This window comes from Squalius cephalus, assembly GCF_949319135.1.
Source record: "Squalius cephalus genome assembly, chromosome: 8".
Lineage (NCBI taxonomy): Eukaryota > Metazoa > Chordata > Actinopteri > Cypriniformes > Leuciscidae > Squalius > Squalius cephalus.
In genome coordinates this window covers 11,058,988-11,347,345 of record NC_137129.1, presented here as the reverse complement: position 1 = coordinate 11,347,345, position 288,358 = coordinate 11,058,988, and the positions used below count along the sequence as shown (strand labels likewise).

The window sequence follows — 288,358 nt, the reverse complement described above, 5'->3', positions numbered from 1 at the left end:
AGTGACTGTGACATTGATTGAAGTCATGCGATTGTTCATAGCCTACGTTTAGCTTTTTAATTCTGCCGGTTGTATTTAGGCTTCATAAAAGTTGTGTTCATTTGTGAAGATTATCTTAATGAAAAAAATGTGTAAGAATCAAACTTTTGTTGGTCAGAGCTTATTTTCTGCAATAATCCAAAACCCATTGGAAAAATATTGGGTTTTTAATCGAGACAACCTCGATGAAACCAACTTTTGGGTTGGCCTACAAAAATGCATAATCACTGTAGTGCTCTACTAACAAATTGGCCAAAATTAGGTACTTTAGAAGAGCCTTAGTGTTAGTAGCATACTTATAATGCCTTAAAATGCTGCCTAGGTAGGAAGCTCACTAGGGCTGTCTTTAGAGGATGCATAACTAGGTAGGAAGGCATCAAGGCAAGTCCAAATCCAATGTTAGCTTCACTTCCTGATCCTGAGATGCCTTCATCTAATCGATCTTTAAAGGCAGCATAGATGTATCCTTCCCTACCATTGATATCCCACAATCCTGTGCTTTCCATTCTGTGCCAGCTAAAAAATAAAGATGGCATCTGAAAGTAGCGGTTGGTAATCAGTTTGTGTGTAAATGTACGTTTTTGACCAATATTTTCCACTTTTGATGTGATTTCTAGTGAGAAATGACGATAGTAGTAATTAAATATTTGCTTAGTTATCAACAAAACTTGCTCTAATTTGCTGTAGATTATTAAACCGTTATGCTGCCTCAGAAGCCTGTCCGAAATCAGTTTGTGAGGAACCTTGGTGCGCAAACGCTGCCTACGAAGCCATTGCCTGGTAAGGCAGCAATGCAAGTTTTCAGGCACAGCCAGTCTTTTGGAAACAGATCACACCAGAAAGCAGTACGTGTTCACAAACCCTTTGTTCTGGGTTGAAATAAGGATATTCAAACTATTCAGATGTAACTGCACATACATAAAGTACACACCTGCCATTAACAACTACAGAGTTATAGTAGATAATAACAAACAAACATTCTTGACGGCGCCCACGTCTCTCAACGCACACAGATCCGGTTCACTGTCAGGTCACAGTACAACAAGGTTAAAAGGTATGTTATCAGTGTTCCGGTTTATGCAATACATTATATACCTTAACTGACACTAATTCTGAGGAAAGACGGTGAGCTTGAAGCGCAGTCTGTCGCATGACTATTCCTAACTCCAACACAAAACTGACCTCTTGTAAGGACTGGGTGTACAGACTGTTCCACTGCACTCTGGAACAACATGATTCATTCTCTAGTCTACGCTATCATTACTGCAAGAAAAAGAAAATGAGAGACAGATAGTGGAGGGAAAACAAGAAAAGCTGAGAGAGAAGAGAATATGAAGACATGACCTCCCCATTTAAGCTGATATTCAGGTAATGAAGGGGAAAGGTAAGAGGAGAGGGGGGGTATCAGAGAAAGTGAAGGAGAGAGCGAGATAAGACGATGAAAGGAAACCGAATCATGCATGTCGGTTGGGTTTCGAAGGCTACCGAACCTTGATAGGGGGCCAGCGGAGGGAATGGACTGTGTCTAACCATGACCCTTATTCACTTCACACAGACACACGGCCCTCACCAACACAGGGCACTACACGCATAGGCTGAATCCCAATTCTTATACTTGCAAAATACAAACTAATATACACTAACTTTTTTTTTTTTTTAAGAAAAACACTAGTATTAAACAAATATGCATTATATTGATCAAAAGTGATAGTGAAGACATTAATTATGTTACAAAAAATTCTATTTAATCCTAAAAAAAATGTTTCATGGTTTCCAGACAAATATTAAGCCGCACAATTGTTTTCAAAATTGATAAGAATTTTAATTTCTTAAAGGTTGTATCAGTGATTTCAGGCCCCCCCCAAAAAATGATCACATTCATCTAATCTTTCCTAACGATCCGCTAGCTGCCCGCCCCATAAGCATGCCGTCAAAAAAACGCGTCTCTGTAGGCAGCCTAGGCTCTGAGATCTGCACACAAAAACAATTGGTTTCACCAAATACTCAAAACCAAAACAAATAGTGTTCCAACCAATCACTGACAGGGGGAGGGTGTTGTGAGGTTTTGAGCCAGCTTCTTCTTCAGCTCCGAATTCGCATGCAGCCGTGCACGAGCACAAAACCTCACAACACCTCCCCCTGTCGGTGATTGGTTGGAACACTATTTGTTTTGGTTTTGAGTGGTTGGTGAAACCAACTGTTTTTGTGTGCAGATCTCAGAGCCTAGACTGCCTACAGAGACGCGTTTTTTTGACGGCATGCTTATGGGGCGGGCAGCTAGCGGATCGTTAGGAAAGATTAGATGAATGTGATGATTTTTTTTTGGGCCTGAAATCACTGATACAACCTTTAAGGATCATGTGACACATTGGCAACATATAAACAACAAATACTTAACACAATATTTACAAGCAAACCACAAAGGGCAAGATATTAAGTAATATGGATATTATGTGAATTGGGGTTCAGCCTTAGGATTCAGTACACACTTTCACAGTTCTAAGTAATAGTGACTTTCTATGTGCATTTGAAATGGGCTAGTGGAGATCTAAACACGACTGAAAATAACAGGATAATTAAGCAAACAAACTTGACCCAATTCTCCAGTTCTCAGCGTGGCTTAACTAGGACTATTTAAACATTACATCAGCTGGTTTGCTTTTTTTCAAGATTCAGTAGTTGGGAGGGAGAGAGTGGGGGAAAAAGGAGAATCAAGCCAACAGCAGTATAAACTGGCTAATCATCCCAGTGAGAAGTAAACAAATATTCTTGCATAACGAACAAACTGCATTAAAGATCAAAAGCAAGCTAAGAGTTGAACAAACATTAAAAGCATTGTAGGAAAGTGTTGCTCACAAATGTATCATTAAAAAAAAAAAAAGTTCACTCAAAATATACTGATTCTTTTAGTTGTAAACCCACATGACTCAAGAAAAATTTGAAGACTGTGCTGTTTTAGTTGTAAACCCACATGACTCAAGAAAAATGTTGAAGACTGTGCTCTTTTCCATGCGATTGCATTTGAATGGGGAATGAACCATAAACATGGTCCAATGATACTAGGCACAAAGCACAAAGATATCACGGTGAATTCTTGAAATGTAGAACAAAAGTCACATTAACCACTTTTTAGAAAGCTTTTCAAACACTGAAAACCTTGATTCCTCATTGATTGCAACTGAATGACCAGAACATTCTTAAAAAATTCTCCTTTTGCATTTCACAAGGCAAGTTCACAAGGCAAGCATCTCAACAACAGAAAGTCAAACAGTTTGGCACAACATAAGGATGAGTAAATCATGCAAAATGTCCTTAAAGGCAGTGGTCAGACTAGTAAAAGAAGTTAAGTTGTAAGATTTTATGAAGTAAACAGTCAGATGACATGCAAGGTCAACAAACACCAGCTGTCTGCCGTTTGCCTTAGTTCTTTTTCCATTCACTTTCATCCTTGAGAACTCCCTGATCTAAATGCGCTGTTATCCGTCAAGAGGAAGCTCAGCTGACCCACTAAGACTTTCCCGCCAAGCCTTGGACTCTCGCAAAGCTAAAATAAAACTCGCATTCACACACACAAGGATGAGAGGCTGCCTGTCACACCCCTTATACCGGAATCACCGGCACTCGCTCAGTCCAAATCAGTGACCCAAATCAGTGCAAATGTGGGACAGCCACTTACAGGCACTGTGTAAACACTCTCCCTTCCCGCTATTGTGTGATGTATATTTAGCCTGAACAGGGAGGCTAATGAGTGTTATGTTGTGAACTTGAACTGAAAATGAAATGCCACACTGAAGCACATTGACATGGAGCAATGATCAAATGAGAGGGAGAAAGAAAAAATAGGTAACTTGTGGCTCCAAGCCAAGGATTATGAAACTGTGCACCGGTATGAGCAGGTACTGTTGGCTCATCGCCCAAGAAACCCTGATGATCTCATGCTAAAACTTTTCCGACTCATTTGATTAGATAAACACAAATCTGTTCAGATGAGTCATATAATTTATAATAATAAAGCACTTTAATTACATTTACATAATTTATGCACTGCAGTTATAGATCATTCTGTAAAAGTCTTGAAATAAAAACACTCAAACCAAAAGGCAAATGCAGCGGAGTCTTAAAATGTGAACTAAGGATTAATCGCAATTTATAAACCTCATGATGTTCCAAACTCATTCTTTCCTTCATGGTACTCAAAAGTAGATATTTTGAAGAATGTTCATGCTGCTCTTTTCCATACAAGCTCCAGAAGAAAACATAAAAGGCAACCCATACGACTATATTCCAAGTTTTCTGGTGCCGTATTATATCATTTATTCATTGTATGGATATGAGCTGTGTTTACATTCCTCAAAATGTCTCGTTTTGTGTTCCATGAAAGAATGAATGGGTTTGGAAAGGCATATGAGTGAGCAAAAAAAGTTTTTGATTGGACATTGTCAAAGAAAAAGAAAAGGCACTGGGATACCTGAGGAAAGAAGGTCCACGTAAGCTTAAAGTCATAGTTATGTGCTGACCCGAACCGATCAGATGATTATATAAATATAAGACTTCCAAATAAAGTCCAGCATCAGATTTAATAATGAAAAAATAACCTCTGTTCTTGATCAGCAGGGAAAAATGTGATCCAGTAATCCAATATCAGCAGTGATGTATTTTGAGTTCAGTCCGAACAGCCAAAGAGGTTAGAACAGCTCACCGCAGTGTGGTTTAAAAGAGCACCAGTCGTGGTTAGATGTGGTTAAAAAGTGCACCACACAGACAAAACAGCAGCGGGGAAGACATCTGTCCAGTGCAAGTATCCAAATCCAGACATTAGCCGTAACCCCTGGTCTGTGGCAGATGGGAAAAACCATCAATCCATGTGTCTAAACATCACAGACCCTGAAGTGTGTCCTGCTACTCCACAGGGAAAGTTGAGGTATCACTGCAGCTCACAGCAAACCAATGAATCTGAAAGCACATTCTTATATTGATCTGAAAAATACATTACAAGCCCTTCATTTCTTTGGTCCATCTGTGAGCTTGACCCCAATAAGCCCCATCAGAGCCGTGAGGTGAGTGCTATAGTACAGGTACCTGCCTGTCAATGACATTTTTATGTTCGGTAGGGTTTGTGTCCTGATCTGAGGCTTGCTCAGCTTTTCTCCTCTTGCGGACTTGATAAAGATGGTTTTTGGACTTCTGGTGTGCTGGAGGTCAGGACAGTTTAAATATTAACATCAATAGTCTTGTTGTAAGATGTTTGAGAATGCACTGGTTTTCAAGTTTGCAGAAACTTACCCGTCCATTCCAAGTCACCGATGATCACCTTTTCGCACAGATCGCACATGTGATGACTCCGTTTGTTGCGAGACTCCACACCCTCAGCTCTGATTGGCTGTGTGGATGGCTGCTCTCCCTGGAATGGTTTCAAAAGTAGATATGTGTGGGGATTAGTAATTGGCCTAAACAAATATTTAGAAATGATGATACCTACTGTAGTAACCTAATGATAACTAAAAAAATAAAGATGAAAAAATAAACACCTCCAAAAATCACTGACAGGAAACTAGCAACACAAACGATTATGCAGAACCTCCACGGCTAGGTTCACAAGACAAATCATGATCAGAGGGGTGTAAAAGGAGACATTATTTGTAAACTAAACAAGAAAGGAAACAAGTCCAACCTTTTGGAGGCAGTCCAGGATCTCTAGAGCAGGAGTAAGTACAGTAGTCTCCCAATTGGTAACATCTGTCACATCCAGACCGTAAACAGGAGGCACATTGCTAGAAGGTCCTGAAGATTTTGAAGATAAATTGACAAAAGATGACACTGATGAAATGTATTTTGATTAAACTTGCAGAATAATTATGGTGCAATGTAATGGTGTGAACACAGTGAACTCAGTTAATGTTACACCTTAGGCTAATGATTAAATTACTTTCCTCAACTTTCAGCTCGAGTCCATTGGGAAAAACAATGACCACGATTTGCTACTTGCTAATTAGGTATCGGCTCATTATAGAGAGCATATGATTGCGCAAAACATCTGTTCAGTGCAACATACTGATCTATATTTTTGGTCCATTTTCCAGGAAGAGAAAGACTAAATTTTATCTAAGTTTATCTAAGTGAATTTAGTCAATGTATCCTTTAAGATGAAACAGATGTAGTGAAAGATCTTTTCTTCTGTATTGTGACGCATCCGAATATAACGAATGATCAAACAAAGGGGGTCTTGGTTCTATCCAGTTGTTTGAATTTTGAGAGGTGGGCATTGCACTCAAAAGTAAATGAGAACTTGCAGTCGATGGACTAAAAGTTCAATTTCATTTAACAATTTTCAATTAAACAATTAACGATTAAAAATGTCAAGGACAAGAGTGTAGAACGGATGGAGTACTCAGTATGGAGTGAAGCGGGGAGTGCCTGCAGCAGCCTGAATCTGCTGAATCACTGCTGCTCGATAATCTCCAACTGCATTCTGACACTGTCAGCAGAGACGACCTCATTCTGCCTCCCTCAATGCTATTGATCCATGCACAATACAGCAGACATGCACAGATAATGAGAAGCCCATACGTTAAACACATGCAGAGTAAAGAAATAAAGAAATAAATAAAAACACACACACACACTCACACACACTCACACACTCACACACTCACACACTCACACACTCACACACACACACACACACACACACACACACACACACACACAGACTGCAGTAAAGATTAGGGTGTTCTGGTCACAAAAAAAGGATTTAAATGGTATATTATTCTGGTCCCCAGGTATTATTATAGTACATTTCTTCTCATGATCTGAGGCATCATTCATGTCTACAGAGGAAACGGTGTGGGACAAGTTAGGTCAATATAGGGTTGTGGCCTGTTCAAATAACCCAACCTAATGCTTGGCTTAGTGAGAAACACTGTGTTTAGAACTTGTTAAAAAACACTGAACAGGCTTTCTGAAACTTACTTTACTTCACACATGCCTTTGAGATGAAAAAACACATGCCTTTGAGATAAGTCATACATTGCAAGTGGTAAAAATCACACTTGGCTGCCTGGAACACAGAGACACTCTAATTTTAAAAATCTGTCTTCCAGCAATGAACAACTCATCTATGTCTTACAATGAGAGGCCATGACCTGCTGTCATGCTTTACTCAAATCCTCCCACCTCCCTTATTAAACACAATAGACACATTATCTACATCAATTATAGGTTAAACAGCTTAAAACAGGAATAGAAATGATATAGGAAAGTATAAAAAAAGTTTCATTAGCGACATCTCTTTTCTCTGATCTTGGCTGTCTGGTGCTGCTCTAAACTGAAGGATATCACACACAACTGTGACCATATCATTTTAAGCCAGTATTTAAAAAAAATTCAATCTGTTTGGATTAATACTGAAAATCAATAATATGACATTTCAATGTGCAGTACAGTTGTGGCGCCATTTTAAAAAAAAAAAAAGAAAGCAGCTTACTACCACGGTATAAGTAAAAAAAAAAAATGGTATTATCATGGTAAAGTGGGTATTACCATGGTGCATTGCAGTTTAAAAAATTTAAAATACAAAAAAATAAATATACATTATTTTAATTTTTTTTAAACTGCAATGCACCATGGTAATACCCATTTTACCATGATAATACCATGTTTTTTTACCCTACAAATCATTGAATTCAGGTGTTCCAATCACTTCCATGGCCACAGTTGGATATAATCAAGCACTTAGGCATACATACTGCTTCTAAAAAAACATTTATGAAAGAATGGGTCACTCTAAGGAGCTCAGTGAATTCAAGCGTGGTACCGTGATACGTTGCCACCAGTGCAATAAGTCCATTCGTGAAATTTCCTCACTACTAAATATTCCACGGTCAACTATTAGTGTTATTATAACAAAGTGGAAGCAATTGGGAACAACAGCAACTCAGCTGTCAGAGCATGCTGAGGCGCACAGTGAGCAGAAGTCACCAACTTTCTGCAGAGTCAATAGCTATAGACCTCCAAACTTCGTGTGGCCTTCAGAATCAGATTAGCTCAATAACAGTGCATAGAGAGCTTCATGGAATGGGTTTCCATGGCCGAGCAGCTGCATTCAAGCCTTACATCACCAAGTGCAATGTAAAGCGTCAGATGCACTGGAGTAAAGCACGCCACCACTGGACTCTAGAGAAGTGGAGACGTGTTCTCTGGAGTGACAAATCACACTTCTCTGTCTGGCAAACCGATGGACGAGTCTGGGTTTGGTGGTTGACAGGAGAACGGTACTTGCCTGACTGCATTGTGCCAAGTGTAAAGTTTGGTAGAGGGGGGATTATGGTGTGGAGTTGGGCGTGGTCCTTTAGTTCCAGTGAAATTAACTCTTAATGCTTCAGCATACCAAGACATTTTGGACAATTTCATGCCCCCAACTTTGTGGGAACAGTTTGGGGATGGCCCCTTCCTTTTCCAACATGACTGCGCACCAGTGCACAAAGCAAGGTCCATAAAGATATGGATGAGCGAGTTTGGTGTGGAGGAACTTGACTGGCCTGCACAGAACACCTTTGGGATGAGTTAGAGCGGAGACTGCACGTCCAACATCAGTGCCTGACCTCACAAATGCGCTTCTGAGAATGGTCAAAAATTCCCATAAACACACTCCTAAACCTTGTGTAAAGCCTTCCCAGAAGAGTTGAAGCTGTTATAGCTGCAAAGGGTGGGCCAACTCCATATTAAACCCTATGGATTAAGAATGGGATGTCATTAAAGTTCATGTGCATGTAAAGGCAGACGTATATTAGTTAATAGTATTCTTTATACTCAAAGATATTTCTACAGCATTGGTTAATTCTAATGTTTATTTCAACAACTACAAATACATAATTAAAACCAAAAAGTAATTACTGCTGCATTACTCCAGCAAACAAGTAAACAGTGGTGCATCTCTAGTCTTTTAATTTGAGAAAATGACTTGACTCGATGCAATTTGATTTGATCCAAGGCCCTGTAATTGGTTTTAAGGTATTAATATGCATTTTTGTCAATCCATTCACAAGTGGACAGCGCTAAATACACGTGTAAACGAGGGCTTTAACGTTTTGAGCTTGTCCACTTTCGACCACTTCCAGAGGTAATCAAAAACGCATTTGACCGGATTGCTTTTGTAGCGCAAACATTCATGTGATCTAACGCATTCGAACAACCACAAAAAAACACCTACAGACCTAATAATAATAATAATACATTATATTTATAGACGCTTTTCTGAGCACTCAAGGTCACCTCACAAAACATAATAAAACAGTACAGCAATAAATTAATACAATTTAACAACTATAATTACAGTGCATAAAATCAAGGTATATAACTAGAACAAAGATTAAGAAAGCAATATGTAAACTATGTGAAGCGTGCTAGCCAGATGAGATTTAAACTTTGTAGGCTAAAGACCCAAGTTTAATTTGAAGAAGAAAAATGTACCAAGCACAATGTTCTCTCACCATTTCTAATTTCTAACACACACTCACAGCTTTCGGCGTGTTTTTGCTGCTATTAGAGTAGAAACGAAAGCTGCTGCTCTCTGTGTGTTTTCCCGTCATTTCTGGTCGTGTTCATATGTAAATTGTGCAAGCTTATTTCGTCCATTAGATCGAAAGATCTGAAAAAGCCCCATAGATTTACCCACCCATAGACCCTCCCCCTCAAAGAAAACAGGACAGAAGTAGCTGAAAATGAATAAAAGACACCAGGTGTAAACGGGAATGTTTCTCCATCTACTTGTGATTTGAACGACCAAAATGCATCTTAATACCAGGTGTAAACAGGCCACAAGAAAGCTAACTGGGGTCAGTGAAGTGTCACTATGATCAGTTGCAGTGTTTGGGCTCATGGAGGCATAATTAAATCATAATGTAGACATAAGCAGTCAAGATTTTCCTGCTGTGATAACCAGATTCGAAGAGGCGTCTTTCTGGCAAGATATTTTTCAAACAGCCTCTATTTTCAAACACTGTCTAGTTGAACTATCAAACTACTTTGAAATGGCTTGGCATCCTATACTTACAAATGTTTGTTTTTCTTTATGTTAGTAAAACTGACAAACACGAACTGAATATGCAAGAGCCTGTTTATTATTTATAATTGCTGAATTGCACAATGGTAGCCTGGGAAAACCCAGACAACTTCCGGCAAATTTAGATTTGCTCTGCAAGTAGTCTGGCAAAGAGCTCATTCAAGCCCATTTCCAAGCCGTCGAAATCGCGGCACCAATCAGAAACGTTGAGGCGGGCTTTACACGATGACGATCGCTCTGACTGGTTTTAGGTCTATCCAATTGCGCCCAGAGGCATTTGAGCGACGTCCGTTGGTGAAGCGCAACAACTTTTCAATGCATTATTATATTCAAATTGCAAACACATGAGGACAGTCTCCATGAAAGACCCACTGGCAGATGAACGTGCTACTACATTTCTCTCAGAAACGGTAGGAAATTAAATTAGATTTAATAGAGGATTTTAACTGTGACAAGATGATTGACAGGGCAGTTTACGTGACAGGATGCACGCGACAGATCCGTCTGATAAAGATGACGAAGTAGTATGTCCCAAAGCTTGCCTACTTTTTTGCTACACATTCAAAAGTAAATACCTTTTCTTCACAAAAAGAGTACATACTTTTATGGCGTAGTTTAACTTAGGCGAATTGGGATAGGACGCAGCATATGGCTTTACACGATGACGATCGCTCTGATTGGTTTTTAGGAGTTTTAGGTCTATCCAATTGCGCCTGGAGGCATTTGAGCAACGTCCGTTGGTGATGCCCCTTTGGAAATGAGTAATTAAAGAAGCTTTGCCAGACCATAACTCAGTTACTACTGAGAATGGTCTGGTTTTAACCAGGCTAGCACAATGGTGCACTGCTGACAAAAACTATTTGAGCTTTTTGTGATAAAGAAGAAACCTGACAAATTCAATAAACAATTTTTTTTTTTTAAACTGCCACCTATAATTGCTAGTACAATTTTTGATGTGTGAAGCCCTCTTTTTTAAAAGTAACAGAATTTAGAGGAGCCAACACTTCACAAGGACACTGCTGACAATATCACCAACCCTCACACCTGTTTGCCTGAGGCAAATGTTACGCAAGTCCAGAACTGTCACAAAGAGAATGTCCTTAAACACTTCTTTAAAACAAGAAAAAATCTATTAGTAAAAAAGACTATGCAAAAAACTTAATTTGCATAAAATGCAAAGTACATTACCACTGAACATTGTTTATAACCGTAGTTAAATGTTTATCACTGAAAATCAAATTCTTTGTCAAACAGTTACTCCACGACTGGCAAAAAGGAACAGACCGTTCTTAATTTAACCCTTGGCTAACCACTGGAATGCCTCCAAATGCAGTCTAGTTCCTTATCTAGATGACACCAATAAGTATTACATAATCCAGAAAAACAACAACAGCATCTTAAAGATATAGATACAGAATATTAAACACACTAATAGGCAAGCATTTAAAAACCTGAATGGTTATCAAATAGTAAAATGTTTCATTACAAAAACAAAAACAAAATAATAATAATAATAATAATAATAAGAAGAAGAAGAAGAAGAAGAAGAAGAAGAAGAAGAAGAAGAAGAAGAAGAAGAAGAAGAAGAAGAAGAAGAAGAAGAAGAAGAAGAAGAAGAAGAAGAAGAAGAAGAAGAAGAAGAAGAAGAAGAAGAAGAAGAAGAAGAAGAAGAAGAAGAAGAAGAAGAAGAATATTGAATTATTGAAATTAATACATAAATAGTACATTCATTCAATTTCATTTTTTTGTTTGTTTCTAACAAAACCTTTTCATCAAAAAGTAAAATTGAGTTTCAATGCTACCAAGACAAATCCAGGTTATAAATAAATATAAAGTTATAAACTAACCGTCACTTAATTTAATCATTAAAAGCATTTTATGATCATCTAGTGAGCATTATATTTAATGAAATGTATTACAATGATGATTTAAATAAATATAATTCAATATCAAATACCTGCTGTCAAATTTGATAAATTTATTGTTTAAAATTAGTATATGCACTATTAAATAGACACTGCCACTTTGCAACTAAATATTCATTTTGAAATTTAAAATCAAAATATAAAATCCATTAATTTATCACACTCAGCAAAGATATCTCATTATGTTAATAATGTCTTAGAAAGCTATGCATTAAATGAGATGCATACAGCTTTTGCATTGTTTTGCATTGGCACCAATTGCACAGGTGTTCCTGCACACAAGAGACCCAGCGTCCCACTTAGCTGATGTAAAGCATCTCTTTACCTCAAACTAAACCTTGTTGCATCTTGCTTGCCGTCGCTCCTAATCAAAGACCGTTCTGCAGTCTTTATGTCCGCTTTTGTGCTTATCAGAAAAGAACGGCAGCAGGTGGGCCTGCACAGAGACACCTGGCCTACCTGAGCCATGTGGGGAGTGGAGGGCTTTTTTTGTACCTCTCTCTGGGGTATAGAAATTAGAGGGAACGGGTCAATGATGGCCATCTGGGGGTAAACAGATGCTGAACGGAGGGCTTTCCCCCACCCAAAATTCAAATCTCAGTGAAATCTAAGTCAAGTAATCTTGACAGACCTGAATGCTGGAAAAGATGAGAGAACAAGGGTTTCTAACCACTGAGATCTCAAATGTCTGCCTAAATGAGGCGGTACCTCTGCAGCATGCCCACGGCAGACAGCTGTGCGGCTGCTGCCTTTTGAGATGTGAAAAGACCTCTCGCTGACCAACTGGCAGATCTTTTCTAGAGTCTCCAAAGACATGGGCATCAGGAAGCACACTGAGCAGTCACACCTGCTGCTCTTTGTGTGATAAGAGAGCCTAGGTCAAGAAAAGATGAAGGAGTGGATATGGATGTCGGCACAGGACACCAGCTGTAATGTTGGACAGCTGTAGGACTAATCATCAGACATCCAGCTGTAGGTTGTGAACACCAGGTCAACACCTCAACAGCTGTTTTTAAGTCCTTTTATACCTTAATTTAGTTTACATTTGCTTACGTGGCCATCTTCAGCTAAATCTTCCACCGTATGCCATTCACAAGCTCATCAACACATGTTCATGTATAATCAACCATGGACAAAGGTCCATATGCAAACGGATGGTATCCGTATTCTTGCGGGAATGCATTTAGGGAGTGTGGGGCGTGTCCCGAGGTGTGTGTGTAAGTGGACACTTTTCTATGTCGCACCTGTCGCGCATCCCACTCAGGTTTCCCCTATCGTTGACAAAAGGCAAGAGACTGTTACTTAGTGCTCACATTGCCTCCCTGAGCTGTCGACTGAACTGTTGTCACGGTTACCCCCCAAGCTACTCTCCCTAGGGAAGCGGAAACGGAGCTCGTGTTCACCCTAATCCCGAATTCAGCTGTCAACGGTAGGGTTCAAACCAGCACAGCTCAATAAGGTAGCAGACTGACTATTAGAGCTGGCTATTGGCTGCAAATTAATTGATTTTAATAAGGGAGACACATCACAAGAACTTTTCTTCCAAACAATTTTTGACTGCTCTGAAGGTGATGCTCCCTTCACAGCTGTCAGCTTGGGGCAACAATATCAATATACCGAACTGGCTTATTTATATCAGCTCAGAGTTTTACAAACAAACCCACTGATTGAAAAAGGAAAGAGGAGATGTTGATCGCCCCATAGAGGCCAGGAGGACAATGAACGCAAGTTTGCCCTCAATGAACCCACAGTCCTTATCCTCAAGAGGCCTCACCATAAACTCCAACCTCCTGCCACCTTCTGAATTCCTATCAGTACTCTAATGCCTGCAGGATTAGACCGGTCAGCTGAGGGCCCCATGAGGCACTAGGATGCGTGGGGTGTGGAGGGAGGGATCAGTTAGGCTACTGACAGGCAGCCACGGGACCTTAACCAGACCAAAATCAGGTCAGAGTCCAGCAAAGGGTGGGAGAGAGGTGAGGATGGATGCAAGGGGTTTAGTTGTGATGACTTGAGACCCACTGGCCTGATGAACCTGAAGTAAGGCAACAAGAGGTGACCCAAGAGTTTAAATGCTTCTTAGAAACCATTAGTGTAGTACTCAAGTTTGTCTCAAGTCCTAGTCTAAGACCATAATTTCAGGAGCATTCGAACTAATGAACATTAGGACTCCAATGAGCTGGTCTCTACTAGTCAAAGATAATATATGGTCTTGGGCTTGGACTTGAGTACTGGCTAACAGAGCTGTTGAAAATGTAGAGAGAGAAATCTAGCCTGCTACTTATCTAATTATTTTCTTAAATAATTAGGATGGCAAAAGGCTTGGTATACCACATGGACAGAGCTGAAACTTGCCACGCTGCAGGACTGATCACTGATCAAAGCACCAGGAACCATCTGGTGAAGAAAAATACTTTATAAGAACATGACCAAAAGGCTCCTTCTTGCAGAACTCAGGAGAAGATTCTTCAGTAACTAAAATCAGGACAAAAAGACCATAGAGGAAGGCCACATTCACAGACATCTCACCTAATGCCAGCTGCCCTCATGTGTAGGGTTCAGCCGCAAATGGTGGGACACAAAACTACTCTTAATAAGGGCTAGCCACTGTCTCTGCCTAATCTCATTATGGCTAACAGGATTGCTGGTAGTCTCCACAAGGATGGGGAGCAAGGGATAATCCAGGCCAGGATCTTCAGAAACAGGGGTCAGAATCCAAACGGAATGCCCAAATAATGTTGGGAAGAATGGTAGAGGCGGTGAAGGCCAAGGACTTCCAAGGTAAAGTGGAAATCAAAGGTAAATCCAAGACATTAGTTTGGTCAGTGTTGAGGTGCTTACAGGAAGTAGAACAGGAAAGAGGAGTGGAAGACATGAAGATGATGCATGTGACAAGTGGAAAAAAAAAAAACATGCATGTAAAGTTGAAAAAAGCATGTTCCAATGAACATCATTCCAAACCCATATGACTTCCATGGAAATAATTTTTCTTTCCAAAAAATGTTTTAAAGAATATCCTGGCCACTCTTTTCAACAAAATGAAAAAATATTTAAATTATTTTGAAGACATTTGATAGAGCTTTGCATGAAGACCAGACCAAAATGTAAATTGTATTTCCAAGCTAGCTCTACTTGCGGTGTTCACGAAAGTACGTTAGAGAAGTAGCAACGTCTGATTTGTGAACCAATTATTCCAAATGGTATGAACGATTTGTTCACAAATTGGACTGTGAAAGTTTAAATCATGCATGCGAACATGTTGGGTGACAAAATTATTTCATTAAGGATTATTTATGGATGAATTATTCTTTTAAAGCTTGTACACACAGGATATGATTGCACTTTATCAGTGCTGTTTTTTTGGGGGGGCTTTTTTTACATTTTGGGTCTGGGCCTATGCATTAGACAGACCGCTGCATCACATATCACTTCATAAGCATAAAGTTCAAATTAGTTAAACTTTAAACACTTCTTGAGACCCTCTGCGTTCTGTTTTTGTCCCACTCCTTGTAGCTGTTCTGTACTCAAGATACACATCCTGTGTGAACGCTCCCTGTGCCACGCACATGCACACATTCCTTTGAACTTTATAACTTTTATTATGCAACAAACTAACAATATTTCACTTCTACACTCTCCATTGTTATGAAGTGTCCTTTACCTCCTTTCTCTTAATAAACTTCACACCCTGATGTCACCAGCACAAACATACACACACAGCTGTTTAACCAGTGAAGTGCTTGCTGATTCGGCTGTTGTCTGTTAGGAAGTAAAAGTACAAACTGTTCAGACTGACCGTGTCTTGAAACACCCAAACTTTACGAGCATTTGATCTTTTATCAACCCAAGGCCAGTAAATACTGAACCCTGAGCCTTGGAATTTTGAGGCTGTCTGTGAGGGAGGGGTAGCCTTCAAACACACATAGTATTTCTCCATGATTGTTTGTGTGTTTAATGGTCTGTGTGAAGTCCATTTCGTTAAAACCAGCTGTGATTACCTGACCATTAGACCATACTGTAAGAAAACGAAAAAGAGACACACAGCTACAGTAACCTCTGGGGGCGACCAAAATTCAACAGCCAATATACAACAGACAAGCCACGAGTGAAGCCAATATTTAATGTCCAGCAATGAATTCAGAATTGAGATGAGTGAACTGAACTCTAATGGTGGATACACTTCCCTTGTGATCCAAATTGAAGTCAGTGGCTGCAATGCACTCTGAACTTACACAGCTGCAGTGTTGCGGAGCATCTAGCAGCAGAGACTGTACCTCACAGACAATTAAACCCTCAAACAAGAGACAGGATGGAAAGGGGAGGACGACAAACTTACGTTAAAGGGAAACTTTTCATGCAATGTCGCTTTGAATTTATTACAGGGAAAATATGGCTAGAACAATCTGTGGTTTGGTGTCTTATGGGCATCAAATAAGCTGCCTTCTGAATTTGAACCATGCACAACACCAAGGAAAGAGTGTGTATTCAGCGAGACTTACTCTTGAGGAATCGGTTGCGGACCCATTTGTTCTGTTTTCGAGCATAGCGGCGAGTCGCTTGCTTGAGAGACTCGACCCCTGTGTGAGAAAGAAATTACAAGATCAATATATGACGGCCACACCAAGTACTGTGTTAGATGTTTGTGGGAGACAACACGTAAAAAATAAAAATAAAAAGTAATGCGCAATAGGTTCCAACTCAATTTAAAGTGCTTAATAGCATAGAGGACAAGGAGAAGAGGAAGAGGCAGTTCCATTAAAAATCTCAGCCACCCCACCCCCTCTCAATTCACTTCCCCTTCAGTATATCCTCTTACCACTGGTGCCACAGCATATTGGGCTGTCTGTGTACTAAAGCAACACAATTTAGTCAAATGTATTTATTCTTTCGACAAATATTAGAATTTGAAATGTTATATTTAAAGGGATGGGTCACCCAATTTTTTTTATTCTGTGATCAACCTCATGTCATTCCAAACAATCAAGACTTTCCTACATCTTTGGAACAAAAATGAAAACATTTTTAATATTCGCTTATCCTTTTTGTTGAAGGTCCATGCAAACAAAAGTCTCATACATCAAAAAGCACAAAAAGTTGTCTTTCTGAAGACACACAATCACTTTGATGAACAGATTAACTTAGGATTTTATTTACATATAAACATTGATCAATGCACATCCATGGAGCACATCAAAAATGATAAAGGAAGCTCAAATGTGCTTGCTTGACACACCAGAAGCATATAGGTTTGTTTTCGGACATCAAGCAAACACAGTTAAGCTTCATATTTTACAATGCCTTTTTGTACTTTTTGATTCGTAAAAGATTTTTCTGGAACGGCATGAGTGTGACTAGATGACAATTTTTCTTTTTCAGTGAACTATCCCTTTAAAAATCTTGCACTGCTACTGCTTAGATAAATATATAAAAAAGTCATAAAACAAACAAACAAAAAAAAAGTAGAGAAATTGTTCTTATATATAAGATATATATAAGAACAATTTATCAACTTTTTTTGTCTAGTCAATGGAAAACGGAACATACACATACATATATACACATACATATACATACATATATATACACGTATATATATACGTACATATACATACACATATATATATATACACGTATATATACGTATATATACATATATACACACACATATACATTTTATATATATATATATATATATATATATATATATATATGTGTGTGTGTGTGTGTGTATGTGTGTGTGTATGTATATGTGTGTGTGTATGTATGTAAATTTTACAGTAACCCGTGGCACCAAAACCTCAGAACATATTGCATCATGAGCCCCTTGTGTGCTTGAAGTATGTGCAGTTGCTCTTTGCTTTCAGTTTGAAGCACACAGAACATGACCATACATACACTAACGTTCAACAGTTTAGGCTACTTAAGGGTGGGAGAGAGGTGAGGATGGATGCAAGGGGTTTAGTTGTGATGACTTGAGACCCACTGGCCTGATTAACCTGAAGTAAGGCAACAAGAGGTAAAAAAATTTATTTTGTGAAATATTACTAAAATTCTAAATAAGTTAACCATTTTGATTTTTTTTTTTCTCCTGTAATGGCAAGGCTGCATTTTGAGCAGCCATTACTCCAGGCTTTACTGCAACATGATCCTTCAGAAATCATTCTAATATTCTAAACATTTCTTATTATCATCAATGTTGAAAACATTTGTAATATTTTTGTGGAAAACGCAATTTTTTTTTCAGGATTCTCTGATGAATAGAAAGTTCAAAACAGCAACATTTATTTGAATTACAAATCTTTTGTAAAATTATAAATGCCTGTGACTTCTGATCGATTTAATGCCTCTTGATGAATAAAAATATTGAACAATAGTGTATATTTAAATTAAACTGCAGCTTTTTGCTCTTTATTAATCCAGTTGTTAAGCCTGACATCATGTGTCACCATTTACGAGTCCAAACAATCTATCAGAGCTGTGGTACTAAAAAAAAAGAAAAAAAAAAATCATGATTTTAAACTTTATCACCATATGGAAATCTCAGTTAGCCAGACAGTGATTCAACTTGAACCTGAATCGTTAAAATATTGGTATCCGGGACAGTGAACCCGGAGAATAGTGTACAACGTGACTTTAAAAAAAAAAACACTTTGTTTTTAAATTTGTGCTATAAATGCATAGTGTTGATAAATCTCAGTTGAAACAGTAGAAGCTTGGACCCTTGTCTGTTTGCTGTTGATTCATTTTCTATGTTGATTCAGTGTACATACTAACATTTGTGTATTCACCTCACTGGCAGTGGTATCCCCACAAAACTAGAATGCAATTCACAATCCATCATATAAACATGAGAGCTACACAAATCAATCAGAGAGCAGTATTATCATCTTCATGGCCAACTGAAAAGTCACTAATGCGGAGCACTATATAAGCGAAAAACACTCATGAACTCTCAGCAGACATGAGCAGTGTTATGAGTGCTGCAACTTTCATGCTTAGCACGCCAGTAATTGATTTTGACACCAATCCAACTGACTGTCGGAGAGGGAGAGGGAGAGAGAGAGAGAGAGAGAGAGAGAGAGGAGAAATTATGACCAAAAGCCTGACATCTTCCTCTCTACAGCTCCTCAGCAGCTGATGACAGACTGAGCGTTCACTCTTAAACGCTAAATGTTTCAGAGATCTGATCAGACACAAACACCAGAGCAATTCTCAAAACTCTGCTGAAAATTTAGAAGACAAATACCGGTTTGCTTTATAACAGGGCAGTCAATCGATTACCAGTTTTAACTGAATTAGATATGCTGGTTAATCAAATGAATCACATCTCCGTATGAGATGAGAAATGTTCACAAATGAATATATAACAAAGACTTTGTGACAAATGAATAAATCATTTAATAGACATTACATAAAGTGTCTTTCAAAGTCAATATGCTGTTGTCCCGTCCACAGCGACATAATTTGTAATGCATGAAGTAGACTTCCTGTCTGCACTTTTTAATTGTTGGTTTGTGTACACATGTCAGACACCTAATTAATCATTACCGCGACAAAAAGTAATTAATCACAAGCAATTAATCATAAACATGTACAATATACTTGTCTGAAGGTGGTAGTGATAATTTTGTATTACAATGAAAATGTATTTTAATCAGTGATGGACAAAGTGTTTTTGCTTCAAATGTGCCGAGTTTGTTCAAGGACTGGTTTGTTTGACTGTTTAAAAAAAAAACTGCCTGGAAAAGCATGAGAATGCTTTAAGAATGAATGTCTGAGATTGTTTGCGCTCTCTTTTGTGTGAAGTCAGAAACGGTTTCATAACTGTTCTCCCGCAGAAATATTTCAAGAACATCAACAATCTCACTCTATGTTCATTCCCAAGGCCTGAACTGACAGATGTTTAGTTTACAACAAAAGAATGAAGACATTAGAGCTCAAACAAAATTACAGGCTGAATGAATGCTTACCTTTCATTTTCAGTTTATCACGTTCTTCTTGACTGAGGTTCTCACTTGCTGTCAGGTACTCGTGAAACTCTTTAAAGCCAATAGACTGGAAAATGCCATGCTGATAGTCCTGACTGTAAACACAGAAGAGAAAAATGAATTACTTATGTATACCAAATTATTATACACGCACAAAAACTGAAGAACAGTACTAGATTTTTACGAAAGTAAATATCACTCATCTTTACCCATGAAAAATAGCACCACACTGCTGGAATGTTCTGGGTTGTTGCCAGGGTGTTGCTATGAGGTTGCCATAGATATTTACTGGTTGAAGCCAAAATTGCCAGTTTGACAACTATTATTGTGTGAAGTCAAATTTTATTTTCTGTTTTATTAGGGCAGCCCCTTAATAGTCGAATAAACGTTAGTCAACGAGAAGAGGCTTAGTCCACCAAAACTGTATTAGTCGGTTAGTCGCACAAAAAGAAAATTCACAAGAAGTGGCGTATCAGTGTTGCCAAGTCTGTGGTTTTCTTCACGCGGAATTGAGCTACTTTTACATTGTTGCCATGGGATGTTTTTTAGTTTGCGGGTTAAATAAGAGTAATACATCATTGGAAACTGTAAAGGCTCTACTTTGATTTGTGTGAACTCACAATAACAACAAAACGTTGCGCTTTTGTGAAATATAGAAAACAACAGGATGCACTTTATGCTGTCTTGGTTTCCCTGAACTGGAGTGCGTCACAAAAATTAACTGAACCTCAGTGTATAGGCTACTTGACTCACGGACATGAGAAATATATCTATAGTAATCTTGAAATGTCTACTTTAAAAACAAATACTCTCAGCTTATGTAATCCGTATGAAAGGTGCATTTCTCTCTAAAGGTGCTCCACTATACCACAGAGACGGCGAGCCAATAACGTCAACTTCGTCTTTGCTGTTGACACTGACTCAGAAAACCTTAGTTTAGTAAATAGTTGTAGTTGAGTAAAGTCTCCTTGCTATTATTTTCCAGACACATTCATAATCATTACTTTTGCTGGTGCTTTGCGGCAAGCTTGAGCGTTTTATTCAAAAAGCTATATAAATATACACTACTGTTCAAAAGTTTTGGACATTTTTTTACACAATTTTAAGAAGTCTCTTATGTTCACCAAGGCCACAAAAAAGAAAAGAAAAAGAAAAAAAACCCCAGTAAATTCTTACTATTATTCTTACTTCTTACTATTATTTTTCCTATAAAATGTAAGGGTTTCCTATAAAATGTTAGGCTTATAATGCCATTACAGCTCTGATACTTCAGGATTTCAATTCAGTCTGATTGCATTTAAGCATTCTACAGCATCAGATTTATCAAAATGATTGCCCTCTCTCATCTGTTGCGCTCTGTCTGGGTGACATTCAGTGAAGTCGGAAGTTCAACAGCAACCGGCTGTTACGGCAAGCTCTTTTGTGAAATATAAATGCTCTCGTAACATTTCACATATAAAATCATATCATATGAAGTGTTGCACTAGGAAAAGTAATCTGAGAGCACAAAAAATCTGTCAAAGCATCAACCTACTCACATTAAACTACATTATTATGACAATATTTAAAGAGTTGTGCTCCCATGTTTTTGCACAATTATTCAACAGCTCACTCTGTATCATTTTTAAAATGCATTTCATCATACAAATACACTTAAAGCAACTGTAAAGTGATGTCACTGATTAAACAACAATGACATCTGTTAATCTTTTTGTTATCAATGTTATTGATTAGCTGTGGCTGAATTTACAGAACAATATTCTAAATATAAGGTATTTTGGGTGAACTCAAGGGTGAAATCACATCCAATGTTTAATGGGACCCAATTTTAGATGGAAAAGCGGTCACTGGGTGCATCAGAACCCCAGCCCCTGGGGTAAAAATGAGTTGTCATACAGCTCAGAAAACAGAAAGAGAGATCAGCCGGTCACAGGGACACAGACAGTGCAGACGGGGCGAGGGGGAGGGGGTCTATTGACAGGACAGAGCGAGATAGACTGAGAGGGAATGGAAAGGAGAGACAGGCAGAGTCTGACCTTGCTGCCTAGTGACTGCTCCCCGTGTAAGGCGAGAGGGCTGGCGGAAGGGTGGCAGATGCAGACATAAAGAAGAGGAAAAGGGGGAGGAAGAGAGTAGGATGACGTGAGGAAACAGGAGAAAAGCGCTTGGGTGGCAAGTTTGCCAGCGAAGACGTCTAAGAGGGGAGGTGGGGTTCGATCGGCTGGACGGAGCGCTGGGCGGTCGGCCATCAATCGGCAGAAGCCACACCCAGAGCGGCCCAACCCTAGACACTGCTGTGTCATCAACATCCACACAGACACACCGCAGTGCAGTCCGTCCGCCAATATCCCTGCACAACAAAGCATGTGACAGCACTAACAATCAATAATTAATCACCTTATCAAACAAATATTGTTAGTGCATCCATAAACACAGGCTAAAGCACAGGACACTTGCATCATGGGCTTCGCTCTTGATCTGATTGCCGCAAGATTGGAAGATTGCCGTTTGATCTGATGTGCCGTAAATTCTCTAACAGGCACTGCACCATGCTTGTATTTGCAAAACTCACAGCTACAAAGCCAGGGTGTTAATGGTGGTTTCCGGGGCAATACAATGTGGTTGCTAGGGTGTTGAGTTGTTTTCAGGGCATTTCTATATGGTTGCTAGGGTCTTATGAGTAGTTGCCTGGCCATATCTATGTGAGGGTGTTATGAGTGGTTGCCAGGTTGTTTCTATGCAATTGTTAGGGTGTTATGAGTGGTTGACAGGGCGTTTCTATGTGATTTCTATGGTGTTGAGTGGTTGCCAGGGTGTTTCCTCATGGTTGCTAGAGTCTTATGAGTGGTTGCCTGGCCACTAGGGGTGTAACGGTACGTGTATTCGTACCGAACCGTTTCGGTACAGGGCTTTCGGTTCGGTGCACGTGTGTACCGAATGACTGCATGCAATATTTTGTGTGCGGAACATAGGTACATTTTCGTGTTTCTACACGAACATATTAAGTGGCGGAAGTCTCCGCGTTCAGCGCAAATCCCGCCCTGCAGCTGATTCTAATGTTTTACCAGTGTTTTATCCGTCGTCACTGTAACCTAAACCAATGAAATAGACTGCAGGGCGAAAAAAAGCTTTTCCGCTCCGTGTGCGCCGCCGCACTCTCCGTTTCGTGTGTGTGTGTGTGTGTGTGTGTGTGTGTCGGCCCGCTGCGCTCTCTGCTCAATGTTCGAGTCCGTGTTTGCGCTGCGCGTTCTGCTCTGTCGTTAACGGCCCAAACACTCAAAACAGGTGAAATTTCTCAGTAGTACACTTCTGTTTGCTGAGCTGGTTTAGTTATGCTGGCAAAAATGGTAAAATGACCTGCTCTGATCACAAGCTCTGGTAATAATAGCTTTGGACTATATTTTATTTTGATAATTATTAAAAAAGTGAAAAAAAAAAAAAATCTTAAATTGATTATGTTGATTGATTATTGAAAAATAATAATACATTGATATATTTATGTTTAATATTATTTTAATATAGGGCTATTTTCTGTTCCTTTTTTCCCCGTGTTTCATTTAATTAGGTGATTATAAGTTTAATTATTGATGATTACAAGCTTGGAGGAATTGCAATTAATTACAGCAAATTGTGCAATTAATTAGTTCTTTTTTTTTTTATCGATTCCCAGCCTTAATTTTTAAATATGAGCAGGCCTACAAGCTGGGATTGGTAATGCTGCACTGTAATCATAGTTATTTATTTATATTTTTCATTATATCTTATTATGTGATATTGGTTTGAGACTGAGAGTATTTTATTTAGTGGAGAACTTTGCAGCAGTATTTTATTTCTTATTCTTTTTTTTTTATTTTATATCTATTTTATTATATTTTATTAAAAAGTGTTTAAAAAAGTGTAAACAAATTGTTAAAAAAAAGTTTATAGTAATAAACAACCTGCAGTTTAATGTTTGCATTTCTTTCCCTTACTGTACCGAAAATAAACCGAACCGTGACTTTAAAACTGAGGTACGTACCGAACCGTGATTTTTGTGTACCGTTACACCCCTACTGGCCACATCTGTGAGGGGGTTATGAGTGATTACCAGGTCATTTCTATGCAATTGTTAGGATGTTATGAGTGGTTGCCAGGGCGTTTCTATGTGGTTGATATGGTTTATGATTTCTAGGCTGTTGTGAGTGGTTGCCAAAGGGTTTCTATTAGGGACGGGCGATATGACCAAAAACTTTATTTCAAGGTATGAGAAATTATATTTCACGTTAACAATATATATCACGATTATAGTTTTTTTCTCTTCTCGTAATTAAAAATAAGAACAAAAAAGCTAATTATTAAATAATAATAGGTATACTATAGTTTTATTTAAAATGTAGTTAAAAATAGTATAGAAATTGAATAATCAATTGTAAAAATAAAATAGTGCATAGACTTCACTGTATTAATTCAATATAACTTTTTTCTTATTAAAGCTACAAAAGTAATTCAGTCAAGAGCAGTAAGTTATTTTCTCTTTTGTTTGATAAACAATAATGACAGAGCAGCAGGTTTATTAGGCTGCTTTCCCTTTAAGAGCGAATGCAAGGATCCATTATACTGATTACTTTCACTTGAGACATAACTGACTGTGTTTACATGAATACACCACACAATTTTTTGTGTATTTTACCATTCAAGTGCAATAAAACGTGAAAGAGAACAGAATTCGCAATCGCATGCAGAGAGATACATCTTTCTGTGCACACACTTCAGCCCTGTGTCAGTCAGCACGAGAATAGCATTGAGTTCTTTTTCACGACTTATTGCGATCGTTTCTATGTAATTGTTAGGGCGTTATGAGTGATTACCTGAGCAATTCTAGGTGTTTGCTAGGGTTTTTTAGAGGTTGCCAAGGCGTTTCTATTAGATTGATCTGTTATTGTTATGAATGATTGCCTACTGGTCTAAACCAAGAGAGCCACCACCCCCCCACCCTCCCTCCAAATTTCTTTGATATTCTGGCCCTTAGATATGGCTTGTGTATGTCCTTTAACGAAAATCCATGGTATGCCCCATCTGTTCTATTGCCCACCCAGCTAAAAAAAGCAAGTATAATATTTTAGAAATGTTATAACGCAGTTTTCCTCAACAAGCCACACATTGATATCTTTACCTCAAACAGTGTCAGATAAGTTATGTCCTGAAGTTTAAAACTAAGGATTGTTCAAATCCCTAACCTAAGTACGAGCAAAAGATGCATATTGTAAGTATATGTTCGAAAGTAATGACATGTTTTACATTTTAATGTCATATTTAAATATATATGCATGTTGAGATATTAATAGTCTTCATAAATATGGGATGCACAATGGAAAAACAAAAATGTATTTAACAGATAATAAGCCATCAATAACACACTTATGCCAAGGTCACAGTCACATTAAATGTTACGCAGCAGTATGGACCATTTCATTTCCTGTGAATTCAAAAGGCACACAAGTGTAAATGCAACCTCTTGTAACTCTACATCGAATGATTCAGGTGTGTTTAAGGAACGTCAGTCACTTTACTAAAATTAACTGACATCTACGTCAGTTATTGGAAACACTTCACTTGTCAAAACTCTGGATTCCCACCATTACTTAAGTAAAAAAAACTCTGTAGACAGGAACAGCGGGTGATAAACCTGCTTCAACTTGTTAACTTCAAAGGTCCGATGTGCAGAACAGGTTCAGCCTGTGAAACTTAGCTTTCTTGTATTTTTCTGACAGTTGAAGAAAAAAGACAGCAGTGTAGCTATTGTGTCAAGCACCTTGAGAGATAAATTACACATGGTTCATTCAGAGGTAATACAAGGATTTCAAATACAAAACAAATCTGACCTAGTTCCATATACCAAAAAATCAGAAGCGCACAATAGATAGGGGGCTGATATTATTCAACATCACTAGGAAAATAAAATAATTATATATACTGATAAATCCATGCAGCTGACAACAAACCATTTTAATTTGTAAAGGTACATTTGCTTGCGTCATTGTTTTGTTCTGTGAAGTGCATGTTAGCCTCAACCAGACAACGTAATATTCAAGTTAGCTTATGCTTCTATGTGTTGTCAGCTAATTAGAAGTGTTCAGTTACATAAATGATTAATTATGAATGATCTTTTGAATTTATTTAAAAATGTTCTTTTACAACATTGAGATTTACCTGCTCTCTTTGATCATCTTCTCATTGAAGCGCAGGTGAAAATCTCTGAGCTCATCAATCAGCCCAAGCGATAACATCTGATCCACACGCTTGTCCAGCCTCTCATCCAGAGCTACAGGAGAGGATGAATGAGAAAATTAAATAAAGATACTGAAGACATGTTACAGTCACAATCTACAATGACTGGTGGCTACCATTCATTTTGTAGTTCAGCCAGAAGATGCAAGGGTTCTGGAACCGCAAGGGACCCCCAAGACAATCTCCTCCATCCTGCCCTCGCTGCTCCTCCAAAAGCAGACTGTGTGGAACTCCAGTGTCCATATACACCTGCAGACTCCTGTCAATCAACCAATAAATTGACCATATTATACTTAGTCAAAATACTATGACTTCAGATAAAATAATGCATTTCTTTAATACATTTAAAAGATTTCCAAATGCCAAATAAGCTCTCAACTGAACATATAATTTGGAAAGAGCATGCCACACACCAAACAAGAACATGATGAACAACAAAAAACACACAAAAAAGACGAATCATGAAGTTTAAGTTTGGTCACGCTGAAGAGAAGGTTCATGGGACTTCAAGCAAGTCATTTCCTCAGAAGCAGCTGATATCAGTAAAGAGACATTAGCACTCTTAACTGTGGGAGAGAAGCTCTTCTACCGCAGAAATACTGTAGACGCAGTGGCACACAGGCTGGCATCAATTAAACAAGCACATAGTTCTCAGAAGAGGTGCTAATCGGCCCCTTGATACCAATCAAACACCAATTGAAGCATGTGAAAACGTGTGTAACACGCTTGGAAGCCACAGCCATCAGTTCTCCCACACAGGTGGAAAAATAGATGCAGCCCAACAAATGTCAAAATTTACCACAAGATCGTATGATAAGGTTTCTACCCAAGTTCACTTTAACTCTGCACCTTTTAAGAGAAATGTATGAGGGGAAAAAACAACAACAAGGCTAAGAAAAGACTGACATAATTGAAAGAGGAGTAAATGAGAAAGGTGCAGTAAATAAAGTGACGTGGACAAAGATCTGGGCTGGTATCTGAGAAGGATGTAGGTTCAAACACCAGGAACTTAAACTTGATAGTTTCAATTTCAACACCTCAGAATGGGTACCAATTAAGAAAATAGGCGTATTTGCACACAAAGTACTGGAGTCAAGACTAGATGTTTCATGACCCAGACCCCCTAATACAAAGACCCTTTAGATCCAAACCCAGACTTATTCCAAAGAGCCAGACCTGCTGGTCGGTCCAAGGACCAAGTTGTCCATTTGAATGAACTTAAACCCTGAATTGAATGCAGCATTACTTTCAAACAGTGGGCTAACTTTGTACAGTGTGTAAGTAGACATTCAGTTATAGAATTCTTGCAAGTACTTTCTGATAATACCATGTTGGTCTGTGGATGAGGTAAAAAATAAAATAAAAATAATAGTACTCATTGGAAATACACTAAGCTTTTCTGCGACTGGGTGCAGGGAAATGAAGCCGTCTCTGTTTTGTGCGATCACTGAAATAATTACCTTGCAATCTTGCGTGCATCATGAGGGTGCAATATGGCGGCCATGTCAGGATCCACCTCCTTCAAACGTCTGTGAAGTTCAGGACCACCCAGTTTCTCAAGCTCCACCTTTGATTCAGGAGTCCCACCATTTTCGGATTCTGTGTCACTCCCCTGCTGTAGGTCAGACAGAGGAGGACTCGTTTAGATTATTTCTGCCAATAGATACACAGAAAGCCTTTTAATATTACTATGACTTACTAGCTCTGTTTCAAATGTAGTGAGCTGCCTCGTTACATACTGCCTTTTAACACAGTGTCTAAAACACTAGCGGAGTGACACGATGAGACAAAAGACAATCAAACTCATTATAATCAGTCATTCTGTCTACAATAGATGCGCACAACGTGATGTGGCAACAATTCCCTGACTTGATTTTTGATTGATTTAAATGGACCCTTTTCACATTTCCAGTGTTCTCAGAAGCAGAAGCCATCATAGTTGGGTAAACTTACACAGTCAACTTCTTAAGTAAACTTCTACTGCTCCAATAGCAAAAGGAAATATCCACAATTGTATGGCTTTCCCAAAGATTAAAGAAATATCGCAAGATTGATTATGATGGTCAGAGGAGAGAAAGATTTGCCATCACTCCCTCAGCCGTTGTATTAGAAACACTCAGAGAGTTTTCTGAAATTTAAAGCCAAGGTAATATTACAAAGTATAGTGTTATAAATGCACATTAAAAACTTCATTATGATGTTAATAATTGTGGAAATTAAGTGAATTCAGACTGTGAAAAGGGTCCATAGTTTGATGTTAGCATGTTGCTTACAGTATGATCCTCCAATAAACAGCACTCTAAAATAATCCATGTTTATTATGCTTAACTTTTTACTCAATACTATAATGCATTCTGATTTTCTTCTCTCTTAGCAAAACACGAGGTATCTTTGACAGCAGCATAATTTAGATATCATCCAATCAACAACTGGTGCATAGAACCAAGTCCCCATCCCACATTTTTTCTTTTTCGATAATCTGTTTCATTATAATGTACGTCACAATACTGAAGAAAAGAGCTGTATCTACTTTTGTTACATTGCAACTTTACAATGCTGCCCACATAGGCAGATGACTAGGTTTTAGAACAGAGCAATTCTTTATAATCAGAAAGTATTAAAACTCACATTTACCCCAGTGTCGATGAGCACATTCCATAAAATGGATTCAATGTAGTAATTTGTGCCTCCAACAATGATGGGCAGCTTTTTCCGATGATGCATGTCCTCTATGTATCACATTAAGGAAGTCGAACTTCATTTTTCAAATAAACATCCTTTGATGCCACAGTTACAAGCAATACATAAATTATGCACAATGATCATACATGTGCAACCACATTGGGTTAGATTGCAGAGTACACCACTGCTATAGTGCTCGGATGAAAAGCAGTATCATATTCTCAGATCTACAGATGCTCTAACAATAATTCATGTAATGTCCAGGCCTGGTGCTGTGAGAGGGCAGTCAGTTCACCATGACTGCTGGGATTCTGCTGAAGATTTTAATAAATGGCGTCAGAAGCTCCATGGAGCAATTCATTAACTGCTTCAAAACGAGAAGGCGCATCAGCACTCTCCCTCACACGAAATGGACAAACACGCACACAGACACACTTCCAGGTCACATGCATTAAAATCAAAGCAGTCTGGCCGAACGCTGTCCACCCCATCTGCATCACTCTGTGATCCCTGGGGAGGGAGGGAGGGAGAGAAAACAAAAGAGGAGGAGAGAAGAGGAAGTGAGAGAAAGACACGAGGAAAGGGGTGGGGACGAGATTGCGAGACAGAGAGAGAATTTTCAAGCATCTCTGGATGGTTATAACAGAAGATTATGACAAAAACAACAACTAATTGAGACTGCAAGACATTGGAAAAAACTGATATTGGGGTATTCTGTTTTTCTGTAATAGTGATATTAAAAAAGAAAAAGAAAAAAAACAGAATTTTCACCAGATAACTTGAATAGCTTTGGAAAGAATAAGCCATTCAAGAGTGAGTGGGGTGATTTTGTTGGAGAGTATCTCTGCATAGAAAATGGGAAAAAATTAGTTTGGGGTCAGTAAGAATTTTAATTTTATTTTTGGGGGGAAAGAAATAAAATAAATCAATACTTTTATTTATCAAGGATGAGATCAAAAGTTACAGTAAAGACATTTATAATGTTAGAAAATATTCTATTTTAAATAAATGCTGTTCTTTTGAACTTTCTATTCATCAAAGAATTTTGAAAAAAATTTGTACACAACTGTTTTCAACATTGATAATAATGAATGTTTCTTGAGCATCAAATCATCATATTAGAAAGATTTCTGAAGGATCATGTGACACTGAAGACTGGACTAATGATGCTGAAAATTCAGCTTTGATCACAGGAATAAATTACAGTTTAAAATATATTAAAATAGAAAACAGTCATTTTAAATTGTCATAATATTTCACAATATTACTGTTTTTTTTTTATTGTTTTTGATCAAATAAATGCAGCCTTGGTGAGCAGAAGATACTTCTTTTAAAAACATTAAAAATCTTACTGACCCCAAACTTTTGAACGGTAGTGTATATTTTTTTTTTTTTATGAAACATTTTTCCTATGAAAACTTTTTTAATGGCAAAATCTTTTTAGGGCTGAATTATTCAATGAATCTATAATAATTAATTATTATTTTTTCAAGATTCTTCGATGAATAGAAAGATCAAAAGAGCAGCATTTATCTGAAATAGAAAGCTTATGTAACATTATACACTACCGTTCAAAAGTTTGGGGTCAGTAAGAATTTTTTTTGGGGGGTTGGGGGGGGGGGGGGGGTCAATACTTTTATTCAGCAAGGATGGATTAAAAATGTATCCAAATTTAATGTAAAGACATATATAATGTTACAAAAGAAACTTTCAAATAAACGAAATCAAAGAATAAAAAAAATTATGCACAACTGTTTTCAACATTGGTAATAATGATGAATGTTTTTTGAGCATCAAATCAGCATTATTAGAATGATTTCTGAAGGATCATGAGACTGGAGTATTGATGCTGAAGATTCAGCTTTGCATCACAGGAATAAATTACATTTTAAAATATATTCAGATAGAAAACAGTTATTTTAAATTGTCATAATATTTAACAATATTACTGGGTTGTTTTTTGTTGTTGTATTTTTAATCAAATAAATGCAGCCTTGGTAAGCATAAGAGAATTCTTTTAAAAACATAAAAAAATCTTACCGATTCCAAACTTTTGAACAGCAGTATTTATTTATTTTATTTATTTATTTATTTATTTATTTATTTATTTATTTATGTATGCATGTATGCATATTAGGGCTGTCAAACGATTAATCGCGATTAATCGCATCCAAAATAAAAGTTTGTTTTTACATAATATATGTGTGTGTACGGTGTATAATTATTTTCTATATATAAATACACACATGCATGTATATATTTAAGAAATATTTGCATGTATATACTGTGTATATATATTTATATTATATCTAATTTACATTATATATAAATATTTTATATATAAATAACACATTTTTCTTAAATATATATGCATGTGTGTGTATTTATATATAGAAAATAATTATACTCCATACACACACATATATTGTGTATACACAAACTTTTATTTTGGATGCGATTAATCGCGATTAATCGTTTGACAGCCTACACATACATATACATACACACACACACACACACACACACATATATATATATATATATATATATATATAAAAAATGACAAAAATAAGAAACAATGTAATAACATTATTGTAGTGTAAAATAAAAAAATAAAAAAAATTTTTATTTTACACTAAAGTTACAATATACATATTTACATCTTAAATAGTTTATTTTCAAACAGTAACCCATCAAGCTCTTTTGACAGGATGCCGCCAAATAAAAATACGCTGTGCTTATTTCAGTGTGAAGCTCATCCCTGTGTGTCCATTTACATGCATACAGCTCATGATATCAGGTGTGTAAATTCTTCGCTGAGACCGGTAGTGCATATATTTAATTAAATCGCAGCCTCAGCAATTTGACAAACCAGACTATGTCATATTGTATTTCGTAATATCGTGCAGCAATAATCCTATTCGTGATGATTACTTTTTTTATTTGATGCGCAGCCCTATTTTAGCGTGTTGTATAGTGGTCAGGTCATCACTGCTCTTCAGCAAGGCGAGACTGAGAAGCTCTTCACCTGCCACTCCTCATTTCTTGTGCATGAGCGTCTGAGGTGTCTGCGACAGCGTTCCTCCAGACACTGCGAGAGCCGCCCCACCTCCTCACAGCATCTCCCTCAGCTATTAATATCCTCCTCATCTCTCAGCAAACATCTGCAGCAGGAGGGCGGGGAAAACGAGGACATCGATGCGTCTCTCTCCGTTTCTGGTACATGCATTTCCAGTTATGCCCTTGCATTTACTAAAAGACCATGCCGAGGGAGTACAACCCAGCACCCACTCATAAAATGCCAGAGCCATTTGTGTGGCACGCTGGGAACTGCCACATTCCACAAGACGTGAAATTAAAATATGGGGATTTGCATTCAAACAAGGAGCAGTCTTACAAAAGCTGTGTCACTGATGTCAGGGAGGCGATGACATTTTAAAAGAACAATTACTCAGAATGATCATTAAGAAGTTTGCAGATGATATCTTAAAAGGCCGAGTAATGGCCCATTAATTTCATCTGCAGAGACAAAATAAGCATTTATATTTAGAAGGGCCTGCCAACTAAACTTGTCAACCAAATGAATCTCTGCAATCATTAATTATAGGGTGTATGGATAGGGCAAAACGGCCAACTAGTCAGCCAATCAGGGTTACAGACTATGTAGAAATTGGCTCCACAATAGTGCTACACAATTAATCATATCGCAATCGTGATGTCAAGCCTATGCAATTATATGACACAAAATGCTGCGACTTTATGAAATAAAATGCATGTGTGGACATGACAACCCATTCTCTGAGAGCTGTTTGCCCATTTTCTACACTGCTGATAAAAAGAAGACCAGCCAGTTTCAGTTTAGGCAGTGGTGCGTGGTCACGTCGTAACTTTTTCCGGTGTGCAGCACGGAGAATAGGGTAGGGTTGCCCCAGACGTTCGTAAATTCTTTCTTAAATTGGAACGTAAAGTCCACATTAGAGGCTTAGTAACTACTAGCTAGTTTGTAACTAACTGTATTTTATTCTGTTGCACCATTTGTTTCGTAAGGCAGAACGTTGCTAGTAGGTCGTAAGCTCACTCATGAAACCATTTGTTTATTATATCACAATCGCAATATTGACCTCAATAATCCCAATATGACATTTTCCCCAAATCGTGCAGCCCTACTCCACAAATTACAGGATCGTTAAAAAACGACTCGCCATTCAGTAAGGAAGTTAACTGTAAACATTAACCGCTCTGAATGCTTCACTGTGTAAGATTTAAATCACAGAGGACCCATTCACACTAAAACAAATTTCTATAATGATATATAGAGTTCAAACCAACATGCACAAGCTGTTTAATATCAGGTGAACTCTGATTGGCTGTCAATGTTTTTGTCGTTCCTCAGCTGGAGGGAAAAAAAACATTCTGAAAGTGATTCCAAGAATATTATTCCACTGTCTCATAATCATTATAGCTGTGTACTGAACTTCACTTTTCTCATAGAACTTGTCCAATTGTTAAAACTTTATAGTTATAGTTATCCTTGGTGTGAACAGGCCTTACTTCACAAGCGAGTTAGAGAGTGCTTTATTTTTAAAAAAATAAATCAGTCACGAGATTCACAGTTCATAAGAGTCGCATGGGCATTTACAAAGGCCTTAAATAATTTAATTCAATCTGGAGGAGTCTGGAATTTTATTTTGAAGGGTTGGGCATATCAGAAAGGATATGAGAGACAAGGCCTTGTTCCTGAAGTCCACCACTGTGTATCCACTAACCAATGGATCCACAAAGCTGATCATGTGATGGCAACACTGGGCTTGCTCCTCCTCTGTAACCTTATTGGTGATGATGTCCAGTCCTTTGTAAACCTGCAAGGAGAAACCAACCAGATCAATGAAGCATCAAGAAGGTTAATCCAGGTCATATAAGATAGAAATATTGAAGAAGAGTAGCAAAATGTCACATGCTTCATAGACCACATAACTGTTTTCGCTTGGTTTATCATGACATGATCACTACATGAATCCTTAAACAGGCCCATTTCAAAAACTGGGTCCAGTGTGACAGAGGTAAAACAGGTCACAGGCACTTCCTTACTCTGTCCTACATATTTAGTCATGATTCTTCATGACAAAAGGGACTGCAGATGTTGTTGTTTTTTAACATGTGAAGTGATGGGACTGATTTAACAATTTTGGTTCTCGACCCAGTGCCTTAATGATTTAGTACTTTAGATTTGTTTCTGTTTATTTGACTATCATGCAGAAAGTAGCAAGACATGTGCGAAAATAGTCCACTTCCACTACCTCACACTGGGCCAATCCCATTCTTGGAACACTGAGTTCCAGACAGCATCCGAATAAATAAGAACCAGTTCTCGATTCCCTACCATAGTTATGTGGCAGCAGTCCACAAGTGGTCACCATAAAGTGTTGCTGTGTGGTCAGTGGTCACTCAAGAAACATGTCAGGAGCCACAGCAGGATTTCAACAGGAGCAAGGGCATGCGTGCACAGCCATGGCTAAATTCAGTCCAGCTTACCGTAACTCCTCTGCCCTTGCGTGCCCATTTCGGCAAGTTAGAAAGAAATGCTACTGAATTATTAAGATCGTTTCCCCTGTGCTCTCCACAGGACATCCCTGCCAGCGAAATCTTGGTGAGGTGAAGGGGGACAACAACAAATATGGAGAGACATGAATTCAGCCCATTCTCTCCAGAGGAGGAATGGTAAACACTAATAAAGGAGTGTGATTAAAACCTGCAGAAGGCCTTAATCGCCGCAGAACTTGGCATGGTACTTCCATTCTGTTTTTTTACTGTGCAAGTAAAAAACCCTGCTTTTCAGAGCCAGCCCTCTTGAACGCAATATTTCGACTTTACAGGCCACTAAATCTAAAAAAAACTTGGAAACAATAACAGCTGCTTTTTTTTTTATGTTTTTTTTAACCAAATCACTAAGTTGGGTCAATAAGCTTGTTAAGATAGACTAATAAAGCAGGGAGTTTACCAACAGCCACATAAACTTTCATAAATGTAGATTTTGAGTAGCCTACAGAACACAACACTGGTCACTTTAACACTATTGCCAAAAACAATGTGTTAAAACGGAAGTTCATCAAGTCAAGACAAGTTACTAAATACATGCTGATATGTAAACATTCATAAGTTAACGTCATTTGTTTACGTGCCTTGTTAGTTTCCATAAATGGACTGAATGGACAGTCACGTACTCCGTTCCGAAACCTTGGGAGCTACTACGATAGCATTTTAGGACCACTAGCAGGGATGCAAACACAAGTATGGTCAAAAAAGAGAGAGGTTATCGAAGCCCTCGCCCCGCGGCAAATATCCAGATACTTACATAATTGTGATGAATTTAATCCTTTGTAAGTGATCGTTTTGCAGTGTAAGATTACAGTTAACACCTTTAAATATTACATAAATGTATTAATGTATTTTTATTAAACTTAGTGAGTGTATAAATCAGCAGCAAAAAGTAATTCTTGAAAAAATCTGCACAGTAATTTTATCAAATCTAAACATGTTAATAAAAACAAATTACTATTAGTAATTTAGTTTAAATGTATTGTGCAGGCTAGGTATACAAAATATAGGCTTTTAATAATCTTTCAGTGCGCAAAACTATGAAAATATGAAACGCTTCAAAACAGAGCGCACAAAGCGTGTATGCGCATCGCGGGCGCAGAATGATGTGCTCAAAGCAACGTGGAGTCACAGTGTGCAGCGCTGCGCTGCACAAGTGCGCATTTAAAAGTTCACGGCACAAAGCGAAGAAATGTCGAGCGCACAAATCCTAGTGTCTATCTGTCCAACAGTTTATTGATAATTTGTTTCTTCACAGTTTTAAATTCCAGTTATTGTGCGTTTGATGCCGATTTAGTCCTTGTGATGTGTGATCTAACAGGCACACGGTAGCGAGTCGTTTAAAAACAGCAACAAACTCCAACAAAATAAAGTCATTTTATGCAAATCCACAGCGCCTTTTCTCTACAGATCAAGCATTATAATGTGAATATCATATTGGAGAGAGTTTTACCGTGCTTTTATGCTGCTGTAACCGGACGAGGCGCCCGCGCTGTTTGAATACTGAATGGAGAATGATTGACAGCCGCAGAGGAGGGAAAACGAGTTTTCGTAAACTTTAATGATGTAAATAGACTTCTGTCCCTCACATTAAGCTATGAAATAGGCTTCAGATGAATTTGTCACCCAAACTGACGTGAAAAAAGCGGGAGGCGCCGAAAAGCGCGCTGTTTGCATCCCTGCACTAGAAACACTACAGCACTGACAAAGAACATTGATCAATATATGAGAGTGCATGAACTAGCATGCTGGGAGCTCCACAGCTCATTAGCGAGGGCATATCAGGTCAGGTGATACCAGTACCTGATGTGCTGAAAATGTGCTACTATTATTACATTGTACAAATAACAACAATTCTTAACATTCCTGGCAAATGTTTAATAAAAATTGGCAAAACCTTGATTTGTAGCAAAATATTAATAAAATGATTTTTATATCCAACATGTGGCATCAGGGTTAGATCTCAAGACAAAACATTGAGTTTGACCACTAAAATGTCATAACCAACAACCAAAAATGAAATCTTGTAAATACCATATATATATGGTGTGGTGTGGTGTATGTGTGTGGCAAAGAAGGACAGAAGCCCCTGCGAATGTCGAGCCTAGTCATGTGGCTCTCATTTGGGGCCGCGTTTCTTAAGTGTTGCCGGCATTAGCAGGTTTTGTTCCCTGCACCCGTTTGTCATCCCCTTTCGTTAGGCTCAGTACCAGCCTCTAACCGATAAAGCCCACCCTGTGCTCCAGCCTGACCAGTCGCCCCCTTCTCCAGTAATTCATTTTTTCGCCCTAGTAGGCTAGTTAAAACAGTCAGCATATTTAATCTGATGCAAATGCAAACATTCCTGTGAGGAACGGAAGTAATCTTCAGTGTGTTGTGCTTGTGTATCATTATACAGATGAAAACTGGAATGTTCTGTCACTGAAAATTTGCGAATACTTTTTAAAATGTCTTATTAAAGATTGTTATAAAGGGAAAAATTTGTTCCTGGCAAACGTTTAATAAACATTAGCACAACCGTGCTTCACTGCAAACTGTTTGTTGCGAACTGACCACAAGTTTCTCGCAAAAAAAGCTAACTTTTGAAAGGATTAGGACTAAGAGTGAGATTTTTGCCCATTATAAATGTTTTGGAAAGATGTTTCAATCAAATGGAAGCACAGTTTGTTCAATGTGTTGTGCTATTGTGTACCTTTTTGTCAATCATTGTAAAGATAAAACTGGAATATTTTGTCCACAGAAAACTTGCAGACAGACATTTGAAATGTTCTTTACAACACATTGAAGACTGTTATGTAAGGAACGTACAGTATTTGACAGAATTGACAATTTTTTGCAAACAAACAAATGTGAGAGATTTTTGACCACTGGAAATCTGTTGAAAGATTTTGCTGTACAACAGTACAGCATGGCGAACAAAATATAGCTTCCTCTCAGCCTAATTTTTGTTTGAATCACATTTTAACTAGTTTTCTAACCTTTATCTCACTTTTTTCTGTGGACACATGTTTGATTTGATTGATTAAGATGATTGATGATTCTTATTTACAATGCTGTTGCTATTGCCTCGGTTTGCCTAGTTGATGTTGTGGTGGTGAAGTCCTGCTGTTGGGTCACATGCCCTTCCATGACTTGAATGGCAGGCATCTAATCCCATGCAGCTGCCTGTGTGTGTGTCTGTGTGTGTGTCTGTGTGTGTGTGTGTGTGTGTGTGTGTGTGTGTGGACATGTTCTATAGAGCCAGAGTGTCTAATTGAAACTCATTATTAATGAGGACAACTGGTCCATAGAGGGGGGGAGTGAAAGAGGAGTGAAAACAGGAACGGAGCAAATATGGACTCCATATTTCACATCCACATTTTCACATTGTAAAAAAGATAATACCAGCATTTATGTGGTAGTAACAGTTGCAACATGGTGAGAGAATCCAAGCGCTCATCACACAAAAAGTGAGGAAGAGACAAGGTTGTGTGTTTGCTGACCACAGCCCTAATGGGGTGGGGACAATTTCTCTTTGTGTGAGAATGAGAGAATTCAAAAATTAGAGGGAGACAGAAAGCAAAAGAAAAGGGGGTGAATGAGCAAAAAGGGTGTAGTGAATCCAGTGACCCACACCGCAAACACTCAGACGAGTCCTCAGACAATGGCTTTAGTGTTGAGCTATTACAGCCGGCCGTGGCTGAACCACACAGCACCTCAGGCCACGCACGAGACAGCTGCTCCCCACTATTCATACAGGGGGAAGGGCCATTGAGTACGAGGACAGGAGAGGAGGAGTGACAGTATAACAGAAAGCAAGAAAATGGATTTATGAGTCAAGACAACAAACTAAATAATAAAAATTGTTTTCACAAAAGCTGCATTCGAAATGTTGTACTCTCTGTAGTTCCTTCTTTTGAATAAATAATTACCATGCGACAGTTAAAATAGTGTGTTCTATGTAATGTGAATGTGTGCCATATTGCAGCAATGTGTCCGGAGTTTCACATCATCATCCGTGACGCGTTCAGTTACTGTGAGCCGCATTTACATGTGGGATAGAAACAAAAACTAGCAAACAAAAACAATCTCAAGCGTCAATTTTGATCATGGCTTTTCTTGAAAAGAAAAATGAGATGAACTGACCTGCCAGGGACCGGAATTGGCCGATTTTCCGTATGGTTGGCCCAGACCGGTGACCGGCTGGTCAGTCTCACGTCTTTCCAATTTCGAGACGGTCCGTTTTGCTGTCAGCAGCACAGGTAATAACGTCAGATGCACGTTCTGGCTCTCTTCTGTCCACCCGCCTCCTTTCACTCGTTCCGGTTAAATAGTGCTTGCATTGCGCATAATTTTACAAATTCCTGCAGGTTTCGCGCTCACACCAAAAGAGTGCACCACTGATCAGTCGGCAAAAATCTGTATCAGCAAGTCATACTTACAAAAATAAATAAATAGGAATCATCCAAGAAAATTGCAATTGGTGCATCTCTAAAGAAAATGAAGAAAAAAATATTTAGACGTATGTTTGTGGCGCAAGTGGTGGTTTATTGTTGTTTCATTAATTGTGTCATCAGATTCTGCACTAGGACAAGTCACACTGCAGGACTGTGCCTCCAAACACAGCCAGAATTTGATCTGAGGTCATATTTGTTCGCAATGGTCATTAAACGGCAATCAAATACTTCAGATTTTGGCCCAGGATTAGAGCAGTCTTTTAGGATTCTCAGAATGCGTCTCAGACAGCCATATCGTGGCCAAAATCATACAGTGTGAACCCAGCTTTGCCATAATAACCCCAATAATAATTATAATTGTTTTATAGTCATATTGAATTGACCAAAAGTAGTGTGAATGTGGCCAAAGAAAACTCTTTTAAAATGTTATTTTAAATCAGGTCACTTTATGGTTCGAGTTGGTTCTTGTAGAGGGTTTTTTCCCTATGCAGATGCACTCCGCAGCAAAAATCACCCTAATCATTCATTGCAGAAAAACAAAATATCTTGCTATATTTTTTCCTAATGCCGTGCAGCCCTACTACTAGATGAAAACTGTAAGTTCAAGTGCTTAGGAAAGTAATAGCACACCACTCCTCAACAAGATGCTGTACAAAATAAATACATGACATATTATGGCAATGAGGATAAAAAGAAGACTGGTGCTTCTGTATCAGGGTGGAAACTACAAACTGAGATTCTCCAGCACCGTACCTCCCACTACACAGCTTCAACGCCCTAACCGTGCAGTCATTCACGCTGCCCCACCCTCCTGCATCTTTCCATCCGTTCCTTCTCTCCTCCAGGAATGGCTCAGTGAAGCCAGGCTAATAAATCATTCACAATCTCGCTCTTTCTCCTCGCTTTAGCGCTATCATGCAGTCATCATTTGTGGAGGCTTTCTGAATCGCACCAAACACACACACACACAACACCCCACCCACAACTAACCCATTTCCGCACCCCATTTCAGGCTTTTCCAGGAGGACAGAACATGGTGCCAGAGGAGATGAGCAATGGAGAATAAATGAGAGACATCACTTCTATTTCTCGCTTCAGTCTGCTCAGAGAGACTAGAGTGATGGTTTAACTGGTTATCAGGCAGATCTCGAGCACTGGCGAGGTTTCTCAGACACCAGGATGAATGCAGACGTCACAGCGGGCATGTGCTGTGCCGCCAGTCCTACGAGGCCAGACAGACTGACACAATTGGATTTCATTCATTCAGCTCAAATTGAATTTAGCTGCTGGTGTGTTTGGCAAAAGGGGGGAAATGGTTCCTTCCAAAAGCATTTAGCGCCTGAGTAAACGCAGACAAACTGACTCGACCCTTCAAATGCATAAAAGGTCACATTAACCCTTCTCTTTTCATCTGCATCCTTAAGTTAGAAATCATCTGACAGATGTTTACAGGAATAGTTCAGGCAAAAATTACAATTTTCATAATTTTCTCATGTCTTTTCAAACCTGAATGCTGATTTTTGCCTGTGGAACCTATGAAAAGAATCACAAATCTTTACATAAAGCAAAACTTTTTTGTCAACGTCATCTTAGATTTCCTGTCATTCTTTTATGGTGCACCTGGTCATTAATAATTTCTGTTGTATGGAAAAGAGCTGCATGACCTTTCAGTAACTATTTCGATGGTCCACTTTACACATTTTCAATTGTCTTACTTCAATGGAAGGTTAGATTTTTGTGAATTTTTTAATAAAATATCAAAAGGATTAACAATACAGATTTATTTTCACAGGCTTCTTCGCTCATATTTGCCAGGGGGTACCAATAATTCTGACCATGACTGTAGCTGAAAAGTTACTTATAGCTAGTAGAATGTCTAAAGTGGACCATCGAAATATAGTGCAACAGAACATTCTTCAAAAGTTGTTTGTGTGTGCGTGACGAAGAAAACAGCCCAAAATGATATGCCAGTTGATTAATAAAGCAGTTTCTTTCAAATTTTGTCTAAATAAATTAAAAACAAAACCTATTGATTTTGGTTGTTACACGTAATTTTAGACAGCACAATATTATAAAGTACAGTATGAAAGATCAGATTTGCTTAAGATTACAGTTTTATTAAATTAGTGGTTTTTTTTAGAGAGTATTAAAGAGTAACAGAGGATGACAAACGTAATCTTAAAATGTAAAAAGAGGAAATGACTTGTACAATTAAATATTCAATATTGACCAATATCGATCAATTAAAATATTTACATTAATTGAAATAAAGCTGAAATAAAATGAAATAAATATTAGATGAAAGCCTGAAACTTAAAAGCCTTGTTTTTATAATGAAATATTGCATTGGCAATTAACTGAAAAGAAGTTGTTAAATGCTAAAAACTGAAATAAAAATTAAAGCTAAAAAGAAATATTATGAGGTAAAGGGAAAGACATTTAAATGATGATTATAATGCCTTGGTGAACTATTGCATTAAAAACTAATCTAATATTTATGCAAAAATGAAATGCAATCAATTCACAGATCAGGAACATGGTGTCAACTGTACATGACTAAACCTCTGGGAATGCATTCATTTGCAAAGCAGATTGATCGCAATAATTGTTGGGTACATTACATGGCAATGCCCCTGTGGGTTTCCAATGCGGTCCATGCAGTTTTCAGACAGCAGGTTCTGATCCAATAATCCACCGCACAGGGTGATGTTAGTGCGAACAAGTGCTCAAACAGGTGCAATGCCTTATCAAAGAGCTCTGAGAAAATGAGCAGGAATCAGACAAATGCTTTAAAGGCCTGCGTCCAGTATTCAAATCAGGTTGATAAATGATTCTCTTTGAATTACGGTTATCCCGTGAAACAGGAGAGCACAGATGTGTCGAGGCCTGTCATTTGTCACGTAGGGAAAGTCAAAGGAAGAGAATGGAAAAGAGGCAGCAAATCCTTCGGTCCAAATCGGTCTTTGAAAGAGTCTTCACATTATGTCATAAGGTTAAATAAAGTTCAGGTAAATGGTTATTGAGTATGTGAATGGGCCTTCAAGACTCTTAAGCGCAGCTGAGAGTCTGTTGAAATTGGTAATCATAGGAGAATGGCGATCAAGTAAAAGCAAACGCTTCAGAGTCAAGCTGCATTTACTACAAAATTCACAGCTCAGGCTAAAGAGCAAGTGTTTGCTGGGCTCTAGACTGACACTGAAAAAGTGACAAAAGAGAATGATTTAAAAAACAAAAACAAATTAAATTTCAATTAAAAGTAAACATGAGGCTCAAAAACACTTCCATTGGAACCCAACGTCAATCAATTACGAATAACACCAAGTGTTAAAAGGTGGTTTACTCGCACATAAAGAACACCAAACCTGGGGTCAAAGGCCAAGGTAGTTTTTATGGCATTATGCTGAGAGCAGAGATCCAATTATTAGCAGAAGTTCTTATGAACAGTCACTAAGTGAAACGTGATAATGTGTCACTCAGTCAGAATGATTACGTCTCTCTGCATTTATCAGTGGCTCCCTCACATTTAAGCAGATGTTTAAAGACTGAATGCATTTATTTAAAACAGAGATGCCCAAAACTAGGCCTGTGATGATCTTTTAAGCCATTTCAAAAGACACCATTAAATATTTATTAATCATTTTTATATATATATATTTTTTTTAAAACACAAATGAACATGCTATAGTAGAGCTGCACGGTTCTAGATAAAATGAGAATAACAATTTTTTTGTATAAAATAGAGATCACAATTCTCTCCCGATTCTGAATAGACAACTAAACAAAATAACATGCAATTTACTAGAGGTTTTGACAAAATTATAATTGCTGCAGTCTATTAAAAAAAGAATATTTAATTAATTTGAATCAAATTTTTATCCAAGTACTTCTGTGATCATTTGAATTATTGTAACAGAAATACTGATACTGTGTAGTTGAAAAGTCTGTTTGTGAAGCCGTTTCATACAGTAGTCTACATGACAACTGCTCTCTCTGGGTCAGCAGCAGCTCCAACACAGATTTGAATTTTAGATTGCGTGGGTATTTGAATCAAGATATTTTAATGATTAATCGCACAGCTCTATAAAATAGTTAGATATAATGCAACTAGGGGTGTAACAATATATCGTGTCACAATATATCGCATTACAAAAATGCAACAATATGTATCGTGGATAGTGACAATATGTTTTCAGAGTCAGTAGTACTACATTAAACTACAATATATTATGTTGAATATAATGTATAATAATGGGGGAATATTAGTGGGTCCTGATAATGCTGTTATAAGTCTTATGTTACCAGTAAAAAGGTCTACATTATTTTAAATATATCTAGCCAGTGACAGAGTGTAAGCATATTCGTCTAAAATAATTCTGTGTTTTCAGGTTTAGAATAATGAATATATTTATTCTGGTGTCACCATTGTCCAAGCCTATTCATTTACACCCACAATATTATATCAAATTTAGCATTTAATCAACAGTAAAAATTTTCTTAACCTTTTATTATATGTCTTGGAGTATCGCAATAATATCGTATCGTGAGTTCAGTATCGTGATATGTATCGAATCGTGAAATTAGGGTATCGTTACAGCCCTAAATGCAACATATACTTTCGTCCCACTGCCCTCAATCAAGTTTGATTTTTGACCCTTCTTAGTAAAAACAGCCAAAATCTGATTAAAAGTCTCTGCTTAATTCAGTTTAATAATTGATTTGACCATATTTTTAAATGTATTTGGTTATCTGTCAATTGGCTGAATAATTCAAGCTTTGCATTGTAATAATACTATAAATGGTTACACTTTATTTTGATAGTCCACTTTAGACATTCTACTAACTCTCAGAGTATTAGTAAACTATTAGAATTAATTTAGGATTAGTAGAATTAATCGACATGTAGTTGCAAAGCTACTTGTAGTCAGTAAAATGTTTGGGGGACCATCAAAATAAAGTGTTAGCAGACAGTCTACTAATACTCTAATGACTGGTAGTTGACAAAGTTGCAAAGTTGCTTATACTGTAGTAGAATGACTAAAGTGGACTATGGAAATAAAGTGTTGGCCTATAATCAACGAATTATGGACAATAACATCACTGCTTTATGGATTCCTAATGGCTACTCCGTGTTATTAGTTACCATTCAGTATAACTGGGCTCCAGTCATTTAGCAGCTCATTGTAGCCCAAACAACAGCATGGGTGTTTGTACGGGTTTTTCCGGGGTGTCTCGTTTCTGTGTAATCCATGTTACCATGATACCCTTAAACCCTTTGGATTTCTTTTACACTGATCAAAAGCTGACACCAGCAAAGAGTAGTACAATTGGTTCCGCATCAGTGAGCCCAAACACCCACTAAAGTCCATTAATAACCGTTTGCGCTAAAGTCTCCTGGTCCTTCACTCTTGTGAATGGCCTATTAAAAAGGCTGTTGGGATCTTGAAGACCTTGTGTGAAAAGCAGGATGCCCTAAGCATCTAAAATCCCTTCTTACTTTTCTCCAGTTACAGCCTTGAGTGACCTCAGCCGGGGTTCCCATGAGCAGTTTGTCGACCCAAGGTCCATTGAACCCTGCCCTCCCTTGACCTTTCATGCCACTACTCGCTCCAAAAGAAAGAATTTGGGTACCAGACTTCAACAAACCATTATTCAAATATTTAATCCAAAACCTGACCACATGAACAATCGGTCGTTCTCTCAGCTAAGTCCCATTCTACCCCTCCGTACAGTACTCCCATTCAAAATGTAAATAGTGCCCTGTGTAAGCTGCATGGCCACTGAATGTGCAATGAAAGCTACTGTGCATAATAGGCGTATAGGCACCAATTCAGCACGTCAATAGTGGCTTCCCAGCAGCCAGCCTGTAACAGTGCTCAGAACTCAATGAAAAATCCCCTCACCCTAGCACAAACATGCATTATTTATCAATGGACAAATGCAATACTTATAAATATACTCTACAAATACATAAAGCACACATTTACTACTGCTAGCTCAATCCAAAGCTATCATTGACTCTTTGTCTCTTGTGGAGCGTTCCACCAGCGAGGGGTCTTGAAGGAGCCAGCTTGCTGCTCAGTGTGTGAGCAGTGGATGCGACTGCACTGCAGCACAAGGGGAGAAATTTTATTAGCGTAACCCAATTAACTGCACCAGGTGACAGCCATGCCACTCTCAATAGAGCAATACATCCTCAAGGATGAGAGAAGGACAACTAGAGTTTCACATTTTCTTTGGAATATAACTTTTGCCTTTTGCCTTGCTATGTGGTTGCTAAGGTATTGTGAGTGGTATTGTCGTGTGGTTGCTAGAGTATTATGGGTGGATGCTAAGTCAAAAGAGTCCACGGCCAAACCCAGAGCTGCACAATAGCTGCACAATTTATCAAAATGAAACAAAGCGCGACATGGCTTAGTGTGATTAACAAATCACAAAGGCTGCAATTTAATTAAATATATGCGATTTGTTTCAGAGTGAAGTGTGAAACTGTGTTCTTTTGCCTGTTCATGATCCAGTGTTTTCAGTCTCTCAAAATGGCTCAATCACTCTGCCCAAGTAGCAGTGCTTCGCCTTCTGAGAATATAGTTCCCAGTATGTATACGGTTAGAAGATGTCTGTCTCTCATGTGACATTGTTATTTGTACACGCTGTGACTATACAAAATCACAGCATGTAAATAGGAAAATGTTGGCATTATTTTGTCACTTATTGGGAGCAGTATGCTAGCTGGAGCCATTTACCTCCAGTCTTTGTGCTAAGCTAGGCTAGCGGTGGGTGCGTCAGACAGAGTTACGGCACGCACAGAGATGAAAAGGGTATGGATAGACTTATCTAACTCTGGGGGATACGGTGAATAAGCTAAAGTCCCAAAAAGTCAGTGTGTTCCTTTAAACTAAAGCTGTTATTGACAACAGCCAGTATATAAGTTTCAAGGGCTCCCCGCGAGAAATATCTCTCTTCAACAAGCCACAAAATTTGAGGTATCATTCATGTCTGTAGTCCAAGCATGCAGGACGAGTTATGCACAGAAGTTGCAAAATGCAGCTAATTAAGGAGCTATAGAATAGCAGCAACAACAAAAAACATTTGGGGGAAAATGATTGTCACATAAGGATACTTTGCCAATTATGTAATCTACAGGTACATCACGTACTGCATTTATAAATATTACGTAATTATCATCATTTCAACTATACACGTCAAAGTACTTAAAGGGGTCATGAACTGGATTATTTTATTATTTTATGTTTCCTGGGGTGCCCTTATGATGTTAGTATGATGTCATAATTTAGAAATAAAAGGCTGATTTGAACACTGATGTGATTGGCTGACATGTTTGCATATGAAATAGCTAGTATTACATGTGGAAATCTCTCTCTCTCGAAATCTTTTACTACTTTTTTACTATTACAGCTATCGAGATGAACAAATCATGAGAAGTTTTTTAAATATTTAGATCTATTCCATCAGATGAAAGTTTGTAGTGATGAGCATTGAGCAGATGACAGACAGTCCGTTGATCGCGTGAATGAAAAGATCATATTGCAACGCAATTTCTGCACTCTCACTAATGCTTTCACCAAATAATGCAAACACGATGTAAATACAGTAAGAGCTTCGTTGTGCAGTGTTACAGCGTCATTGATTTCATAACGAGTTTTGGCGAGTGTCCAGATAAACTCACAATGTGTGATTGACAGCTTGGGCGATTGGAAAGGGATCATTCTTTGGTCGATTTCTGTATATAATTTAATCACAGTTTAAATAAGATTATTTTCATCCTACTAAGAGAAATGATGTGAAGATGATTGTTTAGTCACTAGCTTGATTTACTGATGCATAAACAGTATTAACCGATTTTGAGAGAAAGATTATCTGTCTGAAGATTTCTGACTTACACATCAGAAGTCACTGATCACAGATCAGGCATTGGAATAAACACAGTTACTTAGCCTAGATGTTTGTGGCGTTGCAGGCAGATCCATATCGTAAAAGTCTGTTTGCAAAGCCTGCGTCACTGAATTAGGCTAATAATCCACAGTGAAATGCACTGAATACAAACAAATAATGCACCGCTAAGACCTTCACATTGTTGGGAAAAAAAAAACACTTTCCAAGAATCAGGATCCTGGAAGGTAATGGTATTGATCCTGTGTCGATCTTTACTCTTTCTCATGTCATTCACTAACGCTCCAGTGGGCGAGGCCAAAGACGCGGTGATGTAGACATAGGCGTTGATATTCTTCTGCAAAGGCGGCCTTTCGCTGCCCTGTGACATCACAAGTCTCCACTTTTGAGATCCTGTCGTTTTATGTCCATGGTTTCAAAAAAAGCAGTTTTTGGAATAACAAGGAAATTTTGAGTTTTGAAACTTTCTGGGAATTTTTATAGTATAACGACCTCTTAACTGTCAAAAGATCAAGGAACATTTTTAATTCTCAGTTCATGACTCCTTTAATCAAATGTCCTAACACACTTTCAACCAATAAAATACATGAACTACACCCAGTTTAACTTTGGGAATGGGCCAAATTTCCACATCCTGAATGAGGCTTTAATGTGTGATTAAACTGACCCAAATTCAAAAGCAGAAAAGTCCCTTTCTATTGAGAATAATAGACAGGCCTATATGCAAATGCAGTACCAAACCTTCACTAAGCCCACCCCCTGAGTTCCCAGGCCTTGTTTCCAGGGAGTCCATACAGACAAAGCCTTTTCATCTGTTACTGACACAGACTTGGTGGAGGATGCAGCACCTCAGCTATTTCACCTGATCATAGCTGCAAAGAGCTAGATAATCTGGTAAAAAAACGTTCTTGAATTGCATAAAAGTTGACAATGACACAGTAAAGCTATATTCTAATTCCTCAATATTTGCAAGAACACCATAGGCACTAAGGCAACTAGGTGAGTCAGATTAAACCAAAATGCATTTATAAGGATAAAGTGAGCAAGTAGGTTAATGCATGCCTGGGAGGTCACATTATTTAAAGAGGAGTTTCAAACGTCAAAAAGTAACGAATAAGCATCCGGATTCAGCCTTGTACTGATGAGTTAATGGTCTGGCAGTGACCAATGAGCTTCTACTTAGACTGCGAACTAAGCCACTGTAATATTCAGATCTGACAGTTCCTCCAATTTTTTTGCAATTCCACGATTGTGGAACAACTCAAAATCAAAATGCCGCTTTTGCGATCCTGCATTATTCATAATTTCACCGCAAAATAATAAAAAAAGCAGTACTACATAAAGTTAGACATGTAAAGGCCTGCTCACACCAAGAATGATAAATATAGCTGTAACTAGGGCTGGCCCATATTTCCCGCATTTTTCGATTAATTCGAATTTGATGTTTTTCCACTATTTTATTCTTTTTATATCGAGAAATCAATGGTTTGAATAAAAATGTTAGCAAATGTTACACTTAGACATGTTGACAATATGGCAAAGATAACAGTTAGAGATGAAAACGATCCGACCACATGATGGCACACCTGATTAAACGCTCTTAGAATGTGTAATTGCGTTGAAAAAAACAAGACACGGGCAGTGGAATGGGAAAAAGGGAAAATTATTAGATAAGAGTTGAACTTTTTTTTCAACTTGAGTGCCATGTTTTTAGAATGCCGTTTCATGGGTGAGATATATATATATATGCCTATATATGTTAGTGCTGGGCAACGATTAATCGTAGTTTGTGTTTCATAATAGATGTGTGTGTACCACTGTGTATAATTATTTTGTATACACACATGCATGTACATTTTTAAGAATTTTTTTTACATTTATATATAAACTATTTATATTTATATATAATTTAATTTATGTTTATAGTATATATACATGCAAGTATTTCTTAAATATATACATGCATATGTGTGTATTTATATATACAAAATAATTATACAGTACACACACATATATATTATGTAAACAAACTTTTATTTTGGATGTGATCAATCCCGATATCTAGTACCAGATTTATCATGTTTTAGCTATTCATTTTTGCAGGGATCTTAAAATAAAATATGTTTTTCCCCATGTGCTCCTTTTTATGTCACAGCTCAGGTGACAGAAATCAGTCTGCAGTTGAGCAGACGTGTACTTCTCTGGGTATCTGCGCCAGTGGTGTAAATGCCATTGGGATTCATGGTAATGCTAATGGACAGCTTTCTCCTTGATGTACTTTGGTTTGGATATAAAGTTTGGTATCAGATGGTGGACAGGAGGGAGGACTGTTATGCAACATGCCCTATTGAGCTCATGCTAAAGATATCTACTGCTTTGGTCAAAATTATTCAAACATAACCAAACAAATGATTCAGACTTACAAGTGGAACAGTGCAGATGGTCACTAACTTTCTATATATTTAGTGAAACCCATCAAAACAGATCAGAAAACTGAGCAATGACCACCTTTAGATTACCCATGCATACGACCAATTAACATCACCCGAAATAAGAAACCAGTTATTATATGTTGTTTGTCATAAGAGTGTGGTGGTAGTGGATCAGCATACACGACTTTATGACAATTTAATAAATTATGAGCGCGTGGAGCATTGTCAAAAATGGCGACCAGTGATGGGCACGAGGAAATAAAATAACTCTAAATCCTCAAACGTTTACGATGCGCTAGGCAAAACATTCACACAACGTTTGCTGCAACCTATTTTCGGGAGGAAAGGTAATTATAAGCCTGTATAAATATTTTTGGAGTCCAAATGCTTTTGGCCTGCTGATGTTCTGGTTTAACGCATTATAAAACTAGTATCTGCGTTTAAAAGCTTTGACAAATGACGCAGTTCCATTATAAAACATTAACGGTTTAATTTTGCAGCTCTGCTGTTTTAAAACGAGCTGTCATTTATTAATAGCAATGCCCTTTCACTTGCTTCCCTGTTTGACAGATGATGCAGCAGATCGCTCGACTTACCTGCATGGAATCAGCGCTTATAATTTCCCCATTCAGCCTTTTCCCGATCTCGATAGCCAGTTTGGATTTGCCGGTTCCAGTGGCTCCTAAAATCACCACTAAAGACGGAGCGATGCCTTTCTTGAGTACACGCGTGGCGGCCGCCATGACAGAAGCCTCTCAGGAGGGCTGAGGAATGATCTGAGCATGTGCGTTGACTTCGCCTCGGAGGAGGGAACTGTATCCAAGCAACTAAAACGGTCACCATAGCAACGAGATTGAAGGATTCAATTATAGCAGGTACGGAAAGGCAATGGTGTTTCATTCAGAGATAGGACAAAAGTTCTTATAATCAAACAAAAAGTACTTGAAAAACAGGAATCTAGATATATGGACAATAAAATGACACTTGTGTGTTCCAAACACGGATGAATCAAGTTGAGAAAAGGTGCAGATTTTCATCATTCAGGACCCACTCACACTCAGTATCCTGTTAACTTTAGCTAATAACATAGTGCTAGTTACTAGTATGGTGAACAACCTAGCATCAGTATCCTTTGCCTTCATTGCAGTAATGACAGCTTTGAGTTTTCACTCACATTATCTGATGGGTTGGCGTAGTTTTTAATCGTTTAATTTGCAGCTTTGACACCATTGTTGACTTTAACAGGTCGACTCGTGCGCCTTCCGGAAGAACACGGGTATGAATAGCTCTCTTCCGTCTCCATGGCAACTGAGCGTTCTGGGCCAAGGAAAAGAGATGATGATCGTTGCCATTACGACGTGTCAACTAAAAGCGGCTCTCGCTAATGAAACGATCGAATCGACTTCACACACACTCGTACAGGTGTTGATGGAGTAGCACAGCTCTTATGCCACATATAGTAAAATCTTGCCCTGTTTTCTGGCATTGCTGACCCAATATATGATATAATATAATACTTTATTATCAGTCTGAAATTTTCCTTGCAAGACAGTATCTATGTACAATACATAATATTGTATAAACAGAAGTTATGGTTCATTTTCATAACCAATCACTGCTCTTCTAGTGTCTAGATATTAAAGGGATAGTTCACCCAAAATTGAAAATTCTGCCATCATTTACTCACCCACAGGTTGTTCCAAACCTGTATACATTTGTTTGTTCTGTTGAACACTAAAGAAGATATTTTGAAGAATGTTGGAAACTGAACAATTCTGGGGCACCATTGACTTCCATGGTATATTTTTTCTCCTACTATGGAAGTCAATGGTGCCCCAAAACGGTATGGTTACAGACATTCTTCAAAATATCTTCCTCTGTGTTCACCAGAACAAATACATTTATACAGATTTGTAACAACTTGAGGGTGAGTAATTGATGACAGAATTTTCATTTTTGGGTTAACTATCCCTTTAAGAGCTGTCAGAAGATCAAGATGTCTTGAGATCAACTTAATGTGATAATTCAAACAAACGTTATCTTTTACTCATGCTGATACTGTTCCAAGCCTGTATGACTTTAGTCTCAGTCACTATTCAATTTTATTGCATCTTTTTCATACAATTTAAGGAATAATTATCCCATAATTAACTCACCCTCAAGCCATTCTAGGTGGATATGACTCTCTTCTTTCAGTCGAACACAGTCGGAGTTATTTTAAATAATATCCTGGCTCTTCCAAGCTTTATAATGGGAGTGAATAGAGCCTGAGCCATCCATCATAAAAGTAATCCATACGGTTCCAGTTGGTTAAAGAATGCCTTCTGAAGCGAAGCAATGGGTTTTTGTAAGAAAAATATCCGTATTTAAAACTTTATAAACTATAATCACTAGCTTCCGGAAACAGTCGTACGCCCGTTCATGAGTGAGTCGAGTTCTGGCAGAAGGGTGACCTCTGACCCGACATTGTTTTCCTCTTTCCTCTGTGCTTCCGCATTCGTCAATTCTCACCTCAGCTTACGCTACACCTATGTCATATGTCCTACGCCATACGTCGGGTCAGAGGTCACCCTTATGGTGGATCTCCTGTGGGAGAAATACAGATTTTTTTACCACAAACCCATTGCTTCGCTTCAGAAGGCATTTATTAACCTACTGGAGTCATATGGATTACTTTTATGATGGATGGATGCGTTTTTTGGAGCTTCAAAAATTCACTATTCAATTCCATTATAAACACACCTGGGATGGCTTGAGGGTGAGTAAATTATAGGATCATTTTTGGGTGAACTAACCCTTTTAGATGAATGGTCACTGAATGGTTCTGAATGGCAAGTCATACACATTTGGAACAACATCTGGGGCCGGTTGCATAAACTTCTTAGACTAATCTTACGAGTTAGTCATCTCTTTTTTTTTCTTCAAGACTTTTCATAACTTTTCTGTTACATAAAAGGGTAGAATGGTCTAATTTGAATCAGAAAAGTAAGACTAATTAGCCCTAATTAATTGCTAGTTGGTCAGACTAGTTCTTAAGACAGCCTTAACTTAGCAGCTGTTTATGCAACTGGCCCTAAAATGAGTAAATGATGATGGAATCTTCATTTATGGAATAACTTTCACTTTAAATAAGTCTTATTTGTAAAAATTAATGTTAAAACATTTGGCTTCTGGATCATTGGTGTATGCAACCAAATCTGAAAGCAGTTAATTAGAGTTAAATTCTACTTGACAAAGAAAGACAAACACGCTGACGTGATTTGAACTGAATTTATTTATTGTTTACCCAATTTTGAGTTTATGTATATCGGCTTGTGAGGTACAGAACACAAAGTGCTTAAACAATGCTGCTGCCATTCTTCTCCCAGTATGACACCTGATGACAAGGGACAAAAGTGAAAACAAAAAAACAATGGTTACTGGTGGCATATGCACCCTGGTGTCATGTACTGTCAATTTATGATGGTAACCCTTTTCAAAGCTGAACGAACAAACAGAAGTCACAATGATTGCTGTGAACACATGACCTTTTTTTTTTTTTTTTTTTTGAAATAAATGCATTCTTCGGCATTACGAACAGCAGTGTGCATTAAGTTCTGATGGTCATAGTGGGAGATAAGCAAGCATATGCCACCAGTACAACTTTATATTTAAATAGAAATCAAACAATGATACAATCAATTCTGTAAGAAAATATAATTAGTACAAAATTCTTTCAGCATTCTCTTTCTGCCACAAGAGCGATATTAAGCCAAAGAAATTTCAGAACACAAGGGAATAGGCAGTGAAAACAGCATAAAGTGGCTAGTGATGAAAATGAAATGTTGATAGTGTTGTTTTATTTAACTTTTTTCATTTTTTTAAAACTTTTCTTAACAAAAATAGAAACTTTGAGATACTCTAGGGAAGGCAGGTGGGCCAACCAAGGTTTAGGACAAATGACAGAAAAATAGAAAATAAAGTCTATTAACAGTGCTGATTTTCATATTCAAAACACAAAGTATGTATTTTTACACAATGTCCTGTACATCACTACAATTATATACATATGTCCAAAGAATTTGCCAGTTTATATACACTGCAAGGCTGTACTGGACACTGTCCTGAATGTTCAAGATAAGAATAATATACAATAAGAGAGGAACAAACAAAAAAACATGGAACACAATATAACAAAAGTAACAGTGATGCAACTTCCTGTCTGTTAAACTTACACTGTCATCATGTGGCAATGGTGGCACACAGCTCTCCTAAAATTTAGGTTAATTTAGGTAACAAATCCCTATTAACGGAGAAGTTACATGGATCAAAGACACTTAAATATCTTTAACCAGATGAATTCTAGATTCTGCCACAAAAAAAAAAAAAACCTTGACGGTTTAGGAGATCAATTATACGTGCATATAAATTGCTACATTTCAAATAACGCCTAATTTGGCATGCTAATTCAATTAAATAATACTTCCCCGCCAAAATACTTTAGCTTTTGCGAGAGAATTTAAGAGAACACACATTCAGGGTCTAAATCGTGAAACTTCGAATGAAAATGTCAGAAATAATGACCCTCTTTGGAAAATTGTTTGAAACTTATTAGGGTCAAGTAGGGTCCACTTGAGAACACCAGTACCGCAGCTTCCACAAGTACGTCCCCCTACCCCAGTTGTGAAGGCAAATGTGCAAAGAACGAAAACAGAAGAACTAATCTCAAAATATAGTGTCCATTCCATTAAATATCCCCACATGGAACTTTGGGGAAAAAAACACACAGCTCTACACAGTTCCTATTGAAATCATGGCTGGACTATGAAGGTTTATGCACGTTTCAGTTCAGCGAGTCTCCGTAATAACTGCTGTTGCCTGCTTTTCAGCTGCTTCTTCTCCTGGGCCTTCTGTTTGTCGCTGACATGCAGCGTTCGCAGGTATTCCGTGGCCTTGGTCAAGATCACAACTTTGGGTGTCTTTGGACAGTCAGCCAGGCCTGGGATTTCATCCCGTAGGGCCAGAAAGCGCGAGCGTAGGTCATTGCGTCTCTTCCGCTCCAAGTAGTTGTGTGTCTTACGCTTGTCCGTGTCCTCACAGTCTGAACTCTGAGGGCTGGATGGTTGGGATTTGAAGTGGAAGGATGAGTGTGTTGGAGAAGCGGAGACAGTCTGAGTTTGGGCAGGGACTGAGGGGGAAGGTAGGGGTGGGGTTCTTTCAGGGGTTTGGGGTGTTGAACCCATTCGTGGCTGCAAGGTCTCTTGCCTGATCTTCTTGCGAGGCGGCTCCTCTTCCGGATAACTGTCGGGCGAGCGGGCAGCATAGTTGTGCTGTTGCTGGTGAATGGAGATGTGGAAACGCTTCATGCAAGGGTCATAAGGGTCTGCATGAACCGTAATGGTCACCGGTTTGCGGGCGTTCACCAAGCGTGACTTGTTCTGCTTATGTTCCACCGTTACTACATCAATCTCTTCATCATCTGAAAGAACAACAGAAAAAATACTTCAGTTTACATATGTCTGGTTTGCATCCATTGTAGACAGATCATGTGCAATGCTGCATCCTCTTTTGCAGCCTTTTTCCAAATGTACCTTTCCATCCACCAATTAGCGCACTCTAAAACCCATTCAGAATGTAAGATCTATGGGCCACAAAACTACTAAATGAATATTGCTTCTATTAGTTCCGTATTTTTAGCAAGAGTAAAGTAAATGAGGCTTTGATATGCAATAATGAACTTGGAGTCACCTCTGATGTGTATTTTGATAAGAGAAGCATCTGTTCTGAGTTCCATCTACTCAGATTTCACTATGCAATTACTTCCGTCATTGAGCACAAAGCCAAATATTTTTGTTGCTAAATCAGAAATTCACTATTAAAAAGAACAGTTCATCCAAAAATTTAAAGCCACCATGAGTAAAAACATCTGTTTTTTGGTCCATACAATGAAAGTCAATGGGGTCTAATGTTGCTTTGGACACCATTGACTTTCACTGAAAAACAGCTGAAACATTCTTCAAAATATCTCCTGTGTTCTGCAGAAGAAAGCTTCAGAACAATGAGTAAATGATACAGATTTTTTATTTTGGGTGAAATTTAAGCCTTTAAATTGCACGTGCCCTTAAAATTAAATTATAGAAGAATCAACTAGGCTACATCTCTACTGTCAGCTTCATACTGACTGTTCATTCATGGACAATTGAGTGACCCTGACCACTTTAGGATTCAAGTACCCTTATTATTGCTGTCTGCTGCTGATCATGAACTAGTAGGCACCAGCCACAAGTAAAACAATGTCTCCTTTTGTTTCACTTGGGGAATGTGGAAGCACAGCACACTTTTACATTCCACATATATTAGGTAGAATTCAAGGTGAAATGCCAACCTAAATCCCATGGCACCAATGTAACTTTTCTATTCAGGTAGGCTATGTCAGGTTTTGGCGTAATAAATGTATGGAAACTACTGCACAGAATGATCACATATATCGAGATCTGTCAGGTGTCAACACAGCTGCAAATTCACAAGTACACTTCAAGGTCTACACGGTTAAGTAAATAAGTGAGTCTCGTGCTTACCCGAGGAGTCGGTGCGAGATTCTGACCCGGACGACACCTGTTTCTTGCAGCTGCTGGTCAGGGGGAAAGTAAGGACAGCTGCTGGATCCACGCAATCTGTCGCGAAGCTGTTGAGAACAGGAGCGTCCACTGGGACGCACTGCGCTTTGCTGGAGAGTTTCGACTGAGCCGAGCAGGACAAACGCTCGCTGAACACAACTTTCTCCAGCTGCTGGGTGGCGAAACTGCTCCACATACAGTCCTGAATAATGATGGAGCTCAAGTTCTCCAGAGTCTCCTCCGCGTTGAGTTTGCAATGTCCCTCCTGCTCGTCGTCCTGCCCCAAAAACTGGGACACCCACTCTAATCTGTCCCCTGGAGATGGACCGGTGCCTTCCAGTATCCTGACAGGCGACATGGGCGGGGTTGGCACGAGCTCGAATTTCTTCCAAATGTCCTCGCTTGGTGCGGTTGATTTGAAAAAGTCTTCGTCCAAGTTGTGGTCGTCGTAGAAGTAGTGTTGATATTGGTCGTATTCCTCCATTTCCCACTTTTTATTTCGCGATGCGTTTGCACTGATTCCTGGCATTGGTGTCCTCCTTAGAGATCAAGATCTGAAAACCACAATTGATCCGATTTTAAAAACAATCCGATCTTATGAGAGATAACTAACTTAAAGCTCTTTGTTTTATTTTCAATGAGCTTCTAGTACATTATATAATTACAGTTTATTGTTGTTGTTTTATCTTGCAAGTATTTAATATATAATATTATTAAATGATTCCAAATAATATAGCCTGCGTTAATTTAATATATGCATGCAAATTTATTATTAAAAATATTTTTTTTTATAAGTAAAGCAGCCCAAAAAAGACATATTATAAAGTATTATGGTCTCCATGCAGTTCGACTTTACGTTACAAAACTTGAAGTTTCGCAACACATAACGTTACTTCTATTACATAACACAACGATGTAATGCTTCATGTAAGTGCATATAGCCTACTACTACGATACTGTCATCAACAGTTGCTCTGTTCGTCAGCAAAATGCCTTACTTTTTCTCAAAAACGATTAAAATAACCCACACAAATTAGGCGTTCCTTAACAACCACTTACCGTAATACAGGAGCCGAGAGTCAGTATTGCATGTCATTTGAGACACGAAAATGAGGTGTTGCAGTTCACCGGTGAGCTCCAGACAAATGTTTTGCAGAAAAGGCTTTCATGTCAACAAGTTAAGAAAGCGTCGTAAGCGGTGTGCTGAATAATCCTGTCTTGTGTTCGTTATCCAGGCGTGGTTTTGTATTATCCGGCTGTTGTTTATAAGTTAAGTTGCGAGGATGTTTGCACATTTGCAGTCCGCCTATTCATGTAAACTTCGCTTCTCTCTGCTCCCTTTATAGCGACTATGTGATCCCTTCCCTAGCCGCGGCTTGCGCTCACTAGTATGGACACCTGAAACGAGTACCGCACTATATTACCCAGCCAAAGTAGTGGGTGGATTTGCATATAGGGCGGGTACTATGGTGTAACCACGCCCATCATTTAAAGCGGCAGATTTACATTTCAGAGGTTCATTTGAGATTTGGGCAAATTCAGATGTTGATTGAGAAAAGTGTCATATAGACATTGTTGTTTCAGATTTGAGGGACTGTATTTCAGCTCAACAACGAATTGATATATGAAAGAATAAAATATAAAAATGCATTTTACACTATAAGAAATTAAGCAGGGCTCATAAACATGCCAATTTGACTATAAGTTAAGTTATTCAAAATTATTCTGTTGTAATATCTCGAACATTATTCTGTAGCTTGTATTTGAGGTGGATTGGATTGTAACGGCCATAATTGTTCAGATTGAGAGATTTGATTCAGATTTCAGTTGACTCATTTAACTGCATTAGTGTTTGTAAGTGTTTAGTGTGTGTCAGTGATTATTATAATAGTTAATGGATAATATGTTTATTTTTTTATTTGACTTGTTTTAAAGTATAAATATCTAAACATCCCTAAAACAAGATAAATGTACATGCTGGCATAAGATAAAGCTTATTTCTACAGAATATATCTGTGTTTTTTTTATTCCATATGCAAAAAAAAAAAAAAAATTGTTTTAAGATGTCTACACAAAATTATGTTTACCAAAAATAAGAGTTTCACATGGTTGGAACAAATTGCCATGAAAACCAATTCCTGGGCGCCACATAATTAAAATTAAAATAATAATAATTTCTGACACTGCAAAATAGAGACTCAGACAAGTGAAACATTAGCCAAGATCTTGCTTTGTTTATGTCTTGCACACAACCTATAATTTTCAATTTGCATATGCTGCCTGTATTCACGTTGAACTACACATTGTTGAACTATTATTTGTGAGTGAAAGAGTCATATCCAGCCCATTTTGCCTGTGCTAATTTAGCTCAAGATGATAATTATTGTCAGACAGCTTAAAGAATTGCTGGCGGTGCACAAGCTGCACTTGTGACAATACTGTTTCTTATGGCTGTACCACGTGTCCTCTTTTCCAACAAAGTCCCATATGGCAAATCTGTGCATTAGGAAGTGAGCAATCACTAGTGTCTCAATTCAGTGTCTATCATCTCCTTTCTTTACATCTTAATTTAAGACATTGACCTTACACAGAACAAAAGCTCTTCCCAGTGATTGACGAATCTCCCTGGAGAGATGTAGCCTATCTTTCTTTCTCTGACTTTATGGTCTTTTTATAAATTTGCTTAGCCTTTTCGACCCACCCTTTTGATCCAATTGTCCCATACAAATGCTCAAGAGTTTATAGGAGGCTGGTCAATGACATCAGGCTGGGTGAGTTCAGTTGGTTTGCTTTGACAAAAGAATTGCATTGACGATCCCCTCTCTACTCAGGTGCAGTGTGCATCTTTATATATTTGTATATATATAATATAGATGCACACTATAGTTTAATTTGCTAAGGTGCATGCTATGTATCATCTGCGAATGATGAGAAAACTGTGCATGTGACCTTAAAATGAAAATTTAAAAGGCAGAATTATGGCTCTCTAGGGAAATGAACATTTTTAGGGCTCTGAGATGGACCCTCACAGGTACATGCATGAACACACTACATCTTTTGCTTTAAAAAAGGATGACCTGCAGGCAATGAAGCTGGTGCTTTTGTGTCACTGGGGAGTGGGGACAAAGCCTTGAAGTGTGTGTGTGTGTGTGTGTGTGTGTGTGTGTGTGTGTGTGTGTGTGTGTGTGTGTGTGTGTGTGTGTGTGTGTGTGTGTGTGTGTGTGTGTGTGTGTGTGTGTGTGTGTGTGTGTGTGTGTGTGTGTGTGTGTGTGTGTGTGTGTGTGTGTGTGTGTGTGTGTGTGTGTGTGTGTGTGTGTGTGTGTGTGTGTGTGTGTGTTTGGTTTATATTACATTGTGGGAACCAAATGTCCCCACAAGGATAGTAAAGCCTGAGATCACCTCCATTGTGGGGACCAGCCAGCGGTCCCCATGAGGGGAATGGGTTAATAAACATCCTAAATTATATATTTTTGAAAATGTAAAAATGCAGAAAGTGTTCTGTGATGGGTAGGTTTAGGGGTAGGGTTAGTGTAAGGGGATAGAATATACAGTTTGTACAGTATAAAAACCATTAAGTCTATGGAAAGTCCCCACAAAGATAGTGAACCAGACGTGTGTGTGTGTGTGTGTGTGTGTGTGTGTGTGTGTGTGTGTGTGTGTGTGTGTGTGTGTGTGTGTGTGTGTGTGTGTGTGTGTGTGTGTGTGTGTGTGTGTGTGTGTGTGTGTGTGTGTGTGTGTGTGTGTGTGTGTGTGTGTGTGTGTGTGTGTGTGTGTGTGTGTGTGTGTAGACTGGCAGAGGTTCTTAAAACATTAGCATGCTGTTATCTAGAGGTGCTAATTAAGAAGTTTGCCCTCAAAGCTGTACACTGGTTACCAGTGGAGAAATTAGAAATATACAGTAGAAAAGCCATAGCTTCACTATTTAGGTTATGGCCTGTTTTATGCTTAGGCCATTGATTATTATTTTTGTAACACTTTTTCTTCTGGCAGGCATAAATTGTGCAATAAATAAATAAATAAACACACTGATGAAGAGTCCAGTGCCATTTCTAGCTCTTTTGACCTGGGCCTATAAGCAGCTGCCCAGAATCTCTAGCAACCACATAGCAACATGCTAAAAGGCACATAAAATGCCTTAGCAACGCCCTGGCGACCGCTCACAACAACCCGCCAAAATGTTTTTCTGAAACTAATTATCAGATGCAGAAATTGGTGACATCTAAATTAGCTGATTTTATTCAAGTAAAAAAAATATTGTTTAGCATTGTTGAATCAACCTAATACATTAATTTATACCAGCAACACAAATTGTTATGGGTTAAATCAGGTAGAAATGGCTCTTAATGCTCTCTCTTATTTTCTTTACTGCTGCTGTGTAAATGGGCCGATATGTGATGGTTAGATATGGGTTTAATATGTTATACATTTGTGGTGACATAAACACACAAAAATGTGGTGATATAAACACACAAAAATGTCTTCCAACATTCTCTGTATATCTAAACTCTCTTTGTTGCTCTAATGCTTACTGAAGTGCACCTATCAAAGGCTGGCATCATGAATTCCCCGTAGCCTGACCCTTGAGCGAATAGGTTGACTGAGCAGGTTGAATACCACCTGATGCCTTTTTAATCACATGAGGAAGAGTGCAGGGAATCCTCCCTATAGGTCTAATGAAAGGTCAAGGTCCCGTGATCTTCTTGACCAACAGGGTGGATACCTGTCCCTTTGATCTATTAGCATCTTGCACACTTTGCCCCACGCAGAACCCTTTAATCAAATCTGGACAACTGGCAGCAACAGACAAGTCAGCGAAAAAAAGAACATCTATTGCACTTGACAATAAAAATGCATAACAGTCATATGTGTATATTTAGCATGTGTTAAAAAATTAAAGATATAAAAGACTCAATATACAGAACTGTGATGGGTCATGCAGGGACTTCTGGATGCATTTAGCAAGGGGGTGTTTACATAACACCATTTTCAACTAAATATTTAACACTTTTTATGCATTTTGGCTATTCATTTACACAACAACAGCATTTTGGGGGCCTGAAAATGAAAACTTTTAAAACAGGTTTGTGTTAAAAAATTATACTTTTAACGTCTCCGTGATAAACAATAAAACAACAACGTGAATTTGTAAAAAGGTGAAACTTTTCAAAATTGAATAAAAAAATCCCGTTTTAGGACATTGTCGTCGTGTAAACGTACCCTAAACGATAGGGTTATTCATATTTTTACTTATTAAAAATTTTATTCCAACAATATTTTAATGTAGGCCTATTTAAAATCATTTAAATATATATGGATCATTGACGAATAAGGTTTTTAAAAGTGTAAAAAAATAGAATGGAGATATAACTATATTTGAAACCATTTTTTAGTTTACCTATTTTTTTTAGTTTAAGATTTTGTGGTTTGTACAATCAATTAACACTGTTTTTTGTCATTTTTTACAAGATGGAAAAAATATCACCAAAAAAGTCATTCGGTTTAACCACTGATTTGAAAGTTAAAAACTGATTTGACATTGATGTTGAGATAGTATATAGTGTGTACCACAGAAGAAATATTAAAACAAATTATCACTGATCTCATAAATGTAATCATTTATTGGACTACTCTAAACACTCCAACATATTCAAGTAAAACATTGCACAGGGAAAGGAGAAAAGGAGAAATGTAAAAAAAAAAAAAAGAGCCTTATCTGCTTTATATTTGTATTATTGTAGTTCCTTTAGTTATTAAAAACAATATTATTCCATTTAAATATTTACTATATCGGTTTTACCGAATGACCTTTTGACACTTCAAAATCTTTAAAATACCTTTATATGTAGTAAAATATAATTAAAACCTTTTGGATTCAGTAAAAGAGATCAAGTTGTACTACCTTACATACTTTGGATGTTATATATTTGTTTTTTTTATTATTATTAAGGCCTTTGGACAAAAAAAAAAAAAAAAAAGACCCGTCACGTCATTGACTCATATGCATATTTAAAATAAATATCATAAATATTGTAACATTACTATTAATTAAAAACAACCTTTTAGAATTGTATATAATATTTCATTGTATATGATAATAAAAGGTGTACCAAATAATTTGACACAAAATACTTAATATACACAAATGTAAGAGGAATATTTAAGATACATTTTAAATATTTTAAATTTATTGTAAAAAAAAAAGTAGTCTATTTAAATTAAATACAAATTTTCCTTATTTCTTATAAGTTATAGCTTGTTTAAAAAAAATAAACATACAAAAAGCTTAATACAGGGGCTTTTGGGAATGCCTCTTAACATAATTGTTGCTTAAAAATATGATTTTAACACTGTTTCAAAATATAAATGTATATTTAAAATAACTATTTAAACCATTAAAAATACTGTAAAAGTATTGTAAAATGTAAGAAAGAAGTCTTTTTAAATGTAATATAAATTGTAATTCAGCACTTTTTTACAGAGCTGATTGAAGGAACCGCATATGCAAATACATGAGATGTCCTTAAATACACCTAAATCCCTCCTCCAGGAGGGGCCCACAAGGAAGTATGTGAATTCGAATTTGAGGTTAAATAGCTCTCCTGGTGACTCTTTATTGCTTCCCATTGGTTGGGTTTTAAAAGATGCGCAAGCCAATCCCAGCCAACCCATCACCTGCTGTGTGCATATGCAAATGAGTGTTGTTTGTGGGTGGGTTGACATCACTTTGAGATGTATGTGAGATTGATGTCAGAGGAAAAGTGAGAGCCAAGATTTCTCAGCTTGAAAGCAGATTCTGGTAAAGGTATATTTATTTAAATATTCTTTATTAACATGTAAATTAACTAGTTTTTAATTAAAATATTCATATCATACATTTTTGCATTCCACTGGAATTTTAAGTAGCCTATTATAATGTTACATTTGAATGAAGTTATATTTTGCCTGCCTACCCCTGCGTTTGTGATGAATAGCGCTAATAATTTAATAGGTGCTATAACATTTGCATGATTCAGATGGTGATGCAGTGTGAGATGCATTTGGAAAAGATTCTTAGAGTTGCATAGGTTTTTGAATCGTTTAGTGCTTCACAGCAAATACACAGATGTTTATGGCCATGTGCTTGCATAAATGAAGGTATCCATATAGTCACTGCTGATGCCTGACCAGCATCTGAGAACAAAACAAACACTGATAGTGCAGGAACATTGCTATTTCATCCATGTAGCATCTGTTTGCAAATCACAAATGTACCACCATTCCTTTTAAAATCTTTCTTGTGTGTTTGTGGATTTGAATATGTGATTTTTTTGCACTAAATTCAAAGAATGATATTCAGAAACAATTCCATGCTTCTCATGAATATATAAGCAGCCCAACGAGAGGTCCAGCCATGGAGGTTTTGTCCAGCAGCAACTATTGACCAGCAGGGATGAATGTGAGTGGGAGGGTCACATGGCCCCTTTGATTGATAGATGCTCATTAATTGGAAAGGGTGTAGGATTTTTTACCGCATTCTTCCAAGACTCAGCCCTGGGAGAAAGCCGGCTGTCAGCTCAGTTCTGGGTACGGCGTGTACTTGTTGCAAACTGCACCTTGGCAGCAGAAATCGGATGAGAGAGACTGAAAAAGAGCGTGCGAGAGAGAGATAGAGAGAGAGAGAGAGAGAGAGAGAGATGATAGATGGAGATGGAGAGAGAGAGGTGGTGCATTTCACAACAGCCACTGAGTGAAAAGATTTCATAACCACTATCTGGCAGTGACAGAAATGCTTCTAAATAAACAAAGTGAGCAGCAAGTATTTGACCGTTTATTGCCGTTTCAGATATTGTTCCCCTGAAGTAGGTATTTGCATATGAGCAGGAAAATACTGAAAAGTTGCACTGCAGTATACTTGCAATTTTAGTTAATTTTGCATAATTAATATTTGCATAAGAATGTCATGTGACCACTGTACTAAGGTACTCTTCAGGTTCTGCCTGGGTTATTCAGGTACAAAGCATTCAGGATATTACTATAGGATATTGTCTTTTTTAAACTTCAGTTGAGACAGGATTTGCATGCCATGTCTGTTGCAGCCAATGTACACTTCTCCTTTCCACCATTTAAAAAAGCAAAAGAGGAAGCACAGCATCAAATTCATTACTTAAATTTTAACGTGTGTGTTTGTGGCTCAGGTTTTGTGTACATTGTGGAGACCAGCCAAATGGTCCCAATGAGGAAAACATCTTAAAGTTCCCCTATTATGCTATTTAAAAGGTTCCTAATTTTGTTTTGGAGGTCATTTTTACATGCATCCAAGGTCAAAAACAGTTTTTGTTTTCTCGTAATATAAATTGTACATCTCCTCATGTCTCAAAGAGTCTGAAAACGGTTAGTTCGAAGATTCAGTTTCTCTAAACCCCTCCTTTTCGCGGACTAACTCTGCTTTGATTGGTCAGACAACCCAGTCTGTCGTTGGTTTCACTGTATCAATTCCAACCTGAGTCCTCTTCCTTTTGAAGTGTATGCAAAGTGGATTCGCAGCACTGAAAACAACATCTTCTTGACACATAGACAACCTGAACCAAACTCTTTGGGCAATACTATACACCCGCGACACAAGTGTCTTTTGCTAGTTTCAGCCAGATGCAGTTATCATTTTCACGTCCTGCGCCACGTTTTTTAAATAACAAATGCATTTGCGCCCATTTGTGCGCCCATGATTCTGGTATAGGTGTTATAGGTCTGAAACCAATAGGTATAGGTACCTATAGGTGTGTTCAATCGCATTGTTGGCGCGTTGCTATTTTGAGGCAACTGAAATAGACTGCACCATTGAACAACTGAAACCTGATCTAAAGTCAATGGCGAAATATTCTTCTGTTATTTAAAGAGCACATTAGTAATGTGCGCCTATAGGCTAGTCCAAAACGTGCGTACACTTTGTCACGGAGATGGTCTGCTCGCACACTTTAACCTTGCGCACGAGCAGATCCGTTTCCTCGCTAATGCAAATTCCGCCATGTACTGTAAATAGCGAATCCGCCATGGCGCGAGTGCAACTGGCTTTTAAAGGGAGTGGGAGATGAGACTCTGATTGGTTTATTGTACGTTACGCCCAAAACACACCAATTACCATTGATCTTTCAAATTTTGCAGATCTTTTACATTCACATTCATAAACTGCATGAAAGGTAAAGGTAAAGGTAGCCTTATTATAATGGAAGTCTGTGCTGCAAATGTGACCCTGGACCACAAAACCAGTCTTATGTGTAATTTTGAGAAATATTGAGAAAATCGCCTTTAAAGTTGTCCATTTCTATTGGTGATAGTGCTGCATCCATTCACAAAAATAAATGTTTTATATATTTAAGGTAGGAAATTTACAAAATATCTTCATGGAACATGATCTTCACTTAATATCCTAATGATTTTTGGCATAAAAGAAAAATCTATAATTTTGACCCATACAATGTTTTGTTGGCTATTGCCACAAATATACCCATGCAACATAAGACTGGTTTTGTGATCCAGGGTCACAAATGTTCAATGAGTGGCCCAATGACTTCCTTTGTAACTGCATTTCTGCCAACACATACTTTGTTGTCAATCAAAAGAAGTGAATTGTTTATATTTTCAGAGCATTTTTGCTTTATTTGTATAATACATAATTTAGAGCATACAGCCTTTACTCATCTAGTCTTTTCTTGAATTTTCTCTATTCATACATATTTTTCCCCTTTGTGTTTCAAATCAGTAGCCAACAACATCCGCCATATGCATTTTAACACAGCCTTCTTCTTGCACTGCTGAACACTTGCAACTAGGAGACTTTGCTCAAACTACGAGTTTCTAGGGTTGTTGTACACGTTCATGCATGTTAGAAAAGGTTTGTACTTTTGTTTCTATGTAGAATTGACTGTGTATATGTGTATTCAATGGAACAGAAGGGAGTGATTACAAAGCCATCTCCTTCATATCCTGGTTCAGGCTGGCCCTTGCTTATCCCCACCCACTCCTCTCCGAGATCTTCTGCTGGCTCTGCAGTCTTGGTCTTTGCAGTCTGCCAAACAGTTACCCACCCACCTGCTTACACATACGGATTTACATCTACAAATTAAGCACTTGAACATACTCACAGCTTATTAGAGGCATACCATATAATCTGACTGTGAAATCACTGTTTTGATTTAAAAGGGATAGTTCAGCCAAAAATGAATGTTTTGTCATTATTTACTCGCCCTTATGTCATTCCAAATGTGTGTGCAGTTATTTATTTTTAATGTGGAAAACAGAAATAAAAATGTGAATTCAAAACAGAATAAAAAAGTAGTCCTGTACAGCTTGTGCTCAACAAATACCTCATCGGTTGAATAATCATGTGGCAAATGTCCATGTTTGTTTAATGTAATCAAACTGTTTCTATTGAAATGATCACAATCACATTGAACCTATGTGATTTTCCTCAGACTCAAACTTAGCTAATCACTGACATAATATTATTTTTCAGAATAAAATGTAACCATTGATAGAATGATTTCTTAAAATCTTAACAAATTGACATTTTTCTTTTCTCTTTATTACACTACACTTGTTTGCATGTATATACACTCACTGCCCACTTTATATGGTACCTGTTCAACTGCTCATTAACGCAAATATCTAATCAGCCAATCACATGGCAGCAGCTCAATCTCTGAGGTATGTTTCCAGCACCTTGTTGAATCTATGCCACAAAGAATTAAGGGATTTCTGAAGGCAAAAGGGGGTCCAAAACCGGTACTAGCAAGGTGTACCTAAAGTGACTGTTGAGTGTGTGTATATAGATATATAGCCGTATATGATTAATTAGTTGTGGCATAACATTCACTACATAACATTTTATTACATTACTTTAACTCATCAAAGTTTAAATGTCTTCTAAAGACTGGTTTATGGTTGTTACTGTTCTTGTTTATGATGTTTACTGTTATTTTATGAGTTTTTGTCCTTTTACAGCCACTGTCAATGTTTTACAGACAAGAGCTGCATGAAGATTCTTCAAATAAAATCTTCAACAGAAAAAATATGAGCTCTCAGATAAATTTGGAATGACTAAATGAATAATCATTTGTTTTTGTCGAAAACCACCCAAATGTAGATAGCCACCCTGTAATCACTGTTGACTTTGCTTACATGATGGAATACCATCTCGCACATTATTTTGGCAAAAATGACGTGTAACCAAATTCAAGGTTATTTTGGCTAGATGTGGGTTACTTATAGCCAGACTGTTTTGGTCTATATATAGTTAAGCTAGACGGTGAAATTACGGCTATTGCTTGCTGGGATATGTGTTTGTGAATGATAAAGGTCTATGTGAAAAGAAAAAAAAAAGGGACAGGAAGGAATTTGAGACCGAGATTGGGTTAAATGACGTCCCCTGGTGTGTCTGTACATGATAGGAACCTCTTTCCTCCTGGTCACCTCCTCAGCATTCCTGGAAATCCATGCAGCAGCCAAAAAAGAGTGATCACATCATTGATTTGATGCCATCTTCGTTTGATCAAACAGACCGCTGTTCATTTACAAATGGATTGCAGACATCCTCATATGACCTGACAAAATTAATCAAACTGCCAGCAAAAAAGCCACAAAACCACAAAGGTCAGAATAACTTTCATTAACAACCCAGATTCTGCATACAGAAATCTTACACTGGTAATATGAGTGAAGGTCATGGATATGATTAACATGGCAAAACGGTGCAAAGAGCCTCACAATTTAATCTTTAAATAAAAGCCTAGAAAAAACAAGATATGCATATAATGTATAGTTGCACTGGAAAAAAGAGATGTTATATATTTAAAAAAAATACATTCTGTTATCATTTACTCGCCCTCTTTAATCATTAACTTTTATCTGAGGAACATCACAAGACATTTATAGAAGCCAACTATATGTAAGCCTTATTTCCCACATTGATTTCCTGGTTAATCTCATGTGCCCCTTTTTACAGCTAACTGGATAAATAGCCTCCATTCCAACAAAGGAACGGCCTTTCAGCAATGGCCTACTGGAATGTAGCGGGTGTTAACAGAGAAGCTGCGCATCCTGGCCTGCAGTCTGCTCAAAATCAAGATTAGCAGGCTCTCACAAAGAGCAGCGTTGAGCCAGGAAGGTCCAGATGACCTGACGTGACCTATAGACAAAGATGCCCTCTTCAAAGAGCTGGACCCTTGTATATCAACACTGCATTTATAATGGCAGAGCAATCTGGCCTCTGAATGAAATAAAGAGTTTCAGCAGTGCCCACAAACATCAGCTCAATGTCAGGTTGTAACACGTTTACATTGTAAGAGAATACATGCAGTTGTTCAACATAAAGATGTCCTGTTGGCCCAGAGCCAGTGGGAAAGCTTGTGCGTTGATTGTCTGGCTACTTGTGGATCCAAAATTTTGTCAAAGATTTAACCACACAGAATGTAAGTGCAGATTAAAGTATCAATTCAAGATTGATCCTCAAAATCAAATATTAGATTAAATGCTAAAGAGGGTTCAAGTATAGTTGAAAGGCTATAATTAGCTACTCATTTTATCCTCAAAGACTGACCAAAAAAAACATTTACAGTTTTTTTTTTTTTTTTTTTAATTGCTCAAACAATTTCTCAAACAATGGCTCCTTTTCTCTAAACTCTACACACAACACCACAAAACAAGCACACAATATTCAAAACATCACACACAAAACTATTTTAACTCTTCTAAAAAAGGATGTTTTTGTATAGTAACTCTACACACAAACCATCAAAGGACATGCAAATACACACGGATGTGAAAAATGTACAACGCTATATTGTGTCTTTTGCTTGTTCCGTGTGAGGAGTGCACAGGAATACATGCATGTGCACAAATACACCGTATAATAGACTACAGTATGTATGCACAATTGTTGTACAATTGATGAACTTTACAGTTATTGAACTAAACTGAATCAACACTGAACTGACTTGAGCTGAATAATGACACTATATTGGCTTGTTAGAGCTGCTCTACAGCAGAATTTGAAGTTGTTACTATTGTGAAGCTGCTTTGAAACAATCTGTATTGTATAAAGCGTTATAGAAAGGTGACGACTTATATGCATATTCAGTATATATTTACAAAGTAAAAAGAAATACAAGGGTGAAAATTTTGATACAACATTGTTTATTAGGTATCCCTCATACCTAATAAAAAGATGATCAAGCATATTCCTTTGTGTGTTGTCAATTTCAGAACTTTCAGTCTTAAAATGGAGCAGAAAACTGATACTAGTGGAGATGACCAGCGGTGCAATGTTGTGGCAATGACAGAAGAACCCGATGAACATCCTACTGGTATACCAGTAGCCTATTATTATTATTATAACTAAATTCAGTGCTCTTTTCTAAAGACTCTAGACTTCTAAAGATTGTTAAAAATAATAAATAAACTGGATGACTTTATTGTTTGAGATGCCTTATTGGTTTCACTGAGTTGGCCTCAAGTACCACTTTTAGTGTGTAAGCAATTTTAAAAAAAAAAGTTTTTTTTATATATATAATTGAAATATCTGCAGCTTTTGGTTTGGGAATTTTTACAACTGTTGCTGATATTAAAACTTACAGGGTCTTGTTTTGTGAGATTCCCCACAGTCTCCCATATTGCAAATAAAAATTCTAGGCTATAAAAGAAAGTGGTACAAGAGAAATCTAGTCTTTCACTTTAGTAGTAATCACAAGCTCACCCTCTTATTGAACAAGGGCACAAACATTTTTACAACTGAAAGGCACATCATGACATAATCTCCTCTCAACTGTGTTTCTGATGCATTGCTTGTGTGTTTCTTCAATTTAGAATGAGAATAGTTTCCAACTGACCCCTTCCATTTGATTAAGTTTGAGGGTTGCATTCATTGTAATACAGTCTAAGCAGAACTAGGCCAAAGAAAACAGCTGTTGCCTTAACAGATGACTATTGCTTCCTCTGTCTGTGCTCACAGTGGGACCAAACAACTGTTTGGTAGTTACATAGGGGAAATGATTGTGTGTGTGTGTGTGTGTGTGTGTGTGTGTGTGTGTGTGTGTGTGTGTGTGTGTGTGTGTGTGTGTGTGTGTGTGTGTGTGTGTGTGTGTGTGTGTGTGTGTGTGTGTGTGTGTGTGTGTGTGTGTGTGTGTGTGTGTGTGTGTGTGTGTGTGTGTGTGTGTGTGTGCGTGCGCGCGCGTGCGTGCGTGTGTGTGTGTGCTTGTGTTTGCATTTTAACAAGGAGGATCAAAGACAGGACAATAATTTACATTACACCAAAATAGTTGCAAATTACTGTGCTAAAAACATTTATCCATGTAGGGAGCCTTGACTGGAAGTGGCTAATTTTCTAAATTGTTAAGAACATCTCTGGACCTTGGTATTTTTAGTGTGGACACACAGAATTAAGAATTAAGACCTTTCTGGATGGATGGATGGATGGATGGATGGATGGATGGATGGATGGATGGATGGATGGATGGATGGATGGATGGATGGATGGATGGATAGATAGATAGATAGTCACTAGTCCTCCCGTAACACGTCATTGTCTGATTAATCCTCTTAATATTCATGACTGATATGAGTCTCTGACGAATAAAACTCATGAATAGCAAAGTCAGTGAAGCTTTCTGCATTGTGTTTGTGCTCTTCTGTGATAATCTCACTGTTTTGGAGACACCCCGCAATCTGTTGCACTTATGCAATATTCATTACAGCCCGAGAGAATGACGGGCCCTTTGGCCTTTTAGACAACCAGGGGAGCTTCAAAATCCCCTCCCATTGCCTGCCTCTGTTTCATAGTCCAAAACATTCACATTTTACTTAGAACAATGGTTAACACTAACAACACCATCTTTCCCACCAAGAGCCCTCCAAGTTAACTCAAGCTGAAGATACCTCAACTCATCCACGTCCCACCCACCCTTTCCATTGTCTCTCCGGCATATGTTTGTCAAACAGTGAGGAGTAGAGGGCATTGTTGGCTTTAGGGAGAAGTCAAGCAGGGCACATTAGCACATTAGCAGCCAGTCACCCCAGAGAGATGGGCCATCTCACCACTATAGGGTGGGGCCATGGGGAGGACCACTCTACAGGAATTCAAGACACTCAGACAATTCTCTTCATTGATCTATCGATCCCATTCCCAGAATGCTCTCTCAATACAAAGCCTTCCAATAGTCAATAGCCTCTCCTACCCATAGTGAAGCACTCAACCCTACTCCTCCTCCAAAAACTCGGACCAGCTTTTCCAGGAACGGCGTTACAGGGTGTAGGGAGGCCCTGTACATCAATGATGCATGGGGAGTAATGTCATGCATCTTGTGGGACACCAATCAATCACTCGGTAATAGCCCAATAATTCAGTAAATACTCACAAGGTTGTGGAAAGGGGGATGGATGAAACCTTCTAATCCTTCTTACTCAAGAAGACAAGGGCTTTTAAATGAAATGCAGATTTTATCCCAAGAAACTGTGACCCTGGAAACACAAAGTTGATTTCGACTTTTGCTCACCACTGTGTCTTTAAGTAAGGTCCTTAACCTCAGTTACTCCAGCGGGATTGTTTGCAATTAGCGTACTATAAAATGGACTTAAGCTTGGATGAAAAGGTCTGGTAGATGGCAATGGACCTTTTTTCTCTCAGTGAAGTATTTTCTCATTATCTTTTGCAATTAGTAACATTTTTGAAGCATGACCAAATAATTACTGCCACATTCAGTATGTCAGATATGCAAAAGCATCACTTTTATTAGTATTGCTCATACTTGTATTTGGGATTATGTAGAATTTACAGACCCCAAACATTTGTAGAAGCTATTGTTTTCAAAGCGATCATGCTTATGATTTTTTTCCGGTGAAAAATGGGCAAGAAAATCCCATAGACCCTCATTGAAAAAAAGGGACCACTCACATAGGGACCAGGATAACATAAGCTATTCATCCAATGTTGCATATGCACAAAACTGGAATATTATATAAAACATTTGTGAATAAAGCAGCGTTTCCATCCCATGTGTTCAAGCGAACAAAATCATCACTTCGTAGAAATTGGTGCAAAATATCTGTAATAAAAATGGATATTGCTGCAATCGGGGAAGCCAGACTTTAATGACAGACTTTGTCTCAGGCATTTCAGACGCTGTACAATGAAATTGCTCCACTGGTTATCCAATCACATCCACTGTTGAGGCAAAGTCACATGAGTTTTTTGTTGCGCATTGAGATATTTATTCGGTAAATGTGTTTCCATCATAGTTTATGCGTATGTCTTCTTGTCAGATTAAAAAAATGTATCCGCCTCAAATGAGCACAAAAGGTTTTTATGCACATTTTCAGAATGTATGCATAACTGGACATTTCCATGCAGCATTTTTTTAGGTGGATGGAAAGACTTGAGGCAGTAAGCAACAACCTAGAAACCACCCAGGGGTGCGTTTCCCGAAAGCATCGCTAGCCAACTATGGTCGCAAGTTCATCGCAATGTCCATTGAACTCTATTGGTAACGACGGAACTTGCGACCATAGTTGGCCAACGATGCTTTCGGGAAACGCACCCCAGAAAGTAGTATCCTCATAGCAATGGTCTAACAAACCACCTACCTATCAACTCCTCAGGAATGTGTTAACAACCTTTTAGAACATTTAAACAACTGCATATAATGCCCTGGAAACGCCCTTCATCACTTCATAATTCAGAAAATGGTTGCGCACATTCGTGTTCATCAATCACTGATAAGCAACACTCACTCAACAAATCCTTTATTGGCTGAAGAAAAAGTCTTGATTCAGACAGACACTCATTGAAAGCAAATTATTATTGCACTGTTAATGACTCCCAGGCCGCTATAGAGAGCAGCTCATGATCAATCAGCTACATGGCTCCACCAACTCTCAACTCAATACTGATCAATGCTCTCTAATAAGCACCAATAAATCACAGTCCTGATGGCTTACTGGCTGAATCCAGTATCAATATCGTTCAATTGCTTCTAATGAATATCCATACACAGCAGCAGAGTGTTAAATGAAAAAACAATGAGCGAATGCTGATTAAGCACTATACAGAAACAGTCCTCACAAAGACAGTACATCTTTCTTTGTTCAATTCATGTAGAATTTATGACATATAGCTAAAGCTAAAATAAGCACACAAACAAATCACCATTTTGGATTGGTTGGTTCTGCACAATGTACTACTAATGTGTTATTGGATGCTTTTGGGTGTTTCAAAAGAATGAGACATGAAGAACACCATCTTTTGTCTGCAACGCTGCACACACACACGGACAAAGGAATAAAAGTGCTGATGTTTAGCAATCTGCTCAGACTGTAATTCGCTTTGTCCTCCATCCAACTACTGATGTAATAATATTAGACATAGATTTTTCCTGTCTTTCTTCCTACTGTTCTGAATATGAATATATCGCTCTGACCTTTCATGGCCTTAGAAGGATGCACCCTCTGAATTTGGACGCAGCTTATTTGCTTGGTCTAGGCACTGTAGAAAAATGCATATGTGCGCAGGCTCGTAGTTTCTTTACAAAGTGACATCGCCAACTACTGGCCTGGCATACAACATTTTTACTTCTTTTTGTGAATTAGTGTGAACGAGGATCATTTTGAAAATAATGTCATCTGAAACTTTTCAAAAACGCAAACAAAAAACTTGAGCATGAAAGTCGAGCCCTAACCCCATCCCTATACTTAACCCTCAGTTCATATGAATTCGCAAACTACCATGATGATAGAGTGTTGAAACTGAAAGTTTAGCAATATTGCAATTTTCAAACGAAATGCTAATAGATTAATAAATGGCATTTTTCAGAAACAAATGGCGTTTCCTTAGAAGGCTATTTCATGTATTCCAAGGTGGGAGTGACCAGGACAGTGGAGAGATGCTGAGAAGATGTGCAGCCATATGTGTCATGTCCATGTCCCAACAGATGGGTCGGTCACTGCATCCCATCAGCCCCTTCTGCCAGCAGCATGATGGACCACTGTATGAGTCTCTGGGGAATCCCTGGGTGAGCCTTCATCCTGGATAAGAACTGTCAATGAACATGATTGATCCTCCCTTTCCACCCTCACACACACACATCTGCAGACTTTAAATACAAATACTCCTTTTCCTGCACTCTTTCTCTCTCTATCACTCACACATGCACTGATCCATCCCTCTCTAGCTGATCAAAGCATTATTCATCCCGCACAGGAAGAGGGCTGGGGGTGAGGTGGGGAAGAGGACCTTCTGTCCACTTGTAAAACCATTAAAGTAGAACTAATTACACAACCTCACCTCCCACAACTGTAATGGGTCTTATACTCATACTTGTGTGTCAAATGACAGGTCATCTGCTCATAGTTTATGCTCTTATACTGTAGCTCTTCAGAAGACACAACAAGGGATGCACAACAATTTTACTACACTTTTTCAAAACGTAAGGAGGCCTAGTATAGAGCACTCAATTGTGGTGACTTGAAGTATCATCTTTGTCTCAGATGATTCTTCTAAAATTTTATTTCTATCTATCTATCTATCTATCTATCTATCTATCTATCTATCTATCTATCTATCTATCTATCTATCTATCTATCTATCTATCTATCTATCTATCTATCTATCTATCTATCTATCTATCTATCTATCTATCTAGCATTAATATTGAGATTTTGAGTATGACTTCTAATTGCAGACTTTAGTATATTGGCAAATCTGAGTTTTAAGGTAACACTTTATTTTAAGGTGATGTAGTTACAAGTTACATGTACGTACTATAGTAACAGTAAATTAAGCATAACCAAAACTAACCACACTGTAAAAAGTGAACAGTTGGATCAACTTAAAACAATTACTTCAATTGGTAACACCTAAAGAAATTAAGTTTTCTCAACTTAAATTATCAGATTTTTCACGATAAAACGTGATAATTTAAGTTGAGAAAACTTAATTTATTTAGGTGTTACCAATTGAAGTAATTTTTTTAAGTTGATCCTACTATTCACTTTTTACAGTGCATAAACCAAAATCTAACCTTAACCTTATAGTAAGTACATATGCTAGTTAAATAATATGATTCAGTACCAATATGTGTAATTAAACTGTAACAGCATCACCTTAAAATAAAGTGTAAACCATTAAAAATACTGATGAGATCTTGTCTGAAACAAAGAAACGTGGAAAAAACACGTTTTACTGAAAGAAGGAGAAAAATCCGAGAAGCTGAAGTCCAATTGCTTTCAGTTAATGCCACTGCAGTCTAGGAGGAACAATAGTGATTATATGTAGAATAGTATGGTTTGTATTAAGCATACTGTTAGGATGAATGAATGAATGAATGAATGAATGAATGAAAGAAAGAAAGAAAGAAAGAAAGAAAGAAAGAAAGAAAGAAAGAAAGAAAGAAAGAAAGAAAGAAAGAAAGAAATGAAATGAAATGAAATGAAATGAAATCTTTCTGTGGAAAGAGAGTTCAGTTTAGTCCGTATAAGTCACAAAGAAGAAACGCTACCAAAACACCCCTGAAGTTTGTCTACGGCCTGGGATGTTTGGCAGTCTAGTTGAATTTTTTTTGACAGCTGAGGCATTTAAGCACTACAGAATAACAGTACAACATTCAGCCGTTGGGTCTGGCACCAGGCAGAGGCCCCCTGAGGAGGAGAGAGAATCAGCTGTTTCAGCATGCATGCGTTACTTCGAGTGTCTGAGGGGAGGGCATGTGTTTTTACTGCCCTGCAATTCTGACATAAAAGCAGTAAAATAAAATGATACTCCATGGAGCAAGAACTGTCTGTTCTAAGATGTATGTGTGCATGTGTGACTATGCGTAAGTGTGTGGCTGCATGAAAAGAGGGCTGATATATGCCATATCATATGGTAAAGGGTAGCGGGGCAGGGGGTCCATTTGCTCTGGGATTTCTTTGGGAGGCACTTAGGCTGCGGTAAGCTGATGCCGAGAGGGTCTGGACAGCTGGACTTGCTCATCTGTCTATCGGCTTTCATCAAAGACCTGCTTCTTCTGCCTCAACCCCAAAGGTGTTCCTTACAAGAAGCCTAAACTCTTACTCTGTGTGGGGTCCGGCATGATCATGTGGCCAAAACTGATTAAACATTGATGTAACATTCCAGTTCTCAATCCTCAATCATTTTGATTGAGAAATAGCTGCTATTTCGCTTAACTAGCACAATAGGTTTAATTCAAAATCGGTTGCCAGTGGTCAAGTCACCCTTATTTAACTTTATACAAATTGATTATTCAACGCAGCTTCACAGTAATAGTAAAATCATTTAATGGTGTAAAGTTCCTCAGTTATGAAATGAGTTCAGTTCAGCTAAACGGAGCTCTGGACAATAGTAGCCTAATCAGTTCAATGTTGAATCAATTCAGTTTAGTTCAATGGTCATTAAACAAAATGACTTGATGGTAGATTGCTGCAATTGACCAATCAGAGTCAAGAGCAGTTTTTGACTGAAATCTTTTGAAAGTTGATTTCCTGGATGTGTTGTGTAAGATCCATCTGTGCTGCTAAACACTGATTTCTCAAGCACTGAAATGTGTGAAGGGTCTGGAGTGGGTGGCTTGTGACTGTGTGTTTTTCTGTCTCTTGAATAATTCAAGATGATGCATGTCAAGTGTTTGCATTGTTGCCATTGTTATGACAACTAGATACTGTTAATGTCTCAGGTGATGTATTGGAGGTGTTTAAAGTCACAGGTAACAGGCATGATGTTTGCAAACAGCTCCAACATGAGCATAGACTAGAAGTAACCAGATAGCCTCAGTTGGTTACCATTGTATTAGAGATTTTCTAGTTTGTCAAGCTGAACACACGAGTATCACGTTATCACAATACACTGTATATAGGCCTGATACTAAGTGCATGGCACACTTACTGCGGTGTATTCAAATGATAAAAGAAAACTATGTGGTCCAATTACGCCACCTGCTGGTGATAGAGGTAAATAATAACTATGGATTTACGCAGCTAACAACGTTCTCAGAACTGGGACGGTTATATCAAAGTTATAAGCCAACATTCTTCCAGTAACATTAATAGAACGTTCGTTAAGAGTTACCTTGGTCTTTAAAAATGTTCTAAAAATGTTAGCCCCCAAAAAAAGATTATTTAGTAGCCTAGCTATAGCCTATTTGATTCATGGAACTTTTTTTTCTGAAACATTTTAGTTGTTTAGCATTCAAAAATAACTTGATAATAAAGCACAGCGATAAAATCGAATGTTTCCTTAATGTTCGCATAACTAAATAAAAGTTTTTTTTTTTAAACTGCGTTTTAAATGTTCAGAGAACATTCAGAAATAGTAACGTTTATAGCCAAAAGTTCATAGAACATATTCTTGTTAGCTGGGCATGTTTCAATCCTTGTTGTTACACAAAAGCCAAACATAGTAGCCTAGGGGAGAGCGGGGCACAACGTAACACGGGGCTAGTTGTTACACACTTGTTTTAAATACTTCCACACACGCTAGCATGACGAAACTTGTATTTACTAGTTTACTTGTGTATTTACTAGTTGCCATATCAACACTATATAGAGAAAAAATTGCGCCAAAATTAAAAGATTTTTGGAAGATATCCATAGACATTTATTAAACCATAGCAAAAGTAATTTTCTTAAGTTAATTTTTCATCTCTATTTTTTGTTTATTTAAAATGAGACAAATCTGATATTGCTTTAATCTCCAATATGTTATTTAACGGTTGAAGACACTAGCAGGGTTTAAATCCCAGTTGTGCAGGTGGGGCATGTTGTCACTGCGTTACAATGTGCCCTATTCTATTCTATAGTTTTTTTTATTCTATTGAGAAAACATAAAGACTGAGAGTCAATGCTCAGAAATGACTAATTATTAATATGTTTTGAACTATATTGTATAGCTGTGTTTTCCTGTGTTCGCAGTCAAAATTCAAAAATGAGTTTATATTTCATTATTAAAAAATGGCATTATTTTATATAAAAAAGTTAATAATTGAATTTTATTGAGAAAATATTTTAGTTTGTTTGTTTGATTAGATCAGATAGCATTTTAAGCTGTCATGGTCATGTTACAATGTACCCCAAGGGGCATGTTGTCACATTTCACTTCCATTTTTTCGGGGTATATCAAGAAAAAAGTATATAGGCTACTGTATTAATAAAACAAAACCACATAATTGTACTTGACATGTGTGAAATTAATGTGGGGAAAAATAAATACTCTGAACCCTAAGTAGATTTACACAAACCGAGAAAGTAAAAAAGCGTTACTTTGTGCCCCGCTCTCCCCTAGGCTATGCATTGTTTAAGAGAACCGAACAGGCTAACATATATGACGAAACAACACAAAATCAACAGACATTTGTTTGTGACTTAGCCTACTGGATAAAGATTAGGAGAAGGATCTTTAAAATATGATCTTGATTCGCTATTTAATATAGATATTGAGGTTGGTTGAAAACCACTACTATTAATACAAATTGTGAACTAATATCCAGGAACAACATAGTTAAACAAATGATCTAGACAAGGTGAATTCCTTTTAAGTTTGCAATCTTCTTGACCTCTGCTGTCTTGAAGTTCATGATTGTTTGAATGAAGGCTAAATCTAACATTCCAAAAAGGACTTGAGTAATCAAACTATGAGTTGCAAACTATAAATTATGTTTGTAGCCTACTGTACATTTCAGCACAGAGTGGATCGTGGAGTGATTAAGTGTCATGGTGCAATAAATGTTCTATTTTATGTTCAGATTTTCCGCACAGATACACAAAAACAAGTGTCGATAATTATTAATAATAATAGTTTTATAAGTATCCTATGTTAGAATGTATTATTGTTATTAGTTAGCATTAGTACTTTATCATTCTTTCCATTTGAATTAATTGATAATATAGAAATAATTATATGGAATTCTGTTAAAAATCTAGTTTATTTTAAAGATGAATCAACAACATTGTCTTACAATCTTTTGACAAGTTTAGTCAATTGCAGTAATTTCAGTAGCCTAATAATTGATATCTGGAAAACTGCATTGCTAAACCCCATTTATAGCAGTATTATAAAATATGTCCTTGTTAACTTACCACAAACCTAGATGGAACAGAAAGTTATCTTTTCCATTACAGTGAGCGCCGTACGACCACAAGATGGCAGACATATCTCATTCAATGCGAATCAGTCCCATTCTGCTCTGATTTGTCAGTGGGCTCATCACCCATATCAGTACAACTAGTTTCTAGTTCATGTTCTTATATATATATATATATATATACATATAGTGCTGAGTCTGGGTAGGTTACTTGCAAATTGTAATCCATTACATTTCACATTTTAGGTAATAATATCAGACTACTGGCCTACTTTTTGATGACCTTTAGATTACTTTTGACCTTACTTTTAGCCTTAACTAGTTTATCACATAGATTTGAATAGGAATAGGATAATATTGTACAATAATGATAAAACAATACAAAGAGAGAAAGAACTTTTTTTTTTTAAATGAAGTGCATTGAACGTCAATTTAAAAGACAGAAAATAAGAATTTGTGAGAATCGATAAATTATAAATAATTTACTTCCATTTTGTGAATATTAAGTGATCATGTGATCAATAAAAATGTAACTGTAGTCAGATTATGTGGATTTTAAAATGTAATATAATCTAATTACAAGTATCATTTTTGGAATCTGATTACGCAATCCAGACTCTCGACTCTTGACTTCATCGTGAATTGACCAGACATTATTTTGAAACAGATATCTGACTTATATTGATCATTCAATACATTACAAAAATAACTTTGAGTAACATGCACTGATGAATCATTTACAATAAGTCAGAAACAGACACAGTTTATAGGTCATACTTCCACACAGTCTTTAACACATTGTGTATAGGCTACTATAATGTTGATTATCGTTGACAGCGTGGCACAAAAAGGCTGAAATAAAATGTACAGTAAACATTAAAATGGGCATTAGTGCTAAAAGGTGGAGGTGGCTTGAATAAAAGTGTGTTACATAGAAAGTTTGGGTAAGGCTGCCGAGAAATGAGAGGAATCCAGTTTGGGAGGATATTAGTTCACAATAGTGACTCAGTATAAATATCACATTGTTATGATGAAGCTGTATTGTACTTGTGTGCTCTCTTGTTCCTCTCTCCCCAACAGTTTGTTAATGGTATACCCAAGGGCCCGGTGTGACAACAAATTTGCATGCAAGTCAGTATCTGGTCCTGTCCCTGACCCCTTTAAACACTCACAGGGTGAGGATGGAAAATTCATGATGGACGCAAAGAGGTGTTATGAATGTCAATGGCATGTCTGAACACTGCAGAGTTAAAATAGACAGGAAGCTGTCAGTGGGACACTGAGTAATGCACACACTGAGCGTCATGAATCCCAATAGGGATGCAATGTAGCTGTTCCTAAAACAGCGAGAGAAACGTCCCTTATGACCCCACATGACATGTAACTGTGACATTCTGTTGTTTGTCAAGGAATAGGTCATCCTCATATTGAGCCGTGTTGGCGTAGAATCAGCGGCAATAAGAGTAAGGTGGGTCACGCTAGCTTTTGAACTGGTTGACCCAAGTTCGAATCCACCTTTTTCCGAACTCATTCTTCTCCCTTTCCCATCGCATATCAGCTTGAAGAGGCATTTGTTTTAAATAAAATTAAGAAAATATTATAAATGCGGAAATAAAGTGCCTAACAGGTATTTAATAGGAAATAAAATGTTTAGCAGGTAGGGTAGGTGTAAGGCTTTTTATTTACACTAAATTCCATCCATCACTATTTATTTTATTTATTTTGTTCTTGTGTTTGTTGAAAAAAAAAAAAAAAAAAAAATATACACACACACACACACATATATACACACACATATATACACTTCCATATATATATATATATATATATATATATGTGTCTATCTGTCTGTCTATCTGTCTATGTGTGTGCGCGTGTGTGTTTAGATATCACATTTCAGACCCAATGGTTTTCATAATGTTTGAGCGGTGTAAGAGCACACCAGTGGGTTAAAATTGTCAACGGCTTAAAAAGAAAGTTTTAAATAGTTGTATCCTAATAATGAGAAGAAGTAAATTGCTGAATACATTTTTTAATGTTAGTTGCACTGCATGCATCATAGGCTTTTTAATTTAGTGTTAATATATATATAAATTGACTCTAAAACATGATGCGTCCCTCACCAACGTGGCCAGAGTGCACATGTCCATCTCAGAGGTCATGTTATTATGCAGAGTCAACAGAATCATCATGACCAAATATTTTGTATTTCTGTCCCACAGCCACATAGACAGTTTTATTGGACTTTGAGACTATCAGCAGAGATTATTTAATCGTATGTGTACGTGGACTGTCAAATGTGCAGTGGGTGTGTTAATTCTTTTGCAATTCACATCCGAGTGAGAGTATCAAGTGGGCAAAATGTTGAATCTGAAAGGTAATATTAGCCTATATGTGAGGAGACCAGGCAGGTGCATGGACTGACATGGACTGACTGAAACCATAGTTAAACCTTGGAAAATACAAATAGCCTATATATATATATATATATATATATATATATATATATATATATATATATATATATATATATATATATATATATATAATTTTTTTTTTTAATTATTTTTAAATAAAGAATTTGCATTATGGTACTATATGTCTGCAGATATAATGTTATGGATAGTGACACATTGCATTTGTCATTCAATTGTGTCTGTCAGTGAGTAATGCATAATTTTTATTTTAAATGTTTTTTTATTTACAAAGTAATACATAAAAATTGCAAAAAAAGGAAACTATTTCTCCTTTTTTTTTTGTCTTCCTGTGTTGACCTGCAGAGGGTGTTTCTGACAGAACTTGCTTGAGTCTTGCTCTGAAATGTCTTTTATTTGTGTTTCAACTTCTCTGTCTGAATCACTGTAAACCCCTCATTGTCTGTGAAAGTCCATAATAAGCATACATTCTTTCCAGTCAAAATAAAGGCATGGTGGAAAACTACTTACACAGATTCCCTTAATGCACCCACATCTAAGGACAGATTTACTAAAAGCTTGTGCCATGCAGCGCAAACCCTCTTTTGGCATTAAAAAACTACTGTCATGATTTACTAAATACACACAGTGATAAATTAGTGCTGAAAAGGCGTGGACACAGTTATTTTTGCAGCTGACCTTATGCAATTGAAGGAGTTTCCATTTCAGATGCAACATTTATGGGAGGAGACTATTTAAATGAATCACAACGCGATTTTACTAAGGTTTGCGCTAGTCAGTTTACTGTTATTTGACCCTTTATTTAATGTCACAAATTCACATTTTTGTAGTTTACACGGAGACCATAACGGTATTGCTTTCAAAAACTTGAAGTTTTAAACAGGCATCCAAAACACCCCGTTGTCGTGTAAATTAACGGCCCAAACACATAAAAAATTCAATTTTTAGTTGAAATGGTGTTGTCGAAAAGCCCCCTAAGAATCTTACAGTTAAACTTAGGGGGCATTTACAAGTTTCTGAAAATGATACTGTTATTGTCTCCATGTAAACTACAAAAACAATAATTTGTGAAAATGGAGACATCATGCGCATGCATATCAGAGATGGTCTTATTATTGGGAGATATGACGGTATCTCCCACTACTCCCACTGTTGCCAGTAAGTTACTGAAATTAAGATTTACAGTACCTAACCGTATTTCAGTATACAATGCATTACTGTAAAAAACAAGCTAATCAGTACACTACTGTAATTATTTTTATTTGTACTAAATATAAATTAGATTTCATAATTTTGATATAGAATTATTTTCATTTTTATCCTACGTAAGTACTACTGACATTCAAATCAATTAGACAAAATTATTACAAAATACTTTTTTTTTTTTTTTTTTTTTAACATTTCATATACATCACAAAATAAACAGTCTGCCAATGCTGGAAATTATGTGTTACATTTTTACACATTAATGGGTGAGTTTAGGGTTTTGTGTTAATTTTAATTTAGCACAAAGTGTAAACATGTTAAATTAACACATTATGTGCTGTACTTCACTGCACACATTGTTAAAATCATACATAAAATCCTAAACAAAACGTTAGCATTTGACAAAATGATTGTAGAGGCATTGGTTGTTTAGCTTACAATTATTATAATGAAATATCAACCATTACATTAATAAAACTGCAGAATATAAATACTTTAAGCAGTCAAAAAGGAAATGTAAAACACAGGGCAAAACACAGTTCTTTTCACAATACATGACACATAACTCCACCCTTTTTGAAAAAAAAAAATTTGTTGGATTCATGTACACTGGTGGCCAAAAGAAATTTTTACGTGTCTTTTAAATGTTTTTGAAAGAAGTCTCTTTCAGTGTATAGTGCAATGCAGTGTATAGTGATGCGCCGTTATATTTCTGACGAACGGTACTCCGAGTCCAAGCGCTCGCGCTATTTCTGACAAGGGACAAACAGGTTTGCATTTTGCATTAATGGTCCAGTCGCTTCAATGTGTCCAATATAGACAGCCTTTGACTGTTATAGCGTAGACACGCGGTGTAAGGCAAAAATTTGTAAATAAAAAGCACGATGGAATGGTGCCAGTCAGAGAGGCCGTTATGTCAAATACAGTATAGGCTACTGCAAATTTAAAAAATACAGTAAGTCTCTGTATGTGGTGTTTGACGTCACAGAAAATTCCCATGATGCAATGGGAATCACAGTTATTTACTGTAAAGAGAAATAGCAGTATAATACTGGGTGATTTAAAGTAGCCTAAATAACTGTAGAAATTACAGAAAAGTCTAACAGTGCAGGAGACATTCCTATATTTGAAAAAACGGCCTCTATCTCCTTCTCTGCTTCCCGCATGATTAGCTAGCATTATGCTTTATTCAGATAAGGTTGCATGCTTGCCTTCAAGTGGCTTTTACGTGTTCAGTCGCGTAGTTACATCGCCAACTACTGGCCTGGCATGCAATACTGACAACATTTGACAACATTGCTGTCTGTATGCAAAAAAACGCTGAGGAAAAACTGTTCTGTTTTTAGTACATTGTTACCGTGTAAACATATTTGATTTAGTGTAAATAATATGCTGAAAGGATGTTTTATTCAGTTGTTTCATATTAAAATGACTCTTTAATGTCAAAATATGTGCTAATCAATTTAGAAAAAATATGATGTATATTCATTACACTTGTTTTGTCCCAGCATTGTATATCTTTATTATTATTATTATTCATTTAGCAGATGCTTTTATCCAGAAGGAATTTATAAATGAGGATTATCTCAATTTTTTACCAGTCAATACAAGTAGTCAAAAGTTTGGACACACCTAATATCAGAGTAATGTTTGTTTTAGGGCTTTTATCCTCCAAGGCCTGTGTAACAGAGACAGGAGTGCCACAAAGAGGCCCCAACAGCAGCAGCACCACTGCTCTGAATGTACTGGCAGATGGAGGCGAAAAAATGAAGTGACGTGATAATGAGGTCAAAAGTTCAGTGTTTAATCCAATAGGTGCAACTGGTATTTACAGTGAAAATCCAAAGAAGAAAAAAAAATATACTAATCAAACAAAAATAAATAAAACAAACTGTTTAAAGTTATCTGCACACAAAATTTGGCTATACCAGTAAATCGGCCCAAAAACAGAGCAATAACTCCCAAACACTCACTCTACGAGCCTCTTAACCACACTGAGGCGCCTTCTTAAAAAGGCTAAGCCCCTCCTACTTGGACCAAACCATTTGGTAATTAAAGATAATAAAAGACATTTAAAGAAGACAAATCAAAATTTAACAGTAACAAAGAGATAAACAGTTTGAATAATATAAAAATATATAAACATTGAAAACAAAACAACTCAATTAATTATTAATGTTGAACAACGTTTATCAAAGAATCAAACAGAACTCCAATCTCCCCCTCACACATGACAACAATTAACTGTGCCTATTGGCGGGAAAGAGACATTCAAAATGGTGGCAGTTCCTGTGACTGGGTTTCGTCTGTTTGGTAAAGTAAAATGTTCCTGTACATAAGTATGACAATTTATTATTATGTAAGAGGTTAATTGAAACCAATAAACATATAACATGGTTACCGGTCTTGTTTGAGTTCTTTACAATATATAAATCAACAACGAGAAATGAATAACAAATGAAAAAAGGGCATGGTCAAGACAGGTAACGTTACAACACGAAACAATACATAATCAGTGACACACACATATCTGCGTTAACTGGTGTAAAACTATGCGCAAAACAGAAAGTGTGTTAAGATGTTAGTGTGAAAATGTCTGTCTGTATGTATGCATTTTCTCAGTCCAGTGTCATACTAAGAGTCTTCTCCAAAATAAGAGTCTCTAGTCACAGATCCTCACTGTGACAGCCTGCAATGACTTTGCCACATTTTTCAGTGAAAAAATTCTGCAATAGACAATCAGTCAGTGCCTCCTTATCAAATGCAGAGTATACACTATCAAAGTACTCAGGCGAAATCAATTCCCATATGACAGAATTTCAAATAGTTAACCAAAATAACCTAGCCTGACTACATCAGACTTCTTACTTCCGCTCAATTTCATTTCGCTTCTGTACTCAGTCTGAGACAGCGTAATAGCTTTCCGTTTTCCTCCGGCCTGAAAACAGCCGGCCAATAAACGAACAGAGGGGTGGGCTGAGAGCCGTGACGTAGACACTGATTGTACCGTGGATGCGTAGATTTACTTCACATAATCTGCAAAAGTCGCGCACAGCCATGTTCACTCCGGTATTTCGCTCGATGTTTTTGTTTTCGCATCATACATGTGTTTACAGTGGAAGTTAGATGCGGCTGAGCATGCGCATAACACACGCCATAACCAAACGTTATGTGATTGGCTTACGGGTAACCAATGATTTTAAACTTCAGACAAGCGCCCCCACCCCCGCGAGAAAGAAAACGCTTTTCAATTATGCCATGCCAGACTCTGTCTACGAAGCAAAGCGAAGTAGCAGAGTTTGTTATTACCAGGCTAAAAATAACCTGGAGGACATTATACAACATCTGAAAACTTCCTCCTGCTGACCTTTTTAAAAATGTTTCAAACTGTTTGGCCTCAGATCTTTTACAGATTGTAAACATGTCTCTTCAAGCAGGTATCTTCCCACAGGCCCTAAAAACTGCAGTAATCAAGCCACTCTTAAAAAAGAACAATCTACATACGTCACTAATGGACAACTATAGACCGATATCAAACCTTCCATTTTTAGGTAAAATAATTGAAAAAGCGTTTTTTCAACAACTAAACCTTTTTTGTCCCTAAACAATATTTTTGATCCCTTCCAGTCAGGTTTTCGACCACATTACAGCACTGAGACGGCTCTTGTTAAGGTCTTTAACGACATCCACCTAAACACAGATAGTGGCAAAACTACAGTCCTAGTATTGCTAGATCTCAGCGCTGCTTTTGATACGGTCGACCAAGACATACTACTAAACCGATTGGAAAACTGGATAGGCCTTTCCGGCTCAGTACTAAAGTGATTTGAATCCTACTTAAAGAATAGAAACTACTATGTGTCCATAGGTAGTTTTGCATCTGAGCACATAAGTATGACGTGTGGAGTTCCCCAAGGTTCCATCCTGGGACCTCTACTGTTCAATATCTACATGCTTCCGCTTGCTAAAGTTATGGAAAACAACAACATCAGCTATCACAGCTATGCGGACGACATGCAACTCTACATAACTTTGTCACCTGGAGACTACAGGCCAATACAAGAACTGGCTAGGTGCATTGAACAAATTAATTATTGGATGTGCCAAAATTTTCTTAAATTAAATGAGGAAAAAACTGAGGTGGTTGTTTTTGGAGCAAAAGACGAACGGTTAAGGTCAGCACTTATCTCCAAACAACAATAATGCTAAAAACAACTGACAAAGCCAGAAATCTTGGTGTAATTATGGACCCAGACCTGAATTTTAACAATCACGTTAAGGCTGTAACAAAGTCTGCTTACTACCACCTTAAAAATATATCAAGGGTTAAAGGACTTATGTGCCAACAGGATTTGGAAAAACTTGTCCATGCCTTTATTTTCAGTAGACTTGACTAACAGTGTCTTTACAGGCCTCCCGAAAAAATCTATCAGACAGTTGCAGCTGATTCAAAATGCTGCTGCCCGGGTCCTCACAGGGACCAGGAGGATGGATCACATCACTCCAGTTTTGAGGTCTTTACACTGGCTTCCTGTGCCACAAAGAATTGATTTTAAAGTACTTCTGCTGGTTTACAAATCACTAAACGGCTTAGGACCTAGATACATTTCGGATCTGCTTGTAAGCTATGCACCACCCAGACCTCTCAGATCATCTGGGATAGGTCTGCTTGCTGTCCCCAGAATCAGAACCAAAAAGGGGGAAGCAGCATTCAGTTTTTATGCTCCACATATCTGGAACAAACTCCCAGATAGCTGTAAGTCAGCAACAATTCTCAGTTCTTTTAAATCAAGACTGAAGACCTATCTTTTTAATGTTGCTTATTCTTAATTAATTCACCGTACTGTACTGTAACTTTTATTCCTGTATTTAATCTGTTTTTAAACGTTGTTCTTATTTTTGTAAACTGCATTTCAATTTTTTTTTTTTTTGCACCTTGAATTGCACTCTGCTGAAACAGCAACACAGTCTCACCCCCAAACGTCATATACTGACGCGTCTTGACCAAACGGCAATATACGACGAAAAGGGTACCCCTAAAACGTCCGTATGTGACTATTCGGGTTATGGGTAGGTTTAGGTATGCGTTAGGGTACCGCTAAGAGGCGCTGCTGGTGCGCTTATGTCTTCGTCTCATATGGACGTTTTAGGGGTACCCTTTTCGTCGTATATTGCCGTTTGGTCAAGACGCGTCAGTATGTGGCTGAAATGTGCTATATAAATAAAGTTACCTTACCTACTGCAAACTTGTTATTGTCTCAATAGTATAAAATAAATAGAACAATAAATAAGAGCAAGTATGCTCATGAAAATAAGATATTTTGAACATTCTGTCCAGACAAACAGGGACATTTAAGCAGGATGTGTATTGTAATTGTCAAAACATTTGGTAACTAAACAGAAATTTGTTAAGTTTAGTGACAACATGTTACAATGTTTACATGGTACAGTGATTGGTAGGCTACTGGTTTTATTGCTTGACACAAATTTCACGATTTCAATTCAAATCTTGATTCAATATCGATTCATTTGGATATTGTGTAACTCACCTAATGCTGTAAACATACAGAGAGCCCTGTCAGCTGGTATTATTATTAAAGGTTAAAAATAAGTTATGTTATAAATATAATGTGGTTTTTACTAACACCTTTACAATATTTTAATGATATAAGTAAAAATATAATAAATATTTAATATAGTGCACATATTTAGCACAATACTCCTCTCTTTATATATAATTTGTCTAGCCAACCAACGTGCTATCAAATGGCTTTCCTGAGGTAGGCTAAATGTACGTTATGTGACATATCATTCTCCAGCTGTTTTATTGACCTCTTTGAAAAACACTGATTGATCGATATTATGTATGAGGCATAAACATTTCGGCGGGCTATCCGTCCACAGAGGCTGTCCCCGAGACGCTCAGCCCTGAGCTGTTGGCTCCGCCCTGGTGGCTGCCTATTCACCCGAAACCGCCCATTGTCAGCCTCCAGGGTCGCCCACCCTCCCGCCCCTTGGGTTTTCTTTTGCTTTTGCACTGTCTGTGTACGGCGTGAGGACGTGCCTTTTGAGGAGGGGGCATACTGTCAGGGTTATGTTTTTGATCTGTTTCCCTGTTTTGTTCTTGTTGGAGTTTCACATGTTCCTTTGTTCAGTTTCCCGCCTTTGTTCTGTTTCCATGGTTACGTCATTAGTTCATTGGTTTCAGCTGTGTGTCATTTATTAGCTCATTTCAGTTTAAAACTCACCCTTGTCTTCACTCTTGGTTCAGTCTGTTATGTTGATGTTTTTGCACTGTTTGCTTGCTTTGGGTAAGAATTAAACTTATTAGTGTTTTGTGAGAACCTGAGTCTTCAGCTTCCCTGCATACGTTACACCCGAGTCACTACTATTACAGTAGTATTTCCACCAAGCGGCAACATTCTAATCTGAAAATGAAGCCTACCCAGAAGTGCGAAAAACTGCAATACATCGAAAATCCGCTAGGGGCAGGTCCCAAAAGGGAGCAAATGTCCATAGACCCCCATGTTAAAATGTCCGTTTTCACAGCATAAATTCATGTTTTTACAGGTTGGTCCCATGGACTTTTATTGTATTTTTCGATAGGTTCCGAGTGCCTGACAACTGTGAGGGGGGTGAATTTTTTTTCTAACTCGTTAGTTTAGATCGTATTTAAATATAAAATGTATGACAAATAAGGGCGTGGTTAACTTTGATTGACAGCTTGATAACGAGCATAGGCTGCGCCGAGTGGAATTCCTGAAATTTGACGTCTCGGCCATGATCTGACACAACACATCATACCACCTCTGTATCCTTTCTGAACATTAGGATTTCCCAAGATTTTCCAAGATGGCGCCGCCCATACCCCCCATAAACGGCCTCAAAACCGTTCTTCAGAAAGTCTATGGGTGACGTCACAGACGTTTTGTCCATATTTTTTACAGTCTATGATTTCCACATTAGAATGAGTAAAATCATCGAAATGACATAAGTGACACTTTAACTGTGCAGTATCAAAAAAGTTGAATCAAAACTACTTCATACTTTATATTCCTCTGCATAGTAGCTACCCTTTGCTTACATCTCTGTACATCTTGGCATTGTCAAACAACTTCATGAGCCAATTTAGTCTTGGAGTTAACATACTGTATATGCCAAAAATAAAATTTGTTATTGGAAAAAAACATAGAAACAATTGAATTGTCTACAGCATAAAAAAATGTATCAGTAAGCACCCCAAAATCAAACAAAAATAAAGATTTTTATGGCATAGCTTCTTTGGGTCAATGGTTCTTACAAGCTATTTTACTTTTAAGATAGGCATGCACAATTAATATTTGCACCAAACTTATTTTCAAGCAAGCCTTTAGATCAAGACAAACAGGTGTATCCAGACTGTTATTGTATGTTGCATCCTGTTTTATTTCAAAATGTAACAATGTGAACCTAATAACTCATGTGATGGATTAAAAAAAAGAAAAAAAAGAAATAGTATACCATTTTAAACAAACCATAATTCTAACATCTAACCTTACATCTCTATACGTCTGGACGTAAGGTATACTGAACTTAAACTTTAAATGTTTGTTTTATTCATTTATCCATTTGTCTGATATTGTATTTTATTTTTAATGATGTTGTTGCTTTGTTGTCATGTACTGTATGTTAACTTCTTTGCTACTGCAGCAAAACTAATCGCCCCTCCGGGACAAATAAAGGTCTTGAACTTGAACTTGAACTATACAGGCCTAACATTCTAACACTCGAACAAAATATACTCTGAAGATCATTGATTTGTTGAAACCAGTGGAAACTTTGAGATGCTGCAGAAAATATAAAAAATATAAGTCTATAATAGTCTCATGACATATAGAGTGATCAAATGAACTTCTAACCTCGCATTTTTTTAATGATTTGAGATCTAAATTGCTCTGTCAGTAACAGGGTGAATTGGGGGCTTGTTTTACACAGATTAAACCAATCGTATTGAAGGAAGGTGACCACGAGTAATCAGTCACGTTTATCGTATATGTTTCCATCCTTTAAAAACCTAATGTGTTCTTTTTGGGAGAGATTCTAGACAGATTATTATTGTATGCGGTCAGAATAGCTACTCTTAGGCGTCAACCAACGCGGTCAGAGGTGAACTCTCATGAGTATAATATTTTCAGGTGTAATGTGACACTTGGTTCAACCTAAGTCAGGTGCGTAGTGGGAAAATCTACCAAACTCAGAAGGGTACAGAAGGTGCCTGTGCTTTGAAAGCTATTGCCAAACTGAGAACAATTCTCACATACTGTACACTCACGCAGACACATATAAAACCCACCCCCTTGCTTGTGACTTTCCATAACACTTGTGGCTATGTATAGGGTAGGACAGCAGTAATGTTTGACAACACACTCGTGTGAGATGATGATGGAAATTTACAAGTATCTTTCATGACATGAAACTAGAGAGTTTCATTCATGAATGACCCCTCCCAACATAAAACCAGTGGGATAATGGTCACAGCAAGGTCATTGCTCAACCGATTTCTCATGAAACTTTGTAACAATAAGCTATACACATAACAGAAATAGACAGAATCAAGGTCAGGGCTAATGTTGGGGCTTCTAGTCATGTGACACTGAAGATAATGTTTCACAACAAAGAAATTGATTGACAGGTTGGCATTTGACATTTGCAAACAAGAGCAAAATGATCTCTGGACAGATTTTGAAATTGGTCATTTTGTCCTCGACAGGTAAATAACAATCAGTTATGAATTGACACTGAATCTTTCAACCAATGGCAAGCTGCCTCATACACACGATATCATCTAAAACCTATTTCATATTAAGATCTTATCTTGAAGGAAATATTAACAAATCAACTTCAGAATGATTTTTATTTTTTGGTAACACATTACAATAAGGTTTTGTTAACATTAGTTCACATGACTTGACAATGAAAAATAATTCTAAAGCATTTATTAATCTTAGTTAATGTTTATTTCAACATTTAATATTGATATGGAAAGTTGTATCTGTTAATATTGTTTAATAGAACCTGAGGTAACATGAACTAACAATGAACAGCTGTATTTTTATTAACTAACGTTAACAAAGATTGGCCTAATAAATACAGTAACAAATGTATTGCTTTTTAGGTTACAGTAATGCCAACCAATGGGACCTTATTGTACCAAACACAGAGTATTTTGAGGATTTTGGTGAACCTAAAATTGTTTTATTTAATTTGAATCACCTTCTGGTTTATCTAAGCTAATCTGAACCTAATTGGAGAAATACAGCACTGCATTGCTCTCTGCTAACAAGATAAAAATGTCTTTCCAAACACAACTGTCTGTGACACTCAAACGAACTCTTATCTAATCTTCTATTGACACATTGATTAGTGCATGAACCTGAACCCTGTAGCCTATTTTGTGTATAATTTTATGTTATGTTTGTAACCCTTATATGTGTGAGTAAACAGTAAAGTTACATTCTCCACGTGGCATGTCATATACAGTACATCTTTGACTTACAAATAAAGGTTATTTATGTTCCATATGGAACCTTTCCATATTGGTACTATATAGAAATATGTTTCTTTAAAATATTCTTCACACTAAGAAAAAAAAAAAACGTTATTTTAAGAACTGTTGACTGAAAGGTTCACACAGCAATGGTTCTTCTATGGCATCGCTGCAAAAAAAAAAAAAAGAAAAAAAAAAGAAGAAGAAAAAATATGATTTTGGAACCTTTATTTTTAGCCCAATGACCCTAATGACAGGCATTTCTCTTAATGCATTGCTGAATGGAAACCAAGCACAACCTTTGATGACTGAAGTTTTCCTTATGTCAAAAAAGTGTACAAATATCCTGTACCAAACTGTTGCCTCATACATACATGATACAACAGTACTATATGTTCCCCATGCATGTTTCAAAAGCCTTTTCTTTACAATTTGAGCATGTGGTCATGCGTCAGCGTGTTGACGTCACGTTCCTGCTCCCTAGCATAGGGTGAGAAATCATCCGAGCAGGAAGAAGGAGGAGTTTGTGGCAGATGAATGACTGTTTGAAGGGGGAGGAGTATCGACTCAATTACTACTACACCCGGCTGGTACAAGGTTCGGTAGAAACAGGTTGATCCTAAAGAAAACGGCTTACGCGAACAGGATCCGTGAATTATGTTATTTTTTTAAAGCCGGTATATTTTCGATTTCTTCTTTTGCCAATATCATTCAGTAACAGGGTTCTCGCAGGAGATTTTAAACGTAAATCTTCAAGAACGAGATGGCAAGAGGAGAGGGCGCAGAGCAGTTCTCCAATGCAAGTCTCCTGGAAAAACCCAGCCCAGATGAAATCAAACTGGCAGCAAAGGTAAGAAACTGAAAACAAATCATGCCTTCATTCAGTTATAAGTTTATTAGCAGCCCACATATTTCCCATAATTTCCCGTTTGAACAGCCACGTAGGAGCGGCTCGTGCTGATATACGTGTCATTTTGTCAGGATAAATTGAGCGCTCGCGAACCGTTGAAATGATAACGTTGGCTTTATAATCAACGATTTTGGACCGATTCCATATTAATTATTTGTCTGTTTGTTGTTTATGCCATCAGAGTTGTAATTTTATTACATTTCATTGCTCATTTACATCGTAGACCGGTGTCAGAGTTTGAATGGCAGTCGCTGTTTGAATGTCTGTGAGAATAGCTTAAAATGTGCTTCAGTTAGCTAATGTTACTGAATTGAACGGAACTATTTTAAATCAAATTAGGGAAAAACTTTTTTTTTTTTTTTTTTTTTTTTTAAGTTGTTTGTGTGTTAATTTCACATAAACCCAATGTATCAATCAAATAATTGTAAAATATAGTGAAATTAAACTAATTAAGAGAGGGGGAAATATTACAATTAAATTATTTTGATCGGTTGATTCTGATTGGCTTAATTTTCTGTGCACGGCTGCAGCAGCTCCATACCACTTCACTAAAATATTTAAATTATTTTAATGCAAAAGACTACCAATAATATAAATACAAATTTGGAAAACTCTATTTCCTGTCTAAAAAGTGCATAGAATCATCTTAAGCTTTCGATGCTTTTTGAATGATTGAAAATTAATGTACACTTCCTCCTGGCTTCATGTCCACATTACTACTTAGGGGTTTCTATTGATTTTTCAATAATTCAATGGTTTGTCGTCAATTATTCCTTACTTAAAAATTTAATATAGCAATTAGTCTACCAATCAACAAGATGTAAACATTTGGGTGTGTCACACAAAGCCTTAATGAATTGACCCCATATGGATCCAAGTCAAGATTACACATGCCACATCATCAGAAAGAATAATCATAGTCATTTGATTTATTATATTGATTGCATGTCATATGACTTTATTGCTGTAAAACGTGGTGTGCTTTTATTGCTGCATGCTGATGTGTAGATAAGCTAAATTAGTCATAAAGTCATTCCAAAAGCAGCTCTTAGATGATCTCTCTGTCCCATTTTGTGTAAATGGTTAAAACGCCACGATGTAAATTGAGAGTGGCTGATATTTTAATAGCTTATCCTGATCATTGCAAAAATGTAAGAGAGGATGGCATCGCTCGATGGTGTTTTAAGCCCCCAATGGCTCCTTAGAGGCAGCTAACCCTACCCTCAACCTTAAACCTACCCATCCCCTCGCTGCCTGGAAGGCGCCGTTGGGGGCATAAAACACCAAAGACCGGATGGCATCACAGAAATGATTGGTATCTTCAGGAAATTTCCTGTTCAATTGCAAAATTTCTCTGTTTAGTGTCATTACAAGACCATTGAGTGTGTTTCTATACTTCCTTGACCATTTTTTAGCAAGTTTATTTACCCCAAAACTGTGTTTTGGCATCACAAACTAAGCAACATGCAGTCCAGAATTAATGAAAGCCCCAGTCACATAACAAGCCAACAAGTCCTCCATTAATAGTGCTTAGTGAAGTAACAAATAGTGAAAACAAATAATTGTTCTCTGTTTCTACTATGTTAGCTCTGTTGCACTGTCACTGTCAGTTGGGCCTTCCAACCACAAGACTGTAATACAGTGTCTTCATTTACGGTGGAGTGTTAAGATTGTACTAGTGTATTTTAACATGAGTTAAAGGCTTTATGGGAACACCTTGTGGCTTGTGCAATAGTCAAAGATAGTGACTTATGATTAGCACATTGCAACTTTAATGGTTTATTTTTGGAGGATACGTGACCGACATGTTTCTGATTGAAAGTCACACCCTCACATTTCTTAATAAATTGCGTCACATTTAAACTAAATGACTGTCTCTGAGTCTCTTAAAATTGTTGATCTGCCGTGAGTTGATGTGCTGATGTTAATCACAGAACGCCTCTTATCTCATCTGTTCTGTGGTATTTCTTGCATGAAGGCTCATATCTTGACCCAAATATTAGAAGCTACATGGCTGTATGGCGAATGAGGTTATGTTTGGATTAGGACCAAACAGCAAGTCAAGCAGAAATGCATAGTATTATCATAATTGAAACCGGCGCTTGTCTCAGAGTGGAAACCCTAGCCATTCTACAACTTAAGCCAAATTACAAGCGTGTCTGGCCATAGTGAGCCTATTTACACCACAATTAGGTCAGTTTAAATCCCAATTGAGAGTCCGCGAACTCAGTATGAACTTCATGAATTCATAATCCCTATATTTTGAATTATTTGGATGTTTTTCATCTTGTTTCTTCTTCTTTTTAAAAATAGCATGAATCAAAGGGCCGGTTGTCGGTGTGCAACAAGTTGTGTTATGCCATTGGAGGAGCACCATATCAGATAACAGGATGTGCAATCGGCTTCTTCCTTCAGATCTACCTGCTGGACGTTGCTTTGGTGAGTAGAGCTCTGTGTGATTGCACTTTGTGGTACACTTTTGTGTCCCATTACAGGTATATAAAATATACAGGTATATTAAATCCTTTACTAGTTTTAAGCACACTATTTAGCTGGGAGACAAGTAAATAATAAAAATTAAATCAATAAATAAATGGAAAAATTGCGTTTTTATCAAATTAAATCATATCAAAAAATCAAATATAAAACAAAACGGGTAATATGTTTAGTTGACCTCCTTAAGCTGACAATCAACATCTTATGAAGATGAACGACACTGCTCTTTTATTTTTATGTTTTATTTTTTTATAACCATTTTTTTTTTTCTACCTTGTATTTGTGGAAAGGGCCTCATAACAGAAGATCAGGTTGACTTGTAGAATGTAGAATCAGATTGTGATCCTCAGGGGGCAGTGGGTTTCATTCTCGCATAGTCCGAGACAAGTACAGTCACAAAGGAGGAACTGTACTGGAAAATTAATGGTGTTTCAAAGGTCTTTCATGCCATTAACTTTTGGAGGCTACTGTATTCTTGGCAGGCTGATTGGCCAGATTAAAGTGTCTGAATAGGATTGTTCTAATAGCCTTCAGTGTATATCATGTAACTACGGGTTACAGTAGACAGGTTCCCAGCGTGAGTTCTGTTAATGTGTTTAATCCCATAATTAACAGTTATTTCTACAATGCACAATGTCAGCATGAAGCAGTTAGTCTGTGCAACATTTCAGATTCCTCCAACAGTTTGTTTTGAAGTCTGTTGTACTGGAAGTTAACTGAGTAACACTATTTGCTTGTCATGTGCCCAACGTGCTCCTCCTGAACTCTGTAAGAAGTTGTTGTGGTTCACATAGCCTTCTAAAGAGCATGTTGATTTATTGTGAGAAGTCACCTCTTCAACTGATAGTAGTGCATATCTTTCCTTTATCACCAAAACAGATTTTTATTTTTCAAATAAACTGTTGATATGTAATATTGGAGCTTTATATTTAAAAAGCTTTAACAGAGCTTTTTAGTATTTAAAAAAAATGTAAAGGTTTTTCTAGTGCTGAAGTCTTCACATGTTCTTTTAGTTTATTTTTTTCATTTCTTTTAATCTTTCATGTTGATATTTCACCTGTTAGTTTGAGATATCATTTAGTCCTAAATAAGTTTGTGGGAAAATCTCAACCAGTGATGTGTGTTTTAGGTAAGGTGATGACATGTCTTTCTCTTTTCTTGATAGTTGGACCCATTTTATGCCTCCATCATCTTGTTTGTGGGTCGAGCATGGGATGCTATCACAGACCCTACTGTGGGTTTTCTGGTCAGCCGGAGTCCCTGGACCAGATTTGGACGAATGATGCCCTGGTATGTCTTTTTTTCACCTCAGTTTAATTGGATTTCTCCAATGCTTTACTGTCCAGGTCTGTGTGAATTCATACCTTGAGGTGACGCATTGAAAAAGACTCAGATTTGTCTTGTTTAAGGAGCATGTTGCCTGTAGTAACTTTCTGCCCTTCTTAGAATTTTTTTTTTCACAATTCTACCCTCCACAAACTCGGTGGCCTCCTTTGTCCCATTAGGGTTATCTCTGTAAAATACGTCCCAAATGAATCTCTCTGCTCTGTCACTTGCTTTGTCTTCTGACCCATTTCTCAGTCATTGTGAAATATCAGGAGTTGTAGTCTTAAAGTGAGAGAGCCAAGTGTGTCTGGTGATGTTTCTAAGTGAGAGGATGCTTGTGGGCTAAGAAAAGCCCCCTGAGCTCTCATGGGGGGTTTAGGGGCGTGATGGATACATCACAGTAGCTTTGCCTTTGGCCATTTTGCATGTTCAGCCAGCCAATCTGATTTGATTGTACACCACATGCATGACTAAACCACTTTATCATTGTCCTGACTAGAAACACTTGCCATTCAACAAGAAGAAATTATGTAAATGCTCTTCTTTCTTAACTAGTGTTACAGCATTTTATTATATATGGAGGCAAATGTGCTTAAGAAACCAACATTTGTTCTCAAACTACCTACTGTGTGACAGCATAATTTAGGCTAAAATTGAACTCAACCCTGTTACCCATTTTAGTGTAGTTTTAAAGTGTGTACATTTCTGTTCATTTTCTTAAAGTTTAATATTACTTCTAGCAAAAACAAAATCGCAGTATTTAGACATGACCTGAATGTTGAAAAAATAGCAAACCTCATAGAAAATGAATACCAAATACCATCCTGAGATCGCTATCAACATTTTTCTGAAGATTTAGGACATAGATTTTTGCTCTCTCACAACAACAACAAAAAAAACCCCCAAGGAAATGATGCTTTACCTTCCGACCACATTAGCATCATATGTAATGACATTGATGCTCATGGAGGTATCTGCTTTAGAGAAAGCTTGAGTGGTTGAAGGTTTTCGGGTTTTGTGAAAGTCTTGTTGGGTTTACACAGAGAGGAAAATGGGTTTGCAGCAACCAATGAAGCAAAATATCAATTTAAAGCTCTCAAACACCATTTTCCCTCTTCCCAAGGCGTTCCCAACCTCGAACAAATGGAAATAAGTCTAACATTAAAAACACTCCACAGCATTTCACTTTCTCAGTCTTATTTTTTTATTTTTTTCATATGATGGTCAGTTATAGTGTTACATTCGCCATATTCTCTAGGAGGTCACTCACTATTTGAATAATTGAAAAACCACTTGGAGGAAGTGCTGGGAACGGGGGGTTGGGCTGAGGAATGTGCGTCTCCATTCTAACTGGACACGGGGCATGTGAAGGAATCTGGTAGGAAGCTGGTGAGAAAGTTCTGCCCTAATGAGCTCAGTTCAGTGACATTGAATCTGAGCAAGGTGGTTGTATCCTCTCAGGGTGGTATCATTAGAAGATCCCTAGTGACGCACAGATCTGTGCTGTGATGCCACTTGGGAGTGAATGAAACAGGTTTGTTTGGGATAGTTATCGGTACATAGGGGAGAAAATGTCCCCCCTCTCTCATGAGGGGAAGCCTCAAGCCTGTATAATTGAATTTCCTCAATGCTTCATCACATGCATTATTATTAATAGTCACAAACATGTGAGTTAAGCTATCATAATCCTGAAACGGAATTCATTACAAGGGTTAGTCATATTTTCAACGGTAAATGAAATCACATGATCTGAAATACTGAGTAACTGTAAAGAAAATGTCAATATTTGAAGACATTAAAGTCTCTGATAAATTGCAAATGATTATCAGAGAACATGAACCTAAAAACATCTTATCTTCATTAATCCATGGGACATTTTCTGTCTGTAAGCGATTCGATTCAATCCACAAGACATATCAAGTGTGGTTCAGCAAATGGCATGATTTAAAGAGACATTTGTTTTGTGTTGCGTGCTCAGACGGAAGACATTACCTTTTCCAGCTTGCATGCCTTGGGGGCGGGGAGGTGTATTCAAATTGCGGCAACTCTTGAGTGGTCCAACCCACAACACACCACCTCTGTCGTCCAATCAGAATGAAGGAAGGCAGACCAGCGCTGCCTCAAGTCTAAAGGCGGCATACCGAGCACTGTGGGGTTATTTTAGTTCAAATTCTAGCCTCCCTGGTACAGTGTGATTTGTTGCTATTTTGAACTTTTAACTAGCTGCACCTTTTTGCTACATGTTTGCACTTTTGTTCTTTTTCTTGCGTTCTGATTAAATATTTTAATGAAAAATCCAGATTTATACAAGTAACTCTTGAGAAATAAAGAATATATGCAGTATATCAATCTACATAACAAATGTTTTAATAGATTAAATAATATTATTGTACTGTAGTATTATAGTAGGATAAAATATAGTTGATATAAGTGAAAATGGCTGTCAGTCATTTCTGATGGCAAAGGTTTTGTTTTTAGTTCCCAAGATATTATGGTAAATGCCCTCTTGTAACCTTCCTTCCAACAAACTCAGTCCTACCCTTTTGGCCTTTTAGGCTTGTATAGACACATTTACTGATGTTTTATTAACAAAGTTCAGGAGGAGCACGTTCAGATAATTAAATACCTGTGGAGCACATCAACCCAGTCAACGAGTTTATATATATATATAGCACGCCAAATACGCTTATTCTTTACTCTGTTTAATTTGATGTAAGTGTGTCCTAAAGTCTGTCTAATCTAAATGTTGGCAAGGTGAACTTTTTACAATGTTCACTGTTTATTATAATTAGTTCATCATTAAACAATATTTTGTTTTTAAATGAGGCTAAAACTCCTGCACATGCATGATGACAACAGTATCATTGGACACATTTGAGGTACTAAAACATATTTGTGGTAAACCATCATTCTGAACATATTTGTGCATTAAATGAAGTAACATGACTCAAGTATCAAAGAAACGTAACCCAAAATCTGCAAACATTTTCTGGTGCTGAACGCAGGGTAAAAATCTGCAGAATGGCTTTAAGCATGGCATGGGTAGTACTACACTTTTGAGTACTGTAGTCTATTAGTAACTGAAAGCATTATGGAATTAGCCTAAATATTTAATAAACAAACACAAAGGGGGAGGAGGGGTGGAGGGTACCTATTGAATGCAAACATTCATGTTCTGCGTAATTCAGTGGAATATTCTGTGGGCTCCGAATCTGGGAGAGATAATGTCGGGTTTTACTACTCAGAATGTTGAATCACACTACCAGGAAAGCAAAGTCTGGCACAAAGTGTCACACCTTTTATGATGCTTAAAGCTATTTCCTTGAACAGGAATGACAGATAAGAACCAACACTGTATTTCCACCAAAGTATCCTGTGCGATGAACAAAGACAGGACGTTATGCAATCTATTCTTTCATCTCTTAATGTGTTCGGCAGGTGGTGACAACATCATAGCTTTTATACATAGAAAAGAGAGAACTGAAATTACACGTTTGGTGTCATTTGCTTGACAAGTGATGTAACGCCTCACTTAGTGTCCATCATCTGTTTATTGTCTTGTGGAACCAGAATAACAACCCTATAGTTTTATTTCATTTTTTTTTCTTTTTCTAAGTAAGTTACCTTTTGTACCTTTACTAATGTCATATATCTTTTCCATACAGGATCATTCTGTCTACCCCATTTGCTGTGCTGTGCTATTTCCTCATCTGGTACGTGCCGCCCGTTGACCAAGGCAAGATTGCCTGGTACCTGATCTTCTACTGCCTCTTCCAAACATTACAGACAGTGAGTAACCATTTTATACTGACCATAAGTTGTAGCCTGTATGGTTTTACCTAAATTTCCTTTGACCCTTTGGCATCTTCTGTTTCCCAAAAAAAACAGTGCTTCCATGTACCATACTCTGCTCTTACCATGTTTATCAGCACTGAACAGAAAGAGAGGGATTCGGCCACAGCCTACCGTGAGTTTTAAAGCATCTACAGCTAGCTATATCCTCCGGTTCCCATTTGCACGACTTTAACCGCTTATCCGTTATCTCAGGAATGACTGTTGAGGTTTTGGGCACGCTCATTGGCACTGCTGTTCAAGGTCAGATTGTGGGAATGGCTAACGCTCCCTGTATCAGCTCTAGAGAGGTCCTGAACTCCACAGATCTACAGGTGTCTCCCGATGTCAACATCACTGAGCCTCATGTTTCACTTGATAATCTGGTAAGGAATTTTGTTTTGTTTTTTGTTTTTTGAGGTTGACAATTAAATTCTTGTTACATTGGTATTAAATGCCTGGTCTCTTATGGTTCCCACAGAGAAATGCTTACATGATCGCGTCTGGTGTCATCTGCATCATTTATGTTGTCTGTGCCGTGGTCTTGTTCCTTGGTGTGAAAGAACAAAAAGGTAAGTGCTGGTACTATTGCAAATATGCCACAATTTCACAATTTTTAGCGCAATTTTCCTACGGACAAAATTGCGATTGTTAACTCATGATTTCTGTTCTGTCTGTGCGCACCAATCTTGCACTTCTATCTCCTCCTCAACCAGACCACCTAGAGACTTCGGGTTTTCGGCATTATGTTAAGGAAGGTCTAATCTCGGGAACGCACACAAAAAAAAACAAAAAAAAAAAACAAACAAAAAAAAAACATTTACTATCTCTTAGTGTTGTGATCCCATGACATCAGAAAATTGCGCTAAAACACTCAATGAGTTTTTATTACTTGTTTTTCCTACTTTTGATGCAATTAAACTTACACAGTCAGTAAGATTTTTAAAAATGTTTTGAAAGTCTCTTACGACAAGGCTGCATTTATTTGCAAAATACATTGTAATAACACAATATTACTGTTTTAATTTAAAAGAATGGTTTTCTATTGAATATATTTTAAATCCTGTGATGGCAAAGCTGAATTTTCAGCATCATTACTCCAGTCTTCAGTGTCACATGATCATTCTATGCTGATTTGCTGCTAGATAAACCAGTTGTACTGCTCAATATTTTTGTGGAAACCATGATACATTACCCTTTTCAGAATTCTTCAGAAAAGTTCAAAAGAAAATATTTTTAACAGTTTAAAAGTCTTTACTTTTTTATCTTTTACCTTGCTGAATAATAAAAAAAATTGTTTTAATCATGCTGACCCCAAACTTTTGAATGATAGTGTAGATTCGTCTTTAAAGACCACGTGAAATTAAAATGTAAGGCTTACTTTTAAGCCTTTAGTCCATGCCTGTTAGCTATGAGGTCTTTTAATATGCTTGCAAAAAAGTTGACAACCACATTTAAAATTTATGCAAACATCGAATCAGCCGACATCATGGCTTTGATGTTACTAAAGCCTTTTGGGGTTTTTTCTTAAGGGGAACTATCACTTCAACCCAAACTGACCCAACATGTGTGTTAACTGCTCATCAAGCAGTCTCATGCGGTTAATTGCAGAAGTTCTTTTCTACACTGATCGGGTTACTTTGAGTCAGTAGCTGTCCCACAAGCAGAGCTCAGCTGGTCCCAGGGAAATGCCAGTGAATAAGCTTAGCAGGGTGATTAGCTTTCACAGCACAGAGAGGTGTCTAAATGTGGCGCATGTTAAAAGAAGGTCATTATTGGTGTTCTCCAGAGTAGTTTATTTTGAACCAAAATATTGAGCCTTAACAAGCAGGCTTGCGTGAGATGTTGTGGGAAAAGACAAGCACAGTCCTGACTTGGGCGTCATGATCATGGAACATGGATCAAGCAATTAAACAACATTCTTTTCCTGGGCGGCTTATTTTGGCAGCTAACCTACAACCATATTGTGCACACCAATACCCTTTTTTTTTACTTTTTAATAGGCTAAAATCTTAAAATTGGGGATAAGTTAGTTTACTATTGTAAACTCTAGTTTCCCCAGTGCTCTGGTGTTTATTGCATTTGTTGTAGCACCATTAATTGCCATTTGTTTGATTTGTTGCCACTTTCCATCATCTCACATTGCCTCTCTCTTCTTTTTAACAGAGACCTGCAGGGTTAGAACTGAGCCCATGTCATTTTTCCAGGGCATTCGTATGGTTATGGGTTACGGCCCGTATGCCAAGCTGGTCATGGGCTTCCTCTTCACCTCTCTGGCCTTTATGGTGAGTCCTTGTGCACATGATTCCGGTTGAGCCATGGTCTTTTAAACACTGACTGCTGTAGATGAGCACTGTTAGCTATTATAATGTAAAATATACATTATTTTTAATTATACATTATTTTTACATAACTTTTAAAGTAGTTATGGGCTTGCTTTTGCTGAGGTGATAGTTCTGCAAACTCTTTATTTTATTAGGTTTTGCTAATGTGTCTTTACTATGCAGCTTATTGTGTCTATAAATATTTCTTGCAGTTTCTAGAGGGAAACTTTGCACTATTCTGTAGCTACACCCTGGGCTTTAGAAACGACTTCCAAAACATCCTGCTCGTCATTATGGTAAGCATTATAAAGGGCTCAGTCTTTTCAAATGTGTTTTGAATGTGCTCTTTGAATGCATTTTGACTGACAAGTGTACAAAAGGAAATAACTTAAAATGGGTCCATTATATAATGCAGTTTGCTATTTGCTTTATACAAAATCCATTTGGGCTGGAATAGATTAGTATTTCCAGTATTGCCCCTTAGCCAACTTACAGCTTGCTGTTTTACCCATGAAATTACTTCATTTTTTTCACTGTCGAGAGTATTGGATGGAAACAAGATTATTGTTTGAGGGAGAAAAAGGTGTTCATCTAGTTATGGATAACAAGAATGTCTTTGTCATGACTTGTCCTTGAAATCTTAAATGAATCTGGGTTTTAAACACTCATGTTCAATAAGAGAGAATTATTGTAATCATGTCAAACTCAGTGCTGACTTTTTTTATTCCCTCCTGACTACAATAATCCTCTCTCGTGGACTCTGAACTATGACTGAGAATGCATGAATAGTACGTTTTCAGGCATTGTCCTTCACCTAACACTTTGCTAACAACAGAGTTGTCTTGTGTGTCATGAGGAAGCATTCTTGTTGATGGGAACCTGTATGAACACAGATATCAACTTTTTCCAGATATAAAATCTTAGCATAAAGCTTTGTGCATTATCCGTCTTGCAATGCAGTGTGCTAACTGTACTTGTAAATAGAGAAACTTATGTAAGTTAACATACATTTTTGGTTAATTACTTCAATGGCCTTCCTGTAGCTCAAACAGTAGAGCATGGCGCTAACAACGCCAAGGTCCTGGGCTCGATTCCCAGGGAATTAATTGAAAGAATTTATAGTTTTAATGTGGATAAGTGTCTACCAAATTCATGAATGTTAATGTAAATTGGGAAGAATGAAATTCTGTTTAACAGTTTGACAATTTTTATTAGTATTATTACTTATAATATTTTTACAAATCTGCAAGTAATATAAGTAGGGCCGATGGACTGATATTTAGCATTTAAAAAACTTTTTTTTTTATTAGGCATCGTCTGATCTAAATTTATTTATTTACATTTTTATTCTAATTTAGTAAATATACATAAGATGTTTGTCCACCAAATCAACATGTGGTTTGACCAACATGCAGAAAAAACTTGAACTTGACATGTGTTTTAAAGATTTTTCCCTTCTTTTTTTATCCAGCACACTCATTGAGCCAATTCTATTTTAATTTCCTCTATTTTAGCTCTCCGCCACACTTGCGATCCCATTTTGGCAATGGTTCCTCACGAAATTTGGCAAGAAGACTGCCGTGTATATTGGGACTACAGTAAGTATTGGCACGCAAACCTTAACTGACCTACATCGTCTTGTCATCAAACGAAAACTTTTTGATTCCTGTTACTGACTGTTTCTATTCTCTTTACAGTCTGTGGTGCCTTTCCTGGTCTCTGTAGTCTTGGTGCCAAGCAGTCTTTATGTGACATACGTTGTGTCTTTTGCGGCTGGAGTCAGTGTAGCAGCGGCTTTCCTTCTGCCCTGGTGAGTACCTGATGATTATAAAATACTCAAAAAATATGTGTACGCTTCCAAATTTCATGCACAGTATTCATGCATGTTTGTGCTCAGGTCAATGCTTCCCGACGTCGTGGATGATTTTAAAGTCCAAAATCCTGAATCTCAGGGCCATGAAGCCATCTTCTACTCCTTCTATGTGTTCTTTACCAAGTTTGCATCTGGAGTCTCATTGGGGGTCTCAACTCTTAGTCTTGAGTAAGTTTCCACAAAGACGTACACGAAATCCTTTTTGAAGCTATCAAGGCTGTTAAATTTGGATTAGAGTCTGTATGATCGAATAAGCCTGTTTTTTTTAAATTTACTTTTACTGTATGAGAATAAGTCTGGCCTCCTGACCTTCAGATATAATGCGATTAGTGCCTCTCTCTTATGGTTCTTTTGGCTCTGGAGGCCGTGACCATGTAGGACAGTGTTTCATGTGAGATCCAGTGCTCAGTCATGAGGTTGGATTTATCTGAATCAACATTAATAGCATGCTAATCTCTCGTTTCTTGCTCTTTGAAACAGTTTTGCCGGCTACGTGACGAGAGGTTGCACGCAACCCGCCGAGGTCGATTTAACCTTGAAGATCCTGGTGTCTGCCGCTCCTATAGTCTTGATCATTATCGGGCTGCTAATATTCATCTCCTATCCCATCAATGAGGAAAGGAGACAAGGCAACCGCAAACTTCTTAATGAACAAAGGTAAACCACCTATTGAATCTATCACATGTCTTGCTTAAACGAGCTAAGCCAGCTCAACATTCTTGAAATATTTAAAGGTACATGGTACTTTTACAACTCTAAAGCTGATTAAATGGTATTCTTGTGCTTATTTTTTACAATATTTTTTAGCTGTGACCCATCGATTTTGCCTAACTTTGTCCTGTGTGACTCTTTTTCAGAGAAAATGAGATCGACTCAGAAGCAGACTCCACTGAGCTCAATGTAGTTTAATAGCACCAGAACCATTGGCATTGTGCCATTTGCGTCGAGACCAACAGAGCCAAAACAAACAGTGGATGCTTTGAACCAACCAGGCTGCCTTATGGTTGAGAACTTCCACCCATATCACCCCTATACAACAGCGGATCAACTTGAAACGTAGCCTTTGCCAGCTCAAGTTCAAAGTGCCTTGCCATTTCCAGTCGCAAGTGCTAATGGACGCTAGAAATGTTTCTCTGACTTGCATTAATCCGAAGGGCGGGCTTCTGTGTGTATTTGTGCTGCTCTCTGGCATGGGATCTCAAAGCAAACAGCCAGCTTTTGACAAGCACACATCTATACTGCACAAAAAAAGTTGGGACACGTCTACCGTAAAAAGAAACTTGAAACATTTAGAAAGGTTTTTAAGGTGCTAAAACCAAAAATACATTTCAATCATAATTGAAAGGTACATTTTGGAAGGAATATCTGTGAAACTGTACACTACGTGAGTAATATTTGTATGTAATTTAATATTTATAAATGCTTTTGTGCATCTAACTGAATTTACAAACTTGAAACCATGAGACCTAAGTGGGGTTTGATTACATCAAACTTTAGAATTGCGCACAAAGGGTTATTGTTTATTTCTTGTATTACTTTTCTTTGCGTACACCTTCTACTGTGTTCCTTTTTATCTGTTTCTGCTCTTGTGGGGCATACAGAGCTCTTTTAGAGGGATGCGCTAAGGGATAAACGTACAAATTTGGTCCCTCAACGCTTATTCGGTTAAGTTCTGGATGGATCAGCTAAAGTGTGAATGAAAAGTACAGCTGACAACTGAGGCAATTAACTAGCAGGATGCCATCAGAGTGAGTGGGGTTAGAATGCTTCGTCTGAGGTGAACAAGATTATTTAAGTATTTATTACTTTTGTTTTAAGTCATATGTTGATTTGATTACGTATGTTTCTCCCCTCTTTCTTAATTTATCCTATTTAAGGGTCTCAGTCAGTAAAATAAGGGCAATTAGAATAGTTGTCACTGCTGAATTATGTCTAATATGCCATTAATTCCTATGGAAAAGCCAATCAATGTGTTTTATAGGTGACACTGCTGTTTGGTTAGTTGTTCAATGAATCTGATTTCTGCCTGATCTGTTCGTTTAGTCGGTGTCCTTTTTGTTTTTCTGTGTAGTAGTTATCAAAATTGCTTTTATTAATGTATAGTACTAATAAATGTCAGTTCTCTGCCTGTAACTTAGGTGTCAAAGATTTGAATGCCAAGTGTTTCCCTACCATGTGATGTGTGTATATATGTACATGGACCAGCTGAAAATGTGTATTTTTCATTTTTCTATTTGGGGAAAATGGAATTACTTGTAAATAACATTTGTCAAGTGCTGTATGTTATACATATGATGATGCGCATTGAAATATCATCAGTGCATTTTTGGATGTTAATACCGTTGTCTTACACCTGTTGAATTGATGCATCTGTGGACATTTCTTTATGGTTTTCATTAACACCAGTTATGTGATATGTTGATATTTCCATATTCTGGTATCAAAAATGACAGTTATTGTATATAATAAATGTGCGATGTTTGTACATAGATTTCCTTTTTTTTTTTTTTTTTGGATGGATGGAATTGTTATAAATGTACATGTGTGTAGTTATTTAAAAGAAATGTTACAAAAATGTCTGTTAATAAATACTAGGCTACCACAATTAATATTCAAGCATCATCATTTCCTTTTTTCTTCAGGGTTACCTTTACGAAAATTAACCTTTATTGTTATTGTAGTTTAACCACAAATTAACTATTTGCTATACTAACCATAATTTAACCCATATTTGTAGTCAAACTGGCTCTACAAATGTTAATCAATCCGCCAAAAACACGGTTACTTTTACTATAATAACACCATGGTTAGTTTACACCTAATCTCTTTTCATAATAAAGTATGAAAACATAGAGAGAAAGAGGTTGCACATTATGTGGCATGTTTCTGTATTTTTTTTTTGTCTGTGACAATGACAATTTTACTCATTTATTTATTTGACAAATCGTACGAAACCGTGAAATCGTTAACCTCTAAATCGCAAAATTAGATTTGTAAGCTCTAGATACACCTCAGTGTCATTATTCCGTCATAAATTGTCAGTTTTGGTTCTGAAAGAGATCAATGACTGTGGTATCTGATACTTTGTGAAGTAAAGGTCAGTAGCCAAATCCTACAAATATTTTAATTAAAAAAGGAAAGGACAAACAAAAGAAAAAGAAAAGTTGAACGCTCGGTAGGAGCGCCCCCTGATGGAGACAGACAGCTATTACAATGGATCGCATTGCTCACAGTCGATTACTCTTCCTGTTGATGAATAGCTTGGCAATTGATTGTTCAGAGCTGATGCAACACTACCACATTACAAAGAAGTATTTCGGAAAAAGAAATAAAGCTCAATAATACATATTTAGTTAGACATATACAATATATTCCACAGATATATATCCAAATAGTTGTATTTAAATGACTGATAACGCTAACCTTTATTCACTGACATGTCTGATGGGGCTTTTATTATGAAATACGTGACTTCAACCGGAAAAGCCTGTCACCGGCACACACGTTTCTCAGCAACCACGGGTGAGCTTTTTTATTTTATATGTGATCTTTTGTAATCTATTATTTACTGACATTACAAGATAATTGTTAAATTTTATGCCGATTTATTGCCTGCCTTGTAGTGCTTCTATCACTCCTTGAAATGGATATTAGCTCATCCTTAGCCATTCATTCATAGCGCATTTATAGTAATTTCTCTATAGCCAGGTCTAAATAACTGATTCTGGCTGCCACCAGAATCACAAGTAGAATTTATCTTGGTATTGACCTGTCTGTTACTTAATCTGCACAGAAGCAGCAGACATCATGGGAGAGCAGCTGAGCCCTGATGAGAAGTTCCAGCTCATCACCAGGAACCTTCAGGTGAAAAACAGTAGAGCAGTGTCTGGAATATTCTTAACTCCTCAAAAAATATTTAACACTTGAAGTATCATGTCAAAGGAGCTGTTTTTGTTTTGTTATTTCTGTTATTCCTCTGAAGAGTTTCATTTGAAATGTTTTCATTTTTACATGTACCATCAGTTATATGGAGTCCCAAACTGGCAGACAAAAAGTAAAACCAACATATATGTAAAAAACAATAATAATGTAATAGGAAAATAAATAAAGGATTAAATGTTTTATTTAATTTAATAGTTTTGTTTGATTTAATTCAGTTTAATCCTGAATTTATTTTAGCTTTCAGTTATTATTTTCTGCATGTACTTTAAAATGTATTTTTATTCTCTGACATACATTTTTTTTCCATTTAGTTTTATATTTATTTATTTATGCGTTTATTTATTGTTACATTTATTTATTCTCACATTTTAGGGAGGGAAAATGAATGTACGGTATTAATAAATGAAAATAGATATAAATACACAAGGGAATACAGACATATAAGAACAAACAAACAAATAAATAATTAAATACATAAAATAAAAAGTAATTCAAAAAAATGAATTCCGGAGAACATGTCATCCATCCATCCATCCGTCCCATACTTACTGTTTCTGCCACTGTTGTTTTCAAAGGAGGTTCTTGGTGAGGAGAAGTTGAAGGAGATCCTGAAGGAGAGGGAATTGAAGGTTTACTGGGGAACAGCGACCACAGGCAAACCCCATGTGGCTTACTTTGTCCCCATGTCAAAGATCGCTGACTTCCTGAAGGCGGGCTGCGAGGTTTGACTTTGGCGTTCTGAATTACTGTTGTCAGCATATAAGCACTTATCTCTGGTGTGTATACCTATTTGTGTTTTTGTTCTATAGGTGACCATCCTCTTTGCTGATCTCCATGCCTACCTAGACAACATGAAGGCTCCCTGGGAGCTGCTGGAGCTCAGGGTGAAGTACTATGAGCAGATCATTAAGGCTATGTTGGAGAGCATTGGAGTTCCCCTTGACAAACTCAAATTTGTCAAAGGCACAGACTTTCAGCTCAGCAGGTAAACACTCCTCTTCATTTAAATACTGTATTTCAAAGAACTACACTGGATGATAATCGACCAAGAACATGGTTTTTATAGATATTCCAATCATTGTACTGGGAAATTGTTTTTACTAAGGGTGTAACGGTACACAGAAGTCACAGTTCAGTAAGTACCTCGATTTTGGGGTCACGGTTCGATACAAGTTCGGTACAACAGGAAAGAGCAACAAATTCCCAATACTAGGTTTCTTACATTTATTTTGAACAGAAAGTAGTGGAAATTACAGTTTGTTCCACCTAGCGGCATTTAGTTCCCCCTGAGGTAGATGGTACAGTACAGCCGCCTTTAGTGTATTACATTTGTGCATTTGGCAGACGCTTTTATCCAAAGTGACATTTCAAGGTACACGTTCACATTCTTATCAATTCTTTTTGTATATTATAAATGTAAATATTTAGCACTAAGCAAGCAGTAAACAGAATGCGCACTCACGTAGCTCTTTTTTTTTTTTTAGGGCTGATAAAAAAACAAAAGGAATTTGGTCACATTGAGCTACAAAGCTGAAAAACATCTCTTGTGTTAAAAAATAGAATTATGACAAATAAATCTTGTGCAGAGATTAGTTTTCATTGCGCGTGAGAGTTCATTAACATGCGGTGGCACCTGAGGCTTCCCATTTCCAGGACACTGGACTGTAGTGGTGAGACTTCCACTGCGTGATTTTTGTCTCATTATAACAGCGGAAACAACTTAAAATACTGGTCATACAGAGATAAGATAAGATAAGAGTAAGACGTAATTTTTTATTAGTGTACACTCACAAAAAAAACAACATTGTGCTTTTGTAAAATAAAGAAAACTAACAGGACGCTGCTTTTCTGCCATCCCGGTTTCCTTTCCGTGAAGTTAGTGGAGGGCATCACAAAAATGAATTGAAACTCAACAGATAAGCTACTAGCAAGCTCTTGCGTGCACTCTGAACTCTTGTTTTGGGTTGGTCAGAGCCTGTCTAGCCTGGCCACTCCCTATTAAGTCCTATTGTACCGAATTTTGGTTGTAGTTCCACCAGAGTTCCACTGGGGGCGATCGCCCATGAGTGCAAAATGAATGTGAGTCTATGGAGCTAGACGGCTAAATTTGTCTCTTTCACCCGATTGCCGTTGATAAATCTCAGATTTGATTGTAGGTTTTGCAAGTTCAACATGGGTTATAGGTCGAAAGTTGTATGAACGAGTACTTATGTCCTTTCGATTTCTTACAGGTTGAGTTGTTGTTGCCCATAACACTCTAGCATTCTGCTAATGAACGCTGATTGGTCAGTGAAGGACTGATTACGACCAGAGATACCGCTTGATGGCATCGTGGGATCCGAAGCGGGACCAGAAACAAACAAAACAAAAACTCGTCTAGCACGTGTATTTACCTGTGTTAGCTGTGTTGTCGATGCCTCGAGAGAAAAGAAAGTGCAGAGCGCGAAAGCACCAAAGTGACTGAAGGATTGCCGTAAAGCAGTATCTCTGGTCGTACGATGTATATGACGTCATTGACACTTTAAAAGACTTTTTAAAGCAAATAAGTGACTCTAAAAAATCTAACACCCAGCAATGTGTAATTTCTTTGCATCTCCTTTCGAATACAACATTCAAATTACTAAACAAGTACAATTATATCCTGAGAAAAGTGGATTTTGAGGGGTATAGCTCCATAGACCTCCATTCATTCTGCACTCGCCTGCGAGCGCCCCCGCATGGACAGAGACGTGTTACTGCAGCCAGTCCAGAAGCCGGAAGTAATCAGAGAGTGCCAATTCTCTTCCTATTAGACATTCTCTGGGTTGGTGCATAGATCATCTCTTCTTCTTCTGCTCTTTTTCCTGCTGTGGTGGTTAGCAAACAGTGTTGCATTACCGCGTGCGCCCCCTTCTGGATTGTAGTGTGACTGACTGTATTCGTCGTCTGACTCTATGCACCGAATACCGATGTCCGTACTGTGACGGTTCGGGACGAATACATGTACCGTTACACCCATATTCATACATTATGAATGAATATAAATAAAGTAAATGCAAATTACAACGTCTTTGTATGGTTGATCTATAATAGAGAGTACACTCTGGATGTTTACCGACTGTCATCCGTGGTCACTGAACATGATGCAAAGAAAGCAGGGGCTGAGGTGGTCAAACAGGTTGAGCATCCTCTTCTGAGTGGTCTGCTGTATCCTGGACTACAGGTATGCAGATTGTCTTTTGCTAACCTTTTTTCAAATTAAAAGAGTTTTTTCATTTTAAAATTGTAATAATCCTTCACAATATTTTTACTGCATTTTTGATCACATGAATGTATTCAGTACTTTTGGGTACTTTGTCCTCCTATTTAAACCTACATTTTGTAAATAGTGGATGACCTTTTGGTGTTCTGTTCGTTATTCTGATTTGCGGCATATTCCAGACACTTGATATTGTTTTTTATTTCCATAAGGCACTGGATGAGGAGTTTTTAAAAGTAGATGCTCAGTTCGGGGGTGTGGATCAGAGGAAGATCTTCACGTTAGCAGAGAAGGTACATTTGATTTTTATTTTTATTTTTTTACTTAAAGGCACAATATGTAACTTTTTTGCTTTAAAAATAGCAAAAATCACTATATCTATGTTATATATTTTTTTTAGTTGTGTACTTACATTATCCCGAGTGTTTCCAACAACTTTCAAACCAGGAGAAATTTGTAATTTAATTCGAGAAACGTCCCGTTTCTTTATTTCCGTTTTGTCGCCGCCAATGGCGTCATATCCGCGTTCTCCCTGGTTTCCGCTCGTGCTGCCATAGCAACCAGAGCCCTCTGATAGTAACCAAAGCGACTGACGCGGACAACTTTGTAGTTCGCAATGTCTATCTGCACGCTGTTGTTGTTTCGTTCAAACATTATGGACCATGGCAAGCAGACTTTGGATAAAAAAGGAGAACTAAAACGAGAATCAATATCAGCGCGGTGTTTTCGAGATGCCTAGAGCTCCCATGGACAGTATATAAACGACAGCTCCACGTCCGAGACTTCGACCGCTCCTACATGTACTTTATTAAACAGGTGAGCACATTTACATAAAACTAATCAATGTTATATAGTTCAACAATGATAAAATGTCAGAATATGATCTGTATGTTATTCTAATGTTGATCTAGATTACTGCTAGTCTCATACAGACAAACTAACACATACATTTCAACACATTCAAATGCAGTTTAGTGTGATAGTGTAATGTTAGACCAATTGAAACAGCGCTGCGTTACCTCAAAAGTTTAATTTGTCTAATAAACTGACCTGTGAGTAGTAATTCTGCGTGTAGTTCGGTAGAATGAAATGTCCATATTCCTTTTATATCCGCGGGACTCGCGTCGCGTTTGGAGCTGATAGCTGTCTCTTAGCAATCCCAAACTGCTTCATATCACAGTCATGATAAAAACATCGATGTATTCAGTCATCCATAAACATTATTAGATCGGTCGGCTTGACTTTGACGACAAGATCCATAATTCTTAGCAAATGTTGCGTCATCAATCTACGCCTTTGTTATTGTAAATAGGTTAGCGACCCCTAGTGGCGAAAAATGCCATACTGTACGTTTAATTTGCACTACTTCCTATACACTGTATTTTACTTTAGTGTGCCAGTAGGAAATAGAAAATCTCACTGTATTAGTACAATATTTAGAATTTGATATTTTCACTGGCGCAAAACATAAATAACGGTCTTAAAACAAATATTTTTCTGAAGCATCTAATTTGCCTAGACTTTTGCATAGTATATACGTGAGTTGGAAGGGACAGGCAAGGGGTGGACTGAATAACAGGCTGAATCAGGCTTTCTACCATGCTATTGTACTGTTTTGATGACTCTGTACTGATCCCCATAAATATGTGTGTGGGCATACGGCGTAATTGATAGGTATATTTTCGTTTTTTTTGCTTCTTCTTTTGCAGTACCTCCCCTCACTTGGGTACACCAAACGTATCCACATGATGAACCCAATGGTTCCTGGACTGACCGGGGGCAAGATGAGCTCTTCTGAGGAGGTACGCTTCCATCTACAACTTTGAAGATTCATATAATCAAAGAATCCTATTGATTCGACGGGACGGGATAGTGGCTTATGCTGTTGTATGTCGTATTGATTCGACATTCTCAAACTTTCATTGTCTGATATCAGGAATCCAAGATTGACCTGTTGGATAAGAGCCAAGAGGTGAAGAAGAAGCTAAAGAAGGCATTCTGTGAGCCTGGAAATGTTGAGAATAATGGGATTCTGTCCTTCGTCAAGCATGTGCTTTTCCCGCTGCATTCAGGTGAGCTCAGGCACAAAAAACGTAAGAAAACGTAAACATCTGATTAAGTGTTTAATGACGTGTTCTTTTTTTTCAGAGTTTGTGATTAAAAGAGATCCAAAGTGGGGAGGCGACAAAGTCTACACTAACTATGAGGAAGTGGAGAAGGACTTTGCTGCAGAGGTATCTGAATAGTCCTGATCTTTACTGTTTAATGTACAAATAACACATTTACATAAATTCATCATATGTTGACCCCTGCACTGCTTGTACCTGCAGCAAATCCATCCTGGTGACCTGAAGGCTTCAGTAGAGTTGGCTCTTAACAAGCTGTTGGACCCCATCAGGAAGAAGTTTGAAACCCCAGAGTTGAAGAAACTGACAACATCAGCTTACCCAGTGCCCTCTAAAACCAGTGAGTGAAGTCTAAAAACATTTAGGACACAATCATCGACCATTATGATCCCATTTAACAATACAAAAAAACAAATTGGAGCTTCTTCAAGCTTTCGAATGAGTTTTAGGAAAAGGTACACACTGTTTGATTGTCATTGCTTCACAGAAGGAGGAGCGAAGGGCAACCCTAAACAAACCGCAGATGAGGAGGAGGTCATCCCATCCAGATTGGACATCAGAGTAGGCAAAGTCATCAGTGTAGAAAAGGTAGAGACGGCTAGCAATAATTTTACGATTTATTTTTCCAATAAGAGGATGTTTGAATAACCTTTTTTATTTTACCTGTTAGCATCCAGATGCAGAGTCGCTATATTTAGAGAAGATCGATGTGGGGGAGGAACAGCCACGGACTGTAGTGAGTGGACTGGTGGCCTACATCTCCCAGGAGCAGCTTCAGGACCGTCTTGTAGTGTTGCTATGCAACCTAAAGCCTCAGAAAATGAGAGGGATTGAATCCCAAGCCATGCTGCTCTGTGCTTCAATGTTAGTAGGGCTGATACACCTTAATTGAATTATTTTATTCAATCACTGAAGATTTTCTTATAGTAAAAGTCATCTTGTCTTGATCTTTCTGAATGTGATGGCCTTCAGTGAGGGAGAGTCCAGGAAAGTGGAGCCTTTGGATCCACCAGAAGGATCAGCACCAGGAGAACGTGTTTTTGTAGAAGGTTATGAATCAGGCAAACCAGATGATGAATTGAAACCAAAGAAAAAGGTGTTTGAGAAGTTACAGGTATGTGAGTTTTATATTTTTGTACTTCAACACTCATTATGGTATCACTGTGTCTTATTCTTGGTTGTATATTTATTTGTCTGATGTCTTCAGGTGGATCTGAAGATCTCAGGCGAGAATGTTGCACAATGGAAAGAGCAAAATCTGATGACCAAACTAGGACAGATCACCTGTAAAACACTGAAAGGTGGAAATATTAGCTAGACAGTCTTCACCATTTTTCTCAAAATCTTCAAAGCTTGAGTTTCGATGACAACCCAATATTCCCATGACAGTTACACGGTGTCAGGTATTACTCATCATAGCCATCAAAAACTGCTATCTGACTCTGATGGAAAAACAAATGGCTTACAATGCCGTTATTGAATTTTTCCTGTTTCATTTAGCCATGTCAACCTGTAAATGATATAATAGAACACAATCACTGGAGCAGAATACATATGGTATCGTCTGTGCTTTACATTGCATGTATTGCCGTCCAGGATGTTTTACGCATTAAGTACTGCAGTAAATAATCTCATGCTCATTTGTTATAATGACAAATTAAGAATCTTCCAGGAGTTCATCTGTTGTCCTCAAACTCAGGTCTTCCTGTGGTGCCAGTCTCCAGTCTGACAATTTTAACTATTTTACCATTAATGGAAACGGTTCAGACATGAACAATCTATATACATAATAAACTGTAATAAGTTTAGCTTGGTTCACAGGGAAAATTTCATGCAATGTAATATTCAGAAGTCATCTGATGTTAACCAAACGCATTGAAATAAACAAAGATGATTCATAACCACTTTTCTTTATGGAAATAATGATGGAAATGTCTTCAAATGTACCTTTGCAGTTTTTGTCATGATCTATTGAAAAGAGATCTCTAAATATATTAACCTGAAAATGAAAGTTTGGGAGTCTATTTTTAAAAAAAAAAAGTCACCATGTAAACATTAAGAATTAATTCTTGATTAAAGGATATGGAAACTATAACTTATTTGCGTATTTTGCTGTACTGAAAAAAGCAGCTTTACCAGAGAACATGAAAAGGCTTTCTCTTCTGATGAATGAATATTTACACGGCATACATTAATCAGACAAACAAAATATAGGTTGGTATGGGGGGTGTATACTGTGTGTAATGTTATATTTTTATGTCCAAGGAATTTAAAAACAGTCAAAACAGGGTAAATCTATAAATATCTTTTAATGCATATTTATTTTTAAAACAGAAACAGTGTTGCAATTCTATTCACTCCATTGGAAGTAAATAGTTACTAAAGTATATGTATATACTGTATATTTTTACATCAATTTTAGAGGGACCGTCAGTCAATACTTTTACTAATTTGCTGGTTCCAACAGAAATGCAGCATTTAGCTTACAAAGTGCTTTAATCTAATGAAAAGTAAATATATATTTTGTATGTTATATGTTTCAGCCATGGTCAGCATACTTCAGAATACATAAAGGTAACAGATGGTTCTGTACATGTATTATTACATATTTGCTGAAAGCTGATTGCAGTAGAACTAAACCTTTCAAAAAATTGTTAGTAGAATCGACTTCTTTCATGAAAGCTAGCAATCAATCTCTGTGCTTGGACATATTTAGATATGTCAAAATTTTAACAGGATTTGACTTTTTTCTTTGCACCAAGCAGTGATTACTACCACTAGTGACCACTAGATGTCAGTTTAATCTTGCAGTCATTAGCTTTAATAAGTCCACAATAAACTTAAAGTGACTTTTCCCAGAGCACAGAAACTCATTTAGAAAAATACTTGAAAGTTTGTAATAAAGCTATTTAAAAAAAAAAAAAAAACAGATTGGAGAAAAAGCTTTTTGCATACATTTGAAGGCCATTATCAGGCTAAGGCTTTTAAGACAGTTGCGGTATCCATGGATCCTTGATCACAATCTCACTTGGGCTTTTATCACTTGCTTTGTCCTCTTGTCTTTGCCAGACTGTGACTAAACAGTCCAATCAAAACTCAACTCATCCACCATGACTCTTCAACATGCAGTCTCTGTACTTCCTGAAAAAGAAATGTAATTATAATGATCATTTACATGGTTCCATCTGTATTTCATACACAAATTGAAATAACCTGTGAATGCTTCCTTACTTGGTTGCTCTTGGCTCCCTAATGATTGTGCTCGCTGGCCAGCAGGATACACTGGATCACTTTGCCCATTAACTTCAACTCTCGTTATTTGTTTATTTGTCAAGATCTCTGTCTTATCTGTTGTTACATTCTCCGTCTTGTTGGGAGGATTTGTTCCATGCACTGGTTTCTTAGCAACAGGTGGCGGCACTTTAATTGCCTTTTTTGTTCCATTAGTAATCATCATCTTGGCTTGGTCAGAAACATGCATTATCTCAGCTGCGAGACTCTGTTTGAGGCTTGCTTGGACCTCAGGCGAAGAAGGTGTTTCAATGATAACTTTTTTTGTGCTTTTGGAGAATATAAAACTGGCTGTCGATGCAGGGGACTTATGCAAGTCACAGCCGTCTGGTGTTTTAGGGGATGGCACAGGTGAACTAGCAGTGCTAGTTGAGGATAAGCGTAGATTGAGCATTGCAGGTACTCCACTGGAGGACATAGCAGCTGTCTTCATACGTATAGCCTCTTGGAGACACATGGATGGGACTGTGGCTGGAGCAGGAGAAGACTTAGCAGGTGAGTTGGACTTCAAAGCCAAGGATTTGCGAATAGGCTTTTGTGGTGTTGCTTGACTAGTAATACTGTGATCCTCATTTGTTGTGGTCTCAGTAATTGGTTTGCTATCATTGTTTATTTGATCTTCCCCAACATTTACAGATCGTAGTCGCACCGTTTGAAGCAAGGAAGGTGTGACAAGTGGAATGTTGGCATCTTCCTTTGGAATAGGTGTGCTTTTGTGTCGACACAACAGTTCTTTGCTCCGGTTGTCTTTGTTTACAAGGCTCAGATGCCTTCGGAAGTTAACAATAGATTGGTTTTCCACTGGAAGTGGAGGTGCAAGTGGCACATTGGAATCTGCTTGGCTTTCAGGTAATGCATGCTCTGATGAATCTTCCCCTTGTACAAGTTCATCCGGTAATAAAAAGGACATTTTAGGAGAGGCTACAGTTGTGTTTTCCATGCCAACGTGGTCCAACGAGAAGTCTGATACATTATTACAAGGCTTATCTTGTTGTCTATTCTCCATACCATTTTGTACTGTTCTTTCTGGGAGAATGGTATGTATTTCTGAGTCTTGGTCTGGACTGCTGTCCATATCTGAGGCATTAGATGACACCAGTTCTGTATTGGATTGCTGTTCACATGATTCTTCATGGCAATTGACCGATATCTCTGAGAGGGGTTCATGCATGAACGAAGGAGGTGGTGGGGGGAAGTCAAGTTCATCTTGTTCCTCAAACATCAAGTCAGTAGACTCTTCCATTGGTGGTGGTGGAGGAGGCCAAGAAGACTCCAGGAAAGTCACCTGTTCATCTTTTTCTTGCTTCTGTTCCTCTTCTTCTTTAGATGGTAGTATAGACACTGAGGAGGCTGACATCTTTTTAGTAGGTGGTGGAGGAGGGTGGTGTTCTGGAGGTGGAGAAGGAGGTGGAGAAATGCCATTGACATCAGGTACTTCTATACCAAGGGTTTGCATTGGTTTATGATTCAAAAAGCCCTTTACATGGCAGTTTCTTTGGATCTCGTCATTGGTTTTGTCATTCCTTGGGGGAGATGTGCTCACAATTTCACCATTTGTTTTGACTTCACAGTTTGTTTGTGAGAGCATACTTTGATCAACTTTGATAGTTGGTACCTTCGTTGTTAGAAGTGTTTGACTTCCTCTTTCCTTTTGGTCCTCTACAGTTCTCCCCCCTTGTAAACAAACAGTTTGGTTGACCTCTGCAAGAGTTTCTGGACTTTCTAGTTCATTATGTAATGTTGAGCTTCCATTATGCCTCACATCAGGAGGTTCTGTCGTTGTTTGTTCGTCCACTTGTGGTGATATGGACTCATTTTGTTCTTTTACAGCTTCTTTGTTATCCATTTTTTCTTCAATCTTCCTTTCTTCTGTTGTCTGTGTCTTTGGGATCATTTGTTCAAGGATTTGCATTGAATTTGTGTTTTGATTTTTACCTATTGATGACTCTTTTTGTTGTTTTTGAAGCTGATGTAACTTATGTGGGTTTGGACCTGGGCCACATAATAGTTCAAGTGTCCGTTTATTGTGAATCCAGGTTTCAGGGGGTGGGGGAGATGGGGCTTTTACCTTGGGTGGAGGGGGAATGTTGAACAGTTCCCTAAGAGCATTATTTGGGTGTGTAGGTGTTACCTTGTTTTTCACTGTTGTAAGCAGAGGGGAGCACTTCAGTGGCTCTGATGGAGTGGTGTTGGTTTGAATGTCCTGATGCGCCGTATCCGATGTGACTGAAGACAGAGATGTCATTGACGAAGAGACTGAAACCACCGGTGAGCTCTGTACACCTGCTCTCTCTGGTTTTGAAGGCTTAACTCTTCTCTTTCCAGGTGAGGAGGGACTAACCTCTTTAGGGGAATGCGTAGGCGTCCCACTTTGACTTGAGTATCCACTTGAAGGAGATAAAGTCCTATCAAATTTGTTTTCACTAGATTCTCCAGTTTTCTTTGGAGATGAGTTACTTAATCTGACATGACTTCCAGTAAAAGCTTGATCAGGACTAAGTGGGCTAGATTCCACAGATGTCTGGAAATCTCTTAATGAGCTGAGCACGGAAGAATGGACAGAACTCTTCTCGTTATTGGTGGACTGATGGTCTTTTGCATTGCTGAGATCTCTACCGATTTGCTCATCATTTGGTGCTATATCTTTGAGATCTTTTATGTCTACACGCTCCCTAGATCTCCGCTTAAGTTTTTCATGATGCAGGGAATAGGTTCTCTGTGGCGGTGCTGGTGGAAGTTTTGTCTTCATTACAGAGAGACTACGAGAGAACGAATTGCTGTTTCTAACATTGTCCCCAGCATCATCCATCTCCCTGTGGTCCAGTCTGTGATTTGTATATTTACTGTCAGAACTTCTTGAGCTTGTAACACTCATGTCCTTTGGGATTAAATCTGAAACTTCTTTGGTGCTGTCGGCAACAAAGGTTGGTAAACACCTTCCTTTTGAAGAGATTGTAGATGAATTGGAGACGACAGTCTCAGATGATTGCGAATGGCTCTTGTTGGAGCTTGCGGTAAGAGGACCTTGATTTGTCCCACCTCCAGACCTTGAAGAAGCTGGGCTAGCTGATGCTAAACTACTCTTGCTGACTGTACTGGCACTGCGCCGACTGTGATCATGATTAATTTCAATGATATCTATTGCAGCAGGCAGAACTGCATTTGGAATAATCTTGGATAAATACGTTGCCTGTGGTGAAATAGACATAACGAGACCTTGAGGCTCATTCAGGAAATAGGAAGTGGTCATTCTTGGCACAGCAAGAGACTTAGGCCTCTGTGTAGGGTGTGCTCCTAGACCAAGCTTTCGGTTTAACTCATCTTGATAGACAGAATGGATGTGGTTTATAAGGAACTCTTCATCTCTTGATGTCTGAAGAACCTCAATATTCTGCAGGTGTACACGAGCCCCTTCATGATTTACTAAAGGGAGCTCTCCATCAATTGTCGGGATGACAACCGAATCATCTTCATCGCGTTCTCTGTTTGGAAGCTGCTGCAGTATAGTTCCTCTTGCCATATCTTAAGTAAAAAAAAAAAGCAAAGTAATGTAATTCTTCTATTTTTGGCAGAATAGCTGTGTAATCTCATATACTTGTCAAAGTTGCTGTTTTAAGGAATGTCATTCTCAAAAACCTGATTTAAAAAAAAAAAAAAATCTGACAATAACATAGTTTTACATGCCCAATTCTCTTTGAACTTGCTGTGGAATGCCCATGATAGTTGTTCTTCTACTTCTCCTCTTGGTCTTGTCCAGTCTTTTAACTGGGTTTAAGGGCTTAAATGTGGAACCTAAAGTGAGTGATAGATCAAACAGAGATTTAATACAAAAAAAATGTCATGCCATTCTCTTCAGTTGTTTTGAGATTTAATATGGAGTCGTATTCAAAGTAATGGCAGTAAAAAAAAAAAAAACTTTAAAACTTTTTTCCACGTTTTCTCTGAACCTGTCTATCGCAGGATAGATCATAACTTAATTTTGACAAATGTATGGTTTTGTCTTTGTATTGCTATACCACACATTAGAGGAAAAAAGAGGTAGTATGTGTCACTAAGCATGGCTAATTTTAAGACCTTCTTAAAGTCAGCATTGCATACCTTGACGTGTAAGCACTGAATGCGAGGAGACTGCTGAGACAGTCGACACTGAATTGACAGAGTGCCCAGCAGTGCTGTCAGTCTCAAGTGATTCATCTCTTTCTTTTGAGCTTGTGTCTTCCTCTGGCTGTCAAGAAATGAAGGTCATTGTTAGAAAGCAATCCAATAAAATTTATTAAAAATATTTATACATTTATTATACAGTTTATACATATTTCTTTGCATATTAAAGAATGAATGATGTCATGTGCCTCTTCCATAAATAGGGTACAAAACCTTCTTTGCAAAAAAGAAAACTCTTGGTGATAATTCCCTCATAATTAACACTAAGGCTTCTTATCGTAAGAGGTTTGTTGGATTTAGGCCCCTGAAACTTAATTTTTTTTGTTAAAGTTTTATGATTGTGTCTTATGGTTTTCATTGTTATATACAGTTGAGAAGGTCAAGAGATTGGGATATACCAGAATTACCACTGTTGAGAGTTTAAAAACATTTTATTTGGTTAAATTTAGCTACTATTGTCTAACATCTAATAGATTTGACGACAGGATCATTATTTTTTTTTACGTCAGAGGCTTACCTCAGTCTGATCATCCTGAAAGTTCACCCCATTTTTGTGCTCTGCATGAAAAAAAGACTGAGTGAGGTGCATCAGAAAACACAGTTGTGCGTTAGAAGGCCAAAATGTGAGCAGTGGATCAAGGTTGTCATAGATCAGTATGTTTTGTGTTATTGATTTGAGCATGAGGCTCACCCTCCTGTTGTAGTATCTTCAGTCCCTCCTGGGCTTCTGTATGCAGGTCTTCCAGGTACTGTGGCCTGCTCCCTTCTATGAACACATTCTCCTGGTAGTGCTGGGAGGTTGTGTAATGCACAGTCAGCTTTCTTTGCTCATCCTGTTTTTGGCCTGCTAAAAATAGAAGGAAGGGGGAGGTATTGTTATTCACATAAAAATGGTTGCAGTCTTTCCCAAAAGATTCTCCAAAATCTGGGGCAGTTGTGGCCTAATGGTTAGAGAGTCAGACTGGTAACACGAACGTTGCAGGTTCGATTCTGGCAGGGAATGACTGTGGTGCCCTTGTGCAAGGAACCTAACCCCCAATTGCTCCCTGGGTTACCATACTTGGCATTCACATATCACAATTTTTTTTTTTTTTAAATGCAATATTAGATCATCAAATCATAGCCGGTCCATCAAAGTTTAAGGAGAGTTTAAAGGTGCATTGTGTAATATTTAGGAGGATCTGTTGACAGAAATACGATATAATATACATAACTATGTTTTCAGTGGTGTATAAAGACCTTGCATAACGAGCCATTATGTTTTTATTACCTTAGAATGAGCCATTTCGATCTACATACACCGCGGTTCCCCTTACATTGAAATGGCCATTTTACACCGCCATGTTTCTACAGTAGCCCTAAACGGACAAACTGCTCTACAGAGCGTGTTTCGTCACTATGTTGTTCTTCATGCAAAGATGCTTGCTAAAGTCAGCGAATAAAACACTGACACAATGATGAACAAGTAACAATAATATTCGCAATAACATTGTTTAACTGAATAATTAAGTAAATGTAATTTCTTAATTTATCTTTGTAAAAAAAAACGAATTGCTTAACTGGCTACTCTGCTGTCTCAGACGACGACATCTTTTCCTGCCGGCCACCGTAACTTCTGTTGGTTGCAATTCGCAACCTCACCGCTAGATGCCGCTAAAATTTGGTGCACACACTGCACCTTTAACGAAAGTTTAACTATTTCTTCCAGATCAAATCAAGATTGGAGAAGCATAAGCAGGACAGTTTTGCTAGAGGCTCAAGTCAACATCCACAAATATCCCCATCGATTATTATTTAATTCAGTATGAAATTTGAAACGTGACTGAATAAAGATTTCCACACCCCGTTTTGTGAATGAGGTTCAATGAAAGCCTGGAAATCTGGTTGTCAAATGATCTAACTCTGCCCATTCTTTTTCTATCCAGTAGCAACACCTGCTAATGCTGGCAGCTAATTCTATTCAGATTATTGACAGGCATTAGCGGCACACGTTGATAGATTTCCAACATGGCAATGGACTTCACACTCATGCTGTGACCAGGTAATCCCTTCTGATCTTTAATTCCTTCAAATACCAGATTACCCTTTGCTTCGCTGCCTCTGTTTAACATATGGCAGCACAAGGGCCTCTGCGTTCTAAGAAAGAAGTTGACTTTTTTTTCTTTCTTTAAATCGTCTAGCAATTTAATTCTGAAATTCCAGTCAAGTACTTGTTTATTACCCAACATGACCAAGCTTGGCTGTAATCTGAGGAATAATAATCTGTGATGAATCCTCCAAATAAGGGCAATGCACCTAAATTCTAAGAAATCATTCCACAGCAGTTGTTTTGGGTAGCAGATACTATATAATCTGGTTTGACCCAATGAGAACATTCAGACTAGAAAATGCAGTAGGGTGACCTAATGTTACCTCTTATTGGTATGTTTATTCCTAAAACATGCATTACTTTAGTTAATGAGTGACTTGCTCCGAGACTCACAGTTAACATTACAATAGGGAGAAACGGGACACTTGAGGGTGGCCTATCGTTGGACTGGGGCACTCTCAAAGGAACATTGAGAAGCCTCATACTTCATTGCGTACCTCCTGAGTGCTTTAAACCACTGGCCATGAGATAAGCTTTTTGATGTTTCAAAAGGCATTGCAAAATGAAGTTAATGGGAGTGTTTTAGGACAGGGACTTTCCCTTAAAAGAGATCTTCTTAGCCTCTTAGCCATTTATGCAGATTTCTAACTGTTCACTTGGTATCAACTTTTAAGCTTTTTGTATAGTACACCCCATGGGGGTTTCAGGTGTACTGGCACTGACTACAGACATTGTGATACAACAGAGTCGCAACGCACACTGGCAAGTGCGCTGTATGAGTCCATTTCACAAATGACTCCTTTTTAAAGTTAAAGGAATGTTACCATGTTCAATACAACTCGTTTTGTACTCAGTTTCCATTTCAAGTGGATTTCAGTTAAAACATTTTTGGGGGTAGCCTATGTTTTACAAATGAGAAATTTTTAGGAAGCTTCACTTGTATTAACATTTTTAAAATTTTGTTAATTTTAAGAGTAATAGATGAACATGAACAAACAATGTCCCCTAGTATAAAGGTATGGGTAAAAGCAAAAAGTGTGCATGCTAAAGAATGAACCGTAAGCGGCTATCGAACGTTACCTCAAGTATGAACGGCAAGATAATAAACATAACCTTATTCTCTTTTTACTCTGTAATAATGATCTCTATCTGTACGGGAATATTAGTATTATTGAGTCTGTAAATTGATGAGCATTTCATTGCACATTTTCCCTCAGTGTTCAGAAGCCACCTGTTTCATATATACAGAGAACCTTGCCTCCAACAACCACACTGTCAGGACAGGTATGAATCCACAACCGCAATATATTTTTGTTTTGATGCCTATTGTGCCATTTTAAACTTCTGTATGTCTGAACTTAATGTTGTAACAAGTACATGCATACAAAGAACAGCCTTTACCTTTTTAACATCTGTTAATTCTAGAAGTCTAAATACATACTAAAATAATAAACTTATAACATACTTCTAATAATACTTAAAAACTAAAATAATCTAGATTCACATGGAAGAGCAAACTGTATCTTGAGAACCAGGATAAATATTAATGTTTGAAGGTGAATTATCATTTATAAATTCTTGGATCTGTCAGAATTCTTGAATCTGTCTACTCACCCTTCTTCTTGAAGATTGACCACAGAGACCGAACGTTTTTACTTATAAAGACCACCATGTCTGTCTTAAGATTAAGGTCCAGGTAGAGATCATTGCAGTTTGAAAGTGTCTCTTACTTAAATGATTAGAGATAAACTCTTTCACCAAGCAGTATCATGACTAACTGTCCACTTCTGCAGACACGGACCAAGTGATGTCAACTAGATGTCTCCCGTGAAGGATAATCAGGTCCGACACAATGAGATCTACTGTTTGCCACCAATCCTCCAGCTGCCCTGATCTTTCCCACCCCTCTTCATCTGTCCTCCCCCTCGCCCCGGCTTTTGTCAACATCTTACTGTGTGGTGTCCCCAACGTGTTGGCTGTTTTCCTCCATTGTCCCGTACACCAACTGAACTTGGGATTTGCCTTGAAGGGGGAGCCTGGCTAATCTGCCACCCCTAATATCTGCTTGGAAACATGCCACACTAAGATCAGGGCATCTGCTTCACAATTTGACCCACAGTCAAAAAGGCATTTAGATTTGATTTATTCTTTTCTTTTCTTTTTAATTTTTTTTCCAAGTATACAGTGACTGTGTCTAAACCAAACACTCCATCTAAAGTGTTTTGGTGGGTATTATGATGGTTATTAAACTTTTTAAAGGAATAGTTTAATAAATAAAAAAAATTCTAACATTGTTCTAAACCTTTAAAGCACCAAAGGAGATGTTTTGAAGAAAGTTCATGCTATTCTTTCCCATACAATGTCATATTTTGACTTACTGCTGTCAAGCTCTAATTTATGAAAATATCATAAAGTGCGTGACTCAAGCACTATTTTCCAGGATTCCTGAAACCATACGATAGCCATCTGGTAAATATGTAGGCTTCCATTTTATGAAAGAGAACAGAGTTGAATTTTTTTTTAAACTATCAAAAATCATATGGGTTTAATGATAACATTTTCATTTTTTGGGTAAATATTTATATTTATAACAAATGACATTGTTTTTCTAGAGACCTTGTTGTATTTCTTACATTTTTAACTTTACGTAGCAGAAAAAAGACTAGTGGAATAGATTTAGAGGATATTGCTTTAGGCATTTATAGCAGGTGTCAGAATTAGTTCAGATTATTTCAGGTTTAGAGTAACATGAGCTACTATTTGTGTTTCATGTATCTCTTTAGGGGTGCAGCAGCGCTTTACCATTAAACAATTTTTTGTCCCATGTCCTCACTCGCTGCTCTAGCTTTGGCACTAGAATAGAGACTCAAGTGGAGTTGGCTGAGAATTATGGGCGTCACTTCAAACTGAAAAAGAAAGGTCACTATTTCGGCTGGAAAACTTTCACCACTTTTCCCTTCAATTCACTGAAACTTTTTTATGCTTGCTAAGGTAAACATTAATATTGGTCATAATTACAATTGAACAAACCTCTTGAATGCATGAATTGGTATCTAAACTTAGATGTTTGAGAGTTGTGCTATTATGTTTCTAAGCAATTACATTATATAAAAAAAAAAAATCCCATAGACTTTACTAATCTTTTTCTTTTTTCAGTCTGTCATTTAGATTGCACCCAGTCTACCAACTGCCTGTTGTCCAACACACAAAATCCCATTAATATTTATCAGGGAAGCCAAAAGACACCATCTGGCATATGGTGTGAAATGAGGGTTGAAGAGCATGCCTTTAAACCACCACCAGACCCTTGAGTTTCTTCACACTAAAGCTTTTGAGTCCCTAGAAAACAAATGACACTTAATGTATCCCTGAACTGAACACTCAGCTGACTTGGCTATTAGCAATCGTGTTTGTATGAATGCAATTAATTTGTAGTGATAGACCGTGTTTAGTATTATTTATATATTATTAGTATGTATTAATGTTTTGAAATAGCTTTTATTTTTATGTTTTCATTTTGTATTTTTCATATTTCTAATTCATTCATTTTAGTACTTCATCTTAAACTTATTTTTGGTTTGTTGCCAGGACAAAACTGTCAATCTTTTTTTCATAATCATATTTTGTATTGTTAAATATTTCCATTATATTTGTATTAGTCTTTATTTTAATAATGTAACATTATTGTTTGCAATGATTCTGAACATCTCTCCTTATGTTTCCTAAACATACCCAGATAATGCACAAAATTAAAACTGACAGACATGAGAGCCAAAACTATTTATATGTCACAACACAGCTGTTTGTTGCAACTCATAATACACATTTAAGTTGTTTTCCCGACTGCAGACGGATCAAGGAATATTTTTAGTTGAGAAATTGTTGTTGTGAGTTGCCCATAAAGCAAGTCACCTCATTCTCACAATCCTAAACTTTTCTCAACACTCTCGGATCACTGTCCTCATTTAAACCAAATATTTTTGTGTAAAGTATATAGGTACACAAGCATATATATCCGGAAGGTGCAAGTACGGGGAAACCACAATATGCTACATTTAGCTTTAAATATTTATTTCCACCACCCAATGAGACTTATAAACGTGGGATTGTGTTGCTTGGCCTGGGGCTTTCAAAGGAGGGCGTACTCTTTAACATTTGACTTAATCTGGGATGAAAACACCAATAGAAGGTTAATGTACCTTGCAGTAGTTTTAGTTTCCATTTTCTAGATTTTTCCTTTGACAGCTTTTGCTTTGTGTTTGTAAGTAGGCTTCAAACAAACATTCAACCAAATGCATGTTAGCTATGTGTAATCTTCCATAAAATGTGTACAAATGCCTAGAAATTATCATTCTTTGTCACAATTATACACCCACAGAATTAGCTTGATTTGTATCTGCTTGACTTTTGCCAACAAGTGCCTTATTTGTTGATTTATATTTATTGAATTCTATGCAACCCCTGCTGTAGTTGGTTGTTTAAGCATGACTAACAGAATCATGCCCCAGATATCAGACCCAAATGTCCTGTTCTGACAATGGGTTGCTTTCATACAACTGCCTCTGTGTTGTTTTCAAGGAATCTGACCAAACGACTATAGAAGATGATACTGGTGTGTTAGGGCGTCTTCTCAAAGTCTCAGAAGATGATGAGGGATTTTTCCTCAGCTCTGCTCCCCTCCCCTCCTGATCATCTGGTTAATTTTAGAGCGCCCTGCAGTGCACAACCTCAAGTCATTAATGCCAGGAAGCTAAAGACATGTTTATTTTCTTGGCTTTGATGGAGTTCTGTATCTATCAGTGTTTACAAGTCCCTTGAAGCATCTATAAATCTTCTGTACATAAAAAAACACGGTGCGAAGTAATACTCTCCCCCCTGCTTGAAAGCTTCATCAATACTAATAACAGTGAGGGGTTGAGAAGCATGCAGGGTTTATTCTGCAGGTGTCATGATGTTTTAAGATAGCTCTCATTCTTTCAGACACAGCCTTCCATATAGATGGAAGAAAATGAGATTCTCAAGGTGTATTTTCTTTAACTTTACAATGGCCACAAACATTTTATTGGACACTTAAGGCACACTTAAACAAATCAATATGTCACTGCATTATATACACAATAGCAAATCAAGCAGCTTTTGTTTTCAAGAAATACAGCACAAGTACAGTTTTCAAGCAAGACTTATGACTTTTTTATATATATATGAACATAGACAAAGAAGTTTAAAAGTACTTGGACACTTTGTGTTGGTACTTTTGGGCCATTTTATATTCAAAAATTCAAAACACTTGCACACAATCTCCACCCAAGCCTACACACTAGGCATGTCTTAATTGTGTGTATTATTGTGTCAAATGATTGTTTATATTTCTAATAAGATATGGTATATTTGATTTCAGGAAATCTATATCGCTCTTATCCTGTTATCTTATCCTAAACATCGTCAATCAAATTTTCAAGATGTAGATGTGTGCAAAAGATAGAGCCTCCAGTGACTAATGTTGTGTTAAAGGGATAGTTCACCCAAAAATGAAAATTCTGTCATCATTTACTCACCCTCAAGTTGTTTCAAACCTGTAAGAATTTCTTTTTTCTGCTGAACACAAAAGAAGATATTCTGAAAAATGTCTGTAACCAAACAGTTGATGGACCCCATTGACTTCCATAGTATTTTATTTTTTTCCTACTATGGAAGTCAATGGGGTCCATCAACTGTTTGGTTACAGACATTTTTCAAAATATCTTCTTTTGTGTTTAGCAGAAAAAAGAAATTCTTACAGGTTTGAAACAACTTGAGGGTGAGTAAATGATGACAGAATTTTCATTTTTGGGTGAACTATCCCTTTAATGTTGCTATAAAACATGTTACAGTAAAGCATTTACTGATTCAATATGTTGCATCCCATCTACTAAGATTCTACTATCATTTTGGTCACACAAGGTCGCATGGTGCTAACAAGTACAAATCCCGTGAAACACAAAGTCACGATAAAAGAGTTTGCAGAAGCAAGCTAAAATGGCATGGTTGCTTCAGCAAATGCGTTTTTATCTGACGTTTGCTTTGCTAACGCTATCGGTTAGGTTTAGGGTCGGGTGGAACGTAATTTTCTAACACGATAGTACGTTAATCTTTTAGTGCCACTCTTTCATTTTATGTCCGGACTGCCATTTACGTAAAACAGCCAACATAATAAAACGTTGCCAGATTCCCGATCTGTTTTGGATAAATCTGATATTTTAGTGCCACTCACTGGACATTTAACTTTGAAACCTGCAAGAGACAACATAATATTTTGAAGAAATGTTGCCACAGGCACGTTTATGGATTCAGTTATTTTACTTGTTAACAGAACCATATGAAACAGTGTACTTTCTCTCTCTCTCTCTCTCTCTCTCTCTCTCTCTCTCTCTCTCTCTCTCTGTGTGTGTGTGTGTGTGTGATATAAGACCCTGTGGTGCTTAAATGTTGAGGTGACATTAGATCATGCAAATAATAGCATCTATTGTTTCTTCTTAATCAATAGCAGTGTTTATGTGCTCATGCCTCTGTTATTTATATCCATTCTGGATCTCAATATGACTACTGTTCACAGTGCCTTTAAGAGGATGTGATATAAAATTAATTAAATAATAATATATACAGTATAAATTATATAATGTGTTGTGTGTTTATAGATAAAAACAGTTACTGTTACAGTTTTGTGGCCTTTAGTCCATGTCTGTTAGCTTTGATGCTATCTCTATGCTAATGCGATATATTTATAGTCTATCTTCATTGTTCATCTGCAATCTACCCATAAACACAGTCCTTTCTCTCGTCATCTCACCTTCTTTGACTTTTACCCAGTTTTTTAAGTCTAGTTTTTCCAGAGTTGTACTTGGAAGACTATTTGTCTGTTTTCAGAATCTGTTAGCAGAGCGTGACCCTGAGCAGACTCTTTCTCTCTCTTTATCACATCTGATCATTCATTAGTGACAACATCTCCGGGCAACAATTCGTTTTGACCAAAACAATGTCAATTACAATGTCACGACAAATACAGCACAAGATTATACTGCACAGATCATTGTGCGGCTGAATCTGGATCATTCACATAATGTATTTTTATCAAATCAAAAGTTCAGAACACATCCTCATAACATGATTTTTATGAAGCAATTTCAAAGTCTAGGAGTTGGGAATGCTGTGCAATTTAATCTAAGGTTTTGTGGTCAAAATTTCCAAGAAAGGCAAAGAAAGAGACATATAAAGTAACCCAAAAACATGTAAATATTATAGCGAATATCCTTCCACTGTGGTTAAATCAAACACATGCCGGATACAGCCATTCTGAAAGGGATTTGAGTTCAGTGGTATTTTTACTCTTTAACACCACAGAAGGCTGTTGTGGACAGCAATGAGTCCCGTCCAAGCCTCAAAGCTTAAGCTCTTGAGTTACTCGTATTCACATAAACTTTCTAACATAGACTGAGTTCCCTCTGATTTTCAATGCATTTAAATGTTTTGATGCTTTAATTATGTCCCGTCCTAACTTACGCATTGCTATTTTTGACCACAACTCACTATTAAAGCCAGTCATGTGAAAACAGTTGCTGTGCTCAATGGTAAAATATTTGCAATTGTATGCTCATGCTATCCATGCTCATGTTATTTGAAAGCCATGGATGCACGACCTGTGCATGATACTATGGATGAAACATGCTTTGTTCTTTCCATTATGTAATAATTACATTAATCAAACCGAGTTCAAAACGAAGTAAACCTGGAGAATGTCTCTATTTATGAGTGTTTCAAAGCAGTGTTTCCTCCAAATCAGTGTAAATGTCTGGTTCTTTTAGTAGGTTCTTTAACTCCTAAGACACAATTATGTAGTTTACTGTTACTAAGCCTGTAGGGCTTTTATGATACATTCATTACTTCCTTTCTGTGAACAGTTGTGTTATACTGCAGCTGCACAGGTTCTTACCCCAGGTTTCACAGCCATCATTTAACCTTTGACCCCACTGACAAAATGCAGACTTGTCATATCTTGCCGAAAGTATATTTCAAACTGAAGAATGTGTGAGTGGAGCTTGTTTAAGTAAACCAAGTCAAGATACCCTGGTGAAAAAGAAAACACTTTAGCTTACTTTTAAAAAGATTACATATTATTTACATAATTACATATTATGGAAATATTTATATGTATTTAGTGAGTGATGATTTCCACATCACTCAATAAATACACTGTGAAAATGTTATCAGCATTCCATTTGTCAGATATCATAATTCTTCCTAAAACAAGACAAACCCTGTTGAATATGGCCACACAAAGACACTATCCCTGGTTTTAAGATGTTGAAATGACTGCAAACAATAGCAGTGGAGGTTTTGTAATCAACGGTCACAGTCAATCCATTTTTTTCCTTCTCATTTCCGTTAAAATGAAAATATTGTTATCACTTACTCACCCTCATGTTGTTCCAAACCTGTATGAGTTTTCTCTGTTGAACACAACATAACAGTTGACGGTAGCCATTGATTTCCATTTTTTTTCCTACTATGGAAGTCAATACCGTCAACTATTTGATTTCCAACATTCTTCAAAATATATTATTTTGTGTTCAACAGAAAAAACTCATACAGGTTTGGAACAACTTGAGGGTGAGTAAATAATAACAAAATTTTCATTTTTGGGTGAACTATCCCTTTAAGCTGCTAACAAACTTGATTTAGTCACATGAATCAGAAGCTGTAAATCTGAGTTGTGTCTTGAGCCGTATAATTTGTTTGACGGGATGGCAGGCAAAGACGCCACCTGGATTACCGCTGACATGAACGACTGACTGAGACAACAGAAGAAGAACATCAGCATTTTAGTTGACTGAAGGTACTGCGAAGATCATCACAATTCAGAACGAAAACTGAATTATATCAGAAGGGCCTAGTAATGATTCAGACGTATTGACTTTATTAGTGAAATTAGAAAATAAGTAGAGTATCTGGAATCTGTCATATTAAGTATGTGCCCTGAAATCTTGTTAAGATTTCTGGGTACTGAGAATTGTCAGTCTGGTGACTCAACATCTTGGTGACTCAACTTTTTTTTATTTTTTTTTCTTGAGCAAAATTTGATTTTAAAAGAAGTTACAAATCAAACACAGTCACCTTATTGTGTGTGTGTGTGTGTGTGTGGCCCAGGTAAAATCAATGTAATGGGGACATGTCCCCACAGAGATGGTAATATTCAAAATCCTTGTCCTTGTGTAAGTGATGTTTTTTGAAAATGTAAAAATGCAGAAAGTTTTCTGTGATGGGTAGAGTTAGTGTTGGGGAATAGAATATATAGTTTGTACAGTATGAGGGTCATTATGTCTATGGAAAGTCCTCATAAAACATGAAAACCCAGTGTGTGTACGTGTGTGTGTGTTACTTTAACAAGCTCATAATGAAAAAGAGCAGTTCTGTCTATGCTAATGGACATGGTGTGATTCTGATAGAGAGCAGACACAGATGTTTTCTGAAAACAGACCCTACATGGTGTTATATAAGGACAAACGTTTTTGCTCCCAAAAATAAATTATTTTCATCATTATAATTTTCTTACTGGCATGTTGTTTACCAAGCCTGTATGACTTTCTTTGTTCATTAAAACACAAAAGAAAATGATTAGCAAAGTTAAAAGCTGTTTTACATAAAGCTGGCTTGTCACAATTGGTCACTTATTTCACTGAATGGAAATTAGCAGCATAATCATTCTTCGACATATCAACTTTTGTGTTCCTCAGGGAAAAAAAAGTCATACAGGTTTGGAATGACATAAGGATGAGTAAATGATGACAGAACCTTCATTTTCATCAAACTAACCATCAGACGAACATCAGCTAAATTCAACTCTAACCTTGTTAATTAACATGAGTGCAGGAAATGGTTATTCATGCAGTAAACGCAGTTGGAACTAATAATGCTGCTTGGACAAGCGAGGCTTCTGATGTTATATGATGCAGCAATCTCCCATACTGCTTTAATGATTTCCTCAACTTACCTTCTGCATTAGGATAAACGCATCATGAGTACTTTACAGCAATCTCACTGTAACACACAAGCTCTCCTCTCCTGAAACATGCAGCCACTGTGCCGCTATCACTGAAATATAATCCAGTCAACACAATCTGCTATCTATGGCCTTGAGAATTGCAGACATCAGACAGCTTTCAAGCCTGGTGATACGCCTACTATTTGCTAAAGAATATGTGAATATTTAAAACCATCCAATTAAAATCACCAAGGCAGAAATAGCAAAACAGAGTTTTAAGTTTTTGAGTGTTTATTTGAGTCTATTAAGATGAAGCAGGGTATTATAGCAAACGCGAGTGTGCTTTTTTACTGTTGACGTTCACAGGTAAGCAAACTAAGCGCTGGCTAGGCTAGAGAAAACTGCAGACTTCAGCACAATGACCTACTTCATTAACAGAACTAGCATGAAAGCACTAGCAAGACTGATGACATTGTGTCTTAGCATCAAGTGAAAAGCTGTGGTCCATTCCATTTTGAGGACTCACAATAGTGTTGATTGATGAAGATGTTGGGTCACAATATACATTGCAATGTTCATTTTACTGTGCATTTCACATTTGTAATGCTAAAGTCACACAGGTTTGGAACAACATGATGGAGAGTAAATGATGACAGAATCTTTATTTTTGAGTGGACATTCCTTTTAAAGGCAGGTTTTCAGTGTAAAAAATACTTTTATCCCAGCTCCCATATTATTTGTTTGGTGAAAAGCGAAAAAGTGTCTGTCAAGAAGGGTTTGGTGTTGTCTCCTTGCTGCTAATCATGGAGGAAATGGCCGCACCAGGCCACATTACATTCAGACACAATGGCTTTATATTGGGCCCTTTTCTATTCTGCCTGCTACCTGTTAGATGTGAGCTAAAAACACAAACCCCTTTTAAAATATCTTGAAACAACCATTTTAGTTCAGAAAACAGGTCGACATTGGGAGGGATTCTTGAAGAAGCGTTTGGCGGGTTCTTTCATTTGCAGCTCCAAATAATAAAGGGAATTCTCTGCTCTATGTGGTCTGTGGAACACTGAGAACAAATCCAATTATGAGGTCACTGGTGTATTGGGATTAATTATGCTCAAGAGTCTTATTAAAATAAACATTCAAAATGTTACCAATTTTTATTCTCTGTATGAAAGAATTTCTCTCCACTGACACAGATTATCCTGCTGTTCTGTAACTCTCTTTGGCACTGGGCTTGATTGAAGCACTTTTAACAGAAACTTCAAAGGAGGAAGGATGTGCACGCTCCCTACGCTAGTCACAGAATTCAAAGGGATTAGTCGGAGTGCTGCTCGTGGGATAATGAAAAATGGAATATCTTGGGCACCACAGCCAGTCGCAATGGAATTATTAATTACTGCACCCAACCTCTGAAACGAGTTCTAGAGTTTAGATTCTCACCATGTTTTGTCTTAAACACGTGGGAAGTTTGAACACAAATAGTATAAACCTGCTGGGATTTTTCAAGAATTTTTGATTACACAATTGCGTCTGGAGAAAGAGGATTTGAAGGCAGCATTATGCACAGATAGAGGAAACCAGCTTTGGTGGTCTGTCAAAATATTCAGAAGTGGAGATTTCATCCTTGTTATTTAATGTGACTTATTAGAGGAAGAAGTAATTTAAGATATCTGAATGAATGGGTGGCTTTGTTACTGTGTAGTTAAGTTTGAATACTTAAGCAATCTTCATTAGTTTGTAATATTTGTCTTATCTAGTTCAAATGGAATTGAAAGATTCTGCATATATGTGGAAAATCAAGGTCAAGCAACACTTGATGTGATTTGTATTCTTTTTTGTATTACAAAGGCCTGTGAGAATTGTCTTGCTAAGGAAAGTCTTATTGTGAGCTGATATATCTACATGGGAACCATCAACTGCGGATCTTAATAACTCACTCAGAGTGATAATCAATTTTATGCCCCATTACCCACCATGCTTTGATGCCATCCTACAGTGCATTTGGCACTCTGGGATCACTGCTGATGACAGGGAGTATTTCTACTATGTTTATATGTGTTTATACGTACACTTATAATCTCTGACTCCCATGCAGGCATTCACATTCACATTGAAACATTAGAAATGAAAGCTGTTATATACTGTATCTTGCATTATTGACTTTACCTTTGATATAAGTTTACAGTAGTTTTTACAGTGCAAGTTATAGACATGTTTGTGTGTTTATGCATTTTTAGCTTCGATTTAAACTGTTAGTGTCCATTTGCTGCTATAAATTCAAGGCAGCATGCTTGCAAATTAGTTTGCAGCAACAAAAAAAAAATAGTCACACACACGCATAGTCACACATCTTATGACTCGTCCTGCATATTGTGTAAGCATCGCAAGTTATTAAAGGAGTATGACGCAAACTCTTTTCAAACCTGTTTTGACTGCTAAAATGAGATTAAAAATGAGGTTGTGTGTGGAAAATCCCACACTGGGTCCTGATGAATGCTTAGTTTGGACCACACACACAGAGTTTCTACTAAACAACAGGCTGACATCACTGCCAGAGAGGATTTCACTCAAAACAAAAGCACACCCATTCTCTTTTCTTCTTCAACTGTAATTCTGTTAGGGACTGAGATGCTTTCTTCCCTCTTTAGAGGTTACTGAAGGCCAGCATGTGGTTCTTCTTGTTCAGAATGTTCAGTTTTCTGATATGATAGGGACAGCGAGACATTTGATCAGTGAACAAGGACACAAAATCTCAAAAACAAAGTTTCTCACCCTCTTCTCCTTTTTTCCTTCAGTGTCAGTAGTATATGAATATTTTATAGAAGTGATGCAAATTAAAGGGGATGTGTGTCATTTCAGTTTATATTTCAACCTATGAGTGGCTTACGGTGTTCATTCTCAGTTATTACATTTTTGAGTCATTGTATTGTTTATATTGTTTTTTTTTCCTCAGCTAACAATTTTGTGTTGTAAAAAGTTATGAAAATGTTGCTTATAAAAAGTTCAGGGAACATAAAAAATGGTCATCTAAAATAATATCAATAATAATACTAATGATTTAAGGATTTTTTGTTTTGCCCTTTACCCTTGGTTGTTTGAATGTTAGATCAGAAAATGTTAAAAGAACATTTAATATGTTAATTTTCTCATTATGCAAATTAAGCACTAAAAAAATGGGTAGGGTTTTCTCAATTTTCACTCAGAAATTGCAAGTAAATTTCACTAATAATTACAAAGAACAGCAAGTAACACTGAATTAAACATGACATTTTTAGAGGGGGAGGCTGAAATAGTATTTTTTTTGTAGATCATCGTAATCTTTGTTTGGTAACACTTTATTTCAATAGTCCACTTTAGACATTCTAGACGTTCTCACATTAAACTCTAGATGGTGCAGGCTGATAGGTCCTTAACTCAATCCACCTGTAATCACATCATTCTCTATAGGGCACAGTTGATTGGTTCCTGTTGTATCAGTAGCCAATGAGCTCGCTGCTCAATAGGGCTGTCACTTTTTATTCGATATTCGAATATGCATTCGAACATGGCGTGAAATATCCGAAACCGAACTATAAATAAACTATTCGGTTTTTAAAGTGCCATGTTTTGCGCATTTTTTACAGTCTATGATTAGACCGTTTGCTTTTTATTTTATTGTTTGCCATCTCATCCAGTAGCGGCCGCTCTAAACGTATTGTAGCGTAGGCCCATGACCAAATCAAGCGAATAATAGCAGCCAATAGCCAGCTTGTTTTGAAAATGGAAGATAAAGACAAGACAAAAGAGTCCGCGCTGTAATTCCTGCCTATTACACACACACACACACACACACACACACACGACCCACAGAAAAGACGCGCGTCAGTATCGAGTTCTCTTTCGGGCTTGAACAAACCATAACACACAAATTATGCCAAATGTCCGTTTTGTCGAGTGTCCTCATAAGAGCAGTCTTAAATTATTTAAATAAAGTCTTAAATGAACGTAGAGATGTGCGAAAATGCGACGCGTGTCAGATCGCGTCTCTGTCCGCAGCGGCTGGTCTTAAAGTGTCATTAATGTTAATCAAATAACAAAGGTAAGAGAACATTACTCACTTAGACCCGGCGCCAGGAGGATTATTATACCGGTAGCCTAATCATGAATGCACTCCCTATCTTTTAACACATCTCCGGCGAACGGCTTTTTCACGCAAAAGAAAAACTCTTCATGAAGCGCAGTGAAATTCAGCGACCATGTGGCGTTTCCTGATGGATCGAGGTTGTTCGTTAACTTCATTTTACATTTTACTCGTAGATATTCGAATATATTCGAATACATTTCTTGATATTCGATATCCGTTCGAATTTGATTTCTCTCAAAAGTGACAGCCCTACTGCTCAACCTTCAAATACTTGGTCATCATGTACTGTAGCAGTTGCAGCAAGCTTTCAGAAACCCTCCACCTTCCCCAGCTCCACCTGCATAGATCTGCTACGTATAATTCGCGTACGCTATATTATACAGGTTTTACTTGCTCACAGCAGCATTTTGTGTATGTATTGGCAGTAGCAAGTCCCGTATTTGCTCTACAATAGCAGCAGCAATAACCAACAGCAGCAGCAGAATAGTAGATCTATTCCACCAAGACAAAACATATCAACATTGTCATATCCATTACAATACCAAACACTCATTGTAGTTGACTGCATGTCAGCATTCATCAGAGTATTAGTAGACTGTCTGCTTAATAATATTTTGTTTGTATCTTTGAAAGAACCTTTAAAGATAAATCAATAGATGTGTGAGTATGAACTAAACAAACAGAATAGATACAAAGTATTTGTCCAAATACAAATATTTGCACATTTGAACAAATGATTTCTTCTCCAATTTTCCATGCAGCACAGCAGCACTGACAGGTGTATTATCACAAGAAACGTCTATAGCTCAGCCCTTCTTTTCAATTCCTGCTTCTTTTTTTGGACCCTCCCCCATTCCCACTTGAACTGCAGCCTGGTTCACTGGGTTAACCGATCTGTCAGAGTTATGTCCAGTGTTAATCATCATTCACGTGACCATGGAGAGAGATCTAACATATTGGATTTCTCACCATGAGACCTGCTTCCCCAACGCATGACTTGATTCCTGCAGCTCAGGCACTGATGGGATGAGGAGGACTCATTCTCCATAATCCAACATCCATCTATCAATCTCTACCATCACCAATGGCTCAAGTACCTTGTGAGTCTTCTTGTACTCAACGGTTGAACAGTTTGTTGCGCACAAGGTGGAGCTCAGCTACAAGAACACTTCTTTTTCTCTAAATATTTAAACTGATACAGATCGTTGAACACACGTCCGGAACACCGCCAACCCCTCTGTTGTGCATTCTGCCCAGTCATGCATGAGGAGAGAGACTGGTATGCTGGAATGCATTCAGATTCAGCTCTTCTGAATAAACGGCTCGATGAATGAGTAAAGCTATGCATGAAGACAATCCAAAGAAGAGTGTCTATGTACCATGCTCAATACGGCATGCTCAATAATTTTCACATGTGCTTTAAATGAAGTTATATATAACATTTTGCAATCACATTCATTAATGTTCATCAGTTTTACTCATTATAAGTAACATTAGGGGAAGTTGTGGCCTAATGGTTAGAGAGTCAGTCTGGTTACCCGAAGGTTACGGATTCGATGCTCAATATTGGCAGGAAACAACTGAATTGCCCTTGAGCAAGACACCTAACCCTGAATCGCTCCCCAGGCGTCACAGTGAATGGCTGCCCACTTCTCTGGGTGTGTGTGTTCATTACTCACTGCTCCTAATGTGTGTGCACTAATTTGGATGGTTTAAACGCATAGGACAAATTCCAAGTATGGGTTGCCATACTTGGCCTTCATGTCACTTCACTTCATTATATTGAGTACTAAAACAATGTTGTGAATTCTTTATGCTTTACCTATTGTTCATGTTTAAGGCATTGTTACAACGGGACTTACACATTCTGACTAGCAACTTATACATGAATATTATTTGTGCATTTTTGTCATTTTGTGCAGTTTCAGTTGTAATACGTTTATGTTGTGTATATATCCTAATAATCTCATAATTTAGGCTTCTATGGTGCATTTGGGTGAGTTAATTAACCTGCTAGCAAACACTTCGGTTTACTGGTGTTCATTCAGTCTTCATTCAGGACAATCCTCAACAATATTAATCATATTCTTTCTAGATTTTTGTCTACAGTATCTGTTTTCATTAAAATAATTTAATTTATCACCATGATGGGCATCATCTTCTTTGTTTTCTTTGTTATCTTTGAGATAAAAAAGCCTTTGGTAACAAACATTATCTTCAGTGTTTTTTATTGGCAAAAATGGTTCTGGCAAACAAAATGGTTATGACAAATTTTGAAGTATGGACCCTCCTGAAGCAGAAGTTTGGTAAAATTCTAGTGGTAAATGCGAGACAACAGCAAATACAATTTTTCTATTCCCATTTCCTCCAATAGCCAAAGAAAAAGAAAAATCCATGATAGTGTTTCCACGACTTTCCAAAAATGCGAATATATAGGTGTATAGAGATAGGCTATAGAGATTGATTATAGCAGTCACATGAGAAAGAAATGCCAAATTTTCCATCAGATTTCCATAGATCTGTGATGTTGATAACTGTGGAAACGCATCATCATAGTATGTGAAAAGGGTCCATTGAAGTATTTTTTTCATAACACGCTGAGAAAGGGGACATCTTAGTATTTGGACTTAGCATGCAGGAAGCACACACAAATGACATTATTGCTAATAGGCTAATTTCCTCATTCCATTTTCTCTACTCAGATATTTTGATGTAGGAGTCTTTGCGTCACATGAAAAATGAAGTGCCTTACAAAGCAAGCAAGGTTGGTGAAATGTTCCACTTGAGAACAGGAATCTCGTTTTTTTATTAAGACACAACCGAGACAAGGATGAAAGGGATGTTTTTGACAGGAGATTTGTTCATATCTGTAAACAGCAGCTCTTTTCAATGTGCACTTTTGATTTCATTTTCTGTTCTGTGTCTCAGCGCTGTGGCATTCCTCTATAATTTTAAATGACAGAGAACTGACTGTCTGCCGTAAACACTCAAAGTCACAGCTGAGTGATGCACATTAGTACGCACAGGAAAATGACAGGTTGCACACAACAGAAAGTCTGAACGCTTAATAATAGAGCCGTGATTGCAAGGAATTTAAGGAAAACAAGCTATGGTGGAAGCATTTTCCATTTCAGTAACACTCCCAAACCTTCCCAGTCATTGAACCAACAAACTGGAACACAGGAAGAGACACCTGGATCTCTTTCCCACCCATTCTGACAAAAGCACAACATTTCCTACACTAACAGAGGTAACTTTTTATTTTTTCTGATGTTACATGATGTACTTACTATAGTAATAACAGCAAATAATGCATAATTACAAGTAACTAACCCTAATCCAAACCCAAACACTAACCCTAACGTACATGTAGTTAATTCATATTTCTCAGTACTTATTTGCATAATTACACTTTAACAACGTCACCTTAAAATAGAGTGTAGCCGTAACAGAAAGCTACCAAAAAGTAGAGTGTCATTACCATGGTTTGTTGGAAATGTGTAGACACTAGAAATTAATAATTGAATTTTTATTTATTTAGGTTATTTTTTTATTTATTTTTAATAATGCTATTTATAATATTATTATTCATTTTAAGAGATTGATAGATGCCCAATATGCAGGTAGGCCTACTACTAGTTTTTTTTTTTTTTTTTTTTTTCATGGTATGATGATACTTTCATGGTTTGCTAAACATGCACCAAGATGATATTCTGAAGTATACTTTTAAGTACCACTACCATGTATATAGCAATCATTCCGTACTATATCAAAGTACCATGCAATTACCATCTGATACCTTTATGGTGCCATCACAGTAGTATCTCACATTAGTAATCGATCAGTGTCAATTTTTCAGGGACAGATTATTACATTTTTACTTTGATCCCCCAATCTTAAATTTGTAGTTTAGCATATGCTGTATATATACATACACATATACTGAAATAAATGTACAGACAAATTTGGTATACATACCACATTAAATAAGCTTACTTATCAAATACAATCTAAATAAATAAAGCACTACCAGACAACTTAGTCTGAGTATCTCAGAGTATACAGCTTTTCCTACCTGTTTTGTATTTATCCACATGTCTAAAGTGCCAGATTGACTTGACTCTGCTAGTGTGGTGACTGCTGGTAAGGTTGGCCTGGGTTTTCTTCTTGCTGTTGGAGTTCCCCATGGCATTGATCTCAGACCCCACCAGCTCTACAGTCCCCAAACCCCCCGGAGTTCCACATATGCTCTCTCCCTCCTTCTCCCAATGCCTGTATATTCCTCTTCCCGCTTAGAGCTCCAGCTGCCGCATCAGGGACAGATATGTCCCACTCTCCGCTGTGCTTGTGATCCCGTGTGTGTGTGTGTGTGCAGAGCGTGTGTGTACGAGACCCTCCCTCCTCGCCTCTGTTTTTCAGACCACACCGCTTTCAGCGATGATCAGTCACAGCTCACTCCAGCCACTTGGAATGTGAGAAAGGAGGGATATGTGCTTGCTTCAGCCACTCATGCTTGCATACACACCCAAACACACATTAAAGGACTCACACATTTGTAACGGATGCAGTTTAAATCAGGATTCACATATTTGAGTATATTCTCTATTGTCTCTCGCTCTTTCCTCTGTCTGTTTTATAGAGCTCACCTTAGGCAGTTCATACCTCTTTTTGCACAGATGGCTGATTTTATTTCCTTTGCCTTCATCCAATAAAACCCACTGACTCCATCCAAGAAATGTTTTCCTAATCCGTTGGTGGGTGAATCTTATGAAAGCTGTTAAGAATTGTCCGCAGAAAAATTGTAAAAAAGAAATGTTTTGCAGAAAGGAAATTTCGCTTATTTTTATGATAATTTACATTGTTGGTATTGTGCCATTAAATTAATGACAAAGTAGCACATTTCCACCATGCTCTCAGTAGCCAAAATAAAATATTTGATATGGAATACTTTTGTATTTAGCATTTTTTTTTTTTTTGTATTTATTTGTCTTCTGTAAATAGTGAGGAGATTTAGCTGTTTAAATAGTATTTCACTTTACCTTTAGGCCTATTCGCTCTTTGGTAGTATTATACTGCCTTTAACTTATTATAATAATATTATTATAATTGATTTAATTTAATATAATTTAATGTGCTGCTGAACTGTCAAAAAAGACATAATAAAAACATTTTGTGTACATTTTTAATCAATTAAATTTTTTGTTGACTTTTTTTGTTGTTGATTTTTGAGTAAAACTTGTCCTGGATTCATCCACCCACCACCCCCACGGTTCTATATTGAAAAATCATGACTTAGAGATCTTATATTCCACATATGGAAACATACAGATGATATCTTTACCGATGTACGCACCAAACAAAAACAACTTCTGATTCAACTGCTGCACTGTGCGAGCCTCAAACCTCATCCCATTTCAACCATGGATATGCCAAGAACCCTGCATATTTTATCTATTATTCTGTCTCCCACCAGCATCCCTTTCTCTGTCCTATTTCTGGTGCAGTCCTCATGTCACACTCTTCTTGTGTTTCCAACTTTCTCCCCCCCCAGCTTACTGTGTTTCACTCTGTCTTTTTTTGTTTCTCTCCTACCAGGTAACATAATATTTAATTCGACTCTAATCTATACCAAGGAGTGCATTAACGGTGGACAAGATAAGGCCTGTTTCTACTGCTCTAATTCTAACTGTACTTTTCAAAATAACTGTTTAGAAGGAAATGTACAATTAACACATTATGTTTCATGAGGTTTGCTATGACAAAATATGGTCTTGAAGACAGAATTATTATAGTTAATGAAAACAAACAAACAAAAACAAACAAACGATTGCTCACCTGGGCTGCGTTACATGTTCACTTTTTGTGTTTCTTGGTTTTGTTATATGGACTTTTATTTAAAGTGTTTTTTTTTTGTTTTTTTGTTCTTGTTTCAGTGCTTCTCTTTTCCTGTTTAGTTCCTGTTTGCATTTGTTTCCTTAGTTTCTCTTGTTAGTCACCATAGCGTTTAATCTGTATATTACCTCTTTTCAAGTCACTTGTTATCCTGATATTTATACCCCTGTGTTTCAGTCCTTGTTTCTCAGTCGTTGTCTTTACATATCATGTAAAGCTGTTGCGTTTTCTGTTTCTGTAACTTTTGATATTTTGTTGTAAATATAAAAGTAATGCGTAACTTGAAAAAAGTAATCTGATTACGTAACTCACGTTACTTGTAATTCAGATGAGACTTTAATTTATTTGTTATCCCCAACACTGGTATCAATGATACTAAACTAACACTGCTTGAAGATGAACAACATACAGTGCAATGCATAAGTGAATACACCCATGCTAAAGTTGACTAAAAAGAGGAATAAAAAATCATATTTTGGAAATTGAACGTAATGCCTTAATTTAAAAAATTAGGAAAAATCCAACCTTTAAGGACACCAATTTTCTTTGTGAATGAATAATGTATCGTAAATAAATAAATGTTCTTCCTTAAAATACATGGTGCATAAGTTAGTACACCCCTATGTTAAATTCCCATAGAGGCAGGCAGATTTTTATTTTTTAAGTATTTAAAAAAAATTTTTTTTAGGATACTATGCATCCTGATAAAGTTCCCTTGGCCTTTGGAATTAAAATAGCCCCACATCATCACATAGCCTTCACCATACCTAGAGATTGGCATGGTTTTATTTCAGTTAGCCTAATAGCTGGTTTGATTTGCATTGAGAGATGATCTTATGGAAAGTACTCCATGCCAATCTCTAGGTATGGTGAAGGCTATGTGATGATGTGGGGCTATTTTAATTCCAAAGGCCAAGGGAACTTTATCAGGATGCATAGTATCCTAAATTTTTTTTTTTTAAATACTTAAAAATAAAAATCTGCCTGCCTCTATGGGAATTTAACATAGGGGTGTACTAACTTATGCACCATGTATTTTAAGGAAGAACATTTATTTATTTACGATACATTATTCATTCACAAAGAAAATTGGTGTCCTTAAAGGTTGGATTTTTCCTAATTTTTTAAATTAAAGCATTACGTTCAATTTCCAAAATATGATTTTTTATTCCTCTTTTTAGTCAACTTTAGCATGGGTGTATTCACTTATGCATTGCACTGTACATAAAGTATACAAATACGGTTATGACTTTTAGTGCAAGGAAATTTTGTTTTCCCTGTTAATTCTTTGGTAATTAAGATTTTTTTTTTTTTTTTTTTTTTTTTTAATTATATTATTGTTATATATATATCTTTTTTTTTAAAATGATGTAGCCCTATGTTTAAATGCAAAACATTTTGCATTTGTTTGTGACAAAGCTGTAACTTAAGATAAGCTTATACAGGGCTTTCTTTTCTGCATTACGTAATGATCTGGAAGAAAAGGAATGCCCAATGGAGATCTTAGGAGGGGATCACAGTGCCTCTAGAATGTTCTTGACCTTTTCCAGGTACCATTTGGGCCTCCCCTTCCCTCTTTTCCTCCCCTCCATCCTCCTCTCACTGTAATCAAGAGTCCTGGCTTTACAAATACCAAAAGCTTTACAAATCATTGTTAATCAAAAACAGACAGAAAACACAGGAGGCCCCAGCAAAAGCAGATGCAAACATAATGGAATCCTGGGAATTACGTTATCCTCTTGTAACTTGGCCGGGGAAACACTTGAATCATGCAGAAGTAAAGGGTTGTAACAAAAACTATGACGACTATTTCAATCTGAGTTCCATCGCCTACCTCATACCAGATTCATGGTTTATGCATTGCATTTCAAACTGATCTTTGCATACATTTCTCTCCACTTTGAAACATTATCCATATTACATCATCTGCTATTCACACAAACAACTGAAGCAAAGATGCCACCAAAACTGTTTCTACCGAACAATCATCATTCCACTTAAAAGATCCCCATATATCAACACAAAGTTATTCAACATCACTCTTATGATTTCTGGCCATAGACCAGCTCCAGGATTAAAAACATATTCCGTACCAGATTTGACTAAGACAAGAAGGCCTACATTATACATCAGTTTACAGACACTTAGACGTAGTAATCTGAATACCGCAAGAAGCTTTCAGAGAGCATCATCACAGACTAATGGATAGTAATGCCTTATAAATCAATGCCGCCCTTATTCGGCTCCGTATTAGGCTCTTTGTATAGACTCACTCCATCGTTCTTCCCATGCGATCCAGCTCATCTGAATTCTGTTGATTCTTCCCTCTCTACCTGTGAATGTGCTCTGGGACACGCCATGATATTTCTGAGGTTTGTGATCTGAGGAATTTCAACTGACAGTCAGAAATATAATGCCCTGAAGGTGTAGTGATATTACTAGCTTCCCAACTGCTGCCTGCTTCGTTCATCATTGCTCGAAGTGACAAAAGTGTGTCAGTTGTTTTCATGCCATACTTCGGTTCTTCTTAAGAGAAACTTTCTCTCAGCTAGAAACTTGCTTTTCTCTGTTTCCTGTTTTTCACACTGTGAGTGTTAATATATAAGATTACTGAATGAACTGCCGACATTTGCCATAGTATAACAAAAACAAAGCTGTATTTAAATACATATGAGAACTTGATATTTTGGTAATACTTTACAATTAGGTTCAATTTCCATTAGGTTTAACATTACATTATGAACTAACAATGAAAAACACTTCTAAAGCATTTATTAAAGGTATTCAACATTAACTAATACATTATTACAACTAAATGTTGAATCTGTTATGATTTTTTAATGGACCTGAGCTAATATGAATAAACACTGAACAGTTGTTTGCTTATTAACTAACCTTAACAAAGATTAATACATATTTTAACTGCTCATTGATGTTGGTTAATGCATTATCTAATGGTAATTAAAGTGACCTTATTGTAATTCATGAATAAAGTCTGATTTATACTGAGTGAGAAAATATTAAGTGTGGTGTTTCTAATTGGCTTAAATATTGTCAGTGTAAGCCTATAAACAAAATATTAAAATGTGATCTGGAAAATGTTTACTTAGTACTACATTTTCTACCCACTTTTAGAGTAATGTTAGCCTAGACATTTCTAATTTCATTGCATTTCAAATTATAGATAATTCTAAAGCAGTTTTATAACTTTTATTCACATCTTAATAGTTGACAGTCCTAAAAATACATTTTGTTTTGTTTTACGCCCCCTTGTGGCCCTGTGAAACAAAATACTGGTCCACCAGCTACTGTGTGCAACACTGTACACAGTGCACAGCATCCACAGAATAACAATTATGTATTGTTTACATGCCGGGACCTATGTCTTTTAGCAGAACAATGAAAATTTTTTCAGATTTTGCCAACAGGTATTATTCATTAATATCTGAATGCTGTGATTGACCAGTCAGCATCAAGTATCCCACACACCCCTTTAGCCTTGAGTGTATGTATTCACATTTTAGCATGGCTTCTAATACCTTAAATTCACCACCAGCCATAAAGACTATTCAAATTAGTTAGCAGTGTTCATGGCTCCTGTTGTCAAGGTGAACTTTCTTTTTCGTGCACCTCTAGAAATGTAACCCCCATCTGTGCATGACTAAGCATGGGTATATGTGTGAGATCCCTTTCATATGCTTGTGTCAATTGCTTCCAGGCAGAAGCTGAGAGGATTTTAAATATGTACTTTGTATGAAATACTCCTAAGCCTGATGTTACAGATTAAAGTAGAGCATTACACAAATATGGTGACCAGACATCCCGGTTCAAGGCCCGTTCATACAAAGAGCTGTAACTATACAGATAACTATAATGATAACATTATGTTTATTATAAGAGAGAGCCACAGTTATGCCATTTTCCACTTTAAATGCTTGAGCTTGTTAATGTTGTGTGAATTCTGATTGGCTGTCAATGTTTTTACCATTCATTAGCTAAAAAAAAAAATGGTTCTGAAAGTGATTCTAGATATAATTCCACCATGGCGTTATTGTTATAGTTGTGGTGTTGACTTGCCTATTCTCATGGAATTAGAACGATTAATAAAATGTTATTGTTATTGTTATCACCCTGGGTCTGAACGGGCCTTTAGGTGGGACGGTCCCATTTTCACAAAGTGTGTCATGGTGCTGTCAATTTCCCATTTTGGACAGGGAAATAAGACAATGCAAATCACATAGACACAATGTAAAATGTGAACTTCTATACTATTTGTTAAGTTGAGCTATTATGCATATTTTATGCTAAAATTATTTGATGAAATATGTCCTGAATTGAAAGTCTCATTATTATACAAACATATTAACTGTGAAAACTAGTACTGCCAAGTGCAATTGCCAATTTAACTGTGAAAAAGCAAAAAGTGATGAAATGTATAACCATATCATATATACTCACAAATCTTAAGGGGTAGATAACATTTAAAGTTGTGACTCAAAGATATGACTATAATGATTCAAATGTACCCAAATGATCTTAAAAAGTGTAATGGGCGTTTTGTTAAGCATTGCTGGTTCATGCATCAAACCTGCTGTCCTTGCTATTCTTTATGGCGGAAAAAAGCAAAACATAGTGAGAACATTTTGCTAAAGTTAACAGTTTTCTCTTGCACAAATCTGCAATTGTTCTGGATTTGCTGGAATATTGCCATCCTGGAATGAGGGGTGAAATCCAAGCGGCACCAAGCTGAATTCCATCCACCTGAATTCCAACAGATCCAACACTTGGCAGACACACGAACAGTTTATTTGGTGCCAGCCTACAAACGTAATTCACCTGCTCTCAGAAGGAACTGCTTGTCCTTTTCAGACTATTGTTTTAACATTGCTTCCTCCATTTTTAACTGTTCAAGGACATTGGTCTTTATAAAGGAAGGAAAAGCAAATCTTAGAAGTTGCAGAACCTGGATACTCATAGTATGTATGTGTGTGTTCTTTGTTCCCTGCCTTCATTCCTAGCATGCCTGCTCACAGTGCTAGAGTTATGAAGAGGCTAGAGGAGGTAGAAGAGACTCAAGGTCAAGGTGAGATGATGAGTCATGAGCCATTATAAGAACTGAAAAGAGATTAATCTCTGCGTCAACCAAGTGAAAGAAGACCAAGTAAAACACAAGGTATGGGAGAGCTGTCAATGGAGAGCTAATGGGAGAGAGCAAAGTGTTGTGCTTAGCAAAAAAAGCACAGCTTTTTGACATGTCGAAAAGTATACTTCCTTAATGCTTCTGAAATCCAGCATGGTTAGCAGTTATTTTAACTTTCGCAAGGGTATGAACAAATTCCATAATTTTTTTAGGAGATCTTTGGCTATAGAATCAAGCAAGTCACAGAATCAAAAAATAACATGCAATCAAAATGTATCCTATTTACTTTTTTAATACACGTTCTCTGCGTTATTTAGCATGAATCTTTAGTGCACATTATTCTAAATGACAAAAAAAAAACAACTTGGTAATATTTCATGAAGTATAACAAATTGTTCTACCTCTGAAATAACTTTCCTTTATTGTTATGCAATTGTACAGCAATGCAGATTAAAGGCCTGTTCACACCAACACAATGTTAAAATTAAATTAGTCTGTTCAGACCAATATGGAAAAAACTGGAAATTTAATCTCTGACAGTAGGTGGAGCTTATAGCAAAGCAGAAATACAGTTGTGACACTGATTACTTCGGTACACAAAGTGTATCTTTCTCTTTCTAACTCGGTAGTCATGGAGAGTCAAACAGTATTTACATGTTTTCAGTCGTTCCGATTTTTTAATTTGCTATGGTGTTTATATACAAGATTACAGGGACAAGAGAGCAAGTTCTAGATTCTTCCTCTGCTATTCACAGTCGCTTAGCAAAATAGTCTGTTCGTGAGCCCCACCAAGTCTTTGACAAGAACAGTCCTCCGTAGGCTAGACCGTCCCATTTAACAACACAGTCCTTCGAAAGATGCAGCCTTTGAATTGAGATACAGCCTTAGTGTTAACCGGCCTTAATGCCACGATTTCTCTCCTGTCATCCAGTGGCACACTCCAGTACATAGGTGGCGGAAATGCACCTTTATGTTGGTTTGCCAATTGCCATTAAAACATCAGCAGAAGTACATTTCTGATTTCTGGCTGTATTTTGAGCTTAATGTAATTTTTGTTGATAATTTTGGGCGCTTTATTAAGCCCTAAATTCACAATGTATTGTCACTGTATTGAATTCAACCAACCGGATATTAGTTATCTCCTCTTGTGTTGACATAATTTTCATTTTTGGGTGAACTATCCCTTTAAAGGTGCATTAAGCAACTTTTCATGTTAAAAATACCCGTTTTTCTAACCCATACATGCTTAAACAATTGCCTGATGGGCTGAATGAGCCCTTCTATGATCACTGCGATTGCCTCTATAATCCTGTACAGTAAAATAAATAAGAGGGATTCGGGACGGAATCGACTGGGCGTGACGTCATGCGCGTTCACGCTCACCTGGTTATGTCTGGCAGGTTTGTGTATTCGCGCCATTATCCGCATCAGCGAAGACAACTCGAGCGACTTTTGCAAAAGTAGAAGATGGATTCAAAGAGACCGGCTTCTAGTTCATCCCAAACCCCAACGCAAACTCCATGTAACCGCGTGCACAACTCTGGTTGCAGTTTCGTGTGTCGCCAGAAGGGGGCATAGTTCTGCAAAAACTCAGAGACTTGCGCAATGCACCTTTAAAGCCAAGGGTAATAAAGGTTGGAGCTCAATTACATTGATGAATATGAAGACAAAAATAAAATAAAATCAAGTGTCGCCCACATTACGGAAGTAAAATGACTTGCAGGTGCTGTATCGACTTCAACTAGTATGTACTGCTGTGCAAAGAATAAATTAATTGACAAAGCAATTGGATTATTCCATCTCCAATGGTATTCACAGAACTAAACAAAGAGATATGAAGGTCAAAAGGTCATGGGCCGTCTGCCATGACAACAGGAAATGTCCCCATAGTGTTATCTGGCTTCACAGCAGCAACGTGTGGGTGTGTCAGCACCCCTTGTTGAGGTTGTGTGTGTTTGTCGGACAGTTGGGTGTAACCATCACGACCCAGACTGAGGTCAGAGAACTTGTTCATGACCTTGGCAGCTTCTTTTAGACTTACCTCATTCCTGTACTTTCTCTCTAGAGCCATAAACTCTCATTTCATCTATTAATGCTGTCAGAGTGTCCTTGTTTCACCACACCAACATTACGGCCACAACTGAAATAAAACAGTCCAGCTAAGAGGTTCAGCTCTCAGATATTCTATTGAAGCTAAAATCTTAATGCAAAGGGACAAGCGACTTTTTATCCCACAATTTACCCTGCTTATCTTGGCTTTAAAAGAGGTGTGTGAGAAGTGTGCCTTAGTCTCCCTGACAGGTTTGTGGTAATAAGAATAAGACTTAATGCTTTCTTATGTAAATGGAAAACGCAGTGAGTGGCTGTTCATAAGCTATCAGTGAGCTGTCAGGTTGTTTTCATACAAAGGCTGGCAGAGGGTTAGAGAGCTTTTGTTGGAGTAAACGGTGTGTCAAATATGTCAACAGGTGTATCGATTACTGTGAGTTACATAATGAAAGCCGCAAACACTGAGACACATGAGATGACTTGGCTGATTGGGACTCGTAGACAAAAGAGGCACAGAAAATGTATAGGAAATATGGAAAGTTAACGAAAATGCACTACAATTCAAAATGATGTATCTGTATCACGGTTTCCACAAAAATATTAAGCACCACAACTGTTTTCAACATTGATTAATAAGAAATGTTTCTTGAGCAGCAAATCAGCATATTAGAATGATTTCTGATGGATCATGTGACACTGAAGACTGGAGTGATGATGCTGAAAATTCAGCTTTGCCATCACAGGAATAAATTACATTTTAAAATATATTCAAATAGAAAAGTTATTATAAATGGTAATACTATTTAAAAATATTACTTTTTACTGTATTTTGATCAAATGAATGCAGCCTTGGTGAGCAAGAGACTTCATTCAAAAATATCAAAAAAACGTACAGACCCCAAACTTTTGAACAGTAATCCACATAGAGTAAATGTATCTGTGCGTCTTATGTTTGCAAAAAAAAAAAAAAAAATGCACAGCTAAAAATAATGACAAGTTTATTATTTAGGCTACAATTTTCTGTTCCTCTTCAGTCGGTCAGTCGACGCCACGTCGAGACCGACGAATAGGAATCTCGCTAGAGAGGCCAATCTACTTCGAGTGAAACTAAACGAGCCAATGCACACTGGCGTGCAATCATTTGCATCAGCTGTTCAGCCATGCAGCGTAGGTATATAATGAGCAGCAGGTGCGATTGCACTTCATCTTTTTGCTTCGGAGCCAAGCACTTCGATGCTGTCATCTAGTCTACAGACTGTGCTACAAGCTTTTCGGGATCTCTCCACATTGGGGTTGGCGACACAGTGCGGCAGTGCGAGCGATCTCTCTCTCTCTCTTTTTCTCTTTTCTGTTTTTGTTTTCATTGAGCAAACAAAAGCTGTTCTTACAGCTGGTAAGGTGCTCAGTGAGAACGCTCAAAAGCCGTTTCTACGGCTGATAAGACCGACCGACGTCTGTGTTCGCTGTGACCGTTCCCCTGCGTGGAACCTGGACCCTTCCCAGAGGGTTGCTTCGGGCAGTGATACGGGAGACCTGAGGATTACGGTACGCATGCTTCCTTCGGGGAACCAACCCCCTAGGAACCCTCATCCCTCTCACGCTCCGCAGCCATTAGAGCCGCCAACAGAACGTGCTGGACCATCCTCGAGGTGTGTACCAACCATTTCCTTCGCTGCTCCACGCGATGAACAGATGTCAATCGCTGCATCGGAGGGTGGGTCAGACCTCTCCACGGATGATGACTTGGCGCCGCTGCCCCCTTCGGGTGTGCCAGCGGTGCCCGAGTCAGACCCGGTGATGATGGCCATCCATTCCCGGGCCGCCAACAGGATCGGACTTGTGTGGAACCCTCCACCATGTCCCGAGCCCTCGAGGCTGGATGATTGGTATCTCGGGGTGGCGCGCTGGTTCTCAGCAACCCACCCCATTGCCTTTCTTCCCGGAGGTGCATGAGGAGCTCACAGGGACGTGGACGGCACCTTTTATTGCCAGAAACCGTCCCGGTGGCTCCTCCTCCCTCACCACCCTTGATGGCGGGCCGGCTAAGGGGTACTAGCGTATCCCACCAGTGGAGCAGGCAATTGCTGTGCAGCTGTGCCCTAACTCCACTTGGCGCGGAGAACCGTGTCTCCCTTCCCGGGCCTGTAAGTATTCGTTGGACTTAACCGGCAAGGCCTGTGGGGAAGCCGCCTCTGCCATACACGCCATGGCGTTGTTGCAGGTCCATCAGGCCAAGGCACTGAAAGACCTGCACGAGGGTGGTCATGATTCACAAGCTCTCCAAAAACTTTGTGCCGCAATGGACTTCGTCACCGCGTGGTCAGTGGGTCGGGCGATATCCACTTTGGTGGTCCAGAAACGCCATCTCTGGCTGTGTCTGGCTGACATGAGGGAGACCGACAAGATCAGGTTCCTTAACTCCCCCGTGTCCTAGACCAGCCTCTTCGGCGACGCGGTCAAGAACTTCACCCAGCGGTTCTCGGCTGTACAAAAGCCCTTGCTCCCGCGCCGCAGAAGCAGCCTCCACCTAAACGGCGCTGTGGAGCCAGTAGCAAGCAGGCCACCCAAAGCCAAAGGTAAGCGACCCTAGGACGGGCGACCCAGAGATGGATGGGACTGCTCTTCAGGAGGTGGTGACCGCCCTGCTCCCACCCCCGGAAGAGGGCCGGGAGGAAAATCCTTTGTTCCCTTTTGTTTGTCAGCGGTACCCAAATTCTCAATAAAAGAGCAGTTTTTTTCATCTCTTGGTCCGAAGAGGGCCCGGAGAGCAGTCGGTGGAGAGAATCTTCACCACTCTCATCCGCCTCTTCTATCGCCAGCGGGCAGCAGTGTGCGGTTCGAGAACGCAACCAAGCTGCCTCCTGCACCTCCTGCCCCGTGGAACCAGGTAAGTGTTGCACAGCACACTCAGACTCCGCAACGGGCTGCCTCCCAGAGAGAGCCTCCCGAGCCGCGTCCCTGTGTTCCTCCGTGCTGCCCCACTGTGGGTATGCCTACGGCCCCTTTGGTCCCACTTGCTCCTGGGAGAATGGCGACTCCACCCCCAGGCGGTTCAGCTGATCTGGAGAGAGTTCGGGGAGGCTCAGGTAGACCTCTTTGCCTTCTCAGAGACCTCCCAATGCCAGCTGTTTTACTCCCTGACCGAGGGAACACTCGGCACGGACGCACTGGCACACAGCTGGCCCCGGGGCCTCCGCAAATATGCGTTTCCCCCAGTGAGCCTGCTTGCACAGACCCTGTGCAAAGTCAGGGAGGACGAGGAGCAGGTCCTTCTGGTGGCTCCCTATTGGCCCACCCGGACCTGGTTCCCAGAACTCATGCTCCTCGTGACAGTCCCTCCCTGACCCATTCCTCTGAGGAAGGACCTTCTGCCTCAGAGACGGGGCACCCTATGGCACCCGCATCCGGACCTCTGGAAACTCCATGTCTGGTCCCTGGTCGGGTTCCGGAGGTTCTAGGTGACTTACCCCCAGAGGTACTTAACACCGTCACTTCTGCACGGGCGCCGTCCATGAGACGTGCGTACGCCTTGAAGTGGAACCTGTTCGTCGAGTGGTGTTATTCTCGCCGAGAGGACCCCCGAAGATGTTCGATAGGGTCTGTGCTTTCCTTCTTGCAGCAAAGGTTGGAGCAAAGGCTGTCTCCCTCCCCCCTCAAAGTACATGCTGCCGCTATTTCAGCATATCACAACCACATAGATGGCACATCAATAGGAAAGCACAACCTGGTCATCAGGTTCCTTAGGGGGGAGAGATGGTTAAACCCTCCTCGACCCCCCTCCATACCCTCTTGGGACCTTTCCCTTGTGCTCCGAGCACTCCAGGATGCTCCCTTTGAGCCTTTGCAATCAGCAGACTTAAAGCTTCTCTCCATGAAGACTTTGCTGCTGGTTGCACTGGACTCTATCAAGAGGGTAGGGGACCTGCAGGCATTTTTGGTCGACGAATCGTGCCTAGAGTTCGGGCCGGGAGACAACCATGTTGTACTGGCACGTGGCTCCTCGCTAACAGATATCTGTAGAGCTGCGGGCTGGGCGACACCTAACACGTTCGCTAGATATTATAGCCTACGTGTAGAGCCGGTCTCCTCCCGTGTTCTCACCCTAAATGGTTAGAAGCACTGAGAGGCCCGGCTCTGTCGGCTTGCTGCACCCTACTGTGCATATTATTGCTCCAGAGTGAAAAACCTGTTGAGTCCTCCAACACCCTCGGCCGGGACATGGCGGAGCGTCCGGTGCCAGGCCTTTATCCGTTGAATCCTTGGGAACCGGGTTTAGGCTGGGTTCCATATGTGTGACCCTACGGGGATCCCATTTGTGTATTCTTCCACGGCTGCTCCTAATCGAAGCCTGTGTCTTTCCCTTGCGCTAAGTCACCCAGTATTCATATGCAGTACAACCTTCGGGCTAGTCCATATGTATTCCCCACATAACTCCTTCTGAGAAGAATGTGGCTTCTGCAGCGTCACCCTTTCCCATAGAAAGGGCACGCATTCCCAGTGTTATCCAAAAATCTCACTGTGTGGGTTATCACGGAACAACAGTGATGGGCATACTCTGTGTAAGCCCTCTCCTATCGTCCTTCCAGCCAAGAAGGGGTAGAGGATGGGGTACAGCAGCTGTGGCCCTTTGGTAGGGATTCCTATTCGTCGGTCTCGACGTGGCGTCGACTGACCGACTGAAGAGGAACGTCTCGGTTACGTCCCGTCGCCACATCTGCTGCTGCCCGCCGGGGCGGCCAGCTTATCAGGCTTGGCTCCTCAGCAAAAAACTGAAGTGCAATCACACCTGCTGCTCATTATATATCTGTGCTGCATGGCTGAACAGCTGATGCAAATGATTGCACGCCAATATGCATTGGCTCATTTAGTTTCACTCGAAGTAGATTGGCCTCTCTAGCGAGATTCCTATTCGTCAGTCTCGACATGGCATCTCCGTTCCCTCCTTCAGGGAACGAGGGTTACCAAATAACCAAGACGTTCTCCGTCACCATCAGACCCTTATTGAATCTGCAATTTTTTTCTGTGGAATTTGGATTTGGATTTACATGTGGTAAAATGTGTTGTACGGAGCTGATGATACTAGACTCTTATTGGTAGTTGAAAGCACTATCAAATTATTTCCAAACTAATTCATTATTAAAAATGAATGCACACCAGAGTTGGTAATGCGGCCATGACACAAAGCAGAGAAGCTGTTACACTTCAGAGTGCATTAATATTCAATAAATTCAGCAGTCAAGAGTCAATTATCCTGCTACAGTTAGCACATGTGTGTCTATCCCAAGATATTTTTTTGCACTAAAATGATTTTGTGAGTCAAACTACTTCCTTACATACTGATGATCTATCTTACAAACAGTGCAAGATGCTGTTACTAGTTTTATGCGATTTCAAATGGATTTACAACTGTAATGCAGTCAATAATACTATACTTTATAGACCTTATGTAGCCCCACCCCTTTTCAGCGCTGCGCTCATTGTCTTTTGACTTCCGGTCTGTATTTTCACAGCGATTCTGCGTGTTTATTAATGAACGGCTCGTTTTAAAATCTTCCCGGTCGACTGACATTTGTTAAGTCATCTGCTTTAAACATCACAGTCCTCATGATAACTTTCGTTAACTTTGCATTAAGTAAATCCATTTCAAAAGCTTATTACTCCTGGACAAGCCTGGCAAGCCAGACCTACATCAAGATGTTGGGTCTGGCAACTCACCAAAGACACGGCTCAATCCGAGGGGCGGGATAAACGGCTGTCTTTCAAATTCCCTCTGCACGCAATAGGACAGCGCTTCAACCAACCAGAGCGTTTTCCCAACAGCGGAGCTAGTTGATAGATTCAACTTTTGCCATATCTGGCCGGCAAAACTACGAACACATCTTCCTTTTTAAAGAATGACTTAAGTGCAGTTCTTTGCTCTTTTCTCAAAGAAAAACCTAACTCCAAGTCCTCCAGAGTCGCAGACAAAGCCGATTCGAAAGATGTTCGCCAGCAGCCGCCATTCTTTGTTTTCAAGTGGCAGGTAACCGTCGAAACTCTGTCGTCATTATATTAAGCCCGCCCCGCCTACTCTATACACGACGTGATTGGCCTGACCCAATTTAGGTTTTTGCAGCTCGAAAGTCAATGGAGAGTTGCTAGACTGCCCTGGCTGCAAAATACATTTTGCTGCCGCTAGGGTGCGTCTAGATTTCTAGGCTACTCCTGAACAGCAATGCCATAGAGCGACCGCAAAAAGATGGCGGCCGCAAAAATGGAAGTTCAAAGACAATATTTTAAAGATGGCGGCGCCCTCGTTTCTCTGGCGCATAAGGTCTATAGCCACTTCAAAACATCTGGAATGCATGTCAACCAATCAGAAGGAATTTATTTAGTGGTCATTACATAAAAATATTTGATTGCAAAATGCTGAGATTGACCAATCAGAATCAAGTCCTCCAGAGAGCTAATGTGTAGAACTTGTGAATTACAAGTATTCCAATTCTGTGCAAATCTGGAGAATTTTCAGTGGAAATCTGTGGTAAAGAAATCTGTCTGTAAAGGCCTACTTATCACAATCTTCTCAGAAAAACTAAATATACTTCTTGTGAAAATGTCATCATATTCCTTTATCCTGCAAGACTGTTTTATACAGTTTTAACCCTATGTCTATCACAGTTTCCCATTCTGACCTTCAGTTCCTCAACCGTTCTCTGAGTTCTCTGGGCAGGGAAGCACTTGGAACATTCAGTTACTGTCCTTTGTCACTTTGTTCTTTCGTGTTTCTCTGACGTGCGCTGGGATGTATATCAGTGTCTCCAAACGCCATTAAACATTCACATGTTCTTTATTTCACAGCTATTACGGTAGGCTCATGTTTCATTCAACCCTCCTCTGACCACAAGTCATCATTCTACGTTGGCATTCGAGATCATCGTTAACAGATGTCTGGCCTTCACAATATGAATGACCAGTTGAGTAAAATCAGCCCTGTTTTCTCCATTATGCTTGTGATAAGAGTATGAAAGTCAGATTAGGTTTTTAAGTCACATTAAGTTTTTACCATACCTTTATTACTTATTTTAGTTTCTTTTAAAATATAGATTTTTATTCCTTTATGCTTGTCGCATGCCCAGGCTTTCAGTCTTAAAATCATAAAAAAAATATTGAAAAAATAAAATAATAAAAACTATGATAATACTGTATAAATGGAAAATAGCATTAGCAAGACAAATTAGTTGACCATTTTATTTCAAAAATGTTTTAAATGCCACCGTCATTAAAGACAATCCATATTTTGATATTTGATAGAAATAATGGTCACACTTTAGATTAGGGTCCAATACTCACTAAACTAACTACTAACTAACTACAACTTTTACCTCAATAAACTCGTAATTACTGCTTATTAATTGTTAGTAAGGGCAGAATAAGGCATTAATGTGCTTTTTAAGTACTAATAAACAGCCAATATAATATGCATGCTAAATTGCTAATAAGCAACTAGTAAATAGTGAAAATTGGACCCTAAACTAAAGTTATCTAAAGTTACTGAAGTTACCAAAATAATGAAAAATATATATTATTTTCTAAGGTGTGTGCTCTTTTGGAAACAAGTGCACTCATTTGTATAACTGTATTTTGTATACTTGTATAATGTATAATGCTATATTAAAGAAATAAAAGGCCCCTTAAAGGGATAGTTCACACAAAAATGAAAATGCTTTCATCATTTACTCACCCTCAAGTTGTTCCAAACCTGTATAAATTTCTTTCTTTTGCTGAACACAAAAGATGTTATTTTTGAAGAATATGATTAACCAAACAATTAATGGACCCCACTGACTTTCATAGTATGAAAAAATACTATGGAAGTCAATGGCTACCGTCAACTGTTTGGTTACCAACATTCTTCAAATATCTTCTTTTGTGTTCAGCAGAAGAAAGAAATTCATACAGGTTTGGAACAACTTGAGGGTGAGTAAATGATGAAAGCATTTTCATTTTTGGGTGAACTATCCCTTTAAGTTTCATTAAAGACAGTAGATTTTCATGACTGTTTCTTCACACTTAAGTAAACTTTTAAAAAGTGCAAATTGTAGGCTAATAATGTCAACTTACAAGATTTACATGTACATGTCAAATAACAATTTTTTTTAACTCAGTCATGATTTAAACAGTGCATGTGTTGACTAACATATAAGCACATGTAAAGTACTTGATTATAATTTTAACTGTAGTGTTATTTGTACATTAATGTTTATACTGTTCATTTAAAGTTAATATATTTAAAATGTACTAATTTGCAACTTCATAATTGCAAATGTGCACAAATCCTATACTTAGGTGAGTCAAAAAGCACTCTTCAGTTCAACTAATAGCATTTAATATAAATTTAAACGTGCATTTGCATATCCACAGGTGCACAGTTGAAGAGGCACCCAAAGCTTTCTCAGACTTAAGTATAAGTGAGACACAGAGATTCCCCTCTATCACTTGTGTGATAAGGGATCAATGTGTCAATGTTTTAAGTTAGATGGTGTCCCATGCACAGTGATCTCACCCCTTAAAAAGCTTCCGGAACTGATAGAGCGTACTGAGGGAGGGATGGTGGTGGACAGATAGAGGCTGAGCTCAGTCAAACAGGGATGACGCAAGGAGTTAGTGCTGCACTGTTGAGCCCCTAAGCCTAGAAATGTCCTGAATCAGGACAGCCCAACTTGTTTGGGGAAGGGCCCACAAGAAGCAGGCTGTCCCAAATCACAAATACTTACATTGAAAGAGGAACCTGAACATCTTGTGGTTGTGGGTGAGTTTTTTTTTTTTTACATGACCACTATGTAATCACCTAGCATCGCCCTAGCAATGTCCTAACAACCAACCACAACACCCAAGAAACTGGCTAGCCATGTGCTAAATGTGCTAGCAACCAGACACAAACACCTCATATTTCTCTACAGTAAATGTAATATACTTGTGAAAACTGAATGTAATGTTTTCGGAAACTGCAATTAAAGGGATACTTCACCTCTGGAAAGATGAATGTGTATTTAAAATTGGTCATTTATGTAGAAGAAATGTGAACAAATTTTTTAATTTGGAGCTTTCTAGACTGAGAAAAGCCAGAAAATGTATTTTTGGCTTATGTGGATGAAAGACAACAACTCCCAGAATGCACTTGCTTCGCTGCCCTAGGAGGCCACGCCTACCGGTTAGAGAGCGCAGTTGAAAACAACAAGGTTAAGCTACCAGTGAGTCTCCGTGACGAGTCTGCCTGGGATTTCGAGATCGCCCAAAATGTCCGGGATTCGGCTTTTGCGTTCTACAGTCGCCATTCATCATGTTTACTGTGGCGAGCAGGACGAGGCTGACGGCCGCGGGAGAACGGCGCGAGGCCGGTGGCGTCATTACTGAGACGCGCCGGTCTCGTATCTCTCACGGAGGTGCGGGAATTTTCTTAGCAATGTTAAAACGCACATCAACCGATCACTTGTTTAGCGTTCATGTAAACACTACATTCAGATTCACCAATCGGAATGAATTCAGTTAGATTGAAACAAGAGGTGTGCATGTAAACAATGAATGGCGACCGCAGAAAGCAAAAGCTGAATCCCGGACATTTTGAACGATCTCGCCCACCGGACAAGTCAGAGAAAAGGAGGATGGTAACCCCTACTACTCAGCTTTCTCCTACTACTCAGCTTTCTTCACAGAACAAGAGCCTGCAAGCTTAGCTTCCAAAGAAAGACGGCTGACTGTGTGTACATTATGTGAGTGAGATCCCACCCTCTATGGGCGGGTTGAACAAATGCGGAACAGCCCCTACTACTGGCTGTAGTCTTTAGCCTCTGGCCATAAAATCCTCCGATGATGCAAAATGATGATTTTTGCGTCATCGGAGGATTTTTTCCAGACAAAAAATACATAAATCTCTCCTCTCAGGGGGATATGAGGGTGGAAAGCACGGTAATTCGAAAATACTACAGGTTTTCTACTAATACAAAGCTTAATGCTAAATCCTGAAGTATCCCTTTAAATGAGTTTAAATTAGCTGAACTGCAATTGGTATATTTTTGACCCACTTAAATAGGACAACACTTTTTATGTAATTTCAGTTTCATTGTCTATGTATAAACTATTATTTAAAGTAATTTCTATTGAAATGAATGCTGACGTCATTAGCAGAATGCTAGCGTGTTATGGGCAACAACAACTCAACCTGTAAGAAATCGAAAAGAAATAAGTACTCGTTCATTCAACTTTCGATCTATAACCCATGTTGAACTTGCAAAACCTACAATCAAATCTGAGGTTTCTCAACGGCAATTGGGTGAGGGAGACAAATTTAGCCGTCTAGCCCCATTGACTCCCATTCATTTTGCACTCATGGCGAGCGCCCCCAGTGGAACTCTGATTGGAACTACAACCAATAGGACTTAATAGGGCGTTGGAGTGAACAGGCTTTCCGTAGACGGGCTTTGGTGAATCACAGTTAGTTGAAGTTCAGCTACTTCCGCAAACAACAAGTGACGTCGTTGACCGTTGAGTACTCTTCTGCGCATGCGGGTCACTTCTGGGTCATTTCACGTTCACACAGGAGATCACAAAAGGTCGCATTTAATTGGAAATGTGAACGGCCTTGCAAAAAAATCGAATTTTTAAAAAAAATCGGAATTGAGCATTAAGCCCTGCAGTGTGAACGCAGCCTTAGTCAACACATACACAAGTACAAGCAAAACGTTCAATTATACATTATTACAAAGTGCACTTTTAATAGTGTTCGTAAGTGTGTTAAGAAACCGTCATGAAAGTATACTCTGTTATTTCATTATATTAGCATTAAATTATTTAAAAAAATATTTATACTTTTAAGATTTGAAGTACTCTACTAGTGCAAATTCAGTACAGTTAAGTGCACATTTTTCCACAAGGGGTTGGAGACTGTGAAAACAGAGATTAAAAAGAGATTGTGCGGCAAAGTAAAGGGATGTAATTTAAAAAAAGCATTTCAGAAAAATACCCCCTCAGTCTTCTTTCAATTACACAGCATGTGTCTCATCTCTCAGACCTTTCCACACTTTGGCTTTGTCTCCCTCCCATGAAGACCAGAAAAGGCTATAAATCGTAAAGACTAGAAGAATCTGAATGTCCAGCTAAAGTCCCAAGTGTCTGTTAACTCAGACTCTGGCAACTCACAGTCTACATGCTTTTTCGGTGTAACAGAGGGAGTGTGAGACTTGTGGGGGCAGGAAGAGAAAAATCTAGAATCCGAGTCTATTTAAACAGTCCTCTGTCCTTCTGGTTGGACCGCTACATAAAAAGTGGTCCAGCAGGTTTTTAAAGAGTCAGTGTCCAAGAGGACCTCAGGGACCGGCTTTGCAAATTTTCCCAAGACCACTTAGCTTAAAGTTTGGGAATATAATGCTGAACGTAGTGTCCATTATTGTTCATGCAATCTTAGATTCCACACAGGGTTTTATAAGCAGATGTCACATGGCAGATATCCTCAATCCTCCTCCTTGAGGTCTTCATGCAGAGCAGAGTTAAGTTCCAGCACATTCTCTGTAACTTTTAGTTTATTTTTAAGGCAGCTGATATGGTATTCGTGTGATTGCTAGGGAGTTTCAAAGGGGTTTCTGTGGGTGGTTGCTAAGCTGTTGCAAGGTTTGTGCTAGGGTGTTGTTGGTGGATTATAGGGTGTTGCTAGGGGTCTCCCATGAAGTTCTGGTGGTAGCTATGGTGTTTCTAAGTGGTCTCATGGATTTTACTTAGGTGTAGGGTGTTGCTAGCTTGTTGTGGATGGTTTCTTGGGATATATTAGGTTGCTAGGGCATTGCTAGGATTGTTATGTTGCAATGTGATTGAAAGGGTATTCTCAGGAAGTTCTGAGTAGTTGCTAGAGTCTTTCTAGGTAGGCTATTGCTAGATTGTTGTGGATGGTTGCTAGGGTGATGCTTAAGTAATGATTTTGCTAGTTTGTTGTGGTTGTTTGCTTGGTTGATGATAGTGTGTTGCTAGGGCATTGCTAGGGAGTTCTGGGTGGTTGCTAAGGTGTTTCTAGGTGATTGCTGTGTTCTAGCTAGGGTGTTGCAAGTGGCTATTTAGGTGTTGATAAGAGAATTCCAACATACAACAGTCATCCGTCAACTATATATATGTGTGTGTGTGTGTGTGTGTGTGTGTGTGTGTGTGTGTGTGTGTGTGTGTGTGTGTGTAGACAACAGACAAGTGAATCTAAATTCACTTTTCCAAAGTTTTCCAAAGACTATTATTTAGCACTCTGACTGATACCATAGCTAAAGCATTTACCCATGACAACACCACATAATGCCTCTGATGTGCTCGGAGACAAATCATGACACATCAACGCTATCTTTGCAGTGGAAAAGTTGTGCCCAAAAACCAATGTGAAAAAAGGAAGGCAAAACGCAAAAAGAAACAACAATAAACAGATCAGCCATTCCAGAGAAGACTTGTCCTTGTTATTGTAGCCTAATCCGGCTTGAATAAGGAATGTCCCAGAGATAACCAGTTAAATAGTAAAGAAAAAGAAAAAATTAATTCCATGTTCAAGGTTTGGACAGACTGGCACCAGAGCGCTTGGCTAAAATCAATCTGTATGGTATTGTGAATCCTTTTAATCTATGGTATCAAAATGACACATCTTTGATTGTTATCAACTAATCCAAATCTTCAAAAACAAATAATTTCCATTCCAACAGGCTATGAATGCCTGCATCTCTAGGTACTGAAGCAGGAAAAGTTTTTGCTTACCTTTAGAGGCTTCACTACTGGCTTGAATCTGTTTGGCTGCAGCGCTCTCTCCAGACCGCACGCATGGACCTCCTGACCTAGTTTGCCCATTGCTGAGACTCCTCTTGCGTCTGCTGCCCTTGAACCAGCTAAAAGCCCGGCCCAAGGATGAACCCCGTTTCTTCTTACTGGCCTGTAGGGCCAGGATCTCAGTAATGTCCTTGGGCACTAGATCCCCTGTAGAGTTGCTCCTGGACATCCTGAGACCAATGACCACCAATCTCTGACCCAACTGCTCTTGTATTCCTCTCAAAACACCTGCCTCAACATCAAAAGTGAGAGAAACATTTCAACATTTAAATTGCTTAAAAGAAGAAGAAAAGCATGAGAAAATGTTATGTGGCTCAATGACACATAAGAGTGTAGAAGAATACGATTTTTTTTTTTTTTATCTAATTTAAAACATGTTTAGAAATATTGTTTTGAAAAAAATGTTATGTACCATCTTCTCCCAAAAATATAATGTGATACAGTATATATGTTCTATTAAATTAGTGTCATTACTACTTCATAAACATCTGTAAGTTTTTGGGCAGTTGCACCACATGACATTTTACAACCTGAACTAACCTTACCATGCCATGAAATCGACGAATTATCTTTTATTTTAAGAGACTTATTGATCTTGACACAGTCATGAGAGTCCTTATGATTCAAATTTTCTGTTTTTATGCTTTTTTTTTTTGGTATGTTGGTTGCACCACATGACTTTGATTTTGGTGGACGAAAGTTTTTAAAATGACCAATAAGCAACAAAGCTTTTTTTGTTAAAATGTTTTTTTCTAACAAATAACACAACTTATTCCTAACCCTAACTATTAACTACCCATAAAATCATACAGGTTTAAAATAATGTTTAATCTCCAATCTCAGTCCTAACCCAAAAATCACAGACACTGTCTTTTTAGTATCAAAATTGCAGTATAGTTGTTACATGTTCAAACCCTCCCAAGCAAACCTGGGTCAAGGGCACAATGCAGTGATTGAACCCACAATGTTTTATTTACCAGGCCAGATCTTTAACCCTTACGCCACCCTTCTGTGTAGTAGAAGAAATGGCCTGAAGTCAGCAGGCAGTTCAGCTACTGTGTCTATATCAGGTGTACCCATAGAAACAGGAAAATCTGAGAAAAGTTACAATTACTCCCTCTCCAAAGATGCCTGACATGTGTTTCGTATCAGGCACTTGCAAGTCCCGTTTCAGCATTTACTTGCAAATGTAGCGTCTACTGTACCCTCATTCCCTGAAAACCTTTATTCTCGCTAAGCCTTCTAATCTTAGTCATGGTGTGAAAACTGGAGGTATGAGAGACAAAACAAAAGTAGAAGGGCGTGTGAAGAGTTCCTCTCTCTCTCTCTGAGGAAATATGCAGAAGTAAACTCCACTATTTGCAACTCACCCACAAGAGCTTCAGCTTGATAGAACTGACCATGTATTCTGTGTTTCTCTCTCAATTATTCCCTTTTTCTTTCTCTTTGTATTGCAGAGCTGAAAGATACATCTTTAAGACACCTCATTGCTGTAATTTGACCAGAAACAAAATCTCTGGATGCAGTAACACATACACACATGTAAGAAGATACTCACAAACCCAAACTCCAACTTATCAACTTACAAAACTACAGCTTGCAAATAAAAACAGTTGTCACATTCACAAACAAATTTTTATGTAGCTACAAGTGCACAAAAACGCCAGAGGGTACCTTGCTTTTCTTTCTTGCGTCCTTTTGTCCGTGTTTCTCAGTGTGTGTCTTGTCTTTGCTGCAGAGCTGTATTGTACTGTTTATTCAGCTCTTTTTGGGTGAGTGGAGCTCCATGCTGGCCAGTCCTCCCCCTCCTGTCTGTTTGAGTCGCTGGTCACCATTCAGCGCAGTGCGGAGAGGAACTGCAGTTCACACGTGTATTCCACCCAACTATTTCACAGTGACAAACTGGCTCCTTCCCTCCCTGACTCTCTCCTCCTCTTATCTCTCTCTCTCTCTCTCTCTCTCTCTCTCTTTCTCACGCTCTCACCACAACGTACACACCGTTTCCCTCCTCTCCACCTTCACTTATCACACTTAGACATCGTCTATCCACTCCTCCTGTTTCTCTTTCATATGCAATGTTGGTTTTGTTAACGATCTCAACCTAATCAGAGGTGATGGAGAGACACTATCCTGTCCCCTGTCTTTGGTTTAGAAGCACTGGCATGGAGCCAAAGGGCTGATCATTGTGTCCGACATATGAAAAACAGACAAGCGCTGCACATGCCACATGTTCATTATGAGCTACAGGTGATTTATTGGCTCTGAAACCTGAGATGTAGCATGTCTTCTGACATGATTGACATGCTTAGAGGCATGTAGACCCTGCAGAGCAAGTCTAAAAGAATGAAGAAACTAAAATAAGGGAAAATGTCTCATTTTTGAATGCGTTGTATACCTATATTGGATCATTAAAAGTATTTCGAGATTTCAGACACACTTATGAAAGTATGGATTTCATTACATCAGATAACAAAAACATAATAGTATATCATTGATACTAATATAATACTGGGTTACTCGGTTAGGCGATCTGTGTGAACTTGAGGGGAACTCACTTCATACATGACACTAAAAATCACTATCACCTTTAGACCATCTGGTTAAAGTAAGGTCAGTTGTGAGAAAATGTATAGGAATATTTGTTTACAGATGCCATATTTTTATACATTGTATTCACTGAAATAGTGACATCCATATATTTTAAAGTGGTCCTAAGTGTCCAAATACTTTTTGGGGGCACTGTCTTCCTTAATGAGGTCTTGTAACCAATGTCACGGTTAGATGAGGGGTATGTGCCGGGACTTTTCTACTTGAATAGCTCTTTAACCTCTTTTAGGAACTTTCCCTTGAACTTTGAGGGCTTGGTTGTCGTGAATTCGCTATTTTCGTTCTTTCGAAGACATAGAAAGAAGGCTAAGAATAGTGGAGCTAATAGTGATGTCATGTCCCCTGGGAACCGGTGGCAAGGGATCTGTTACCGGGCTCATCTGGTTTCATTTTGCATCCTGGCTGACGGTGAGTGAACTCAAGAGATGTGAGCACTGCCACTCAGACAACATACTCTGAGATGATGTTTCCTGTCTTTTGCTAATGGTTTCATCTTTATTGTACAGGCTAAATATGGACTACCAGGATATTTATTAACTTATTATCCTAATGTTTGAGATTAAATTGATCAAAAGTGACAGTGAAGACAATTATAGTGTTACAAAAAATGATATTTCAAATAAATTCCATTCTTTTGAACATCAAAAAATCCTGCGGTTTCCGCAAAAATATTAAGCAGCACAACTGTTTTCAACATTGATAATAATAAGAAATGTTTCTTAAAGCATCAGCATGTTAGAATGATTTCTAAAGGATAGTGTGACACCAAAGACTGGAGTAATGATGCTGAAAATCCATTTTAGGAATGAATTACATTTTTAAAAACATAAAAAAAAAGTTTTTGGTTTTAAATAATAGTATTTCACAATGTTATTGTTTACACTCAGAATTATTTGTATTAGTACTTGTATTGTGCATTTATAACTATTATTAATTTTATTATTTACCTGAATGAGGTAATCTACCATTGGATATTTGATTTTTAGTATTAGCATTAATCTCAGTCTTGAATGAATTTGCTCTACCTGATTCATTCATATAGTATGCTACTGTGAAACTGTGAGGCTCCTGATTTGTCCTGTGGGATTCTTCAGAGATGTGTCAAAAGTGTTCTGTCAATATTTACTTGAGAGTCTCACACACGATCCAATTTTAAGTTCCTTTTATCTAAAACCTAAAGAGAGACAACAACTATCAGTGTCTTGGAAATTACAGTATATTATTACAACCTCTACAAAGAAATAAAGCATTATTGTCTGGTACAACCCTTCATGATTTTTTTTAATGTGTTGTCAATGTATTTTCCACCCAGCCATGGCCATTTGCAGGAAAATTTAGTGACTTTGAATGTAAACAGAGATAAGGGAGACGTGTGGCTGGATACCAGGACGACTTAATATGATCTGTAAACACGAGACTGCTTATTCTCAGAGCTTGTTTGACTTTCTTTCTGCTTTGAAAGCACAGATGGAGAACCTCGGCCCCTGGCCTCTTTCCTTGCTCTGGGTTGAGCCAGATATGGTCCAGTAAATCAGCGCTATCTAGGGATCACAATCTGGATCCCTTTTTCAATGGTCATAGAGTGAAGATACATGCAAACTTTTTTTTTTCTCAGGCAACCACAGATTGCTATCATACATGATCATTAACCATTGCAGGACCACAGAGTTCATGTGTCGCTTAAAACAAGGCTAAAAGATGGCATGGATGTTCTTTCCTCTGCATCGTATGAGAGAGAGAGAGAGAGAGAGAGAGAGAGAGAGAGAGAGAGAGAGAGAGAGAGAGAGAGAGAGAGAGAGAGAGAGAGAAAGAGAGAGAGAGAGAGAGAGAGAGAGAGAAGACTTGTGGGGGATTGGGTGGGGTTACTGTGACTCAGACTTAAATTCAGTCCCTCCGAACACATTGAAATGTTTAAATGTTGCTATAGCAACTATGGAGATTCTCATTCTTTTGCCTTCACAAAAGCCTCAGTGTTTTGTTGTAAAAGTATGGAGCTCAAGCAGCGGGCATATTTCGAGTAGTACTATACACACAATCATTTACCACTAGAAGACACTCAACCTTGCCAGATTCTTTGATCATTGGATTGCATTGGAAAAATGGAACATTTCCTCATTCCCAACAAGATAAATCAAGCCTTACTCGTGGTTACCAAGAGTAGCTTTGTGAAAAACATTTATATTTAGTTTTAACCAAAGCAACAACCATATGAGGAAAGTACAAGCAATTTATCATACAGAAGCCAACAATATTATTAACTCGATTATAATGGGATGAGGTACTGTAGTTTTGTTGCTTCATGCCATGTAGTTAGCCTTCAATGAAGACATATGCCTCCACTTACATTCATAAGTTTCAAAACATGGATCGGAATAAGTATATTAACTGTAACTGATAGTGATAGCAATGCCAATGTTATGGGTTCGATTCCCAGGCTATAGGTTCCCATGCATGAACTGATAATATGTATACCTGCAATGCAATCTAAATCACTTCGGATAAAAATGTTTGCCAAATGCATATATGTAAATGTTAACAAATTAACAATGTATTAAGTACATTCATCAGAGACCATGAACATTACAGGAGTTCAGAGTTAATAATGTGGCTATAAGCACAGCTGCAGTTCAGATCCACCACAGGAGAACAAGTGAGAATGAAGGTCAAGGTATGGGTTGTTAAGGTTTAACTACCCTTAGGTTCCTGCTCTGACTACCCAGCTGTGATGAATATCCTAACAGTTGGTCTATGCTTTCTACCAACCAACAAGCATTCATGGTTGTCAAGGATTTTTAAAGGCCTTGAGTTGTTTTCCTCCTTCCATGTCTTCTCGAGCTGTGAAGCTCTGAAAACTGTAAAACATTTTAAAGCTGTAAAACGTTTTGCTAAAGAATTCATGTAAATGCTTTGAAAAAATATGAGCTTTACATATTAAAGTAATTCATCAAATATTAAACTGTCAACAGTTGTAGCTTTTTGTAGCACAAAAAACAGAATCTAAATTAATTCCTAAATCTATAAAACTTCTATTTGGCACCCAGTTTCTATTGTAAAATTTATTGTGAATCCCTATAGCATGTAAGCAGTAACAACTCCAAAACAAGCCTCCTTTACACAGGTGCTTTTCGTAAATCTCCCACCACTCTCATGGATGGGAGCTGAGGCAACAGCCAGGAAATCCCGCCTGTCGACTGGGTTAAGCCCTCTTCTCCCAGCATTGTATTATCCCTCTCTCCCTCTCTTTGTCCTCTGCAGACTGGATTTCCTTCTGTATCATCGAGCTGCACAGTCAGTGACACTATCGCAAATACACACACACAATCAAACAAACCAACCAACCACATGAGTGGACACAACTTACAAACATGCACAAATTAAGCTGTACAATAACAATGAGAGAATTCACTCAACATTATATATTTACTCAACTTTATATTTTTCCAAACTAAAATAGACACAAAAATTAGATGCTTTGAAGAATGTTCATGCTGCTCTTTTCCATACAGCAAAATAATACAGTGACCAAAGGCTGAAGCGGCATGAATATTTTATTGATAGAAGGCTACAACAATATTCTATAATTCCAAATATTATTATAAAATATTTCACAATTCACAATGTTGTTCAACTGAAAAAAAGGAAGCAGTGATGACAGAATTTAAAGTTTGGGGTGAACTATCCCTTTAAGACATAAACTACAGTAAAGGTACAGACGCTAACACACAAAAGACTAATACATTGTGATCTTCTGTTGCACTTATGCAGTAAAGCCAAACCCCAGCAGGTACCAGACGAGTGCTCTAGTTCCACAACTTTAGCCCTAATGAGACTCACATAGTTTCAGTGTACACTCATTACTCTGTTATAAGAATCATGGAGAAAGTACATCTTGGCAAGCATCCCCATTTTTTTTTTATCTCCTTCATTAAGCCAGAGTTCCAGAATGAAACGCATGGAGAGTTTCAATTAGAGATTCTGGCCTGTGATGAGACACTTTGATTTAGAGGCTTCTGTGCCTTCATGCCTCTGTCTTTAATAAGGCAATGATGTGCCAAGCTCCCCGACCATCACAGATTTAACACTTTAATACAAGTGCTCAATTAATTCACCGGTCTTCCAGTGGCTGGTTGGATCAGGTGCGCAGACTGTTTCCTAAACAGTCCAGCATGCATGATCCTTCCTTCTTTAGACTCTGAAATACAGGGCTGCCAACCTTTGAGTTTAGCTTCGAGTGAGAATTATGGGGATTGGGGGGATGTAAAAAAAAAAAGAAGAAAAAAAAAAAAACTTGCATCACAAACAATAAGTGTAGGCTATTGTGATTGTCAAAACATTCCGTAGCCTAACTAAACATAATTTTATTAAGTTTAGTGACAGCAAGGTGCAATAATTGGTATAGGCTGCTGACTTTATTATTGCTTGATACAAATTTTACAATTTCAATTTAATTATTGTGGTTTTATTCCGATACTGATTCAATTTGGATACATATTAGGTAGATACATAGCTGTCTAGCTTTGCACACTGCTAGCCGATTAGCTTGCTAGCTTTTCATACAAGTAGCTGATTAGCCTTTAGCACGGACTGCTAGCCAATAAGCCTGCTAGCTTACATTTATGCATATAGCAGACACTTTTATCCAAAGCGACTTACAATAGACAAACAAATTACCACGGCTAATAGATAAAGGCATTTTGATTTGTTTAGAAGATAGCATAATAATTCATGTTTTTGAACATACAAAAAGTTTCTGGGGGGGGGGGGGGGGTGAGACCTCTATAGTGGCTTTAAACATCTCCTTTTACAATTAACTTGGAAATTAACCCTGTTTTACCTTTGTAAGCAAAAGGGTGAGATTCAAACTGTTCCATTTTTTTTGTCTAATACTTCAAAAAACTCCCAACTAACTGATACTCACAATCTAATTTTAACACAAGCTACAGCAGAATATATTAAATGAGGGGTTGATTATTCACTTTTCTAACTTTAGTTAGTGTGCAATGTTGCTGTTTGAGCATAAACAACATCTGCAAAGTTACAACGCTTTTCAAAAGCAAAGGAAGATATTTGCTTTTAAAGAAATAATTTTTTATGGACTACAACAAATGACTGGTAGAGACTACACAACATTCCTCCCGGGTTAGTGACATCACCAACCCTAAAATGTACATAAACCCCGCCCCCGGGAACAGGCAGTCCATGTTGAGAAGAGGAAGAGTTATTGTAGTACAGCACATTTGTGAGTCTGCTAAAGCTGTCGCATCCGAGTTTTCACATGCAATACAGTACGTAACACAAATGCAATAGCATGTCACTCTGTAGGCATCTTACAACAGTTTCCACATGAGCGATTTATAGAGATTATCATGACAGACTATGCTAATCAATGACTTGAAGATAGTTAACTCCACATCAGCAACATAAATTCAATAACTAACCATTCAGAAACGTCCTGTTGCATTCAACATGTTGTCATTCTTCATGTGAGTCTCTCCATCATTGTCCAACTCCAGTTAAAACATAAAAGGCATAACAGTTTCTGAAATTTTAGTGCTTGTCTGTGTGAGGTAAACGAGCTCTTGAAGCTCCGCCCTCTGTGCCGGGAGCAGCAGCTCATTTGCATTTAAAGGGACACACACGCTTGTGTGACAACGCGTTTTTACTAACCCTCAAAAAGGGACAAGTTTATGCTGTAAAAAATTATCTGTGGGGTATTTTGAAACTTCATATACACACTCTGGGGACAACAGAGACTTATTTTACATATTGTAAAAAGGGGCATTATACCACCCCTTTAATATAACCAAATCTGTAATAGGATAATGATCTGCAAACAATATAGGGAACAAATTCCATGTTCACAAGCATGTGTAAGCAAGATTTTGAGCCATCTGACCACTTCCAGGATGGAGGAGCACATCTGGCTGGATGCTCTGAGTCTGAGGCAGTATATGCCTACAGAGCCAAACCAATGACTCACAGAAATGTGGCTCTGACAAGAAACCACTGCTTGAAGGCAGGACACAAAAGAGCTCCATAACCCCACCCTATTCATAACATCTGCCAAAGACAGACAATCAGAGAGATACGTCTGAAATCACTGTTTACTAAGACAAAAAACTGCACAGATGCCTTTAGATGTGATACTATTACAGAGATTATTGTCAATAAATATATGTATTGTTTGTCTGTCTTTTTATTTCTTGCTTGTGGCTCTTTGAGTTTATGGTTTTTCAGAGGGGTCAGACAGACAAGCTAATTCATTACCCTTTCGTTCTGTTTGCTCTGTTCAGAAACATGGCACAGGTCCAGGCATGATGTTTGGTCTCCTTCTTTTTTCCTGCTCTACTTAGGAGACACGCTGAGAGGCCAAATGTCCTGAAATTCCTGGACTTTGCTCCATTTGCACAACAAAAAGAGAACATGAAAAGATAGAAATCATTGTTTTTATGTCAGTTTTCCTTCCCAGGCCTAAAAATAAGAGCTTGGAAAAGTGTACAGAGATGTTGGAGGATTTAATTACAGGCTAAACTAAAGAATCTTGAACATACAATAGGTTCTTTTCGACACTGGAGGTCTACAAAAACTCAGCTTGGAGTTGCCAGTATACAGATGAGTAAAACCTGGGGAGAAAGTGGACAGAATATTCCCAGGCTTTGGCTTTACAGCGCTCCGCTGGGCATTATGTGGTTGAGCATCCCAGTAAACACATGGATGCTTTTGTGTGTCACTCTTTCCATTCTGTTATTCATTTATGCTTTACTGGATCCATATTTAAATGCTGGTTGACTGAAATATTTCCCATGATTCTGCATATTAACTCCTCTTAAAAAAAAATAAAAAATACAATGACACAAAACATTTTTTATCTTGTAGATTCGTTAAAATCTGAAAAACGTACAAAAAAAAAAACTTGGCCTAACAAGAAGATCACTGCAACAAAATTAGTTGATAATATGGACTTTTCTATGGACTAGCTATTATTGATTACATTATTGGTCCGTAACGCATTTTTAAAACCATTTTACACAACAACAACAACAGACAGATTTGGTTTTGAGAACAAAACTGCAGAAGTTTCCCAATCTTTGGGTGTTACACGTCATGTCCATCCTAAGGTCAGGAGTCTGAAAGGACAGTTTGCTTTGCAGTAGTTTGCGATCTACTGCTGCATCTGCTAATCCTGTGTTTATGCTATTACCTTAACAGCAGGTTACAACACAAAATGAAAGGCCACTTTTGTAGTCTAAACCTCTTGTTAGCAAGAGGACATCCTTCAGTGTGTATATACTTGTCAGAGAATGAGGCAAAGAGTCTCACATTAATGTTTGACCCTTTGAAGGAGCAATAAGTTTTTATTTATTTTGTTATTTTAACATAGCTGTATTTGTAGCCACGTATTGAACTGAAAACTATGCATGTATTAGAAGATGTCTGTTATAGCCCTGACTCTATTGTTTTGGTGCATGGAAGACCCGTTTCATAAACCAAAATTGCATTTAACACACTCTCCATTTAGGCTGTGAAGGCTGTCAAGACCCTTAATAGCTTATCAGGGTTATCAGAAGCCATTGGGGAAAACTGTCAACCAATAGGGGTATAACCAGCTAGGCTTTTATTTGTTCGATTGATTATTTGATTCCTGTCAGAGGTATGGTTTGTTTGACCATGCTATTTATGTGTATTTGCTAGTTAATGGACTGCTACAATATTTCAAATTCTTTAAACTTATGCTTCTCACATTCTCTACACACTGATAAGAAGCATTTACACATTCTTGAAACAGTGTAAATTTGTTATATAGTCCTGTTCAAGTAATTTAAAGTAAAAAAACAAACCATTATCAACATTACATCTTTCATATAAAATGTGGAATGTTAAGTGTCAGCTATTTTGAAAAATCCCATCAACTCTAATCTCTCTTTTCATTTTAAATCTTCAATCTCATTTTATACTCCTCTTTCTGATTCAGGTGTCAGGGGGTTGATCCGACTGACCCATCCTCTAGAATTCCCTCTTACACAATAACCATCAAGTATCAGCTGTCATGAGTCATTTTATTACTGCACTGTATATGGCCGCACTAAAATCCCAGCAGATAGTTTTTGATTATGCTAGCTGACCGTCTGGAGTGTTGACCTCATCCATGTCCTCTGAAATAAATTGAGGAGAGATGGAGAACATAATTCTCTCCAGATCGCATTGATCTGCTCATCTCCAACATTCTTTGAAGTCCAAGAACTCTATGTCCATTTATGGTAAAACTAACCAACCAAACTGAGCTTTTAGTTTGATCCATGTCCCATTATTACTGGAACCCAAAGTATTCCAGCTTAAATTTTATGTACGCAGTTAATGTATAGTTTGTCTCTTCAGAAATCAGCATCATACACCTTGCAGGTATATGTTGTTAAGAAATATGTGGGTTTTTTAAAAATAAAAAAATGATAAGTGAAGCTTAAAAGAAACACGTCATACTGGCAGGTTAATTTGCTTCATCTGTAACCCACACAAACAATATAATGGGAGAGTTATCTGATGTTTGAGAATGTTGTCATGGCTGTTCAGGCTGTTATTTTCAGACAGGGAAGGTTGTTTATCAGCCATCTTTTCTTTTCATGTGATACTTGTGCCTCAACATTGAGCTGCAGAGTGAGACGTGTGCTTGTGAAAAGCATGCTTTACCACACAGAGTCAGACCATCTTAAAATGTTTGAGATAAGCAAAGATTTTCTTTGAGATAAAAGATAGACGAAAAAAGACAGCCAATAAACAAAAAATCACAATGCTCGTCTGGCACCACAGGCAGACTTTCTCAAAAGTGTCATATAACTGACAAAGTTATGGATAATCATTTCAGTTAATTGACAAGTTGTGGGTTTTTTTGTGCATGTGCATTGTGCCTTCTATTGGACTGGACTAATGAGGCCTACGGTGAAGCTAACTGATAACATTTTGTCGCAATGGTAGTTGCTCGATGAAGATGATGTAATGAAAACAGACTTTTTGAACACCAGTAGTCCCAAGCCCTGCACTAGCAAATATTTGTGTGAATATTTTGTGCTATACAAATAAATGTGACAGATCAAGATCATAATAATGATGATGATCATCATGAAGAAAGGTGAATCTGTTTTTTAATGGCCCCTTTGCTGCACCATCAGTGAAACTGAGATCATCCAAGTGTTTTTTTTTTTTCAGGAGGTCTGAAACAACACTGCAACATCTGATCTGAAGTATAGGTGCATGTGCACTGGAGTCCAAAGGTCTTAGACCACAGCTTTAAGTTTTAAGATTACAATGATATTTGTAATCTGTTTGGCCTATATTGAACCTCACTGTATGTACTTCGTTACACATATTGACGCAGCAAAGCCCTGTAGAGCAGTAGTGACCTTTTAGTCAAACACTGGACGTGGAGCGGCATACCAAAATATTTAACTTTCCGCACCCCTAGACCAGAGGCTTACAACCATCCTTTCCTGTTATACATAAATAGAGTTAAGGAAATTATTGATGGAAAACAGGTTAGGAGTCACAGTCGTCTATACAGTACATCTAAAACATGCATATAGTTTAGGGAAATAATAGGTTAAGTCTTTCTCATTACTATCTGTGTAAGTGTTTAACTATAAGAATGGCAGAATCCATTCAATGTCTCTTCTAGTATTTACAGTGTCAATGGTTACGGTGTTTAATGTATCCATTTATTTACTGAGCAAACCTGTAATTGAAGACCACATGGGGAAAAGCTTGGGATTATTAATACACTATTTGGAATTATTAGTAGTGTTTGCAAAGGTTTATTCACTATTTTAGGCTTAGAGTAATGACTGTAGAAAACTGGGCAGCTTATCAAAAAGCTATTATGAATGGATAAATATGATAAAATATAGAGGCAGAGCTCACTACAACAACAAAACAAGTCTGATTTGTTCCAAACTCATTCCAAATGAGGCTGTATTGTTAGAGGGCATTTTATTGTTACCAATAATCTTAACAAGCTGATCTAATCAGAGTGAACAAAACTGTTGGACACTGTTTCCAATGGTCATTACCAAGTTCAGTCAGCTCAGGCATCACTCAGCACTGCTTTATTACACAGCTCAAGTACCTCTGCATTCCTTAGAGTGGGGGCTTATTATTATTAACCTGTCTTTCTGCAAGAGAGAAAGCCATGGGCAGATGTGCATCAAAATAGTTCGAAAAAAATAGACCTTGAATGTTTCTTTTAGGCCCCTATGAAGGCCAATTCAATAAAGATTGAATTCATAAAGAGAAACCAAATACACTGTGTATCTGGCACCATTGCTTGGTAAGGAGGTTATATAGCGCCTCCATGTGGTTCTAAAAGAAACACAGCTGAGCAAATGTAGGATTTCAATTATAGAAAAGCCAGAGACATGTTGTTGACCCCACAATGATTGCATCCCATTTACTGAGTCACTATAGAAAATGTCACTCACACTACTCTAAACCCTGGGTTATCTTTTTTTTATCCCAAATAATCAGTCTTAAACTAAACTAAGTTTTTATAATCACACAAACTTTCACAAATTTAGTGTCTGAGGGTTAAAATGACAATCCTTTGCATTCTCCTTTATTTGTTTGTTTTGTAGTGTGTCAGAAGACTTGAGAACTTTTAAAGTCCTCCTGTGGTAAAAATCAAGCTTTTAATGTTGTTTATATGTCTATGCGGTGGTTTTAATAATAAAAGTCAACACCATTGCTAAGACAGTTTCAAAAACGTGGTTTGAAATCGCTGCTGTTTCTGACGTCACAAACAACCAATCACGTCAACGTGTGATCGTCAACGAGTGGATCTCTGAGCTGGTGTGAGTGAGTGGAGGCAGGGCTAATTTGCATATTCATAGAACCGTGTATACTAAATGAGGCAAGGGTGTAGAGGTACATTCACAAAAAAAAATTCAAGGAAAAAACGTTTAAAGTCATTTTGGTGATCAAAGGTGAGTTTTAAGGGATAAAATGATTGACGGGGACTTTAAGCCATTAGTTTCTTCAGTTCATTGTCCGGTATCATCTTTATTTCATGTGGTTGTGTATTAGTTTTCTCATGCAATCTTCTGTGTGTATCTTTGTGGATTAATAAAGAATTGTTTGGTTGAATTGTCCTGCATCATGTGATTACTACAACCACCAGTACGTGACAACTGGCTGTATATGCAATAAAAACAAGATTTTTTTTTTTTTTTTAATCAATACATGAATCGCTTGAAAAGCTATGTGACTAGAAGATTGTTGTGGTGCGCTTTTGCCAAAAACTTCAACACCCATAATGCACTTTTGATTTAGATTTTTTTACTTTTGACAACTGTCCGTGGGCGGGAACACAAAAATGTGGAAGTTCGATCTGTTGTTTAATCAAAATCTCAGCTTTCAAAAGATCACCAGATGATGCAAAATTATGCTTTGTTGAAAAATAAATGGGCATATGGGTGCAGGAAACACAGAGAAAGCGTACACATTTTACACTACATTTACACTAAAAAAAGTTGCTTCCTTAAATGTTTAAGTAGAATCAACTTGGATGTTTAAGTCATTTTAACTTAAATTATATTAAACTGACTTAAGCCTCTTCGGTCAAAAATGACCGAAAACTTTTACGTTTTTAAAATTTAATTTTGTTTTGCTTCATCAGAATGGGATGACACTTTGTGACTTTTGTCGCATTAGCTATGTGAACATACAAAAAAATCATGGACATGATTTGGATATGTTAAAAAGTCATAAAAAAAAATAGTCACACTTGGCTCCTTCGCGGTCAAAAATGACCGACATAGGAAATGAATGGGAAATACGAAAACTCAGAGAACTACAAATCAGCCACTGTGCAGAAAAAAAGTGCACAGCAATGAATGGGTGACACTCTAAAATATCAAGAGTGCAAGTTAGACACCCACACACTCACACACACACACACACTCCAGGCCAATCACAGAATCAATCAATCCCTTATTTTGTTAGATTTTTTAATTATCAAATACTGAATAACAATATTATTGTTTGATTGTAATCATAATGCAAAACTTGATACTTATCTAACCAAAAAATATCTAAACCTTGACAAAAGGTAGTCTTTTAGAATGTCTAAATATATATCTAAATACAAAACCTAATAAAATGATGTCTAAAAAAACAATGGGAATCAAAAGGCCTCTCTATATATTTATAAAGGGAGCTATACAGGAGGTTACAGGACATTATACAAGTTTTTATTTTTTTAACACCTCCAGATAGCACTTTTCTCACTTCAAAAAATGGATTTTAAAGGCCTCCACTCTATTTTAATGTGAAATATTGCATTTATGGAAAAAATATCTCATAAAAATTGTATAAATATTGCATAGTATCATAAAATCCCTTCAAAAATCTAAATAATAATACAAAAATATTACTGAACAAAAATATAGTACATTGGTTTTCCTGGAAAACAAAGAAGTTACATTTCAAGGCTTTGGTCACTTTTTACCCGCGACGGAGCCAAGTGTGACCCCTAAATGAAGAGGACCAGAGGGTTAAAAAATGAGTTGAATCTTGTATAACTTCAAGAAAAAAAGTTGAAAAATGCTTAACTTATTTTGACAAGTTAAAGCAATGTAAAACCATATGCTGTCATAACGTATTTATCATATATTTTTTTATAGTGTATAACATTGTAACAATAGCTGGGTTGAAAATTGGTGAATATATTGTTTTTAAAACCTCCAGTAGATTAATTTGGCCAAAAACAATTCTTGCTAAAGAAGGATTTAGAAATAGCACACTGATTTATCATGTATTTAAAAATTCTTCCAGTATGTCGTTATCTGGGTTTAAATATTTTGTTAAGCCTAGTTATCAATTTATCAATTAGATAAAATAGCTCCCTCAAAATATCTAGCCTGTACAAACTTTACTGACCTGTGAAATGTCCATTTAAATCTGTGGCATCTATTTAAAGCAGCTGGGAAAATGAGCAGGTATGGAGGGAATTTGGGGCTGTTGGCTCTTCTAAACAAACACTCACTTCTTATATCTCACTGTCTAAAACGACTCACTTGGAGCTTTCAGTTCCCACTTGATTTCAATCCTGTCTATGCGTGATGAGAACCCAGCTTTCAGGTCATTCCTAAATGTAGGTCAGTGCCGTTAGGAAACTACAAAAGTGATGACAACTTTTCACAAGCACCTCCCCGTGGTTCATATTGGTGACTGCGGCATGTCACTCTAGTGCGCCCACTCCTTTTGAATTCTTTTGCTGTGTCATGTCCATGTGCAGACCCTACACTTGCCACCCATTGGATACTGATCCTATTTATTTGCATACAATTGTCTCTTTGCTGTCCTATTGGTTCCAGTAAGCAGGTCACCCCCCAGAGGACCTCATGATTCTTGATTAGCTTGAGTTGGTGCTGTATGTGCTCATGTTTCGTCCCCCTTCTGTTTATTAATAAATGTAAACAGATTAAATGTTGCCTGGGAGACCTGTGGCATATGTTTAAACTCGTTCAGAGAGAGGCCAGATTACCACAGTCCTTTTTTCATGTTCAGTTGGCTACCAGCTCTTCAGTTGGGGTTCACTTCATTGTTATTGTCCTGGAACCTTGTTATCTGAGTCAAGTTGAGGTGAGTTGATGAATTTATATATCGAATTTATAACAGTTTTCTCAAGTTTTTTGATGTTTACATTGGCACAGTATCATAGCTCTAGCTATCTTTAGACTTGCCATATCACTACCTACTCACTGGACAGTGCCTTCGTGTTTTTCTTTCACACATTGTTATTATTGGCGATAGTTTCAAAAGTCTGGAAAGCTGGAGGAAAAGTATTAATTGAAGACGAATGCTATCCATTTTGCATTGATTACAGTTATTAGTCTCCTGAAAACAACATGTAAAATGTTAATATGTCATATAACATGTTTAAGTAAACATGTTAAAGGAATGAGCAGTTGTTCGAGATGGGGAGTTTTTGAGATCATTGGCACTGGTGGAATGTGCTCTGTCTGTTCCTGCTGCCAGTTTCTGCAGCAGCTGCTCTCTGTGTCCCACTGAGACTGGCATAAGAAATACCAGCCCTGTCTAGCTAGAAGATGGTAAATGGGCATTTCTAGATACTAAAATCATACACTGAAAAGAAATTGGTGTAGAAACTCCAAGAAATTACTAGTAAATTTCACAATTAATTACAAAGTAGTAGCATATTAAATTAAACATGAAATTTTGAAGTAGAAAGACTGAAATAGTACTTACTTGAAAAACACACTTTGTGTTCTTTACAACTATGAAAAGTAATTTTTTACAGTGCGGAGTGAATTAAAAAAAATGGATTCCTCTTTTTGTTGATTGACAGCATTTTGATAAAGATGTGTATGTTTACATTTTATTAACTTCCTGCTGATTACATGTCCGCCAAATGCAAAGGCATTTATGTGCCGATGTGTACATGTTCTTTACAACTGATCAAAGGTCCGCTCGCAGATGTTAATCTAAGCTTTTCATACGAACGTTCTCTATAAGTGTGTTCATGATCAGTCAGCTGTTCGACAAGTTTATGCAGCTGTCCCTCAATGACGCATTAGCTTCAGATTTCCTCTCACCATCCTTAGCATCCCTCAGGAATCACAGTTCATAAAGTACATTGTACATGCACTTAAAATCATAAATGAACTTAATGACTAACCACAAGAATGTTCACCCCATACATTTACATAGGTCACCATATAAAATGGAGGATCAAGAAATGAACTTTGAGCAAGCTTATGGACCTCTATCGGAGACAGAAAGAACATTTGATCCCTTATTTATTGAAGAGGAAGATGAAGACTACTTTGAAGATTGCTTGGAAGAGATCCAGGCTGCTCTAACTCTTCCTGAAGAGTCCATGCCTTATTCACAAAAATGCAAAAAAGCTTTGCAAGCTGAGTTTAATGGACTTATGCAACAGATGTTGGCACAGCTAGATGTTTTTGATGCAGCACATCCAACCACATCTGCACCACTGGAGATATTTTCAGAAACAGAGAACAAAATGGACAAGAATGGATTCACAAAAACAATCAAGTTGGAAGAGACGTGCATTCCAGAGAAAGAGCAAACTGGGTTGGAGGTCGAAAATGATGCTGTCGAGGCTGTCCCTGTCGAGGCAAGGCCTGAGTTGTCTGCCACCATGGAATTACAAAAGCTCAGAGCTGCATTTGAGAGCTGTATTGAGGAGGTGGGCCAGTTGGAGCGCAGAAGGGATGAGTTGGTTCAGGAGCTTCTGGAGCTAGAGGAGCCCATGGCCCAAGAGCTGCAGACTGTAAGGGAAGCTCTGGGGGAGGAAAAAGGCCTCCTGTCCAAAGTCAGACTGGAGAGACAGAGCCTGCAGGAGGAGACGCAAATGACTAAGAAACGCCTGTTCATAGTGGCTCGAGACTGCACACAGAGACAAGTAGAGCTTGAATTACAACAGAAAGAGGTGGAGCAGCTCAACCAAGCTCAGGTAGTGTTCAATAAACCAGACTGGTGCGAATGCATTCAAACTGCTCCAGAAAAGATGTAGATTATTTTATTCAACTTAATCATGATTTTTACATCAACTACAAAGAGGACTTACAAATGTAGTTTACAACTTTGTAGCAAAAGGACACTAGGCACTGTAGCCAGGTGTTCATTATAAAGTAAGGTGAGGGTTTTATTTGGGGCCTTCCCAGTCAGGCCATATACAGTATATATATATATCAGGGCCATAACCATCATAAACATTGAGGTACTCCCCCCAATGAGGACATTGAGCCTCAGCCCTCCCACCTGGTTTTCCTTACCAGTCTAACTGCGCTCGTCAATCTCAAAAAATGATCGAAATGGCCAGTCAAATCAAAGAAGCAGGGCCATACTGTTCACAGAAGACGAGTGTAGATTCCAACACAACGCTGTGAAAGAGAGCATGGTAAGATGTAAGTCGCTAAACATTATTTGACAACAGTTTTACGATAGAAATGTTCAGTGACCGACAGTAATATCCAGTGAAGCAAACTACTCAACCTTTTTATGAAATGTCACCGCTTTGAATTGAAAATATGCTATTATTTGCATGATTCATGTAATTCATAACTGAATGTGACGAGTTTTTACGTTTTTTTTCATTAGAGTAGACATGAATAAAATTGAATGTGTGTATATTTTAAAATAAAATGGAATACTTCATAACTGTAATAGACTCTGACCTTTTACCGTTCTTATTTCTTTTTCTTAATTCCCTTAAATCACCCCCACGCACACACACACAACTTCACGCAAAAAAAAAAAAAAAACTTTAGTCCCCCCCCAATGTTACAGACATAGTTATGGCCTTGATAAATATTATTTTGTAATATTATTTAAAAAAAATCGATTCAATACATTCAAGTTAAGGTATTCCATCCTGCATTCACAAAATCAGGAGGAGCTGAAGTCCCTTGCTGTTAAGATGACTGAGGAGATCACCAAGATTCATTCAGATCACCAAAGCCACCTGCAGGAAATGCAGAAGCAGCAGAACCTCACTCAAGAATCCAGCAAGAGGAAGACCCGCTCTTATGTGACTCAAGGACGACGGGCCTCTTGTGACCTACAGCAGTACCTGCAGGGTGGGATAAAAGCTCTGGAGGAGTTTTACGAACCCCGGTTAGAGTCCCTGTTAAAGAGACGGGAGGTCACCATGGATGCTCTCGGTAAGGCTAAAGAGCAGTGCCTGGAGATGAGAGCCCAGTTAGGACCACTGAGAGAAGAAGAGCAGATGCTGAGACTCCAGAGAACTTGTCTGGAGGAGAGGATCCGACTAATGGAGATACAGAGAAGGGAAAATGTGGAGCAATATCGGGTGTGTAATTTTCATTGATTTTACATTTTTAGATTGCATAGTACTGACGATTTAATGTTCTTCATTCAGGAGACGGTTGACATCTTAGAGGAGAACATCAGAGAACTGAAAACTCAGCTCAAGATCCAGATAAAGAAGAGTGAAGAATTGGAGATGCTGAAGAAAAGCATGGACAAAGAGCTGTTCCTCTACAGGCAAGTACAAGCACTTTTTAAAGGACAGTTTCTCATTGCACACTACAAAGTAATTTAAGGGGAAATTAATATTACACCATGCACAAATCAAGTGACAAAAACTATCTCTCCCATGTTAATGTGATTTCTCCTAACCAGATTCTAGGTTTCTCGCTCTGTTGCACTTTGCTGGATAGCCCCGCCCACAAAGTTATATTATTTAATCAAAAACATACTCTACTACATATATTAAACATCTGGCTGGCTGTAATCATGTTGCATTTCCACTTTCAATGTGAACAGTCAAATGACTTTTACTTATATCTGGAAACTGGTTGCATTGCACCTGGTTTGGACATGGTGTTAGATGGCATATCTATATATATATGTTTATATCTATATTTTATATATCCTTAATTGTTTTACAGAGAGCGTGTAGAGGGTCCTCGCAAGCAAGAGAACAGTGTGGTGGTGGAAAAAACCTAATGAACTCATGTTTGCTATTAATTATCTCAGTTATGTTAAATGCTTCTGATGTATTGGTTTCATACTTGTAGTTTGATCCAAATAGCCTGTATTCAGTGTTCTCTGCGAACCATTTTTTTTTTTAAAGTTCTCTGAACATCAGGACCAAGCACGTCAGATATCCAGATCTTTATCTGGCATGAATGTACTTAAAACAGTGTTTTTGATTGTTTATAAGAGGGAATAAGGCTCTTATATCCAGTGGTGCCAGTGAATTAAGTGCTTTCTCTTATAAGTAAGTGAAGTGGACAAAACAAGGACTTATTTGGGCACCGTAAGAAAGCTCTATAAACATACCAACAGCATGATGGTGAGAACGTTTAGATAAGGGACTATGAGAAGATGAATTAAGTGCTTTGTTGATTTAAGGTGTCTTGTTAATAAGATCTGAGATAAACATGTACGAATTAGACATTGTGTTTATATGACTTGTACCTATTGCGGATAGAGTAAAAGGATACAAACTGTCATAGTGACAGGGGGCATGTTTTTTTGATTTGTTTTTTAAATAAGATTGAATTAGAATCTAGTTCAAGAAATTTTGATTATTAAAAATCTAGATAATGACAAAAAAAATAAAAGGTATTTTGTTGAGGAACACTGGCTTTTGTTCAGTCGTTTTGTTGGCTTTTATGTCTGAAACAAATTACTCCAAGAAAAGTATTTTTGGGTGTTTTCACTTCAATGTAAATATGGCACAGTTCATGTCTCAAGTGATCCAGTTACAAATGATCAGGCAAGCAAGATAGATTATTGTTTATACCTGGTAGTAATATCCATCTCAAATTAATCTTGCTGTCACTTGAGAGAGAGGGAACAGCAGCAAGTTCAAGACATGAGGGAGGAAGGGTGTGTGCTGAAGTCCCTATATCTCTGCTGATTTCCTACTTATTTCAAGCTTGATTAACTTTATTTTATTTCAGTTATAACTATTGCTGATGGCAGACTCACTTCATTTGATGTAACAAGTAATCTCATTAAAATGTCAAGCAACTACATTGCACTTTATATACTTAAATACATAAATGTGACCAATGCTTTACTATTGTTTTTATACACCGACTTTTAAATTAGTAAAATATTGACAGTAGGCCTAACTTTAGGCCTACTCTTCCTACAAGGACAATTGCGGGGTGTGTTTTTTTTTTTAAACACATCCCTGTACGAGCCAAAAAACAAAATACTGGGAAATATTACCTGATTCTATCTTAAGGTCACTGGCCGTTAAATACGACTTAATACTACATTACTGGGTTTCACTTTATTTTGATGGTCCCTGCAACACATTCTATTCTACATTTCAACTAACTCTCATTAGTGTGTTAATAGAGTATTAGTAGACTGTTAGGGTTAGGGTTAAAATAAGTTGACACGTAGTTGCAAAGTTACTTAGTCAGTAGAATGTCTGTTGGAGGGCCATCACAATAAAGAGTTCATAGATATTAAGCAGACAGTCTACTAATACTCAGTTAGTTGACTAGTTACTAATGGTCAACAGAATGTTCAAAGGGGACCATCAAAATAAAGTGTTACCCATTATTGTTTTTAATATCTCTTTGTTTAAAATCAATAATCGACTTTGAGGTAAAAGGGTCTTACCTCAAAAAACGCGCCATTCCCGTGCACGCGCGGCTGCAGTGAAGCGCGAAAGCCAAGCAGAGCTGCTCACACACAGACAGCCCGCCTAAACTCACGCCAACGGCAGGCAAAATCACGTGGGTCAGTCAAAATAATTTTTTTAGTGCAAGTGGAATTTTTCGAATTTTGGGACTTCATGAAATTTATCTAAATGACATTCAGAATTTAAGTAAATCTTGCAAAAGCTATACACCAACATTTGAAATAAATTGTATCAACAAAAACAGTTTATTCATAATGTTCTGTACAAAGGTATGGACATACAGGAGAAAGACACTGAAAAGTCACAATATTAAAGACATTAAACACCACTTGACCGATACATGAAGCTCAAAGTAAAAAGAGTACACAAGAGCTTAAGTTATCAATACACCTAGCCATGTAATTGAACGGATGCTTAAATGGAAAAAGAATTTGTCGGACAAGTTAAAAAATAATCTAAAGAGCATCAACATTGTACCACTGCACTCTGGCCACAATTTACTACACACCTGTATACACTTTTCGGATATTAAGTAATACTTTAAGTATACTTAAACTGCAAGGAAATCCACGAGACACTGGTGGGTGAGATGGGTCATGTCTCACATTCTGATATTGACCAATGTTCAACTGACATTTTTCTTAGAAAAATACTCTATTAACATAGTAGAAAATGCCTGGTGGGGAAAGTGTCAATTCTTCCTTTTCCATTACTTAGGGGAGAGTTCTTCACGTGTATAGACAGTTTTTAGAAGAGTTTTGTCTTATGCTGAGTGGGGTGGTGTAAAGAGCTGTTTTATCCCTGAACCTCAGTGTCTGCTGCCCCCTCTGGGTCCTCGTCATTGTAGATGTTCTCCGCCTAAATAAATCAAAGGAAATACACATAAATAACTGAACTACAAACACAACTAGAAAGTTTATGCTAACAATCACAAGCAACTTTCCATAATATCCACATTAAGAGGTGGCATATGCTTTGTCAGAGAGAAACAAAAAACAGGCTACATCATGACTGAACTGTTTATATATTGCAGAGGTGCTGATGCTAAACTCAAAGTTGAAAGAAATGGGCTTAAAGGCCTCACCATCTGCCAGACTTGCATGATGTTGTCCTCAGACACTGAGCAAATCACCCACGGTTCATTTGGATTCCAGGAGAAGTCAGAGATCTTGGCTGTATGGCCTCCATGGATAAACTGAATAAAAAAAAGTTACCAATAATATATGAATAACATGAACTCAAAGAGCACAATGATAACTAATCAAAATATATATACACATTTAAAATAAAAACAATCGCATTACTACTCACCAGCAGCTCCGGAGGTCCATCCTCTGCATCTTCTGGCGATTGTTCCTCTCCGATTTTACTGTACAAAAGCAGTGTGAAAGGACCCGTATGATAAAGTAGTTCACATTTTAGTGGTAGTCGTGAGTAAACGGAAAGTGACACAACCTACCTGAGATCCCAAACATTGAGTCTCCTGTCTGTTCCACTGGAGGCCAGGATGGTCTCATTATGAGGTGACCACTGAACCTGTGGACACATTTCAAGACTTCATGTTATCACACTCAGTTTTCATCTTTAACAATTCTGTCTGCAATGATGACAAAAAGGAAGATGATACCTGGAAGATTTCATCTTTGTGCGACTCAAATGAGTGAAGTTTCAGCTTGAGGTTTCGCAGATCCCACAATGCAACAGTCTGTGAGAGAAATAAAATCAAAACTTGGAAGTCTAAATAGAGATGCGCATTTAAAGAGTATTCAACAAGTGCAACAGAACCAAATGCTGAATGTAGCTCTCACTTTGTCAGCAGAACCGGTGGCCAGAATGAATTCGCTGTATGGGTTGAAGGACAAACAGTTGACCTCTGCAGTGTGGGCATCTACCGCATGACTGGGTTTGGACGTGTTATTGGACCGCGTGTCCCAGCTAAAGGAAGAGGAAATAGGTTAAAATACTATTCACATTAAAATAGTATAAAATAGTATTAAAATACTAACCACAGACTAAACAGTTAAATATCCTTTTAAAAGTACATTTTGTGCTAAAAGACATTAAGATTACAGTAACAAACAGGAAGACAAAAAGTACTTACATCATAAGCTTCTGGTCATCTGCAACAGACCCAAAGAGAGACTCGTGCAGCAGGTGCCAGGACACGTCCTCCACTACAGCAGTGTGACCAGTGAAAATGGTCTTGGCGTCCACTATTTTCCCCTCCTTTGGCACTGTGCTGATGTCCCACAGACAGATGGTCTGCAGAGAAACAGAAGAACTCATAGGAGCATGCACAAAAAGCAAGATCCTCTACATCAGGCTACCAACCTTTCTAGTCAGTCATCCCTAATGACCTAAAGCATTTATTTAGAGATTGATTTTTTTCAATTTAATTTAGCATCGGCTAAATTTAGGGTACATTGAATAATACCTGAACCCCCAACTGTTTGCAAATATACAGCTTAAGTCACCATATAATTAAGTCAATGATAGTGAGAGTTAGGGGTGGGGGGAATCGATTCTTAGATGCATCATGATGCGGACGTGGACGATTCTGAATCGAATCACAAATGTCAAACATCGATTTTCTAAATGTTAATTGATAACGTAATATTGACGGAATTCAAAAGGCGCCTGGACAGTCTGTGGCGTGCAGTTGTGCACATAACAGAGACGCATGATGGTTGAGCGAGAAATCCGACCGGCACCCTCTGCATTAAAATCTAGCGTAACGTGAAGGGGAAAAGGACCTGGACAAGAGCCACACTTTATGCAAGTAGGGTTCCAGACTGCGACCAAATGGGCAACAAGAGGTCATACTGGTGCGACCACCACATTGTCCAATTAATAAGAGCTGCAACTTCTGCTACATACGAGAAACATCAAACGAAACGAAAGTGAAACAAAATTGCGCTATTCGTTTGAGCTGCGCTGAAGCGTTTGAATTCACAGCATAATTCTGTTATAAACCACACGTCAGATCAAACAGTGCTGACATGAAAACCATGACAACCTTAAAAGCTTCCACCCAACTCGGAAAATACAAATATCGCAACATTTATTTCCAAATCACTTCCATTTGTTTAATTAATAAAATATATTGAAAGTAAATTCATTATGGATCATTACAAATACTTTGCTTTAAACAGGGTTTCTGCAGGGTTTGGTCAGTCAAATTTAAGACCTTTTAAGACCTTTTTATGACCATTATGATTGAAATTTATGGCCTACACGAATTACAAAAAATTCATTAAAATTCCTTTCAAAAGTTTTTTTTTTAATTGACTTTCATTGAAAGTAACAAGATGTAGCCTATTATTTAAATGCCTAAAGACAGCTCCAACGCCGCCTTACACAGTGTGCAATATGCTTGATACTGATTATTTGCAACGGGCTTGAGCCAACTAAACACACCATCTTTGAGCCATGGCTCGTTAAATGTACACTTTCCCATTGTGATAGACCGGGAGATTTCAATTAGGGCTGGGCAATATGGCCAAAAACAATCATCACGATAATTGTTTTATATTAGTCAATATCGATAATTATCACGATAAATGTCAAATCTTTATTTCTTTCAAGTTTAAAGGCAGACTGTTGCTTCTAAGTGAAAGTTGTAGAAACCAGAGCGTTAATTGTGGTTTTAAACTAACTTTTCTCTTTATTGTCAGAAAATATAATGACAAACACTTGCTAAAACAGGTGAACATTTCACAAATCTGAGGTAGGACATTCAAACATTTGCCATTTGTCCTTAACAAAATAAATATCTTTATTGGGAAAATAATTACTTAAGTTTGTGCATGTGCTAATAGGGGTCAAGTCTTGAAACAGGTTTGTGTTGCCTAACTTTGATGGCACGTATCTTCAGGAAATGTATGAAAAACAGTAGCCTAAATACATTATTAAATACTGTAAATATTCTATTAGTCCTTTAATACATTATCAGCACTAATAATATAATAAAATTCAATATGTATATCCCACATGGTGCAGTTAATATTACTAGGCTAACGTTACAGTAAATCCATGATAAATGATGGGAGATTGTAGACGGAAAAGCCTTCTGACTGTATCGTTGTGCAGAGTTTCTCCTGTTGGTCAGCGCTGTTTCATCAGCCTTTAAACTGGTTTAAATCACTGAGACAGTGTGTTCTTCGCTGAATTCAAGCACTTCTCACTGGATCTTGTGACCGAGACCGATCAGAGTAAACGCATCAGTACTATTGAGCTCGCGCTGCGCTGCCGTTTGGACTGGGAGCCGAGCGGGTAAATGGTCCGTGTGGCGCGCGGTTCAAATGAGCGTTCCGCTTTTGCCGCATTTAACCTGTGCATTTAACATGCCGCCAGCGCATTTTCAGGGGGAAAAGGCAATGGTAGAACCAACGAATGAACGAGCATATCAATTTAAGACGTGGCTAAATTAAATTTATGACCTTGTATGGAAAATCCGGACGTTTTTATGACTTTTTATGGCCTAAAATTCTTATTATTAAATTTAAGACGTTTTATGACTTTTTATGACTCCGCGGAAACCCTGTTTAAAAGTACCAAGTAGTCACACAGTGAGAAAAAAGAAAATCTGTGTAGAAAAAAAGATGCATCGATAATCGCTTTATCATCGCAGCCCTCTGAATCGAATCGTGAGGTCCCTAGAGATTCCAACCCCTAGTGAGAGTACAAATGTCTTACGTGGTCATCAGATGCACTTAGCAGACAGCCACTCAGGTTGGGATTCCAGGACAGACCATAACCTTCTTTCTGATGGCCCCTCAGACGCAGGTCAGGAGTGCACTCTCCAGAGGGGTCTTCAGGGGCACAAGAGGATAAATAAATAAATTCAATATTGACATCTGATGCACTCACACAACTCACTCGACAAGAAGCTTAGAGATTAGGAGTAAGAGTTAAGTCTCCCAATATCATGTTTTCCCAAAATTTTTTTTTTTTTTTAAAGTCATGAAATTAAGAATTTATTCTTATCTTAGTTTTGGTATTTTTAGTGCTTTGCTATACTTTAGCTGTTAAACAGTTTGCATTTTGCATGGCGTCTTCAAACCAATCCCTTTAAAGGGTAACTCTCGCCAAAATTGAACCTAGGCTCTTTTTGTTAATCTACCCGAGTCAAAATTTTGTGTAAGGCATAATTAAAATGGAAACGCCACTTTTAAGATTGACCGTATTTTCATTTTAGGTCAAAATACCTTTTGAATGGGAGTGCATGGGGCACTTATGTGATAGCATCAAAATCTCTATTTTTAAAACACTAAGAAGGCTCAACACAACATAAAACTTTGCTCGAAGTATCACCAGGGGCTCTACACATGAACTTGAGCATTGACTACATTGTTTGTGTACACAGAGTTTACTAAAAAGAAAGGTTTTGTACGACTCACTTTATCAGTTAGTGTTTCCGTCCGCCGGCATTTTGTCAGTCAAAAATAGTCGATCTCTGAATGCAACGTAACCGGGAGGACAGTAAAGATGGAAAGCTTCTAGCTTAGTTCCATATAAATTCACAGATAATTTGTTGTTTTGTCATTAGTGAAAATCAATATTGACCTTGTATTTGAAAAGGATCCTCATATAATAATGAAATGATTCAGTGATACAGATCGACTATTTTTGACTGACAAAATGCCGGCGGACGGAAACACTAACTGATAAAGTGAGTCGTACAAAACCTTTCTTTTTAGTAAACTTTGTGTACACAAACAATGTAGTCAATGCTCAAGTTCATGTGTAGACTGTACACATGACTGTAGACCTTTTAATCTGCAATAAACACAGCTCATTATTTCCATTCGGGACAAAATAATTGATTGGTTTGGGCGACTGTCACTCACTCTCGCAACCATGGTTACCACCACCCGTTTGATTTGAGGAGTGCAAGAGAGGCGCTGAACCTACGAAGAGTAAAATTATGGCAGAGAAAGAGCATTCAAAATTCAAAGCACCTGCATATTCAGTCAGCGAAGGCAAACAAGGCAAAAACTACTTCCTAGGACCCTGGTTGCCCGCACTCTTGAACGACCTCCTCTGCTTCGCCCTCGACCCCGGACCTGTCCTCGAACCGACGAAGCGGTACTTGTCTCCGGAGTGTCTCCGGAGTGTAGTCCTCATTAGAGTCAACAATGTTTTCATCATGAAAACTCGCAAAACACCGTATATGTTATGAATCTTACACGAAATTCACCATCACAGTGTAACTGATGGTAATGGAAAAACGTGTATCAATGCAACCTGTTTTTAGCTTTGCCTTATAAATATAGCTCATTACCTATAAATATAGCTTGTTACCGAATCAAACAAAGTATATTTTAAACTTTACCAGTATCGATATGCTAGCTTGATAGTGAGTACTAAAATAAAGTTTATTTGTTTATATTTATAGTGATAAAGTTAGGTACTTTATTACATGTGATTCTGACATGATGTCACTGCATGCACTGCGCTCCTTCCTCTCCACTCGTCTCAGGTAAATAAATGCGTCTTCCAGCTGAGCCTGAGCGTTTGGCGTTGCGCGTTCATGCGTTTTGGGGGCGTGGCTTAGGAAGGAGCTCAGAAGGGAGGGGGTGGAGTGAATGGAAATAATTAGCTGTGTTTACAACAGTCGTGAGAGGTCTACATACACTCGATTTTTATACTCTCTTTTTCAGAGTACTTACATTTTAATTATGTATTGGTATATAAAGACAGTTTAAACAAATTTGGAATGTTTTTTTTTTTCAGAAAAATCCTACCTACCCTGCCTTTAAAAATAGCGATTTTGATGCTATCATATAAGTGCCCCATGCACTCCCATTCAAAAAAACGTTTTGACCTAAAATGAAAATACGGTTAATCTTAAAATGGCGTTTCCATTCTAATTATGCCTTTACACGAAAGTTTGACTCGGGTAGATTAACAAAAAAAGCCTAGGTTCAATTTTGGCGAGTGTTACCCTTTAAAGCATTGCCTCTCAATACATTCAGATGGACGTCTTTGGCATTTGTGTCAGACTGTGCACTGTTTTTCTAAGTTAAAATATGAACAAAATGTTTCTAGCTCATACCAGGTTTGGAGGGGTGTTTGGTGTAGTCAAAGACCAGCACATCACTAGTGGGAGTCTTGGTGGCAATGATGCAGGGGTTCTGTGGCATGTAGCGAGCCCTGTTCACCTCTCCCTCATGATTAATCTTGATTTCAATCTCTATCTTGCCACTCACCGAGCCAAAACCACCAAATTCTACAAACAAACAGAACAAAAATGAGATAACTTGTCATAAGTACATAGGTGGAGATTATGCATTCAGTTTATGATCTATACATTTTCATATATGATAAGCCACTCACCTCCTTTTTCACTGTCATAATGTGAGGCATCAAACTGGGCATCATCATTAGGCAGCTGGACGCTGGCAATAACCAGGTGATTCTGCTCATCAGAGGTATGTGTGCCGAGAACCAGACGGTGCACACTAAAATCCTTCCCTTCAGGTCTGAGAAACATGACAAGTATGAATGTTATTTACACTGACTTTTATAAAAATGTATACATAATCTCTAGCCACACAATATTCATTATCTGCTATTCTTAAAGCAAAAGAAAAAAAGCCACCTAAACATTAAAAAGATCATTTGAAGCCCCAACTAATCAACCAATTGAGAATACTTCAAAGTAGGGCTCCGACAACTAATCAAAATCGATAATGAAGATCATCGACGAGTTTTATTGATTAATAAGTACACAGAAAACATCTGCCAGTCATGTAATTGCCCAGCCATGAATACATTACTATGGACAAAACGCATGTGGAAAACCGAAGAGGATGCAGAGTAAGCTGCTGCAGGAAGTGCTTGACCCAAGTTGTCCTAAACATGAGACCGTGTCATTAAGCACTTCAAACAAACGCAAAGTTTCAAATAGGTGTGAACCGGAAGTTGCGACCAACTTGAGTATTGTGACGTATTTTCCAATGGGGAAGTTCTACCAAACTGACGTCATCAATGGAGGCAAATAGGGTCAATTTTAATTTCATGGCGACTTTAATGCGGCTTGCTTTGACAGATGCGTGTGCAGTTTAATACGCTTGAGACATTTTCCACAGTGCATAATTTTGTTTTTACTGTTGTATCCTTATCTGTAAATGTTAGAAAACCATGTATTTCTATTTTGCATAAAGGCTTGCCCTGACAAAGAGTGTCTACGTTAAACTTCAGTGAATGCACATTAATTATTGTTTTAAAAAATAAATATAAGTTTAAACATCTACATGTCACACAAGTACTTGTATTTTCTGAGAGCAGTAAGCGTAAAGGGCTATTGTAATGGAATAATAAATGTAATGTTCAGATGAGTGAATGTTTTCCTCCAACCTCATACCAGTAAATGTAGTCTGTACTTTTGTTATTTATTATAATTTTAAATGAGTGATTTTTACTTAAAAATGGTAGGAATCAGTATTTCAGTGTTTAATTGCACATAAATACATTCACTTTAGTTGTATTCATTTCACACTGTTTGCAGGACAACATTGAGCAGTATGTAAAACAATGTGTGGATAATCAATTCTTTTTTTTTTCTCCATCCGATTAATCAAGAAATAATTGGCAGATTAATCGCTTATCAAAACAGTGCCAAGTTTCAGCTCTTTTGTAAAGCTGATGACAGTAGTTGTGAATGTGTCAACTTACCTGGTGACATCTGGCAACCATTGAGCAGTAAGACTGGGCCACTCCAGAGCGTGAGTCATAACCAGATCGTAAAGAAACGGAGTGTTTTTCTTCCATATTTTATATTCTTCATTTATCACCCTCTCCTCCACCGCGTCATCAAATGCAGCTGTAGCAAAAAAAAAAGGGGCGGGAAAACAAGACGAGATCTGTCAAAACGCCTTCAATGCGGCGTGAATATGTAAGGTCATAAAGTCGTTTATATTTTCTACCCCACCTGCTGTGCGACAAGTTACTTTGCGTATAATCTATTAGCATCACCATTCTAAGATGAAGATGCAATTAATATTGTCCAATTTTATAGACAAACTCTATGGAAAACGACTAAAATTAATAGCATAGCCCTATATTTAGCATTTAGAATTAGTTAGAAGAGCAAATAAATTTTTTTTTAAAACAATACTGAAAGCTTCAAGATAAAAAAGCGACGCACAACATGGATTTACATACTTCAACTTAAAAACTAAACAAACTAGCCGAAGCTAATTCGGCGCTATTTCACCCAAACTATGAAGCTCTTTAGTTACTTTCCAACATGTTGTTGTTGTTCCTATCACAAAAGAATGGATTTATGCCGAATAACAGTTAATGTGTGCTCATAACAAGCTCTAGAGTGAAAACTGTATTGATGTAGCAAAGACTGTGTCGTTATGGCGGGATTCGGCCTGCCCAGAAAACACACCAACAAACACCTCAGCTGCCGCTACCGGCTTCATTTAACCGGTCGCCGCTAGAAGAGAGTCCACCGGATGCACGAAACCATACTAACCTTCTTTATCAGCCATAACGACTCGACAGACAGCTATCACTCGTAAACTGAACCGATAACAAGATACCGGTGTAGTTTCCTCAGGAGTGCAGGATGCTCTTTGTCTCGCGCCGGCGTGCACGTTCGCGCCAACTCGGACAGACACAGCAGAGCACGCGCCACCAATGAGCGGAGAGAAGAAGAGCGGCTTCTTCTGCAGAGGAGGCTGATCGCACACTACAACCATTATACTGCCCTCTGTTGATACCACGCGACAAAATGAATATGATTGAATTTTTTTTACAGTATTTGTATAATGTAACAGTATGGAGACTTTAATGGTAATAACAAATGAGCAAAATTGATAATACAAAAAATACAATAGTGTTTGCTATAATTTCATTTTTTTTTACAGTATGCATATTATTTAACAGTATTTATACTCGAATGAGAATAATAATCGAGAATAATGATACAATAATACAAAAAACTTAAGTGAAACAACCCATCAAATTACAGTAATTAAACCATTAAGGGGAAAACATTTTCAAAATCTTATTTGCCCTAAAACTGGCTTGGTTATTTATGCAAATTAAATCATTTATTTGGATATATATATTTTTTTTTAAATTTACCCAGTTATTGAGGATTACTCAGAAACATTTTTTTTTTTTCTGTGAGAAAATGTCATCTTCTGTGAGTTGATTTTAGTTTTTTAATGTATGTGAAGTCTATAAAGTAAATGAATCAAATAATCATCACATTTATAATTCTTCTCTCCATTTTAAAGCGGTGGTTGATTATGATTTCACTTTTCTAACTTTAGTTAGTGTGTAATGTTGCTGTTTGAGCATGAACATCTGCAAAGTTACAATGCTCAAAGTTCAAAGCAAAGCAATTTTCTTTTAAATAAATTGCTTTTTAAGGACTACAACAAATGGCTGGTTCTACACAACATTCCTCCTGGGTTAGTGACATCACAAACCCTAAAATTTACATAAACCCCACCCCCGGGAATGTTATCATGACAGAATATGCTAATCAATGACTTGAAGACAACTACACATAAGCTACATAAATTCATCAGCTTACCATTCAGAAATGTTGTCTACATGTTGTCACTTCTTCTTTAGTCTCTCCATCTTTGTTAGCCTAGAAATCTAGACGCACCCTAGCGGCAGCAAAATGTATTTTGCAGCCAGGGTAGTCTAGCAACTCTCCGTTGACTGTAAAAACCTAAATTGGGTCAGGCCAATCATATCGTGTATAGAGTAGGCGGGGCGGGCTTAACATAATGACGACAGAGTTGTGACGGTTCCCTGCTACTTGAAAACAAAGAAGAGCTGCAGCTGCTGGCGAACAGTCTTTCGAATCGGCTTTGGCCGCGACTCTGGAGGACTTGGAGTTAAGCTGTTCTTTGAGAAAAGAGCAAAGAACGGCACTTAAGTCATTCTTAAAAAAGGAAGATGTGTTCGTAGTTTTGCCGGCCAGATTCAAAAGTTGAATCTATCAACTAACGTCAGCTCCGCTGTTGGGAAAACGCTCTGGTTGGTTGAAGCGCTGTCCTATTGCGTGCAGAGGGAATTTGAAAGACAGCCGTTTATCCCGCCCCTCGGATTGAGCCGTGTCTATGGTGGCTTGCCAGGCTACATCTTTGTCTGACTCCAGTTTGAACATAAACGGCAAAAAAAAATATAAATTTTCAGTGCATGTCTGTGTGAGGTAAAATGACACAAGCTCTTGAAGCTCCGGCCTCTGTGCCGGGAGCAGCAGCTCATTTGCATTTAAACGGAAACACAAAAACGGCGCATTTTTGCTCATCCTCAAGTGACATTTTTAACATGCTCTATAAAAATATCTGTGGGGTATTTTGAGCTAAAACTTCACATACACACTCTGGGGACATCAAAGACTTATTTTACATCTTGTGAAAAGGGCATTATACCACCCCTTTAATGCTGAAAACAAATGACTCAATATGTGAGTGAGACAGGCAAAGAGAAGTCCTTGACATCATTAGCAGGATTAAGGGACGTAATTAATGAAGTCCTAATCAATATGCAAGTTTGCAAAGACATTCATGTTTATTCATTTGGCAGATGTTTTTATCCAAAGCGACTTACAAATGAGGAGATAGAGAAATCAGACAAATTAAAAGAGACAAATTCTTGAAACAGATTACATATAAAACACAATTTTTATTCATAAAAAGATTCAAAGCAGTCCCATACGACATATACACATGTCTTTTCAAAAAACAACAACAACAAAAAAAAAAAATCAATTGCAGGAAACTAATGTGCACAGTACCTGAACGGTATTAATATAAAATCCATGTTAAAGTGTTTGTTATTAAAGGCTGTCTATATGTAGCTCCCTGCACTCTTTTCCTAGTGCTCAGAAGCTTTTCCCTGGATTGGGCAGTGTATGTGACTTTCTCTCTCTGAACACAAATGTAACGAACATGGAGTCTAAATACGCACTAAAAAGCTGGTCACAGACAGTGTAAAACCTATAAAATCTTCAGGATCCTCAATATTATTAGTCTTCTTCCCCCTCTGACTCAGACTCTGTGGGAGAGAATTAAGAAATAATTCGATTGATTTGCATTTCGTATGGCAGAGGTTATTTTTATCTAATATAATTCCTCACCTTCCTCCGCATTCTGAAGCCACTCCACAAATTTCTTCATTTGCTCCAGAAATATGCTTTTTCCTTTGGCAGCATGGGCATCTTTGTACCATTTCAAAATGGCCTCCTCACTAAGGACATCAGCTATGGATTGAGAAACAGATGCCATATCTTATATTACATGCCAATAATATATAATTGAATCACTGATCAGGTGGGACATGGATACCTTTATAGAAGAGCACCACTATTTTGGAGAAGGATTTCATGAAGTGGATGTTGTCATAGCAGTACTCCTGAATCTTGAGCAGTAAGACCAGCTCTGATTGGCCCTGAGTACTGAACACAGCCAGGAGAGGTGCATAGTGCTATAGGAAAAACAGTAATGAATATGGAAATATTGTATTATCCCACAGCTTTTGCTTTTTTTTTTTTTTAAATCACAAAATGTAACTATATTATCGCCCCCTTTAATGTAGTGGTCAGAAATTAAATGTATAACAAATAAAATTCATAGATTAAAACACATATATAATGTTTGTATATAAAAACAGTGGGTGTCATTCACGAACCGTGCGTACACATAAATTTGTGAGTGAAATCTGCATACAAATGTTTTCACGAACAAATCATGATTCAATAAATCAACTTTCTTTCTAAAATTTTATCTCAATTTACGAAAAATATGTATGAACAACTTAAACCACGTGTTCAAATGGAGATGGTTTGCATGTGTTTTATGCAAATTATTAACTTTTGCCATGGTTGCTCACTTAAAACAAGGTTAAGAACAAATGCCCATATGCACGTTGTGCTTTTTTGTAAGAAGCTCTCCTGTGCATATAAACATGAATAATTCACAGTTATTAGTGAATGAAATCCACTGAATTTCTGACAGACAAAGTGGTTTGAGTAGCTCTACACTACATCAAAAATAAAAATCTGTCAACTTAAGATGTATGCTATAAACCGCTGCAACAGACTCTTCCAGTGTAGACAGCTTCATTGATTATAACCTAAGCTATTAAAGGGGTCATATAATGGTACATGCACTTTTACAAGTTGATGGTACTGAAATGTGTGTTGGCAGTGCCTGTACACAACCATCATAAAATGATAAAAATCCATCCAGTGTTTTTTTTTTTAATCTTCTTATATGTTTACCCCTGTCTAAAATCAAGCTGTTCGATTTTGTGACATCACAAAATCGACGCCCCTCCCACGATGGTTGATTGACAGCAGCGTTTCAACACAGACCCGCCCTTGCGCCCTCGTGAGCGAGCTGTCAATCATAGCACGCGCCGACCGGCGCGTTCATTGTTGATAGCTGGAGCACTGAGTAGAATGGAGTCTAGAGATTGTGGTGTTCTGTTCTTGGGTGTAATAAAGATCCGTACAGTTGAAGACGCAGTGGCTGAGTTTGTTTTCGAAGGGAATATTCCCCACGATCAACGTCAATGCTTTCATGTTTGCGCGAATCATTTCACCAGACTGCTTTACAAAACAAGGATCAGTATTGATTATTTTCTAAGAAGCTGCTGCTGAAAAAAGGATCGGTACCAACTATTCGTGTTCCTGCTGCACCTCCAGAAAAACTGAAGTGAGTGTAACGTTTTATTGACCTTTATATTAATCTTTATATTAATCTTTGCAAATCGCTTGCACGCTTCACAATGAATGCGGCTATTTTTACACTCAGGGTACATTACGGCATGTTTTCTATGTACGACGTTATAAATATAATTCATAATCCCACGTTTATAATGAACGACGCGTTATGGTTATTGTGTTATTGTGTTACAAGCGGTGTACGCACAGAACAGAGGGGCGGGGTGAGCAAAGCTCATTATCATTTAAAGACACATGCACTTAAACGGCGTGCTGAAATAGAGCTGTTTTTGACCAGGTAAAATTAGTGTTTTCTTACAATACTAATGAGAATTTAGTTAAAGTATATTACAAACTTTTAATTTAGACCCTAAAGAATCATATTAGCTTGTACAAAAATGACATTATATGACCCCTTTAAGTGGTAAGCATTCAAAAAAAAGTGCAGACATAGTGTAAGAATTAATTAAATAACTAAAAAGATGGAGTATAGCTACAAAACTCACTCACATTTAAATGATCATTTAATTGCAAAGGGTCTCATTCATGAAACATTCGTAAATATACGAGTAAATATGTGAGTGATTTGCGCGTAAAGAGACCTTCCCGAAAACTCTTCTCCTGATACTTCGTAAACGTCAGATGTGATCGTGAAATGTGTGTGTGTTAATGAATTCCAATCAGTCGTAAATGGGACGCGCATGCATGCTCATTCTCAATTACCATAAATCCCTCCCATTAAATCCGACTGACAACTATATATGGGCATCATATTATGACACCAAACGAAAGATTTCAACATGCCTTCTCAAAAGTGAATGAAAAAGAGAAATTTCTCAGATGCAGAAATTGAAGTTTTATTATCTGAAGTTCATTCAAAACGCCACATTTTATTTTCAAGCGTACATAGTGGCGTATCAGGTCCTAAAAAAAAGGAAGCTTGGCAGCATATTACAGATGCAGTTAATGGAGTTTCATCTGTTAATCGAACAGTCCCTGAAGTGAAAAGAAAATGGTTCGACATGAAGCTTAACTGCAACACTTGTGACTTGCGGACTTGTGTTCCGTTTGCAGATGCTATTACTGGCTCTCATAATAAAAGTAAAAAGAAAAACCGTATGTACTTACTATATATAATTTTTTTTTTCAAAATGCTGTGTAAATATGTACCCGATTAAGGTGAATTAAAATGCAGCCTTATTAATGAGCAAAACGTTCGGATGTTAAACGCACTATTTACGCGTGGCTGGGAGCAGGTGTAGATTTCTTTCGTACCAACTAACATTTGGAAAATACGAACATTTTAATGAATCCGAAAATTTACACCAGAACCACTTTACACACGATTTACACAAAAATTCGTTCTGCTCGTGTTTCATTAATGAGACCCAATGTGTCTATAGATATGAGCATTACAAATAAGTGTGGCATTAGAAAGTCAGTGTTGATACTGTGCCTTCAGGTGTTTGAGGGCCTGCTCGGTGACCAGCTCCTCTTTCTTGTTCCATTCAACATCATTCATGAGGCAAGTCCACAGTAAACCAATCACAGCCTGTTCCTGAAGATCATTCTTTTTCATTTCCTCTTTCACATACACCACCATCTGTACACAATTCACAACAGAACATACAGAACATTTTAAAGAGGATCTATTATACTTTTTAACATTTAAAAATTTCTTTAGTGTGTGATGTTGCTGTCGAGCATGAAAAAGGTCTGCAAAGCCCTTGCTAACGACACTTCTGGGAAACGCACCACAGAGCAATACTGACAGACTGGAAAGAGAGGTGCTGCAACAATGTAAATTATGTGAAAAATAAGGTGTTTTATTGAACAGTAAAGCATGAAAACCTATTCTAGTACACCCCAAAAACAAAATCAAGACTTTGTAAAAGAGCATAATATGGCCTATTTAAGTTTTTGTACGCCCCTTGATGTCCAATAAATTTCTAGGTCCTGAAGCCAATTCAGTTGAGAAGCTGACTGATCTATAACGTTTAATGTGTGTGAATGTGTGTGAACCTCTCTGATGGGACACTGTTGAGACAGGCGCTCCTGCAGCTCTTTCTGAAGTTCCTTGCGTGTGCCCAGAGACTGTTGGACGCGCAGGAATTCTGACAGCTCTTTCAATCCTGCGTCAGTGAAGTACTTTGAGAAGTGCTCCACATTCTGCTTATTGGCAGGGAAGAGTTCCTGGAGTCAGAGCAGATTACACCATTAGATTAATTACAGGAGGAACTAGGAGGAACCTTTAACCTACTAAGACTAAAAGGTGAAGTGTGTCATTACATACACACTCTGGGGACATCAAAGACTTATTTTACATCATGTGAAAAGGGCCTTGCATAAAACACTTCTAACATTAAAAAAAAAAAATTACCATCTCCAAAATTTTTAAAGCTAGTGTGTGTGTGTGTTTACTACCTGTGATTGAATACCAAAACCTTTGCTTTACAGAAATCTGCATGGATTTTTGTTGTACTGTGTGCAATCAAGGTCATGATTGAGTTTAGAGGTGTTAAGGCACATGTCTGCCAGGTGATGAATGTCTCCATGGAAACAATTTATCTGCATAATGGTTCATTATCTCCTCATAATTTTCAGAGGTTAATGAATTCAGAATCAAAACTGATGAGAGAAACAGATGAGCAGCAAGCATCATACCAGGAGTTTCTTATCCAGGTTGGCTTTTCTAAGGGCAGATGTCACAGCATTAGCGTCCTTCTCTGCTATCCAAGCTTTAAACATCTTCACCGCAAAAGAGGCTGATATTCCTACAAACCAGAGAGTGGGGGGAAAAAGCAGACTCCATAATACATTTTTTAAATAGTCACAGGAAGAATTAGCTCCTTATGCAAATCAATTCTGAATTCTCTTTAAGAGGAAGACAAAACAAACCTTCTTTGACAAGGTTATCGCTGAAGAGGCTGGTGAGGATAGGTGGCGGCAGTGTGCCGTTGGCCAACAGGACGCCTGTTAGCATGGCTAGTTTGGTCTGCTCAGACTCCGTGAAGGCCTTCAGGAAGAGAAGCAGCTATGCAGGGATAAGAAATATGAATCAAAACATACTGTATATCAGCCTATTTGGCCCATAGCAATACCATGAATATTAAACTACATTGGCATCATGTTTGTTTGTCCTGCAGTGGTGTATTTTTCACATGCGAGACAACCTACTGATAATAGTTACCTTTTTGATTTCCTCTTCAAAGGTCTTCTCCAGATATTTGTACCTTCTGATAAGTTTATTAAACACCTGTATATAGACATAATCATCCATCAGTAATAGCAGTTTTTGAAGCATTAATTTAATACATTTTAATAATAATAATAATAATAACAATTAATAAAAATGATAATTATTATAAAAAAAAAAAAGTATGTATGCATGTATTACTGTGCAAATTAATATTTTATCTAAAACTATTATTGCTGTGGTATTTGATATTATATTGTATTTTTGACATTTTATATAATTTTACATATCATCATTATCAACAACAAATTTAAAAATATTTATGTGAAATTATATATATATATATATATATATATATATATATATATATATATATATATATATATATATATATATATATATACACATTTCATTATTATTATTATTGTATTTGATGACAACAATTAAATCACAACATTTATTTTATACTTTTATATTTTTGTTATTTTAAATAGTATTATTATTATTATTAACAACAACAACAATTAAATTACAAAATATATTTATGTAAAACTATAATTATATATAATGTAAATTATTATTGTTATTATTATTATTATTATTATTATTATTATAATTTACAATTTATATACATGTATAACAACAATATTCACAATAAAAATGATTATTAATGTTTTATTATTGTTGTATTTTGATATGTTATGTATTTTATGTTTTATATAATCATAATAATAATAATAATAATAATAATAATACAATAATAATAATAATAATTATTATTATTAATTTACATTAAATTAATCATTTATTTAAATTGATTAACATCCCTAACCTATACTTATACCAAAAATAAATTTGATTCCTCATGATATGACCCCTTCGCGGACGAAAACGCTGGAAACAAGAACACACTTTAAAGCTCACAGTGGTAGATGACGGAGAGACATTGTAATCCAAGGGATTATAATGAAATGACAGTATAAATGGTATACTGGCTCGACCAAGGGGATTTGGGGACTAAGTACATCTAATGCAATTTTGAAACAGGATTCCCCGCCTCCCTGCCACCTTGGTATCGGCTGCTCATTTTTCATATTCAAAAATGGAAAAAAGCATCTCATTGAACACAGTAAAGAGGGGTGTTCACCTGAGCATAGCTGCGAACAGCAGTGTGGTTTTCCTCCGCCTTGAACACACAGTGCTCCGTCACCTTGGTCTTGTCCACATCGTCAATGCGCGTTCCCCCGGGAGCTGAGACAGGGAAAGTGATGTTACAGGTTAATGCTGTAAATCCTTTGAGAACACAGTGCAGTCATTGTTAACCCCTACTGAGAACATGTCACTGCCTACTGCACACTTATAATTGAAAAGAATTGCTAGAATGCATGAATCATCCTGCATCATGTGCAACAATTGCAATGTTTACAGTTTTGTTCGTTATGTATAATGTACATTATACTGTACAGCTTTATTTATAGAGGGAGTGATGTAGTGTAGATTGAGTTCAGCATTAGCCGCTGTAGTACAGAGTGGATGCATTTCAAAATCATTTAATCAAATTAGGAAAGAAATTTAATCACAACATTGCTTCCACTCCAAAATAGAACATGTTTTTTCAATGTGCTCTGCACACAAAACAATGCGTCCTTTCTCGTGAATGCAATGTTCTCTGAAAAACGCAAAAGTATTAACCCGGACACCTGTGGATTAGACCATAAGGCATTGCACTCAAAACAAAGGACGCAATGCCTTGTGGTCTAATCCACAGGTGTCCGGGTTAAAACCACAAACTGGTTAACTTCAGATCCCCTTGAGAGATTTGCTACGGATTACAGTGTTGATCCACTGATCCATTGATTGGTCAATGTATCTTACCGTATTAAAAAGTACACTAAACTGGCTCTTGTCTGGAGCAACAAACAAGACTGGTAGAAAAAAAACGTATTGTTTTGCGTTCGCTTGCAAATATTTTTCAGTGCTTTTGCAAGCCAATACAAAGTTTCTTTGGAGAAGGCAAACATTTTGCGAGCGAACGTAAAGGCATTGAAATATAATTTTACAGATCGCCAGTTCTATTTGCAAAAGCACTGCATTCCCCCGAGAAACTCCGCAAATGTGAGAAGTGTCTCAGGGTAAGGCAAAGTTTTGAAAAATAAAAATAGTTTTTATGTGTCCCTTTAGGAGTTATGTACTTAAGCAGAAGGGATAAATATTCAAAATATTTTTAAATCAAATCAAAGTACACTTTTTGTTTTCAGAGGTTTTTCCTGCTGTTATTATTTTATATGATGGCATAATATCACCAAATTACTATTACTAGAACATTTTCAAAAGAACATATTTTACTTGCATAATGAGACATTTTTGAGTGGACTGGACATCTAAAAAAACAATAATTTTGTTGGGAATTATTTTCATTCATCAGGAATTGACTGGATTATGTTAAAATGTCTTTAGGACAGAGGTTTAAGAAACTTGGACTTAATGGCATTAACCATATAGGAAAATCAGTTTCAGAGCCAGATCATTTTGCAGAAATATAATGAAGAACAAGTAATAAATGATGTGCACAAATGACCTGTTGTTCATGATAACACCAGCATTAAGAAAGTAAAAGTAAATTTTCATGTCAACTTGAAAGTAGTACAATTATCACACATGCATAATATATTCAGGGAGTTCAGGGAAATCAGTCTTTGTTAAGGACTTATAAGGGCAAAGGTGACGTGTAACAGGAAGTCAGTGATACGTAACAGAGGATTTGGCCTTAATCTCTATTTTAACAGAGTTAAAGGCAGCCTTCTGCTCATCAGAGCTCTATACCGTAGATGGAGTAATCTGACTTCTGACTGGATGCTTGACCAGGATGCTCTCCATCCTCTCTCGTGTGCCCTCACTGCTCTGTAGGCTTTATATAGAGCCAGAGAAAACCTTTTAGCTGTAATTGGGTTGACAGAGACAGTCCCTTCCTGGAGACAGTCCATGTCCATGTCAGTGCCTGAAACTGATCTAATTCTGTACTGACTGAACAGAATGTATGTAGTGTTTGAGAGGAAGAATGTAAACTCACTGAATTGAAGCTCTTCTCGCACAGAAGATTCCCCTGTATAGCAGGGTTATTAAAGTTAACTGAAACTAAAACTAAATCCATCAAATGAAAAAAAATGTGTGTTGTTATAAATAAAATTAACATTTTTCTTATAAGAAAAGCAATTTTTATTTCAGTTAAATGTGTGTGTTTATTGACCTTGGATGTACATAAACCTATTGTAGGAGACCTCAAAAATGAAGAACCTGTAAATCGGCATAATAGGGGCACTTTAAAGTTAAATTGCTATAATGTAATTACGTGCTGTGTGAACTGCCAGCATATGCTTCACAACCCCTTTACATGGCTACAATTATAACACATTCAACCTCGAAAAAATCCTATAACATGCCTTCACGCTGTTCTCTACACTGGCTTCCCATATCTGCTCGAACCAAACTCAACACTCTGCTTCTGTCCCACAGAGAAGCCGCCCACTCACTCTCTCAGCCTGCTTATGTGCAAAAGATCTGAAGATTTCCACCCGGCTGTGACAGCTCCTAGGAGACAACTAAGACAGGGTAAAATCCTGTTGTGTATTCCCTGCTGTCCTCATCTTTAACCATCAATGGGATTTGTACGTTGATGGGCTGGAGGTACTTCATTATAAACACTTTGATCCAAAGATGTGCTGCGAGTGAGCTAATGACCTCTTATTCTATTAATCTGCTAAAGATGGTAGTGTCTTTGTATGAGCTAACAGCACAAAGGATGGCTCAGTCGGACCTATTCTCTAGAAGTGAACACCAAGCAATTTTCTGTCCTTTACGATTGTTGCTTGTCAGATTGCACAATATGACACCAGTCACATCTTGGGTAAAAGGCAAGGCATCAATGGTCTTTTATGCCAAACTGTAATTTATACGTGACGCAAAAGTTATGTCAGCGAGTGATTCATGTCACACTATGAGTGCCATTTTGCCTTATGACAAATAAATCCCGAAAAATTTCTCAAAATGCATATTTACATGCAAAATTGCATACACAAAAAAATAAAAACAAAAATGGGATGATGGGTCCGACAACAACAATGTGTATATGGGACGACAACAACAACAGGCTAACAGGATCTGAATGCTAAGTAATGAGCTTCCAAATCAGAGACTTGGTGTAACAGGTGTAATTGGATTTTTACGTTTATTGGCCATACTTTGAAGTACACTGTAGAATTCTATCATAAGGATGTTTCCATGGGCCCTGGGTATTACCAGAGACATTAAACAGTAAGAGATGGACCACTGGAAGAAGAATGAATAGGAAAAATCCTAAAGCTCAATATGACGCTTTTAAAATGGATTCTATTTTTCAGTAAAAAGAGCCTTTTGCCTTTTTGTTGAGTTTAAAGTTAAGCTGGACCAGTCTGAAAAACCAAAACGTTCTTTAGCATTTTAACTAAAACAAAAAAATACAAACCCATTACTGTTACATTTTATTGCCAGTTTGAAATATCATTGAAACGTAATCATGGCAGTTTAGGAGATTAAATGCATCTCTGTACGAAGATGGTATACTTAAAATCATCTGTAATGGGGTATCACCAAAGTCATGACTCTGAAATTGGATCTACAAAACAATAACTATGCAATATTAAAGTCAGCACGAAACAGAACTGATAAGTGATAATTGAAGTGATACTGAAGTGTTTTTTTCTTCCCTATTATAACGTATCACGTATCGCTGAGTGAATCGGCTTCTCAAAGAAGAAAAAAAAATGTAGGGCGTGGGTTGAATTTGATTGGATCGTTAGATGGTTGTGGTTTGCTATTACTTTGATTGGATCGTTAGATGGTTGTGGTTTGCTATTACTGTGATGTCATGTGAGTGACAAGCTTTTGGACCTTCTCACCAAGCATGCTCCCAGCGATGAGGATGTCAAACAGGGTGTCGGCATAGCGACGGTAGTCTAGTCTCGACCCATTGACATCCAGAAACTTGGCTACAGCATCAAGATCACCACCTGCTTCGTTGAGGCCTTGAACAATTGTGTCTCGGAAAACCGTAGGCTCAAACTTCTCCTTTTCATCTGGAAGAGAGAAAACACAAGAAAGCCAAGGTTACCACAGCAAAGATTCAGGATACACAGTAGCCCCTTATTGATATAGAATATAATGATGTAATTGATTTTGAGTTGATCCTTCATTTGTATTCATCTGCAAAGAACACTTGAAAACAAAGCAGGGGGTCACACTCAAAAATATACAAGCCGCACTTATACCTTAACTTATGTAAATGAGTTCCCTTGCCTCGCTGCTGGCTAGGGATTGTGATTATAGCACACGCTAAAGAACATGTTGAGTGTCTTCCTGTGAGATCTCACATTTGAAGAGCCAGTCACACCTACAACGCAAGCCAGTGAAGCATAACTCTAATGCCCTGTTGAAAACGCCCTCACATTTGTCAGTCAAAAGCTATTAAGTAACGTTCCTAAGCTGTCCGCAATTTCTAACGGTGTTCACCTTTCACTCAAATAATACACCTACATGGAAGATTCAATTTAGAAATGTATAGCAAATACAGTACAATTTCTTTCTATGTTAAATTTTTTGATTTTTTTACCTAATACTTCTATTCAGCATGGATGCATTGTAATTATCAAAAGTGGCAGTAAGGAAATTTACATGTTTTACATGTAATTTTTAATGTTGTTAATTTAAAAAAAAAAAACAGGAATTACATCAACTGTAGAATTAGTTCATATTATTTCACAATATTACTATTTGTACTGTATTTTTATCAAATAAATGCAGCCTTGGTGATCATAAATAAAATCTTACCAACCCCAAACCTTTGAACAGTAATGCATGTTATGTTTAAATGTCTGAAACAGAACCAATTTGTAGTTATTGTTTTTATTTAGCCTTTTTGCCACAATAACAAATTATCAGTACACCACAATAAAAAACACGATAATAATAATAATAATAATAAAAATAATATCATTCCTATGATTTTGTGACTGGAGGCACAGAAATGAGACATTTCATATAAACAGAGAGGATAAGATGTTCTGCAAACAATGCAACAGGCGATTTGTTAACTTCTGTGATTCTGTGAGATTGCAGCACTAAAATTAGGTTCACTTGGTTCTGTTCTGTTAGTTCGGACCAAAGCGTTCAGATTGGCATTTTTAACACCGAAAAGCCATAGGGATATGTTCACAACCTGATTGGTCGGCTTTAATGATGCATTGCCTATTTTGATACGAAACTTACCGAACATCCAAAACAATGCTGTGTACTAGGATAAATGCACTCGTCGTATGTGCGAAGCTTACATATGATGGTATTTTGACCAGCTGAGAACTCGTGAAGAGCTTATAAAATGTGTGAAGGAGTCAAAACAGCGGCAGGAATCCCTCGGTCTCACACAAATGAAGATGAGATGTGGCTCTGATGCATGTAATGAACTGTGATGGCAACATCAAGACTAAGAAAAAACAGGTATGACCAGCTTTTCAGGGGTCTCAGTCCACTTGCACCAGGGTTCGGATGGCAGCGTTCACACTTATTCAAATGAACCGAACTAACAGAGCAATGGTTTTCGTTTTAATCGAACCAAACATGGCAATTGTGAACACACACTTAAAGAGGACTGAAGTGTGAAAATACCCTAAAATAGCTAAATGAGTCATGACAGGGTCTGCACTGTTCTCAGTACTATTGTATAAGACACGAAGTACACAGTAGAACACAAACAAGCTATTAATGGAACATGAACTGAGACCCTGCATTGCTGAGTGAGCGTCTGCAACATGTGTGCTCATTTCTACAGGGCCTCCTTTCCTTCCCTTTACCTCAGTACAGATAAAATGTTGTCTGGATAATTCCGGTTTGCGTGGCTACGCAGACGCGACAAAAAATTCTGTATTATAAATTAAGGCCAGACAAGTAGTTTATTGAGGGTTGATTTGTAAGGGACTACACGCCTGCGCACTGTATATATTTAAAGGAGAACTCGGCAACTCTAGCGAACTCTAGTCACTTCTTCGCTGATTTTTCCTTTTGTTGTCGCATGTTTTCCCCACGAGCTCCCCCTACAGCTGTGGGGGGGCGTATATTTCACAACACGGTCGTAAAAAACTCACTTGCGGCGGCCTCCTCCCCCTCTCTACCGCTGCTCATGTGCGTTTGTTTTGATCGGAGCAAGCCAACCGTATCGTGTGGAGCTATGTCTACCGAGGTGGGTAATCTGGTAATACATCATACATGCGTGTGTGTTTATGTCGAATTGCCGTAAAGCAATTCGTGTTTCGCGCTCGTTCTCGTTCTCGTTCTCGCTTCTCACGAGACTTCCAATTTCTATCTATGACGGTAGTCCCCAGAGAATGTCTAATATGGCGAGAAGTTTCACTCTCAGTACACTTCCGGCTTCTGAACTGGTTGCAGTTCCTCTCTGATTCCATATGAGGGCGCTCACAGGACGAGTGCAGAATGAATGGAGATGCAAATAAATTACACATTGCTGGGTGTTAGATTTTTTTGAGTCACTTATTTGCTTTAAAAAGTCTTTTAAAGTGTCAACGACGTCATATACATGTACGACCAGAGATACTGCTTCACGGCAATCCTTCACTCACTCTGGTGCGTTCGCGCTCTGCACTTTCTTTTCACTCGAGGCATCGACAAAACAGCTGACACAGGTAAACACACTTTTTTGTTTTGTTTGTTTCTGGTCTCGCTGCGGATGACACGATGCCATCAAGCGGTATCTCTGGTCGTAATCAGTCCTTCACTGACCAATCAGCGTTCATTAGCAGAATGCTAGCGTGTTATGGGCAACAACAACTCAACCTGTAAGAAATCGAAAGGACATAAGTACTCGTTCATTCAACTTTCGACCTAAAACCCATGTTGAACTTGCAAAATCTACAATCAGATTTGAGATTTATCAACGGCAATCGGGTGAAAGAGACAAATTTAGCTGTCTAGCCCCATTGACTCCCATTCAATCTGCACTCATGGCGATCGCCCCCAGTGGAACTCTGGTGGAACTACAACCAAAATTCGGTACAATAGGACTTAATAGGGAGTGGGCAGGCTCTCCGTAGACGGGCTCTGGTAGTCCCCAAGTTGGTTTTCCGCCTGGGAACGCTGGGGGGAGCGGGGAAAGTCACCGATATCACCAGAACAGGTTGTTTAACCATCCAAATTAATTCTAGACAGGTTTATTAAGTTAAAAAAGTTACCAAGTTCTCCTTTAAACGCGCATACCTTTGGACTGAACATATAGTGCGCAACGTCTGTGTTTTCGCGGGTTTGCGCAGAGATAACGGATAATCGTTTGCACCTTCGAACCTATTTAAAGCCTAAACAATCGGTTACAGTATTTTCCTATTATCACTGTAAAGCTGCTTTGAAACAATCCATATTGTTAAAGGGCAGCTGTATAAATGAAGGTGACTTGACTTGACTACAGTGTGTTTTTCTGTATGTGTACAAATATTAAAAACAATCATTGTACACTTGCCCCGCAGACTTTCATTGTAAGCGCATAACTGTCAACATGTTTTTCTTTGTTATTATAAAAATGTAAATGATTTTCTGTGGTAATCAACATCATGCCACATGTATTTGACCTGGAATTTTTAAATAAACTTCTAAGAGGTAGAATGTGAAATATTGGGATAAAAAGTGACTCACCCCTTTTCCGGGTCTTAAACCGCTGGCCTGTAAGCACTGGCTTCTGTTGCTTACCGGTATTCATAAAAGTCCTTCACAAACAGGAAGACAAAATACATTCAAATCAGCAACAAAAACATAGATGACCCATTTTGTGTGCTATGATAGATCCATTATTGAAAAAGCCAGATGCCCCAAAAAAACAAAACAATGAAACAACCCCTGACGCATCTTCCTACACTACACCCTCCCATCATCACACACCTTGTTTATATAGTGCACTGTACTAGGTGGAAAAAAGCTAGCGATCCAAAGCCTCTCCAGTGCGCTGCGAGTGCTCCAGCAGAAAGCAAGTGCACCAGCAACAAGCCTTTCGCTGCCCTGTTCTAAATATAGAGGGGCTCATCCCCGACAGTGTAAACTTCAGTCACCCAAGCCTGGGACACGTGTCGTATTACAGCAAGGACATGTCTGATCACCGCTTACAGCCCTGTGTTTATGTGTGTACACAAGCAAACTCGCAAAGTATACACATGTGCAAACATATACACAAACAAAAATCATCATTTTCCATTAGCTGACTCAACAACCTATTGACACTCAAACTATGCAGATCTACAAAACAATGTGGGGTAAATAAAGGTGCTTGTTATTAGCTCTGAATTACCAGTGCATTACCAGCAAAAAAAAAATAATAAATAATAATAATTCCTTGATGTTATCATCCAGTTATGACATTTTAATTAAACATTTGAATAATTTGTCTAAATAAACCATATGCATGGATGAATTGTTCACAACAAGATCTATGTCCTGCATTTTTTTTTTTTTTTTTTTTTTTTTTTTTTGATGTATTGAACATTGTTATTGCAAATTCTGCTGATATGAATATTTCACCATGGTATAGTTGTCACCAAGGTAGTGAAGGTACCAAGGTCTGAATTGCGAGAATGATTTGTGATGGTCTTAGAAACATTAGTTACATTGGATATAATATAAAACTGATTTATAACCGAATTAATATTAGTTAAATACATCCTATTGTAAACATATTAAGAGTAATAAGGTTTCATTTTGATATTCTGCTTTTTTTTTTTAAAAAGATCTTTAAATAAACTACCATTCAAAAGTTTGGGGTAAGTAATAATTTTTTTGGAAGAAATTAATACGTGTTCAGCAAGGATGCATTAAATTGATTACAGGTGTCAGTAAAGACTAACTACAAATGTTACAATATTTTTTAAATAAATGCGGTTCATTTGAACTTTCTATTCATCAAAGAATCCTGAATTTAAAATGCATCACATTTCCACAAAAATATTAAGCAGCACAACTGTTTTCAACATTGATAATAAGATATGTTTCTTGAGCACCAAATCAGCATGTTAAATAAATATAAAAATAAATGCAGCCTTTACAGACCCCCAAACTTTTGAATGGTAGTGTAAATGTATTACAGCCTTACACATTTAAAAGTTCTAAAAAAATAAAAATAAAAATTAAAGCATCTAGAGGTAAGTTTTCCCAACAAAGTTAATGCTTCGGAACCAAATGTGTATTTTATAATCATACATTTAAATAATATATTTTGTAGATATGAAAGGCAATGCCAAATTAAACAGAAATAAATGTTTCTCTCATTATACTACATAAAGAATACTCTTGATTTGTCCTCAAAGCTGCAGCTGCATGAACTCACAGTAATTTTTCATTGAAATCAGAACAATTGTTTTTAAACAGCATTGTGCACCATGGCTCATTGTTTTTCTAACACGGAGTCCATTCACGCAGCACTGAACAATATGTACTCATCAAGTGCAAGTCCCGTGTGATTTATAAATGATATCAACAACCACGCTCACCAGGGATGAGCCCACAAAGGGGATGATTTAGCTGATTGTCACCCACCCAAACTTAATCCATTACAACAGATAACGCAGTAAACTGCACCTAGATCAGCTCAAGAAACTCCTCCCTGGACCAGTTAATACTGGTGTCAATGGAAAACTAGAAACACAGTGAGAAACTCTGGAGAGGAAGAGTCAGAGTCTGGTCTTTGATGTTTTCTGTTATTTCACCAGTTTTCTATATAATACATGACATTCCTATAAAACAAATTAAAGTAGGGACAAATATCACATTGCACCTGGCGACCACAAAAAGATGTTCATGCAGACTTGTGTGTTGACAATGACATATAGCTGAATGTTTATGTTCCATTCCATGACACACACTCTTTAGTTAGTGTCGCCGGTGCCAATTTATAAGTGCTCCAGTGACAAGAATAACACAGGCTATGACATTCCTGGAAGAGAATGCAACCTGGTTTCAAAGTCGGAATGAGGTGCTAGGACAAAGCACAGGACCGAAGCTTTGATAGGATATAAATATTATATACTGTAAATATTACTATAAATATTGCAAAATACCAATCAGACCATGAATTGTTTCATGGGAATTCATAATTTAAAAGATTATATATATATATATATATATATATATATATATATATATAGGCAGTGTTGTGGAGTAGGTCTAACTAGTTACATGTAAAGGCGTCATGTCATTTAATTATAAGATAAATGTAACTGTAATCCGTTACAATTACTGAGAAAAAATGTATAATTAATTAAATAACAGTTGCTTATGAAAATGTTAACGATTACAAAGGGGGTTACATCTGATTATTTTCTGTAAAAAGCTAGGATATGTTGAATAATATTTATTTGTTGCTTTGCCATTTAAAGGCCGTATAGCAATGCTATTCTGAAGCTTTTGATTGGTTTTCTTGTTTAAATTTGCAGCGCACCATGTCTGCCAAGGACACATGCTTATTCGATAACTGTTTTATTTCCTATTTGGGCTTATGTGTATGCTTTATTTTTTAAGAGTAACTGTTTTTTTTCCAAGGCACTGTTAGATGCCAGTGTTTCCTGTAACAAAAAAAACAGTATCATAGCTATTAAACAATTTCTTGCTATGATTTTAAATCTGTATTTAACCTCAGAATGATCTCAAAGTAAAAAGAGGTGCTAAAGTCTGATTGTGTGGTGGCTGTGCTTTAAAATTTAATTATTATAATCTAAATTCAAGTGATGAAGGATCTTGAAAGTCTGACAGTAATCAGTGTTGACTTGAGTACTACTGTAATTAACTGTGCCTGGTTTAAATGCTTGAAAATGATTAACAAGTTGAAAAGATTCATTAGAAATTTAGAAAAGTAATCAAAAAGTAAGCAAACGTAATCAGTTACATTACTTTAATAAAGTAATTGAAATAGTTACACTACTTATTTAACTTACTAAATTACATTTTAAATAGGGTAACTTGTAATCTGTAACCCATTACACATCCAAAGTAACTTTCCCAACACGGTATATAGGCTATAATTACTTTATTATAATTATTATAAAGTGGGTAACCCCTTCAAAATATAGATCACTGTCTGAGACGGAGACAGTGGCAGAAATCATTTTTAGACATGTTTGATGCACTGAAATGACAGAAGAGTTTTGTTGTGCGCTCGTGTCAAGCACAATATAATTAGGTCAAGCTGTCGACTTCTGATTTAATGCACTTGTTTCACTGCTGGTACATGCATCACATACAGTTCTATAGATTTACCAACATCCTCGGATTAAACAGGCAAGTGATTTAAAAACCAAAGCTCAGAAGCTTGCTGCTTCGAAGCTCGGGAGAAGCTAGGCACGAATCAGACTTGTTCTCATATTTAGGCTAATTGTAACATGTTGCATTTTGACATTCCATCATGTGATTGCACTTACCTGTCTGTGATTCTGCCTGGTGTGGTGATGGTGATGTCGAGTCGAGCACAGCTTCACGCGCAGTATCTCACGCGATAGTTTGAGCAAGCAAGTTAAGTACAGATGGACTGATCTACTCCCGACAGGGGTAGATTGCACGACATAAAGTATTAATGCAATTAATAATAAAAATATTTTGAATAAAAAAAGTAATAACATTTATTTTCAGTAAATATTTTAATGGTATTGATGTTTATATGCTAAAATATTCATTATGACTCGTTCACATCGTGTCACTCGGATATCCATCCCCCCTCATTTTAATCTCCATCGTGGTATGATCCGAGGATTTTTTTTCTCTTTTTTTTACATTTGAGTATTATGTTATAAAGTCTGTGTTCAAAGGAAGAATTTTTTCACATCGATATACTATTTATCCCTAAAATTAATAATAACCGGCTGGTGTCAATATGTCGAGTGTGACCACTGGAAAGAAAGGTGATTTGACATCTGAAGAGAGAGTGATGCTACAGGTGGCTGCTGCAGGTACTGGACATTTTTAGTTTTCTTCTGTTTTTGTTGTTTTTACATTCAGTGCATCTTAATGCTCTAAAATCTCTGAACAAACTTTATACAGGTTATTAATTTTATTTTTTTAATTGGTTGGGTGTTTGCTTATTTATTTGTTCAGCAGAACTGTTCAAAACACTGATAATAAAAAAAGTCTCTTGAGCTCCAAATCAGCATATTAGAATGATTTATGAATTACTCTAATACATGTGTGTGTGTGTGTGTGTGTGTGTGTGTGTGTGTGTGTGTGTGTGTGTGTGTGTGTGAACATTGAAATACTATTTCACAATATTAATGTTTTGCTGTATTATTTGATCAAATAAATGCAGCCTTGGTGAGCAAAAAAACTTACCGACCACAAACTTGAACAGTAGTGTACTTGTTTCATGCTAAACACACTTTGATATTGTAGAGAGAATGGTGTAATATTTGTTCACATAATCCACTTTATCTATAAACTAACCAGGGTTGCGTTTCCCAAAAACGATCAAAAGTTGATCGTAGAACAATTGCCACCAGTGGTCTCTATGATCAGCTTATAGGCTTGTGATGATAATGGGAAACGCAGCCCAGTGCACTTAAATTTTGAGCTTTATTTGACTGAATCCTATCATAATTAGAAAAGTGTAGATAATAAAACTGTTGAAAATACCTTCAATATACTTTAAGTGTCTTTATAGACAGTAATTACTGTTGGGTATGCAGACTGTCTAAGGGAATAAAATGGTGTATCATCATGAGTTGTCCATGATACCTACTGTTTAGTTTTTAAACTCTAGACTGTGTTCTCTCAAAAGGAGATGTGCAAGAGGCCACCCAGCTGCTCAGCAATCCAAATGTGCGTGTTAACTGTCTGGATGAGGTAAGAACATAAAGATGACAAATATGGGTAGTAATTTACAGGCCAGTTATAGCTCATTGGGATTCAACAACTGTAACACAACAAAACATAAAATCAGATATGGGGTTGTTTGCCAAACACAACCCATACTTAATGTCACTTAATGTTTATGTTATTTTACTGTAGCCTTATTACTTAAACACAGTCCTTACACTGTAAATAGTGGTATTATGTAGCTGTTGATCAGCTTATATAAACAAGTGCAGCGGCTGATGGGCTGGTGAGGTGACGGCATATGCTCCGCATTGTAATTCAGGCATATGGCAGAGACTCTTGAGTGGCGGATATGTTACTTAAGGAGGTAAGAAGGTACTTAAAGAGGTGTGATAATGGATACATGCCACTTGATGTAACCTACAGACAACTTGAGGTCTTTTTGGGGGCCAGAATGGTTAGAAACAGCAGCTGATAAGTGTATCCCACCTGTCAAAATCAGATGTGCTGCTTGTTCACTGTGCCACCAACACAGTCTTTCAACTTCATCCAAGATTATGACTCACCCTGCTCATGTCACTCTCAACAAGTTCCAGTGTTTTGACAGAATCACCATACTGAAGACACATTTCCTGGATTTTCACAATTTGTGAAAGGGTTGAACAAGGCTAAATGCCATTTGCTTTTGAGTCATGCAGATGAAAAGATTGGCAAGAGACATTTATAAAGTCTTTTCCCTCATGTCGTTTCAGTATGGCATGACCCCTCTCATGCACGTGGCCTATAAGGGCAAAGCAGACATGTGCAGACTGCTGCTGCAGCACGGAGCTGATGTCAACTGTAATGAGCATGAGTATGGTTATACTGCCCTCATGTTTGCTGGCCTCTCAGGTAAACTTGCTCATCGAGCTAGCAATGCTAACAAGTTTCATTTTATCTAACATTTATTTAACCAGCAAGGTAATTTAATGAATTTTTATGGAAGTCCTGGCATTAGGTTGCACAGATAACTGTCATTAATAAACCACATAATTAAGAAATGTGAATAAGCATTAGATCAATGTCACAGTTTCTATATAGGATAAGCTAAGAAATGCAGTTTAAAAACATAAGATTTCGCAAAGAATGACAGAACACACAGGGCTTATTTAGGCAGAGTTAAGGATGTGATGAGACACAGCTGAATGTAATCAAGCATAATGAGTCCAGACAGTGGGTTATGGGAAATATATACACATACATACACACATGTATGGGGGTAACACGTTACAAGTGAGTTATGTATCCAGATTACTTTTTTCAAGTAATAAGTAAAGTAACACATTCATTTTAAATTTGCAACAAAATATCTCAGTAATTTATTTTTTCAAATAGGTAAGTTATTTTGTTTTTCCATTTATATTGACTGACACCTCTCCTGTCCCCATGTTGGCACTGTGTAGACATGATGGTTAGTATTGTATCCAATTCAACCATACAAATAAGCAACAATGACTTTGGATAAACATCTAATTGTGTTTCTATTTTTGTTTTTAGTGCTGAAGTAAGAGTACTGAACTGCTGTTATTTTCCATAATAAGTGTGTGTGTGTGTGTGTGTGTGTGTGTGTGTGTGTGTGTGTGTGTGTGTGTGTGTGTGTGTGTGTGTGTGTGTGTGTGTGTGTGTGTGTGTGTGTATACAGTATACCACATATATACAGTATACACACACACACAAACATTATATATATATATCATATCATATATCATAATCCTTCAGAAACAAGGATCCGTTCAAAAACACTTATTATTATTATCAGTGTTGAGAACAGTAGGGCTGTTTAGTATTTTTGTGGAATCTTTGAATTGAGAGATTTTTGAAATCTTTGAAATTAAAAGATTTTTTAAGGATCCTTTGAATAGAAAGCTCAAAAGAACAGCATTTATTTGAAATGAAAATCTTTTAGAAAAATATAAATATCTTTATTGTCAGTTATTTTTAAAAAATATTGTATTGTCTTTTAATGCATCCTTGGTGAATAAAATATTATTTTCTTTCAAAAAATCTTACTGACCCCAAACTTTTGAATGGTGGTCTATACAGTGTAAAATTTACTGAATTTCCCCAGCTCATCTGAAATAATCCTACAGGTAATGCTGAAATTACTGAGATGATATTAGATGCTGGAGCAGAGACAGATCTGGTCAACTCAGTGGGACGGACTGCTGCTCAGATGGCCGCCTTTGTGGGTGAGAGATTCATATACATATGCATGCATACTTATTAATGAATAATCACTTGAAGACCTAAATGCTTTCTTTTCCACCCTGTGCAGGTCAGCACAACTGTGTGACAGTGATCCGCAATTTCTTTTCTCGTGCGAGGTTGGAATACTACACCAGACCCCAGGGCTTAGAGAGAGAACCTAAACTACCCCCCAAACTAGCAGGTCCCCTACACAAAATCATCATGACTACTAACCTCAATCCTGTCAAGGTAGGAAGTGCCAAATGTGTTTATATAACTCAGATTTCAAGCATCAGTAAACCGCCACGCTCACACAAGCTGAACAATGTTAGTGGAGCACAGCAATCTATGCTTTTATAACACTGACCCATAAGAATACCATACAAGGTCACATGACTGAGGGAAGCATCAGTTTGCACTAACCAACACCCCTCCTGCTTTTATTCCATCTAAATATATCCTTGTGATATTACAGAGCAACAACAGGCCATTTCAAAACAGGCCTGGAATTCTACATATCTCTTATCTCTGATAAACTATTTTCATTGCATATTTTATAAAAAAAAAAAATAATAATCACTGCATTTTGACTGAAAATGACTGAAAAAAGGCATGACTGAAATGCAAAAATAATCACAGGTGAGTTTACAGTTTTTTTTTTGTGTGTGTGTGGGCTATGTGGGCTAAACTGTTGATCATTGTCCATTCCTTTGGCTCAAAATACATTAAATGATTGCATCTATCAAATTACATGAATTATTTTCTCACTCAGACACAACCATCATCAGAACTCTATATACCTAAAGGCCAATTTGCACGTTTACATGCTCTTTTCAAAACGGATAAAGTTCAAACGCTACATAATATAAAACTGAATAAAACAGCAATTTGCTACATTTTAATTGTAATGCCATATTGAAATATATATTGAATTTAATCAATTAATGAAATACTATCAAAACAGTCAGGTGGATCTAAACAACAGGTGTAAACCTTTAAGTTTCATTACCATACAAAAGGGGATAACTGCAATACTGAAAAAGTACTGAAATATACAATGGACCATGTAACATCCCTGCTGAAAAATTCAGCATAATGCAGTATAAATTCCATGTTGGTCCAGGCTGGTTTATGTAGGTTAGAGCTGGTACAGTTCTGGTCTAGCTGGTGGACCAGCATAGTCATGCAGATTTCAAGCAAAATTGAGCTAGTGTTGCTGGTCCACAGGCACTCCCGCGTCCCATGCTAGGGACCAGCAAACTAGCATCCCATGCTGGTCCCAGTATGCAAAACATACCTTGCATACCTATCTGTTAGTGTTTTTTAGGTCCTTATTTTATGATTTGTGTTTGTTGGGTGATAACCTTTGCTAGTGTTATGGAAGAATAAGTTGATTTGAGACATGAATGAGGGGTTTTGGTAGTTAACTGCTGTGCCAAGCTGAAAGTTGGTAAGGAGAATTGTGTTTTGATGAGTTTTGATAAGGTGACCTAAGTATTGATGGTCCTAGTGATCGTAAAAACTGTAATGGGCGCAGAGAGTAGTTTAAAACACAGGTGGGCTAGTATAGACTTGCGTGTAGGCTTAGATCTCGGATGGCATCTGTATGTGCGCTATCTCAGCTGTCTCCCATCCAGTGATTTCTGATGAGTAAGGTGTCTTAGCGCCACACTCAGCAGGGATCAGTTAACAGAATCATGTAGCGTGAGAACATGTTTCCTCCATGAAACTTGCATTGTAAGTAAGGCTAGTGTCTCTCTGCTATATTCACTTCCCATATTTTGGGGCACATTTTTCCATCATGCGTTTTCAGATGGTGATGCTGGTGAAGGAGAACCCCTTATTGGTGGACGTGGTTGCCCTGGAGAAGTGCTACCGTGTGATGGATCTGCTCTGCGAGCAGTGCGTGAAACAGCAGGACATGAATGAGGTTCTGGCCATGAAAATGCACTACATCAGCTGCGTTCTGCAGAAGTGTCTGGCCTTCCTGCAGGAATGTGACGACAAACTGGGCGCCCTTTTGAAGAGGTGACATCATTATTATGGTCCTTATATCTTAGATGGTCTTGCAGATGGAGTCACAAAATGATATACTTTTCTTCTGTTCAAGACTTCTGAAAGGAAGAGATGGTGATGGCTTCCCTCAGTACCAGGAGAAATTCATCCGTGATTGTATCCGGAAGTTTCCCTATTGTGAAGCAACCCTGCTGCAACAGCTGGTCCAAAGCATAGAACATGGGGAAATTGTCAGTACACTTCATAAAAAATACACAGTACACATCATAAAAAACAAGCATCTTTAATTTAACAAAGGGGTCATTTAATGTGGAATCACGTATTAAATCATAAATATATATTTTATAATATTAATTTATAAAAATAGTATTATTTATATTGTTAATAATATAATTTGATTCAATGTAATATATAAACAATAAAAATATAATATCATTATATATAACATTTAGTGCTGTCAAATCGATTAATCACGATTAATCGCATCTAACATAATAGTTTGTGTTTATATAATATATGCACACACATATATATGTGTGTGTGCATGTGTATGTATATACATACACACACACACATATATAAATGTAAATATATATATATATATATTAGGGCTGTTAAACGATTAATCGCGATTAATCGCATCCAAAATAAAAGTTTGTTTTTACATAATACATGTGTGTGTACGGTGTATAATTATTTTCTATATATAAATACGCACACATGCATGTATATATTTAAGAAATATTTGCATGTATATACTGTGTATATATATTTATATTATATATAATTTATATTATATATAAATATTTTATATATAAATAACACATTTTCTTAAATATATATATGCATGTGTGTGTATTTATATATAGAAAATATTTATACTCCGTACACAGACATAAATTATGTAAACACAAACTTTTATTTTGGATGCAATTAATCGCGATTAATCATTTGACAGCCCTAAATATATATATATATACACACATTTAATAATACACAATATATACACACAATATACAATATATATACACACACACACACATATTATATACACAAACTTTTATATTAAATGCGATTAATCGCGATTCATTGATTTAACAGCACTAATATTTAATCATAATGTTAAATAATGAATCACTATGTTCTTAAAGCGTATTAATGTATATACACTACCGTACAAAAGTTTGGGGTCAGTAAGTTTTTATTTTTAAAATAAATTAATACTTTTATATGGCAAGGACGCCTTACATTGATCAAAAGTGACAGTAAAGACATTCATAATGTTTCCAAAGATTTCATGAATTCCATAAAAATATTAAGCAGTACAACTGTTTTCAACATTGATAATAATCAAAAACATTTCTTAAGTAGCAAATCATCATGTGACACTGAAGATTATAGTAATGGCTGCTGAAAATTCAGCTTTACCATCACAGGAATAAATTACATTTTAAAATATACAGTATTCAAATAAAAAACTGTTATTTTAAATTGTAATAATATTTTACAATATTACTGTTTTTGCTGGGGTTTTTTTTATCAGATAAATGCAGCTTTGGTGAGACTTCTTTCAAAACATTTTTAAAATCTTACTGACCCCAAACTTTTGAACGGTAGTGTAGATACACATAACTTGCTGGCTGATGCCAAATTATAATAATGTGTCAACATTATGTTTCTCCTCACTCTTGTTTCCAGGGGAACGACCCCACAGCCTTCTCAGTTCTGACCCAGGCATTGACAGGCCAGATGGTGCTTATGGACACAGAGTACTGTGCTACATGTGGGGACAGGGGTGCCGACATGAAGTGCTCCTGTAAAATGGTATGTTTCCTCTTTCCTTGAGTTATCATGAAATATCATTATTCCATTAATATTGAAATATGATCATTTTGCAGCCAAATAATAAACTCACAAATGTTTGTCACAAACAACAATTTATTGTACAGTTAATCTTTCATAATGACCATCCGCAAAGTATAGGCCTAGTAATGATTCTAGGCTGCTATTTAGCATGTAGTTTCTGTGAAGGCAAACATAACTTTCCACATTCTCATTTCCAATAACGATCTCATCTCTTTGCAGGTGGTCTACTGTGGGAAGACGTGTCAGAGTCTGCACTGGTTCACCCATAAGAGGCAGTGCAAAACCCCTGTGCAACAACGAGATGCTCAGTTCAGCCAACCAAAACTGAGAGAACTCTCTAGCAATGGTATGTTTAGCAATGTTAGCATATTAGCACACCAGTGGTAAGTAGGTAAGAATTGTGATCTTACATAATCTTACCTGTGCATTTGGTCATCTTGACTTTAAGAACAGAATGTGTTTTTGCTATTAAAAACGTGACACAGGGCAGTGGAACAAAAAAAACCGCACTGTCTAGAGAAAGTTGAACTTCTTTTAACTTGAGCGCCTCATTTTTAGAACCTCTTGTCATGGGTGAGACGCTGCAGAAGACACAAACAATTTTTAGAACTGCTGAATATCTTTATCATTATAGTTATCATCCTTGGTGTGAACAGCCCTTAAGGCTCCATGATGAAAGGCCGTTTTGTTCTTGTTGTAAATGTTCTCGTCATTTAATGTGACTTTATGTGTTTTTCTGTTTCATCCCAGCTGATAACAGTGATGCAGAGTAGACTGTTTGTCTGGGGTTGTCCGAGTGTGCACTTCAGCACAGTCCTTCTGATGACCACTGTGAAGATGATCCTTGTGCTGGACAGGACTAAAGAACAGAAAGATGCTGGCTGTCGTTTCATTGGCCAGGTCAACTCCCTTAAGCATCGAGTTCAGGCTCAGGGCGCTGTGCTGTGATTGGTGCTCTGCATTCTATAGGACACTTAAACCATGATACGGAAATGTTGTCTCGTATACTCATTCTGAGCTGTGTAAGTACCACACAGAATACAGCATTGTGTAGAGCACATGAAAACTACTGACAAAAGGACGTCCTCTTTGGACATCTGTTCTCAAGAGACAAAAAGAAAAGCTTGACGATTTTCTCTACCACATAAAGTGCTTTTGCTTAAAGGTACACTATGTAACTTTTGGCCCTCTAGTCGTTAAAAAACAAAATTTTGTGGAAGAACATTGTTTTAGTTGCGCTTCGGCTTTTCTTGACTATGACCCTTCACAATAGATGATGCTTTATAACGAAATCCATTAGAGAGCTACATGGCAATTTATAAAATAAATATAAAATACCTTGCTCACCTGTTGAGTAGCTGTGTAGTAACAAAATTTCCAGTGAAAATCATCCCATCCTGTGTAAAATATAAAGACTTATAATAGGCTTATCATAGTGAATCAGGGTAAGACAAAAACACTTTTTAGAAGAAGGATTGATGATGTATTGACTCATTATTTACATTTTGTTCATCTTGAATTAAAGTTACATAGTGTAACTAAGGCAGACCCTTTTCACCCTTATTTCTTAAAAAAAAAAAAAATTTAGAAACAATTTTCACTCAGAAATTGCTTGTACATTTCACAAACAGTTACAAATAATCAGCATTCTCACATTATTTGCTTTAGATGTAGGCTACAACTGTCTCTAAAGTAGTTCATATTGTTCTGAAAGCTTAATTTTATCTAAACATTGAGGAGGATTTTTTACTCCTCAAGAAATAGATCTTGCATCTTAAAAGGATAGTTCACCCAAAAATTCTGAATGAAAAATTTTTGAATGAAAATGAAAATCCCCCATTGACTTTCATAGTATGGAAAAAAAAAATACTATGGAAGTATGGAAGTCAATGGGGCCCATCAACTGCTTGGTTACCCATATTATTTGTGTTTAGCAGAAGAAATAAATTAATACAGGTTTGTTACAACTTGAGGGTGAGTAAATGATGACAGAATTTTCATTTAATTCAGTAGTTTTGCCACTAGATGGCAGCGTCCATCCTCTGAAGATCAAATATGATCTCAAATATAACATCAGTGTACTATTTACTTCTTAGAATGTGCAGTATAATATCATAAATGCTTAAATCTAGCAGATTCGCAGTGTTTATTACAAACACAAACCTCTTTCAGGTGAAATTTTGACCACAATAATGATCACCAAATGAAGTGGGCAACTGACAACATTTAGTTTTTAAAAAAGTTTTTTTTTTAATGAATATGCATCATCCTTTGTCTTCATTAACCATTATATACCAGAATATTCTTCCAAAATTTTTTTTGGAAAACATGCCGTTTAAGGTGCAGTGTGGTAACTGTAGTACAGTGAGTTTTGTGCGAGCAGGGATCTCCTCCGTGGACTTTCCCACACTTGGTCCTGTTGCACACATCCTAAGGCACTCGCTAAGAATTCTATAGACGGCTCTGTCTGTTCCCGAGCGCTTTGTTCCCAGTCTCCACATCCCCTCATCCCAAGGGACTATCTCACCCTGTGGGCCAAACGAGGGTCTATTTAGCACACGCTTGTCATGTAGCATGTCAATATAACCATAACTCATTGCCGTAACCTCTCTGTTTCCCCTGAGATTCATCCTTCTCCTGTCTCCATCTATAAGCATGTCACGGTCATTACAGGTGCATGAAAGGACTATCTCAAATATCCGGTTTTCAGATGCAGAAATTAGCGAATGCCGCATCGTATCGCATGACTTTGATATTCCTCTTTCAAGCCCTGAGGTTGCATATTCAGTGATCCCCAATAAACCCCCCCTTACCAATATGACTAACAGTGCTTTTTAGGTAATAAGAGATCATTTTAACAGCAATGGCTTTAGAAATACATTTTTTCTTCCAAAAAAAAAAAAAAAAAAAAAAAATCAGCACAATATTAAAGTGTTTTTCATCCAAATCAAAGAAGTGTACCTGTGGGCAAGCGCAATGAATTAATCGTAAATGTCTGAGGAGAGAGTGAAACTAGACACTTTTGGGGGAGCCACACATTTTCGGTGGAAGAAAGTGAGCATTGGGCTTTTGTGTTTCCTCCATGTCATTTGTGTTATGCACATTCATTTGGTGAGCTCATCGGAGGCACCTGTTTGGATAATTTTGGGGTAAAATAATCCAGGGCTATCCTGTTTCATGGGTTTTGTCATGCTTGCCCGTACTTTACAGCACTCACTGGAGCTGAATGCATCATGTTCACATGTAGAGGATCTAAATGCTTGAAAACTCACACCTCTCCTTTAAAGAGAGCAACATCCTCAGCACAGTATCCTATCTCTGTTTGAGAGTGTTGCAGTATAGAGTTTACTCTGTTAAGGTTGCATTCATTTGCATGAAAGGAAGGTATCATTTGAGGTTCACAATAGAGGTTACCTATGTTCTAGAACCAGCACTAATAGAATAAAAGACTAAAAAATTGTTTGCATTAGTAAAACAAAAAAAAAATTGCATGCTGCTAATTAAATAATTAATTGTCAAAATTGGAAAATACGATAAATCCACAAGCAAAATATGGAAATTCAACTAAATCTAATTCAAGAAAATCCATCCATCCATCCATTTTCCAAACCACTTGTCCTCTGTGGGGTCACAGGAATTCAAGAAAATGTGTTTTTAAAATACTCTCTTAGACAAATGTGTAATCTGGATTTTGTTGTTGTTGTACTTTTAGGCTAATATAACCTAATTATATTAGTTTGAAAGTAATATTTAAAAGTCAGTCAGACTGAATAGATCCTCAAGAGTTTTGGTTTGTTGGGTTACATCCATTTAGGTTGGTGGTTTTAGACCAAATGTAATGTATAAATGTAGTTTAATTGGTTGCATAACCATACATTTAAAGATTAATAAAGAAACAGATAACAAAATAAATAAATTTGCCTGGATACAATATTGAGAATGTTCTCTCTTTTTTAGATTTATTGGTAACACTTTACAATAAGGTTTCATTAGTTAACATGGTAGCACTTTATTTTACAGTACCATTCCCCATGTACATATAATGTACTTATTACAATAACTGGGTAATAACTAGGTACTAACCCTGAGCCTACCCTTAAACCTACCCTTAATCCTTGTTACCTTATATTACCCAGTACTAAAGTACACCGTAACTTAGTACACGTAAGTGCATGTACTGTAAAATAAAGTGCAACCATTAACATTAGTTAACTACTTTAGTTAACATGAACTAAGAATTAACAATATTTCTACAACATTTATTAATCTTATTAATTTAGTTCATCTTATTTATTTAATTTAATAATTTATAAATTTAATAAATTATTTTGTGTTATGTTTCTACGACGACTGGCTCACATCAAGATCATTTTTCACGTGCATATTGCAGAATGATGTTGCTGTAGGTGGGCGTGCCTCCAGCAGGGTGAGGACACGCCCATTTCCAGCACACTTCAATATTCCACTCGCTGCTGTTGTTCAAAGCATGGGCGGGTATATAAACATACACGAGTAAACAGGTAGGTATAATCATTCTCTGCATTTTCAAAGAGACACTGAACCGAACTGCTTTGCAATGCCCAGGAACACATGCGAATACCAGCTGCTGTTTCTGCTCTGCTTTCTGATTAAAAGCTGTCATGCTTTCAAAAATGATGCCACTGAAAAGTTTGATGGGCACATGGTCGCATCACCTCACGAGACTCCGAACAACGCCTCTTTAAATCGAGCACGCAACGGAGGAAGACGAACGGAGAGCCGAGACCAAAAAGGTGCGTGTTTACTTGTGTTTATGATATAGGCTACTTTTGTAGGATCCATAATGTTACAATATACAAATCATCCAAATGTATATGTCTGCTCGCGTGCACTTTTTATATATTTTTATATTAACTACCGGTAGTCATATCTATCTATATATCTAAGTTGCTGCCTAAATTTTAAACTTGGATGTTTAATTCATTTCAACTTAAATTACATTAAATTTACTTAAATAAGTTGATTCTTGTATAACAAAAAAGTTGAAAATTGCTGAACTTATTTTGATGAGTTAAAGCAATGTAAAAACATATGTTGTCATATTTATCATATACTCTTTTTTTTCTATCTATCTATGTAGTTGTCTATCTATGTTTTGCCTTAGATTTTTAAGTACAATCAACTTGGATGTTTAAGTCATTTCAACTTAAGTTACATTAAACTGACTTTGTTATACTAGAATTAACTTTTAAGTTGAAAATTGCTTGAGTTAAAGCAATGTAAAAGCATACTGTATGTTGTAAACTTATTGATAAGATAAGATTTTACAGTCTATCCATCTATCTATCTATCTATCTGTCTGTAGTTATTTAAAGTGTGATGTATCATGTAAAATTTTACGTTAATTCCTTATGCATCACTGATTTCTAAAGCATGTAATTTCCTTTGCAGAACAGCACCAGGTCGGTTGCAGGGAGCTGAGGTCCACTAAATACATATCTGACGGCCAGTGCACAAGCCTGAATCCTGTGAAGGAGTTAGTGTGTGCTGGAGAATGTCTACCCACCCATCTGCTTCCCAACTGGATCGGTGGAGGTCACTACTGGAGCAGACGGGATGCCCAGGAGTGGCGCTGCGTCACTGACCGCACACGCACCCAGCGCATTAAACTCCAGTGCCAGGACGGCAGCACACGCACCTACAAGATCACCGCTGTCACATCGTGCACGTGCAAGAGATACACACGCCAACACAACGAGTCCCCTCATGCACCTCAGAGTCCCTCAAAGGATCATCCGCTGCAGAACCCCAAGAAGAGAAAAGGCAAAAATAAAAATTCAAACCTCAATTCTAAAAATGAATAGCGCCTCTCCTTTATTGAGAATAAGCCATACTAGTGCAGATTTGATCAACACAACCCTGTGCTCATGGAAGGAAAGGGACTATGAACTACAATGACACTGACTTGGATTGCAATGATGTACAGCTGTTTTTCTTACTATTTTCAAATGTGGATTATTTTATGACCGTGCATAAATGTATGCATATGTGTGTGTGTATGCACTTTTTTGAGTGTAACATGGTTCATGTTTTGTACAAATATCCTGATTTCATAAAGCAATGATGTGTACGACTACATTTGACAGACAAAAGTTGGAAAAAACTGAACAATATCTATAGCTATGTAAATATTTGCATTGCATATATAGTAGTTTTTGAATAGAATTACATCTATTTTTTATATAATAGTTTTTTTATGAATATTTCAAGTTGACATTTAAACAGGTAAATACACATTTATCCAATAAATTAAGTAGTTTACATATGCTGGTTTGTATTATTTTGAAATGGAGACCACTGATTGTAGCTAACGGCAACGGCAGGCAGAAACTATACAAATGAGGAATTAGTTCAAGAAGCGAGTTCTTTCTCACTGTCTTCGTAACTCTACGCTGCATTGTTGTGAAGGGTTGCCCTCACCTGAAGGCACATCAGCTACTTTTTGGCGGCAACATGTTAAAGCTGATTCGTTGTATCCCGTATCCTTTCACTCTGCCATTCTGAAAGTCATGTTGCCGTGCCTGAGGTTATATTCCCAAGTTATGAATCAGATTCCTTGTATTGTGAATCCAGGAATCCAGAGGAAGGCGACACTGCACAGGTAACATTGCAAGTCACTGGAGGATGAGAAATTTTGTGGATCACAGAATTTTGAAAAACATAAAGCATACAAACTTTATGTAATGTCAGCTTTCCAAATCAAGACAATGCATTCCAGTTTTGTATAAGATGCATCAGAAGGTCAACGAACAGTCTGTGGGCGGTCCATGGGTGTGCCGAGACTAAAGCTGAGGCATTAAGGCAGGTAATATCATGAGTCTAACGGAAGACGTCTTTAAAGGATGTCTGGTGTCTCTTGTGTGTTGACAGGTGCAGTCAGAAACGGGTGCTTTTGTCTGTACTGATTCTCCATCTCTATAATTATCCCTGACAACAGATTTGCCTCCAGAGTTTTTGAGATGCAAGGACCACCTGCTGTTATTTATAAGCTCAATTACCAAATGCATTCCCTAAAGAGCGGGTTGCTGTGATCCACAAAACTCGGCATACTCCCACTTACTATGGAATTCAAACACAGGCTTTTCCTTGGTAATGTTTTATTTGTTTACTCAAGATTTTGAACTGAAGACACTTTGGTTTTCCCAAAGTTTGCAAGGTTAGTGGCATCAAATCTGTGGCATCATCAAAGTTGCGATGAAAGAGAAGTAGCGATATTTTCTTCCGTATTGTGATGTAAGAAAAAAATGTATAAAAATAGGGCGGGGGCTTGATTCTACACTCTTAAAAATAAAAGTTCCAAAAGGGAGTTTTCTGCAGTGATAGCCACAGAAGATCTAAATATTTTCCAAATACTATTTTATGCATTTTTAATATTAATTTTAACAGTATAAGTTTTTTAATATACATTTTCACAGTATGAATTTGTTCTTTATACATGATAGCTGCCTTTTCAATTTTAGGATGGGGGGTCCATGGCATCTAAAATATTGAAAACCCTTAATCTAAAGAACCTTTTCCACTATAAAGAACATTTTTGAAAAAATATCTTAATTTGCGTTCCGAAGATGAACGGGTTTGGAACAACATGAGGGTGAGTAATTAATGACAGCATTTTCATTTTTAGGTAACCCTTTACGGAATTAAGTCCTTAAATAAATACATCACCAGAAAGAAGTCTGTAATTTTCTCCGTAAGTCCCAGTTATGGCATTTTGATTAAACATAACAAGGTCAAAACATTAAAATAAATAAATAAAACACAGGTTAATTGTTCATAATAAGATATATAACATGCATTTAGAAAATAGATGGGGTTTTGTTTGTGGTACAGTTGTAAGTAGACAATATTTATAAGTAACTGTACATTCTTTGAGTTGAGTTAATATTTCAATAATTTAACAACATATTTTCATGTTCATGATTATTTAACATTCACATTTAGCCATATGCTGTGATCAGTGAACCTCGAAAATCCCATAAATGTACATGATGACATAATTACGTACATAATTCTTATACTTGTGTCTCATTGGTTCTCGGATTTACTTTACTCAAAGTTTAAAAAAATACAGCCCATTAAATCTGGTAATTTACACACCATTTCATTTGTTTCTCCTCACATGGTTTCATCACTCCATATAGTTTTATGTTGCTGTGCATCATTTCACAACAATTGTCAATTCTCAACAAACTGTCATTGTTTAAACCATACATTTATAATCATATTCCATACAGCCCTGGGCAGAGCTTAACTTCAGTTCATTCCTGTAGCAAGTAATGTATAACTCTCTCTGTCAACACAGTACAATGTGCCAAAATAACCTGCTGTATCGTAACTCCACCTACGGTTTGGACCATTACCAAACAACACAGCAACCTCAGTCACAAACACACACACACACACACACACAAAAGAAAAACTACAAAAAAATTCTGTCTTAAAATTTGATGTTGCATCAACTTGAGATGTTTAAACAGAACATACAGTTGGACTTGGACTTGTCACCATGAAATCAAATTTTTTATGCAATATTTCAATATTTATTATAAATGATTTATCCGTGCACATCATTATTATTGTTGTTGTTGTTGTTTTTTAATTCATATGCCCTCATAATCTTTAATCAAAACAATTTCCTCTACCTCTTGCAACAACATTTCATCTCTTCATCGATGAAGTGTTTACTGGCACGAGGGCATGACTGAATTCAATAATTTATCTACCTTAATTGTAAATTATATACCCATGTTTAACCCTAATTATAGTCTGAGTTAGGCAATTTAGGCATTGTGAAGACTCTTCAGATGAACAATCTATAAATAAAGGTACAGTAAGCGATTGATAGTGGATCAGACAGAGCACCACAACACAATTGTAGCCAATCAGCAGTAGGGGGCGTGTCCACTCATGATGTGGAGGAGAGAGAGGGGATTTGAAAAAAGTCTGTAGAATGAGAGATTCATTACAAAAGAGAAAAGGTCAGAGGAATATCACTGGAAAAAGAAGAGTTATGATTGGGCAAGAGCTTCAGGACCCACATTAATATTAGTAGGTTGCGTTGTTTCTGCTCCATACATGAGTAACATTGGTTCTACGGAGAGCCTGGCCACTCCCTATTAAGTCCTATTGTACCGAATTTTGGTTGTAGTTCCACCAGAGTTCCACTGGGGGCAATCACCCATGAGCGCAAAATGAATGGGAGTCTATGGAGCTAGACGGCTAAATTTGTCTCTTTCACCCGATTGGCGTTGAGAAATCTCAGATTTGATTGTAGGTTTTGCAAGTTCAACGTGGGTTATAGGTCGAAAGTTGAATGAACGAGTACTTATGTCCTTTCGATTTCTTACAGGTTGAGTTGTTGTTGCCCATAACACGCTAGCATTCTGCTAATGAACGCTGATTGGTCAGTGAAGGACTGATTACGACCAGAGTTACCGCTTGATGGCATCGTGTGTGTGTGTGTGTGTGTGTGTGTGCGTGTGTGTGTGTGTGTGTGTGTGTGTGTGTGTATTTCCGACGTGGTCTTTTAAAACAACAAAACAAAAACTCTTCTAGCACGTGTATTTACCTGTGTTAGCTGTGTTGTCGTTGCCTCGAGAGAAAGAAAGTGCAGAGCGTGAAAGCATCAAAGTGACTGAAGGATTGCCGTAAAGCAGTATCTCTGGTCGTACGATGTGTATGACGTCATTGACATTTTAAAAGACTTTTTAAAGCAAATAAGTGACTCTAAAAAATCTAACACCCAAATGTGTAATTTCTTTGCATCTCCTTTCGAATACAACATTCAAATTACTAGACAAAAAAATTATATCCTGAGAAAAGTGGATTTTGATTGGTATAGCTCCATAGACCTCCATTCATTCTGCACTCGTCCTGTGAGCGCCCTCAAATGGAACAAGAGTGGAACTGCAACCAGTTCAGAAGCCGAAAGTTTACTGAGAGTGGAAGTTCTCCCCTTATTAGACATTCTCTGTGGCAACTAACAATAAACTCTTGCTTGTATATACTCGTGTACTGTGGTCATTTTTTGTTCTTCCTTGTCGTTCCTTCGCTATAATTTCTTTTACGAAGCTTTATTTTGCTTCGCTTCTGCAATGATAAAGATACATCTATACTCTTGCATTGCGTGTACGTGCATTTTGGGGGCGGAGCAATGAAGGGATGGGTGTGTTTGTTTGGGTTGATTTCAGATATCAACTGTGTTGTTCAACAATGATTCTCAGATATTGCTTTCTGCAATTTTAACAATGAACAAATAAATGAGCAAAAAGACAAATAACTGAAAATGACAAACACAACAATAACAGCATAATAGCAGCAAATAGTAAAAGAGCAAAGGCACGTTCAGACATGCCTTGATGCCTTCCTACCTTATGCATCCTCCGAAGGCAGTATTTTTTAAGATTTCCCCGCAGCCCTTCAGAGAAGAGAAGAGATGTCACTGCTGGGAGGTGATGAAGTTATTTGGATTATAGATTCTAAGGGCACATGAATTAAAATAACAAATATAAATAATTTATAATAAACACTGCAGTATTACATAAAAAAATAAAATAAGAATGGCAGTTTTTGATTCATGGTATTTCATGGTGTTCAATCATCTGCCACTTACTTTTGCTAAATTCAAAATAGTTTGTGAGATTACAAAACTCACAAGGTCGATGTTTTCATGATCTAACCCAGCAGAGCACACCTGTGAAATAGCCAATGAGGGTATATTAGACTATTCCTCTCAGCTCTGGAAGTGTGGGTTAGATGGGGGCTGGATCTATGCATGTGGGAACAATTCTCACAGTAATGATGCACAATTAATCATGATAATCATGATATAAGAGGGCCAGGATGCCGGGATAGGAAAGTTTACCTATACTAATCCTTCCTTTAACAAGCCCGGTAAGATCCAGACAAGAGGTCCGATGAAGTTTCGATTTGTACTGTGTGTGAATGTGAGAAAATTTATTGTAGAAATGGACTGAATAAGGCAAACACATTTGCTTCATTTAAAATAACAACACACAAAGCTACACGGCATAACCTCCGGCTGACAGGTTTGCACCTGTTGGTGATTTTGATGATTTTGCCTCGTTTTATAGAGCACAAAGCAAGGTTTTTGAGATGTAGATATGCCACTATCTGCAAAGCTTTTCATAAAGAGGTCAAAGTATAGCGAATATCGCTCACACTGAATCAAATTTGAGAGCCTATATCTAGCTGATGCAGCTTAGCCCATCCACTCCCAGACATGAGAGAAAATGTGTCCAATTGCCGTCACACCTGTTTCTCATTCAACCAAGATGCTCTTGAGATGGTTTCATCCTCCAGCTACAGCACATCTTGTGTAAAACAAAGACCCTCAGTGTTTCTGGGGCCCCTGGTTCATATGTTAATACATCCAATTATGAAACTGTTACTGTTATTTGAGTTTGGGCTTCGTAGGAAACAGAAACAGAATGAAGTAAAAATGACAGTTGGAATGTTAAGCACCAAAATGTGAAATCTGAGTAAACAATGAACTGGAAACTATGGTCTTATAAATATGCATGCAGTTTGTAATGAATGTAGTGAATGGCTAAGATGGCCAAGGCAGGTAAGCTTGTTAAGGAAAGAGCAACATGAACTAAAGATTTAGTTTAGTGATTTTATTTACTTTGGCAAGCAACGATGCCACATTCCACTGTGTGTTTCTGCCCTTTTCATGATGTTATTGACATTGATCTGTTTATATTATCACAGGCATGTCTCAGCCAAGTGCAGCAAGAGGATAGGCACAAACCTGCTGAGCGCTAATGCGTGTGACATGTTAAGTAAACAATTAATCTTTGATTCTTTATGGTTGTGTTTAATATCTATGGGGGGTTCAAACAGAAGCCATTTAATACAACAAACCAAAAATCTTATTTTTTTCCTGATTTATTTAGTCATTTATAGGCCTATATATCAATAAGGGCCTAAACATTTGAATCAAATTAATTGCATGACATACTGATTAATCAGATTAATCACAATTAGTTTAGATAAATTAAATGGCTCTTTGAAAACCTGCTGTAACACGCTTGTGCCTATTTTCAGACAGGACTAATCAACCTTATTACACTGCGCTCTGGAATACTTGATTCTGATTGGTCAATTCACCCCATTCAGGGGTCTGATATTTCCTATTCATATTTCATAATATTTGCCGTCGCTCTTAGCAATGCTGTATATCAGTCCGCTCTATCCGGGTAACAGAATCGGCGCAACTGGCGCCATCTTGTGTCTCGAATCGATTATAGTTAAATTTACCTCAGTGGACTTCAAAGTTCATATAGGCCTAATACAATTTTGCCGTTCGATTGTTTTTATACATTGTAGTGGACTTTTTCTAAACAGAAGCTTTAAGATACAGGTAAGATTGTACAATTATTTCAACCAGTGTTTCAACATTTATTTGTTTATTAAGTAGCCAAAAGGGCACTTCTTTCACTCTCTTCATTTAGGCCAGTGGTGGACATGTGGAGGCAAAGTTCCCTTTGTGGGTTTGGATTCTTTTAGTGAGATTCATGTTACATTTGATGTTTACACGACATTGGTGTAAAGTAGGAGTAAATGTAATTAGTTATGTAACTAATTATCTTTTTTGGCAACTTTGTAGTTTGGCAGAGTATCAAAGATATTAGTAACTATTACACTGCTTGACTAGGCCTACATTTTTGAACATGCATGTACTCTTTAATCCAATACATTTGTAAGAGTAACAATTACTTGCCTTTTTCATGGCACATAACTTTTTCTGCAGTTTATTTCTGCTTCAAAAGAAGCAATATTGAAGGTACTGCTGTATATCTTGTGTGTTTTGCCTTTATTCACCGAAACTTGTCAACAAGACTACTTTACAGGATGTGTGCGAGATGAGGAAATGTCTGCAGCCAGTGATGAGGCCGAAACCAGCATGTCCGGTGCAAGTAGGTGTTGATGATTTAGGCTAATTTGACTTAAAATTATTTTTATTTATCCGTTAAATGGAAAATTCCTTTTTTGGTTTTATTATGCCATTTTTAGGCACCTGAGTGTAACTGAGACTTGAGTGTTTTAAGACTTTTAAGAGGCTGTAGTGTCAACCTTGATTTATGGCAATATTGAGGTGTAGCCTAGGTCTACAGTTTTGTACAGTCACAAATCAACTCTTTCTTGTTTTTCACTGGCATAGCCTATCTTAGGTGTTGATGACTAGTGCATCTTTGAGACTTAAATTCAGGACTTGGGCTACTCTTACTCAAGTGGTATTGGATTTGATAACTTGGTGTCATTTTCGCTGTAAGGTATCTCTACTTTTACATAAGTTGTGTTTTCACAGGTAGTCTTTACACATCTGTTACACACAGTTTTGGGCTTGACTTAAAGACTTGTGAAACACAATTTTACCTACACTTCAACCATCAACAAGCAAGTTTGAGCAGCCAAATGGTAAGAGCTTAGTCTGCTAATTATGAAAACCGCAACATATCAAATAATAAAACAGTAAAAAGCAACTTGTGTTTTTATTATTTGATGTTATAGTCTCCTAGGACAAGACGCTCCAGGTGTAGGCATAGCCATATTTCTTCTTTGTCTGTGTTGACACATGCATTAAAAGAAATCTTTTATAATTTCTGTACCTGGCAATGAAGGTTTCTTATGTCTTAAAGATGCAGTTTTTTTAAAGAAAAAAAAAAAACGCTGTTGAAAAGTGGATCGGACCGAGCACCAAAGCACACTTGTAGCCAATCAGCAGTAAGGGCTATAGACTCATGATGGGGGAGTATGCAATATACTCATGTATCATCTTGGCTTGTTTGTTCATTTGCATTATTATTGTATAAGCCTGGAACGTCTAAACCTCCTCCACCGCCCGTTTCAAGTATCGTCTCCCAAAGTGTGTCTGAAAGTCAGATAACATAGGAGTATTATCTCACTTTTTGGATACATATGTTTTTTCTTTTGGTTCCCCTTTTAGTGATCACTATAACCCCCTTAATCTTGTCACGTTTTTAATAAATTAATTACTTGGACTATCATGTTATGTAGGGAGCTGTTCATGAAAACTGTATTTTTGGGATGGAAGGGATGTCTTTGCCATTGAAGGAGTAGAGGAGCTAAATAACAAACAAGACATTCGACCTGAATGATCATAGTAACACAAATTGCTTGACTTATTGATGAAATCATACTCTCGGGAGACAGGCACAGCAGATTTCGCCATAGTCGTTACCTGTGTTGCATAGCGTGTACGTGAATGTGGGGGCTGAGGCATTAATCAGCTTCATGACAGCAGAGACTGAGCACACTTAATCCTTGTTATTAATGCAGAGCTGATGATTAGTCCCTTCGATGCCGAGATTTAGGGTCTTCTGGCACAATGGTGTATTTTTCCATCATTAAAGGACGTGTTGGTTCTGTCACTTCATTTGAGAAATATGACTTGGAGTTTGGTATGGCAGCTGGCAGTAATATTGAGGGATACACAGAATGCAGTGTTGTATGGCAGTTGGCAGTAGTTTTGAGGGAAAAGATATGACACATTAATAAATTGCTTTCCTTTGATACTATTTTGAGGTGGTGCTGTGTATTTCTTTCAACTGGCAGTGAAAACGCAGTCTTTGGAACATTTGGGAAAATCCAAGCAAGGCACCAGAGCAGGATTTATAAGCCGCTCATAGCTGTTAACATGGATATCAGACTCTGCTGTGGTTGCAGGATTTATTGGACATAATTACCCTCCATCATAGATCAGATTATTTTAATTATTATTATTATTTTAAAAAATCACTGCAAAAGTAAACAAAGCAATATCTTCCAGTGAGGACAACTCTTCTATTGGGTCATTCCTCGTCAAATCAACCAAATTTCGGAAACTTTCCCCGGCTCAAATTTTTGATTTTGTTAATATTTTTTCTTTAGAAAGACAAACATAAATAGTGATGAAAGCCAAAATATTGAATGTCATGGATGTACTGTATATTTCCTGAGTAATCCACTATTTTGTAGAGGGGGGTCAATATGACAATTTTTACCTGAGATTTGGAGCCAATTTACAGGGGTGTAAAAATGACTTTAGAAAGATGACGGCATCATCATTTTATTTTTGCACAGATTGATAGGTCTATTTAGTAAAATCTGTTGACTTTAGCAATCTTTGTTGCATTATACGCCAACAGTGACAGTTCAAAAATGGTAAAAAGCACTTCTTGTGATGTTTTCTTCAAGTTTGCATGCCAGTAACTCAAGAAGTATTAAATATATTTTAATATTCTTTTAGATTTTGGTTCTTAAAAAACTTTCCTTTTAGTATATTAATTTTAAAGGCCCTATATGGTTCAATCCCAGAGATATGGAGATCTAAATGTGGCACCATGAGTAAATTGGTAAATTGTACACATTTCCAATGGTCAAAAACCAAATGTTGGTCACTTTGTATACAGCTGATACTTTTTTCTTTTAAGTAGAATATCTAAGAACAAATGATGTTGAAACTAGAACCTTGTCTGAGTGCCATAAATATTGTTTTTTTTAAGACTGCATGCAACTCTAAAAGTATTCAAGATATCTTAATATCTGTCTAGATTCTCATTCTCATTCACATAGAAATGGGAATCTCAAAGCAACTCCATATTCAAATTGTTGAATTTTACCAATTTTCAGCGATCGAAAACCAAATGTGGTTCAATTTGCACATCGCTGTTACTTATTGCATTTAAAGAGGAATGTCTGAAGAATAAAAAATGTTTAAACTGGAAATGTATCTTGTTTCCCTCTATCAAAACAATTGCATACAACATATTTCTCTGAGTACCAAAAATCCACTAAAAAAGGTTAAGTTGAGGCACATCAACTTGCTCTCAAAAGTGTAATTATAAGAATCTATATTTTAATCAGTTTTAGAGATCTTTGAAAGATGGGTTAATTTTAAAGGGGACATATCATGCTAAATCCACTTTTTTAGCCCTTAAATGCATTTTGATTGCATTCGATGAATGCAATTCGAGCAATCCGCCATTTTTATTTCTCGCTGCAATTTTGTAGTCCAAGCTAAAAGATGCAGAAGTTACGAGAGGGTAAGTTAAAATGTTCGGTTGTTGGATGTAGTAACCCACACGCTTCATTACACTGTCTAATGTAGATGAACTGCCGCGCTTGTGACAGGCCGCATGTTTAACTGAAAGAACGAGCAGAGAGAGAGACCCGGTCGCGCGCGCGCACTCTCTCTCTCTTCGGAGCCAGGCAAAAATGTAAACAAGACACCGTCTCCAAACTAGACGCTGTCTTGCTCTCTCTCCCTCGCACACATTAATCAAAATAAATCGACACGGTGGTAAAAGGTCGGAAGACCAAAGTTTCATGTGTAAATACAGTAACACACCATTGCGATACATTCATATGAAGACGTTGTTCTGCAGGTTCGTCGTCTTCATTTTCATCTCGCTCCAGCTCCGACTCTGGCTCGAACATGTAAGGCTGGCTGGACAAGTCTTCCGTTGTTGACATTTTGTTAATAACGTGTGAATAAAAAGTTTCTGTGCCACTAGATAATCGTATCTCTGCTGTCAAACTACAAAAATGGCCGAACGGGGTGGAGTTGAACCTCTGCATCCTGGAGAGGGTGCGGGGTATGAAGTCTCAATTGTATTTAAAGAGACCGCACCAAAACGAGTTGCTCTCAGACGCACATCAGAAAAGGGTTAGAAAAGGGGCCTGTGGAGCTATAATAATGAGGAATTCAGACCCAAGCATTGCAGTTCCGCTTTATATAGACCACAAATGTATGATTTATATGTAAAAAGGAACGATTTAAAAGCATGATATGTCTCCTTTAACAACATCTGAAGCTACCAAGAGTATAAAAAATATGCATATCGTAACTAGGCTACACGTGACCGCATTGACATCCCTGTATCAGTGAGGCTGAACCATATACAGTAGGGCAGGGATGGGCAACTTTGGTCCTGGAGGGCCACTGTCCTACAGAGTTTAGCTCCAACCCTGAAAAAATCACCTGCCTGTAACTTTCTAGTAATCCTGAGGACCTTGATTAGCTTGTTCAGGTGTGTTTGATTAGGGTTGGAGCTCAACTCTGTTGGACATTGGCCCTCCAGGACCGAAGTTGCCCATCCCTGATACAGGGCCTTAAAAGATTCCAAGATTGCAAATACAAGAATCTAAAATTACATTAAGATATCTTTGACACTTCTTGAATTAAAGACATGTAAACTTTGAATTTTTGTTTTGTTTTTGGCACTCAGAGAGGTGTGTTGTATTCAATTGTTTTGATAGAGGAAAACAAGATACATTTTTAGTTTCATTGTTATTTGTTCTTCAAACTTTCTTCTTTAAACACAATAACTATCAGCTATTAAAATGTTACCTATACATTTAGTTCTTGACCATTGAAAATTGGTAAAATTCAACAATTTGGACATGGTCACATTGGGGGTCCTAATATCTATGGGACTGAACTATATAGGGCCTTAAAAATGAAGATTCCAAAAGAAAAGTTTAGTAAGAATGAGAATCTAGAAATATGTTGATATCTTGAATACTTTTACAGGCATGACAACTTTAGAAAAATAATATTTATGGCACTCAGAAAGGTATGTTCTATGCAATTGAGCTGATGGAAAAAAAATTAGAAGCATTTCTAGTTTTAACATTATTTGTTTTTTAGGTATTCCTCTTTATACAAAGTGACCCACTTTTGTTTTTGACAACTGAAAATGTGAGCTGCGGACCTCTGGCTGATTAGATTTGTCCAATATTTGTTTGCATATGGCTTTGATTCTGTAATCATTCCAGTGGTAAGTCCCACCAAGGAGTGAAATTCAAATATTGCTATATTTTGGAAATGACAAATTTGGGAAAGAATGATAAAACAGGATATCCAGACGTTGTTGTTTTTTATTCAGCAGCATACAGCAAACATTTTGGTTGCGAGAGAGAAAATGGATAAATAAACTGGTAAACTTGACCACCCATGAAAATATTGAAAACAGTCTGGAAAAGATTTTTATTTTATTTTATTTTATAAGAATGCAATTAAGCAAGTTTCAGCATGTTTCCTTATTCTGCTTAAGCAGTGAAGCCCTCAAATTAAAGCATTTTCGTTATTATAATCATTATATATTAGTAACATTTATTTTATTTTATTTGTATTTTTATTTTGCATATTTGCATAAAATGTGTAGCCTATTTACTTTTTGTATATCATTAATTTAACCTTAAGTGCCATGTCAATGTTAATGAAATACAAAAGATTTTGTGCTATATTTGCATAATTATTACATACTGCTACAGATAACAGTTTCTGTTCATAACTTTCATTGGAGAACTTCATCTTAAAATGTAATGCTCGCTTAATTTATACTTTTAAATTCATGGATCTCCTAGTTTTGCCCATGCAGAAAGCTTAACTGGTTGGTGGTGAGTGTAGGCTGTTGGTGTAGGATGTGTGTTGGTGTAAGTGCACACATATACAGTGTGAGTGTGTGTGTGTTCACTTTACGCTTTGTTGCATCAGTGATGATAAGCTTTTTCCTCTTGTCTTCTGGCCTGAGCTCTTGTGACATCATCATTCATCACCATCAGAGATCACTGGGGCCAACGTGGGTGGGCTGGACCAGGCCAACATCTGCAGACTTGAGAGCTTCCAGGACTCTTTTCATCTTTCTTCTCGCTCTCTTGTTCTCTTTTCTGTCTATTTCTCTTAATATTCTCTCTTGTTTTATAGAGTTTCCTTTCTTTAAATTTGAATGTTCATATCATTTGATGTTTATTTGGTTTTGTGTACTCAGTGTAATCAATTTAAAAACAGACTCCATTAAAAGGCAAATAGATTTATTTAAAGATCTATTAAAAACTTATTGTGACAATGACTGCATTAATATGCGCACGTTATGTTATAAACTTAACATGTTTTATTATAATGTAAACATAATGTAGAATAGATTAATCTTGCCATAAGGCAATATTTTTTAGAAATCTGAAAATAAAAATCTGAAATAGTTTCTAGAAATCTGAAGGCAGTTGGCATATGTCTGTATTAATCCAAATTTGGCACTTTATTTACCTTATTTTGAATATTCACTGTAACTTTACTGAACATTAATTCTATAGAATTCAGTGAAATAAAGCGCAAGACTGAATATCTTCAGTATTTCCATAAAAAAATAGGCTACATTAGTAGTTTATACTGAATATACTTATTACATTAGGAATATTCAATATTCCCTTTCAGATTTAAGATTTACAGCATTGCAACATAACACGGTTGCTGCAAATTTGTTGGATGCACATGATGCAAAGCTCCTGTTCCACCACATCCCAAAGGTGCTCTATTGGATTGAGATCTAGTGACTGTGGAGGCCATTGAGTATAGTGAACTCATTGTCATGTTCAAGAAACTGGTTTGAGATGATTTGAGCTTTGTGTCATGGCGCGTTATCATATTAGAAGTAGCCATCACACTGTGGTCATAAAAGGATGGGCATTGGTCAGCTCAGGTACTAAGGGGCCAAAAGTCTGCCAAGAAAGTATCCCCAACACCATTACACTGTTGATTCAAAGCAGGATGGATCCATGCTTTCATGTTATTAATGCAAAATTCTGACCCTACCATCTGATTGTTGCAACTTGCAACAGAAATTGAGACTCAGACCAGGAATCAGACCAGGCAACATTTTCCAATCTTCTACTGTCAAATTTTGTTGAGCCTGTGTATATTGTAGCCTCAGTTTGCTGTTCTTAGCTGACAGGAGTGGCACCCGGTGTGTTTTCTGCTGCTGTAGCCCATCTGCTTCAAGGTCCGACATGTTGTGTGTTCAGAGATCCTCTTCTGCATGCCTCGATTGCAATGAGTGGTTATTAGAGTTACTGTTGCCTTTCTATCAGCTCAAACCAGTCTGGCCATTCTCCTCTGACCTCTGGCATCAACAAGGCATTTTCACCCACAGAGCTGCCGCTGACTGGATATTTTCTCTTTTTCTGACCATTCTCTGTAAATCCTAGAGGTGGTTGTGCGGGAAAATCCCAGTAGATCAGTGGTTTCTGAAATACTCAGACCAGCCCGTCTGTCACCAACAACCATACCACACTCAAAGTAACCATTTACCCCATTCTGATGCTCAGTTTAAACTTCAGCAGATCATCTTGACCATGGCTGTGTTCGAAAGCTTAAAAATTTTGCCTTTGGAGGATGCATTCCAAGGTAGGAAGGCATAAAGGCACGTCCGAATCCAATGCTATCTTTACTTCCTGTCTCCTGAGACACCTTCATCTGATTGATTTTTGAAGGCAGCATAGATAGAAAGTCCCTTTAGATAGAAAGGCAAGTCATTTCACTTGGCGGTCTTACTGGTTTGGAACGATATGAGGGTGAGCGATTGATGACAATTTTTTTTATTTTTGGGTGAACTAACCCTTTAATAGAAACATGTGTTGCTATACAGTTAATTTTCATGGAAAATAGTTCACTTAAACATTATTTAATTTATTGACCCATTTTACTTCAAACCTGTAAGAGAATATCGATGCATAATGTTTTACCTCCACTGCAGCTCTCATGTCAAATATGAGCACAGATAAAGTATAAAAAATCCTGAAACTCTTAAAATGATAATCCTGTAATTTGAGACATTGAGGTATGTGTTAATATTCATTCATTTTTATGCAAATTCTTAAAAGAGGGAGTGGAGGAGGGGGAACTAAACCATGGGCATTAAGTAGCACATCTGTTTGAAAGATTGCACTCTTGCCCCACAGTCATTGCTGAAGTCTATAGGCTGCTTTGTGGGCCCGCTTTTAAGTGCTGCGAATCCACTGATCCTCTGTATCTTGGGTAATGATGAGACTACTCATCACGGCAAATACACGAGACTGTTTTTGTTGGTGGGGACATTTGATCCAGAAAGAGAGGAAATGCAGTTAAAAAAACAGCACTATTTGTTCCTCAGTATTATGTGTCAGCGCTGTGTGTATAGAACCACATGATACCACTGTTCCTCGCCCTGTGACCTCATGTGTGGAGCCATGCCTTTCTTTAGTTATCTGTATTGCATCACACTCTGAAACCTGCCTGAATGGGATCATGGCACAATGAGACTGTGGATCTTTTCTCTCTCGCAGGTTTTTTTTTTTTTTTTTGGTTGATAAAAATGTGTATATAACTTTGTCATACTTGCTCTGTAGAACTGTGAGAACCAATCCATCTATCTTCCTCCTTTACGTAAATACATCTTGTGGCTTGACAGTTGTGATTTTAGTCTTATAGTCATAATGACAGGATTTTGGCGGGTGGTCAGTCCCCATTTACACCTGACATTAAGATGTTTACAGGGTCCAAAATTATTTGTGATCTGATCTCACACTAACTACATTTGGAGATGGTTGAAAGTGCACATGACATGACCACATTGCATTGGTACTGTACATGCTAATCCATCCTGGGGTTTTGGCGACTGTAAGTCCAATATCCTTTTACACACAGCTGTCAGTCTATCATAGGCTACTGTAGGCTACGAACCACCAAAGCAGATTCAGCTTTAAAATAAATGAGATTGGGGAGAGATCAGAAAGTATTGGGTTATTTATTTATGTATTTTAATAGAAAGTTAGTTATGTTAAATAATACTAAACCGAAACATTCCTTTGCATGTTAGGAATTGTTAGGGGAACATTCTGAATGTTAGTGGCGAACTCTCAGGGCCTGCAATACCTGGTGTAACAGGTCACAGATTAAATCAATACATATTTTTTTTATTTTGCTTTACTGATGTATTTTAGATCACTTCTTTTCCTGAATCGGCCCATACGAAGACATTATCTGTTTACAAATTAGTATTGGAGAAAAGTTTATCCAGTCAAAATGTATTCCTTGATGAATGATTAAGATGTAATTTCTGATTGTCAGATTAATCAAATTGTTCATTTTGTACCTAGTGAGTGAAATCTTTGCCACGGCCTTCTCGCGTTGCATAATATAAATGCGTAAACAGAAACACACTATGTAATTGGAGCATGAACAGCACAAGAGATTTTCTTCCTGACCGTGTTTAGGTGAATGCATTAAACACAGAAAAGAGGGCTTTTCTGTGAGTCTTGTGATTTGTTGATTGCTTACAATGGGATTACTTCACTTTAAACAAGTCTGACTTAGAACCTGTCCACACATACTGTGGTTTTTTTGTTTTTGTTTTTTTACATTCCACTGCACTGTTATGCCATTGTTTTTCTATGTAAATATGTGCTAAATGGACAAAGGTCCAGAATTAAAATGAACAGACCACTAATATATATATATATATATATATATATATATATATATATATATATATATATATATATATGTTAGATATTCCATTAAAATATTCAAGAATTATGCTAGAACACCTTGATTCAAGTAAATTTGGCATGAATTATGCATTGATTTTTTTTTCCATGTTTGCTTTCTTTACCCTTTTTTTCTGCTTTAAAGTGCAATATATAATGAGTGAAGTGAGACAGTGAGTGATGTAGTCTAAACTAGAGACCGTTCTCTAAAATTCTGTTCAAAAGTGGTAACAGGACATGCATTTAAAATGCATGTTACTACCAGGTGTAAACAGTGATGTGTCTTGGCTGACCACAGATCTATATACCAGGTGTAAACAAGGCCTTTTTGAAGAGTTGTTGAACTTGTTGAACCATGAAGTGAAAAGCTGTGATGTTTACATGCCAGACACTTTCAGCTGGTCAAACGGTTAAGATAAAACACCTCAAACCTGATCTGTTAGAAGAGTCTCTGGTTACAGATGGATCTGAGGTCAACTCGCCCAACCTTGCTATCCATATTGATATTCATGAAAAGACCCAGACAGAATCTAAAGCTCCCCCAATGACCTCTCCTGTTTACAAAGCCTAACACCTCATTAGAGTGTTTTGTAAGGGTTGGGAATGGATTCAAATATTCACAGTAGTTTTTTTTTGTTTTGTTTTTTTGTGATTAAAAGCCAAAAACCACCATGGGCTATATGGAATCAGATCTGGCCTACACACAAAAAAACAAAAACAATAAGTAAAATTTACTTTATTTTTCTTTTGCATAAATTACATATATGGAATAAAGTAAAATCTACTCAACTAAGTTAAGTAAAATTAACAAAGAAAATAAGTAACTATTTAGCTAACTTGGCCAATTAAAGTTTGAGTCATTTCTGCTTGGTTTTGCAATACATTTATGTAATATAACACTGAATTAAGCCATGCTTTTAAAGTGTGCTTTACTTTGAACATCTTGTAAATAATACAATAGATATTACAGTGAGACTAGTTGGATCATTTTTTTAGTATGAATGTGTCATTCTGAGTAGTAAATGAACTCCAGATGTCACAAAACTGTTTGTGTGTGTTCAGTACACACTTTGTGATCACTTTGGGATCACCTGGCTGTATCTCGTCTTGTCAAGCGCTGTGGCCACCCACAGAGGTCATGGATAGGATTTCTGTGTCTTGGTCCACTGCTCTCCTGGAAGCAGATGAGAAGAGATTGGCGAGGACACGTTGGCTGATCTTTTTTTTTTTTTTTTTTCTTGACGTGTCAATGATCTCATTGATGATTTCTCTTTGAGAACATTAAATCATTTCGCACTAAAAAAATGTAAATCATATTGATCATTTTCAAATGTTCATCATGTCAAAGAGCATTCATTCTAGAAGTGCTATGTTGTTAGCTACTCAAACAAAAAGGCATCCTTTATTTTTTTCTTGAAATTTTCATAATTACGACCTATTGATGTTGAGACCATTACAGAGACAGAGTAAAAAGAAAATAAAGTAATTTCACTTGAATTTTTTTGGCACATTTTCCTGCATGTTGTATATTGCCCATGGTAAACGCTGCCTTGTGAATAGGAAGTGTACTTAATAGGCTCTATGCACAAACGCTGCTGACGTATTTCCAGTAGAATCTCAGCCAGCATCTTTATTTCCGCATAACGCCTTCTATAGCGAAGTGTACTAGTGGCAAAACTCTTTCATAAGATTCACTTGACAGCGATTTATAATTTAAGTTTTATATATAGTATTATATAGTTAAGCATTGTAGTAATGGCTTCCAGAGTGGGAAGACAGTATTTTGGCTGAACATTGTTGTGTCCCGTTATGTGAGGCCTCCTCAACTCTATACTGAGTTTCCACACTTTTCCTGTGGACGAAGAAACACTCTCAGATAGGGGATTCCCAGTCGTCACTTTAAAAGTGATGATCTGATTGAGCCATCGACCCGCATAGCTTGCTGAGAAAGGGTGCTGTTACAATCTTATATTCTAATTAAATATTTGAACAAAAAAATCAGACATTTGTGTCCAAATATTTACTTATGTGAGAAGTAGCCAAGTAAAAATCAGGATAACATACATCCAGCCAGTTGTTATTGAACAATTATTCTTATAGGCTTATTCTGTAATAACAACTAGTAGGATGTACTTTATCCCTTACATAGAAAATGACAGTGGAATAAGCCTGATAGGTCTTTTGTAAAGTGTAAATTCGTAAAATTGACGTAAAATACTACATTGAAGAATTTTTGTGTTGTACCTTAACCCCTCAGCAAGCTTACTCTCTTTGGATCTTGCAGACAGAACCATTATATTGACAGGACCTGGCTTGACACCCTAGAAAAATACAGTACTATTACAAACAATTAATACAGCAAAATTTTGAATACTGGATTACAGTACAGCAGTCAATTTAGCACTTATTCTTTTATCTTAACCATTGTTCTAGGTCTGTGCCAACTCTGCTCCGTTTCAGTACAGCTGTGAACTGGAGGAACTGCACTGATGCCAAGCTGTGAGTAGTGGGACTGTTTGGTAGAGTAGTGCAACAATGTCCCAGCAACACAAGAACAAGTATTACAGGACGAGAGTGCAATAACAAGAATTAGGAATTAATGTTATTTGTAAATAGATTCTAAACTATTTAAAGCTAACTGAAGCAATTATGAACCCATTTACTGACTATGCCTGTCTTTGTACAGATGTAGAACCCACAAACAACTTTTAACGTTTAAAACATGCATTTCATTTAGAGATCAGCTGTCTTTTATGTCCTCTTACTCTCAATCTATGGGGCTTCTCTGACCCTCACGCTGATCTCTCCTGAGAAATGAAAGCTTTAGCAAAAGTTCTGCCGGGAAGACTCAGTTGTTACGTCACTTATTGCCTTCTCATTTATCCAATCGTGTTCTAATACTTGTAGTATAAAAGATCGGTACTTACACATGTCTGAGTTCGCAGATGCTGACGCTTTCACCTCCATCCTCCCCACCACCACCAGGATGGTCCCTTCCCATACCTCCCAGGGGGTCGGCTGCGCCCCTGCCTTCATCTTCAGGCAGGATATGCAGAGTCCACTACCCTCCGAATGTGAACTACGGACGGGGCCTGCGCCAAAGAACTTTACCATCCAATATCTTTGTTTTCATTTTCTGGTCTTGAGGCATTGCTGCTCCTGCTCCAGGCAAAGCAGCTGGATTGCCGGTAAGTTCATCTTTTAATACTCAATTTGAGGGTCCAGTATTCTGTAACATTGTGTGGGTGGTTGTAGCAAAACGACAACATTCAACATTACAGTAATATTTTAGTTTATAACGTACCATAAATGCTTGCCACTGTCATGTAAAGATTACTTAATTACTTAAAAGTACTTAAGGCCTATTTGACTGGGTTAAAAAAACACAGTTCTTGTTCAATAAGTTAAGCTTATTGCATTCAATATAAATTTAAACTACATTTAATGTACAAAAATAATATATTTTCATTTAATTAACATGCAATTAAGTGTCTGAAAACATCACAGTCAGTTTGCACTGAAGTATATTATTATTTCCATACTCTTTTAAAAAGTATGCTAAAGTTTTTTCTTTTTCACAAGGGTAAGGTCTTCTAAACAAAACAAAACATCAGCTGTCACGTTTATTCATGTTTAGTTTTATTTATGTAATACAATAATTACGGTAGTCCTTTACAAGTCAAACCAGCCTTTTTCCATTTTTATTTATTTATTATTTTTAAATGTATTGCTCAGAGCAACCAATCAAATTGACTAAAATAACACCTCATAATCAAAACAAGCATGTCCGTGTCTTTTCAGATACAGTTAGAGGAAAAGAAATAAATCTCTGACATTAAACCAGAGCATGTTATAATTATCTGTCTTTTAGATCTTCATGGTGTGCTTGAAGTTCAAAGCCATTGAATTTGCCAGTGGTTTCTGAGCATGCTCAGTCCTGATGCCAGGATAAAGATGGAGATGGTTGGTTGTTTGATAATTGCTAGACTTGGTCAGAGCTTGTTGCTTTTTTTGTGAGGACCATTCCTGTATTCATAGCATGGAACATTGTGTGTATGTATTGCTAAAGTCTGTTTATCTAATCCAGTCAGCTGATTATTGTTGATTGTGTTTTCCATTGTTTTGCTGAAAAGAAATGCATATGCTCTCTTTCCAAAATAAATTGGTAAAACGTTCTGGCAAAGTAAAGTATACATACTTGTATTGCACTGTGCCTATGTACCCGAGCGTGTTTGTGTGTGGTAGTCCCACTTTGTTTATTGCTCAAGGCGTCTTTATACAGCCGGGCTCTCCAAATTCTGTGTAAAGACACAATGACGCAAAAATAAAAAGTATGCCAGCTCTGTCCAACCTCAGTGACTACAATCAAAGGTCGCGTCAGAAGCAGATCCACTTCCAATCCTTATATGTTAGGCTATATAAAATGAAAAGGCAATGCAGTCATTGCCAGACAGACTATATTTCATGCCCTTAACACCTTCATGGTTACTGTCAACAACTCAAAGTGTGATGGAGAAATTTAATAAACATTCATGTACATTTCCAGTTCTGTTGTGTGGCCTTAACTGCCCCCTGATCGAAGCCAAAGATTATATCACTATTTAATCCTTATTTGTAGTATTAATAATACTAATTGTATTATAGATAGTACTTAGGCCCTGGTGAGTTTTTAAGTTGTCTGAAAGGTCATAGATGGATAAAGAGTATATAAATACATGCAGTACTTAGTCTGCTGGTAAGTTTCCCATCCATTTAAAATTTGCTCATAAATGGAAGCCAACACTAATTGCCATACAAATGATATGTTTGATATCTCTATTCTGTGCTGATATTTTCATATGTGCCATCAGTCAAATCAAAGCAGAACTGCGGAAAGATTGTGCGTTGCTATGTAATTAATGCAATTAGGTAAACATGTCTCCTAGCAACTAAAGACCATTTTGCACAAACATTTGGAATAATTTCACTAGTGCGAGGAATAACAGGGGAGCACCCTGGGTGTTTCTGCAGTCATTGGATGGGTTTTAGCGTTGTTTACCAGGGCTATTTAAATTCCCTGGAAAAGTAGGTTTGTGTAATAATGACCTAAACAAGTGATGATCTGATAACTGAATAATACAAAACAGTGTTTCCTCACAGTCCCATCAGTAAGGAAGGATCAAGTGATCCTTCATGAACACCAAATCAGATATTTTTATTCATATAATGCTGGGTATTCTTCTACATTATCATTAATGTTACTAAAGTGACTAATATAATTTTTTTTTTTTTTATCAATACGGATGCAAAATAGACTGATCAAGATATTGCACATGAAATGAATGGTTAAGCCAAGAAACTCTCTTCGTATTCTCATTTTTTGTTTCCAGGGCCGGAGTGGGGCCACTTTTCAGCCCGGGAGTTTCAGGCCCAAGACCGGCCCACTTTTTCCATGGTGGAATTCCAAATTAGCACTTTTTCCAAATTGGATAAATGAACAGTTCAGCTCTTACTATTTTGTAGTTTGTATTAATACCATGGTTCAACAAATAATGTAAAGGTTAAATAATTCACTTAGACTTTATAAGAAGCAATTGCGACTTTATTTCACATAATTCTGACTTTATATCTCGCAATTCTGACTTTATAACACGCAATTGCGACTTTATATCACACAATTCTGACTCTATATCTCGCAATTCGGACTTTATTTCATGCAATTGCGACTTTATTTCACGCAATTCTGACTTTATATCTTGCAATTCTGACTTTATAACACGCAATTGCGACTTTATATCACACAATTCTGACTCGATATCTCGCAATTCTGATTTTATTTCACGCAATTGCGACTTTATTTCACGCAATTCTGACTTTATATCTCGCAATTCTGACTTTATATCTCGCAATTCTGACTTTATAACACGCAATTGCGACTTTATTTCACACAATTCTGACTTTATATCTTGCAATTCTGACTTTATTTCTCAGAATTGCGAGATATAAAGTCAGAATTGCGTGTAAACTCGCAATTGTGAGATAAAAAGTCGCAATTATCTTTTAAAATGTTTTATTCTGTGGTGGAAACAAGCTTCCATACCTCCTGGCCTCTTCCTCCCATCCATCCTCCCTGACGCGTACCGTTACGGTAGGGCCGGCCCAGCTATCGGTAGGCGCCGGCGGTGCCGCGGCCGCGGTAGTCTACCTGAGAAAACATTTTGGAAAAAACGGGCTATGGACCCAACCAACTCTATGGGAGGGGAGGGGAGAACTCCCTCACATGGTACAACCCATGCAGAGGCTGCGTGCTGCGGTGTCAGAATGCGGAACGTGTGTAGCCTACTGTAACTAATGTGATAAATGTGGAAAAAAAAACAACAAAAAAATCCTCGACCGGCCCAAAAGTGAAGCAGCCCACCGGGAATTCTCCCGATTCTCCCGATTACCCACCCCAGGCCTGGTTGTTTCAATGTAACTTCCACAGCCAATCAATTTCATGTGTCCATTACTACTTCCCTTTATAACCACAACATATCTACGAATACACTAATGCCCGGTACACAATGTACGATTTTGGGCTGTCCCATACGAAAGATGACCAATCGTGGTGATATCTGTGGTTGTGGCTCCTAAACGTTGGTCCTATGTCGTACTGTGAGAAAGATGGTCGTTGTCACAGTCTTGCGAACAAAGATAGCCTGCAATAAATTTCTGAAAGTGTCATGAATGATCATCTTACAGTGTGTTTGCTGCTACGACCTACGTCTACTGACCAGCCAATAAAACTGCAACATGAAATGGTGTATTGATCAAAGCGACATGGTGCTAAAATTTTTAACTACTTACCTCAAGCTCCATTTGCAAAATTGGCATGCCAAATTGGCCTCTCTTCCCTAGCCATGACCACTTCCATATTCTCCTCTTTCGCTTCCTAATCGTTTTTTCGGCGCAAATTAAAAACCACAATTGCAGAAGTGCTTATCTTGCTCTATTTGGCTACCATGCACTAGCCGCGCATGCTGATTACGTTTTATTCTTCTATACTAACTTGCATCGTAGCCTATGATTCAATAGGTGTCATCATCGTACAGTCTACATATATGTCGTACCCAAGTTGATTAGATCCATGCCGTACACTGTGATTTATAGGATTGGCGAAATCGCACAGTCTGTAGCAGGCGTAACTCTGTGCGCTATGCAAATTCTTATTCTAGACCTCCGCCTCCCCAGCACCTCCTGCCTAGGTCTGCTACAGGGGTCTCCCTCCGTCTAGCAGCATGTTTCCCTTCATTTTATTTTCTTAGCATTTAGCAGAAGCAATTCGTACTTGCACTGCAGCAGCAGCAACCATAGCTCCAGCAGCAGCAAAGCAGATCTAGTCTGCCAAGATTGATAAAATGTTTTATAAACTATCCCAAGAGTTGTCATGGCTGGAATTATTTTAGATTGTTTAAAATAAAAATCTATCTGGCATCTGCTTAAGGACCCAAATGCATAAGCCCTAGCTGGGAATCGATGTATTAATGAACATCAGAGATGTTTTAATCCAGGGACTATTAGTTAATTTGTCATTTGAACCAATCAGTGGCCACAATGTGCTGCACATTTAGGGATTTTAATCAAAGGATTTATAGATGTTGGCAGACCGATTTGCAACTGATTTGCTCTGTGTGAGGGGGTATTATGTTCAGTTCAGTTGGAACAGAGGAAATTACTTTAAATTAAAATAGCTCTAAACTCATCTGTGGAAGAGTATTATTGTGCAGACTAATCTTATGTTTTATTTTCTGGCTTTTTGCTATTTATGGAATCAGGTCATATGCAAGCCAAATTCAAACCCAGGAGGACACCGTTCTAACGTGTTGTATGATCCACTGCTATAGCTCCAACTTAAGTTTTCCACATGTTTCTTTATCTTCAGTATGATTTTTTGTAATGTGTTTTGAGTTAAAGTCTGCTAAGGTGGCCTGTGTATTTCAGACATGTCATAAGGGTGACACCTGGCGTATTACTTGGTTATTGCAATGAATTTCAGCCTTGTGCAGTGCACTGTTTAAACAAGCAGGTGGCAATCTAAACATACACAATAGAGTCTTTTACAGATCAGAGTGGCACATCTATGACATATCTCAGACATAAAAGAAAAATCATGATTTCAGTTGTATGAAATTGTAAAATTCCATTGTTTAAATGGTGTAGTTCATATTGTCATTTTAGTATTTAATTGAAATTAATTAAAAATATTAACGCTTTCAAAATAATATTAATGTGTCAAAACAATACTGTTTGGTATATGGCACAACTATATTTACTTTTGCATTCACTGAATTTTATACTTAGCATAAGCATATTTAATATAAAATATATAATATCGTAGGGCTGGGCGATATGGACCAAAAGTCATATCCCGATATATTTAGGCTGAATATCGATATAAGATATATATCGCGATATTTTTTTTCCCTTTACTTAACATGAATTGTAAGAATATGACTAATAGTAAAGACTAGTAGGCCTACTAATAAATAAACATTAGGCCTATGCTAAAGATATTAAATAGTAGTCCCAAACTAGTTTTTGTTAATACAATGTTGGTATGAGCCACTACAGTCATTTAAAAATATAAAAAAAAAAAATAAAAAAAAACACAAAGTAAAATAGTGGCATTTTGGGGTTAATATGGAAACGACAGTTGCCATGGTGAATACACAATATTAACAATAACTGTTAATGAAACATGGAAACTGCTCCTGGTGAATAGAATGAAAATCATACCTGCATTACTTTTATTTCGTGTAATTTACAACGTAACGGCGTTGCATGCTCGTAGTTTCTTTTGCACTTGAGCAGTGAGGCGATACACAGCGCGCGCGCGCCGCCGCATTTGCGCGTGCAATTGAGTGTGCGCTCCGAGCACAGGATAACAGGACAAGAAAGTCCGTTTTTCTGAGGTGAAACACTTTATTTCAGCGTACACTTATGTCACTGCCTGGTAGTTCCTATTGTGCTGGGTTTTCTGAAGTAGTCATGATTCGCCTCTCGTAACATAACATGCTCTAAACACGCACGCAAAGTGGAAAAGGAGGAGCATAGATGCGGGGAGCAGAGCGCAAATTTGAACTATATCGATATATGCGATATGGTCTAATTTCATATCGCATTTAAAAATATATCGATATATTTTTTTATATCGATATATCGCCCAGCCCTATAATATCCAATTTATTACACTTATTTTATATTTTTTGTTTTACTTTTTTTATATTACTCTTTTCTATTATTAATTAAAACATTTTTTTTTTTTTACTTTTAAATTTTGCATACAAGCAATTACTGACAGTAAAGAGAGATTGTCTCTTTACTCTATTTTTTTTCTTATATTTTCCTACATCAATATGCTGAGGAATATGAGATTAAATGGTCAAAACAACTATCATAACATAACTATCATAATAACTGTCATTTATCACTTAATAAAAAATATAGTGCAAATCCAAGCATCATAATTATGGCTTTGGAGCAACTATGGTAAGATAAATGGCATTCCATGAGCGGATTACACTGTTGCTAGATGTTTCACTGTCCATGTTATAATTTAGATCGATCAGCTGTAAAACACCTTTATTACATGTTATATAATTTCATCTGTCCATGTTCACCTTTCTAACCCAATTCACAATGAATCACACTAATTATACCCGCAAACCTGACCTTGACCAAGCTACTGGATTATGATGCACTGTATAGGTAATGGATGTCTAACTGCTGGTCCGCAGTGTTGACTAATGGTAGGTTGACCTTGTGGTGCCAGTAGGCAACTGGTCAAGGCTGTGTGCTCCACCACAGATGTCTGGGATGGGAAGTGTGCAATAAATCTATAGGCTCAAAATTACTTCTCATCTACATCACAGAAATGCCAGCCTATGCTTTGTTTGGTTGGGGCATTTTTTTCTAACCGACACTGATGTCATATCCTGGTTTGAGGTACATTTAGATATATGAAGTTGGCTTGTGTGTGTGTGTGTGTGTGTGTGTGTGTGTGTGTGTGTGTATGGCCAGGTCTAATTACAGACTGGGTAAAGAGGCCCGTTGAGGGACATAAGTAAGCTTCTAGTAGGCCTAAGGTCTCCCAGATTTACCACAGCAAGAAAAGTGAGAAATAGACAGAGAGAGAGAGGAGCCAAGAAAGAAAGCTGTGGAGAAATTTAAGGACATGTAGGCGGAAAGAAGGAGTGTATTAGTGTGTGAGTCTATTCTGATCATGTCACAGGATTCAGCACCATCGAATCAACACGCCTGCCAACCAAATGGTTTGAATGAGCATAAAAGCAAATTTTGCATTTAAATCGTAGAAGGACGAATTCACTTTTTACACATTTTTACAGGATAGTATTTCAGCACAAATCCTGGGTCTTATTCACTAACTATCCAAAACATAGTTTAACCAGATGCTTGTTTGAATTGGTTAAGCTGTAATTCTTTTCAGTGCAAAGTGCAAACACACTTCCTTTCTGTGCAAATTATGATTTTTGACCTACAAATAAAGGTTTCAAAATTAGATATTCGCAGTGATGCCATTAGTATATATATATATTTTTTTTTTTTTTTTTTTTTTTTTAGATGATCATATGATGAACAAGGTAAAAAGTAGACCAATTTCTAGCATACGATGTAGTCGAGTGCACTCTCAACATTTTAAAGAGCTGTTCAGGTGCCTGAACCACAATAAAGTACTTCAGATCTTTATAGAGAGCCTAAGTCCCTCCCCTTCCGGTGGACCACCATGGGACCTTATTTCGGAAAAATATTGTATGGTAGTCAATGGCGAGAGACAACAAATATTTTGATCTCGTTTGAATTGTGCCCTGAATTACACACATGATGTTTGTCAATTTAAAAGATACATTTTAAAGTCAAGAAAGTCTCAGTTTGATGTAAAACTGTTGAGGTATAAGACTGTGAAAATACGTAATTACAAAGACTACAAACCCAAAAGGCGCACATGTGACGTCATACCTTTTCTCTCAATGAATGAAGCTAACTTTACTGAAGCTAACGTAATTTTTTCTATAGTCTTTTAATACTTTTTTCCTTGTTCTGGAAGAACGAGATGAAACGCGCTAAGGTGACAGCCATGTTGGTGACGTACATAGTGCGAGATAAATGTTACACTAAATGTTTCTCTTCTGTTTTATGACAAACTGCGACTTTCTTGACTTTCAGAATTATCTTTTAAATTAACAAACATCATATGTGCAATTCAGGGCACAGTTCAGACAGAATAAAAAGATAAGTTGTCTCTCGCCATTGACTACCATACATATTTTTTCCGAAATAAGGTCCCATGAGCCGAAAGCGGAGGGGAGGGACTTGGGCTCTCTATAGTCTGCTGCATCAACCACTTCAACCGAGCATCCAGAACAGGCCTTTATACTGAGGCATGAGCAAAGTTACTTTATAGTCAGTTTTCAAAGGGTTTTTGTTGTTGTTGTGTAGTATCACTTGTTTAAGGCTTCATATCAATTGTTAGAAGTGTTCAAGTATTTTGTAGTGTTTATTCATCTTAAATGAATAAATTGTGTTCAATCATGACAGTCCACTGACTATGGGGTTTCTAGGAGGCAAATAATAGCACTACAGTAGTATTTAGCAAGAGCTGTAGTCCGAATATTTTTATGCTTCCACCATCCATGGACCAGAAAGAGGGATTGTGGGATGGAGTGAGATTGAACTGTAGATATATCATTGGGCCTGCTGAGGTTGATGTGTTCTGATATTTGCTCCAGCTGTAAATGTCAAAAAAAGAAGCAGTGCTGATTGCTAGACTAAACCCAAACCCTGCAGCTTTGAGTGTTTTTCATCACATCGCTCATGGGTTTAATTATATCTCTATGGAAGGAAATTCTGTGCAAATTGTATATAATTGTTCAACAAATGATATGTTGGTCCTGCATTTAACGGTTTACAAATGGTTCGTTACTGCTCAACAAATACAGCCAAATACAGATACAATACATACAAAGATTTATTTGTAGACATGGGCTTAATTATGGGGAAAATCACATTGCCTTGTCCCTGCTCTCCTCATACGTTATCAACGACTAACTGCTTTGTTGTTCTGTGTTTTTATTAAGGCATCATGTCATTCATGAAGCTGGGTGCAGTTCTAGAGCTCAATCAATTCAGAACATTTATGATGTATAATATTAAAGGAAACCTTATTCATAATTATAAACATATTTTTGGGGAATATTTGAGACAGAAAGGCTAAGGACAGCTGTACTTCCCTCATTGCATATGAATCAAATGTCTCATTTAATGTGTAATAAAATCTAGCCCTCAGTCTCTGCATGAAAAACATGTTCTGACATGGAGGGGCCGACGAGGGGTTTCTGAATCATTGAGATATTCTTTTCTGTATTTCCATTTATATGCTTGGGCTGTTTATTTTTCAATGTGAAGAAAAAGAAACATATCAAGCATGATATTTGCTTATCACAAAGCCAGTATGTACTGTATCTGTATTTGTTGCAAATGGTGAAATTATCTGGAAGGGCTTAAACTGGATGAGTCAAAACAGCATGAAAACAGAGCTAACTCTATTCCATTTCTTAGTTTCCATATTGCAAAAATTGATCAAATTATTTATTTTTCCTTTTCTTTACAGACTATATGTAAAATTAAGCTATTGTATATAAAATAAATGCTAGTGTGGATTTGATTCATCTCAGCGACTCGATTCTCTTGAATTCATTCACCAAAACGATTTGTTCATTTTCATTTACTGGCCCTTTTATAGATTACGTTAATGCCAGTAGATATAGTGACAAGTGATGTACAGTATGATGTTCGTCTCAGTTGGCTGCAGTAAGGAAGAGAAGTTGAGGCAGGATCTATACGCATCAGTCACTTTAATTAAAAAAATAAGTAAAACAACAAACACGCAGGAGCTCAGGAGGATAAAGGAACGCAAGACAATTACAACCAACTTATCTTAGATGAGAACGGACAAAGAATGACTCAAACTAAGAGCCATAAATCACCAATTTGATACTTATGCACTATTCTATGACTTTTTTTAGTATAAAAAGTGGGAGTAGTGCGTTTAAATACCCGGATGATGGGAGTAGTGCGTTTAAATACCCGGATGATGTACTCAATTAACCGAAAAAAACAAAGTCTGGAATGTTGGACACTTCATGCACTAAACTGTCGCAGAGTGGGAGGGGCAAAATGTTGAAGGACAAAATAACCTTCATTCATAACCTTTAATTCGTACACTACACGGTTGAGTGCATACGTACATAGTGTATAGGTGCATATTGTATAGTGTGTCATTTGGGACACAACTACAGAGTAACTGAAGAGCTAAACAAGGAACAGGTGATTCAAATCAATCAAACAATGAGTCACTATGACAAAACATTTTTTTTGAACATTCTAGAAACCCTGGAAGTAAAAAGGAAACACAGGAAACAATGAGTTACAAACTAACTGCCTACAAAATAGCAGACAATTAGGCAGGTACTACATTTGGTTTAAAACTTTCTTTGGTACTATTAAAAAGTATGTTCTATAGGCTATAGTATGAATATTAGTGGTATGAATGAAATTAGGGGGTTCTGCATCCGCCATATTGCCACTGTCTACAGTACCAGGGTCAGTTGCGTCGGATAGTAAAGTGTCTAGTGTATGCGCACTTCAGAATCTCGGAGGAAGTAGTATCCGTGAACTTTTCGACTACTTTTTTCGAATACTAGTATTCGGATGTTGCCATACTGTTTTTCTATTGTAGGGAAGTATTCGATTTTAGAGTCCAGAAAAACTAAACTGAAACCAAACTGAATGTGAGTCCTTGAATCATTCAGTCGACCAATTAGTTTAAAAAACACACACACACACACACACACACACACACAAAACACTGAGTTGTTAATGACTGAAAGAAGTCATGATATTTATTTATTTATTTCAATAAATATCCTTATTAAAATGTGTGAGTACAAATCTACCAAGAGACTGCAGAATGATTAAATGTTCTTTCTGAAAATATCAACAAAGCAAAAAAAAAGCAAAAAAAATTGTTCTAAAACAGCAGTTCACTTATGAAACCTGCATGCAATGTTTATGGAAGCTTTAAAACATAACAGACAAAAAAATGAAAAGGAAAATAAAACATGCGTGATATAGCATATTAGGTAACGTTATGTAAATTTTCTCCTATTGAATGATTGAGATTTATGTCATGTAAACATCATCAGCTTTATCCTGTGTAAGTATGTGTGTTTGTGTCTGTAACTGATTGTATTTGAGTTGACAGACTCTTACAAAGAGTGTATGGAGAAGGCATTGGCAGATAGAGACTGTTTGTATACAGTCTAGAAAAGACAGAGATAGAGTGTGTGTTACACGTGTGGTTTGCTCTTTCCTCTTTTTTTCCCTTCTTCTTCTTCCAGATTAATCAGCGCCCAGAAGAGGTGAACCCTTTTCCACGTAAACATGGCATGGTGGTGTGACACGGCTCATTAGCAAAGAAAATGGTGTATTCAGAGCAATGTGATTGTGGCTTTCTGTTAAGAGCTCACATATTTACAGGCCTCAGCATCGGTGCAGCGGGATGGTGCCAGCCGCAAATAATGTTTACACTTAATCTTCTAACAGAATTAGTGCTCAGAGGGCTAAAATAGTAAATTACGGCCTGATTACAGAACAACTGAACATGTGGCAACAAAATGCAAGCAGTCATTAGCAGGACGAATGAAGCGTTCAGCCGAAGTTGGTACACTGTTTGAAAAAGAATGATTTGCGAAACTTTAACGTGTAAACACTTGTTGCTGGATGAGGAAAGCATCTGTCATTATCTTCAGCTAGTTTTCTTTCACCGCATACATGATCAGTTTGTTGATGTGTCAAATAGATTAGCAATTTTCATGGGAGATATTTTGCTCTGGTTTTAAATATTTAAACGCAGTTTGTTTTTGTTAAATATTTACAAATCAAAGTTTGACTAGAAATTTGTTTTAGACTGAAGCATTTTCTAAGGCTGTAAAAGGGGGCTAAAGACCTAAATGTTTCCCCATTAATTTACATGTGCCTCAAGTATCTTTTCTTTTTTTTTTTTGCAGTGTGGACCCATTTGAGCTTCTTGGTTCCCAAAAAATGAGATTCTCTGAGAAGTCCTTGTTAACGGTTCTTCCATTTGGAACCCGAGAAAAGGAAAGGTTTACAAGACACTTGTAATACACTACCATTCAAATGTTTGTAGACGGTAAGAATTTTTTTTTTCTGAAGAAATTAATACTTTTATTCAGGAGGGATGCAATATATTGATCAAAAGTGACAAAGACTTTTACATTGTTACAGATTATTATTTCAAATATATATATATTCATTAAAGAATCCTGACTAGAAAAATGTATAATGCTTTCCGCAAAATTATTAAACAAGACTGGAGTAATGGCTGCTGCAAATTCCGATTTGATATCACAGAAATTAATAAAATTGTAAAATATATTCAAATGGCAAATGGCTATTTTAAATTGTAATAATATTTCACAATATTACTGTTTTTATTATTTATTTCAAATAAATACAGCCTTGGTGAGCATAAAAACAGAGAAAATCATACCAAACTTTTTAATGGTAGTGTATATATTGGAGTTCTTTTCAGCATGTGCAACCAAACCCCTACAGTTGATCCAGAATGCTGCAGCTCGTCTTGTCTTCAACGAGCCCAAGAGGGCCCACGTCACTCCTCTGTTCATCTCTCTGCACTGGCTACCTCTCGCTGCTCGCATCAAGTTCAAGGCATTGACGCTTGCTTACAGATCTGTCACACGCTCAGCTCCCTCCTAATTTCACTCACTCCTACGAGTCTACATCCCTACCAGACGCCTACGATCGGTCAAAGAGCGACTACTTGTGGTTCCATCACAGAGAGCCACAAAATCACTTTCCAGAACATTCTCATTCACAGTTCCGTGCTGGTGGAACGCTCTCCCCACCCTCATCCGGAATGCAGAATCCCTGACAACATTCAAAGCACAGCTAAAAACCCATCTCTTCCGTGAGCACTTAACCTCATGAAAAAAAAAAAAAAAAAAAAAAAAATCCTTTCCCTTTGAAACATCACTTATCAGGCTTATGCTACTCTGAATAATGCCTGAACTTCGTATCTTGAGCACTCCTTGCGTTGTTGTTGTTTTTGCCTCTTCATGATGACTCGCTTAATTTAGTCCTAATTTGTAAGTCGCTTTGGATAAAAGCGTCTGCTAAATGACTAAATGTAAATGTAAATAATAGGATATTTGAGGCTCCTTCAAAGGTTGCCTAGATTCTCCACCCCGGCAGTCTGAAGAACCTAAAAAGGTGCCTTAAAATATCTTTTCATTTGTCGCATTATGACTTAAAAGTATTTTTTTAGCAAGAAAATCCTAAATCTGTAAACCTCCTCCATAGACGAGCCATGAGGTAATGTGTCCTTCATGGTTTGGTATGTGGGTCCTGGTGGCTGTATTTCTGTAATGAACAAGAATGATTAAGGCACATAACCTTGATTTGAGATTGATGTCTTGGCAGCTGAATCCGCAGCAAGGAATTGTCTGTTAAAATCATATGTATGAAAATCATTAGCATCAGTTCTGTGGCTAAAACTTTTGGAGATAAAAAAAAAAAAAAAAAAAATGTTGTAGTAATACAAAACCATAGGCAAAGTAAAATCTAGTTTTTAGATCTGGCCTGTTGCATTAGAAATTTAATAGGAGAAGGGAAGCCATTAAATCACAAGATGTCATCTTTACTTTTCAGAATTATTTCTAATATTAGAACAACATGTCACATTGGAGGTAGAGAGCAAAGTTGGAATAGGCCGGGAACTTGTTTTTATTTTTAGTCTCTAACATATGCCAGTATTCCACCAGAAACAAATTTGGTTTTAAAAGACATTGACGAAGTGTAGGCTCTGCATGGAATACATTAGTCTCAGCTCATGTCAAGAGCGCAGACGGATTGACTTTACAGGCTCAATCAGATACTCTGGCTGGGGAAAACACATACCCTCATGCACATTTCAGGCTCTTTAAAACACTGTGCTTCAGATCAACTCCGATTATACTTTGTGAAAAGGGGTTTTTCATGTTTCATTTTTATTTCAGATTTCAATTTTTGTAGTGCATTGCAAGCGCATCAGCAACAACTTTGGTAACTACACTGTAAATCACAACTAATGATTTAATAAATGGGTTGGTGGAAGTATTAGTAAATAAAAAAAAGAATAGACAAGAAATTAAAACATGAACTGTTACATAGCATAAATGTCAGGGGAAAAAAAACTTGCACAAAAGTAGTGAATATTACTGATATTTTAAAAGTATATAAAAAAAAATCTAAATATTGAAGTTATTTTTTATTTCGAACAACAAAAAAGATAAAAATAAAATAAAATATAAAAATACAATAAGTATGTTGCAACATACCGAAAGAAAAAAACAATATAAAGTATTTTTCATTTTATTTTTAAATCGTTTAAATCATCAATTCAATAAACTTTAAAAAAACATTTCAATTACATATGTATTTGATATCTTTTGGCAAATTATCAATTCTGCATCTGCAAATAGAAGGTTTATGTATTTGATTTGAATGATCTTTCTAGCTTTATCATTTAGAAATTAAATTATTGTCATACTAAAATGTTGATTTAAGTACAACAATAACTTCATCAAAGAGCATCAAAGTGTTCAAAAAATGGATTTTGTCGGATCATGTGACAACATTTTTGATTTTTTAATAGCTGTATAGTTCCTACACAGTCTCCTATAAATTGACTCAAGCATAGCAGAGATTTCTGAGGACTCTATATTTTCTCAGTCTTTGTGTGTTAATATGAAACGCATCACTTCCTCCTCCTTTGACTCCTTTCATCCTCTCATTACAAAGCAGTGCACATTACACTAAACCCGCTTCGGGTATCCTATTGGAAATGTCTGTCTGAGGTCTGGCATTAACAGATACCAGAGTTAGTGGTTTCGTCTCCGAGCTCCTTTTCCACTCAGCTAATGAGCGTCACGGGGCCTTTTAAAAATAGAATGTGTTTTAATATGAACCGAAACAGAATGAAACTAAAATTACAATGCATAAAATGACAAATTGATACAATCTAAAAGACTACAAATATGAAATGCTTGACACTAATCACGAAAAGTTTCATAATATCCGTCAAACTTCCAATTATCTTCCAAAACGGCAAAACTAAAATCCCGGAAAGCACCGCCGCTCTATTTTAACCATCATCTGTCTGGTTTTACTCTTGTACATGTCTGATTGACTCCGACAGGCTCTTCAAAATCCAACCAAATCTAATAAGCATTAGCCTGTCACACACACATTCCAAAAATTGGCCACCAGGTGAGAGGACTCACCTGCAGAAAATCCCTTCTCCCCAGGGACCTGTCAAATTAGCAGTTAGCTATTACGGAGGCTTAGGCCTTGGACCCGTAGAATGAGGAAGGAAAGTCAGGAGACTCGCATAACCGCTCAGAGGCCTGGGGCAATGACATGGCGCAGGGTCTGAGGCAAAACCGAAACCATATGAACATTAATACGCACCCGGGGGCCGTTCTCGGAGATTACTTTACATAACGACTAATTGGCCTAATTTGTTGAATAAACACTATATTTTCTTTTGAAGCTTAATACAGGACCACTGGACACAGCAGTCACTCTGAACCGAGCAGCGACACCCACATCGGGTTTTGGCGGTCTGCTAAAGTCATTTCCCCTCAAAACGAACCTAATTTCCTCTCTGGGTTCAGGCTCATGCGTGTTTGGTTCACCACAGTCATCTAAATGCAGAGATAGTGCTCAATGTAAAGGATGTGTGGACAAGACCGACAGCGGTCAATATTTCTGAAATGCACAAGTTTGGGTTGAAAAAAGAATTGGTAATTGTGTAAAATGCTGTTTTGTAATATAAGGATGGCTTTTCAAGCTAATGCAGCTTGGTGGAAAGTCCACAACAACGTTTTATTTGATTTATTATTATATTTTTACACCAGCTGCGCTACACCAATCATAAAAGTGCTAAATTACCAGTCCAAGCGAGTTCTGGATTCAATAAAACTGGGATAAAAATATATATTTTTTTGTCCAATGGAGAATTCCAAGGCCTTTTTCATTTTTAATTAAATGTACAGCTAAGTAATCATGGACAAGAGTTGCAAAAAAATATTCTGAAATGATAAAACTATGAACTTGCCGCAAGACTATATTTTAATAACTTTATTAGACATTGAAAGCAGATTAAACACTTTTACTTTCCATTTTGCCAGCTTTTTTGTAATTGCAATGCATTCATGAGCAACACTTTCTTCAGCAAGTTTCCACCACATAAAAAAATGAGATCCTTTATGATCTCTGCATTGCTAGAGTTGTTATTTCATTGTGGTTGAAATCTATAAAGTGAAATTAAAACGGTGTAAAAAATGAATTGCTCCCCCAACCCATAACATTCATTTGATTGTTCTGAATTTTTGCAGTATCAAAACTTAACCGCTTCCAGTCTGCATGAGACAGAATAATAATAATATTGCTAAAAAATTGCAATTAAATATAAGGACAATCATATAAAAGTGTCTTTGTATTTTAAATTAAATTCATTAACAACTAATAAAATATGATACTGACAGTCTGTCTACCCTGCAAATGACAAGCTGGACTTGCTGTTGGAGACGTAAAACAATATGCAGATTTCTATAAATCTGTCTAGAAATAGATACACTGGTCATTTGCACACACACACACACACACACACAAAAATCCTTGAGAAGACAGATGTTGTTCATTCTCGTATGTATTTCTCAGATGGAAAGCCATGTTTCTCTCCCAGAAAGCTCAGTGAAACTAAAAACTTAAAAGAGCTTTTTTGCTTGTCAAAAATTTATTTTGCTTTGAGCAAGGGATGAAAACTCATTTTATGACCTGAGTTGACATGCAGTACAGGCAAATTACATATTTTAATGAATAAGTTTCTGAAAACAAAAACAATTTTATTGACTTTTATTAAGTCAAATATTGTTGTATTTGCTTTTTTTTTTTATACAGACATGTTGGTGGAAAATTATCCTTTTCACAGTCCGAAAGAATTCCAGGACTTTACAAGATGATGCTGACAATCAAGATGATTTCGGGTAAATGCACAGACAGATAAAGACAAGCTAGCACCCCAAATCCCCTCACCCCAATCTTCCGTCCCACCCTTTAGACCCCCATAACCATTCCACGCTCACTCTTTGGCAGCTTACGCAACTCGTTTCTTAGAAAAAGTGTCCGTGGGATCAGATAGCCCGAGTCCAAAATATCGTACCCCCGTTTTCATGAGCCCAGAACTTGTTGGCTGGCCTCAGATTTATTGTACCTTGTCGTTCTGGAGGAAGATCGTATGCATGTGGTCAGTAGCGAGGAGCCTGCGACCCAGCCTCCCTCTCATGTTACGCCCTATATATAACATCCATTCCTCCAGCACCTCCGTTCAACCCCCCCCTCCCACGTTCCCTCGCTCCAACACCACTTCTCCAGAAGCGCTGTATCCACTCGGGCCCAGACGGCTCTGTCTTTCCCTCTCCCTCTCTTCTCTCTCTCTCTCTCTCTCCCATCTGTCACCCGAGCTTCCTCTTGCAGGCTGTGTGTGTTTACCCTCTTTTTCGGCCTGGCAACGGGGGCTGCATGCTCAGGATTACCGGAGGCCTTGCCTTTCATCGCCGCCCGCTCCCTCTTCCTTTCGCCGTTGACTCCTGGACTACGGTGGAAACGGGTGCGAGGCTGTGTTTTTGGGGCTTTTCGGCTTCCCTGCTTTCTCGAAGAGTCTGGAGTTAAGTGGAACCGTCGACACTAAGAGAACATGGATCACTCTCTGTTCGGATGCCTCCGGAGCCCACACGCCCCATCTCAAGCCCTGCACCCGGCGTTCACCCAGTCCTCCCTGGCCCTGCACGGTCGTTCCGACCACGTCTCCTACCCCGACCTCCCAGGACCCTCGCCGCCCTGCAGCTACGCTGGGGAGGAGGGCAGCTTCGGAGGACCTCATCACAGGGTTCACCCCACTCCGCAGCATCCACACCTCTCGCAGCATCAGTCCTCCTGGCACGTCCCGCAGATGCCGGCGATCGACGGCGAGCGCCTCAATCTCTGTCTGCCGCACCATGACTCTTCGGCTCCAGAACTGTGTGAAGCGGGTTCACAGGGCTTGTGCGCGGGTAACCCAACGCTCACTGGTAGTGACCCTTCTAGGGTGTCATGTGTGCCTGGAGAATACGGGAGACAGAACATGTCACCCGCTGAGCCGGAGAGACGCAGTAGCAAAGGAAAGAGTGACAGCTCAGGTATGTTTTTTTTTTTTTTTTTTTCGTGTTCTTATGCATACCGTATAATAATCATTGAATTTTATTTCTAATAAATATTTTTTTGGAATAATTAAATTGGAAATGATCAATCAAATTGCATTATTACTACAATATAAATAATTCAAGTGCTTGTCATGACTGGAGACTGAGTTTTATTACTCATCAGATTTATTAAGAATAGTTTAAGTAAAGGACTTACTGACTTTGGTCAGTAATACAGGATTTCATCATATTTTATATTTTCTGTATTACCTATTTTCTGTAATCTGGCCTTGGAATAGAGATTGGGTGTTTGGAATTAGAATTTGAATTGAGCACCACATTTTTTCAAGACACTATGAATTTGAAATGAAATTAAATTTTGCTAATATATATAATTTTATATAAATATTAAGGGAAATGCATAAATGCACCAAATTATACGTTTAATATAACTTCAGAAAATCTTGTTTATTTTGCAATATTTTGTGGTGATTTAAGTATTAAAAATGTAGAATTTAAAAATTAGAGTACCTTCTGTCATAAAATGATTTAAAATAGGGAAAAAATTAAAGACATTTATTTTAGAATTATTATTATTATTAGTTTATAGAAATTGGTCCATATCAAGACAGCTTTAACAAAAGGGTGCTATATGTAGTAAATGGATTTTATTTTATTTCTGCAGTATTTAACATGCGATAATTCAATACAACTGCCCTATGTTAGAAAAGACGTAAGCAGACAATCAAACTGATGAAAATATCAAACTAGCACCAGAGAAAAGAAAAGGCTATGTGATAATCAAACTCATAGTAGTTTTAGATAATCAAACTCACTGCAGTTTAAGAGAAAATCTAACAGTTTACACATTTGACATTCAGATCAGATTCACACACATGAATCGTTCTAATCCATCCATGAACCATATAGAGGAGCGTGCAAGCTTTACAAATATATCAAACTGAGCAGTTGTATAAATATGCTCAAAAGCAGCTTGATATGTTTAGAGATATGTCTAGTATTTTAGAGAAAATGCTTCTTAAAATAAGAATGAATCCGAGGTAATAAAACAAAAGGAACGGAATCCGGAACGGGCTGGACACGGCACAGTAGTGTTTTAATGGCAGGGCCTGGTGCTGTGAGGCTGCCCTGTTTCTTTCTCTCATCAGTCTCAGAGGTGTAAGTCACTCTGGCATTTACCCTCAGGTCTTTAATAGACCACAGGTGAAAGCCGCTTTAAATGCTCACACTGCCCGCAGCTGCGCTTTTGATACCCCCCAAATGCATACGCACCATTTACGGCTGGGGAAAACCGTTAGAGCTGCAGCTGGACAGTTTTTATATAAAATGTGACCCTTAAATTTCAAGAACAATAGAAAATGTCACACCTGTTGATCTAAGTGGTTTGACATTGACGTATAGACTTTAAAAACAGAGGTGCAGAAAAAAATAATAATTGTGAATGTCTTCAGAAAAATATCACTGTTGTGTGTAAAATTATAAAGACTAAAGTTTCTGAGATTGAACTCAAGGATTTTGTCACCTTTACAGTTAGTTGAACTGAATTACTCCATCTTATACTGTACTTTTTTTTTCATGTCATGATGCTATAGCTTTTCATCCTGGTGCCTGTAATTTATGGCTTGATGGCATACTGATGGATAGGCCCAATGGTGGTAGAAATTTCCAGAAGGCTCCTGTTGGCACTTGCTGTGCCTTTATACCAAATCTAATTTCCTCCAGTCTGTTGGCAGTTATCAAAGGCAGTGTGGTTTCCATTTAAAGCCGTGTCATATGTCGAGATGTTGCAGCGATAGCCTGAACAGATTATAGATTATTCGGAAAAGTGATGTTGCATATGAAATACGATTTTCAAAGCTCATAATCTTGTGTACTATAAAAACCTTGGATTTCTAGAGCAGTTGTATTTCTCTGCCGCTTTCAAAGGATCCAAGAATTCGACATCATACTCGTCTTTGAAAGGCAAGCTTATAAATATTCATTGCAAACATATTTTCCTTTTAAAGATTTTCTTTCTTTTTTTTAAACAAATTGATTTGTATTGGGCTCTCCCAGTCTATTAACTCAGATGATTAGTGATTTGCTTTACTCTGTTAGTCACATTATATAAAAAGTAAAAAAATAAAATAAAAAAAGAGTGAGAGAGAGATTTGAAAATAAGTAGAGCAAAGAAAAGGCTGTGTGATAAAAAAGTTTTAGATCATAGATTTTTCATAGAAAATGTACAATTATAAGGAATTGTATAATAATGAGAATCATATTAGATGCTTTTCACATACTCTGATGTGGTAACCTGTGATTGTTACCGTTTAAAAACTTTTTCTACCTTATCAATCCCCTAAAACTATTTTTTTTGGAGTAACCTACTGTATTTAGGTTGAGTCAATATTTTTTATTTGAGTCAAATTAAATAATTTAGAGGTTACCACATAATGGATTTTTTTTTTAGTTTATTTTCTAACAGCAATTGCTTTAACTTATTTTTATTCTAACTTAGAAAATGTTCATCTATCGTGCTAAAATGAAAACCCAACTAGTTCTTTGCTCTGGAATTGATATACTTTGCTCACTGATAAACGGTTCAGTTCCATTGTTACTTTTAAAGAAATGGTTCAGACAGCACCAGACTAAATGTTCTATTTTGCACTTTTTCTTTTTAAATGAATTATTTAAAATGAAACTAATAAATGAATGGATCCAACTCTGTGATTCTAAACCCTCCTATATATGTTCCCGTGCACCTGAATAATAAAAACTTTATATATATAACTGTAATATATTAACAAGTTACACAGTTACGGTTGAATTTGATCATTTTTGGACCAATCAGAAATGTTCCTTGAGAGAGTTTCATGCATTCTGTTAAAAGAGAAGTGTGTGGAAAATGAAGAGTAAATTGATCTGATTGTTGGAGAGTGTGAACGAAGCGCTGTTGATTCAGGCCAGATTTGAGAGCATGTGCTTCGTTCTCTTGCCATTCTCCGCCTGCTAAAAACACCAGAGCCATATCGCCATAATAAAAGGTGATTGGCAGGCCAAATTGTTCCGCTTTCATTTTTATTTTTGTTCGTTTATTTTATTTCAGAGCCCTGCAGTTTATCACACCATCTTATTATTTCACCCTTTTTGCTTTCTCTTATGTTTTTTTTTTTCTTTTTCTTTTTCTGTGCGTTTACAGCGGCTGGAAAGTGATCTGTTTTTCATTTCAGATTCCCAGGATGGGAGCTATAAGTCAGACGTGAGCAGTAAACCTAGGAAGGAGCGCACAGCGTTCACCAAGGAACAGATTCGAGAGCTGGAATCAGAATTCGCTCACCACAACTATCTGACACGGCTTAGACGTTACGAAATTGCTGTCAACCTTGACCTCACAGAGAGACAAGTACGTTCAACGCTGAGCCTGTTTTCACATGTTACCAGGAGACATAACAATGGCACTTCCATTGGCTTTGAAAATATTTCTTAGATTGATTGATGGGTAAAAAAGAAAAACTTTGCTTAAAGGCTGACTCCATTTAAAGTGATCAAGTCGTATAAAGTGATTAACGCAATGTTAAATGTTAGCAATTCTCAACAAATTAAATTGTATGCCCTCATTTACTGATATAAATCTCAAAGTATTTCAGTATGAGCTCTCTAAAAATATGTTTTATGTTAGAAATACAAATCCAGTTCCCTATGATATAGCCTACTCATTTGGCTTGAGGGAGGTATTCCCACTTCTTTTTTTTTTTTTTAATCTGAGTCTGACAAACTGTCAAATGTAGCCATGATGTTAAACCTCAAGTTTTTTTATGTAAACACGTATATTTTTTCTAATGGCTTTTATTAGAAAAGACAGAAGGGACAACAGGAGAGGGACATGATCCAGGCTGGACTTGTACCAGGGGACCATGAGCACTTTTTTATTGAAAAATTGAACTATCCCTTTTATATTTATATTTACCACTATGGTAGTGTGTGTGTGTGCATTTTTTTTTAGATCTTTTTTTATAAACTCAAAAATATACTATGGAACTATATTCCAAATACCAAGAAATATTCACTGGAGTAAAAACTAGCTCCAGTCATGCATATTAATCTTGAAATATATTTATAATTAGACAGTGGTGAAGTTCACTGTACAACTGCTTTCTTCAAAATGTCCCACACATCCCACACACCCACTCCATAGTTTAGGATCATTCCAGCTGATTCTTGGCCCTAAAAAGAAGCACTAGAAGCAAATCACCTAGGATTTGCCTTTTTGTGTTTCATTCCCATTTCTCCTTCCTACTCCTCCACAATTGCTTCCTATCCAGTGACTCTCAGCACAGATCCAAAGAAATCTGTAGACGTGGGTTGATCTCAGATCTTAAACAACAAAGTCTTGAAAAAATCAGCCCTTTCTGTGCACCTTCAATGTATTGGATTTATATTAACAATTTATGTGTCACACACACACACACACACACACACACACACAAACACACACAAAAAAAACATAATGCATAATATTGTGAAATAAGGGAGCGCAGTTCCATAAAACCAGTAGTTGCAAAAGAGTTCTCATTCTCACACTTCAACTTAAATTTTTTGTCGTGTAAGGAAATCTGCCGACTCATTTAAGAGCTCACTCTAAAATACCTGCGATGCTCTTCCTAAAATAACCTTCTCAGCCTTAAATAGTCCCCTGTCAAGCCTGAGGTGGGGGGTGAGGCGCTGCAACTCGGTCCAGATCTGATCGACCCGTTTTAGGCAGCAGCTTGATCATCACAGTGGAGACGCAAATACAGAGAAAAGTGTCAAGTCAGGACCTGGAACATGGGTCAACGGGCGACCATGAGTTTTGCATCAGCACATAACTGACCAGGTGGAAATAGCCTAACCAATCCTAGTCCCCATGAGAGCCAATCATATCGCTGCTCCTCCAAACTTCCCAGAAGTCGGCTCCAAAAGAAAAACACGAGCAGATCCGCTGTGACTTTGAGAAAGTTTAAAGATTAAAAGCAGATATGAAGGACCCTTCGAATCTATCCGCAAAGCGCATGAAATTAGGTGTTTTGCTTGGTTTATGTATGTGGTCTATACGTGTGGGATCTGAGTGCTGTGTTGGCAGAAAGCTTGAAATCTGTCGCTCATCCAATCTGATACACGGGCATAGTATGAAGGGGGTTCTGATACAGAGAGCATGATGGTGGTTTTAGAGTGGGGGTCTACATGCCAAAACAACTCTTTCTGGAAAGTGCCATAACACACACCCTAACACACGTTCCCACTAAGTGGCGTTGAGTTTCCCTGATGCAGATCTTGGGCGCCTGTGTTGCTAAGACACCAATAACGCCTTATAAACATTGTGTGTAATTGACTACTGTATAATAGCTTTGCCAAAAATGTTTGCTAATGAGCAAACAACACTTATTTATTCATTTGTTTACCTTAAAGTGTTAGTTCACCCGAAAATGTTCCAAACCCGTAAGACTTTCGTTCATCTTCTAAACACAAATGAAGATCTTCTGATGAAAACTGAGAGCTTTCTGTCCCTCCATTGACATCAACGCAAATTCCACTTTTTTACGCTTCAAGAAGTTAATAAACAGATCGTAAAACTAATCCATGTGAATCGAGCGGTTTAGTCCAAATTTTTCAAAGAGACTCGATCGCTGTATATGATGAACGGATTTAATTTAGGCTTTTGTTTACATATAAACATTGATCAGCGAACATACTGTAAACAGAAGCTCAACCGAACCTGCTTGACGCTCAAGAAAGAACCTCATTGGTTCTTGAGGAAGTAACCTGGCGTAACACACGAAAATAAACATGCTTGAGCTTCCGTTTACCACAACTGATGTGTGAGTTGATAAATATTTTTATGTGAATAAAAGCCTAAATTCAATCTGTTCATCATATAAAGTGATCATGTCTTTTCATAAAATTTTCATAAAATTTGGACTAAACCGCTCGATTCATATGGATTAGTTTTACGATCTCTTTATGAACTTTTTGTCAAAGTAGTTGCATAGCTGTCAATGGACGGACAGAAATCTCTCAGATTTCATCAAAAAGATCTTCATTTGTGTTTCGAAGATGAACAAAAGACTTGCAGGTTTGGAACAAAATGAGGGTGAGTAATTAATGATAAAATATTAATTTGTGGGTGAACTAAACCTTTATTATATTGTTTTGATCTATTCTTAATTATTCTTACGAGTCTACTTACTAAAATACAGGGTTGGTAAAAAAATGTGTGAATTTTTTTGTGAAATGTGTGAGTGTGAATTTCATTTTGAATCGGCCACAGGACGTTTTACAGGAACTTTACTGATGTACAATTCAAAGATATTCACACATAAGTTTTTACAATGAAACAAATATATATATATAAAATCTATATTCAAATATTTTTATTGGGTTTTGAATTGTAAACACTTATAAAACAATTAACAAGTCCCCATACAGCAACCCCAACATACACAATAATAAATGACAATAACCAAAAAATAAAATAGAAATAAAATAAAAATAGAAAATAGATAAACTGACACGTTACAGAGTTACAGAGCCTGTGAATCAATTATGTCCCAGTGTTTCCAGCAGGAAATTGTAAGTTAAAATAATCCATAAATGGCTGCCAGACCGTATAAAATCTCTGGGTTGAACCCCTGATCGCGTGTTTCAACTTCTCAAGTTTCAAGTGTGCCATTACATCCTCAACCCAGCGCCTGTGTGTGGGAGGCATATCTGACTTCCAATTGTGCAAAATAAGACGTCTGGCAAATAGAGATGAAAACGCAATGGCGTCCGATTGTGCACCAGATATCGCCATCCCAGCAGGGGTCACACCAAATATTGCGATTTCAGAAGCAGGGCTTATCTCTCTGTCACAAATGTAAGAAAAAGTGTCAAAAATTAAAGACCAAAACTATATATATATAAAATCTAACTTCAAGTATTAACAAAAACTATACTAGTATATAAAATATGATAACATGTTTATGGGCAATTCATATGGAGAGATAAAATGTACTATTAAAAATTACACTAACAGTATTTGTATGTATTTCTTTGACTAACTACTTGAACTAAAATTCTGCACTCTGTTTGTTTTCTATGACTACTTGAACATCATTTTTCTTTCCTGCAGGTAAAGGTGTGGTTCCAGAACCGAAGGATGAAATGGAAGCGAGTGAAGGGAGGTCAGCAAGGGGCCGCTGCGCGCGAGAAAGAACTGGTGAATGTAAAGAAAGGAACTCTCTTGCCCTCCGAGTTTTCCCCAATGGTCGGACTACACCATCCCATCGGTTCTCCTAGCAATGAGGACGACAGTCACGACAGTGACCAGAGCTCCGAGCACGCACATTTATGATGCCCGGACTCCACCCAGTCACAACCTGGCAATTTCCTCAGGAATCAACTATGTTGGTACTCCGAAGGCTGTTAACAACTAGTACTGGGCCATGCTTTGTTATTTCACTCTGAGTGGTTAGGGTTTGTTCTTGGTCTGTGAAACAGATGCTCACTGGGTTGCAAACCAGAGCTCAGCCCCCAATGGCACCAAACTTTGAAGATTAGTCTAAATAAACGTCAAAGGGGTTTAAAGGTGGCCACCCTTTTCAAGAGACTATGCATTCATCCACCTTCGAATTTTAAGATTGACATTGTAAATAAATGTATAAGTTTGAATGTTGTAAACATTCCACACAAGTGCCTTGGGGAGGATTTTTGCACTGTTTTAAGTTTTTGCCTAACTGATTGCTACTGTATTTTCGCAGATTTTGATAAAAATATCATTGATTACAAAATAGATCTACATAATCTGTGACAGCACAGAATAAGAATTATTTTAGTCCATTTGTAAAGGGGAAAAAAGATGCCATTAATGACCATTTGTTGATTAATTGATTAATTAGAATGAAAAAGTAGTTTTTAAACTGACAAATGTCCATGTTTTTTTTCCCTCCACAATTATGGGTGCGTTTGGATAATCAAATGGACTGAAAGTGACATATGCAGCATAGTGATAATCTTTTAATTTAGAAGGATAATTAAAGGATCATTTTTACTTGCCTTTCCTAAGGCGTGTGTACTTGAGGACTGCAAATAATTTTCCATGATCACTGAAGGAGTCATTACAAAAAAATACACTACAGTTCAAAAGTTTGGGGTTGCTCACCAAAAGTCTCTTATGCTCACCAAGACTGCATTCATTGGATCCAAAATACAGTAAAACAGACATTTTGTGAAATATTATTACTATTCAAAATAACTGTTTTCTATATTTTAAAATGTAATTTATTCCTGTGATGGCAAAGCTGAATTTTCAGCATCAATGTCAAGATGCATGTGCTGCTTAATATTTTTGTGGAAACCAATTTTTTTTTCAGGATTCTTTACGGTAAATAGAAAGTTAAAAAGAACAGCATTTATTTTAAAAATAGAAATCATTTGTAACATTATAAAAGTCTTTACTGTCATTTATGTGATCAATTTAATAAATCATTGCATTTCTTTAAAAAAAATCTTACTGCCCCCAAACTTTTGAATGGTAGTGTTCATATGAAGGCAACATTACAAATGGAACATTTTCTTTTGTTGTTCAGGTTTATGATATAGTTCATATCTTTTATTTACCTTGTAAATAAAAAAATGTTAGGTATTTTGATTTCAACTTTTTTTCATGAAAAAAATTAATAAATTTCATAAACATAAAAAAAAACTCATTTGAAAGGCATTTTATGAAGGAAATCTTCCCAAACGTTAAGAGGATTATGTGATGTAAATGTTATGGAAAGCCATGTTGAATAACTAATATTATTTGTTTGGCGTTTGGCGTTTCTGTGAAGACCACGTGAGTGAGCATTCAAATTTCTGGACTGGCACTTTATCGGGTCGGCCAACTTCTTGAACGTCGTTGCTCATATGAGAGCAGCTGGTGATTCGATAGCTGTAGAAGTTTGGACTGGTTTGATTTGTGGCTTTGCCGTTCCCCCGACACATAGGCAAAACCCAGGCTAAGTGGATTTGTTTTCAGTTGTGGTCAAAGCCAGCCATGCATTTTCTCTCTGTGGAAGACGTTTTTGATTAGCCGTCCGATTTAGATGTTTGTGTATGATATACTGTGATCAAAGTGAGACGAAGAACGATCCCCTTGGGGAAACAATTCGTGGCTTTACGAAATGAATGGGAAATATATTTATGACCCCTCAAACCCTGCCAAGCACCCAGCTGCACTGATCACAGCCGCGTCTAAACAACACATGATGAATATGGCCCGTCAGAAGCGGTCCCAAACAGACAAATCAATAAAAACACGAGCAAATAAACACAAATCAAGACAAACATGACTTAGGTATGAAAAATACATCACGGACCACAAACAAAGTTGAGCAAAAACAAACGTAGGTAAACAAGCAAGGCTTTTTTCCTGCTTGTCTTTCCAAACAAACCTGACTTTCGTAAGACTTTGTTGATTTGCTGTTGGTGTGATTTTTCTATCTCTGCAACCGCTTTGAATACTGTAAAGAAGTAGGATCCTAAAAGGGATAGTCCATCCAAACATAATTACCCTCACGTATGACTTTCTCTCTTCTGCCGAACACAAAAGAAGATATTTCGAAGAATGTTTCGGTTCCCATTGACTTCCATTATATTTTTTGACCATACATATGGAAGTCAATGAGAACCAAAAATGTTTGGTTACCAACATTCTTCACAATGTCTTCTTTTGTGTCCAGAATGACATGAGGGTGAGTAAAGGATAGAATTTAAGGGACCTTTCACCCAAAATTATTTACTCACCCTCATGTTATTACAAGCCTGTATGACTTTCTTTCTACTGTGGAACACAAAAGAACTGTTTCCATACAATGATTTTTAAATTTTGGGTGAACTGTCCCTTTAATTCAGAGAGTTTAGTTCTTGTTGTTACTGACAAATGTAACCCAGAGCAATTATCTTGAAGCAATAAGCTTCAGGCACAGTTTTATTTGCACAGAGTGCAAGATAATCCCATTTCTTTCTTGCATTCAAATAACTAGGTTTACATTGTTCTCTTGAGCATTTAGAAATGCAGTTGTTTTGGAATACCTCTGGCCTGTTACTTTTTGATCCTGAATGAACCTTCTACCTTGACCCCACAGGGAACAACTTTCCTTTAACAGGAAGGGTAATGTTGTCATTTCTCCATGCCATGCCAAGAACAACATGGCCAACTGAAGAGTTTTCCACACAGGGTCTGAGTGTCTGCTCAGCCTCCTTCCAAAAAGTGATTTAGGATAATTTTCAGTGCAACTGTAGGTGTTGACGAATGATGTTCACTGAGGTACAATCCTCCGTATACCACATGACTGTTGTTATTTTCCTTGTAATGGCTGAACGTGCCCAATCTTTTCTTTGTCTTTCATCAAGGAACAAAAGAAACGGTAATGAAACGTTGGCATTTAGAGACTCTGCGTCGGTGAAAGACACGTCTAGAGAGTAAAATGACTACGGATACGCCTGCTCTGAATTTGTCAGTTTCTACAAACCGTTTAGGTCAAGGCCAGGTCACGATGCATCTGGGACACGTTAAAAAAGGCCATCTGTGAAAAATCTACAACTGTTACATGTTTATTTAAGTAATTAGAAACAACTTGGAATTAAAACCACATCACATATTCTGTATTTACCAGAATTTTGAGAATATCTATTGAGATTACAATCGTTTAAATATTAAAAATGTAATGTACACTCTTAAAGATTCTTCATTGGCATTGATGGTTCCAAGAAGAACCTTAAACATCCATGGAATCTTTTCATTTCACAAAAGGTTCTTTATAGTGGAAAAATGTTCTTCACACTAAGAAAATATGGTTCTTTTGAGAACTGATCACTGAAAGATTCTTTGGGGAACCAAAAATGGTTCTTCAATGGCATCACTAAAAAATGACATGATCAATAAGTCGTTACAACATATGTTTTTACATTACTTCAACTCATCAAAATAAGTTAAGCCCTTTAAACTATATTCCTTAAGTTATACGAGATTCAACTCATACACAACTCAATGTAATTTAATTTGAAATGACAGTCAAGTTGATTGTACTTAAAAATGTAAGGTAAGTGTTTTTCTTTTTTAACAGTGTTTGAAACCTTTATTTTTAACCTTTTCTTTTACATTCTTTTATTCCAATGTATTTTTTTAACCTGCTTGAATAATGAGAATTATGCAGTGAGACAGATTTAATAATAGCAGTTCAGAGCAATCCAGTGATGTGGTTTTATCATAATATCACATATTCTCTATTCGGCTGAGGCTCAGGAAACTCTTCTGAATCTTAAGAATATGGCCGGAGACTACAGGATGACGAAATGCAGGAAACCACAAACCCTCCAATAAACTGGCAGGGGACCATGACTGACGGCTGTTTTAGCCATTTAGAATCTTATTTATTGGCACAACAGTCACTTTTACTACAGAAGAACTGGGCCAAGAACTGAAACTAACAGCGTAAAATGTGACTTCACACCTGGAGCATTAAAACCACAAGTCAAGAATATAATCCTCAGAACAGACAGGAGAAGAACTCCGATAATTATGGAATTATGAATAAAAGCACGGAAATATTATAATTTTACTTTTTATCCTGTAACATTCACTTTAAATGACAACTGCCATTTAGGTCAAAATGGTTAAATGGCTTTTTTGATGGGGTAAAATTAAAGGAATAGTTCACTTAAAAATGACAATTCTGTCGTCATTTACTCACCCTATGAATTTCTTTCTTCTGTTGAACACAAAAGAAGATATTTTGAAGAATGTCAGTAAACAAGCAGTTGATGGACCTCATTGATTTCCATAGTATTTTTTTTCCTAATGTAAGTTAATGGGGCCCATCAACTGTCTGGTTACCGACATTCTTCAAAATATCTTCTTTTGTGTTCAGCAGAAGAAAGAAATTCATACAGGTTTGGAACAACTTGAGGATGAGTAAATGATGACAGAATTTTCATTTTGAAGTGTTGAACTATTCCTTCAAACTCAAGACCAAGCCATATACACTGAATTAATTTGTAATTAATTTAAATTCATTAGGTTAACTTTATTTTATTTTTTTAATTGCAGTAAATACAAAATGATAACGACAAGCAACATTCTTGCATCCAAAATCGTGCACTTCCCTACTACATAGTAGGCAAAAAATTGTTTGTGACTACACTCACCGACCACTTTATTAGTACACCTGTTCAACTGCTCGTTAACGAAAATATCTAATCAGCCAATCACATGGCAGCAACTCAATACATTTAGACATTTAGACATGGTCTAGACCAGTGGTTCCCAAACCTGTCCTGGAGTACCCCCAACACTGCACGTTTTCTTTGTCTCCCTATTAATCAAACACACCTGATTCAACTCATCAGCTCATTATCACATGGGTTAATGAGCTAATGAGTTGAATCAGGTGTGTTTGATTAGGGAGACAAAGAAAACATGCAGTGTTGGGGGTACTCCAGGACAGGTTTGGGAACCACTGGTCTAGACAATCTGCTGAAGTTCAAACTGAACATCCGAAGGGGAAAGAAAAGTGATTTACGTGACTTTGAATGTGCCATGGTTGTTGGTGCCAGACGGGCTGGTCTGAGTTTTTCAGTAACTGCTGTTCTACTGGGATTTTCATGCACAACCACCTCTAGGGTTTACAGAGAATGGTCCGACAGTTCTGAGGCTACAATTCACCCTCAACAAAATTAGACAATAGAAGATTGGAAAAACGTTGCCTGGCCTGATGTAGTCTCAGCCTCAGACGTCACGCCCACGGTCTGATGCAAATGGTACACTTTTCTGGAAACACTTCAGGAGTTTCAAAGTCGTAATCTGATTGGTTGAATTCTACAGGATGTCCGGGAGACGTATGTGTCTCGCGTTCTTTAATGGTCCGCCTGGAAACAAATGCCTATGACGCCAAACCCCCGAGTGGAAGAAGAACGCCGTAGTGTTTACAGCTGTGACAATAAGTGCTTACCGGGATCAACTAAATGCTGGATTTTCAAAAGTATGTGGTTTGCGGCTCCATTGTTGCAGTAAACTTGCACAATGTTCTTGAATGAATAATTTATTAGATCAGGGTTCACCAATCTCGGTCCTGGAGGGCCGGTGTCCTGCAGAGTTTAGCTCCAACCCCAATTAAACACACCTGAACCAGCTAATCAAGGTCTCACTAGGCATACTAGAAACTTTCAAACAGGTGTGTTGGAGCTGGTTGGAGCTAAACTCTGCAGGACAGCGGCCCTCCAGGACCGAGATTGGTGAACCCTGTATTAGATGCACACCGGTCTGTTATTGTAGGGACATCGACATTATATTTTCACGCCCCTAAACATGACGCAGAACAAAACGAACTGTGATTGGTTGCGTTACATCAGTCAAACATCCTCTTGGGCGGCCCTTGGCCAATGAAAGCTACGATAGAGTCCAGACCTTCTGCCGTCAGTCTAAAGGTCTGGCTATGCGAGACTAGGTCTGATGAGTCTCAATTTCAACATCTCTGAGGAATGTTTCCAGTACATTATATAGGATGCCACAAAGAATGAATGCGGTTCTGAGGGGGTCCAACCCAGGACTAGCAGGGTGTACTAATTAAGTGGCCGGTGATTGTATATGCATGTTATGCGTATAATGTTCACGGGACAATGGGACAACAAGAGGTAGAACAAAAAAACTTTTCTAGAATAGACCTCATAACTAAAATCAAAAACATGTTTTGGAAAATAACTTCATTTTTAACAATTGCTATTTATTAAAGGGTTAGTTCACCCAAAAATGACAATTCTGTCAGTAATTACTCACCCTCATGTTGTTCCAACCCCGTAAGACCTTCGTTCATCTTCGGAACACAAATTAAGATATTTTTGATGAAATCTGACAGCTGGATCACTTCTCCATAGGCTTCTAAGGGACTGAAACTTGCTGGCCCAGAAAAGTTATTAAAGAGATAGTTAATATAGTCCAAGTGACTCCAGTGGCTCAATCTTAAGTTTATCAAGCGGCGAGAATACTTTTTGTGCGCAAAAAAACAACAAAAATAACGACTTTATTCCACTATTCATTTCATTCTCTCTGTGCCTCGAATTGGTTCACGTAGTGTTTTTGCACAGCGCGTCAGTGTTGTACGTCACACGCATCACACACATGACCGGCGTCGGCCAATAGTGAGCCTACGTGGTGACGTGCAACACAGACGCACTGCGCAAAAACACTACGTGAACCAACTCGAGGCACAGAGAGAGAATGAAATGAATAGTGGAATAAAGTCCTTATTTTTGTGTGCTTTTTGCGCACAAAAAGTATTCTCGTCGCTTGATTAAGATTGAGCCACTGTAGTCACTTGGACTATATTAACGATCTCTTTAATACATTTTCTGGGCCAGCAAGTTTCAGTCCCTTAGAAGCCTAGTGAGAGTGAGACAGCACTCAGATTTCATCAAAAATATCTTAATTTGTGTTCCGAAGATGAACGAAGGTCTTACGGGGTTGGAACAATATGAGGGTGAGTAATTACTGACAGAATTTTCATTTTTGGGTGAACTAACCCTTTAATTATTATTAATCTAAATATTTGTAGCGATTTTTTACTGTTGTTAGAATACTATTAAAAATGTGAAAAACAGACATAGACATGTTTTGAAAAACCCAAATGCTTCATGACAGAATATACTGTAAGACAACATTTTACTTAAAATTATTGAATTGTAATATTGTGTATAGAAGCTCCCTCCACTGCATTCATATTCGTTTTGTCACACACAACAGAGAGAGAGAGAGAGAGAGAGAGAGAGAGAGGGTTTCTGAGGGCTGTAAAAATTTAATAATGTAAAAATGTGCTGCCTCCACAAGGTGCATCATACAAAAAGCGTGACCTCGACAAATTCTAAGTAACCTTTTCATTATAAATCATTTAACTTACATGCTGTCATGTGCTTGCAAAGAAACTGGGTTTGGTACCCAGAGGCAATGTCATGCAATACAGTTAACACTTATTTTTCTGCTTGTATAAAAGAGGGAACTCCTCCAAATGTAGTTTAATTAGAAACACATTTTAGACAAAACAGAGTAGATTTAATTTGATTTAATTTAATATTTTTCACTCTCAAAAAACAATTCTCACATCATGCACAAAGTTGGCAGAAAGTTCCCTTTGACAAAAAACAAAACAAAAAACACACACACAAACGTGCACCACGAATGCGATTTTCCATTCAGGACCCCAATCCAAGATTTGCAAGTGAGAAGTGATAGCGCATTAGTTTAACAGTTTGGCACCAGCTGAGTGTTTAATGTTTGGGATTCAAGAGGACAGCTTATCATAATTTTATTGATTTATCTTGAGAGGACTACATCATGTATTTGTGGCGAAGCACGCTCATTAATCTTTAGAAGTGGAGAAAGCAACCTCCAGAAATGTTCCTTGGCAGCAGGTTTGCAGTAGAACACTGAGAGGGGGAAATGACTGTTATCAAGTTTGTCCAAATGGTGGCGATACACAGACCCAGGCAGATTATTTCCAGAACCTTCCACTGCCTGTTCTCACTGATTAAGCCTTCGAGCAGAATGCAAAGTGCAGCTGTTGGTTTACTGTCGGGGACTTGGTTTCCCAATTAACTGTCTGATCCAATCTCTCCTTGTATCCCAGCCCACCTGTATACACACTCCATGACATTCCAGTCATTCCAAGGCACTCCCAAACACTCCCTGCCTCCACTGGAGGACCACCTGCACTACTCCAAACTCTAGAGTCAAGCACATGTATTCAGTTCATTTAGGAATTCATTCATTCTTTCTCTACTTCATAAAAACAGATGGATAGGCTGAATATAACAGTGGTTCCATCTGATTGAAACAAGTAAAACCCAATATCCCCCCCAAAAAACTAGAATCAATATGTTAATTTAATATGGATGAATAGTGTTAGTTGCTGTATAAAAGGTTCTGTATGTAAGTTTTTGACTGTACTAAAGCATAAAAATACCATAATATGTTTGCAGCTATTTAGGAAACATGTTGAGTTCACACACTCGTTTCTCTGGAAAAACAATGCTACAGCCAGTTATTTTACTTTGAAATGTGCGTTCCATGTCGGAATGTTTGTTTTTGTTTTGGTGATACGCACATTGCCAATTTACTCAATAGTATTTCGACACCACAGGGAAACACAGCATATTGCAGCCATGGAAGCCAGCGAACAAACTGGGTCAGATATTGCAGATTCTACCCGACCTAAAAAGCCTCGGTATCCATCTAAAAATGAATGGGAGCATATTAAAACGTGATATCAACTCATCATAATTCAATAAATCAACCCATCAACTTACAAGTCTCCTCGCCTTCCATTGTCAATTGCGCTCGTTCCTGTTGCGTGTCCTCAATCTGGCAACCCGCGTGAGCCTCAAGCCTGAGCAGGAGGGGGCGGGGGAAACAACTCTCTCTAATATTTTGAATTTGGACTGCAGTAACCATTTCAACCGCTAGCTGTCAATCTCACATACTGCACCTTTAAAGGTGCTCTAAGCGATGTTGGGTGACATCACTTCTTGTTGACGTTCGAAGTATTGTCAAACAAAACGGAGGCTAGCTCGACCCTCCCTCCTCCTCATCCCGTCCCCTCCCCCTCCCTTCCGTGCTTCCTGAAACAGTCATGAACCATTTAGAAAAAATAAACTGGATTTACCCATCTGTCCAGCAAAAACAGAGCCACCTGAATGTCGGATTGGAAGCCCTACTGCCGGCGGAATTCTCGCCACCTTTTGAACAATTTTCCGATGTAAATTCGGGACTTTGCGTTCCTTCTCCTTTTCCCTATTCTTTGTTCATCGGAATGTCGTCTCTTTGGTCGTGTGTCGGCCATATCAAAATTCTCAAGAATATACAATTTTAACGTTAGGACATCTCTCCTCTAGCTAACTTCCCTCTTCATGCTTCTCTCTCCAGCACCCCCCCCCCCCTTCATGTGCACGCGCACTAACCCCCCAACCCCCACCCCAAAATCATTCCTCTCGGTTATTGGCTGGAACACTGTTTGTTATGTTTCGTGGTCCAGGCTGGGCCAGTTTGTTTTTCTTGCCGTTTGTGGAGCCTGGGCTGTCTTCAGAGACCGCGTTTTTTTAAAGTGTGTTCAGGGGACAGGCAGCTAGCGGATAGTGAGGAGATGTTTGCTGGATGTGACAAAAAAAAAAATTGGCCTAAAAAACACGTGATATCGCTTAGAGCACCTTTAAGTGTTTGCATGGGGTAGTGGCCAAAAGTGATGTCTGAAGGGGATATTTGTTTTTAATGACCCTACAAGATTAAACCATCAAGATATGAGGAAAATATGAGGTGTAGGTGCAGGAAAGGTTTTTTTCAACATTTAGTCATTTAGTTTAGACCTATTTACTTGAGAGATTCCGGTGTAGAGTGATGAGGGTATATGTGAGTAGTTCTCACTTTCTGTTGACCTTTTCATTTTGATTCATTTCATTCTGCTTGTTTCATTTAGTTTCATATTTGCTTGTTACCTTGTACCATTACCATCGTCATTCCACATGCTGATCCTGTTCAACATCGTTTAAATGAAGAGTTTGCATCTAAACACTTTATGAATTAAATAGCAACTACTAGCTACATGCTATTGCATGAGGGAAGAACAAAACACTGAACATGGTTAAGGTATTTCACTGCGCTATCTAGATATTCAGCTTGCTTTTCCCATTAATATAGCATAGATTTTAAATGTAAATTACATGGAATGTTTTACTTTTTACTTAACAAATTAGTATAGCAAATTAAAATCGCATGAAATGTCCTGTGAGGTAATATAATTTTAGCTAAAACATTTTGACATTCACTTTTAGTGTGTACACAATGAACCCCAACTAAATTTACATGATCGCACATTACTCAGAACTTATTTTTATATGTATATCCTAATCACATATATACATAAATATTATAAAATATTATACATAATATAAATTATTAAATTAAACTATTTATTTATCTATAAATAGTAAGTTGACATTCATGAATTAATCCCCTAGAAAAGACTGTGGCGCTGTCAAAACATGGTCAAAATAAGACAACCTGTTTGAAACCAGTCATGCTGATCATGTTACTATTTTGTATGATGCAGAAGTTACACAATTAACCTTGAAATATCTAATTCCTTAAGCATTTTTCCAACATAAGTTGTAGCCTATAGCAAAAAATTAAATCAGCCTTTTTTTATTACTATAATTTAACAATTTAAAAAAAATAACATTTTGTGTTCTCCACTATGTTTCACCACTGATATGCCATAAGCATCAAACTGTTGGCAGTTCTCAGTTAATTGCTTTGATTTACGATGGAGCAGAAGGTTATTTAAGGTTAATATTCAGAGTTTGGATCAGACCGTCGAATCAGTCATCGTGTGGCAGAGATCCCACGCACAGTGATGATAGGTCGGTCCACCCTGCGTTTCCTCGCATCAGACCGGCACATGGGAACCTGATACATCTTCACTTATTCTGAACTCAGTTCATCTAACCTGCCGTCCAGGTCCAAGTCAAACAGCTGTGGCTACTGTGAACACTACAGCAAAGATAAGTTACCACGCAATGAGAAAAAACAACAGGCCCAACTCCCATCGCTCCGCAGGCGAGGAAATTTGTGTGGATAGGGAAGATCTGGTTTAAGTTGTGCGTGGACAGTCATCAATCCAAAAAAACTCCCCCCTCTCCCAAAAGACAAAAACATCCACATGCTGAATGCACCGATGCAGTAATAAGACCCATGGCTGCAAATTTTCCAAATTGGAAATCAACTGGGCAATGACACTCCTTCTTGGTCCAAGAGTTAAAGGAGTGCCCAGATATTTCTATGGACCTGAATCAAGGAACATCAGCTTATCCCTTCTAGGTCTTTGTCCGGAAGGATCCGTGGGTAAACGCTTAGGTTCTGGGCTTTGTGCCGGGAGGAACACCTGCAGTGGAGAATTGGGAGAATTCTGGAGACTCTGGGAGAGAGCAGAGTTGTGATGTGCTGCTTAATAAGGCTTTCGTGTAAGATCCATTTCCCTTCATCCTTACAAGCATCTGGCTCCAACAGTAAGAGCGAGATATATATCCTCTTTGATCTATTGTAGAGTTTGGGTCAGATTTGCTCCACTTTGAGAACATGTACCCGACCACAGTTTTTGTGTGTGATGCATGCATCTTCCCTGCTGTGATACAATGGAATTTAAGTCAATCTATAAATTACCTAATATGACAGCTATGGGTATCCTTTTTTGGACCTTGTAGACAACTAGTGTCCTCTAATGAAGTTCACGATACTGCAGCATCTGGGAGAAACAAAGATGTTATACGCTGAATAAATACACTTTTACATTAGCTAAATATGAAAATTCGGTCATCGTTTACTCACCCTAATTGTTCAAAACCTGAGTTCAGGGAACACAACAGGATACATTTTGAACAATGTACTGGATGATCTTTTACATGCAACTACAATGAATAGTGACCAAAAATGAACACAAAAGCAACATAAAAGTTTCACTGCAAACAAAATAAAATGTTAATGTTTAAAATGATTACAATCAGAATTGTCATTCGTTTTAATTCTGCAAAGTTTTAAAGTTGTAAAGAAAAGGTTTATGTAGAACCTTAAAGGCTTCTTTCAGGAGGGTCATACTGGATATAGAAACTTTTTGGGCTTCCCATCATTACATAATTTTATAGATTAAATTTTAATTCTTTAATTTTCTTTTAACTCATTTTTTATTAAATGTTGTGAATTAAACAGCTCATACACACATTTTATCACTAGAAATGACTCATGGAACATGGAAGTATTATGCAATCATTTAAGACATTTCTCCTTATATTGAATCTTTTTGTCATAAAAACGTTCTTTAAAATTTAAACAAGATCCCTAGGCTTCTATATAGAACGCACTCAACCTTTTTTTTTCATTTTTTTTTTCAAAAATGATAGGCTGGGGTAAAGTGATGTACACTTGAAATATTGAACATGTTCAATTGATATAATTGATTAAATATAATGAAATAAACCTAGTATTTTGGATAAACTATCACTTTAATTGTTGTTCAGAAATGCCTGAGAAAGCGTCTGCACAATAAGCTACCAGTTTTGAAAAGTTTCTTACTGTGGCCTTAGTATTTTATACAGTAAAACTCTATGCCAAAAGAAACACTGTTGACTTCTATTAGTTTCTTGGGGGCTACAGTTTTGGATGTACAGTAGGGGCCAATTTGGCTGGAAACCCCCGTTTTTTCTCTCCCAAAGAAAGAAAACTGAAGGCATACTTCTTACAGCATGGATGAAGATAAGTTACAATAACACTCAAAGAACTGAAGTGAACTCCAAGTTATGTTTCTTCATGTTTATACAGTCTACCTTAGACAGGTATAATTGTCAATTTGATAAGAGGACCATTACTCCTTTTTAGACTCAATTACAGTTCAATTCATTCTGTAGAGTGATATAATTTTAACACCATCAGGGTTGTGCATCACTCTTAGTGAGAAAACTGGTGACAAATGTAACTCCTTTTGCTTTGAGAGTGAACAAATGCTTTACAGCAGTCTAAATATAATAATTCATGTTCAGTGTACAATAATGACCAACTTGTAGTAGTTAAAGTGTAGTAAGCATGTTTTTGGTGGATTGATTACCAAGCTTTACTACAAATACCATGTTTAAACTTTGATTAGTGTATAAAACCATGCTTAATTTGTTACCATGGTTTAACTAACTAGTTTGTTTTTTAAGTAAAACCGTGGTTAATTTCCATAATGGTTTCTCTGCATTTTATGAATATGTTTTGTAACCTTACCTGTATAGAGTTCTGCAGTGATTTTTGTTGGCATAACTATGGTTTTCCATCTGCAAAAACCCAATAGGATTTCTCTATTGGCTTATGGATATTGCAGAAAATATTGCTGTGACCAACAAAAGTTTATGATTCTTACACATCTTGTTTATCATGATAATCTTCACAAATGAACAGATCTCTTCACAAATCTTCAAAAGTCTCAGATTTTCTCTTTGAAAGCTTTCAGAAACTATGTTAGATAATAAATAGACTTCAGTCTCCTTTGTGTTTAATGTGAAACGTCTTTAATTTTTTTGATAAAAGGGCTTTGAGCTAAAAAGGATTTGCACCAAATTCTGACATAGTGTAATGAAAACATATCTAAATCAAACCCATGGATCATCCAGGTTATTTCTCCCTCTTCGGCAGTCTTTGTTTCTCTTTCCAGCTCAGTTTTTCAGTCATCAATACATTATGCCCTGTTCATTTCCTTCATGATGACTGACATTGTGTCCTTGGCCATCTGGCTTTTTCCAAGCTTTAGACTCTGACTGTACGTCAGTAAAGGTCACAAGGGCCTTTTTCTACCAGCAAATAGGAAAAGGTAATGGGTGCTCCTCGTTCAGGTTTCCTTTTAATAATAGTCTTTATTTAGAAATTGTGGAAATTAGGTGATTCGCCACAATCCTTCACTTACATAATTTCCTCAACATACTGAAAACATACTACTAAGCATACTTCCACTTAAAGAAATAGTTATACCAGTAACAGTAATGAGACTTTTCAGGAGGTCCAGCTGAGGAATTTACCAAAACTCAACAACCTGGAAACAGAGATTTAAACTGAAGTGGACTGATGGAAGAGGACTAGAAAGCAGAGAGAGGAACATTTTTCAAGGCTGACCGCAGGTGTGGTCGCAAATACAACAAACAGAGGATTAGAGCAGTGGTTCTGGATCCAGATTTTACATTGGGCTTAAGTGGCGACCCAATACAGTACCAAAATTGTTTACTGTACAAAATTTTATTTCAATGGTTTCATGCTCTCAGCAGCCAATAATTCTTCCTACAAAACGCATTGTGGTCGGCACAAACCATGTTTAACCTCAGTGCAAATGAACCCATGCTAAGTGCAGTCTGAGGCGTATTTTCTTTTACTTGTGTAGTTTTGTTGATGGATTTTGAGGATGAGGGAATGTCACGCAAACTAGTTTAACTCCTGTTTGTGACTCACCAAAAAAAGGCACAAAAGCTGTCACTGGGGTGGTGGTACCCTTTCAAAAGGTACCTTTAAGGTACTATATGCACCC

General features: G+C 37.5%; 11 protein-coding genes and 2 long non-coding RNA genes across 21 annotated transcripts; 8 read left to right on the top strand and 5 right to left on the bottom strand.

Annotated features, from left to right (window-relative positions):
* Window positions 1-4,954: 4,954 nt before the first annotated feature.
* Window positions 4,955-50,230, bottom strand: trit1 (tRNA isopentenyltransferase 1). Its single transcript, XM_079878447.1, is given in 11 exon segments — window positions 4,955-5,231; window positions 5,323-5,440; window positions 5,711-5,820; window positions 16,524-16,601; window positions 19,995-20,107; window positions 26,202-26,313; window positions 26,396-26,538; window positions 27,740-27,894; window positions 28,914-29,006; window positions 33,677-33,820; window positions 49,929-50,230. Coding segments are annotated over 11 exon segments (1,341 nt in total). The 5' UTR covers window positions 50,076-50,230; the 3' UTR covers window positions 4,955-5,103.
* Window positions 50,231-52,589: 2,359 nt separating this feature from the next.
* Window positions 52,590-57,333, bottom strand: myclb (MYCL proto-oncogene, bHLH transcription factor b). Its single transcript, XM_079879326.1, has 3 exons — window positions 56,988-57,333; window positions 55,890-56,482; window positions 52,590-54,790 (listed from the first exon to the last, which is right to left on the bottom strand). Exons 2-3 carry the CDS (start codon window positions 56,455-56,457, stop codon window positions 54,144-54,146), a joined length of 1,215 nt encoding a protein of 404 aa, XP_079735452.1. The 5' UTR covers window positions 56,458-56,482; window positions 56,988-57,333; the 3' UTR covers window positions 52,590-54,143.
* Window positions 57,334-92,701: 35,368 nt separating this feature from the next.
* On the top strand, window positions 92,702-106,481 carry mfsd2ab (MFSD2 lysolipid transporter A, lysophospholipid b). The gene is made up of 14 exons (XM_079878920.1): window positions 92,702-93,038; window positions 95,412-95,537; window positions 96,760-96,884; window positions 100,586-100,709; window positions 100,809-100,887; window positions 100,968-101,137; window positions 101,233-101,323; window positions 102,918-103,036; window positions 103,288-103,371; window positions 104,590-104,673; window positions 104,773-104,885; window positions 104,973-105,116; window positions 105,429-105,605; window positions 105,806-106,481. Exons 1-14 carry the CDS (start codon window positions 92,952-92,954, stop codon window positions 105,855-105,857), a joined length of 1,575 nt encoding a protein of 524 aa, XP_079735046.1. The 5' UTR covers window positions 92,702-92,951; the 3' UTR covers window positions 105,858-106,481.
* Window positions 106,482-108,374: 1,893 nt separating this feature from the next.
* yars1 (tyrosyl-tRNA synthetase 1) lies at window positions 108,375-117,371 on the top strand. The gene is made up of 14 exons (XM_079878919.1): window positions 108,375-108,470; window positions 108,742-108,812; window positions 109,466-109,612; window positions 109,700-109,875; window positions 111,963-112,092; window positions 112,341-112,421; window positions 113,838-113,930; window positions 114,065-114,200; window positions 114,277-114,362; window positions 114,459-114,594; window positions 114,742-114,842; window positions 114,925-115,118; window positions 115,227-115,368; window positions 115,462-117,371. The coding sequence occupies exons 1-14, from the start codon at window positions 108,386-108,388 to the stop codon at window positions 115,570-115,572; spliced, it is 1,689 nt and encodes a 562-aa protein (XP_079735045.1). The 5' UTR covers window positions 108,375-108,385; the 3' UTR covers window positions 115,573-117,371.
* On the bottom strand, window positions 116,546-185,626 carry nhsl3 (NHS like 3). Of its 6 annotated transcripts, none has more exons than XM_079878914.1 (8): window positions 185,581-185,626; window positions 163,765-164,061; window positions 122,398-122,553; window positions 122,224-122,264; window positions 121,644-121,770; window positions 121,230-121,337; window positions 117,486-121,067; window positions 116,546-117,395 (listed from the first exon to the last, which is right to left on the bottom strand). In XM_079878914.1, the coding sequence occupies exons 2-8, from the start codon at window positions 164,000-164,002 to the stop codon at window positions 117,373-117,375; spliced, it is 4,275 nt and encodes a 1,424-aa protein (XP_079735040.1). In that variant the 5' UTR covers window positions 164,003-164,061; window positions 185,581-185,626; the 3' UTR covers window positions 116,546-117,372. The 6 variants fall into 6 exon arrangements, with proteins under 6 accessions (XP_079735040.1, XP_079735041.1, XP_079735039.1 ...); XM_079878915.1 differs by having other exon boundaries at window positions 163,765-164,065; window positions 185,581-185,614; XM_079878913.1 differs by lacking the exon at window positions 185,581-185,626 and adding an exon at window positions 165,508-165,873 and having other exon boundaries at window positions 163,765-164,065.
* LOC307163079 lies at window positions 123,601-128,522 on the top strand. The gene is made up of 3 exons (XR_013822012.1): window positions 123,601-123,747; window positions 125,013-125,079; window positions 125,589-128,522. It is a non-coding gene; the product is annotated as an uncharacterized lncRNA (long non-coding RNA).
* Window positions 179,835-184,579, top strand: sync (syncoilin, intermediate filament protein). 2 transcript variants are annotated; one of them, XM_079878921.1, is made up of 5 exons: window positions 179,835-180,066; window positions 181,156-181,924; window positions 182,864-183,283; window positions 183,353-183,477; window positions 183,885-184,579. In XM_079878921.1, exons 2-5 carry the CDS (start codon window positions 181,169-181,171, stop codon window positions 183,940-183,942), a joined length of 1,359 nt encoding a protein of 452 aa, XP_079735047.1. In that variant the 5' UTR covers window positions 179,835-180,066; window positions 181,156-181,168; the 3' UTR covers window positions 183,943-184,579. The 2 variants fall into 2 exon arrangements, with proteins under 2 accessions (XP_079735047.1, XP_079735048.1); XM_079878922.1 differs by having other exon boundaries at window positions 183,353-183,481; window positions 183,889-184,579.
* A 199-nt stretch (window positions 185,627-185,825) lies between the features above and the next one.
* rbbp4 (retinoblastoma binding protein 4) lies at window positions 185,826-195,257 on the bottom strand. The gene is made up of 12 exons (XM_079878923.1): window positions 195,090-195,257; window positions 194,282-194,429; window positions 192,941-193,086; window positions 192,660-192,833; window positions 190,298-190,413; window positions 187,704-187,864; window positions 187,411-187,537; window positions 187,230-187,307; window positions 187,062-187,138; window positions 186,914-186,971; window positions 186,687-186,797; window positions 185,826-186,460 (listed from the first exon to the last, which is right to left on the bottom strand). Exons 1-12 carry the CDS (start codon window positions 195,103-195,105, stop codon window positions 186,398-186,400), a joined length of 1,275 nt encoding a protein of 424 aa, XP_079735049.1. The 5' UTR covers window positions 195,106-195,257; the 3' UTR covers window positions 185,826-186,397.
* A 1,989-nt stretch (window positions 195,258-197,246) lies between these two features.
* bzw2 (basic leucine zipper and W2 domains 2) lies at window positions 197,247-215,070 on the bottom strand. Of its 2 annotated transcripts, none has more exons than XM_079878924.1 (12): window positions 214,995-215,070; window positions 211,231-211,301; window positions 207,438-207,614; window positions 203,651-203,754; window positions 202,498-202,563; window positions 202,206-202,341; window positions 201,972-202,081; window positions 201,330-201,500; window positions 200,764-200,910; window positions 197,929-198,067; window positions 197,721-197,843; window positions 197,247-197,638 (listed from the first exon to the last, which is right to left on the bottom strand). In XM_079878924.1, the coding sequence occupies exons 2-12, from the start codon at window positions 211,292-211,294 to the stop codon at window positions 197,610-197,612; spliced, it is 1,266 nt and encodes a 421-aa protein (XP_079735050.1). In that variant the 5' UTR covers window positions 211,295-211,301; window positions 214,995-215,070; the 3' UTR covers window positions 197,247-197,609. The 2 variants fall into 2 exon arrangements, with proteins under 2 accessions (XP_079735050.1, XP_079735051.1); XM_079878925.1 differs by lacking the exon at window positions 214,995-215,070 and adding an exon at window positions 211,474-211,592.
* A 300-nt stretch (window positions 215,071-215,370) lies between these two features.
* On the top strand, window positions 215,371-225,377 carry LOC307163071 (ankyrin repeat and MYND domain-containing protein 2-like). Its single transcript, XM_079878926.1, has 10 exons — window positions 215,371-215,519; window positions 216,341-216,405; window positions 217,131-217,269; window positions 218,508-218,606; window positions 218,693-218,853; window positions 220,418-220,632; window positions 220,715-220,850; window positions 222,319-222,444; window positions 222,706-222,832; window positions 223,237-225,377. The coding sequence occupies exons 1-10, from the start codon at window positions 215,444-215,446 to the stop codon at window positions 223,257-223,259; spliced, it is 1,167 nt and encodes a 388-aa protein (XP_079735052.1). The 5' UTR covers window positions 215,371-215,443; the 3' UTR covers window positions 223,260-225,377.
* A 1,529-nt stretch (window positions 225,378-226,906) lies between these two features.
* On the top strand, window positions 226,907-228,608 carry sostdc1b (sclerostin domain containing 1b). The gene is made up of 2 exons (XM_079878933.1): window positions 226,907-227,258; window positions 227,917-228,608. The coding sequence occupies exons 1-2, from the start codon at window positions 227,063-227,065 to the stop codon at window positions 228,327-228,329; spliced, it is 609 nt and encodes a 202-aa protein (XP_079735059.1). The 5' UTR covers window positions 226,907-227,062; the 3' UTR covers window positions 228,330-228,608.
* Window positions 228,609-234,862: 6,254 nt separating this feature from the next.
* LOC307163081 lies at window positions 234,863-246,148 on the top strand. The gene is made up of 3 exons (XR_013822014.1): window positions 234,863-234,910; window positions 235,722-235,823; window positions 245,920-246,148. It is a non-coding gene; the product is annotated as an uncharacterized lncRNA (long non-coding RNA).
* A 1,872-nt stretch (window positions 246,149-248,020) lies between these two features.
* Window positions 248,021-274,868, top strand: meox2b (mesenchyme homeobox 2b). Of its 2 annotated transcripts, none has more exons than XM_079878927.1 (4): window positions 248,021-248,045; window positions 264,937-266,213; window positions 269,447-269,619; window positions 273,364-274,868. In XM_079878927.1, the coding sequence occupies exons 2-4, from the start codon at window positions 265,733-265,735 to the stop codon at window positions 273,583-273,585; spliced, it is 876 nt and encodes a 291-aa protein (XP_079735053.1). In that variant the 5' UTR covers window positions 248,021-248,045; window positions 264,937-265,732; the 3' UTR covers window positions 273,586-274,868. The 2 variants fall into 2 exon arrangements, with proteins under 2 accessions (XP_079735053.1, XP_079735054.1); XM_079878928.1 differs by lacking the exon at window positions 248,021-248,045 and adding an exon at window positions 260,090-260,104.
* The last annotated feature ends 13,490 nt before the right edge of the window (window positions 274,869-288,358 follow it).

Excerpts from the sequence above, each read along its gene's own strand:
- yars1 (XM_079878919.1), top strand. The coding sequence starts at position 108,386 with ATGTCTGATGGGGCTTTTATTATGAAATACGTGACTTCAACCGGAAAA. Across the intron at positions 108,813-109,465 it reads TCATCACCAGGAACCTTCAG|GAGGTTCTTGGTGAGGAGAA; the intron begins GTGAAAAACAGT and ends TTGTTTTCAAAG. Across the intron at positions 113,931-114,064 it reads AGATGAGCTCTTCTGAGGAG|GAATCCAAGATTGACCTGTT; the intron begins GTACGCTTCCAT and ends GTCTGATATCAG.
- LOC307163071 (XM_079878926.1), top strand. The coding sequence starts at position 215,444 with ATGTCGAGTGTGACCACTGGAAAGAAAGGTGATTTGACATCTGAAGAG. Across the intron at positions 217,270-218,507 it reads CATGTTTGCTGGCCTCTCAG|GTAATGCTGAAATTACTGAG; the intron begins GTAAACTTGCTC and ends ATAATCCTACAG. Across the intron at positions 218,607-218,692 it reads TCAGATGGCCGCCTTTGTGG|GTCAGCACAACTGTGTGACA; the intron begins GTGAGAGATTCA and ends CACCCTGTGCAG.
- rbbp4 (XM_079878923.1), bottom strand. Across the intron at positions 192,834-192,940 it reads TTATGACAGTGAAAAAGGAG|AATTTGGTGGTTTTGGCTCG; the intron begins GTGAGTGGCTTA and ends GTTTGTTTGTAG. Across the intron at positions 187,865-190,297 it reads TAAGTGCATCTGATGACCAC|ACCATCTGTCTGTGGGACAT; the intron begins GTAAGACATTTG and ends GTTTCTCTGCAG.
- bzw2 (XM_079878924.1), bottom strand. The coding sequence starts at position 211,294 with ATGAATACCGGTAAGCAACAGAAGCCAGTGCTTACAGGCCAGCGGTTT. Across the intron at positions 202,082-202,205 it reads CGATAACCTTGTCAAAGAAG|GAATATCAGCCTCTTTTGCG; the intron begins GTTTGTTTTGTC and ends TCTGGTTTGTAG. Across the intron at positions 197,844-197,928 it reads AGTGGTGCTCTTCTATAAAG|CTGATGTCCTTAGTGAGGAG; the intron begins GTATCCATGTCC and ends CTCAATCCATAG.
- mfsd2ab (XM_079878920.1), top strand. The coding sequence starts at position 92,952 with ATGGCAAGAGGAGAGGGCGCAGAGCAGTTCTCCAATGCAAGTCTCCTG. Across the intron at positions 103,037-103,287 it reads TCACCTCTCTGGCCTTTATG|TTTCTAGAGGGAAACTTTGC; the intron begins GTGAGTCCTTGT and ends TATTTCTTGCAG. Across the intron at positions 105,606-105,805 it reads AAACTTCTTAATGAACAAAG|AGAAAATGAGATCGACTCAG; the intron begins GTAAACCACCTA and ends ACTCTTTTTCAG.
- meox2b (XM_079878927.1), top strand. The coding sequence starts at position 265,733 with ATGGATCACTCTCTGTTCGGATGCCTCCGGAGCCCACACGCCCCATCT. Across the intron at positions 266,214-269,446 it reads AGGAAAGAGTGACAGCTCAG|ATTCCCAGGATGGGAGCTAT; the intron begins GTATGTTTTTTT and ends TTTTCATTTCAG. Across the intron at positions 269,620-273,363 it reads TTGACCTCACAGAGAGACAA|GTAAAGGTGTGGTTCCAGAA; the intron begins GTACGTTCAACG and ends TCTTTCCTGCAG.
- sostdc1b (XM_079878933.1), top strand. The coding sequence starts at position 227,063 with ATGCCCAGGAACACATGCGAATACCAGCTGCTGTTTCTGCTCTGCTTT. Across the intron at positions 227,259-227,916 it reads GGAGAGCCGAGACCAAAAAG|AACAGCACCAGGTCGGTTGC; the intron begins GTGCGTGTTTAC and ends TTTCCTTTGCAG.
- nhsl3 (XM_079878914.1), bottom strand. The coding sequence starts at position 164,002 with ATGTCCAGGAGCAACTCTACAGGGGATCTAGTGCCCAAGGACATTACT. Across the intron at positions 122,265-122,397 it reads GAAGATACTACAACAGGAGG|AGCACAAAAATGGGGTGAAC; the intron begins GTGAGCCTCATG and ends TTTTTCATGCAG. Across the intron at positions 121,771-122,223 it reads TTCAGGATGATCAGACTGAG|CCAGAGGAAGACACAAGCTC; the intron begins GTAAGCCTCTGA and ends ATTTCTTGACAG.
- sync (XM_079878921.1), top strand. The coding sequence starts at position 181,169 with ATGGAGGATCAAGAAATGAACTTTGAGCAAGCTTATGGACCTCTATCG. Across the intron at positions 183,284-183,352 it reads AAAATGTGGAGCAATATCGG|GAGACGGTTGACATCTTAGA; the intron begins GTGTGTAATTTT and ends TTCTTCATTCAG. Across the intron at positions 183,478-183,884 it reads AAAGAGCTGTTCCTCTACAG|AGAGCGTGTAGAGGGTCCTC; the intron begins GCAAGTACAAGC and ends ATTGTTTTACAG.
- myclb (XM_079879326.1), bottom strand. The coding sequence starts at position 56,457 with ATGCCAGGAATCAGTGCAAACGCATCGCGAAATAAAAAGTGGGAAATG. Across the intron at positions 54,791-55,889 it reads ATCTCGCACCGACTCCTCGG|ATGATGAAGAGATTGATGTA; the intron begins GTAAGCACGAGA and ends TTGTTCTTTCAG.